This window comes from Synchiropus splendidus, chromosome 18 (assembly GCF_027744825.2).
Source record: "Synchiropus splendidus isolate RoL2022-P1 chromosome 18, RoL_Sspl_1.0, whole genome shotgun sequence".
Taxonomy (NCBI): Eukaryota; Metazoa; Chordata; class Actinopteri; order Syngnathiformes; family Callionymidae; genus Synchiropus; species Synchiropus splendidus.
In genome coordinates this window covers 3933854-4211504 of record NC_071351.1, presented here as the reverse complement: position 1 = coordinate 4211504, position 277651 = coordinate 3933854, and the positions used below count along the sequence as shown (strand labels likewise).

Here is a 277651-nt window from a genome sequence, read left to right as displayed (position 1 = left end):
GAATGAAATCATTTGAAGTTAAAGCCTCTCAGAAAGAGGATTCAATAATGATTGTTGGAAAGGAACCCTTCAGTATGAGGTGGAGGTTAGATTCCAGCCTGATGCTGCGTCCAGTTCTTCAGTCTTGACCTTCACTGGGTCCTGGTCAGAATAAAATCTCGTTGTGAGTCCAGAGGTGAGAAGCGGCTCAGGAAACTAGGACTTGAAGAAACAACATTGGGACATGATCTGGTGGTTTGATGTGAAGAGGGTGTTCCTCTGTCGGAGTGGAGCTTAGGGTGTCCAGCATCTGGTCGCCTCAGTTTCACAGTCACAAACAAGAACGTTGATGAGACGAGAACACGAGCCAGTCATGAGTCTCCGCTGAGGTTCCTCTCCCGCTGTGAAGCTGTGGCAGCAACAGGAAACCTCCTTCTCCTCTTCCTCCTCCCTTCTTGTCTTCCTCCCGTTGGCTTTGGTCCGATGCAGCAGTGATGCTTTAGGTTATATTTTTGACGACACAGAAAAGTCACAATCGTTTGCCTGTTTACAGCGGGAACACCAGGAAGCCGGAGAACGTGGAGTACTGCCATCCGCCCACCAGGTTGCCCTTCTCCAGTTTCAGGTAGACCTTGTCCTCTTTGTCCAGGTACAGCAGGACCCCGTTGGTCGCGGCTTCGCGGGTCACGTCTTTGTCTCCCGCGAAGGCCGAGATGACGGGTTTTCCATTCAGCATCAGGTTCACCTGAAACACAGCAGCGCCACCTTCCGTCAGCGACTGAGCTCAGACGCTCGAGGTGTGACCCTGGCCACACCTGAGTCTTCAGCAACATGTCTCCGGCTCTAGGGTCCAGGAGTTTGTGCCCCCTCTCCTGCACCTGAAGCTCGCACAGCGCTCCTGTTGCCGCCCAGTCACAACAGGCAGTGAGGGTGGATGCTAGTCAACTCACGGCTCACCAGTAGAACTAATGTGAAAAAGCCAGTGTGATTGAAGTTCCCAAGCGAGTGGCCCTCGTGGCTCCTACAGTTCTCAGTTGTGATTGGTCACTTTTCTAATGCCCAGGATTTGAGGAGCGCAGGACTGATGAACAGAAACTGACTGTACTGTCAGCCGCCAGACCGGATGAACCTCTGCATCTCCACTTGAGCGACGTGTTCGGCCCGCAGGGGGCGACCAGGTGCGCTGCAGGTGGCCTTACCTGAATGGTCTGGCTCTGGTAAACTTTGATGACGTGGAAGTTGAAACTGTAGATCCCCTTCCTCGGAGACAGAAACACGGACTCGAAGGTGAAGTAGTTCCCAATGTTGACCAGAATCTGCCGGAGAGGAGACAAGAGTTTACTCTGCAGCACCAGCCTCATGTGTGTCACTGGCCTTTCCTTCCTGAAACGCGTGCGTGCGTGTGGAGACGAGCGTTCCTGCTGAGGGAGGAGGAGGAGCTTCAGACTCCAGGTAGTTTTGGACCAAGTGTGGACCTGCTGTTGTGTTTCTGGTTTCAACCAGGTGGAGTCGGCCGATCCAGGGTGAGAGGAACCCTGGAGTGAGGAAGAGTTGGGTCTGCTGCGCACGGTCACGTCCAAGCTCGTGTCCTGGAACTGAGCCCGACGCCTGGGCTGGAGTGAATCCCCGGGTGTCACTGTGAGTCTCCTTCACAGCTCTGTGCTTTTAAATCCTGCTCAGTCTTATCATAACACCATCCAGCAGCTCATTAGCCAAGGAGCACATGAGCGGAACCGAAGCCTTCTCGTCTGTCCTCCATCACCACGCCGTGCTGTGACGGTCAAACAAACCTTGTGCTCCAGAATGGAGGTCACAGACCCGCCTCCGTGACGGGACTGGGTCACCTCTCCAGCGGTGGAAGGTTCAGCCGTGCTCTGTCCAGCGGTCTGAGGAGTCCAGAGAGCTGCTGCTGCTGCTGCTGCTGCTGCTGCCGCCGAGCTTCAGTGGAGCCATCAGGTTTGGTCCCTCTGTCCACCGTGTGTTTGCATCGGGGTTATAATAATTCACTGCTCCGTCTGAACAGGCACAACCAAGGGGGCGTGGCCTGTCAGAGGCAACACATCTGCGCTGCTCATGTTTACAGTGCGAGTCACCTGTTGGAGCAACATGTTGCCCCACTAGATGGCGCCAGCGCGGCCAGCGTGAAGTTCGTGTGAGTACAGAGTCATATTTAACAGCATACGCGGTATGGTAACAAGCTCATGACCATAATGTGTGACGTTCAGTGAGGAGCTCTGTCATCTGTCAGAGACTCGCTGCTTAGCCTCGACTGCCGTGGCAGATCTGAGTAGAGCTGTAGCGCTCCCTGATGGTGATCGGGAGGCTCATACTCACCCTTTCATTGAGCCTTGCACGTGGTGCCGTCCACCTGGCGGCGCCCTGTTGCACAGCAACCTTGTCAGGCGCCAGCCGCAGCGAGGAGGAACCTCCGGGAGCCTCGGTGCCCGGGGCTCCACGGGGTTCCTGTCCGGCCCTGTGTGTGCTTCAGCTGCGGGTCCAAGTGGTGCGGAATGGGACTAGTCAACTCGAGTTTTAGTCGCCGTCAGGTCACATTAGCGACTTGTTACCGTGTTCGGGCGCGATTCAGGTGTGGGTGCGCGTGCACGGGGCGACAAGTGAGGCTGGAGTGTGGGTTGCGTACCTGGTCAAAGTAGATGATCCGCGTCTTGTTGCTCATCTCGGACGGCTCGTGGTTGTTGCTCCTGACCGCCGAGAACGCCACCTTGGAATTGGCGGCGCGCACGGAGATGCCGAGCGGCGAGGACGAAGCTTTCCAGTCGCTAGTCGGGTTGGAGTCACACACCACCAGACACTTCCCCTCCAGCACGATGGGCTCCGTGTCGTTCTGAGCCGCCACCAGCCCGGAGAGTCCGGTCCAGACCAGAACCATGCTGACCGCCGCCGCTGCGCTAAACCTCGTCTGAGTCCACGAGCGCGCCATGACGTCCGAGCCGAACACGTCTTGTTGCCCGTCACTCTTTACCGCTCATGCTCTGGGCGCAGCTCTGCTGTGATCCGGACCGCTCGAGGTTCCGTCCATCACCTCCGCGCTCTCGCAGGTTCTGACTGTCTGGCTGACGCGGCGAGGGCGCGCGCACACTTTACGCACGAACACGAGTGGAAGTGAAGACTCGTGCGTAATGGTGCACAGACCACGCGTAACCAGCGGACTGCGTCACTTTGGACTCCGAACAGCGGAGTGTGAGACAACGCTTGAGTATCGGCGCGCCACCAGAGTCCTGCGTCACGTGTCAAACACGCGGCCTGGGGGCCAAATGTCGCCCAGTGTCACGGATGGATGTGGTCCCTGACGACTGCTCCTTGTTGGCTCAAACTGAAGTGGCCCTCACTCCTCTGAAGCCACTGCATCCAGATGCAGGTGAGACAACAAGGCTGAGTCCGCAGAGGTGACTGAAGCTTCAGTCTGAGGGCCCATCAGAGAAAACTCACACTGGTGATAGCTGCAAGGGCTCTTGCTGCATGGCAAACATCACCTCCCTGCCCAGTGTCATCTGCAGGACCTGTGCTGCACAGGACTCTCTTGCACTTTATCTCCTCTTCAAGGTGTGATTGAGTTCTGCCCTGCCCTCTGGTGGACACGAGTGTGTCACGCGTATTGATAAACACAATGTTGAGTTTGTAGCCTAAGGCAAAGATCAAAGTTTGTGGGGGGGAATCAGGACTTGTCAGCAGGATCAGGTTTCTGTGCTGTTGTAAAGGGAATCCTTCTGTTCCCCTGCAGGTTTCTGTGGAGAGCTGCAGGGAGGATTCGCTGCCGATGACATCATTCACACTCAGACACATCATACTCCAGCGACACTCAGGGTGTGAGACAGAGGTGAGTCATTTATTCAGAGTTCTCTGAAGGTGTTTTCAGTCACTTGGTGAACTAAGAGTTTGATGTGTGTCTCTCTGCTGATCCTGGAGCACATGAACTTTGCTGTCCTCATTTCAGGAGCCGTTCATCAGACTCTGCAGATCCCAGGTGGTGGGGGCAGCAGCTGCAGCAAAGAGGTCCAGACTTTCACTCTCCACTGAAGACTCCTCAGCTGTGGAAACAGACCAGAGTCACCATCTACTCATGTGAGGAAAGATGAGGTCGCATAGAGGCATCCGGTCACCTCTGTATAAGTGGACGCATTCGGTTGCCTCTATATACGCGTGACGCGCTCGCGTATGTTGCGTTCGGGCGTGTTTTGGACGCGTTCGGTCGCCTCTATATACGCGTGACGCGCTCGCGTATGTTGCGTTCGGGCGTGTTTTGGACGCGTTCGGTCGCCTATATATAGGCGTGACGCGTACGGACGCGTTCGGTCGCCTCTATATACGCGTGACGCGCTCGCGTATGTTGCGTTCGGGCGTGTTTTGGACGCGTTCGGTCGGCTCTATATACGCGCTCGCGTATGTTGCGTTCGGGCGTGTTTTGGACGCGTTCGGTCGCCTCTATATAGGCGTGACGCGTACGGACGCGTTCGGTCGCCTCTATATACGCGTGACGCGCTCGCGTATGTTGCGTTCGGGCGTGTTTTGGATGCGTTCGGTCGCCTCTATATACGCGTGACGCGCTCGCGTATGTTGCGTTCGGGCGTGTTTTGGACGCGTTCGGTCGCCTATATATAGGCGTGACGCGTACGGACGCCTCTATATACGCGTGACGCGCTCGCGTATGTTGCGTTCGGGCGTGTTTTGGACGCGTTCGGTCGCCTCTATATAGGCGTGACGCGTACGGACGCGTTCGGTCGCCTCTATATACGCGTGACGCGCTCGCGTATGTTGCGTTCGGGCGTGTTTTGGACGCGTTCGGTCGCCTCTATATACGCGTGACGCGCTCGCGTATGTTGCGTTCGGGCGTGTTTTGGACGCGTTCGGTCGCCTCTATATAGGCGTGACGCGTACGGACGCCTCTATATACGCGTGACGCGCTCGCGTATGTTGCGTTCAGGCGTGTTTTGGACGCGTTCGGTCGCCTCTATATACGCGTGACGTGCTCGCGTATGTTGCGTTCGGTCACCTCTATATAGGCGTGACGTGTACGGGGGCGTTCTGTTGCCTCTACATATGCGTGACACACTCTGACACCTCTGTGCGTGTGAGGCGTCTTTGTGCAACGCCTTGGTGGACTGTAAAAACACTCTTTTCTTCTCACCAGACATGTCCTTGCACTCTTCTGAAGTCCTGGATAAAGTCACAGACGCACATGAAGAGGCCCTGCGACTCCTGCTCAGTGCTCTCTCCAAACTTGAGCTGTGAGATAAGACATGGAGTCAGAATTTGATCTTTACTGTCAATACAACTGCAGCGTCACCACTTGCTGGTTGGCTCTTCACTCCTGCACAAATAAAAGAGGTTGAAAACAATGGAGCAGATGTTGATTCTTGACGTGAGGGAAGCTAAAACATGGTCAGAACAAACAAGTCCTGTTATACGTACAGTCTACAGTCAAGTATGCAGCAGGTTGAATCCAAGCCATTGGAAGTATTTTTAACTTCAAGAGTCAGAGTACCACCTCCATCAGAACTGTAGTGCTGGGCTTCTGTCATTTGTCCATTCCTGCGACCCGGGTGCCACAAGACTTGGGCCGAGCCGTTGCTTCTGACCACAGCAGAAGACAACATGGATGTCCCAGGCAGGTCTGCAGCGCTCTGACCTAATGACTCCCCACTCTCCTCCTGCATGTCCAAGTCCAGCAGCTGAATTAATACCAATCTGCAGGGGTGGCAGGTCACCATCACAACGCTGCGACTCTGGTGTCAAACTTGACAAAGGTCGCGGCGGATAAATGCGCTAATCAGCCGAGCGGATGCTGTTGACGGTGCAGATTAACACCTGGACTTTCAGCGCAGAGCGTGGCAGGATCGGTCTCACGTGGACTCCCATGATGGGGAAGGTCTGTGTTTGAGCTGTGAACTGTAACAAACCATGTCCATCCCAAAAGTGCGGTTGCTGCTTCACAGAAGGAAAACAATCCCTGATCCAAGACACAGAGTTGGCAAACACCCTCAGCTCTCCCTCCAACACCGAGGACACCAGCTCGACCGGCTGGTCTTCGACAGCCACAGCTTGCTGTCTCTCTGAGACTCACACGTGACTGTGACTGGGCGGCCATGATGGAATACTCAGGAGCACTTGCAATATCAGACGCAGCCATGCAGATGAGGCCCCAGTCATTTCCTCCTTCCACGTCTGGTGATTGAGAATTATGAGTGACATCTCCGTCATCAGAGGAGAATTTGACCCGTTTCAGATCAAACATTTGTGACATGGAAATGCAGCCAGAATTGTGGACTTCTGTCTTGCCTGTTGTCCCAGGGCCACAGCACAGTTGTCACCTCACTCGTCCAGAACACCCAACTCTCTTCTTCTTCTTCTTCTAGTCCATGGTTTTGGAGCAGTTATGAAGGCCTCAGCAGAGGAGATGATGGGCTCTCATTACAGCAGCTCTGGTCCAGAAGTGGGGGGGGGGGGGAACAGGAGCAGCACAATCTAATGGAGAGTTCTCAGTGATCCGATGGCCGTGCTAAATTTCCCGATGATGATGGATCGTCTCCATGCTGAAGGGAAAAGGTGAGAAAACGGCCGCTACTTTGCCGCCCATCGATTTTGGTGGCGGGTCCCATAAAAGAGACGTAGCACCTGTTAAGTTGTCAGAAGTAAGCTGGCGCTCCATAAAGCTGGAATAACAAGGTTAGCCAGCCGGAGAAGCTTCTTCTTGGCAGACAATGTGATAAAGGAACACAGAGGCAGGGCGCGGCCATAAATCTGCCCCCGTGTGAGCCACGGCTGGATCCTCAGAAGATGAATCCTCAGCAAAATAGACAGACGTGTTATGGATGGGCCGGGTGGAACCCAGGGGCCCGTCCAGCCCCGCCACTCTGCTGTGACCCCACACTCTGCATGTCCCTGCACCTCATTACCGAGTGAGCAGCGGCATGAATTAGGGCGAGGAGCCAAGCAGAAAGAAGGAAAGTTGCTGAAATATGTCCAACTCTGCAGGAGGCAGGGTTCATGTCTCAAGTCCCAAACCAGGACAACAAGGGCTGGTGAAGGAAATGAAACCAAGTCATGAGAACTAAACCGTCAGAAAGGCAGACAGAAAAAGACAACTCTCCTTCCTGGGACTGAACCAGAGTTGGTCACATGACCTGAGGTCTGACTGAAAGTGAATCAAGCCTGGCCTACAGAACGCCACCAAAATCACACGCCTTCTGAGTTCACACGTTTCTAAACAACCCTGTCACACGATCTCTGCCGCAGCAGGATTGGTTCATGCGGAGCGTTGCTGACCCACATCCGCGCTCGGCCTGTGACCCAGACACCAACCTCCAGCACCTGCTCCACCAGGCAGCTGACTCCACACACCTCACCTCGCGGAGATGAACGGACACCCTGATGACAATGAGGGTGAACATCCCCCACATGAACGAGACGTGACCTCCAGGAAGCCTCGACAGGTGCAAGCAGAACAAGGCAGAAGCTTACCAGAACGCCGGAGTAGAGTTTCTTCATCTCCTCGCACGTCTTGGTCAGCGCCGTCAGGTCCATGTCGTATTTATCGATGGCCACCTGTAGGGACAGACGGAGCTCCAGGTCAGAGGCAGGACGTTCTTCCTCAGGTGAATGTTGTGGAGTCATGTACCTTCAGCTCCTTCAGGAAGTTGGTGTGAGCAGCTCCGGCGTTCCACTTCCTCGCCGTCTTCTTGTACTGGTGAACTTTCTGCAGTTCGTTCTTCAGGACTGAGAGAAAGACACACACACACACAGACAGCTTACTAGCATCCATCACACTCGGCCACTGGAGCACAGAGTGGCGTTAAATCAGAGTGTCTCGCCGCAGCGCAGTTAAACGCTCCATTTGTGCTTAAAGTAAATGTTTCCACGTTGTCATCAAGACTGTAATTGGACTTGGAGGCACTTTATTTTTGATCGCCCCCCCCCACACACTTCCACACTCACTCCAAGGTCATGTGATCCTCCGAGTCCTTCATGCTCGCAGGGGTTTGCACATTGTCTCCACATTGTTATTCCACAGTAATGTTGGCTCCATGGTTCATTTTTTCATGTACACATCATGCTCTGCTGAGTCGAGCAGCAAGGAGACAAACACTTGAGCCTTGATCCATGTTTTAGAGGCCTGTTTCGCCTTGCAGATCAACGAGAGACTCAGATGAGTCTGAGCCACAGGAGGAGCTGGTTTGGACGCTTTAGTCCTCATCCTTCTGAGCCTGGTCGACAGATCTTCGACAGAGAGAGAGCAGCCCTTTGGCTCAGCTCGATGCTGCACTGAGCAGGGTTTAAAGCGGTGACGCAGTCATACACTGCTCAGAATACTCCACACACACATTCCAGTGACACAGGCAGATCCTTCCCGGCGAGAGCGACGCCATCGTCGCCGTGGTGCATTTGAATTGGCTCACCAGGGAGAAGCTGGTAATTACCTCTCATGCTCAAACCCACAGATCACATCTCTGATCAACCTTGGAACAAAAAAATGTTTCAGTCTTCCTCCCCCCCCCACCAGCTCCCTCGCTGCCCCTCCCTCCTCCTCCAGCCGGCGTGTTTACTTGTAATTCCGGGCCCTGCTATCCCCTCTGGTCTTCGCTGGTGGAGTTAATTATGTTTATTTTCTTAAGAAGAGAGGCTATGAAATATGGAGCCGACTGCATAAGTAATGAATTGTTCTAGAGCCTCTGTGATGCATCGGATCGTGACCTCTTCCTGGTTAATGTGCAGGGTAATGGCGTCTCTTCCCACTTCTGAATTCAACTGAATTAAAAACCCCTGGTGTTTTTTAGGTCTGATGCCAGAGAAAGCGACACCTCTGTTAGGAGAGAAGCCCAAACAGCAACTGCGACATGGTGACGCCGGTTCCTCAGAAACATACTGCTAAGTGGCACAACACCAGCCGCCGTCTCATCCCACTGCAAATGAAGTCAACCGAGGATTTAAAACTCCAGATTGTTCCATTTGTATTCAAGTTATTAGCCAGAATCAAACCAGTGATAAATCATGTGCTGTGATTTCTCAGTCCCTCTCCTCCATCTGTCCGTCTCTCTCCAGAGAAGTTGAGCAGAAAAGTTTCCTACCAAACACTGATGTTGAAAGCTGTTTCTTATTCCGGTCTGTCAGTCCAGTCTGTCCACCCAGCAGGACGGCCATGTTGATGGATTCACCTTTCCGATGTGAAACCATACGCAGCAGTGAGCTGAAGGCTACAGGACCCTGACACACGCGACGTGTGGCCCACATGTGACTAGGTCACTTGTCCTGTGAAGTTTCTCCAAAGAAGTCAAAGATGTTCAGATGGAAAGTACCAGGATCGTTCTCAACCCACCAGTTAGTCAGCTACCAAGTCAGTTTTCCTCGTCTCCCTCTGGTGAAACTGATTTCAGATTGATTTCATTTGGATGTTTTTACGGAGTAGGCGTGTTTACTCCATAAAAGGTAACTCATTCAGTGTTTTTGTCGTGCTGTTTGGAGATTAGATTTGTGGTTGGAGTGATGAAAGCCCAGAATGTCAGTCCTTCCATCCGTCCATGACGTATCAACGTAACTACGTCGACTGGCGCCAGTCCTTCCACAGACTTCAGCACTTTGACACGCGCCATAGTAAAATGTGTCAGACTCACCGTCCACTTCTGCGGTCAGGCCTTTGATGGACGCTGTCCAAAAGAGAAAGAGAGACGGACGTGAAGGTTTTCCACTCAACCAAAAGCACAGATTTTCTCTAGTTTAAATCAAATCTTGATTAGCAAATACCTCCTGGGACAGTTTCAAATTCTGCCAACTCCTGAGTAAACGAGGCCAGGCCCGGTTCATGCAACATGATCTGCTCCACAAGGGCATGGAGCAAGGTGAACTTCTTCTCCCTGCCGCGGAGCTGCGAGAGCTGCAGTGTTAAAACACGACAACATTTTAGTGATGAAGGCAGCCAACATGTAATCCAGTCAGGCGGCTCACGCTCTGGCAGCACAAAGGCGCGTAAACACGCCGACTCTCGCTGAAGGCCGCACAGAAGAATAGCATGTTGATGAGGGGAATGTTTGCAGCAACATGTCACATGCACACTCTTATTGTCAACAAATCCTCCCCTTGGATTTTTACTTCCCACATGAGGCTGGATGGAGGTGATAAAACTCCTACGTTACTCCGGTGACTACAAACCTGAGGAACTGTAGCTGGAAGGGAACGAAACAAACATGTCTCCACAACAACTGTGTGTTTGCCGCTGGTATTGTGAGTGAGAAAACAAGCCCAGATTGAATCGCCTTTTAATTCTGCCAAAAAGACTGATGAACTGCTTCCAGTGCTCGGAACGTGGAGCACTCCTGCACCAGCAGATCTCTCACCATGTTGCCTTTGAGTCCTTCAACATCAAGACCCTTGAGAAGGTCCACCACCTTGGTCACCTTGGGAGTATTTCACCATCAAGTCTTAATAGATCCCTCATTGTACATCATCTCCACAGGGTTGATCACCAACAGTTAGCTGTTATGAGCTCCTCTGCCTTGCTCTCGGTTAGCAATGCTTCTTCAGCCTGACAGCTCACTGACTGTAACCCTCACAGCTTTCGGGCCACAGCTGGAAAGTTGGGTCTCACGACTCAGCGAGGGAAATAGAAAAAGAAAAACCTCCAGCAAGTCTTCAATGTCTTCAACTCTGTTCCCAGAGGATCATCAAGGGACATCTTTATTTGCTACTGGGTTCAGCTATCGTCGTGACAGTGAAGCGATTGTAAGTCAAGGAGCTCAAACCTTAGAGTCAACAAAAGCAGAGGTGGCTTGCACATCTGTTTCAGGAAGTGCTCTTCACCTTTCCGACATAATTGCCTTCCGTCTGAAGCTGAACAAGCGAAAGCCTTAACTCCACCAAACCAATAGCTTTCTGCTTGAGCAGCTGTCCGCCGCACCCTTCCTTCCACACTCCTTCTTGATATCCACTATTCCTCTCCGATGTAATTTGAGTCCCTTTTCCGCGTCCTAGTGCCTCCGCTGGGAAGCTTTAAGGGCCGGTGTTGCTGGCACAAACATAAAATGTCCTGTGCTCTCCTTAATGAAGCCGAGCCCCGTTGTTCCCTCGGAGGTGTGGTCCCATTAAGACGAGTCAAGTGTTGCTGCTTCAGACAGACGCTCATCAAATTAATGACTTGGAGGGAAAAACGCGGAGGTTATCTTAGACCTCTCCTCTTTATTTTTAACTCCCAGCATCAATACTTGGAGACGGGCTCCTCGGAGGACGGTGCGGGAACTCAGATTGGTAAACAACCTGACTTGCACAAGGATGAGTGTCTATCACCGCGTTAGGGGGCTTCAGAGTGGAATCTCAAAGTGTTGAGTCATTACAGTTTCATTAAAACACTTCATGTCTTCTTAATTTAGAGATCTCCGCTGCTGTGATGGGCAGACGTCGACAGTCTGAACTTCACTAAAGATGCCAACAGCAGACCAAGCGTGTGAGAAACTCATTTGTGTTTGGAGGTGCAGCCCTGACTGAACGGCTCAGTCTGCTCCTGGAGTGCAGGCAGGGATCACTGTGGCTTTACTGACTCACTCCACTTTCACGACCACTGACCTGATGAATTCATGAACACACCTGCTGAAATGTCAACACTAAGAGAGCAGCCATGAAGGTGAAACTAGTGTATATGTATGAGAAGGCCGACTCAAAGGTGCTCTGGCAGTGCGGCACGTACTTTGGTCAAGGAGGTGAGACGGAATCCCCTGGCCTTTCCCTTGCCGGCGTTTTCGTTGAGGTAATTGCCGATGGCGAGCAGGTACTCCAGCACGGCGACGAACGCCCCGCTGTTGAGCAGCTGCGAGCACATTCTGATCTTCTGGTTCATCAGCTGCGAAGACAAACACGCAGGGATTAGCTTTAAAGAATCGCAATCGGGGTGAAGGTTGTTTGGAGTTTTCCGTCTCAGAGAGGAGTCGACTTGTAGACGAAAATAACTCCTCAGTGTTTTACATGATAAAACACGGACCCTCTGAGAAGCACCTCGCTTGACCTCAATGTTGGAATAATCAAGGCCTTGTTGTCGAGCTGGATCATTATTTGGGATGCAACCATGCCTAGTCAGGGAATCCCAGGAGGATAACGCAGCATCTCCCCGTCCAACGGAAAAACACATCCTGCTGAATATGGATCATGATTGAGGGAATTTATTCAATTTGGAAGAGGCAGCAGTGGACGAATGGCGGAGCTCCAAATAAGGCCAGAGAGCCACAGAACTGTCGTCTGCACCATTAATTCTTATAAACCTCAGTGTTGTGTTTGGTGTGTACAACACCGGTTTGTGCCGAACCGCTGGCCATCACTTCAGTCCCTCCAAACACAGCCTCAGCAGAGCGACTTGTAGCTGAGGCATGTGAGATGGAGACGTGTCAGAATACGAATGCAACTGTTCGAGAACAAATACAGATCCACACATGCATAAAAAAAGTATTCATTACACTATTATATGAACAGGAATACAAGATATTTTATTCAATAAAGATGTCTAAACAGATGCTAAAATCAATTAAGCACACATTTATATATAAATAATTATGCATTGAAAACAAAGTTAATGATTTATGAAATAAATGTTTTAATGGAGAAATTAAACAATACATATAAATAAATTAATAACACAGCACTACATTCTTTAATAAATTGATTATATCACGCATTTGTGTGTGTCTACTCACACACCAACAGACACAATCAGCAACCCAAACACACAAGAACAATGTAGTCTCCTCCATGACAGACCATTTCATACTCAATCAGGTGAAAATTACTCACTACACATGAATTCCTTTTGTATTAAATACTCAGTTATTAAAGAAATAAGTCAGGTAAATTGGTCTGTCAATTATGCCACTTAGTCACGACTACATCTGCAAGCCAAGACTTCAAATGCACTTGCACTTTTGTGTGTGTATTTTTGTCTCTTCAGTGACCAAAGCTCTCAGAAACTTTCATGATGTTTCAACATGACAGATGTGAACCCACAACCCTCCCTGGCCGGCGCTCCTTCAGCCACTAGTGGCCATGAAGAGTGAGTCAATAAAGGGTTTGCACTGGACACCATTTGAATCCACCCCTGTGACCCACGAATCATCTCCGACATGAATCTACATTAGGCCGCGCCCTCGAACTCCAGAGGCAGAAGAGGGGCTGCAAATTGAATCTTAATGAAATTGCTCATGGTTCTTGTCGAGTCATCGCACTCGCAGACAATCTGTTTGTGCGCGACAGAGAGAAATTACAGTCGCGGCCCAGCGATTACAGTGCCATCACTCTTTCCCACCGTTTCTCTAACGTCTCGGGCAGACGCAGGCCGCCGCTGACGCGGGGAGAAGCTGGAGGGATTTACATGAAAATATATAGGTATAAAGACTGAGGAAAGTGTGAGCGCTGGCAGGTCGACTCATGTGACTGCAATATCTTCACACCCTGAAGCCCCCAAAGACAATAAACAATAATCCTCCAGAAGAACAGAGTGACTAATGATGTTCCCAGAGTCTCTCTTATAGCATCAGCCCGTGTGTAAGGTGGCTGCTCGGTGTGTAGGCTTGTGTGTAGGGGCTTGTTGTGAAGAACCCAGTTGGTAGTGTGCGCAGAAGTGAGGGTTTGAATCGAAGCTGGAAGGTGAGTGAAGTTTGAAATTTGGTGCCGGATGGATGTAGGGTTGTGCATGTTCATGTGAGCCAGGTTTGAGATGTGTCAGCAGGCTGGAAGTTTGGGGTGCAACTCCAGCAGGGGAGAATACCTTTTTTATGTCCTGTATTCAAAAAGCTTCAAAAGCACATTTTATTTCTCCATCTGTTTTCAATCGTGAGTGTTTTGTCACAGCTTTTATGACTGTGATTGAATCCATAAATCAGGCGGCCACCACACACACTGCTGCTGCTTCTCAATGAGGAATATGAAATCTCTCCTGGTTACACACCACTTATAAAAATATTGCAGCTGATTTGATAAAATGCATCAAATTAAAAGAAGTGTCTCTAAGTGCCTCTGTCTCTTCGGCACCACTTTGAATTTGAAAGTCAGAACAGTGCGGGGAAAAAAGCTTTCAGCTTGATTGGCGGTTCTGAGACGTCTTCCACCATGGTGACAGAAACAACAGGACAATGGAGACTCACCGGCTGCAGGTCTCTCATGCCCACTGGAAGCTCTCTGAGGGTCAGCAGCAGGTCCAGCTGTGTGCTCAGGTAGGGGATGTGGCACATCTGCAACACAACAGTCAAAGACATGCATGAAAAACAAGACGTGCACAGAGGAAGAAGTGCACCCAGAACAGAGCCTTGGGGACGGAGACACCAGAATCTTTGACAAGGTAGAAGAGTCAAGTAACAGACTCTGAGGTCAAAACACCAAGACCCGCTTTGCTGGTGTCATAAGCACAGGATGTGCCAGTGTGTCACCCCGACATTCACTCCCCCGCCTCACATGCTCTGACACATTTCCGACAGGTGACCTGATCACACCGACTTGCTGCCAAGATGACAGGAATACAGGTCCACCTTTGCCGTAGCAACAACGGGAGCAACATGCCAATCCCCAAAATTGAAATCCAAAAACAACCAATGAACCTCAAGATAAGAAGCTCACTGATACGAACAGATGTACAAGACAGAAATGCTTTCCATTTGAGCGCAGAGCCAGCTGCTTCTCCATTGCTGCCTGCGGTGGTGTGTCAGTGCCATGCTGGGTCGTGGGTGAGGTGTGGCTGCACCGATTGTGAGGTCATGTGTTTAGAGCAGGCCCAGGCCCCCTGGCAGCCCTTTGGCGACATTTATATGGCCCTAAGGAAGTCAGCATTATCTGGAGTTATCAGGAATTTCACTCCCTTTACGTCAAATTTGAACTGACACATCATGTGACTGAGTGTGTAGACGTGTTGTCGAGACTGTGTTGGGTAGATGAATGGACACAACCTGCACATCAACAGTACACGGCAACATAACAGGACATGTTGACCGCCCAGTAGAGCTGGAGTTAGTCCATGATTGAAAAAGAAACATACATTTCATCACGTTAATTTTTATCAACTTTCATGACTGGTATAATTCAGTCTTCCTTCACCTGGATTTGAACTTTGCCAGGAAAACTTAGTAACTCAGCCGCAGCGCTGATGAGTATCTTATCGTGGACCGTGGACCGAGTCTCACTATTAAGAAGGGATTTCTTTGCTGTGCAGGTGGAGGGGACTGATTAAAGTCACTCGCAGAGACAAGTCACACGAGGATGAAAGCCGAGTTGAATTAAGATTCATTTAAAAAGCAGCGGCTGGTGAAGGCTGAACAGTGGGATCTGATTCGTCTCCAGGAAAAGGTCAATGCAGCGAGCTAAGATATCGATTTCTTTAATGGTACAAAACGCTGCCGTTAAATGATCACTTCTGTATACTGGAGACATTTTGGGAGGGAAACTGAGGAGTTTGATCGACTTGAAGAAACATTTGCTGCATACATTTGCAAAAAGTCGTTAAAGTAAATTGACACTCAGTCCTACCATTTAGCTTGTTTTGGAGAGAAACTACGAAGATTTGTGATGACAGAAGACCAAATTTAGAAAAAGTGATTGTACAAGTTCTGTAGACAAGTTGTTGACAGAACAACACATGTTGGTCGTTTCCATTTTTATGTAGCGAGTTGTGCATTTAGAATTAAAGTCATTTTCTGTGTGTTGTGTGCGGTTAATCTGTGACATTGTCAGTGTGCTGTACTCCAATAATGTGGGTTTAATTTGTTTTTGAAATCTGCTCTAGCATCTGTAGCTCTCCTGTCATCCACACACCTGATGTGAGGTGATAAGAAGAGCTCGACGCCCACACTGTCCAGTTGAGCGGGCTGGTGAATGGAGATTTTATCAAGCGTTTCTGAAGAGGATTTAAGGACGGAGGTTTGCCTCCCATGCAGAGACGCTGCTCAGATGAATAACAGCCAAATAAAAAAAGATCCAAATGAATTAGCTCAGAGTGCTTCGTTTCTCTGCATTCTTCCCTCACCATGAATTTCATCATGTTCAAAATGATCTGTTGGCCAAAACACTTTTCTCCAACAAGAACACATTTTGCTAAATTTCTAAGAAATGCACAAATAAACACCTTGACTTACTATAAAAAAAAAAAACAAATCTGACACCCAAAGCGTAAATATGAGTCAAAAATAAGTAAAAAGATAAAACACCTGTCCCCAAAAAAACAGAAAAAAGAACACCAGCTATATTCATTTCATTTGACAATAACATATCCATCATCCAACATGTTTACCGAGGTTGGACGGACATAAGGCCTTTATATGCCTCATAAGGTCATGAGTGATGAGTACCTCCATCATGTACTGGTCCACGATGTGCAGCTCTGACACCACTCCTTTGTAGGATTTGTACATTTCCACGTCCTCCTGAGTGGGCACGTACCTGGGAGCACAACACACTTTTGTTAACATCAACAGATATTTACTGCATTTCTTTCAGAGGACGACGTTCAGCAGTCCAGGACAAAACATGGCGGTGAGGATTTCAGGATGACTCGCCTCTGCGGCACAGAAACCGGCGTCTGTAGGTGTCCCACTAAATATTTCATCGCAGGGGGGAAAATGCAGCTGGAAAATATATGGCCTCTCAGAACAGACCTCCCAAGTTTTCAACAAACAACTTCCAAATATGGTATCTGAGAGCAGTTCCAAGTCATGGGACGATGACACCAGTTTGACCAATGCTCGTACAACTTTTTTTTTATTTTATTTTAATCGATGACTGACACACGTCACACACTGACAGCTTATGTTGCTGAAGCGGTTTAGAAATGATCCAAAATACGAGCGATGGGAGACAAATGTGTGGTCATCGATGAGAGCCTCTGAGTAGAACCACACATCCAAACAGTGCAGGTCTGAGAACAGTCCAAGTACTTCAGAACGTCATGCTGCCATGTGAGTTGCGTGCGGGTAGCATCGGGGTCAACCAGCAGCCACCCCATTTTTTCCACATCTCCTTGTAGTATAACAGCAGTGCGATCCGTTATGCTTCACTTAAGTGAAGTGACGTTTTCATCCCAAAGACATGACATGAATTTTCAAAGGTCAAGAGATAAAAGTGTGTCGCTGTGCTCAGCCACATACTCCCCGCACCCAGCTTGAACCCGGGATCTTCTTGGACTGCACTTCCTGACATTTAGCAGCATTGAGAACAGAACTGCAGCCACTCACTATTTCATAACCCTCCCCGAGAGCCACACGAGCAGCGCCGGACATTAATATTGCAGCGCCAGTCGGATCTTTCAAGATTCCTCAGGACGGCACAGTAAAATATACATTATGTTTTCACGGAATAAATAAAGAGCTCCACATGGAACATTAGATCACTCCAGGCTCGCAGGGGGTCAAGTCTGAACGGGACTCCAAGCAAGGCGTTTCAGAGCTGAATCCTGCGGGCACGTCAATAGTGCCATCTCCACAAATAACTCAGGATTAAAGTTTAAACAGAGACCTGCTTTGGTAAAAGGTTCTGGCATCTGCTGTTTGGAATTAGACACATTTGAAGCAGCTGAGGAACCTCCCACCTCACCTACAAGAGATATGGATGACACTTGAAACCTCAGGTATGTCTCTGAACTCAAGAATGTACTGTCCACTTCATATCCTATATACTTCATAATGTACTTAACAAAATCACAACTTTCTTCCACAAGATTATGACTGACCACAAGCATCTGTGTTTTTATCACCCATCTGACCTTTTTTTAAGATTGAAACCGTTTCATCCACTTTTCATTCACATTGGCGACTTTTGATTAATGACAAAACATTGCACCTCCGGTACAGCATGGATCTGAACTCATTGTTTAACTTCCTCATCGCATCATATCAGAATAAAAAAATGTTTTCTTCAATGTAACTGTTCTTTCAACTTTCACGTTGCATAACTCTCATTTCATTACAACTTAATTTCAAAATTCAGTTCAAGCTGAAATCACTTGATGTCTCTTATTTTTGTAACTTATAATTGTTTCTTTTGTATTTGGAATAAACTCCACTTTATGACAAATAAGTAATAAGTTTCACACGTTTTTACTACAAGACAGATTTAACCGGCTCAATTTTAATTTGAAAGGAATTTCACTCACAATGTGATAAGTACAAGTTACATATTTCGACCAGCAATTTCTCTTTGTGGCTTTAACTTTCATTTTGCATAATTTCTCAAAATGCTAACACTCAATATCATCAGCGTATTAACACTTCAATTTTATCTTTACATTGATAAACTAGCAATTTAATTATTGCACTTTTGGGACTTTGAATTTGTAACTTCTATAAAATCTAAGTCCAACTGTTAATCGTTATTCCAACTCTATTCCACCGTGTATCACCTCATAATCCAAGGATTATTTCACATAATTAACGTTCAGTGCAAAGTATAAACTTCTGAATGTCACACTGGCACCTGTGAAACATCGACTGTGACAGTCACTGAAGGCTGAGACTGTTTGCCATGACACTATATGTGGCGCTGCAGAGGTGAGAAACAGGCTTCCTCCCCTGGCTGCACACACCTTGTCGTTTCCGTGGCGACACGGCGCATACAAATAACTTTGTTTAGTGGTGAAGCAGACGATCCTACCTCCTCAGAGAGGTGATGTGCTCGTCAGACAGGCCTCCATCCTCCTCGTTAACCACCAACAGTTTGTCCTTCAGCTCTCCCGGCTGCACCGGGAAACTTTTGAGGAAAATGTCTGCAAGAGATTAGGGGAAACAGTCAACACAGGCGACGGTTCATCAACGCCTCCCTCGTGACGGATCAGCGCCTTATCCTGTGATGAAATGACTCAAGAAGTGTCTGAAGACAAAGGATCTTTTGCTTAATTACTTTCCCTCCAAGGCGCCGCTGGGAGACGCACAAATTTGCATTCTATTAAGTCAAAACTTATGTCATTTTTTTGTGTGTTTCTGCCGAGAAGCCTCTGAATTATTCAGGAGCATGTGAGACACACTCATCAACAGCGACGCCAGGACTTTAGACGGGAATGTAAAACACCAGGATTTGGCTAGGAATATTGAGACAAACAAGAATAATCAATCTGGTGACACGTTTCTTTTCATTGCAAATATTCCTTTGATTTATCTCCCTCACTTAATTCTCTTCCAGCCCTGTTTAGTCCAAACAAATAATATCTGCACGCTGCTCTGAATTATAATAAAAGTGTCAGCACTTGTCCTCCCTGCACTCGGATAGCATTGTAGTTTGTACATTTGGTTTGTATTTGTCAGGGAGATTTACTCCACAGCGTTCAGACCATTATGACCACAGGATTAATCCGCAGTTTCCTTCTCACATCACATGGGGGCGCCGTCAATCCCAGAGTTCTGGCTCGGGCAGGAGCAGAACTAAGCTCAGGTGAGATTGGAAAAGCAAAGAGAAAAAGGCATAGTTTCAGATTGTGGCATAAATGTCACAGCCGCAGGGCGTCAGAATCAAGCCTTTTGTTGATTTGAAAGTGGGCAGCGTTCTCCCAATGTAACACTGGCTAATGGGAGCCGAGTCACGCAGGGGCACAGGCCACAGGTGTACTTTTAATTAGCGGTGCGACATTTACGGTCATTAAGGCGGCAGCGTGTGACTCGTCATCGCAGGTAAATAAGCAGATTTGTCAGACACAATCAACAGATATTCACGCTGATCATCGGCTTCGGTGCTGGAGATCAGCAGCGCTGTTGGCAGTGGCAGCAGGTGAGGTTCAAGGCTTCCTTGCAACTTCCACTTCAGCTAATTTACTCAGAAATGGGCTCATTAAAAACTACACCGGGTTTAAATAAAGCAGCAGCTGATTGGTGACTCGCTGGGACAATTTTCAAGCCACTGACACAACTCGACAACAAAAGAAGCAGTGTTTCAGGCCACTGAACTCTCACTGTGGCTGGTGCCAGGTCCAAGAGTCCAGCAGCACCAGCAGTCCTGCTGTCAGACAGCCATTGTTCATGTCAAAATGCGGTGGCCATGATTGGAAGCGTCTTATCTTTGCCAAAACAAGAGCAGTCGCCTGTATGCAGATGTGGAGAGTGATATGCTTTGATGCGGCGTAGGAGCTGAATAAACAGCTCAGATTCAGACGAGTTAGTGGTGATGAACACTGTAAACACGAGGGCGGGGGTCCGTGTGGTGGGAGAGACACTTCCATCACACTGAGCTCATGATTCCACGGTGTTAGAGATTATGCCAGTCTCAGCAAGGATTTTTTATTTTTATAAACACCGTAAGTATTAAAGCAACGGCGTTGTGGAGGAAGATGAATGAGGAACTGCAGGGCGAAGAATCTTCATGTGACTGCCATCCTGAGAAGTGAACTGTGGGAAAGCACATGGCCTCCAGTCGCCTGAGGCTGCCGTAATTCTGCTGCAACCTGCACCAGATTCGAAAGGAAGATAGGCACTGGCAACGCCTAAATATCAGATCATCATCCCTCTGAACTCTGAGCATATTGGGGCAGGATCAGGGTTCATTTGACAGAACCATGAATGAAAACAGTGTGTTTGCACAAAGGGCACATGGCATCTGAAGAGAACCAGTGGAGGGACCAGGTCAATACAGAAGCCACTTAGTTCTTGAGGAGTCTTTTTCCAATACTCCTGACAAATTTGCTCTGCTCCATTGCTGCCCTGATTAATGTTCCTGTGGGTTGCAGAAATCCAGCGGCTAAAGAGGAGTCCAGTTCCAAGAGTCATCATGAAAACATGACTCGGACAAGGCGTGAGAGGCCATGCTAGCCAGGATATACACCTGGAATTTTCAGTATCTCACATGTGGCAGGATGGTCAGGAGTCATTGCAGGAAAGACTCCGTTTAAAAGGTTCCTGCTGAACTGCGTCTCACCGTGGGAGCTACAGCATATCCGAAGAACAATCAGAAGAAATGGGGACAATTATTTGATCCAATCTGGAAGGCTGATTTAAAACACCGCACCCTTACGATCAACTTCCATCTCAGACACTTCATACATATCTGGAAGTTGAACCTAGCGGGACTTCCTGTGGTTTTATCGGCTGCACTGGCAGGAGTTCCTGAGTTTTTAATACTTTTCCACCACAACACAAAACAGTGTTTCGCAGATAAGAAGTGGAGATCTCATCAGAGTTTGAATGTAAAGCAGCCAGATAATGTTCCCTTTGTTCTTCAGAAACTTTCAAAAGTTCCCCAAAATATTCAACTCCAGAAAGCCTTTAATGAGCCCCTGCCTTACTTTCTACTGCAGCTTCAGAACATTATGACCAGCCATTCTGGTTACCATATGCATGGTGGTAAATTGGCAGACCGCTGTTCAGTCAGCAGTGGTCAGTTGTCATAGGAAGCAATCTACCTAGATCTAAAGATGAGTTGGGGGAGCGCCCATTAATGGTGGCAGAACATGTCAGTGAAGTGCACACACCGACTTTGGACACCACAAGACGAAACTCCCTACTTGGATAAAGTCATTCTGCAGCTGAGACCAAAGACTTCAAACCTGAAGATCCTGTTGGTCCACAGATATGAGCTGGTTTATCACACAACTCTATTGCAACATCATTAACACAGAACAATACCGTCCTGAGGTAGATGTCTTCTTCTAACCCTAAGCAGTTCATGATCAGCTGCACTCAGAATTTTGGTCTGCAACCACTCAAAAGCCTGACCCCTGTCCACTCTGAAAAAACACCCCCAACAGGCAACAGCTGAAATGAAGATGATTCACATCTTGTCACTATTCAGCTGCTGGTCTCTGCCATCCCACACGATTCCTCCCAGCCGTGGCCCTGAGAGAGGACTCTCTTGAAGGGTTCTCCCCAGACTGTTGAAGCATACAAGCGCGTGCAGTTAATGAAAAGTGAAAAGCTGTAAGGAGACGGAGAATGAGTTCTCCTTCGATTTAGGGCTGCATAGAGTTCGAGTGACGTTTCGGTGGTGAGACAGTGTCCCCTACAGGCACTGGTCGGGACTGTGTCTCTATAAAGACTTAATTCGAGGACTGGCGTTTTAGTTCCGCATTTGACGTTTGTCCATGTGGTGCTGCCCTCTGCCGGTGCGAAGAGAGTGAGCGGGTCGGGTTTTGTAAATAGAAACCAGAAAGCAGATCTACTCACTGAAGTTGTGCGCTATCTTGTCGTTCAGCATGATGTTCTGGGTGTTCTTAGACTCAGTCACGTCAAACGATGCCATTTCTTTTACTGCAAACTGCTCCAACAGGAGTGATGTGTCAATTTCTATCTTCTTCTGACTCGAATGTTTCCAAAACGACTTGGAAATCTGACAAAAGAATTGATACAATAAGACACATATATATATAAAATGTTGTGATTGGACAGCATTTATTTGAATAATGTGTATTACCTTTTCAGCACGGACCTCATCCCAATGGAATGCTTTGGTGCGCTGCTTTCTACGGTTGGTTCGGACCTTCAAGGGTAGGGGCGGTGGTAGAGGGATGCTTGGCGGAAGAGGAGGAGGGTCAGGAGGGGAGAGCTTGCCAGGCAGGGAGTCTGGTTCTTGCGTGACCAGCTCTGGGATGGGAGAGGATGGATGCTGATGTGGGCTGAATGGAAAGGATCCTGGAGACTGAGGCGGCACAGAGGATGTTGGTGAGGAAGGCCCAACACCAGGAGACACAGTTGGAGATGGACCGGGAGACTGCGGTGAGGCTGGCGGCAACAATTCTTTACAGCAACCTTCTTCCATATTTCCAGCATCTCCCTGAGGGTGGTGACTCAGGGAGTCAAGGCTATTGCTGCTTTCTTGATTTACATTGTTGTCCTCCAACTGTTCATCGATGCTCAGATGTCGAAGAGGTATCATCTCCAGAAGTTTCTTTTCACCAAGAGACCTCCTCTTCCAGTCACAGCACAATTTGTCAATGGCCTTGACCCAGGAATCTCGCTGCTCCTGGGCGGAGCCTTCACCAGCAGTTGGAGCAGACAGTGGTACCTTGAAACTAAAAGCACGGTGAACTTAATTTCCTTCGTGCAGGAGTCACCTTCGCTAGACTTCCCACTCACTTGTACTCGTTCTTATGCGTGACCAGGGTGAAAGAGTCCAGGCTGCATGGGGTCCGGACTCTGGTGTCGCCATCGGATAGATGAATCACCATGGAAACAGTGGAGGGTGATGTCGCCTCTCCATCAGGGGGGAGTCGACGTTTTAAGGGGACCAGTGTCAACTGACCAGGGTGGAGCTGGACCTCGTACCTTAGGAAACAAACAAATTTTGGATAAAGACTTGCCTTGAACACGTGCAGTCAAACATCATCAGTGTGTTAGAAGTGAGAGCTCTGACACCCCTCATCCATAAATCTCTGACTCTCCTCTCATGTTACATACACAAGTGGGTCAACAGTAATGGCTCAGTGACTCCTGTGCTACACGGGAGGTGAGTTAAGGTGAGGCGTGGCCCGCCAGGTTTAGCTCTTTTACAAAGACTTCAAGCAGTGGACCGTACTTCACCCATCTGAAGGACGCCAGACCTCCTCTGTGCAGCAGCAGGACTCCCTCTTTGAGGCTGCGAGAGACTTCAGGCTGAGTCAGGGACTCTGTGTTGCCTCCTTCAGAATCACTGTAAATGTTCCTGTAGATGATCTGATTCACCAGCTGCATCATCTGCTCAAAAACAACGACAGGGTTTGAGAAAACTGAACACCATGATGAACATTCTGGGCTCTGACAGACTGACCTTGTGCTTCTCTTCCAGCGACGTGGCCTCCAACTCATAGTCGTGGTGACCTTTGAATGAAATGGAGAACCTGGAGCCGACACCGTCATCGCAGCTTTTGACAATGGAGAACGGGAGCTGCCTCTTAACGATGCCTTTCTCAATGCTGCACAGCAGTTTGGTCTTGAAATCGATCTGTAATCATTTGAATCACCCTTAAGAACTGTTGTTGTCTCCCAAACTGAAAGAGCAATGGAGGAGAGAAAACTGCAACAAGCAATGTGGTATTCATAAGAAACTGATTCAAAAACATTTTGACAGAACTAAATATGAAGACAGTATTCAAATGTAATGACATTTTCGACCTTAATGTAATAATATATCACAAAAAGCATTGTGTGGTGAATAAGATGTTCATAAATCCTATCAGATAGTCTACATGTTGGTTGTGCAGTCTGATGAAGATGTAGTTACTAGAGATCCATGTCGCATTGTAGTGAAGTTGTCCATCAAGATCACCTGAAGAACTCGCTTCTGCCACCTGTAGCGTCCATGTTTGTGGACGCTGAAGTTGTACTGCACTGGTGGCGGCTCCTGCAAGAAGGAAGCAGGTCAGACGGGCACTTGACATGACGAAGGGCTGAAGGAGGAGCAGTTTTTGTTTCCCAGTGCTGAATAAAAGAACTCGTCTCGCCAGCGCAGACTGGAGGTCTAAAACTGAACCAGCAGGACAAACATGTTCAATGTTGAAGGAGCGAGGCGCTAAGGAAGTGGTAGCAGCAACATTTGGGATGTAGTTATTTGTTTCTGACCCCTGGACCGCCGCTCTTCAGGGGGCGTCAGGATGGCACAATAGTACACATGCCGTGAGAGACAGGAAATGAGAGTGACTGTGATTAACATGAGTAATTTGGATTAATGTACACTGGCAGAGGCTCACATGACAGGCACAGAGACACAGAGGGAAACTTGTCCACCACCGTACCTGCGGAACTATCACCGCTCCGAGTAGGTTATAGTATGTATATAGTACACTACTTAAAAAGAGAGAACAGGCCAGCGCTCTGTTCGGTCAGTACCTCTTCAGCCAAGCTCTTCTGCTGGACCAGCTGCTCTCTGTCCTTCCTGGCCTGGTTCAGTGCATCCTCGATCGTCAGCTCACCGTTCTTCACCTTGTTCATGATGCTCAGCTGCATCTCATTGCTCAGCTGAAAAGACAAGGCATGCCAGTCATTCACGTTGCTCGACAGACAGAAGTACATCTGGACAAAAGCCAATCTCAGAAGGAGGCATTTTTTAAAATATGGTTTATTTCTGACATAGCCCCTGGACATTGTGAGAACTCCTCCTCACAGTAATTCCCATGATTTAAAAACCGACCTGTGTGTCAATGAGGAACTGCGCGTGTAGGAACAAGCTAGCTTCCCTAAAATCTGGTAAACAAACCAGGACATTCACAGAAGCAGAGAAATTAAGGAAGTAAAATAATAACTGCTCCTAAAACTGCCCAGCTCTTCTGAGACCTTCACATGACAATGTCACAAAATGAAATGTCAACTCCTCACGAAAGCTTCGGATCAGAAGTCACTTCAGACATTTGGGAGTCGTACCTGCGGCAAGTCCTCGAAGAACCTGGACGCACTCTCCTTCTTCCTGGATCCTAAGCCTGGCATCATTCTGTTCTGGCAGTCCACAAATCTATGTAAGTTTCCTTGTCAACAAATAAATCCTGTGTTGCCTCACCCTGAGCCAAGATGAACTGACTGTGATTTCTGCGCCTGCCCACCGACAGCTCAGGTTTCACTCAGCAACTTCGAAAGTGGTTCGGCAACAATTTGCGTGTCCTCACTTGCACAGCGGTGAGTTAGCTGTGTACCTAACCCGTTACTGTCAAGAGGGGGCGCCAGCGCTCCAAGCCCTTCTCCAATTTAATTGCGTCGAACTCAGTCTCGTTCAGTCACAAGAAAGTTTCAAAAGTTTCATTCTTTGTAACTTAGTTTCTTTGAAAATATTTCTTATTACAATTCCCCATCTATATTTATCGTGTTCTTTTAGTGTTAAAAAGTAGAAGAAAAACAAGATTCATTTTTAAAAACATATTTGACAAAGGAAGACAGTTTAAGAATTAAACACTGAGAGGGAACGTGTACCCATTAATCAGCATGAATTACTCGTCTATGAAGAAAGAAAAGGGAGTAGATTCTGCTTCAGTATAACACATAAGACATTTTGCATTGTGAGGACATTTGGCCTGTCCTCACAAGGTTTAGAGCTTAAGTCCTCAGTGCAAGTATTTTATCATAATAGGTTTGGTTCAGAGTCCTGGTCAGCCATTTGTTTAGGATGGTTAAGTTAAGGGAGGCATTATGGCAGTGAAAGGTCCTCAAAAAGATGGCAAAAAAAACTATGGATTAGCACAGCAATAAAAGTAACTCCATAATTAATAATACCAGATGATAAAATATACACGAGGTAAATGATATTAAACAGTAACAATTTTGAAGGGGGCGATTGTTTTGTAAAAGGAGAAAGGTAGCTTGACTTGACTAACTTGACACCAAATCAGTTCACTGCAGGTATCAATATGATCGCATCAGGGGCGTGACTCTTACACCAAGGGAATCCCCTTCCAAAGAGACCAAACAGGGGAATCCCTCTGTCAGTGCAGCTCGTAAAATTCCCTTGAACAATTCCCCTTTCTTTTTTGTTCTGATGTAACTTTGTGTCTAGAACAGGATGGTGGGCAAAGCTCAGGTATCACCCTGTGATATTTAAACAAGACTTGCATCGATGCTATCACACCTCTTTACTAGACAAGATTACAGAAGTCAACTTGGAAAAAGAAACAACTTGGAACCACCTCCTCTTCCCGGATCGCCACTCCACCCACTGCGACAGGGAGTCACTGCGCTCGACGACCACACCAGGACAGAGAGCGTAAACGGGAATCTGTCTGCACACGATGAAGACGAAACATTTGCGAATGGCGATTCTGTTTTCTCTGGTAAGAACCGTTTTATTAGGAGGTACTTCGAAAACTTCAGAGACAGCTGTGTCTTCCCGGTGAACTTGTTATCCAACAGTGCACTTTAAGGTCTTGTCATATGTGGTATTAATGACAATCGCTTGACATTTTTAAACTGAATTATCGTCGTCATTCAGTAACGCATACTGTTTCGACGCACGTACACATACTGTTACTTTTGGTTTCGGTTTGATGCAACTGAGGTAGTTTTCACGACTACACATAAACATTTCGAGCATCCACAAATATGTTTATTTCACTCAGTTTGCAAAAGCTGTTAAAATCGTTATTCGACCAAGTAACGCAAACAAAACCGAGTTTTGTTTGCGTTACGTCGTTCACTTTATTTTGAAGGGCAGGGACATCGCTTCTCAGGAATCCTCCCGCGAGTGTTCCCGAGTTGAGAAGTCCCTGAAATAATTATTAATGACACCTTCTAAATTGGAGTTGCACGTCGTGTTTTTTTTTTCTTGCTAGCAGTAAGCGACTGTAGGGTTGCGCGCCGAGCTTCCGGGTCGCTGTCAGACTCGTTCTGGACTCCAGTCACTGACGGTGCAGGTTCTGGGGACCCCATTACTTATTTATATTCACTCATTTGTTCAGGTGTCGACCTCCGCTCAGCTTCAGTGTCACCCCATGACTGAGTACGAGCAGGATGGTGTCTGCTGCAGAAAATGTGGCCCAGGTAAAGAGTCAAGTTCAACACCAAAACAGGAGGAATGGGGAACCTCAAGCCTGACAACAAAGCCGCTTGCAAATGTTGGGATGTGACAACACTCACATCTGTTTTACAGGGACCAAAATGCTGACCACGGGAGCGTGCCTAAGTCCCATATGCCGTCCATGTGCTGAAGATGAATACCAGGACTCCTATACGACAGCGAGCAAGTGCAAACAGCAACCATATTGTGATCCGAGTACGAATTAAAGCCGCACTAACTCATCCATCAGAGACTCTGACAACAGGGCAATTCATCAAACACTGTGGTTTTGTCTTCCAGATAAAAACTTCCAGCCAGTCCAGAGCAAAACAAGGCTGATCAGCTGTCAGTGCCAAGCAGGATTCAAGTGCTCCTCTGAACTCTGTGTGACCTGTGTGCTCCGCCGCACCTGTCCACCGGGACATGAGGCCATCAACACAAGTAGGACACCTTTAGCCTGGACCTCCATGTCTCCGCTCCATCTTTGACTTTATCTGTCACCAGGTGATCAACTGCAGGACACCGTCTGTGAGAAATGTCCAGCCGAAACCTTCAGCAGCCAGAGCTCCTGGAACAACACGTGCAAGCGCTGGACCAAGTGAGTGGAAACTAATGACTCTTGACTTGGAATATTTGGACAATGTGAAACACAATTTTTGGAGAGTTTGGGGTCTGTACTGACGCTCGTACATTTTCATGTCTTAACCCACGTGTGTCTGTCGCAGATGTGAGCACGGCGAGGAGACGCCTGGGACCGACACCACCGACAGGATCTGTAGTGAGTTCAGGCTTGTGGTTCACCACTGTAGAAACCAGTGAGCAAAGATCGTGACACCTCTCACCCACGTGTTAGCACATGAAACCATAGAGACACGAGATGGTTTTGTTCCACCACACATCTGTTTATGATAGCTAACCCCGATTCAGACTTTCGATCCGAAGAATTTGATTTCTGAACTAAAACTGAATGCCGTAAACTACTCAGGCAGGGGGCAGTGGAGTTTACACCACCTCCTTTGCTGGAGCTCCTCAACAGGTGGCCACAATCTAACAGATGATCTCTTTATATTGCTCAATTTGTGATGATAAATCTTATAGTGTCGACACCGTCAGAAGAACCCCGGAGCCGCGTCGCCATCATCATCGGCGTCGTCATCATCCCCGCCATAATTGGCATCGCCGCGTTAGGTAGGTAGCTCACCGTCCAATTCCTTTACTGACCTCCCCTCGTCGTCACAGAACTCATTTTAGATTCTGACAATGTCACATGACTGTGATTTTTATGTTTCATTTATGCCACAGCAATCTGGTGTTGGAAGAAAAAGGTAATCATTTGCACTTAAAATAATCTGGACATTTTCAAAGACGGAAGTACAAGCACAAACCTTCAGAATAAACACCTCCTTCCTGCAGTGCAGCCAAGCACCACAGACAAAGGAGGCACCGGCTGATCCCCATATCCCACGGAACAACAATGACTGCGACGTACTGCTCCTGGCAAAGAAAGCCATGGAACCAGAGGATCCCAGGGTCAGTTCAGGAGGAAACTTGGTGACCCAGGAGTGGGGGAAGACAGAGCAGTTCTCTGTAGAGGAGTCTCAAATGACAACATGACATGACTGATGACTCAATGACGACGCTGAAAGCCGGTGAAGTTCACCTCCCGTTTCTACAAAAACGGTCGAACGGTCTAATGTCATTAGACTCACTTATTCATTGCATTTTCATCCCAAAGGCATGTACACGTCCATCCGTCCGTCCGTCCGTCCGTCTTTCTATATATATATGTGTGTGTGTGTGTGTGTGTGTGTGTGTGTGTGTGTGTGTGTGTGTGTGTGTGTGTGTGTGTGTGTGTGTCTCTTGCAGCCAAACCTCCTCTGTACGGTTACATGCCTTTGGGATGAAAATGCAATGACGGACGGACGGACAGACAGACAGAGAATATATATAGAGCAGAAATGACAGTGTGATGACAATGCTCATCTTGTACAGTGCAAAATGTTCAAATATGAAGAACATTCAACTAAACAGTCATCATAAATGAAGTGTTTCAGTGTTGAAGACTATCTTTTTATGGCAGAATTATGTCAGTGGGCTTTTTTCTCTACTCACCGCATCGACGGCTCAATGCACCGGTGCCTGCACAACAACAGATGGCATCCGCACCCTGGAATTGAAAAAGTGTCACTACTGTAGTGTCAGAATGAAAGAGCTACAGTTATTTTACTGTCTGATTCCCGCAAATGTCTACTTTACTTGGTGGTTCGAATCCCGGTCTGTTGTATGAATGTTTGAATGGTATGAATGGTTGTAAGGCTGTGACTTAGCCATTGCATTATAATATGAATGAAGCTGTGTGCTACCCTATATGTGCGAGTAGTAATACATATTTTTGCTTGTTCACTTGTTGTCTATTCATTGTTCTGTCAGGTGAAGGTTATTTTTAACGATATTGCTCATATGTTTTGGATGGAGGGGATTTCAATTGTTGCCGTTTCTCGAGTTGGGGGAGTTGTAGGTTCCAATTATGTCCACATGATGGGGTCATTACACTTACTAGTAAACCTAAAAATAATCCTATTTGAAAAATGCGTCTACCTCTTCGCGTATTTTCAGGTTAAAGATCCCGCATGTCCCAGCTCCAGTCTGAAACTATCCTTTTTTGAACCATCTCTAAATTATTTTACCGCTAAAAGGTGAGACTTAATTCTGGAAAGGAACTGGATTCCAAATCAAAAACTTGAACATTACATCACTCAAATAATTATGACATTTTGTGACAAACAATAGACAAAGTATGAAATGTTTTAAATTTATTTTTGTGATGGCGTCGAATGTCTCACACCGTTCATGTAATAACTCACTTGGTCACACGGTGGCACCAAGTGGCTGTTTTACCTGTGCTACCTGAGTGAATTAAACAACTTAAGTTTTATTCAACTACATAGTTTGTTTGTGTTGGGCCCGTTTGATGGACTTTGCATGTGACGGCTGAACTTTAGAGAAAATTTAAATGAGCCTCTTACATGTGAACACCTTCACATACCTGCAGGATAATCCGATTAGACGATTAACACCCGACAACAGATAACTTTGATTTACATAAACATCTGTTCCCTTTGAAGACGAGCGCTTGGACCAAACTTCAGCTTCGTTATCACACCTTAATACACACGATATTAGGTTGTTTTATCGTCTCTGAACGGGAATACACATTCATCTCTCGTGACACATGACACTTTGATGCTAAACGGCAGGACTTGACATTAAACATTGAATTCGTTTACTATGACGTGGCTGGAATTCAGCAAATATAGTTGCAACAGCGAACACTGAAGCCAATGAAACATAGCTGCTACGCAGATTCAGCGTTATTTGAGAAGACTCTCTTTCGTCGTCGTTATAACGTGTCCAAACCCACCGCGCAAGGCTAAATGCAGTCACCGAATACTGTTAAACAAGCTAAAGAGCCAATACTCCACTTTGAAATAAAGTTAAAATAGATTTTTAATGACTTTCTGTCATGAATAACCTTCAATTGTCGCGTATTCACATGAAGTACGGTGCGCGCGCACTGCTTTAACACGTCACACCTGTAAACCACTGATGTGTTGAGCTACTGACACTTAAAACAACCGCATGAAAACTCAAAAATACTCACTGTATCAACCTTTAACAGTTGGTAAACAACGTGAACGCGGCCCTTAATAAGTTGCTGGGCGGGCGTGGGTTGACTATCCTGCTAGCATTACTTGCAGTTTAAGGACGTGCCGGGTGAATTCGTCCAATTACTGGTGAAACTGTACTGAAACGAGTCGAAATGTCCGAGTAGGAGTCCGTAAATGTTAAAACAAGGCAGAATGTGGGATAAAATATCCAACAGCTCACCGTTGACAGGGTATTGATAGGAGTCATGCCCGCTAGCTGGAGCGAGCCCAGCCGGTCCACAGGTGTGTCGGTCCGCCTCTGATGAGCTGGGCAGCATCTGCGTCCCTGAACCCGCGAGCCAACGATGGCAACGACGCGAAACACAAACACCGCGGGTATTTTCAGAATAAGACAAAAGGCGTCAAATGAAGAAATCAGTGCCACAGAAAATAGCATGTTTTGTTCTGTTTTATTTAAACAAAAATATTCCTTCACGGTTAGGTGAAAGAAGGTTTAATTTACAGGTTTGTTGGAAAAAAAATACTTTTCACATTTATTTACAAAAAAAAAGCAAACATCTTTGGTCAGTTTCAAGTTCCTGTAGACTCTGATCTTTCAAGTCTGTCAGATTAAAGTGCAAATAAATAAAGAAACATGGCGGAGTTCATAGCAGTTCTGGAGCGGTGTAGCACCCCTGGACCAGCAGCCCACTCCTGGCTGCCCAGTCCGCCCACAGCCTCCCAGCTGACTGGTAAATATTGTCCACTGGTTTCCTCACGGGCTCTGAGGTCGCCGTCTCAGCTAAGGACCAGATTTTGGGTTTCTGGCAGTTGTCTTTGCTCTCGACGGTGTGATTAGAGTCCCTCTGTTCCTGGGCCACCTCTTCATCTGGTTTCTTGTCACTGTCCTGCTGCTCCTGGGCGTCCAGTCGTGCTCCCACATCATCTTGCACAGTCTCCTCGTGCACTTCTTGCTCCACGCTCTCATCCAGATGACACTTCTGAGCGGAAATCTCCTCGTCGTCGCTCTCCTCCTCCTCCTCATCTTCCTCCTCTTCGTTGTCTGACTTGCCCTTGCAGGCCCAGCTGACCCGGTTCTCCTTCTTCAGGCGGCGGCGAGCGTTGGCAAACCAAGTGGAGACCTGGGTGAGGCTCATCTTGGTGATGATGGCCAGCATGATCTTCTCACCCTTGGTCGGGTAAGGGTTCTTCAGGTGCTCGTTGAGCCAGGCCTTCAGGGCCCCGGTGCTCTCCCGGGTAGCCACTTTGGCCACCCGACTGGGATCCTCGGCAGAGCCGGGCCTGTAGGGCGAGTAGTACGCTCCGGTGCGGGCCAGGAGTGCGTGGTGGTACGGAGAAGCTGCCTTCAGGTCAAAAGAGTTGTTCTGAAACAAGAGAAGACGTTTGAGGATGCAGGCTCTCACACTTTTAGAGCCTAAAACCTATGAATATCTCCATGTCAGAAAACACGACCCACACATCTGTAAAGTCAGTGTTTCATGAACTTTTAATCTTATTTCAATGAAGTCATATTCAGACCCAGAAGAACCACAGCTTAACTTAATTTGTTACCATTTCCAGCTATTTTTGCTTTGTAAATAAATATATTGATTTAATACAAATACGAAGTTGAAAAACAAAATACAAGGACAGTTGCAGTTTGCATGCAAACTAGCGCCAATAACATTTAATAATATTTTAAAACAAATACGTATTGTAACAATTGTATGGAGGTCAATCAACTCACCATGTGCGCGACTTGTCTGTGGTGCGGGTACGGGATGAAATTGTAGCCCTGTATTCCCGGGTAAGTGATGGGTATGCCGGCAGCCATGGCCGCTAGGTGATGCTGTTGCTGTCCGGGAGGGCAGCCCAGAACCGGGATCTGATATCCTGGTGCTACCCCGAGGCTCCGCTCCATGAAGAAGTTCCCAAATCCAGACTGTGATGCGGGCATGTCTGCTACAACTCCGAGAGGTTTTGACTGCCCTCCGTCACGCCGGTGGTGGATTTATATGGCGCGGCGCCTGGGCCGGGCGGAGTTTACGAGTGGGCGGGGCGAGGCGGGATTGAGTGACAGCTCGGTTGCTGACCCCCCTCCCAAGCTTTCACTGGCTCAAATCCCATCAAAGGAGCCTCGCTGTTCTTTTAACGTCCCGAGAAATCTACATTTTAATTAATCCACCCCTCATTTGACATTTTATCAGTCAAACTTTTCTTTAACTACATTAACTTTTCATCATACGAATGTAAGTGAGTGCAAGATTCAACACACAGGTCGCTGAGCGCTTAAATATTATAATGATCGTTTTTATTTTAATTCACATTAAAACCAGGTCATTTTTCCTCTCTATTTGAAAGTTTGTTTGTTTTTTTTTATGTAGGTGACTAAAATGTTTTTGCACACTTGGGGTTGACATAACCCAGCAACGTTTCATGCCGTGTCATCACAAATTCATTTTAGATTGATATTGGAGTTGTAAAAATCAGTCCCTTCTACAAGTGAAGCGTATAAAGACAGATTCAACTGGTGAGTTATTTTGCTTCAGGGGCGCAGAGAGGAGCTTTTTATTTGTTAATAGGCGAAGACAACAACAACAAACTGAAATGGTTGCAATTACTGAGGGTTAAAGGAAACAGGTGTTGCTAATGTATATGATAATTGTGAGATAACAGATGTGTGTGTGTGACAGAGATCAGTGAGATTACACTCCTCATTGTCTGCCTCTTATCTCCATAATTATGACTCTTAAATTGTCTCTTGAGTGTTTGAATCAAGTGGCTGAATTGTGTTTGGTGTGGAGATCAAAATATCCTTTTTCAGTGGCGGTGATCTTTGTTTCTGCAACTCAGTGTAAACTCACTGCTCTTTTCCTTCATTAATAGTTGGACGTATTCACATTTACCTGAATAAATTCACAATTCAAATGTTCTTTTGGCTTATAGTTCATGACATTTTTTTTATTTTAATTTTAACTTTTTTTGTACTTATTTTTCTGCTGTTTTACATTCCCCTTGAATTTTACATGACATATCAAATCCTAATATAGACTTTTTGACGGTTGTTTTTACTTGTATGACAGACCAAGACAATAAGACACTATAAACTAATAACTGTATGAACATTTTACAGAATGACCAAGTAAATGCTTACTATTTTTCATCTGCTAATATTCAACATTTATGACTGACATTATACCAAAATAAAAAGTGTTGGATAACAAGTTTACAGGAGTCATGCTGGAACAGCAGAATCACAAAGTATTCCTATTATAATTGATGTAGCATGTAGTTACATGCTTTTCCGCAATAGAGGTTGTGTCGCCACTTGTTTTGTTGACTTTCACCATGATATTTGACCTTAGCTCTGTCCATTTGACTCCATCTGAGTGAGATTTGTTTTTCTTGTCCAAGATTGCTTACTTGTCTCGGTCCGGCCTTGGCAGGAGCAAAGCACAGGCCAGTCAGAGAATGGAGGGGAGATGACTCGTCCAGCAGCAACAATAGTGAGATGCTTCATCATCCTCTTCCTCAGTGTTTGCTGTGAGGATGTCGCTCGTTTACCAAGCCACCAAATGGAGATGGTTCCGAGCGTGGATGTGATAAGACGCCAGATAGCAGAGGATCCTGTTTCTGGATCTGCATGTTTGACAGTGAGAGCAGCTCGTGAGGAGGACAAAGGTTTGAGGTGTGAACTCCATCAGCTGCTACCTGCTGCTGACAAAGACACCAAACATGTCATTAGAAAGAGCTGGGCTGAAGGTGCCAACACCCAAACAAAAGCCTGCAGAGACTTTCACGCCTCACACTTGTTAGTTTATTTTTGCCTCAATACCCAAAACCACCGGGCTGGAAAAGCAATGTCTAATTAGAAATAAATAGTTGAGTGAATTACAATGAAATATATCATAAAGAATCACAATTTCATAAAGATAAAAATGCATGTGATAAAATGTTGAATTCAAGAGAAACTTAGAGATAATTAATATAAAAAAGAAATTAAATATTTAACTAAAAACTAAACTAAAACTAACAAAAATATGTATTACAGAGAAATGTAATGAAGTGACTTACGATTAATGGTTCAAGTAATTTAATAGAACAAGGTTTGAAAGCAAAGAAACATTCTGTCATAATAACAATAACAAAAGCATAAACCTAATAACAATAACAAAACCTAAGATAAATTATTGATTAACTTTAAAAAAAAAAAAAAGAAAAGAAAATCACCAGTCCAGTTTGTGGCAACTGAAGTATCAGACAAGGAAAATCAAATCAAGAAATATTATCACCTTATCACCAACTTCATAAAAAAGTAAACAGGTGATGGGTTTGTTTCAGGGTTGGGTAAATGAACAAATTATAACAGAAAACTGTGGTTTATGGGAGACACAATGAAAGTTTAGAAACATAAAAACACAAGTCCTAAAAGTAGTGGTGTACTTCATTTAATGGGAGTGAACGCATCTCAAAACTGTAATCTCCACCCGATGAGAGGCAAATATCAGAGTAGAGATAAAGTCTTGAAAATTTCCTCCCCCTGTGTTTTGCAGGCAGAATCAGGCCTCTTCAACATTTACATGACAATAACAGATCTGATCAGATCCGCGACCAGAACTACAATTTTCCTGCCTAATGGGATTTCTGGGGTCACCAGCACAAATGTGGGGATGTAAACAAAGTGTGAATCTTATCAAAATCTCCCACTTCTCCACTATCTGACCCCCCGCTCCAGAGCCTGGGCCCCCCCACACCCGCACTCCTTTGTCATTACTCTTATCAGCGCCACTCTATCATTCTTCCAAAACAGTGGTGGCGCTGAAACCACTTGCAAATGTGAGTGAGGCTTTGTCTGGGCCCGGCCGCTGGCCCGCCTACCAGACCCCTCCTGGGTGCTGCTTGATTGACGGCCTCTGCTGGGTGAGTGACAGGCGGCATTGGCGAGGTAGAGCGGGCTGGCGCGACAGCTGCTGGTGCTGGTCAGGATCGAACCCTGAGCCGCTGGGACGCTGCTTCCCATTGAGATCCATGTAGTTGATAAGCTGGTTAACTCGCTGCAGGTTGGATCCTCAGCGTGGACGGGCGCTAACTGTTGAGCTCCAGTTCAGACTGGACTGTGCTGCCCGGAGAACCTCTGGGCTCCTTCTCAGGGCCTCCTTCAGTCTACAACAACAAATTCTGAACTTCGTTCAGGAAAAATTCAACAATCAATACGAAAAAAAAAGTCAACTTTCAGTACGTCAACGACAACAGAAGCATAAGCAATACAATTCTGAGTAATAAGCATTTTAAACAAGCCGCCAGCAGCTAGCAGATTAGGTGCTAGTAGATACCTGCATGCTGCTTGGAAAACAAAATTGTAATAATAAATATGTTCCGCCACTGTTTGGGGAAGCTCTGGGTTCAGTCTACCAGGAAGAAGTGGCCCTTTATCAGGTGTTTGGAGGCTTCATCCAAGCATGGCAGACTTGTCTGGTGTTTATTAATAACATTATTAATAACACCGGTGTCTTTGCCACAATCACCCAATGCACTGCGTAAAATGAAAGTCATAAAGGAGAAGGCGAGATACCCAGAGATGGTGTTATTGTTGCCATAATCGGATTATACGTCCAGTGAAAACAAAGTGCAATCTTAATTCGCCGTCTGATGTGAACAAACTGAAGTTCACACGTCTATTACAGCGAGTGTTTGGGCTCACGGAGAGCAGCTAATGAGGTTATTGGGCATCTGTGACGTGACATCTACATTTTGGCCTATTTGTGAAACAATGGCGACAAGGAAGCCGGGGACTCGGGCCTCTGTGTTTTCCAACTCAAAATAACAAAGGCGAGCGGTCGCTGGTGGGAGGCTGCGCTCTCATGGAAATGAGCAACCGCACCAACAATGTAGCGCCTAATCTCTTCAGAGAGAGGAATCAGTTACACAGCAGTATGCACCCCTCAATGCTTTTCATTAGAGTCAGCGTGCTATTGAATCACCCCCCCTACAGCACACACACACAAACACACACATGCACATACACAACTCCTGTGTGTGTGTAGCCACAGGCCCTGCTCATACATGCACCAGATACAAGGTGACCCCCCTCCCTCAAACAACAGAAGGGTCGAAATAAGTGGGGCAGAGGGTGGTATGGGGGGGCAAGGCCTCAAAGCATGGGATTAGAGTTAATGTGCCCTCCCCGGGTTATAATCTCTTCAGAGGGGGACTTTGTTTGAGGGGCTTGAGGGCAGTAAGATAAGTATCTATTACAGAAACTCCCTCTTATCCCCCCAGTGCAACATCCCCGCTTCAAAAATGAAGCACAAAAACACTTGCCGGTGTTCCCCTCTGTGTCGTCTGATATCCAGCACCCCAAAAGCAAGTGGTGCCCTTTTCAGCTAATCAGGAATTAGGAGTTAAAGCCGTATGGAGAGTTTTCAGGCCCATATTTGCTCCATCTGGAGCCGTCAGAGTCAGGTAGTTAAAAGTCAGATCAAAGGAGGCTTAAAGAAAGCGGCCGGATTGTAGGCGAGCACGAAAAAGAAGCTTTAGTGCAAGTTGTTCTAGAGTTGGGCAGGAACAGAGCCCAGGACAGTTTGATGTTGGAGTGGACAATGAGTGACCAGTGAGTCAGTAACACCAGCGCTTTTCAGTTCCTCACCGTAAACTTTTATCCTTTTATGAAGAGAACATAAATGTCGTCTTTTCAACTTTTAGCTTTGACTCTCGTGCTAGCTTTGACTCTAACCTTCTGTGACTGTGGCGCTCAATCATTCTATCTCAAGACATATTCATTTTAATTCTCTGTTAATAAAATAATCATTTCTCTTTAAATGCATCGATACTGACTTTCATTTCTCACTCTCCACCCCTGAACATCAGAGACACCAGGCAGCTGCTGGATGGTATTGATCAGTCAACAACAGCATCAATGGCATGTTGATATAAAATGCAGTTTAATACCCTTCTTGATTGTAAATACATCATAAATATAGTGCAGCGTTGTTCCGGAGGCTCTTCCTTTACATGAGGTCACACAATTAATATAATTAACAGACTTGTAAACAGTTGTCTGGTCAGGAGCAACGAGACATTATCAAGTGAAGATAAGCGGAATATCAAGGAAGTGTGATGAGGAACTCCGTTCTAATCAAGACAAGATCAAACACATTTTAGCATAAGCAACACTTCAGTATTTCTTCCTTCACTTGCAGGTTTCTTCTTTTCCACTATTTACACCCTGGAATCTCGTTTTACTTCAGACTTGCACGACTGCAGCGCTTCAACTTTGAGCTTCCGGGTGACATGGCAGTTTGCACCAGTAAAAAATTGTAAAAGCTTATCAGTTACACAATAGCAGAAGTGAATTTTGAAGCGGCATGTAAGCAGAGCTGCAGCACGTGTTGGTGTAACAGCACCTCAGTGCGGGTCAGCGGGAGAACTTCCTGGGTCTGAACGGCGGAAGGGCCAGCTGGTGCGACGACGCCCGCTCTTCTTCTATTGGAGCCAGGTCTTCGGCTGAACCCCACTTCTTCTTGGAGTGGAACAAGGACACCAACTTCCGGTTCCTGTTGCGCTCTCGGGCCTGAGTCACCTGAAAAGCTGAGGCTGCAACACCAGACCGGTGCAGAAGGAGTTTAATAAGCTGTCAGAAAACAAAGCAGTGAAGAGATCTGACCCTTAATAAGTGTCTGTGGTGGCTGCTGAGATAATTTAAGGGGCAACATCAGAACCTCTGTTGAAACAGGCTCACATGAGGTCAGGTTTCAAACTGATGTCAAACACATGTAACAAGAGGGGGCGTTGGGGTGACTATGTTCTGACACCTGAGCTGCTGGAGCGAGTCTGTCAGGTCAGACTCCTCTCTTGCATCAGTTGATCTTGGTCACCCATGAATTGATCACTGGTATTCCACTCTTTACTGCGTGGACCTATGGTGACCACACAAGGGCTACAGTGTGGTAGCAAAAGACACACAGCATCAGGAGGTTTTAATAGTGTAAGCAGGTGTGAATTCATGCTGTTAAATTTAGAAACAAAATGAAAAACACTCTCAGCCAGCACACGCAGATGATTAATGTGACTCGCTCGATAGATTAAAAGTGGATTGAGTCACAGTGAAGGTGATAAACGCAGTCATAATATGAGTAACATCCAGAACCATTAGCGAATTATCAGCATCTGAGCATCAACACTCACGCGGCTCGCACTCTTCCTCCGGACACTCTGCTTCTTTGATGTTGAGATAATGGCCGGCGAGATGTCCACTGTAGTCCCTCAGGTTCTCTTTGGCTCCTGATAAGAGGAAAAAGTAAATCCCTGAAAACCGACACTAATGACGGAGGGCAGCAGGTAAACAAACCCTCTGGAATTTAACACCAATAGGATTAGAGCAGGAACCAGTGATGGTCCAGAGATAAATGAAATACCTACATGAGATTAGGAAGCGGCTCGCGGCCAGAGATAACGGATCATATTACCATGTGAAGGTTTGTAAATAAGAGACAACATAAACATGTGCTAAATACATAATCAACCACACTGGCACGCGTACTGAAAGTCCTAACTGGTACTGAAACACTTATCATATCCAGGATTGATGTCTCAGTAAAACTGCATCTTCTCAGTCTGGAACTGAGGTTGCCTGTGTCGAGGTGAATATTTACAGACTCCTGACATAGGAAGAGGCGCTTCCTGGTTGTGCATGTGTCGATGAGTGTGGCTCTCTCTAGAACAAATGTGATCCTGAGCACAGGTGAAGATTTTACCGTAAGTCCTCACGAGCAGATCAAGAATGTGCTGATGACCGTGTAGCGCTGCGATGTGAAGAGGTGTGTAACCCTGTGGAGCAGAAATACATCTCAAGTGGACTCTGACAAGGTAACACAGCCTCAACCACTTCCCCGACACTTTGTCAAAGAAAGCTTCAGGAGTTCAACTTGACTGACACATGTGACATTTTGACTTGGTGACGAGAGGCTGGGACTTACCCCCTGGAGGTTCCCAGGACCCGCGCAGCCAAGGAAAACGGCCAAGGATGGAAATATACAAATTAGCAAAGGTTATGGCAACAGGGGATAATGATAAAAACATAATTGCTCGGTAATTCAGTGAAAATTGGGACGCTGTCCAGGAGGGGCACACAGACACTCTGTTTTGGGAAACAATTAACGTGACATGACATGATTTATTAGCAGAGCGCTGCTGCGGCTCAACAGCACGTGCTTCTGTCATGCGTTTGCACAGCTGGACCGTTTGGGGGAGTGACATCATCGAGGAGAAGCCGGCAGTCTTGTTGCCGTGGTCCAGATACTCACATGCTGCAGGAAACACAGAGATACACACACGTCACTGACGCGTCTTCCTAATATTGATGTCAAGGTCATGCCTACACCAAGCTTCGGCCTATGAACTACACTGCAAGTGGTAAATGTCGTGAAATAAAATAATGAACTAGTTTTGACTTCTGTTTATCAAGGTCTTCTGCAGCAACACAAAGCGGTCTTTTTTGAAACGCCACCAGAGTTTGAGACTGTTACTCCCATGTAAGGCATGGATAATGATGATCTTGAGCGGCGAAGTTCTCACAGATTTGGTGTTGACGTCGGCTCCCGCCTCAGCGACCAGAGCAGCCATGTCCTGGTTCCCATGTTTGGCGGCCCAGTGCAGCGCCGTCTGAAAATAAAGAGCTTCAGTCATGAGTCACTCTCGGAAATATCAGTGTACACCACAAAACAGCGAAGTGGAAACACAGAAGGGCTTCCACCTGATGTACTCAATTCCCCAGACAATTTCATCTGATCAATTAGTTTCATGACTTCCCTGACCCAAACCTGCATGAACTAGGACATCACCAAGCAATGAAGACATTAGCAAACTACTGGGACACACACTTCCTCGATCAGTCTAACATCCACTCTCATGCATGAAGAGCTCAACCTCATGAAGGCTGGCCCACAGCCCTGGGACGGTGACTTCATTCCTCTCCCTCGTATTAACGTGAGTGGATGAGATGAGCAGCTGTGCGCAGAAAAAGCTGGACAAACTTGGGGATAGTGAGATGGTTTCCTGCCATCAAATGTGGGCCTAATTACAAAACAACACATCTCTGTGCCCACAGTTGGGGGGCCCGGGGCCCTGTCACCAGAGGCAAGATTGATGATGTTAGTGTGACCCGCAGAGGGGGGACCCCACCCGCTCGTCAGTGCACTACTGTCAGCACACGACAGCCAGCGAGAGACGCCCACTGCTGGCGTGTTTGGTGTGTCAGTAATGGACGCCACAGAAAACATGGGTCACCACTAAACCACATCCACCTGCCCGACTGTGATCTCTGCCGTTTTCCAGAAACACTTAACGCTGCATAATTGCAGGGTGTCAGCAGGTGGAGGCGGCAACATAACCACCTCCATCCCCTTCAACTCTGACCCTCGCATGCACAATCAAAGACGGAGCACTCGAGAATGAGTACTGACACACAACACTTGAACTGCGAGTTCAAGTGTGTCCGCAAAGGTTGCACTGCTGCCAATACGTTTGGAATGGAAACAAGTTATGAGTGCTAAGAATTTATTCCTGTTGTAAAGCCCTGTGACTTTAATGCGTATATGTCTGTGTTTTGATTAGTCTTTCAGACCTGTCACTTCCACTGAACATGAAATAATCTGAGGAGCAACAGACATGCACACAATGTATATTTTGCAATGCAATTTGCTTGACAGTTGCAGTCATCAAATGGAATGGGAGGAACTAGTTGGAGTCAAGAGGAATCAGAGGCTTTATTATCTGACGATGCACTCGATAATGTGTATATAAGACACCAATGAAAATGTTTTGGGAATGAAGATGTTCATTTTGGGACTGAGCTGCATTATGAAGACAGCAACAGACCCAGAGTGTCCAGCAACATCTGGGAACACAGACACTTCCGTCCTGTGAGGGGACTGAGGAGTGACAACTATGTGTCAGACATGCGTGAGACAGATTTTGACGGACGCTGTCTGGCTCAAGTGTCTCTCTCTCTATTGTCTGACTGCTGTCACGTGGTAAGACGGATTGGTCAGGGGGCAGTGTGACGGCGGTGCGACAGGTCTCCCAGTGAGCCCGGGTGATGAACGAGGCGGAACAGGATGCTGCGTCTTCCCTTCCTGCGTCTCGCGTTACTGTCCCCGCACGCCGGGGTGCCCCCCGGCCCGCCCCCACCTGTCCAATCCGCTGGCACATGCTCCCCGGTGAGTGTGTGTGGGACACTGGAAGTGGAGGAAGATGGAGAAGAGTGATGGGAGAGTGATGTACTTACAAACTGTGATGGAGGACGATCATCACAGCAGGCAGGAGGAGTCAGGGGAAACAGGAAAAGACACAGATTTAGGTTGACAAAACCAGATTCAGATCAGATCTACAGTGAAAAAACATCAAGCTAAGTGTCCAAATGGTCGTACTTTTGAGCAGGAAGTGTCAGATTGTAGCTGTGAAGGGCGCTTATCCATGTGTGTTCCTGCAGCGTGCCAATACTAGCAGACGCGTATGTTGACTACACTGACCACAGTCAGCTGCAGCTCTTCTTCACTGCAACACTTTCAAATATTTGGCCGAGCAGGAAACACTCAAGAGGACCCAGGAAGCAGCATAATCCCTCAAGAGCCCCGAAACTTGTGCAGCGTCAGAACACGCAGATCAAATAGCACTGCTTCTCATGAGTCCCCTTTTTGGGGATTTGAGGTGAGGTATCTGTGAACGCCATCTAGCGCTGCTGAACAAGCTGAGGGGAACATCAAAGAGGCCCAAGGGGGACTTAGCACCTTCCCAGGCCACAAACGGCATTGTTCTACAATTAATCCCAGCCTGCTCTATTACTTTCAGATTATCTTTAAGTAGGTGAAGTCTTTGTGAGGAATTAAGACTCTGCCTAATCCCCAGACCGCCTTCCAGCTCCCTACACTTCAATGGCGGCCGTGCTATCTTGTCCGGGTGGGGATGGCAGGGGCTTAAGGGCTACTCTTAGAAGGTGGTCCGCCGTGGCCACAGGACGGTGTGAGAACTGTGACACAGGGGAGGGACAACAAACATGAGCTCAAATCTCTTAAGCGCACACAGAGACAAATAAAGGGATTTGGGTTGTCAGGGGGCCACAGAGGCTAAAAAGCTATCTTTCATAATCCGTTTGATAGTGGACCTTTGAAATGCATGATCTGGATGTTCTCAGAGGACCGGCAGGGCCACAGCGAGCCTCATGGAAGCTGCAGTGTGCAGTTCTGTAGTCTGGACTGGACAGTGGGGCCCTGAATCATCACAAGTGAGAGGAGCCATGGAGCGGATGACACTTACCCCCTGATGGTCACGGCCACCGTCCAGAGAGAGGGAGATTGGAAAACAAAAGTGAAAATGAAAGTTTGACTCAGAACAAACAGAAGCAGAAAATATCTCTTCGATGGACTTCGATGGGCGGGGCACAACACAGACTCTACTGGCTACAGAAGCGCATGCAAACAAGGTGAAGCACTTACCGAAGTGAAGTCCTGGTTTCAAAAGATGAAAACACAAAAGTTTCTTAGTAACAACTTAGTGACACCAGAAATCCATAAACAACACAAGCCCTCAAACGCCACTGAGTGGTCAACAGATTTTATCACAGTAGCCTACTGAAATGTCTCCGGCGTGAGTGTCAGGACATATTGGGACTGTGATGATCACCTTCTTGTTGGCCAGTGAGGGGTCCTCTCGGAGCAGCTGAGTTAGCTGGGGGACTCGAGCGCCAGCCGCTGAGTAGATCCACTCCTTCTCCACTGGGTCCAGCTAGCCACAAAAAAACACACACACATTTAAAACACTTGACAGTCAACATCCTGTTGTGGTCTCCTTTGATAACACTGAGGCTTCAACTGTCTAATCCATTTCCTGCCAGCGACTGACTCATTGTGTGGATCCACAAACTTTAAGCTTTACGAAACAACACTGAGTGACAGGAGGTGAGAGTGTGTATTCCGCACGCACTGCCACCCAGGAGTGAAGCACGAGGAATTAAAATACTCACAGCCACGGCCGCAGAGCCCATGCTTCCCGTAGACTCCTCGTCTTGCTCAGACTCCGACTGAAAAACAGTTGAATTATGACACAGCGATGACACAAAATGCTTATTCTGCATTACACAATCGCACAGATGGTCACACCAGTCTGACCCTTCCTGCCGAGAAGACGCGACCAAAGGGTGTGAGACGGCTCAAGAGGCAGTAAGACAGCGAGGCAGAGGTGGTAGTTTCACACGTTAGCAGCTAATGAATAACAATCCAATTAGCCATTTAACTAAAGAACAACACAACGGTGTGTTATTGTCGCCCACTCGGGGAGAAAAGTAACACAAAACATTGACTGCATTCTCCATTTGATTTAGAGAAAAATGACACCGCTTGCCATGCTGAGGGCTTCGAAACACAAGACAGCGTCCAACAGTGTATACAGTTTTTCTCATTTTTAAAGGTTCAGGGAGCAACAGCTTACAGAGGGACAGTTCCATATGTAATAAGAAGATATGAGGACACTCAAGTGCCCGCTAACAAAGTAAGAAAATAAGAAGGGAACAATGTAGACAAAGTCACATGGTGCGTTCCACTTGTCGTCAACAGCCGTTGTCCTGGTCCTGAGTAACACCTGAGCACTCTGGCTTGTGTTTGAGAGTTGAACTCCGACACTTCTCCGGCTTCTGTGAGTGTAAATTGCTCTCAGATCTCAGGAAGGTAACGATGTTAAACACGCCGCTCTTTCATGTCTGCAGCACAAACCACCTCACGTCTGCGTGTTGAACATGAAAAGTGGAGGCAGAGTGTTTATCCAGCTTTCCTCACTCACCACTGCTTGGTTCTGGGGGAACTGATTGTCGCAGGTGCAGAGAACCCTGCTAACAGAGAGTTCATTTGAAAGGCCTGGTTACTGTGGAGGACTGAAATCAGAACTGTGTGTCATCCGGACAAACTGCACGGCAATGTAAAGCTGTTTGTTTATGAGCGGCTGAATTTGAACCTGCCGTGTTATGTTTGTCATCTTCATTTTCAAGAACAAATTTGTGATTGAGTGTCTTGTTTTGGTTGCATCAAACTCTTCTGAAGTGAAATGGTCATTTTCGCTGTCACTTTACAAACTACATATTTAGATGAGATTGACGTCATGCGTCCCTCCATGGGGAAAGCTAGCAGTGCTCATTTCCATTTAGTTTGTGCAAATATCTGTTGTGCAACTTATTTCCAGCAGTCGTTTTATTTTCAAAAGACGGTGGTGTACACTGCATATATGGCAACGACTGGTCATCAGGGCCATAGGTGTAACAGTGGTTTCTATACGAAACAGCACACTAACAAACCATGAAAGGGAAGGGTTTTTTAAAGATATCAATTTTAGAGTTTGGTGCTGTTTGTCCATTTCCAAGTGTGCAGACACGTTCAGCCCTTCAGTACCCTCCAAAGGAACCAAATGGAGCAGAACACACCTGAGATGCTGAGGTGCGTGAGGTCATATATCTTCTCTGTGTTTCTGTCTTTAATGACTACAAATGATTATTATCTTTCTAATGAGTTCCAACATGTTGCTGCTTAACATGATAACAAAGCGTTTCATTTAAATGCTGATTTGCACCCCACCCCCACCCCACTGCGCCTCCCACTCAAATTCACAGGAGGCTGCAGATGCAGCTAATAATCCAGATAGCACCACCTGCTGGATGCCCGAGGGATTACAAGTTCCTCTAACTTTTTACTTTGGACCTCCCTTATTAAAAAGAGTCTCAAGGAGGACCATCCACATTCATGTTGTGAAGAAGTGAAGAAAAATATCAGTACTTCTACTACTGCGAAACATATCACTATGTCGTGGACTTCACTGTCGAGGGACAGATTACACAACAAGGGACAGATGGACACAAGTATACATTAACAGTGTAAAATGTTGACATAGTTTTTAAGGCTAAAGTGAGGGACTACTTGATCACTGGTGACAAATCAATCATGAGCTTTAGCTGTGGGCGGAGCCTGTGTGACGACAATAACACAGTAAATATATTTCATCAATTAGTCTGTTGAACTCTCTTGGTGGTCCAAAAATAAAAATGTTAACAATAACTTCAGTCAGTTCCTATGTGCGACCAGTTTCCATGACGACCCAGCAGAACCAGCGCTAGTGTTCTCAGCCCTTCAACACTCAGATGACTGGATAATGTGCCTGTTTCTGCGCATCTGACAGATTAAAACCACAGATTACACGCTGAATTTAACAGCAGAAACAATATGTGGAGGTTCGTCCAGAGGATTATTATGATGCATTGAAGCCGTTTATTTTCATTCTTTAAGTGCTTTTATGTTTTTAGAGAGCCATCACTTATATAAGGCTCCTTGTCTCTGCACATGGTGAGATGGTGTGTTAGTGTCTGCACAGAATAACAACTGTCACAAGCACAGAGTGTCTTTGTTTGGAATCTAAATACACAATTCATGAAAGGCACAGTTCAGTCACAGCTTAGTTTATAAACAGAACTGTTACCTCTGGCGCGCTCTCCGCTTCTCCACCGGACATTTGTTCATCTGCAGCATCCTTGAGATGAGACGGAGGAGGTGAGGTCGGAGGAGGACAGGTGGAGGTGTCCGTCACTTCCCACTGAGCAACGGCCAGCGTCCTGGACGGACTTGAATGTCTCTGCTCAGCCACATCCATCATGTCTGCTCTGCCACCTCGCTCTTGCAGCAGCTGCCGGTATTTCTTCTTCAGGAAGAGAAACTTCTCACCCTGTAGAAATGGAGGACAAGACAAGTCCAGAGGGAGTCACCTGGTGATCACACCAGCTCCGGGCAACTACAGCAGAACTATAGATGCAAACAAGAACAAGGCAATGTTGGTTTGGTTATTCTAAAAGTAGCTCTCCTGCTCAGGTTGTACCCCACTAATATTAGAAGGCATGAGCAACACTTTCCTACAGAGGGGTTTGGATACCAACTCACATTCTCCGACTTCACCACAGCAATCCGGTCAATGATGAGCTTGAATTCCTCTCTGTACTTAGCTGCAAGACAAAGAAATGTGTGATGAATGAAGGAAGTAAAAACGACTTCAAACTGAATTCAGTAAGAATCTAGAGCATATTTTAATTAACTCGGACAGACACTGCAAATGTTTTGTCAGTTGTCATATGATCTGCGCAGTCAACTGTTTAACAGTTTAATTTCACCCTGTCAACAGTGAAACTGGATGAAGTAGAAGAGTTGACAGCAGATCCGGCCCCACTTGGATATTTCATTTGTTCAAGGAGGCGCTCTAATCGTACTCTTGGTCTTGGAAAAGCGATTGTTGGAACACATTCCCAACAAATCATGAGCACAGCACTTGTTTACAACAGCACCAAGTGCACATTTCCCAACTTTGGTATTCCATTCATCCCTCTGTGCACGGACATGCGGGCGTTTCCTTTTCCTGGTGTGGTCAGAGAGTTGACACGAGACAGTTGCACACTCACAACAACAGGAAGCCTTGTAGGAAGCTGCCTCTTACATCTGTATGGACGGCAGAACACCCGAGCTATCTCTTCACGTTATCTATTAACCCAGACGAAACACAGCTGCATTTCGCACCGTGGCCCCAATCTGATGGAACAGCAGCCTCATTAAAAGGTCTAAAGCCATCCATGCATGTGGACTTAATTATGATTAAAAGACGATCATCACAATTACGACAGGGCAAGCTGCAGCCACATGTTGGGCCGGACTGAAAAGAAGGGTGGGAAGCACTTTTGTAATTGGTCCGACATGTCAGATGGCTCAGAACTGGCACAGCTTTCCCCCACTGCTGTAAACAACTGCAGTGCTGACTTAGCATCTGGACGGGACACGCTGGCCCAAACCACACAAGGTCACAGTGGATAACCACGGCGAGAGGTCGGGGATGAGCGAGGGTGTCAAAGGTAGAGGGCTTGTCACAGGATTGAATCATCTTTTGTTTGTTTTCTGAGCCGGACTGGGCCAGAGATACTCCCAAACTGAGAGTGCTCAGGTCTCATCTGGTCAAAGGGCTTCAGCGGTGTGTTTTTATCAGTCCAGAGTGATGGAGGATAACACTGCTGGGATGCACCCTTTGAAATATTGACAAGAGAGTTAAAAATGATTGAAACACTGAAACACAACAGAGAGCTGGGGTAGAATTGAACGCCACAAAGTTGACACAAAGGCATGCGCCTATAGCAAAGCCAAGGCCTGGAGACAAGGGCGGCTTGCCTTGCGCTGTGGGCGCATGGAACGACACGGTAACTACTGCTGGCAGGATGGTGACTGTTTTGGAGGACTGGTTTTCAGCGCCAGAGAGCAGGAATCTTCTGAGTAAATAATCCCATTCCCACACATTCTACTTCCTGTTGACATATCCAAATAAAGATCCAATGCTGTTGTCATGTGACCAGAGAACAGAACACTTCATTCTCACCCAGTCAAAATGGGGCTCATGAACGTAGTAGCACAGTTGCATGGTGAAGATTAAGTCACTCCACACGATGAAACGTTGACGCTGAGACGCCTGAGAGTTAGCAGCTCCCACACACAACCTATAGAGAAACGTGCTGTGCCCAGGCTGGAGGTACTGACCACTGCCACTAGGGAAGCCTCACATTTATGCCTGGTTTTGGGCTGTCAAACTGAAATATAAAAACGAATCTCCGTGGGGTTGTTAGCAACATTTTAATTTCTATTGGCCATTTCCACACTCGTGTATTCGCTCGTGACTTTAACTTGTATTTCCTTCTCAAACTTGGAGGCGCTTTAATGTCGACCAGATGTTTAAAGTGAACGTAATGCAGCAAAAATGCCCACTCATCTCGGATGTTCTTTACTGATAATTGTCACAAAAACAGGCGCAGCCACACAAGTATTCCTCACAACTCTTCTACTCACCACGTAACTGCGGGTCACTGTGACCGATAAAAGGCTTAAATGTCTTGAGTATATCTGCATTTCTGACTTTTCCAGAGTTCCCTCCAGCGGAGAAGTAGTCCAGCAGCGCCTGCTCACTGACGTCACTCATGTTAGCTCAAGGCTAACCAGGCTAGCCGAGGAAATGCCTTTGCTGATAAATACAAACTATTGCAGGAGAATCTCTCTGTAACTCATGATGAAGTCTTCTCGGTTAATTAGTTGAGAGCGCGGAGTGTTTCTCCACCCAGACTGACTCGCTGACGCCTCCTCCTGTTAACCCTTCACTCGCCGCCATCTTAGCATCTTCTTCCTTCTGCTCCGCTCTTGTAACACTGTCGTGACATGTGTCACTCTCCGCGGCCGCATTTGAATCCGAATATTAAGTCATTTTTAAATATTAATATTTTATTATCAAATAGTTAAATATTGAATATTACATTTATTTAAATAATATTTTAATATTTTAAATATTTTAATAGCATACAGATGCAACTTACCAAAACACACCTTTTCAGTCGTGGTGAGGCGCAGCTCGGAGCCCTGGCTAGCTGGGACGCGAGGCCGCACTACACAGTAACTGTGACATGTATAAAACAATTAATTCTGTCTGGCTTTAGCTCATCATCTTAACAAGAGGTCTATAATTGTTGATGTGTTTTATATTCGCAACATATGTCGGAATGTTTTTTTTCACGCCGACAAGATTAGTTCAAACAAATAAAGACATTGGGGTCACGGGAGAAACCAGGCCTCCGACTGAGCCGTAATCACCGCAGCCGTGCTTCAGATTCATCCGGTGATTGAGGCGTAAATATGAAACGTTCTAATCCTTCTGCTCCAGTCTCGCTTCTATTCAGTTGCCATTCAATTTAGAAATGAGTGATTTTGTGCTCCTCAGATACAATATTGTAATTACAGTAAGCTTCTTACCAGCTGATACAATTATTGAGGTGAGGTGTTTGGGCGGGACCTTATGCTCTTCCCACTCAGGAAGCATCCCAACTTTCCCCAGGATAACCGGGTTTGATCCTGGGACATATGTCGCCCTTTTGTGGGATGAATTCATGCCAGCGAGCGGCAGCTGATACGCGTATCACCTCGCTGTTGTTGTGTTCAGACCCAGGCAGGGACGATGGTCAGAGTAGAGCATCACGTCAGGCCTGTAAGGCCTCGTGATGGTGGTCGTCACGCCGCACACCACAGCACCCAACAGTCCTGACTGGAGTCTGGAGGCTGGATTTTGTCTGGGATGCTTGGTCCCTGAACACCTCACTGTGCAGTGACGACACTCTGTTCACTAACAGTCCCTCAGTAACTTGAGTAATACTTTATTCTTTTATGTTCTGATGTGCAATATTTAGGCTACAAAACCGAGCATGTGTCAGAAAGCGAAAAGGCTATGTGTTTCGAAGGAAGCCATGAGCACAATGATGCCGTCCGATGGTTGAACTTGACTATGGCGACATGTGTGCCAACAGATCAGAAGGTCGTGGGTCAACATGGGGCCGCCACTGCAAGTGAGGAGCACTCGTGTCCCAGCGAGTCGCTGCTGACTTGAGTGCATCCATCAGAGCGGAGGCCAGCCAGATGTGGCCGAGCTGCACCTCAACGCTCGGCTCTGAGGGCAAGTCAGGGTCCTGATCACGGGCAGATGTTGGCTCCATATGGCCGCCGCTGGCACTCGGGCCTTTTCACGGCGGCGCGCTTGTAAACACGCTTTAGTTTGCTGTCGCCCTGTAGAACATGTCCTAAATCCAATCACCTCACCCGTCCAGAGGGATGATGTTGATGAATGGGAATGTGTGCTGCTCCTAGTGACCTATAAGCTCCAGCCCAGATTACAGGCAGCGCGCCAGCCCGCCGGGGCCCGGACAGGGCTCCAGGAAGCAGCTCCGGCTTAAAGAGGGATTGTTTGGAGAGACAATGGTGTCTACCTGCTCTTAATCCCTGCTGCTCACAGGGAGGACGGCGGATTGGCAGAGTTTAATAAAGCAAAGTGCACAGATAATCAGGATTTGTCAAAGTGCCCCTTTGTGTTAATCGGACATTTTTACAGCATGCTTTTTGACATCTGCCGCAGCGATAACCCCTTCAGCGAGCGGTGCCCATGCTATAGTGAGACCCAAGTCTGAGGCCATGGTTCTGATGGTTCCCCAAGTGGCGGGAACAGGTGCTGAGTTTGGACCTCTGGGTCAAGAGTGGACATTGCTTTTCAGGTGGGAGCGGTGATGCAGTCGTGTGCTTCATGGTTTAAAGGTTTTGTCTTGGGAAGTGGTCAGACACCAGACTGGGCGGGGTACCAAGTTACAGAACTCTGTTGAGTTCCAATGTATATCTAAGCTGATATGAGATGAAGAGTGATGGGTGAACCCTGCTCCTCTGTTCGAGGTTCTCGCGGTGGAATCTTCTCTGTCTCACACAGCTTTACATAAAGGTCAGGTGCTGACTTTGGAGTTCAGTGTGTGATGGGCTGGAGACCTTTACAGGGTGTCCCATGTGAAGCTGGGAGAGTGTCCAGCGCGGAGTCTGGACCCAGCGGAAGGTAAGAGGAAAGAAAGAAGGAATGCCTGTATAAACAGTCTAATCTTCTGATTCCACAGACTGCACTGCCGGGGACAAGACGACCGCCGCAACCGCCCGGACTTCCCTGCCGGCGTCTTCCACTGTGTCACCATCTCCTTAATCGCTTAATCGAGGCTAATAGAGCAGAGATCTGTAATTACTTCGCCGCTGCATTTTATTAATTAAAGTCCGGCGTATCAGCCGTGAAGCGTAATAAAACGGTTCACAAAATTGAGGATTACAATGTTAAATCCCCGCGGGCCAGATGTGGGGACGGGCAGGGGCGGCGGAAAGTTCTGGGAGCAGATTAAGGAGAAAATCCCAGAGGACGGCAGTGCACCGTCTCTGGCCCGCAGATTAGAGGCTTGTGTGGACTCAACATGCTGTAATCCACCGATTAGCTGATATAATCACCTGTAAATACACCTCAGGCCGGCACAGCCTCGGTGTCCAGCCGACGCTTTGGATTGCATTCTTTTTTTGGCCTCCTTTTTCTCACAACTGGCTCCTGACTGACAGACTACCTGAGCGCAGATGGCTGCTTCTCTTCCCTCTCCTCTCTTTGTACATGCAGAACTCCACAGGAAGAAAAAGACAGGTTGCTTTTAGACGGCTTTAATTTCCTTATCTCCACCCATCACAATGGTTTCCAGCAGATTTGGTGAAGTAAGACACTTTAACTTATGGGCGTGGTACATGCCACTAACACAGACTAAACCAAATAATATACAGAGGGGGGCACACAATACCTTTTTTAATATAAAACAAAAGCAGGCAAAATAAATATGACACAGACGGGAGTAAACAGAAATGTTTGGAAAAGATCGCTGTGAATATTTTAGTGTTCTTGATTGCTCCTGCAGACTCACAACAAACTACACGCAGTGAACTTTGGTGCTACTTGTGCGCTGTCGTCCGTTTACATGACATGCAGGAAGGTTCAGTCAGTTCTCAGATCAACAGGTAAACATCTTTTCTTCTCGCCAGCGACGACAAAATGGCAGAAATTCCACAGAAGCAAACACTTTGGGTGGATTTTATTTTTCAAAAATCAGCTGGCAGTTTGTCTATCTTTGGGTGTGTTTGTGTTCACTAGCGGAGGTTTTGGTTCAGTCAGGAATCTACACACACGCACACACATCCAACATTCACCTGGTAAACACACCTGCTGTGTGCATTCTTACATACATAGTGCACATACAATCACATTCGCGCGCAGTAAACAAACAATGTGACTGATTTATTGAGTTTTTCCCCAAATCAACAACAAAACTGTGCAATTCTTCTCCGCCGTCCTCAGAATCAAACCACAAGTACTGGGACGTCAGTGGCAAACTCATTCATCCATTCAAGTCCTGGTCCGGACTTGGCCCGCGTTGGGGGTCAGGAGACCTCTGCCTGGAGGCCGGCGAGGCCCGACATCCCGCCTCTGAGCCGCCACGCCAAAGTGCAAAAACAGTGTCTCTTAGTCCCTGCCTCCCGAGGAAAGACATGCAGGGATGCAACAACATCCCTGACGGGAAGGGAGAGAGCAGGAAGAGAGAGTGCATGCGTGTCTCAAACAAAAAAAGTCTCTCCATGCCAACAGGGGTCTGACAGTTGCTCAGGGTCAGGAAGACGACGAGGTCACACCTCACTGCGGGCAGAAACCAACATCAGCTCTCACACTGCTCAGACACACATGACACAACAGAACATGATGAAAGTATTATATATATTATACTAAATTATATATAAATTACAGTATTAGACTTATTCCATCACATCTAGGCTTGTTGTTTTATCATAACTCTAGATAACGCGACTTGCTTTTAGAAAGCTCTAAGATCTCTGCTGACATCTAGTGGCAAAAAAGTAGAATGCAAGCTTCCGCTGTTCATGTCACTCATTACACTGTCTGAAGGTCTGTAAATGAGTCTGTCAACTTACGATGCAGTCAGGGTGGAGTTGAGGACCATGGTGGTGCGGATCCTGTAGAGCTGAGCCAGCGTCAGCTTCTTGTGCGGCGTGGGTGACTTCCTCTTGCCCGGCGACATCCTCCCCGAGGACTCGTCCTCTGCGTCCCTGAAGGTCGGTGAGGAGGTGCTGGCCCCTGTCCTGAGTGCGGCCTCCGCCCTCATCAGGGTGGCCATGAGCTTGTCCGGGGGGTTGGTCTCGTCCTGCCAGTGGTGGCCCAGCTCTGACAGGCTGCGGCTGTGAGGCAGCGACGAGGAGTCCGTTTCCCTGTGCTGTGATTGGTCGAGTGGGTCTGTGTTGAGGGACCTGGTGTGGGTCAGCGGCGTCCTGGGGCGCAGGCGCTGCAGGAGGTTGTCCTCGGAGCGGGACAGTGTCTGTGAGGACAGTGTGGGTAAAGGGTGGGCTCGCGGTTGCACGTGCGGGCGCCGACGAGGTTTGCAAGACTGGACCACTGAGACCTGCGACCCCAGCGACGCAGAGTCCTCCTCCTCCTCCTCCTCTTCTTCTTCTACTGTCGCCCCCAACTCCACCTGGAGCTCCCCCTCTTCCTCAGTCTCCTCTCCTTCACTCTGACCCGGCGCCGGCTCCAGTTCTCGCAGGAGAGACATCGGCGAGAGAGTACCGTAGGCACTGTCCATGGAGAGAGAGCGACACTGCGGGTCCAGGTCCTCCTCGTCTCCGGGGCTCTGCTGGACCTCGGACCCTTCAGACACAGTGGAGCTGTCCAGGTTCATGTTGGCAGCAGAAGACGCTTGTTCAGAGGGATCATCCACGTCCATCACCGACAGAGTCTCAGTGGAGCCGTCCGATTGGCTGGTGACGCACAAGATGCAGGCGTTAGACTTCAACAAACGCACGCATGCACACTGGCACACACACCTGGTGTTCTGAGACTCTTTATGTCTGAGCGCAGGTGAGCTGGTGGTGGAGTTGCTGCTCTCGTCTTCCTCCTCCTCTTCCTCTCCCTGCAGACATCGCTGCAGCCTCAGCTCCTCCTCTGCCTGCAGCCGCTGCAGCTGGTTCTGCTCAGTGGAACACCCTGGGTCAGATCACTGCGGGGCACTTCAAAAACAATGCAGGAATAATTCAGTACCTGGACGTTGCAGACGGCGTCGACCCAGCTTCGCCCCTGGGAGGCGCTGTTGGCCTGGAAGGTGTAAGCGGCCACGGCGCTCTTGAACTCGTTGAGGTAGATGAGGATGAAGGAGCCTGCGGAGGTCAGACAAGAACCTTCAGTGACAGCTCAACAACATGAGCCTCATGCCCCTCTGAACTCACCCGGGTCTTTCAGCTCCTTACACACCACATTGTGGAGCATCAGAGGCTGTCGGATGATCTTCACCTTCTCCACCCGCTTCACCGACTTGGTGATCAGCAGCAGGTCAGTGAAGAGGAAACAGTAGACGTCCATCTGCAGGTCAGGGAGGGAGAGTGAGCCCAGAGAACAGAGGGGACAGCAGCATCACCGTTCACAGTCTTCAGTCTCACCCTGCTCTCCTTGCCCTCCTTCATCCTCAGCGCCCCCTCCAGGTGGAGCTGACGCGTCTCTTCAGGACTGACTCCTCTCATGGGAGACATCAGATCGAAGCAGTTGAACTCTTTCAGGATCTGGAAGGACACAGAGTGTTACAGGAAGCAGATGCTGAGAGCAGTCTGTGTTCTAGTGTTGGTCACTCACCTTCTCCGCCTCCTCACTGCTGCCCTCTACAGCTTCGTAGGACTCGATGCGGGCTGAGATGGTGGCAAGCTTCTGCTGCTCCTGACACTGGCGCATCTGAGAGTCCACGCTGTTGATGAAGCGCTCCACTGCCGCCACCTGCAGGTCACACTCACGTCAGCACCATGGAGAGCAATGGCCGTCTCAAACGCGTCTGCGGTCCTTACCATGCCGCTAACCATGTCCCGGGCCGACGGGTCATCCGTCTTCTTCAGCACAATCTTCAGCAGCAGCGGGTACTTGGTGAGTCTCTGGTGGGGCTTGGCCAGCATGTCGGTCAGCTTCAGACGGTTGCACTGCTTGTGTGCCTCTGCCCACTGAAGGAACCAGGTAGATGTAGGGGTGGCAGTTAGAAGAGCTGACTGGGAAGAATGGACTGGCTTTTTGTGGACTCACTGTGATATAGGTCCTGAAGAGCTCGTTCTCCCTGAGCAGCGACCTCATGTACTCCATGCAGGCCTCTTCCTCCATGCAGTAGCGGATGTACGGCTGGAACCTGGAACCAAACTGAACACACACCAGTCTTGGATGAGACGACTCTTCCCTCAGCACAGAAGGAGCCGACAAACCAAAGCACAACTGACCGTACTGAACCCCTCATGGAGGTTGGTGGGGTCCAGCGGCATCCGAGCCTGACGGGCCTTCTCCAGCACCGGCAGCATGACCTGGTTCCACAGAGTCGTGTGCAGGTGAAGGATCTCCTGGATGTTGCTGAAGAGCCTGCTTGGCTCCACCTCCGTAAGAAGACCACTGTCCTGAAGGTTCAGCAGGCTAGACAGGAAGAGCTGGACCACAGAAAACAACCAAGTGTGAATGAGAGTCGTATGCAGCAGAAGAACTACTAGATCTGCCAGCAGCATAAGCACTCGCAGAGGACCACTCACCTCAGTGATAACTCGGAGTTTCCTGATGTAGGTGGCTTCAGTTTGCAGCAGCTCCCACACTGCCTCCTGCTGGTGGACTTGTCGCCTGGTCAGCCCCTGAAACAGATCGAAGTACAGGTGAGAACACGACACGCTATCAGAGCACCACGAACATTCAGGGTCATGAATAGTTGAAGTGAGGGTGAAGCTGCGGTCAGCAGGGTCAGACACTCTGAACTCAAGCCTGGGTGATAAAATCCTCAGCTAGCTGGCAGAGTTATGAAGCTGTAAATTCCACAATTATCGTCAGTTATGCAAGTGTGTAGGGGAGGCACAGAACACGTGTCGGGCTGCCGGTCACCACGGTAACAGTTCAGGTTCCTGAGACGGTCGAGAAATGCTGTGCTGGTGGGGAACTTCTCAGTGGAGATAAGAGTGAGAGTCATGACGGGAAGTACCAGAGATTTGTCAGGTGGGACTGAAAGTGTCGTCAGCACTTACGGAACATCATAAAAGCTCCAGTATCATGTGTTCATTAGATAAAGGTCAAGCTCTCGGGAGTTTGACTGACTTGTTATTGGTTAAATTTAAAAAATCTATTTACAAACAGTGATCTAATATGAGTGTTATTACTCATGTTAAGGGGCGGAAACACATTTCCTGGACTAATTTTTATTATGTTTACTGTCCACGTGTGAGTGTGACTATGCGTGGGTGCTACCTCGGGGTTGTCCAGCAGCGACTGCCAGCTGTCCTCCAGCTCTTCCTCCTCGTCCTCCCAGGAGTCATGGTGGAATGAGAGCTGGTGAGGAACCTTTGGGAGTCCAAACATGGTGTAGGAGTGAAGCTTGCTCTGCAGCTGCTCAAGCCGGTCCACTTCCTGTCAAAACATAAATAAAATCTTTAGACAAGAGACTCTAAAATGGAAAACATGTCAAGTTAGAATCAACTCCTTAACTCATATTTGACATGCACATTAGGTAAAGAAGTCTCTAACAGACCTTTCTGAACCTCAGCAGTGGACAGAAGCTGTCGGGCTTTTGTCACCGCTGTCAGCTCTGATGTTGTAGCTCTGACTTTGACAGGCTTGCAAACAAAAGACGGACCATCAGAGACGGACAGACAGGGCACGGGTTGAATGAGGAGTGGGCTACTCAGGGACACGTGGAGGTAGTGAAGTGACAGAGGTCCAGGTCTCCAGCGAGATCTCTGGTTCTAATGAGGTTAAAGAGGCGGTGCCGCCATGAAAGGAGATGGTTGCCACAGTGACAGGTGATTGACAGACTGTCACTGTCTGACATCTGCGGCGACCTCAGCAGGAACAAAGGCAGAGTGAGGACAACGCACTCTGTGATGTCATAAGGGAGAACACTGCTGACCCACCCGTAAGACATCACAGTCATTTCATACAGTACTCACATGTTAGACCTTTTTTGACTGAAGTGGAACATGTGATGAATGTAAATTATTTCTGATCCCAAAAAGAATCTGAGGATCAAAATAGAAAACCCTTGCAGAATGAAGCGACTATTCTGTCAAAAGGACCAAATAAAAAAACATTTAATTGGATGTGAGAGGCGGAAGGTTGGTGACACTCTTGAGACTTTGCTATGTCCATGAAATATGTACATACTGGCCGGATGTAGCGGGAGACAGAGAGCACTGCATTTATGGAAGTTCCCACTCCAGATGTTTTCAAAAGTTTCAGATTCAGGTGGCTGACGAAGGCGGCACCCACCCTCCAAAACGGGCGACGGATCCGGTCGTTTCCGCATAAACGACATCTCGCTTGGTGAAATGAATGATTATTTCTTCGCGTTTCGAATGTCACGCTCGGACCGGCCGGTGTTGCTAATCGTCAGCAGAGCTAACAGCCTTCTGCTAGGGAACCAGCGGTCTCACTCTCAAACTCTCCGCAGCATTTTCCCGCGCATGAGCTGCAGGAGGCAAACTTGACACGACAGGCACGGCAGACATGCTGCTGCCCAGTGAGCAGCGAGTAGGGAGGAGCGGGCGCATCACAACCAGCGGGGCTTCGTCACAGCGCCGGCTGTCACACGAATCACGTTCCATCATGAGTAAAACTCACGAATAATTAAAAATATTTCAGTTGAAATACAGTTTGGCGAGTTGAGAAACGCATCACTCTCACTCACCTTCTTCCAAAAGCGACTGCGCGCCACCTTCAAACTCAGGCCACAGCGTAAGCCGAGCGTTCTGAGTGAGACGAGATGACGCCTGGCTGATACTTGCCGCAAGTCCATCGTTTTTAAAAGAAAGGTCCTCACTGTGTAGAAGCAGCTGGAAGGCCAGTGCCAGATATACTACAGTATGGTGCCAAAAAAGTTGGGTTTCGACTTAAATATGGCATCTGCCTTTGTTGCGTCATAACGACTTAAATATGGCATCTGCCTTGTTCCGTCACAATGTCATCCTTTTGACTATAAAGGACTGGACACAGTTCTATCTGGATACATGCACATCCACGACTTTATAAAAACAGTGATGCCACCAAGCGACAGGTAAATGAGGCATTATAAAGCGTTTCGACACAACAACACACTGTGTTGATGCTGTGTCACTGAATGCGGACACCTGCTGGACATTAAAAATCCCTGCAGGCAACCGACTTGACAGACTGAATTGACACCGATTCAATGTATACTGTGTACAATAATATAATTTAGGTCACTCATATTGTATTATTCCATATCTTGAAATAATGGGAACATAAATCATAATGTGAAAAACGTGAAAATGATGTGAATGAGGATGCTTGTGGATTTTCTTTTGACAATTAAAAAAAAAATACATTCCAATATTTCAAAATTTTATAAATTAAGTCTGTTGCATTTCTTGCAAAAATAATAGAGAATTAAGAGTTACTTTGAAATTAATTTGAATTAAAATGGAACAAGACAAGTCAAAAATCAGAGACAAACTGGCTAAAACAAGGAGATTGAAATAAATACATTATTCTCCAGTAGCAGATCAAAATGGTCCCACACGGCAGAGAACTTGCGTTTCCCCTGGAGCTGCTCCACAATCCACAAAGATTCATTCATTCATAAGGAACCGTGAGATTAGATTGTTTCAGCAGTTGCATCCTGTTGACAGATGCGCTTCCTTAGAAACACAGTTCGGCACCTTTTTTTGCCGAGTCGACACAGTCACGTGAATGTCTTAAAGCGGTACACGCACTGCCACAGGGATTGCCCTGTGGTGTGCGGGACCCATCACTAGTAGCACTCAGTTGAGTGGCACATGCTCCACAGAGAAGCTAGCCGTTGTGGATGCAGCCAGACGACATCTGTCGTCTCTGGAAGTTAAGGCACCGAGTCTTCTTGACAGAACAGTCTTTAATCCGTCTAATCTAACAGTTTTAACAAGGTTACTTCAGCTCCAGAGAAGACAAATACTGATTTTGGCATCTCCATCAAGTCTGGTGTGTGTCTCCTCAAAATCCCAGCGATAACAGTATGACCTGCTCATCGGTTCAGAGAGATCACTTCTCCCACCAGTCAGTTTCTTTCATCTTCTCACTCGCCGTGACGATGAGAAGGAAATGACAAATCATGACCGGCTACTGTTTCTAACAGCAGCTGAGAAGCTTTTACTGGTCACTCAAGTTTCAGGTGTGAATCTCAGCTCCTTACCTTGCCGAACGTGCCGGCTCCTGTGTTAGAGCTGAACAAAACGCTGAAGCGGTTGGCAGCGCGGTTCTTCCAGCTCTCAGGTACACCTCCGGCACTGGGCAGGGACCCGCCCATCTGCCCGAGCGCGTCCGGGGTCGGGATGTTGGCCTCCCCCAGGAACTCGGTCATGTTCTTCCTTCGTCGTGCCTGACCCTGCAGGAGACACAAGATGATGTCATGTCGGGAGGAAGCAGAAGAAGACAGTAAACAGCCGTGACATCATGGCTAATATCATCCCTCTATCCAAACAGGAGAGGGAAGCGCGGCCACTTCCTCGGAGAGAATGCTCATTACATCACACAGCTTCCGTAAGAACAGAAGTGGGCCGTCAACAACCTTCCCTACCTCTATTGTTCCCCTGTCAGTGACCCTCCACTTTACGAGCTGCTGCAGAGCAAACAAACAGCGGCCGCCTTGGTATCTGAGGAAGCACTTGTTTTTACCGTTGCAGTGTCACCGTGGAGGAATCCGCCAGCAGGGGGTCAGCGTCCATCAAACACCAGCGACAGGGAGCTAAACATTCCAGGAGGTTGCGGCTGAAACTAACCAACAATTCCAATCGAATCCTTTCAGCAAGCCCCCCTCCGTGACAACATGCATATATGGAAGGCCCTTGGGGTCAGAGGAGGCACTGCGTAAGGGCCTGGTCACTTATTGGGACACATGCTTCTGGACGCTGCCAGTGGCTTCTCCAAGACAAGTCAGTATATTTAGCGATGACCGGACCAAATGTCTGGCCCACTGTGTCACAGATATGACGGTGCAAGTTTGCTAACATGCTCGCCACAACAGGACACTTCCAGAATGAAAACTTTGCAAGAGCGAATAAAGCTAACATTGTCGTCAACAGCTGCTGAGGATTCAAGGATGATGATGCTCCTCTTGAGCACAAAACCTAAATCTCAACAGAGTAGATTAAAAAGCACGAGATGGAAATGTGTCTGAGGTGAGGAGTGATTGCAGGACGAGGCTTTACAGTGGAAACACCAGGGAACAAGCAAAGCGAAAACAAAAGCAACCTGGGCTTTTGACGGGACTTTTCTGGGGAAATCTGGTCAAGAACACAGGAAGAGGTCAGTCTGGAGGAAGCAGGCTGTTTGGGTCACCAGTTTTTTAGAAACCGTATCATGCACCCGAAAGGGACCAGTCAATAAAGTCAAATGTTCCGGCACACGCACATGCTGTTGTAGTATTTGGGGAATTTGACTTCTATCCTCCTGTGTTCAATATTTTATTTTTAAGCTTAGCATTAGAAATATGTGCAAAGTTCACATTTGAGATTTCTGTCATTGTTTAAAGACACGAGCAGAACTTTAAAAATGACACATGGCTATCATCGTTCAGGGGTCACCATCCTGTGGGTTAAATAAAAGGAGCTCACCATGGACGCCAACGGCATGTCAAAAGTAACGAAAACCATCCTAATCCTTAAGTCGGGTTCATGGGTCTGATGTAGTCACGCACCAAAGCCCCACAACCTTCAGTGTCACCAGACGACCCCCAAATATTCCTCCATCAAAGTTCTGCCTGCAACAGTTCCAGCTGAGAGGACTCGCCACGTCCAGACCCTCCTGCTGCCCCGGCGGTCAAGCTGCTCGCGTTACAAGACGTGAAGTCATAGCAACCAGCAGGATCCGGCCTCTTTGTACGGGGAAGGAAGAGGAGGGCGGGGTGAGCAGCTGGGGGGTGGGCTGCAAACCTCAGCCTGGTACTTCTCTAAAGTACACCCACTGATTTATGTATCTCCCACCATTTTTAGACCCAAAAATGTACAGACAGTTAAGAAGTGCTGCTCAACACAAGAGCAGACTTGACTCACAATTTCTGTGTAACTCCAAAAAGCTACTTCTCAACTGAACGACAATGGCAACAAGGTGGAATGGATGTGTTAATACTTCAGTCGACAAAGTTGAGGTACTGAACATTAACCACGAAAACTTTATGTGTGAATCTAAAATGACATTTTTTATTGGTTTGTAAAATACAAATCGAGAACTATCACTGTGTTCAGCTATACAAGAGCTGCAGTTAGCAAGACATGAAGCTCAACAATCCTCACTGAAGGTGGTTCGTAGCCGTGTAGCTAGCCGCTAAAGCAAAAGCACCTGAGGGGTTAGCATAGCTGCGTGTCATGAGAACATGCGTCGTAAGAATGGCCTCACTAAACACTCCTTTAGGCTTCATTACACTTTGTGGTCACGAGGCAGTGAAACAATAGCACAGTGGTCAGCCATGACATGAGCAGTGGCGCAGGAAGTTCTCCTTTGTTTTCATGTTCAGTCCAGGAAAAGCTGGCTCGGAACAATTACACAACACACTTTGGAAATCAAACTCCGATTAAAATACAGACGGTGGACATGTAAATACACATGTGGTTTGACTTCAATAATGACATGATAATGTTTAATTTTGGCGGAAAATTAAATGGGATTAGTCAATGTTAATGACATCACCATTATCAAAACCCTGCTGCAGTTTTGAAATCATAAATGTGTTTTTAATAGAAAAAGAAAAAAAAATCCATGCCACTAATTGAATGCTATTTAATTCAAATTTAAATAATGAAACAATTTCAGTGAAAAGACGAGACCTCCACAGTGTGTTTTCTGTTTTGTGTCGACCAGTGCGTCACCATTGAGGAAGAAACTCCACTGACTTGTGTGTCCAGCAGAGTTAATGATATCTTGTTGTTATCTTATCATGGCGGTTTCTGCTGCTAACCTTGGCCCCGATTCAAAGGAAATCAATGACTGGGAGGGTGTGTATGAAAATAGCCGGGCAGAGATGGGGACCCCTGACCCCTCCCCCCGGGTGCTACCACCATCATGTGCCTGATAACAACTCGCCTTGATCAGGTGAGATGATTAACGACGGGGGAAAAAAAGCCACGACCCTCCAGCACGACTGACACACGTGTCGAACAACAAGGAAGCTCCCACACACCACTGAGACAAAGACTCACGTTTCAAGGCTGGGAAGACCACAGTAATGGAGCACAAACTTCAACGTTAAAAAGATTTCAGATATGCAGCAGAGTCAGCATCTGAAAACAAGTGAAGTACTGAAGCACTTTGCTTTAATGAGAAATAAGAGTTTAGGACTCAAAATACAAAGCAGCTGTCAGAGATGCTAAAGTTGCTAACAGGTGGCCAAAAACATTTGTTATCAATTCTTGGACGTGCTCCGCTAGTTGTTGGAACCTGCATCCACTGTCTCATGGTGGGGCCCCGTATAGAGCAGGAGTATGGGGTACAACTACAAGTCAGCACTCTCAACCAGCGTAATGTAATATAATGCATTCATGCCGGGAGGGTCTCATGAAAGAGACTCTTACCAGATCAGAAAAGACGAGCAAAGAGCCACATGATGTGCCATACAACACCACACGCAGCTCTCCAGAAAACCTGTAAACAAAAGCTTTCCAACTGTGTATCAGCAGTGAATCGTCATCAGACAACAAAACATGACACAAAACTCTGAGTCCAACTATCTGAGCCAACCCCACCTGCCACCTGAGCTTGCCAGACACTGACCAGACAGAACATTGTGACCACCCAGAGAGAAGGTTGCGCCAAGTATATGCAATCCAATTATCATGGAAAGACGATTGGGAGTTACAGACAGTGGACACAGTCAGGTCACAGCCCGTCCTTACAGGAACACACCACTGCCGACGACAACAAAAGCACCAAGAAAACAAACAGCAGTGTTTCAGTCGGTGATGACCGATAATCCAGCTGCTGTCCTGCTCTCACCTGACAGTCAAGGGGAGACTTGGGTTCCAGGATATTGGACTCGGGGATGACCAAGTCTTCGTGCAGCAGGTCCCAGCTGCGCCAGGAGGTCAGGCGGTGAAAACGCACCATTTTCCCGATTGTTTCAGGTCAAAAAAAAATGCCAGGTGAAGAGTAAAAGTGGAGTCTGGTGTTAAGGAGAGTCCATGCCGGGTGAGTCTGCAGCCAAGACTGAGTGAAGCGCTGACCTGATCAACGGTCAACACACGGGCGAGGTGTGTCCTCCACCTCCAGACTCCTCGAGCATCTGCAGCCCGAGACTCCGCCCCCACAACATATGGAGGGCAGATAATAGATGAATCAGAGTCAGGGGCAACAAAGGACCCCCCCCCCCCACACCCCAAACAACTACACCAGGAAGTGCTTGGTTTCTAGCTGCTCTCACACAGTCCTTTCAACCAGACAAGCATCTCTTTAGATAAGTCTAACAATGACATTTTACGGCTTCTGATTATATTTTCAATCAGTTATTCACAGTTTAAGCATCAACTACCAGCAAATAAAAGCATCTCCCATTAATAAATTTTTCTTTAGGACTTCTCTCGTTACTATTTCTCAAAATAACTGAGAAGCAGAAACACTAAATTCACTTTAAAGCAACAATGAAAGTGATCAAATGAATGAATGACCGGCTGCCATTAATTATGAGATGCAAATGTGACCATCAACAATCAATTCAAAACCATAACAGTTAAAGCACTTCCTCTGCTCCATCATCAAAACTAATATAAATGACTTTAGCAAATTTGCATTTTTAAGCTAACTTTCTAAACTAAGCACATTGAGCCAGGGGTTATGGACGACAGAAGCCTGATCATGCTTCTGTGAGCTCTGAGTTTAGAGGAGAAGATAAGCAACAAATGACATTACAGCATGAAAGGAGTGATCATCGCCGTCGTCACTGATACTTGTCGCCTCATTACCAAACTGTAGCGACTGTCTCGTCGCTTCAGTCGCCTCATTACTGGCCTTTTGTCATTGAAGTGACGGGACAACAGTGGACATTGTGACGGGACAATCAAACTCTCGCACAATTCACATCCACACTCGGGTGCTGGGAAGAGAACATGTGACTCGGAACTAGCTAAAAGCTTTCGCTATAAAAATGAAGGAAGCACTGCAGATGTGTGTATTGGTTGTAGTACTGGTACTGCCAGCTAATAGGAGGTCAGCTGAGGGAAGTCAAGTCATTGTAGAGGCAGTTACACGGGTATTATGAACCAGGAGTTGCATCTCATTGGTGTGTACCAGTACTTGATCTCTCTCTCTCTCTCTCTCTCTCTCTCTCAGTGCACACCACCATTTCCCAGCTGAGGAACAACAATGTCAATCCATCTGCTGTCATCACGGTTCCAGTCAGACATCAACCAAAATAAGACGTCCCCGTGGAGACGCTGCTCTGCCCACTCTCACCAGCTTCTTTCCCGCGGGGCATGTTTTCGGGGCACTTTTGCTGACGCAGATATTTTCCCAGCGACTCTCGTACTCTCGAGCGGTTACACAACAAACCGGGCCACGATGAGGAACTTTGGCTAATAATGATTGACCTTATCCCGGCTTTTTATTGCCGTCGATTATGTGCTAGCATGCGGTCGTGCCCTCGATCAACGCACAATGAAAGTCCAACGTACCACAATAATGATTATGTAAAACTGGAATGTGAATTACGGGGTTGAAGAGATAACCTTGCCTTCAAGAAGTGATGACAATACAAAACAATACTAAAAATGCAATAAACAATACTAAACAATATTGTGTCCTTGGTTCCTGCTACGGTGTCGTCCCAGATCACACTTGAAGACAACTCTCTACTTTTGGAAGATGGCGAGACAGAAGCGCAATCAAACCTCCAATGAACTGGTGACTGGGTGAAGGGTTGATGCAGCTGATGTGGAGCTGAAGTCGGCGCCACTCTCACTCTGCTCTAGAGAGACCACATGAACGACTCCATCCAATAAAGCCAACCCTGTATCTGAGCTTACTCACAACCAGAAAGCGGAAAGACCCTTTCAAACCACAACCGACCTGCTTGACCTTTGAGGGCAGCTGATGTCCACGCAGGGAGACTTATGTTTCACAGCTACCAGTCACAGCAGCGCAGCACACATATGTTTGTGTAGTTATCACAGGCAGGCCCTGCAGTCACCTGGCTAAGTTGGTGTGTTATGACCTTGATGCTCAGACTCAGCAGTGATGAGAACCAAACTAACAGCAAACTGCACTGCATTCCTCCTCTTCCATTCCTTCCCATAAAAGTCCCTCGTGGGCGTCACACAACCCTGACATGTATAATTCGGAAGAAAATTGTGTCACTACAATTCCGGCATCTCAGCAGAGCTCTTCCCTGGAACTGAAAGTTTTTAATGGCGGGGCAAAAAAGGTCAACGTCTGACGGGATCAGGCTTGGTTTAGAGACACAATGGCAGTAGAACTAATGCAAGAGAGAAAGGTAGGAAGAACAAGGAGGTCACGTTTGTTTTTCCACTGAGGTTTTCAGTTCCTCCAAACTATATAACCTCTGTAATAAACGGAAGGCAGCGGCGCTTTATGGCGACGAAACTTTGAACTTTCAACGGTCACTGTCAACTACAATGAAATAAGCAGTAAGACTCCACAAACCTCCCAAGATTCTAAGCTTTAAAAGGCATCGCTCTCTTGTAGTAGAGCAAATGACGAGGTAAAACTGGGGTAAACAGACTTTAGGGAACAGCGTTGAAACTAGAACACACAAGGATGTGGTTCATTCTGAGGTTCAGCTACTGACTAGCCTTTAGCATCACGTTCTACACGAATTACGGCTCAAGTAGCAACTCTCTTAGTTGATGTGTGTTCAGGCTTCATCCACACTGATCCAACATGAATCTTTACCTGACGCACAGGGAATTACTGTAGCTCAGAGTAAACTGTGCCATTGTAGTTTCAGTATCACGGCTCTGTGCTCTTTCTCTGGAACTGAAAGTGTAACTTTTATGGCTGACACTAAAGATAAACGTCTGGTGTGATCCGGGTTGATTAAATAAAACACAGGCAGTAAAACGAACAACTGGCTTACAGGTTACTGACAGAAGAGATATCTGGGCGAAGAGAGATGGAGGTCACATGGTCAAGTACGGTGATTGGAGTGATCATAATGAGCCTAAATCGGGTCTTGGAGAACCAGACACCACTGGGTCTCTATAAAACCTTCCAACAGACTGACCACTAGACCTCCAGTAAACAGTCAGTAGGCATGATCCCAACGGGAGCAGTTGTCACAGCAACCTGAGAAGCCTCACTTATGCTTGGTCTCTAAAACTTCTATAAACCCGGTGGACCCACAAGAGCCGTTCAGCCAAGAAGACAAAAGTGGAACTGGACTTTATTGAGCCTCTGCTCCGGTCTTGGAGACGGAGTAGCTTTTAGCTCAGCTCTTCACGACGTGGCATATTAAACCCATCAACGTCAGATCGCAATTTGTATGTATCATAATACATAATAACATAGACATAATAATAATAATCATAACGCAAATAAACGAATGAGATAATATAGCCACAAATACATAACAGTTCTCACCAACGAATGAATTCAAATGAATACTGTCAAGTAAAAATGACTTGGGGTAAAATACAAAATAAAATGGAAAGCAGACTGAAATAAAAAAATAAATACTACACACACTATGACCAGAGCTCATGAAAACAAGAATAAATAAACCAACTAGATTAAAAGTCTGCCAATAAAGAAGTGAATAACTACACTTATACAAAAATATATAATATATACAAATATATACAAATTGTAAAATCTGTTAGGAATCTTTGCTTGAACTGTTTATCACTTCACAAGTTTACTCTGAACTTCCTGTTGACCCTTGGTGACTCAACAGAAAGGCTCCAAACCAACTCGGCAAGAGTTTTTGAGGTTTGAGATATAAACTATGATCAACATCGCCATCGACAGTGAGTAAATCGGGGCGGCAACACCCCCGTGTGGACAGAGGGCGACACTGACGGTGTACACAGTCAAGTGGCTTGTTTGGATTCCTCAGCAAGAGAGAACAACAAACCACCTGGGCTGTACAGGAGGTCAGATATAGTCCCGGTGCTTTCCAGTGTTTTGGAACATTACACAGCAGTTTTCCCAGTAAACAAGTGTTTTATAACTCGGGCCTGACCCGAGGTTATCCACCTCTAGCGATGATCTAGTGATGATGATGAGCACAAAACACAACACCCAAAACAGAAAAAATCAAGTTGTTTTGTGACTCACCAGTGGATCGGGACTTTCCCTGCGACCCAGCGACCCATGTTCTGGCCGGTCCGGAGTCAGGATGTAGGGGCTCCCGGAAGGCTTCATGTTGGGCAGGCTGAGCGAGCGCAGGTCCTTCACCCCCTGCTCCACCTTCAGCTCATCGCCCGGCCGCGCTGCAGGAAGCAAATGCATATGGTGAGTCGTGCAGAAAAATGACCATCCTGACAAGGTTTTCAACTTCAGCTCTCGTCCACATCACATCACAGAACTGCTGATGTTACTGAGCTAAACCATGTCCAGCACTGCAACAGAGTAGATTCTGGTCTAGTTAGCACCAGGAAAGAGGTGAGACGCTAATGATAGCTAGCAATGTGCCCTGAAGCATGAAACAGGTGAAAAGTAAGTAAGGAAAGACCAGGCTCACGTCACTCAAAGTAGCTTCCTATCTGATTAACTAATGCTCGGGCGTCAACATTATTCACAGGATCTTAGCGCAGTAAAGCCGCCATCAAAACCAGAGCAACGATGGAGCAATAGCTCTACATAAAACACATATATTGGTGAGAGTCTGCTGATAAAGTTGAAGACAAAGGAGCTAGAAAAACAAAGACAGTGATGCTGTGTGTGCTTTATCTCATGCATTTGCTCACCTACTGTTTAGCCCTCACAGATTAGAGGCTAATGTTAGCTAACATAGGAGAGGCGCAGAGAAAACTTTGGTATGAACATAACATTCTAGAAAACTCAAACTGATTCCAAAGCAGAACCCAAGAGAATGGTTTGGAAGCCTCCTGTCATGTGACCAAGTAGCCGTCCAATAGTGACCAGCAGGACAGTAACCGAGTCCAGAGCAACGAGTCGTCACGGCGACTGGCTCAATAGAAAACCAATTAGTCCTGGCAGCGGGTCTTTTATTCCGGGCCTGAATGGACCTTTGATGGTCCAACGGCGACAAGTGTTGCCAAGGCACGGTTCCAGTTTCCGCTCCAAGACCTGGCGGCCGTCTCTGTGTCACGGCGCTGCTTCAGAGCACCGCGGCAGCCGACTGATGCCAGTCTCGATGACATGTGTGGAAGCGGATGGATCAGATTAAGTTCAGGAAGTAGAAGGATTGTTTTCTTCCTGTTCTCTACTTCACGCTGCTGATGATGAGAGGAGTGAAACATTATGACCACACAGCTTGAGGTATGAAAACGCTGCACAGTTTGGGGCTCATGAAGCTGAACACAGGAGCACAGCGGATCCTGAACATGCTGTAAAGCTGATAGAAAGAAAATCACATTGTCACCGGTATCGAGCCATAACATTATAACCACCGTCTTCTCCAGCCAGTTGGCTGTCACCGCTGCAGTAGGTCAGCAGGGTCAAACCAGCAGGGTCAAACCTGCCTGACCATCCTAGATACACAAGAGCACAAGAGGGATATGGTTTAGTTGTCACCTTTAACTTTGAGGTAGTGACCTCCAAAACGATACGCTTCAAAGTTGAGGGACAGCGGTGTGTTGGACTGGTCCAGGAACAGGTCCACCCGGGACAGCTCGATGCCATTCCTCTCAAACACGGGGCCCAAAACCTCCCTGTAGGGGGCATGAGACAGCATGAGCTCAAATGAACCCTGGCCTGACCAACTGGGGGTCTGACCTCAGAGTTTTCTTTTTCATGGCAGGAACTATTTCAGTGTTGATGTCCACGTTGAGGTCAAACTTGAGGCTGAAGCACTCTTTACTGGGATCCTGTAGAGGTTAGCACACAGCAACAACGTTTTAACGATGGCCTACATGATCTTTCACTCACATTTTTGATCTGCAGTAGCTCAACCAGAGTTGATAATAAAACCTATGTTTAAAAGGTGGCTTGATCTTGGGTAACGGCAGACGTGCCGCGGTCTTGTAAACACAGTTTTTGGGAAGTAAACAACGAGATGACTCACATCCGTGTGTCGTCTCCGCGGCTTCTTCTTCACCAACTTGATCCCTCCACTTTTTCGCTCCCTGAAGCAAACAGAGTTTCAGAGGTATCCTGCAAGAGCAGGCGGAGGAGATACTCACCCGCGGTCACTGCTGCCCTCGTCCTCCTCCTCCATGTCAGAGGGGGGGCCGGTGAGCGGGGGGCAGGAGCGTGTGGACACGTTGCGAGACAGGATGGGGGCTGAAAGAGAAATAAGCGAGTGAGAACATCAACACAGACTGGGAGAAGAGGTGACGTCTACCTTGAGGTTGCAAGTCAAATCGCGGGTGCCGGTCAAAGTGCATGTTGTCGGTCCTCTCTGAATGGCGGCGTGAGTCACATGACTCACACAGGTGGAGGGGGTTCTTGTTGTTGAGGTCCTGGCAATCCGGGTGGTGGCAAACCTGCACGCACAACAAACGCAAACTACGTCAACTGAACCGCTTCACTTGTGCGCTGGCCTAGAATTAACCACCGGGCGGCGACGGACATTCCTGAGGCCTGGAGACTCCCACTGTCCAGCCATCTGTCCCCCACTGTGGCACCGCTAATTGACTTTAACTCCCTTTTCCACCTCAAGCGCTGATCTGCGGTCAGCTTACACTTATGTAAGCTAGAACAGTGCAGCGGTAAAACTGACCACAGTTCAGTCACTTCCTGACTGCAGACGAGAGGCGACGGGCGGCAGAAGGCCGTGGGATTAAGGACCAGACAGATCTGACCCACAGGCCCGGCAGAGACACCAGGGGGCTCCAGCCCTTCGGCCCCTCCACCACCATCAGGAAGTTGCAATGTATAGTGAAACAGAATGGAGGGCCAGCTTTTGAACTTCCTGTCTTTGTGTCTGTGAGTATGCTACAATATGTGGAACAACAACAGCTATGTATCGTGTCAACTATTCGACACCTTGACCCCTTAACTGACTCACCAGGAATTTCGGATCAGCTATTTCAGGGCTGTGACTCTTCAAGTACAACAAAACAATTAAGAATGTGAAAGTCAGAAGTGCAGAACCTTTCACCCCTGAACACAATGTCAAATGAAAACTCAGATAATAATAAATAATGATAATAGAAATGCAATAAATCGCAAAAACAGGCCAAACACAGATGAGCAGAAAGAGTTTAAGATCAGTTACTGAAACTTACATCAAACTACAGAGAAATAACATTCTGCCACTAATGAAAAAAAAAGAAAAAATACACAATTTCAATGAATCTGGCAGGAACTTACCCATAAAAATGTGTTTTTAATTAAAAAAACGAAACAAAACATAAAGATATATCAATGAACTTTTGCAAAACAAAAACTTCCCAAGAGTATTCTCGATTTAAAAAAACAGCCATGATAAAAACAAGAGAAATTTGAGAACTGGCCACAAAATTATAAATGGGAAATCGCTATGATCAGAGTACAAATGTAAAACTAATTATGTGGGCTGATTGACCACTAAAAGAAAAACAGAAATTAAGAATGAGGACTGTTATGAAGTCCAGATGACAAGCAACAGACAAGACTGCAGTGAAACAACTCAGATTTGACCCCATCTCTCGCCCCCTCCTCCACTGTTACCGTGATATTCTCCAGAGAGAAGCAAGGCTCTCCCCCGCTGCCACCGGCCGCCTCCATATCCACCATGGTGGGCACCTCGGACCCCGACAAGCGTCCGACTGAGCGACCGCCTCCCTGTGCTGACCTGCTGCCTTATTAATCTACCTCCTATGTCTAGCCAGGTATAATCTCAGATTGAAGAGGACAGAGGGAGGAGAAAGGGGGGCGGCGAGAGAGAGGAGGAGGAGGAGGAGGAGGAAAAGAAAGAGCCCCTTCAGAAGGCCCCCTTCCTAATGGAGGAGCCTAATTGGTGCCTTTGCTCTGTCAAAGCCATCTGACGCTGTGCAGCCTCAGATTAAACTGCAGCAGCAACAATCCCACCACTCCCTGTCATCTAGCAACTCTGCCCTTCCTCTCGGCTGCAGGGTCGCTGCACCGCGGCCCAGACCACCACCACCACCACCCCCTTCACACAGTGGTCTGAAGTTTAAAATAGACGCAGAAATACAAGAGAGCAGTCAGAGAACGCCACTGCTGGTCTGGACCCTTCAGCAGGTTCCTCGCTGTAGCCCACAGAGGGCGGAAGGTGATGAGAATCTCATGGCTTCAGTGACTGAGCAGAAGGAGAAAGGTGGCCTCCCAAACTTCAGAATGAGGAGGCTTTTCTGCCATGCAGCCAGGCAGCTCCATCAAAGAGGTCACCATCCGAATATACAAAGCATTCATACGATAACACACATTTTGCCACGCATTTCCCAGCCTCCATTTTTGGGAAATTCAAAGTTGGACAACTCTCCATGCTCAGAGAAACCGAGGGAGCGCCAGACAGTGGGCTTGTTGTCACACCCTCGTTGTGAGCTGGCACCACTCCTTGTCATGAGCATCAGATGCCACTCACTTTGTTTCGGACAACATCCTTCCAGCAGCTTGTGCTCATCGCTAGGAGTTGAACCAGCACACGTGCAGACTTCATTAGAGGCTAACTAGGATGGTGTTGTGACTTGCTGGTATGATGATGGAGGAATTTGTGTTTCTCCCTCAGACTGAGTCACTGACCTGGACTTCCTGCCTCAGTGGGAGAGGCCCAAGAAAAGACAGCAATGACCTTCAACTACCCCTCAGTTCTGTGCCTGGTCTCCTCCTTGATTCCTCATTAGTCCTTTGGTACTCCAGACAGGATGGCTGTGCAGCGCCCCCCTGCCTCCCCTCCAGCTCAGGTGGTTGAACATCCTCTGCATGAAAGTTTTCCAGTGGCTCTTTTTGCTGCTCGCATAACTCAGATCTGATTGAGTTGAAACATTCCTGCAGCAATTAGACAAGCTAAAAATAGTGAGGGCCGCGTCCAAAGCAAACAGGACTCAGGGATGCAGCGCAAGAGGGAAGTTTCATAATCTGGAGACAGACACCTGGACCAGCGTTGGGGGAGTCTGTTGCAACGTCTGCACTGAGTGATCGATGACTCGTGCCAGGTTGACCCGGTTACCCAGACCATTAGGGGATTAAAGCAGGACGCAGGAATGTGGCCGTGATTTTGGTGTCTGCCAGCCCGTAACGGATCCGTGCCTGCACTCAGACAAGGTTCTGCCAGTGGAACATTCTCAGATGTACTTGTCGTTGGTTCTTTGCAGCAGCGGCAGGAGCCTTGCGGCTGTGACGGAGAGGCTGAAACCTCACACTCGGCTGTTCAAAAAATATGCTGCATATTAATCCTTACCGTAAAAACTGAAGTCACAAACAAGACTTTTGCCAGCAGACCGTTTATAATTTGAGAGAAGCCAGAGAAAGCAAGGCCATGTGACAAGGATCAAAAAATGGAGGAAGGGAGTGGAGACACACAAGGTTCATGAAATTGGTCGATGAGGGACGAGGGAAGGTGGAAGAAGCTGGCTCCCTCCGACGATGCAGAAGAAGGAAGCATGATCTTTCACATCACAGACTTTCAACTTGGTTCAAGTCCATGTGGTGCAATAATGTGCAATATAATGGACAAATGAAATGTCAGAATGTGGCAGCTGCTCTGAGCCAACTAATGTATGGTGAAGGTCGTAGTTCCAATTCTACAACCTATTTTTATATCTATCACACGCCTGGCGCCCATCTTAGCCCAAACTCAATAGCCAGGTGTTAGACTTGTTCGTGCTGGGTTCACTCATGATGGTGCCGTTTTCATGTGCTCACAACCAGAATGAAGAGCCACGTTTGGTCCGTCACCAACATGCAGCTGACCAGTGTGAGTCAGGTTGTTGTGTTTGTGTGTGGCTCATTTGTGTAGACAGAACCCTGCAGGTCTGTGGTTTCGGGATCTAACCATGAGGTGTGATGGGAATTTTGGGCTGCCTGAGTGGCTCCAGAGCAGCTGAGGAGCAGCGGTGCGTATGGGGAGTCCTGATTGCATGTCAGCATACAGGACAACACGTGTCGTGAGTGTTGCGTGCATGTCACACACCAGCTCGCCAGGCCTGGCCCTGGGATTAGCAGCGAGGGAGGAGGGGGATTCGGGCAAACTGAAGATAAGACACATGAAAGCCCACTCCTCGACAGCTGAGAACACACCAGCGTCCGCAGCCACGTGGCTCCACATCCTCGGTTCCACGCGCCAGCGCGGCTCCCCCGCACCGGGCCGAGCCATCAATGACGGCAGCTCAGATTAGAGGACTGACTCAGAATATAAACCCAGACACACGACACCGTCGCAGAGTTTCAGGAGTAACCATTGTGGTCCGGAGGCACTGAAATGAAAATGCCTGCCATGGTGTCTTTTATGAATCACTGTCTAAAAACAAAACATGGCCGCCACGATGAAGAACACCGACTGAGAAGTCACTCAGAAGTAACAAAGTGACCATGTTTGATAGCCATTATGGTGTTTTCAATTTGACTTAAAAAGTGAAATATTTGAAAGACGTCCCATCATCTGGGACATATTTAAGTTTCCAGACCTTCATTATGATATGCTGCAACTTCCCCATCAACTGGATCAGCTGGGGAGGGCCAACGTACGGGCTGAACCAGGTTTAGCGGATGACCCTGACACGGCACGTCACCGGACACAACTACACGCCTGCAGCACTCCAAAGTTTGGAAACTGCAGGAACTTCTCATGGTATTCTTTCACAGTGTCCACGCTTCAAAACCAATCTTCATCAGTGTCCACTATCCGCATCATGTTACCCAAATTCAGTGAAATCATTCTAGTGCCAAACTCACTCACCAATGTGAGGAAACACGTAGCCTGCAGCACACACACGCACTGGCCGTTATGTAAGCTGTAGGTGTGCAGGACAGGCTGTTCAGACGAAGTTTGGAGCCTAACTGCTACTTTGCTCCATGTGACGGACCTTCAATCACTGACACTCAAACATCTCATTCTGCTTTGCGTAATTCCACAGCGATGACCCAGGTCGTTGCAGACTATCAGGCCATCGCTGAAGCCAAGGCTGAGGTGGTGACAAGGAAGCTGCAGCTGGAAAAACCCACAACCTCCATCCTGAATCATAAATCATCCGCTCACCACTGAGGGAACCAACCAGCATCACCAGTCTGAGCAGCGCCCCCTGTCTGCCAGCCGTCTCAGAGCTTCTATAAGGCTCATGGTCGAATGCAAGTGCATGTTCCAGTTCAACCAGTGAAATTCTGTCCACAGTGTCGGTGTTTAGTGTCGTCGGTCAGCAAAACTGAGTCAGTACTCAAGAAAAAGCTGTGTAAGGTTCCGGAACAGCACCTGGACCAGCTGTATCCTCAGGGATTTATCGCTACTTGAGTGGAGTGGACACACAGTGACTTCAGGTGAAAACCCTTGACAGCCCACTCGCTCATTTCTCCTCCACAAACACACACAGGGTGAGTCGTGCTGCGTCTTGCTCAAACAGCCCGTGACGTCAAACGCTCTCAGACTTTGGCCGACACAAGCGCTCACAAGTCAGACTCATCGCTGGCTCACCGTCTCGATAACAGGTCTGACCTGTGACCTGACCATCAACATCGCTGGCTCACCAGCTGGAGATTGTCGCCTTTCAGAAACCAAAGTCGACAAATCCTTTCCAAAAGTATAAATGTTAAAACATGTTATCAGCAGCATGCCCACCCACTGACGCATCACTTCCTGTTTATCTGCAACGCAGCGAGCGACAGATGATAACCAGGATAAAATCTGATAAACAAATTCAGATTTTCGACATAGAATCCTAGCAAACACGAGTAAAATACATGTTTTAACATGTCATGAAAGAATTATTTTTTTATTTTATTCATTCATTCAATACACTTCAATTTTTTTTTGTAAGTTTAAATGGGTGAATAAATACATCACTGGTTGAAATATGCAACAAGAAATGTTTATTTTACAACAATGTTGTTTCTGTGGTCTTCAGAGCAATAAGTGTAAAAGCTTCTTTTTTGTCCATTTCTGTTTGGTCATTTCTGCTTTGCTCTTATGTTCTTGCCTACTTTAAGACGAAAAGTCTGATTAAATCATGTGTAACAAGATTCTAGACTGTGATTCTGACTGATGCTGATATGAACAAATGATGAGTCAAACGTTTAAGAACTTAATTATCAAAGCATCATGATACTGAATGAAATCATCACTGCGTCACATGGTGATGTAAACGGAAGACTGAGGTGCTTAAGCGCACTCATCATCCCAGAGTCGAACAGGAGAGAGAACTGCGACAAAGATCAAACAAAGATTTAAACATCCCCCCCCCCACCCAGAACATCAGCCAGCTAGCGGTCATTAGCGTCATCTCGAACCCGAGGGTCCGGGCTAATGGTGAGGCTGCGCTGGATCAAAAGAAGACGCCTGGATTGTCTCCGATTTACTTTCAATAAACAAACGCCGCATCTGTCGAGGAGTGGCATGGGAGGGGCGCCGCTCACCCGCTTTCTTCTGCCGCCATCTGTCCGACGGGCTGGGGGAAGGAAGGGGTTGTTTCTTATGCAACAAGTGAGTCTGCTTCCTATTAAAGACCTCCACAGTGCACATGGACTCACTTGAAACAGAGGCACTTGCTGTGTTGCACCATCCCGCACAGTGCGCCCAGATATAGAGAGAAAATTATCATAGGGTGTATTAAAAAATTAATAAAAAAGGCTCCATGACACACATGACAAAATGATGACGAATGAGCCACAGGACTGATGGCTTACAAGCTAAAAACTCTTTATAAACTTTAATTTGAGTCAACAATAAAATGGAAAAAAATCAAGCCAAAACATTGCTTTTCACATCATCATTAGCTTCATCCACCTTTATGCGTCATGATTTTCATTCCCATTCTAAACAGTCGTCGTGAGTGAAACCAGGTTGCCGCACCATTTTTGCATATAACCAAACAGAACCAGGTCCAGAGGGCCCACACACGGTTCAAACAAACAAAGGTGATCCACCGTTCCACTCACAGTTTTGGAGAGAAGCTACTGTGTATCCAGGTCCTGTCACTGGCTGCTCAGGAACAGGTTGAAGTTTGTGTAAGTGGTGTGTGTCAGAATGAAGCGTGGTGCACGGCGAGAGGCTAATTACAGCTCATGATGAGGGTAATTAAAAGTGTGGATTAACTGAGGAGGAGTTTCCCGACAGGTCATTATGGACTGAATCATCTCTGCAAATGTGTGACAACACTTTGACAACTAAATCTACATTGTTTACAGTTAGCTTTTATGTTTCGATATATTTTACATTTATTTCATACACTAACAAAATACACTCAAATGTTTTCAATATTCACATGAATAGTATCATGACACCAATGATGGGAAAATGGAACAGGGGGTTCAGAATTTGCTTCATGTTGCTGCTGATGGTTTAATGTAAGCGGCTTGGACAACAGTGTCTGGCCAGTGAGGTCAATGTAAATATGAAACCCATCATATGATAAAAAGGGACACTGGTCTTTGTCTTTAAGTCCTTGTGACCACACGCCACATTTTACTGGATCACTCATAAACATGAGTCCAACTGCAGAAGTCACAAGAGAGAGACTTTTGGAGATTCCGAAAAACATCTCCTCTATCAAGCCACACACTCTTTGACTCACTGCTGTGACTTTAATTTAAGAAACGACCAGCAACGCTGATGCATGAGTCAGAGCCCTGGTCATCCAGGATAACCACAGCGACTCTACCTACATCCTCAGGGGAAACACTTCTATGAGTAACAAACTCCACTTCCTCTTCTTAGAAGGGCCTTTCCGACTAAACCAACAACTGAATGGAGGTTGTAAATTCTGACATCACGACGGGCTATAGTGATCAATGATAAAAAGAGGAAGAGAAGGCAGCATCAATGAAAACCAAGTGTCAGAACCTGGTTTGGCCAAAGAAAAGTGGTCATGGCCGACAGGACAGCTGGTTGACCATTGAAGGCAGTGAGTGAAAAACGTCGAGCCAAGATGTTCGTGACGCATTAATGCTTGGAAAAGTGGTTGTACCAAGACTAGTGGCCGGACGACATGTGATCTTCAGTCCTCTCATGGTGAATAGACATGAAGCCAAACAGCTAAGGAAGTAAGCAACACAAAATGATGCTGACAGTACACAGACGGCCCTGAAAACCATCCAACATGGGACCTTTCTGCTGGTGGATTTACCGCCCGCAGAGGAAGAAACTTGCTACAGCACCTTCCACTCTGGAAGGAGACTGACATTCCTGTCAAAGTTTTGTTTCGACATGCGGCGCTCTTTTCGCAAAGCAACCTTCACACAGCCGTCAGCTAGATCGGACATGAAGCCAGACTGAAAGGATGAACACTCGCACGGCAGTTATCCGAGTGAGTCGAGGAGCCAGTGAATCCTCCCCAAAGCCGTGGACCTAATCACAACATGACACCAGGTTCAGCTCAGGTCGATCTACAGCGAGGAGGAAGGCAGCACTCACCAGCAGCTGGTCTCTCTCTGCTCTCCACAGAGTCAAGTGTAGCCACTAGTTGTGATGCAACCGTCCTAAACGTAGCCGCAGGAGATAGACAGGAGGGCGGTCGACACCACCAAATAAGGAGGAAGAGAGGGGGAAAAAGGCACATCCAGAGAATACAGATTTGGACACAAGCTGTTCCAGATTTGACATGGAAATGGATTATTTTGGAAACCGCTTCCAATTTGGTGTAAGGAATATGGGAAAGCTGGCGGGTGCCAGCGGGAAGGTGATATGAGAAGCAGATGTGGAATATGCAGACGTCGCGGGAAAAGAAGAGTGCACAGACGTGAAAGCCTCACACTGACTGGATGAATATTCAAGTAAAACCTTGGAGCAACGTATGTTTCAGTCTCAGCGGGAGCCCCCAGCCCAAAAACACGCTGAAGCTGGGTAAACACATGCAATATAAAACACACAACGTACATCAAAATGATGTGCATCAAATCATTTTTTGGACATAATCCGCGCATAAGTGACACTGGAGGTCAGCAACATTACATTTAGCTCAACAGTATTGTCCGGCCAGTGGGTACTTGAGAAACACACTGCACTTTTGTGTTAAAATAGTGATACACGCTTATGATACATTAATGCCAGAACAAACGGCTGACGATACACTGTGACAAGTGATTCACCTCAAATGCAAAGTCTGCCGTTCAAACACCAGGACTACTGGTGGTTGATGAGAGCTGCGCCTCTGCTGTGATAACACTGGATAATCACCTGGAGAAAAAATCTATTTCGAAAAACCCGTTTCACAAGCTGCTTGCTAAACAGACGTTTGAGGAGAGGAAATGCTAATCTGATAATTTGATGAATCATCTTCATGACAACCTCAACATTTTCCTTCAAGCGTTGAGTAACAGTAATAGTTTAACAGGAGTGTCACTTTGAAACAAGCATTTGGAAGCGCAGAGGTTGGTCACTCACCACAGCAGGGTAATAAATCCCTAGAAAGAAGCGTATGTGGAAGAGCCAGTCAATGTCCCCCAGGTCCAATAATCAACAATCCAAAGTCCAACCAGCAGGAGAAAAGGTCCCGTCCCCCTGAGCGCTGTGTGTGTTTGCCTTCAGAGAGAACTTAATGTGACTGGCGAGGAGCTCGACCGATCAGAGCACTGTCTCGCTGTGTTTACTACAGCCCACAACACAAGCGGCTGATAATTAGCACCGCCCCTTCCGCACTCGCACCCCACATGCTCACACACATCCTGGCTGAGTCATGCAACGCCCACCAACTACGTTTGTACGGAGTTTCAGCTGATGCAGAAACTGTATCATGGAGCACTTCAGTGACTCTAGCTGATAAAGACCCTCAATTTGACTTGGACCCTGGAGGTCAGGGCAAAGTTGGGAGCCAAGTTGGGTTTTGTCTCAGGAAACACTAAGAAAGACAGAGGCAAGGGAAGCCCAAATGGGACTGTTGAACCGTTAAATGAGTCGACTTTGGAACAAACACACGGCCCGTCATCCTTTAGTCATTTGGGTTAATCCGACTTGAACCACATTCAAATCCCTCACAATTAGCTTGCTCGTAAAAACAATCCTCCCCTCCAAGCTGGGGGCCTCAAGTTTAGAGAGGAGGAGGAGGGGGAGGAGAAGGCGGGCTGGGGGCAGAGGGGAATGCCTCCGCCCGTCCCGTGTCTTCAACCTGTTGTCCACCCCCTGCTGTCTCTCTTCATTAGTGAGGCTGCTTTCAAAGGAGGAGCGAGGACCCCGCTGGATTAGCCCTCGCTGACACCGCCACTGTCAGAGGCGGGGAAACAACAGGCCACCACTTGACGCCTGACCCTGGCATTAACCCCTTGCCGACCACAAACTCAGGATTCTTTCAAGTCACCAAGAAAGGAGGGAGAGAACAACAAGTGTTTCTGGGGAACAAAGCCAATTATTGCCTCTTCCAATTTAGCAGCGCTCGCTTCATTAAGCATTCAGCCCTTCATCTTTGTCTCTTCTTCATATGTCACTGCATCCTGCTGTTGCTCGAACCTGCTACGATGTCACTTCCTGTGTGAGCTTACACTGGGAAACTCACCCTTTTACCACAGAACTGCTGCCCACAGACAGAGAGCCAACTGAAGCAGCAAGTGTTACACCGCCGCTTCTTTCAACAGAAGCGTTGAGAGTATAGCACTTTCAGCCAAATGTTTCGGCAAATTTCAGCTCAGAAGTGGCAGATTTTAAAGCGTCTAAGGCCTCAGACAGCAACAACCAGCCTCACTAACCAGTTATCTGCTGCAAACCAGAGCTGCTGTGGCCTTGACTGGATATATACAAGTGCAAAACCCAACACTTTCTGTTCCTCAGCACTTCCACTAGTAATAACCGACAGAGGCTGAGCTCGAGTCGATGATCGCTCAAGAACCACCACATGACTGGAAAAGTACAGGCAGGAGGAAACAAATTGTTTCAGTGTTCCGAGCTTGTTGAAGCTCGTCGGTGGCACCGGTCCACCAGGCTGAGTAACATGGGACCACTGGATCTTAATCGCCACAGTCAGTGTCTGTCTGACGTGTCCACAGGGATCATCACAGATCCAGATATGAAAGCTGATATGCTGAGCCAACTTACCGTTAAAAGGATGTACATATTTCTGTAGGTTTGTCTGGAACATGTGAGCTTAGTAGATTGACTGCAATACCACGAAAGAAATGTACATTCTCACTGAAAGTCTTAATGCTTTGTAGAGCAGCACTGTACGATGTTTTCTTATGTTTCGATCATCTTAAATTAGAAATGAAAGAGCACTGCATCACACTAGTTTATCACAACTATTGTGCCTTTAATCTCTTTAACTGTGGTTACTTTAATTCATTTTACTTTATTTACTTTTGACAACAAACTAACAGGACATATATAACCAAGGCTTGTTTTGCAGAGGACAGAATATAATGGTCCATACATAATAAACAACAACAAAAATAACAAAATAATATCATAATAACAACAATAAAATTTAATTTAATACAGAAAAATAAAGATATCAACCTTTCTCTTACCACCCCTAATCTGTCAACCAGGAAAGTAATAAAGATAATTTACAGGATTATTGCAATGGAGAAAGGACCAGAATAATTAATATATAACATTTATAATTAGTTACACACCAAAATAAATCTGAATGTCAAGTGTAGTTGGATTCAAACGAACATAAAATAACAGGAAGCGTATGAATTACTAATTTAGCAGAGGATCAAGGTATTTTATAGTGACTTGAGTTTCTCAAAGTGAGAAAAGAAAGGTCCCCACTTCATTTGGAGAGTTGCTTACAGAGTGTCGGATCTTTTCAAGGCTTTGGCCTGATATCACATATCGTCTTATTTTTAAAATCATATTTCGTGCTAAATATTTCATATAAATGTGACACTGCGTCTGTCAAACCAGTTCCCAGTGACTCAGTGTGTGTAAGACGGTTCAGTCACAGTTTTCTCAATGACACAAGAGAAACTGAGATTCGTGCACGAGAGAGTGACATCAGAATATACGACAAATGAGATGAAGACAGTGGAACTTCTCTTCACGTTGCTACCCTGCAGCTGTTTGGTTCTGAGGTGTGGTGCTGTTGCCACGGCGACCCACGCCTTCACACCCGTCCTGTCTGGTCCCGTCAGAAACGCTCGAGAGCAAGCAGGAAGTGGGGATGAGGGCCGGGGAGCGATCAGGGACGGTGAGCCGCATGTGTGAGCCAAACAAGCTCAGACTAGCGGCGAGTGAGTGGCGTCCTAATCTGAGGTGAATCCAGCCAAGTCTGGATTGAGTTGGACACCTGCAGCTGCTTTATAATCCACGTCACTTCACAGTCAAGGCTCGGAACAAATGCTCAGTCCAGATCAAGTGCGAGTGGTGATGATGGCGCCGAGACACCTGGTGAGGGTCCAGGAAATTATGGGGCAGGTGAGCTGCTGAGCCAGACGGGACATGTTGAGACTGGAAGAGGAGTCGCCGATTGCAGCAGGAGAGACGCAAACGTCTGGAATCTCCATTTCAACTTCATTTCACGGGTAAAAGAACACCACAGTTGAAGGCGGTGAGGATGAAGCAAGTGTTCAACTCGACTCCACCCAGAGGGCATTAAAGTGACCCCTCCCACCTCCAGCACACTACTGTGTTGCTCATGGCCTACATGGCAATACAGATGCCCACGAGGAGGCGCTTGAGTGAGTCCCCACGCTAATCTCGGTATAATGTTTATGTTGTTATCAGAAATAAAATGAAGTTAGATGCATTACTCACCCAATAAGGTATGACTATTTTGACATGCATATTTAAGTTAAGCTACAAAAGATCAATGTGGCTTGTGGGTCTGTTTCCATAAAATAAATAAATAAAATAAAACAGTTGCATATGAGAAGCACAATTGTGAAGCAATGAAGTTGTAGTTCTGAACATTTATCACCAAAAGCAGACTGATAGCATTCCCAAAAACAGGGGAAACATTTTGAGACGGCAGATAAGCATCAAAGTGAGGGGCAGGTTCCGAGTTCGCGGATGTCATGACGCCACCTGACACATCCAGAACTGTTGAGCAACAGTTTTAAAAACAACAGCCCAGTACAATCAGCACACTCTTGTGTTGCTGCCCGGGATTACAACAGTGACCATGACTCAGACTTTTTATTGTTTCCTCACAACACAAGTTCTCCAGAAATGTTGGATATTGAGACACTTTGGAAGAGACAGATCGAAGAGATTCACAGAGAGCTGACGCTCCGGCAACAATATCTGGTGAGGCTGATGAGTAACAGACGCTCGGGATGATGCCGAGTGACCGTCATGTATCCGCCAGCAAGCACTAACAAAAAGCTACTGAATACTAAAACAGAGTTATAATGTGTCTAGTAGCAGTTCTGTGCTACTTCAAACCTTTCAGTTCAAACAACCAAAACTCCCATCAGGCTACTGGAATTACAAGCAAATGAGAACATGAAAAAGAGCAACTGTCTGGATAAACAACAGTGTTTGTGGGAGTGCAAAGAAGTAGAAAGTGAAAGTGAGCCATGAAAAATCCCCGTCATCTTTCAGAATTTATGAACAGAAAAGAGTCCAGCTTCGTGCCAAAGACACTTGTTTGTATCAACGATTCGGGTCATCATACCCAACACTTGAGTTAGTCTGAGCCTTTCTGTCACCATCCATTATGACTTCCTGATTTGCTTGCATAACAACATGACCTTGATGAAGGTCAAGTCGCTCGTTTCGTACAACAAAGCTCCTAATGAAACTCTAAAAGCATTTCACTGGCCAGTAAATCCCAAAAACGAGGCCAGGATCCTTCTGTTTCTTCTGCCTTCCATTCTTCCCTACTTTATTTTTCCAGGTCGTCATGGTTACCAACTATATATACCCGCCTGTCTCCATGTGCTGTCTGAATCTTCTCTCTTCTTTTGTTTCCAGGGAGCCTCATCTGGGTAATGCGGGCAGGAGGGGGCATCTCCGAAACGAAACAAGTCGGCGCCTCTGGACACTCCCGAGGAATAATTCACTCCAGAGTGACCAGACGGCAGGTCCTCCAACATGTAGTTGCGTCATGTGACCGTCGGGGGCGCCGCCCAGCAACATATTGAAGAAGCAAACAGCATCGATTGAAGACCAAACACACACTCCGCACTGACTCAGAGAGGTGTCACTCTGAAGTTGCACGGGTGTTCACTTCGTCATATGTCATATGTGGGTTGTTCTGAGTGTGCGTGCGTGCGTGCATGCATGTGCGTGACAGCGTATGGATGCTGCTGCACTGTGTGTGTGTGTGTGTGTGTGTGTGTGTTTGTGTGTGTGTGTGTGTGTGTGTGTGTGTGTGTACAGCCTGCTGCTTGCACTTTTCATCTGTATCTGCACTTGTGCTTTCAAATGCAGTGGCTTGAGCCCAGGTCCACATGTTCTATCCACAAATGGATTGAAGGAAGTGTGTGTGTGCGCGTGTGTGTGTTTATGTGGGCAACTGCAGCAGGTGCTCCAGCTCCACTGTGGCAACAAACATTTGTTTAATCAATGTGTGTGTGTGTGTGTGATACAGGTGCCAGCGCCCGCACGGAAATATTTGACTAAAATATGTGAGTTGCAGGTGTGACAACTCTAAGTAGGTCATCGCAGCAGTCAAGTCGAAAATATGACTGTCATAAGAGGTTCATGGTTGAAGCATTAAAGTGAGACGTGGCTCACCTTGGACGCTCTCCTGTGCTCGGGACACTCCGGGTGCTGACACACCACCTCCTCTTGGGCCGGCTTGTCATCTGCAACAAATAAATAAGAGATTCTTCATCAGAAATCACAAGGGTCTGTCTCAGCTAAAAGCACACATGCAGCGTGTTTACATGAGGGGGCGACAAAGCGACGCTGTCACATCATAAATAACCAAAACTGGATTTTCCAGGAGTAAACATAAACGCAGGCGAGACGCTGCGGGGAGTTCTGGTTGGAGATCAGAGGGATGTAAGTGAAAGCAGAGACTTTTAGCGGGTCATCTCTCTGTACTCTGCAGCACAATAACAAATCACCATTGTCAAATAAACCACCCCAAAATTTCTGGAGCTCCAGCCATCGAGGGACGATAAAAGGAAGCGTTTACATGTCGTGTACACACTCGATAAAGACGTCATAACAGAGACCCCCCAGCATCCTGCTAATGAGAGGAGGGGACTGAGCTCCATTAGCAGATGTCAAGCCAAATATGGTCATGTCACCTTTACCATCACATCCACAGTAGCTGTCCCCAATATTTAGCCAACACGTTCCACTTCTTTCTGACACTCTTCAATTATTAATAGATTAATAATTCATATCTGATTTCCAGCCTGGGTTTAAGGAAGAGTGAGCTACATTTATTACAGAGACAAACACATCATTACAGCACGCCACTCGTCTGTGTGTCCAAACAAGAATCCCTGAGCTCAGCACTGCTGATGAGGCCAAACTCAAACACGACACACCGGGACACGTGGCGACACAAAGAGCTGCAGAGTCAAGCGAGGCGCTGCCGCACAGCTGAGTGGAGGAAAGATCGCGCTCAGTTAGCAGCGTTTGAGAGCACCAGTCCAATCCAGTGATATTTCCAAGCCATGACCAGACAGGAGACTTGATGCCTGAACAAGCTGAGGAGTCCACTGGGTTCATGCTCCTGTGACGGAGGAGCCACACAAGGTCACCACACCATGTTGGACTTCAGAAAATTCACCTGCGCCAGCTCCCAGACTGCGTCAATGTCTCCTTCTCACCAGTGGCACAAGGTGTCACCGTGCAGGAAGTGCAAACATTTGAGCGGCCGGCATGTTCATGAGGAATGTCGCCGGCATCGCTGAGCTTCGGTCAGGTCTCAACGAAGCATTTGTCTGATGACGTTTGGCGCTCGTCCTGACAGTTACAGACAAGGCGTGAGAGGGAGACCAACTGAAGACCTGAGCTCACGGTTACTGAAATGAAGCCTTGATATTGGACCATTTCAATCCAAGCCACCAGTGAAAATCAGTTGTGCAGCATTCACTGAAGAACCCATTATACATGTTCCGTTTTTTCCAGACTATAAGCCGCTACTTTTTTTCCTCACAGTCTGAACCGTGTGTCGCCTTAAGACGGAATCGACCGAACCTGCCGCTGTTTTGTGTGTGTCAGAAGCAGCGTTCTTTGGCCACCTGAATTTGAAACTTTTGCAAACGTCCAGAGTGGGAACTTTCATAAAAGTGGTTGAAGACATCTGCTTCCTGTCTCTCGGAACGTCCCTCATTTTTGCAGTCTAAAGAGCGTCATGCTGGCAACAATGTTGAGCCTCATCCCCATATCAAAGCGATGACATCACGGGCGTTTTTAAGTGACCCTCATGCATTTTCTGCGGCACAGACAGCACCAGTGCTTATTGACCGCTGCAGCTTATGTACGAAAAATATCTACTTTCCTTCTTTAATGTCGTGGGTGTGGCTAATATTCCGGTGTGCTCTATAGTCCGGAAAATACGGTAATTAATTTGCTTACAATAGTCGCAACATTTGGTCAAACAAGTCAAACCTCAAACTGCCATTGTTCCATCAGGCTTGATCAAAGGCAAGACAAAAGGACTCCACTCCTCGGTGACCTGCAGGTGAAGCAGCCTGGTGAGCGACAAACATCTGCTTCCAATAAGGAGTGGGGTTCAGTGGCAACGTGGGCAGTGACCCCCCCACCCTTCCTCCTGGATGTTATGTTGTTTCACCCCCACTGTGGTTCAGACTCACATGAGCAGCGCCGCCGCCTCCCTGCCCCTTCATCTTCAACCTCCACAACCACATCTGAGCAGCCAAGCCCCAAAACCACACAAAAACAGGTGCAGAGGTTTCAGGAGCGGCGACTTTGAGTTGAACTTTGAAAGAACTATGTTCCAAAACGGAATATCTGCGGTGACACGACAGGCAGCGGAGCGAGAGAGGTCACCGTGCCGGCACGTTTAAGAGGCAGCGCGCGGAGATTAGCGCGAGTTTGGAATATCTGAGAGTATTTGAGTCAATGTACAGTCGATTCTTACATAACCCTCTCTTTTATGGGCTTCCCTGGCCCGCCGGTTCAGGTACCAGCTCGCTGACTGGAAGTGGAGGCTGAGCCGGACCTGAGGAATGCCAGACCAACGAGCGAGACGTTATGCACTGACAGGAATGACCTTGAACTAAGATTCATGAGGTTGTTCGTGTCAGGCAGAGTTTATGGAGTGAAGGATGTTGGGAGAAAGAAGAGGTTTCCGTTCTTAAACTCGCGATCGAGTGGATGAGGCTGCGCTGTGGAGACACGCCATGGAACCGACCCAGTGGCTGTCATGCACGAGGCCTTCAGACTGGCAGGTGTCACAAGCGGGACAGTCACGTTGGACCTGTCCAAATCAAAACGGTGGTTAATGGACAACTAATGGACAAAACACGAGGAGATGTGTTAGAAACTATTGACTCAATGCAAACGCTGCAGAGTTACAGCTCTGGATTCTCCTTGGAAGCTCTAAATCTTGACAAGGCTTCATCTTCAGGACAGGCTGAGTAATCTAAAGCAGCCTCATCGCTGAGTGATCCGGGCGAGTTGGGAAGTGTTTCAAGGGCTTAATTACAGACAGAAAGGTGAGGATCAAAGAGCATTCCTCTTCCCCGGTCTGTGCCTCAGCAGGCCGCTCCTGAGCTGACCAGAAAGACGCTGGATTTCCCATCGGCCGGTTGGCGAGGAGGACGAGAAGCATTCCTGCACCTTATCGCTTTAACTCATGGCAGAAATGTGGCGGCAGAAAGTGCCAACTTGGGGGGGGGGGGAAGTGAATCAGTTCAGCTTCAGATGGCCAGGTCAGAAAGAACTTTCCACAGAGGGAAGAAGGTTTGGGAGAAGGTGCTGAGCTCGGAGCTCAGAGTGGAAGTGAAGCGGATGATGAGCTTGTTAAAGGAATAACAGTGTGAAGTGAAGTGAAGTCACGTCTGAGCTTCGCTGTGTTCGGGGTTGTCATGTGCAGCCAGAGCACACAGAAGAATCCAGGTCAGGTCTTCCGCTGATGGATCTAAATATCAAACTGGACATTCTTAGACGGCGCTAATGAATTCTGTGGTGATGTTAACAAGGGAGCGACTCCAGTAGTGAAGCGGTGGCGCGTGCATCTAACACTGCATGAGTGAACCATCCCCAACGCAAAGCAAAAGCAGTCCGTTCTCACCACAGAGCTCGTGGATGCCGTCCAAGGACGAGGAGTAGCGCTCCAGCCCCTGCCGAGCAGTGCAGGGCGACGGAGCCTCCAGCTCGTACAGGCCTCTCTTCTTCCAGTACCAGAACATGGTCCTCGGTCAGGTGCCAGCAGAGAGCACAACTGTGTTTACATCCTCAAAGTCCTCATCAACCGTCACGTCCAATCCATCACACCAGCAGGTTCTCCGTCGTGCTCCTGTGTGCGCTGTCAGAGCTGGTCACCTCAGGCTGGCCTCTGGAGCCACCCCAGCTCTTAATCGTCCATTAAAAGCCACCCGCAGAGTTGAGTCCAGCACCAAATGTCGGCCTCTTCTAATCCTCCCAACAGAACCATGAGCACTTCTTAAAAGGTGTGGCAACACGATCTCCTGCAGCAAGTCAAGCTTCAGCCACCTCCAGCAGACCCTGTGTGGGATCTCAGCCCACTGCAACACACAAGAGCTGTATTCATGTGGAGGTGAGCTGCATGCTGGGACGGGCGACCCGGCTGCTGGCTTTGGGTCGGCGCTGCACAAAGATCTCTTTTAGAGCTGCCTCCTACAGCCCGAGTGGACTTTCTTTATGCGACCTGTAAACTGGACGACGCTGACATTTTCCGCCTTCAACAGCACCCGCCCCCTTTATCCGAAATGATTTATGGCTTTTTATGAATGGAGATGCTTACAGACTGTCAAGTTAGGAGCAGCCCACTTTGAAAAGGAAAACAGAAGAAACAGTCAATAAACTCACAATTACTAGCCAATGAAGGAAGAATTTATGTCCAACACACAATAACAATGAGGAAGTGCACCGTCGTCACCTAATTCTGTGTCGCAAGCGCCACCTGCCAAGTTTAATCCAATTTCTATTCAATATTTGATGTGGGCCAGAGGTTTTTTATTAATATTGAGATAAGGCAGCGCCACCCTGTGGAGTGGATGAATATTCCGGTGACTTATTCTAAGCTTTTACAGTTGGCCTAAGATCAGTGGCAATGACAACATTGTTCAAACAGCTCACAGAAACCTGACACCAGCGAATCGTGACCAATTTCTGCTCCACATTCTGCTAACATTAGCAACAACTGCTGAGTCACACTTGACTTCTTCAGCATCAGCGTCGGCCTGTTAAACCCCGGGAACGTTTCAAGAAGGCAGACGTCTGGCCATTAGACGTTTAGAAATGAAGAAGAGCCTCTGTGAGAATGTTCTGTGTCGGCCAGGCTCAAGGGAGGGACGCTGTCGAACGCTCCGACCCACATGTCCAATTTTGGGATAAGAAATTAGAGGGTAGGTTGGGAGTCGTTTGGCTGCGCGGCTCTGGGCTTTGCAGACATGTGGTAATAATCTGCAGCAGCTTTGAACGTGCGGCTTCTCTTTTAATGAGGACAGCAGAGCCTGAGAACCTGAGATATCAGGGACGACGGCAACCTCCTGTCCAGGAGAGGACGACCTTGATTTCATCATCGTGAAGTGTCTTCCACAGACGGAGGAAGAGCAGAAGAGAGTTTATCTGATCTCACAGGATGTTTTGTTTAGGTGAATCATGGACCTCGGGAAACAAAACTGACCTCCTCACTCAACAACACAAAGACACCTAGAAGGATGACACCCATGTCTGTTTAAATAACAAGAAAACCTGCAGCATAAAGCTGAGCTGTGACTGACGAGAGAAACAAAAGCACCAGAGAATTGGACTTGTATGAAACACGTTTTGTTGGAATGCATTAAAGAGAGAACCACCAGACTGGCGGCTGTGGTCAAACATCACTGCAGCGCTGGCATGAGCTGTAGTTGAACTACATCAATGGAAAAAAAAACATGGCATTCCTCACATTAGCTGACTTGTACTACAACAGACTGAAGGAAACACAAGGATGAAATAAAGAAGTTCATCATCGCGACAAGATGCTAGCGCCAACAATCTCCCAGTCTTCCTGGCTGACTGACTGATAAAGTAAAGTCCCACTTCAGTTTCCACGTGTTTGACTGTTGGTCAATGAAGTCAAACCACTGCAATGGATGGGGAAGCTACAGCGCCCCCTCAGGACCGGAGGCTGAATGGCTGTAGGTACCTTTTATAGCTTTAACAACTAGTGTTCTTCATGACTTTCACACAAAATAAATGAATATTTAAATAATGTAGAGGATGAAAGACTCATGAAAAAATAAAAATATAACTACATCAATATATAAATAAATAAATAACATCAGCATTAAACAATACAAGGGTTCAGATGAGCAGAACCAAATTTGGCCCGTTTGTTATCAGCCTCAGTCACTGGATCCAAACATAAAGCCGCCAGGCTGCAGAACAGGGCGTGCAGAGGAACCGACTGAATTACGATGAGACATGTAATTTCAAAAGTTTATCCTGAAACCTGCAGTTCAGAGGACGAGCAGCCTCTTTCAACCGGTCGCTGCCAATAATCCCATAATTGGAACAGTGTGGCAGAAGAAGCGGTGGCGCTGAGGAGCCGATAACAGAGCGCAGCGGGATGGAAAACACTTATTGTGTCAAAGCACCGTCATTGAAGAGTCATAAACAGTCATTCAGCCAAAGTGGGGGTTAGTTCGCCACACGGACGCTTCATAAACGATCGGGGCTGTTGACTTGACTATGAATATTCACCACTGAGCAAACACCTGGAGAAGTGCAGGAGCAAGCTGATAGGGTCAGAGTGTGTGTAGCAGAGGGGTGGTCAACCAGACCAAGTCTCCCATCACTGAATGATGACTCAGCTATTCTGTCACCGAGTACTTGTATTTGGTCATGTTTCTTACCTGAGTTTAATGCAATAAGTCACAACAACAGGCACATTTTTACCGAACACTCCATCAACCACTGTTGCCCGCAACAACAACAGGGTTTTCAGAGTCCCTGAATCCCACAGATGTGAGCGAGTCATACAACTCTCAATGACAGATGTAACTGCTCAAGTGGACGCATCACTCAACTGCAACCATTTTGAGGAAAACACCTTCGAAAACAGGAAGAAACTTGAAGTTGCTTCATGCTAATATTAAGGCATTTCAGTTCAGCATTCTAGTTTGATGTCAGCATTGATGCGAAGAAGGGAACAGCTGTTATATGGATAAAAAGTAGGGTGACGACCAGAGTGATGAGGATGGTGACACTGGCCTCTCCATGTGTATATTGTGGTACTAAAGTAGGTGAACAGTAAAAGGAGAGAAAGTCATTGAAACAAACCCACAAAGCAGACAAAGACTTGGCCCTCAAGCCACTAAACATCACCTCATTTGAAACCAACACCCCGAAAACAAGAGCCTCGCTGAAGTCATGTCCTACAAAAGCAGAGTAGAGGATCTCACTCTGGGTGTACGGTTTCTGAACTTCTGTGAGTGAGACACGGGGATCCATGACTTCACCTGACTCAGTGAAAACATCCACACGTGCACGTGTGACTGAAGATGGCCAGAAGCAGACTTCAATCAAGCGACATCCTCATCCGTCCCATCTTCGTGACTCTTCCTCTGCTTCACAACATTAACCATGACAGCAGTTCATGATGAAAACGTGACCGCAGACTAAACCGAGAGGAAAACCCCTCCAAGAAACGTGAACCTGCATGAAAACAAAAGTTCTTTACATACACGGTGACCTCATGCTTCAACTTATGAACTCCTTTTGCATCCTCAACAGGAAGCCAGGAGATTGAAGCGAGGAAATTAACTCTGAGGCGAGCAAAGCAGGAATAGAATCAGCATGAGGACGTAGAAGAGCGACAACACACCAGCAAGGCAGCCGCAGAGTGATGATGGAAATAAACACTTATTCAATGACATGTTCATGAAGCTAACACGGCTTGGATTCTCACTCAGTGACCAGGTTGAACCTTCTCAGCAACGACACCTGCGTCACCAGACTGTGAATATTTTATAACATTTAGTAACATATTTACATCAGAAAACCAAAGTCACAAATCCTACTATTAGCTTTACGATTAAAAAATAAGTCAAATACAGAAAAATAAACATAAAACAAGCTAATAATGTGCTACAAATCAAATTTTCAGTAGAATAAAAAATAATTCACAACATTACACCACAGAAAAATTCTGTAAAAAATGTAATTAACCTTTTTTTAAATTGAAAAGAAAACAATACAATTGTAAAGTAGGGAAAAATGCAGTCAAGAAAATAATGGTAGAACAGGTGACAATAAGAAGTGTACAAAAATTTGTCAGAAAAAAATTTCATTGTTTGAAAAATAAATAAACAAGTGGCAACAAAGCAATCATTTCAGTTTCACTACATTATCAGAGTTCAAAGTTGCACATTTAAAAAAGGGGGAAGAAGGAAACTTCAACCAAACAAAAAAATTAAATGGTCAAAAATACAGATGCCTGATGAAGGGAACGATGATCTACAGGACACTTTAGTATATCTGAATCAAATTCATGTGCATCTCACCAGTTTCAACCATCAGTGGTGAAAGTTTGAGCCCTGATTCCACTGCTCTCACTGGGGTGGAACGGCACTCGGCTGCATCAGATGTTACAGAAAACGCCGTGTCATCAGGAAAAAGCAAAGGAGGAGGACTCCAAAAGGAAATCATCAAATGAAACAACGGAAAGTCAGCGAGGAGAAGGAAGTCGGAGCGAGTCACGAGTCCAGCCAGAAAGGCCAAACACAGGCACGCTGGTCAGAGTTTTTGGAGCATCAAACGCAGTCAGAATGGAATGAACTCTGCACATCCAGACCTTGCTCTGGCCAACATGTCGGCTTTAATCTCACACAAAGTCCTCATAAAAACCTTCTCGTGTCACAGACAGATGCAAAGTCGCTCTGTCTGCACTGCTCAGCAATAAATACACTGTGCTGGGGAATATTTGGGTTCCAATGTGAGTCACCCCATCTAGAAGCATCCACCAGTTTTACTAACTGTCTGGAATGGTCAGAACCTCCCTCTAAACCTCAGCACTGTGGGATCTGAACCAAAACCAGTGAGTGAATTTGACTTTCACTTAACAATCTTTCCATTGTAAGTGAGCTGTGACTTCCTAGGAAGTCCTCGGTGTCCTGGCATCGAGCACGCATCCAGCAGGAAGCGAACGCAGCACTCACATCTCCACTGTCAAGATGGTTACACAAAAATGATGGAGGAGAAACAGTCGCAGGGGGCTGAGAAACACCTTGGACAGTTGACAATTCCTCACGTCCAGACCATCCCTCACACAGTAACAGCAACAAGCCGCTGAGCCCTGAGGAACCACGGAACAATTCCACACCGCTTCACTTCAGGCTGGATTCAACATCTGTGGAGCTTTTATGACCAAATCTATTTTTCACATCATCAGATCTTTATTATCGCCTCAGAAGTCGGGGCTCACAACTCTTGCCACTTGGCAGTGATTTTACAGCATTTCTCAGTGAGCGTTGAGCGATGCTTCATGCCGGGCTGATTTAGGGAGGGGACTTCTGACCACCTCCGAACAGCCACTTCCACCAGGCAGTTTAGCCTCACCACCTGACCACGTCTTTGGCGTCCTCAGCGCCGTGCCTCTACAGCAGGAGAGAGCCAGGTTAGCCAAGAGTTGCCTGAGGCTGGACTCGAACCTTCCCTTCTGTGGGGGTGCAGCACTGCCAGAACAACCTTCAGTGACCTTTTCCAAAAACAGCCTCAACCTCCGGATCATAAATCAGGCAAGTCAAGGACGTCCTGGACAAACTGGCCCGCTCTCGCTCCGCCTCGCAGCAGGCCGTGTACAGCCAGCTGACTGGCTTCGATCAGACCGCTTCTTCTATTTTTCAGCGATGGACAGTGAGCAGAGCTGACATCTGCTCCCAGATTAGACCGCCGTGTATAAGACCAGCTTAAGACTGCGGTGGCCTGGAACTGTGACGGGATCCAGACTCAACCAATTACTGCCGCTGAACTTTACCTTCGCTCGACCGCATGAACCCGGAGACGAGCCGCACTCGCTCACGAGACTCTGGTCAGCAGGTCCTGAAACATACCTCAACAGGCCATCCTCCGTCCCCAGCATCACTTTCTTGAGGGTCTGTCATGGTCAGTCACTTGGTTAGGGACAAGTTGCACTGCTATCGGTGAACCACATCTTCATGCTAACAGGCTGCTGCCCAACATACAACTGGGTCAGTGGACAGTTTATGGTTGGAGCTCGGCGAATATACTTTACGACATAATTACAACACAGTGCTCAGTAATAGCTGAGGCTAATGACAGCCTGCCCTCCGGTATATCAATGCTAAAAGCATAGCTGTCAGTGACAGCCAGCTGATATTACCTGACAAAACATGGAATTATTTTCTAAATATACATTTATGCGATCGATCGCTCAATCTTCAGTGGTAGCAGGGAGGTTTCTAATTTTCACTCTGACGCCCAAGCGCCACAACAAGAGAGTTTACTTGATAAAAAAAACCAAAACAAAACATGTTTTTGTGCCAGCAGTGGCAAAATCTAACTCAGTGCACTCACTGTTACTATAGTGACTCCATCCACGCTACTACAAAACAGTTATGGCAAACAAAGTAGCATACTTCTTGCTTTTTTTACATGGTCACAACTCACTTTATTAGCATCAGACTATGATGGAAGCGGTTAGTGTCAAGCTGCGGAAATACATTTCCATGGCAGGAATGTAAAACACTTACTTCCACAGCGTATTTTTTTTCATCTCCAGCAGGCTGTGGCATCATTTCTGTTCGGACAGGTACTTACACTTGACACTCACATTCCAATTAGCTTGAAATGACTTTTTTTTACATTCTGCGCGCAAAAACATCAACATACCTCATGTCACTAAAATGGTATCCTCGTGACAGTTGTTGACTTAGTGGATGAGTTATTAGTCATTATTTAATCATAACGGGCAACTAAATACAACCGTTGACACGTGGGACGAAATATACTGCTAAATTAAGTTTATTCTCTTCATGTAAGCTTTTAAATGAATCAACAAAATACACGTTTGGATTTTCCAATGCTCGTTTGCTTGTTTTCCACCACTTAGGTGTGGAAGAAAAACTTCATTTTTATGATACAGAATAGTCACATATAGAGTTCAGCACTTTACTCATGCTGTATTCCAACTACAGAACTTCATGGAGACTTTAGACAAACTGTAAACCTACTACTTTCTAACAAAAGTATCGCTGTCAGTCGAAGCAAAAGTTCTTGCAACAAGCATGCTAACTTACTGATTCGGAGTTTGAGTCCCAGCCAGCTCCTCGGAGGTGACTTGTGTAGGACCGAGTTCATGGTCCACTTGTTCGGAACCATCGGAGCATGCGAGAAGAGACGAACCTCCACCAGAACCGGGTTACAGTGTTCTGAAGCGCTTCAGTCACACACGTATTCTTCAACGTACGATCCTGCTCATCTCTCGGTTCGCGTTGTCGATGAGCCCCGGTCCAAAACCAGCCTCCAATCTCCTTCCCAAACGTTCAGCCCTCCAGAACTTGTTGCCGGTGAACGAGTCTTCGACGGAAGCGTGTTGTGATGTTGTCTTCTTGGGTTTTAGCGCGAACCTATCACCTCGGGACGTTCCGAACTCCACCCGAATTCATCCCCAGAACGCTACACAACACGCCGCAGAAGTTGGAGCCATTCTAGACGCGTCCTGCTCGGTTCTGAACCGGCCCAGCTTTAGCTCGCCTCCATTCATTCACTCGCGCTGAAGTCACAAAGACCAGCGGCTCCTTTCAACTGATGTAGTAACGCCGCGCGTCCACAGTGGGCGCTAATGTGGCGAAAACATTTAAAATGCTTTATTCTTGCTTAGAAATTCTCGCTTTATAAAGATGTTTCCATACATTACATGTGTAAAAGTAGCATTTCCTTCTAATAAAATGCGCTACTTTTTATCTTGTGAGTTTTTTGACTGATGCCTGGCGCGAGCTTGACGGAAGTTCTATCTTAGAGGTCAAACTCACAAAAGACAGGCAACGGTGTCAAAAGTCTCCTCCTTCATCAAACATAAGAAGGGCTCAAAGGATCTGGATTTTTCAACCAACTTCAGCTTATTTCTTATGGAACAAAATGAAGCAACTACAAGCTCTGCTTGAGGAAGAGCAAAGTCATCCGTCAGCGACTCAAAGCGGGTTGCTTCTCTCTTGGATGGTGTTGTGATACGGATTCCAGCTGTGGTAATGGATGGTGAGATGTTCCTGGACCAGAGAGGAAATAGCTTTTCCAGAGCTTTGTGATGGAAAAATATTATATACGACGTAGAGTTAGTGTGACAGGGAGCTGTGGTGTTTCCTGCTCAAATAGATTACAAAAACTCAAGATTTATGCGTGTTCAAAAGAATGTTTTCCTGCAGCCAGAGCGCTGGCGTCCCTCCAGAGGGGTCTTCTCCAGTTTCCACACAAGAAAACACGTGAGTGGACAAAGACACAACAATGACTGTGCCAAAAATTATGACTCTGCTGTTTGTGGCTCTCTATAGAGGTCGAGGGGGTGGAGAGAGGGCAGGTGGGGGGGATGTGGGAGGTGAGGGGGGCTGCCCACTTCTCTAATTAGCTTTTCTGAGCCACACAAGAGGGTTCACGACCCAACACCGAGCTGACGGATCATCCGAGTGATCTTTCAGGGTTACAAGACACACTAGTCAGAATACAGGTTTTGGCGCCCTCTTGAGGTCAGGGGACAATATGACTTCAGCCTCGATGGGAACTGGACATGACTTTCTCACGACGAATCCAAAGTGAACCTAAAGAGAATCCAACCATCAAACATTCTTAAGAACATGACTCTGTTTTATTCTTGATTCAACTTGAACATAGGAATGTCACAAAAAAACAAACGCTCAGTTCTGCTGTTGTTCAAGAGGTGGCGCAGCGTCCAACATCATGCCGCGCGAATCTGCAGCCGGGTGACAAACCGACTTCAGGAGGTGAAAAGTTCAGTTTCGTACATGAAGGAGTCCCTGTGGTTTGGCAAATACAGTCCATCACTTCAGGTGTTCAGGTCTCAGGAGTCCCTTGAAAACTCGGATCTTCCCGGCGCCTGTGATGTCGAAGCTGTAGTCTGTGGTGATGTACGGCAGTTCACCTGCCGTGGCGTCCTGAAAGACAGGAGAGTGCCATGAAGACAGAGTCAGGAGAAGAGTTCATCTGCTGAGCGATGTCTGACCTGGGAGGTGAGGATGCAGGACGGCAGTGAAATGGCGCCCAGCAGGAGGCAGTTGACCTTTCGGAGGACGGACGGCTCAACGGGGGTCAGCAGGAAGTAGAGGCCTCTAGCCATGTCGACGCCTCGGAGGACACCTGGGAGGATGGTCACAGGTGAGTCACAGTGGTGTTGCAGACTTCTACAGACGGGCTACGCACCGAAGCCCACACAGGGACAGATGGGCGGCTGGCTGAGAACCACCGGCCCGCCCCGGCTGGTCACCTTCTCCCCGAGGCAGCAGAGTCCCACTAGACTGGCGTTGGCAGCGTAGAACATGTGAGTGGGGGCCACTTCACAGTGGGTCACACCCAGAGCCACGGCAGTGTGGGGAACCTGCAGGTCCACAGGTCACTCGGTCAGTGTGGTTCCCTTCAGACACACCTGATCTACAATGTCACCTGGTACGGTGTGAGGGCATGCAGAGGTCTGACAGGGCCAGGGTCTGGAGACTGGAGGTCACTCAGGTAGGCCAGCAGGGAGAGCTCCCGCTGCTCGTTGGCACGCTGGTGTCTCCTGTCAGAGAGAAATCAAATGCTTCTGAGTTCACAGACGGGACGTGCCAAACCAGCTGGTCCTTGTTGTCGGGTTAACCGACCTGATTTATTTTGAAGCAATTCTTTTGACTTACGAGTTTCCTTGCCGTCCAGCGAGTTCGAAGTCCGAATGTACGAGATGCAGGACGTAGTTCCGGGGCGGACTCTGGTACTCGTTCAGCTCGTCCAGAGCCGTCTGGGCCGGCGGGTGCGTCTGGAAACCCTGAGCCATCCTGAGGAACCCCGGTGTAAGAGCGGGACATTGGGTGACCCCGCCGTGTGACAACTGGACCACGTGTGTGACTGGGAAGAACCGGATCATGTCCACCAGCAGCTGAAAGCCGAATCCTGAGAGGACAGAAAACACAGTCAGAGACTGAAACCTTTCAGAGACCCTCACACTGGGCTCACACTGACCTTTGACCCAGCCCATCGTGTTTATGATGATCGGGGTCTCTCTGTTCTGCGGCCGCCGGCTCCATAGAGATTTGAGAGACTCCAGGTAGCGGTTCAGGTCCTTCTCACAAGAGGTCTCACCGTAGTAGACCATGTGATCAGGCGTCCGCTGATGTGTGAACGGAGGACCTGAAAAGGAGACGCAACCAAAGCTCCATAACAAAGCAATGAATCTCTTGCCCAGCATGCCAACATCTCCTGCATATTTTTGTGCAACACATAGCACAGTCACATTTGGAGCAGACACCTTTACAAGCAGTAAACAAGGAGTGACAGTGGTGAAACAAGTGTCGAGACGTACCCAGCAGAGGCTCTCTGACGGTCGTCATGGAGAGGCAGCCGGAGGGAGTGAACTCTGTCTGACCCAAGTCACCTTCCAAATAATCGACACTGGTTGTGCTGCAAACACAAACGTGGTCATTCTGAGACCATTCTGATGTCCACAAAGCGTCACATGATCACAATAATACAGAAACAATAACACAAAAGCAATACAATGTTTGGAGGATCTGTGACATTATTTCTCATGAAATTCCTTGGTGACAGTGAAACCGCTGAAGCTCACTAAAGAATCAATACTCAGCCACATGCATGAGAGAAAACTGGAAATGAGAAGGAACATACTGGTTGAGTAAAGTGTTGAGGAGAACTCTGATGTAAGTGGACTTGCCGACATTTTTGGCCCCACAGACGAGGATGACTGCACAGCCGTCCATGTCTCCTGAGACAGAGACTCTCATCAAACAAATGTGTGACTGTAAGTCATGCACTCCAAACAAACAATGACTCGGTCAATGATGCACAACATTCTCACTCTTTGTTGTGGGACAGAGTCAGATTTAAATTTAAGGAGAAGCGTGCCATTGATACATATATATATTTACCTCTGCAGGCGCTGACCACACTGTCCAGAGCTTCTCTGCAGCTCTGAGATAACTTCAGACCGTGAACAGCGCTGAGAAGGGGGACCATTCCCAAACCATTTAGAGGAGTGTCCAGGACAGCAGACATGAGCTCACTCTGAGAACAAGGAGGTGAAAATAAAATGTTGAGGATGAAATATACATTTCTACTACAACTTCCAAACCACTCACTTCAGGAGTCATGGTTTTTACTGCCTTTAACCATCTCAAAAAAGGGATGGTTAAAATTTTACACTCAATTTTTATTTTTATATTAACTTCACAGATGTAACTTCAGAAAGTAGGGCAAATCCCGTTGCAATCTAAACGTGGCATACTTTTGAGAGTCTGCTTAAGCTCACCCACATGTTCTAGTCGTGCTGCTTGTTGTTGTTGAATCACAGTATCTTACCATGGTGGGGCTGAACAGCTCATTGAATCCAGGGAAGCTGGAGAGAAACCGCGTCAGGGGAGTCACCATGGGCTCCAGTAAGATGAGGGACGAATTTGACTTGACTCTCCTTAATAACCGTTTACAAGACGCTTTGAAAAAAGATACACAAAGTGTCATGCACCAATTCAGACAAATAAGTGTCACATCAGGAACTCATATACCTGTGGGAAGGTACTTTTGGAGTATTGGGCCCACTTCTGTGCTGGGGTCTCTGCTATTGTCCGAGTTCCTGAGGGCAGTGATGGTGAGGGGACAGTGTGACGCAGGTGAGAGGACAGGATACGACTCCTGACCCTCCTCGATGGTGAAGCCCATAACTTCCACGCGACCGTACAAGCATGTGAGGAAACACTTGCCACGAAAACACAAAGTCTGAAGCACAGAAGATGAATATCAACACACAGCCAAGCTCATATTGCATCACACAAATTTCACATGGAAAACAATAAACTGATATACGAGTTACATAATTCTTTCAAGCATCTTCAGGCACAAACCTGATCCTTCTGCATGACCAGCACTGCATGGTTCTTTTGGTCATCTCGTTCGGCGCAGTGATGAAGCGCATCTCCTTCTAGGCGAGCCAGCTGACCATCATCAGTGTCCATGCCGTTCATCTGGAGTGACCTGGAATACTCCTCCCAGTCCTCTGAGTCCTCTGACTCCATGGAAACTCCTCCATTAGTACAAGGCTTTCTGCTTTCTATCGGAGCACCAGACACTGACTTGACCTTGCCCTTGAGTCTCTTCACACTGGGCTTTTTCTTCTTAGCATGGTGCTCCTGGACTAGTTTGGCCATGACAGGACTGGAGTTAAGATCAGAGGGTCTGATGGGACCCCGACTCCGGTTCCCTTTCACCTTTGTCCACTTTTGTGATTTGACTTTGACCTGTGCATGTTTGTTTACCTTCATGGTTCATGAGTCTCAGGTACTGCAGTGGAAGTAACGGGGGTGGGAGCTGAAAAGAAAAAGAACATTCTCAATACACAAGTCATTACTGAGCAGCTAAATTGAAAAGGCGTCTTTATCAACCAGGGAATTAAAATACGTGATGCTGTAACGCACGACTAAATGAATTCATGAGAACAAAGCATACAAATATCACAACGTTCGTTAGCATTTGAGCTAGCTGTGAGAACAGAGGATCGCATTCCAACATCACCTACACGCAAATATGACGTCGTTCATGAAATGTAGGGTTGTAAGAAAGCCGACAGCTTTTAATAACACTATCACCACGCATGAACGAACTTCAATGTTTACATGAGCAGTCGGCGCAGCGAAGCTAGCACGTTAGCTAACATGTGTGCGCCACAAACAAGCCGCAGCCGGGTGGCCGACCAACCTTTCCCGGAGTGATATCGCCGCGAGTAACAAGCTCAACGCTCCAACTCTGACTCATTGACGTTAATATTGTCCATATTTTAAACACGAGCGGAACTTTTATTTGAAAGCCATTAAACAGTTGTAAAAATGGAACTCTATTGAAATAAGTATATTCGCTCTAATAAGGGACAGCAGGAGTTTATACCGGGGTTGCAGAAACGTCACATCCTCTTCCCGTTTAGGGGCCTGCAAGAAAAAGACAAACAAGGCGCGTGTAGCACTACTATGTCGTTTTGAGCAAACCTCACGGATTTGGACAGAAGCCGTGTTTAATAAAAAACACTATTAATTTTATGAGCAAGAATCCTCAAGGTTGCATGAGTGAGTTTCCGTCTTCCAGGTAAGATTGGCTCTAAGGGAGCGTCTTTAAAGTGTAGTCCGAGATGCGTCGAGCACCGCAGGTCATATATGGCCATGTGAATTCAACTGACTGCAGAATGCTCTGAAAAATCAAACTTAAGAATGACACTTTACCGACAATTGCAGTTTCACCAACTGATATTTCAGGATGAGATGATTATAATTGGATTTTAGGTTAAATTAGCTTTATTACTACCACAACAACTGTGGTCACTGGTTTAGATGTTATTACTGCGACTCAAAGTACTGTTACTGCTTCTGATATTAGGTCTCTTAATAGTTACTATTTTTCTGTTTCAACTCTCGTGTCCTGTGTCACAGGCCTCAGTGATGCCTGCGGGGAACCATGCCCAGCGTGTCCTGTCCTCCCTCAACCAGCAAAGGTCCGGAGGGAGGTTCTGCGACATTCTCTTGAGCGCGGGCGGCGGCGTGGTCCTCAGCGCCCACCGGAACGTCCTCGCCTGCTTCAGCGAGCTCCTCCAGCAGTCGGACGAGCCCCCTGGCGAGCCTTGTTTCCAGGTCTCTCTGAACGAGTGTCCAGGTGATGGTCTCCAGCTGCTGCTGGACTACTTCTACACTGGAGAGTTGAAGCTGGACTGTGAGAACTTGGAGAAGGTCCAACATGCTGCGGCCAGTCTGTGTGTTCCTGAAGCATTTCTGCTGTGCCAGAAGTTCAAGGAAAACTCTGCAGGTGTTGCTCCTGTCAAAAGGAAACGAGGGCGGCCAAGAAAGGCAGATTTAGAACTGAACCTGGTTCCAGTGTCCAAAGAGGACTTCACCTCTGATGCAGTCAGTTACGCTACAAGCAGTCCCCCAGCTCCAGCCACCACCACACGCTCTGGTCGGGTTGTGCGAGGACCCAGGAGGCTCGAGACAGAGGATCTCAGTGCTGCTGCGGAGCTCGCTCCTGTGGAGGAGGAGAGTGATGAGCTTCCTGAAAACACAGAGCTGGAAAAGGTGGTGCTCCTGTCATGTTTCCTAAACCTGACCACAGTAGACTTCACTCATGTGTTTTCCTTCCTGATAAAGACAGTGGTGCCTGAAGTGAGTGCAGACACAGAGGGGGACGAAGACGCTGGCTTTGCTGTGACGCCGGAAGATTCAGGGGACGAATACGAACCACCAGACGAGACAAGTAAATCAGAAAGAGAGGCTGCAGCCGCAGAGTCTTCCAGCACAGAGCCGGCCCTGTGTACCGTCTGTAACAAAACCTTCAAGAGCAAATATTATCTCAAAGTCCACAACAGGTGAGCGCACAAATCGATTTATGGTTCGTGATGATCTTAACTTTACTTGCTCCTAGACGGCATACGGGCGAGCGGCCATTCAAGTGTGAGAAGTGCGGGAAGAAATATTTCCGGAAGGAGAACCTGCTGATGCACCAGATGAGGAACTGCTCCATGTCTCAGGTCGGGGCAGTGAAGTTCCAGCCAGGGGCCGTGTGTATCTGCTGGACAGTGTTAGGAGTGGCTCCATCTTGTGTTGCTGCAGGCGTTCACCTGCCCAAAATGCTCGGCCGAATTTGAGGGGAAAGAGCAGTTGCGTGTCCATCTGGTGTCTCACACTGGAGAGATGCCCTACAAGGTACGATCCCACCGACTCAGCAACATGGCCGACAGTGATTTGATGTTGCCTTCTCTTCTCTTCTAGTGCTCCTCCTGTTCTGAGCAGTTCATGTACAAGAGGAACTTGACGTTTCACTTGACCAAGATCCATGGTCACCCCAAACCTCATGCAGTACGTCAGTAACTTCTTCATCCGCTTGTTTCAATCTGTAAAGCAGGTCGACAGACAAGTCACTTCCTGTCTGGATACTCTCAGAGTTGTTCTTAAAAGGCAGCATTTACATTATTCTTTTCTCACTACATTGATGAAATGTTAACACATGGAAATGGGAGTGGAGGCCATCATTAATCTCCACTGACGTTGGGTCACTGCAGGCTGACTTAAATTCCTGAACCTACTGTGATGAGTCACTTTGAAATATGGAAGTGTGGACAACAGATGATTATGTTTCTGAAATATTAAAGCTTTCTGCAAAAATAAACTAAGATATGCAGAAATAAATCCATCCTGGAGCAAAGGATGTGACTTCAAGCTACAATAAATCAAAGACTGGTAATACTAGCTTCATCTGAATTCCATGAACACATTTGAGGATGAAAAAGTTTTGCATCCATTTATCAACATTAGATTCATGTTCTTGAACTAGTAGTAGATGATGCTTTGTGGACAGGAGTCAGCAGCAGCTGGAGCTTCAGCTGTCCATGACTTAGTTACAGTGACCACTGCAGACAAGTGAGTGAGTCAGGAGTCAGTGCCACTTTCATGTCTTGTGTTCTTCTTTTCAGTGTCCTGAATGTCCCAAAACATTCCTGAACCAGTCGGAGCTGCGACTGCACCAGGCGGCCAAACACAGAGGGGAGAAACCCTTTGTGTGTGAGCAGTGTGGCCATCGAGCGTCCAGTAGGAATGGACTCCAGATGCACATCAAAGCCATCCACAGGTTTGCGCGCTCGTGTGACGGGGAATACATCACTCGGTCACTCTGTTTTCTGTGACATTGATCTTGACAGGAAGGAGCGTCCCTTTGTGTGCCACTTGTGTGGCCACGCCTTCTCGCAGAAGAACAACCTGAACATGCACCTGCGAGTCCACAGCGGCGAGCGACCGTACCAGTGTCACCTCTGTGGGAAAACCTTCCGCACACAAGGTAGAGAAGTCTCCCACCCAGACCTGCTCAGATCCACTGACAGATGTTGGTGTTGTGCAGCCAGTCTGGACAAACACAACCGCACTCACACCGGCGAGCGGCCCTTCACCTGCGACGTGTGTGATCAGCGCTTCACGGAGAAGGGGGCGCTGGTGCGCCACAAGGCCTGCAAGCACGAGGAGGGCGAGCCGCACATCTGCAGCATCTGCAGCAAGAAGTTCAAAGGCAGGCATTCACATGTAGGTCCGTGCCAATTCAGTCATTGCTCAACTGTGCGTGTCCAACAGCCCAAGTTCAGCTGAGAGTTCACATGCGGCGCCACAAGGGCATGAGGAAGTTCGAGTGTGAGGACTGTGGATACAAGTTCACTCGACAGGTGAGCCACTCTGGACCAGACGCTGGCTCCAAATCTTAACCACGTTCACTTCATGTGCTTCAGGCCCACTTGCGTCGCCACGTTCTGATCCACAAACGCAACGAGAACTACAACCCACGGCAGAGGAAGCTGCGCAACATCGTGGTGGAGGAGGAGGACAGTCCCTTTGAGAGCGATGAGGCGTCTGGAGACTCCCCGGACGGCAGCGACAGCGTCCAGGAGGTGTCCCAGGGAGAGTCCAGCTTGACTCCCGCTCTGACTCCATCAGACTGCATCGTCCGAGTGGTGATCGAATCTGGCGAAGGCACCACAGAGGAGGTGGTGTCTGAGAACCTGAGCTACGAGACCACCATCGACATGAGTGAAATCAGTGTGGACATGGGAGACGAGTGATCCAATTGTGTTTACCGTGCTCAACCGGACTTCTTCTGCCTTCGACGAGGAGGAAACCGAGAGGCAGGTCACACCTGCAAACAGTGGCGTGTGGTGGAAAAAATGATGTTTCCACCTGTATATAGTGTTAGCTGTTGAACACAAGTGCAAATGCTGATTAAAAAGGTCACAATCATAAAATGAAAAAACGGTTTGACTTACACTCAGAAACACTGAACGAGCATTCAGCCATTTATTAACTGGAATTACTCACCAGTATGAAAAATGTATCCAAATAAAATGCTGCATAAACTGTTGCTGTTCCACCAAAATGAAAAGCACAAAGGAGATTTTGAGTTTTTTTATTACAACATACTCCGATAGCATAAGTTGCACTAGCTATTGATATAAAAATACATATGCACACGTTTGCTGTAAACTACTGTTCAAAGGTTGGAAGTAGCAGCGATCTAATGCCAGCGGTTGAAAGAGGAACTGCGTTCACACGGGGAGACTGTCCAGTTGTGGTGTGACTCCAGCGGCTACAGCACAAACACATTAAATATCAACCCATTCAAACATATAAAACACTTCATGCATATTCAGTTGCAGGTTCAAAACTCATGGCATGGTGGTGGAGTTCGTGCAACCGACTCAACGATGCTTCCAGCATGGCTCAGCAACTTCAGTAAACAAAGGTTGGAGCTCTCTAGTTGTAAATTCGTACATCTCAGCAAAATAAAGTGGCAGGTGATCTGATCTATTTGTGGAATTTTCGCCGACAACAAGCCATTCGCTTCCCGATCTGTGATTGTTCTCATTTAAACTCAACAGAAGCTGGACCTCAGAACGGCACCATGGCTTCAGACATGACATACAATAACCCTTTCACAGGTCACTCCCCAGTGGTGACACACATTACCCCACCTCAGTGTGCCGGGTTCACGTCCTGATTCTGGTTCAGGTTGTTGAGGTTCTGGAGCGCCTGGTGCCGCTGGTGTCGGTGCAGCTGAATGGTGTTTGAGGGCGGAGCCTCCAACGGTTCAAAGGCACTGGACACTTGCGGCATGAACTGCCGGAAGATGCTGACGCTGCCGTGCCAGAAGGTGGGCTGAGGCAGTCGTCCGGCAGGACTCCAGGAGCGAGTGGTCGGGTCGTACGCCTCCACCACGTCCGACAGTTCGAAGGTGTTGTCGTATCCACCGGACACATACAGTTTACCCCCGAGGGCTGCCACGCTGCCTCCCACGTGAACCTGGACAGAGACATGCCATCACAACTCTGTTGCCTGTGGGTCATGTGAAACACAAACCTGAGTCATTGGGCTGATTTTGTCCCATTCGTTCTTCAAAGGGTTATACACGTCGACCTCAGCCGAGTCGTCCCTGCACACACACAGGCCGCCATTTTAGCTGCAGCACTTCAAGCTTCCGCAGCTTCATGACGCACCTCACGAAGTAGATGAGTCCATTGAGTGTGACAGTTTTCGGGGTGAAGGACCAAGGCGGCAGCTGTCCACAGTTGACCATGGACCAGCGGTTGCTCTCCGGGTCGTAGCTCTGGACGGCCATGGTGTCCTCGCCAGCAAGACAGCCAATGGCATACAAGCGCCCCCCGCAGGTGGTGGTGGAGCAGTTGTCCATGGAGTGCAGCATCGGCGGCAGCGCCTCCCAGCAGTCCAGCGAGTGATCGTAGCGCTCAGTGCTGTCCGACGCCACCACGTAGAGCTGACCCTTCAGCACGCAGGAACTGTGGTACTCCCTGGCCTTCAGCATGGGCGCCGCCTCCGTCCACTCGTTCACGCTGGACTTGTAGCGCCAGACGCCATCATAGAGGCGAGAGCCGTCTGAGCCACCTGGAGTCACAAAACGCATCCGAACATTCCAACACAAGTCCATTTACAGTCACACAATATCTTCCTCCATCAAACCACTCTCCCTGAGGATTCATCATTCTGATATGAGATTTTCATGCCAAACCACTGAGTTATGGGGTTAATATAGAGGCCACTAAAACACTTTAGTAAAGTTATTAAAAACCAAATCTGCCTGACAACGTTATGTAACCTCTAACTGCTGCTGCTAAATGCGACACATGAGCTGCTGTCAGAGATCTGCAGGAGCCTGAGTCAGAAACTTCTGGCAACAGTCTTCTGCGACTCACTCACCTGTGACGTACATGTCGCTTCCCAGGGCTGTGATGCTGTAGCCGCCCCCCAGGTGATCGGGAAACTCGGCCAGGTAGCGCCACTGTCCAGTCTGCGGGTTGTAACAGTCCACGGTCACCAGCTCGTCACAGTCCTGGTCACAGCCGCCCACCACCACCAGGATTTCAGCCAAGCCGGTGGACGGTCGCGGCCGCATCCGGTGGCAGGGTCGGTCGTGCCGGTCGTACTCGCAGGACTGGAAGCTGCGCGCTTCGTTGACCATCCGGAGGCACGTGGGCGACAGGTAGACCAGCGGGTCACTCTCCACGTGTGCCAACAAGAAGAACCGCCGCACAAAAGGCAGACGGACCTGCTGGAGGAGTTCGGGCCAGTAGTGGAGCCGGCGCTTGAGGTCGGCCTTCACCCAGCGCACAGCGATCTGATAGACCGTCTCCTCTTTGTCCACACACAACTCGTTGTCTGAAACAAACTCCAGGAGGCGCTTCCACGGAAGCCGCTCGAAGTCTGTGCCTTTGGCCAGCTCCATGATGTTCTTCAGAACATAGCGGCGTGCGCTGGCTGCCAGGTCCCGACAGGCATAGGCTTCAGCAAAGTCCTGGATCTCTAAACAGTTGGACACGTCCAGTCTTTGTTCCAGGAAAGCACAGCACGCCTCCTTGACTGACGGGAACTGGAACAGATCTGCTGTCTTCAGCAAGAGGTCCACGTTTTCCTGCGTCACAGTCACCCGTCCAGTGTAGCAGAAGTCCACCAGCAGACCCAAGAGCTCAGCCGAGACCTCATGTAGGACCACCCGGTCCATGGCGCTCTCTCTCAGGGTCCCTGCGAACATGGCACGGAAGTAGGTGCTGGCGGCGGCCAGCACGGTTCGGTGGCAGTGGAACTCGCGACCCTCGGCACACAGAGTCACATCGAAGAACTTGCGCTCAGCCCGGAGCTCGTGGATCCCTCTCAGCAGGTTGAAGGCGTGCGCCGTGTCGAAAAAAGGAAGGGTGGACGGCTGCGTTTGTAACGCTGGTTTCTCCATCGCGCCGAGAACAACCTTCACGCCGAGAAACAGAGGTAACGTTACTGCCACAGAGATCAGACTTCAGTGATGTCTGGGGGCGTTAGCTGTCACTAACCACTCACTCCCATACCTGACCAGCCCTTCCAGACCCAGCAGCTACTAATGTCCCACACGCGTTAAGAAAGAGCACTGGCTTGTACTCCGGTGCTATAAATACACCAGCAGTGTCCACTTCCAGGCAGGGGTGGGGGAGTCTTTTCAGAGCTCACCTCTCATGCTGTGGGACATGGTTGAGGGGATTACGTGCCCCCCTCACCTCCCCCCAACTCTTGGTATGTCTCGGTGGTCAGTCAGTGTGAGTAAGCGGTCTTTGAGAAGAGCCATCTGAGCCCTGAGCTCCTCCTCAGAAGCAGTCGGCTAACAGCACGCTACACGTGTGAGCCAAACAAACAAAAGTCAGTTTCACTTCCTGGAAGGTAGAGGGCGCTCCCTTTCACGGGCTGCATGATAATAACAAAGCAACTTCATCTATCATTCCTTCTGCTGGACTTCTCAAGTTCTGACTCGGGATTAAAACACTTGAGTCAATGGTGCTTGAGACTTCTGTGTTGGAGGGTGATCCGAGGAGACTCTTCAGAATCACAAACAGGCTCTTCTCTGCAGTGTTAATTACACAAGGCAGCTCTGTGATCACATTTGGAGATGGTTATCTCCTCTTTATATCCACAGGGGTCTGCTTTCACAGATTAGTTTAAAGGTTGTAATAAAGCCGCTGCTCCCCTGGCACACATTCCGTGCTGCGGTTGTGATTTGGATCTGCCCGGATCAAACTGGTGGAGCTGAAGGGCAGAGTGGTGACCTGAGCTGCAACAACACTATCCTGAGAGAACCACACTGCTAACAGGGCGCCGATCGAATGCAGGTACGTTACTGGCATGGTGACAGACTGAAGGACAAAACTAGATGACAACTTGATGCTAATGCTAGCACCAATGTTGGATGTAAACAAACCTCAGACCCCAGAACGCGTGATCGGTATGTTTACAACTAGCTCCAGGAATAGCTGCTGAAAATCGATGCTCACAGAGGAGGTGAGAGGGACACAAACAAAGAGCGGTATGAGCACAGAGAGTCCGGTGAGTCTGCCAGAGTGGAAATAGACTTCGGCCTCATCGGCGTCGGCTCAGCTTTGTGCCGCTGTCGGATGACAGAAACACTGAGAGCTTTGCGGTAAAATCAGTCATCAGTATGTGTTAGCAACGTGATTCCAGGACCAGTAAAGTCTAGAACTGAGTCCAATCACAGCGACAAGAAGGTCAAGTTTTAAAGAACATTCAAGAAAATATAAGTCAGAAGTCATTCTTGATCTGTTCAATTGCAAATGAGAGCAACCAAGTGGGGGTGTGAGAGTCTGTGGGGGTATTTCTGGGCTGAGTTTCTAACAGAATACTGAGGTTCCAGGTTGGAACGCCATTCTGTGTCACGATGGTGTCATGAGTGGGAGGGGCCAGGAGAGATGCTGTCATTCTAGAGAAAAAGCAGTCACCACAACAACCTTCTGAGGAGCACTTGTCACTTCTGTGCATCCCAAGTCAGACCCATTACAAAGACTTGTTGCAGGAGGAAAGTTGCCACATTGATCAGACCCACAATGAAAAACAGCTTGAAGTTGCTGTACTCTCACAACTTATTTTCCAGCAGACACAGAGGTTATCAGTCTCAGAGAACACACCGCCCTTACACACGAGCCAGTAGGCTCCAACTGTTGACTTGCCCTGGCTGGAAGTTCGAGAAGTTACAACAAGAAAGATCCTGGATCATTGATGAGTGGAGGAAGCTTTCCTGAGAACTCCTGTCAAAGTTAGACAGCAGAGTTTTCCATGGATGGTCGTGTGACGCTGGCGTCTGATAAAACCCGTGTAACCGAGTGTATCTTTCAGCTAAAACTATTCTGGAGCTTTCAAAAAAACACCACCATCCAGATGATCAGCTGCTGTGGCCCAAAATAAACCCCCCACTCCCTCCATTTTCACAAAACAGGTTCCTCATCTATTTGCTTTTGTTGAGCAAAAATAAAGCGAGTCACTAATTAACACAGTGACCCGGAATGTCGCAGGAAGGAATGTCAGCTTGCAGCGGTCTGACACAGCAGCCTCGACAGCTGCTCCCAGCCCAGACTGCAGCTACATAAACTCTTCTGCTGCAGGCTGGCCATAAAAAGACAAGCCGAGAGTCTCCCTGCTCGCACACATGGCCCATCCACATGGACCAGCACCGGGCCCCGGGCCTCACAAGCCTGCTGGACTGCAACACGCTCCTTGAGATTTCTGTCATGATGACACACAACTGTTGCAGCAGAGCAAATTATTGTGGTTGAGCTGAGGCTGTGAAGACGATGATGGCTGGACACGGAGAAATGAAAGATAGAGATCACGAAGCAGCAGTTTCAGGGAAACACGGACGTATTAACCCATGAACTCACCCATTTCAACAATAAATTGATAGCTCAACCAACCAACCTGTAATGCAATAAGCCTGTCATGTTAAAGCGAGGGAATTATGGCCCATTATTATCTCAAAATATCTACATGTTGAGGTACAAAATATGTTTCGCAAAGTAATGTGCTGACGTTGATATTGTATTCATCTACGTGACTAGCTCCACTCGTGTCTATTTTCTCACCGATGAACCCGAAACGCACGAGCAAGTTAGTCATGAAAAGTGAATTACATTTGCGACTGGTCGTTATCTTCGTTCTGGAAATGAGTCACGATAACAACCCGGCGACCGATAGTGATAAAACACCCAAATACGAGCGAAAGCAGATACTTGTCTTGAGTGAAGTGATGTTAACAGTGAATGATATTTTTTCATGTTCAGTTGACGTAGCATCGCTTCGTCACCGCCGGGAGCTAACCGCAACACTGTAAACAGGTTATTTTACTTACTTACGTCCACTTACCAGAGTTCAGATTCGTTCGATGCTGACGACTTTCAGCCAAGATACTTCAGAAGGATGGAAACTGATGTGAAAGTTGGGAAGCTCGCTGTCCTCCGGCCTCTCCTGCGCCATGACACCATCGACGGAGCTGTGAGGCGTTCACGGACCGTCGTCAATGTCGGACACGGAACCCGTAGGCGAGTTTGGAAGCCACTGTAGTAACTGTAGGTGCGCTAAGTCCTGCTAAATAATAAACAGCTGCAATATCTTAAAGGTGAAAATTTTAATTTTTTTTTATTTATTTTAATTAAAGAAATTTAGCGACATAAAATTCCAAATCCAATTTGCCGCAGAGCTTCTATTCTCTGGTGCCAAATCATCATGCTGCTGCGTAAATAAATAAATAAAATATATAACAACCAATTTCAAAGCAACAAATGTGATAAAGGATTTACCACGTTTCTCATACATTCAACGCAAAGGTCTGGTTGGTTCATCCCCGACTTAAATAAACCAAAAAAAAAAAAAAAAAAAAAATCTAAATATAGTAGTCGTTAAAGGTGGAGATTTTATGTAATTAAAGACATTTAGCGACATAAAATTCCAAATCCAATTTGCCGCAAAGCTTCTATTCTCTCAAAATCATGTTGCTGCGTCGTGAAAAAAAAAAAAAAAAAAGATGACTTAAATAAACAAACAAAAAAAAAAAATCTAAATATAGTAGTCGTTTTTTCATTCAGTCACAATTTTCTAATTCTATGCCTGAACCCTCAAGTTTGCCACTTGGACTCTCTGACTTCCATGTAATCCTATTTACTGCACCCTCAAAACTAAACCTCATTACACGACATAATTCTAGAGCTAAATCATTCATCAGCCGCGTCATTTCTGAGCAGTGAAGGACGAAGCCAGAACATCCATCACCCATTTGAACTTAATTAACTGTTTTCGATTCACTTCCTGAGCTCCTTCTATGTGGCGGGTAATGAGGAGCGCAGAGCAGGTCGGGAATGTAAAGTGAAAGAAGCCTGAGCAGATCAAATCCCAGTGACCTGCCGATGAACCTGCTCGAAGCCCCCAGGTGAGGTCAAAGCCCAGAGATAATCACTGTGACCTTCCACAGGGGTCAAACACAGCCTGAGCAGGAACAACTAAAAATACCATTGAATTCAAGTTCATGTGTTCTCTTTCTTTACAGGCAATTTAAAGCAACGCAGGCGGGACAACATCGGTGGGGTCAAGCTTTGACGCCACTGAGACACAGTCAAGAAGACAACAACTTCTGGAGCAAATTTCACCTCATTTTAAATCTCATCAGAATCAAGAATGGTGATTGTTGATGTATAACTGAAGAAGGTTGTCATGGCAACATGGAAGCACACAGAGGCAAACAGTTGTGTTTACATTGAGGAACATTTTAGTGACACTAATGACCTCCTCAGGGAAAAACCCAGGCGGCGCGGGGAGGTCGTGCAAATGCAACCGAGAGCGGGTGTGTGACTTTTTGAGGCGACATCTTCTAAATATCGGTCACTGCTCCTACTGCATCCATTTGCATTTACAATTTCATATTCACAAACCTAGTGACCGCTCGGCAACCCATCCTTCCATCTCTTGATCACATGACCTGTCTTTCTTTGAGCTTGTCTCCAACATGCTCAAGAGCCAACAACCCATCACCCCTGGATTTCCAGCCCGTGGGGTCAGAGTGGGACAGTTGAGGGACACAAACCCAACCAGGGTGTCAGACCCTAGACTCTGTGTCAATTCCTCCTCATGTAGTTGAGTCTGAGCCAGCACACAGCTGCAGTCGTTCAATCCACAGATGAGCCAAACGGATGACGCCAGGTTCTTGAATTACCTCATGGATCCAGCAGATGACGACAAACCACGCGTTTAGTGTGGCTACTACGAAGCGTAATTCATCAGTAATAACACTGATATTGTTGTTTATAGCAACCTATTGACCACAAGGTAGAGATGAGTTATGCTTCAATGATTGATATAATGCCATGTCATCTCCGTGGATACTATCAGGAAGCTGATAACAGACGCCAAAACAAACTTGGCTGTATTGATGCTGGATAATCACAGTGATACTGGAGCACAGTTACATGTCCCATGGCAAGCAACTGGTTTCTCCAGGTATTCAATTCACACTTGTTGAGTTACCGTCAGAAAACTGGAGTCACCTAACCAAACAACCATCCAAGCAAGAGCAAAGAGCAGCTTTTTGAGTGAGATCCGAGACACGGATCTGAATGAAGTGGCAGCTGCATGCCAGTCTGGCGAGGTCAGAGGTCGGCAGCAGGTGAGTGAGGAGACGTAGTATTTCCTGGGGGTGGAGCCTCAGCTCAGATGATCACTTTTACATTTCACACTGCCACTAGTTTCGCCACTGTGTAATTTTTTTTACGTGTTCCTGGTACATTCTTTTTCGGGACTCTTAACCAGCCCATATCCATTCCTCCCGCTTCTGGTGAGACGCTCCGTAAAAGGTCAAGATGTTCTGCTTAATTGAATTCCACATTTATTGTTGTGCGGCAAGAGCAAGAGGCAGCTGGAGTCAGAACCATTGCCCGACTTGTGTGTTTCAGGCATTTCTCCTAACTATAAATCTTTCTCTTCGCGAAGATTGGAAGGTGAAAACCGCTCAATTAGCTGTTCATATTGTCTTCATTAGCATGCAGGCGATCATCTGCGTCGCCCTGCGCACGTTGGCTATGATGAGCTGCACGTGTGCAGTGTTTCCACATCTGCATCCAAACATGCTGCAGTGCAGGTCTCTGTTCATCCAGCCTCAGCAGTGGTCCATGCTGACCTTCAGCGCACAGGTGTGAGGAACCTTCTGACCAATCCAACTCTGGGATTATGACGCTCACAGCCTGACTTGTGCCATGAATGAATGGATGAGTTCATAACTTTTTTTTCCAAAACTCAAGCAGGTTGATGCTTGGCATGGCTGATTCCGTCTCAATAAAGTGTCAGTAGGAAACATGACTGCCGCGAGCAGCGATCTGGGAGTCTCATCGCAAGATCCCGAGATGCAATTTCAGGCTGAAGGAAGGAAATATCCAACATGTGATTGAGAGTGAAATGCAAATGATTACCAAACACATTTCTGTGGCTGCAGCCATCCATCTCCATCCAGCCGCGCTCAGAAGTGCAATATCCCAGATGGAGGCCACAGAAGAGATGCTGGATGGGCCTGTCGGTCACCGCCAGCGTGACCATCCATAATGGTGCTCGGCGTGTTCGGACAGTTCCTGGCTCTGAGTGTGGCCATCGGTGCATCAGATGACTCGTTCATCCTTCTGAGCAACATTGTTCGGAGAATCCCTGACAGTGGCAGACTGCCATTCATCACCACTTTTAACCAGACGACTCAACAGGAACCAGCAGCCAGTGGATGTTGACCCGGTCCCCCTAAATCAGCGGATGGTTTCCAGTTAGCTCAGGGACATAGACACTCACCACCCTGAGAGGCTTTTACCACCACTGCGGTTCAGGGAGGGAAGAATGAGTGTTGATGGAGCTGTTCACAGGGAGGCGTTTGAGGAGTTTGTTGTGCCATCTCTAGCCTGAAGTTTCTGCTTTCATGGTGCGAGGAGTTTCATCAGGTTAAGTCTCACCTGCACTCACTCACAACCGACTTCTGGTTGTTGGTGGCAACAGTTCTGCGGGTGTGACTCATCTGGTTTTGCTGTCTGACCTTTGAGCGTGAGAATAAATCCATGAGTTGGAAGTGGAACAGAAGCAGCGACGTGGCGACTCAGCGCCAGCTCCGTGGAGGGAATAATTGGATAATGCCATATGTAAACTATATTTGGCTGCGTGTCTGTGTATCAGCACGCTAAGCTTCATTAATCCCTGCTGAGAACACGCCTCATCCCTGACCAGCGCTCGCCGAGGTAATCCTCAAATATGAACCACTGAACGAACAGCAGCTAATGAGAAAAGAAAGCCTGTCAGGGCTCCTGCAGTCCGTCAGCCTGTGCGGGGGAACCAGGCCTCTTGATTTGGGAAACATCCCAGAAAATAATCAGACATTAAAACCCCGGGAAGCTCTGGCGCAGCTCATCTCCCGGAAGCTTCGCCTCCTCAACAGAGGCGCGGGAAGACTTATGAGGGCGGTAGAGTTATCATGGAGGAAGATTACGGAGCTTAGGATGGTCCTCAAAAAAACAAAGGGCACCTCCTGCTTGAGGTGGAATTGCTTCCCGAACGCAAATGGGAAACACTTGAAACGTGGATTTTCATCACGGGGAGTCTAACGCCGTGACTGCAGCACGCGCCTGTGCTGGCAGTGATTTCAGAAGTGCACCATAACTCTGCATAACTCCTGCCCAGGAGGCTGGGCTCCACTCCACAAACTGTTTGACTATTGATCTTTTTGGAACTTTCCTCAGAGCTCAGGAACCAACAAGGGCTCAGGCCTCAGGTGTGCATGAGACAGCACTGCCTGACAGCTGATCCAAGTCAATGGAAATGTGGACCTCAGGGGGAAGTTCATGTAGATCACTGATAGTGATGATGTCTTGCTAAGGGGACGGATCACCTGAGGAGGTTCTGACTTCCTGTATTCTGGTGTGGTTTGTGGAGAGAACCTGCCATTATCTCTGACCATCTCCATGCCTTCGCCCTGACAGTCACTGGAGAAATATTTCAGCTTGTTAGTCAGCGCATGTTTGAGTGGCTGCTCTGCCAAATATCCCATCATCATGCATCAGAAAGCCGGGTTTCTGGGAACAAAAAGGTAGTCGGTGAGGCTCGGGGTTTCAGTGGGGGGGCGTCCATCTAAATGCAACTGATATGATGTGACTACGTTCACGCTCCAGTAGAGTGTTTGTTCCAAATCGCTGGCGAACAGAGACCTCTGGGTTACGTTATGTTAATGGCTGAATGAAGAAGATGGGGAACTTTGACTGTCTAATGTTCATTTCTCCTCAGTTCTATTGAACATAGTCACTTGCAATGGAATCCCAAATTAGCTGCGATGACCGTGGCTCTGAAGGCTGGAGCCTCCGAGCCAAGTCCCTGTTAAATAACAAGCTCTGCGTCGTGGCACTGCTGAATTGACTTATGAATGAATGAACTGGTTTCTCAGATATCATTGTCATCAGTGTAGAATTCCACATGAAGATCCCGGGAGGGTGTGTTTGTACTCTGGCGCAGGTGCGTTCCATTCCATTACGCTCTTTATTAAATAAGAAAGGCGCATGTAGCGTCGCTGACACGCAGCTGATCAAATATTGAAGTTTTCTTTTTGCCCTTGATTTTAACTTCTTAAGCTCTGGTGCACCCATGGGTCTGGTTGCCGTGGCGACAGGCTCCCATCTCTCCCCATGGAATGAAAACAAGCTCATTTACTTGTCATCCCGGTGCTCCTGCGTCTGCACCTGCTCCGATGCGCGGTTGAACGTCTCATATTACCCGTTGCCTATCAGAACATTAATAAGCTGCGGAGGCGGCGCGTCGTCAAGGGTCGTCTTCTTTTATTTCTGAAGGTTAATGAAGAAGAAGCGTGAACACTTGAAGAGAGCTGTGATGGAGCCGCAAGAGTGCTGCCGCAGCTCTCTCACGAACTGTAGCATCAACATGTGGACTCTTCCAGGTTCTTGTTTACCACAGAAAACTTTATCTGTTTCTTCTTGGGCAGACAATATTTGGGAAAGATTTTAAGCCGCTCAGTTTCTGAATGACAAGTCTAGCTCCTCTGTTTATGACTGATCTTGCTGTTCAGGCCTCACGCATGAGTCATAACTTCCCTTAAAAGCCTGAAACCTCAAGTAGAACCATACTGCGGTCGGCCCACTGTCTCAGGCGGAATCGTTTGTCAGTGACAAACATATTTTAGCCACAACATGTCGGGGGGAAACGGAACGAATGAGCCCAGACCTTCTTCAGTGTTCCGCAGCTCTGCTGTGGTTTGCCGGCTTCACTGTCGGCTGATGGCCTCGGAGGGATGGTGAGGCCGGGCAGAGGTGCAGTCTGACCTTACTTACTGCAGCTGCAGGACGTCACTGCTCTTGCCAGCGACCACATGCTCAGAAGTCAGCGCCCGGGGGCCATCTGAGTGTCATCAATCCTCAGCTGACCTCAGTAAAAAGTCATTCCTCTTCACGCTTTCTCAGAATGAGGAGCAGCATCCAGAGATTATGGTTGTCTCGCTGAAGACAGGTGAGTAGTGAGACCCCGGGACTCCTCCGCAGGCGGGTGCAGCTCATTCATTTGCCGGTGGCTTTGCAGTCGGCTGACCAGAGGAGTGTCGACGGAATACTGATCAGGGAACAGTTGAGGCTGTCGACATGAGCGTGTGGTTGATATTCAGACGGAGCTGCGACTGCTCCTGCAGGGCCTCGTCGCCGTTGGCAGGAGTTCCGTGACACGTTGACGTTTCCACCTGAGGCCAGAGAGTCAGAAAATAGTTGACTGCAGCATAAGGCGCTTGGTGCAAAGAATATCCAAAAGGCCCGGAGGGTCGTGGTGGGATTGCTGCAAACAGACGATCCACTGCACTGACACTCAGCTGGTGGTCATAATCCCATGGCTGATCACTGCTTTGTGTCGTGCTGTAGCGTGTTGCCTCTCACCTGCAGCAGCTCTCAGATCAGCTCTGCGCCTGACGCTGAGTCGTCCATCAATCTCAGCAGAGTGTCACTAATGAGTTTAACTATAGATCAAAACAGTGGCTTCCATCAGCCCCACAGCTGCGCGCCACACTCGGATTAAGTACTTGTGACAATGATACATTGTGAAAATCCCACAGCTGCGTTGTGTAATACACCCACACCAGCTCTGCTCTGGTCTTTCTACATGTCAGTGCGGCACAAGTGCAGGTGACAGCCGTCTTCTCACGCCGCAGATGGCCCCTGGGCCCCGGGCCCCATCCCTGACACTGACAACTGTCCAACTTGTGAAGTGACATGTCCAGTTTGGAGACACAGCAGTGGATGATATGACACAAAAATAGACATGTAAAGTAAGGATTACTGTGAAGCACAAGCATTGACACAAACACACAACGAAACCATGCAGGAAAGCAGCAGTGGAAAGTGAAAGTGTGATTTCTTCAGTGCTGAGTTCATGTAATTGACAAACAAAACAGGAACAGTTATGCTCTCAGTATTGAAGAATAACTCTAAGTAAATATCAGATATTCGGACCAATAACAGGGAATGGGATGACATTTGTTGGTGATATTAAGTCCACCCTCAGCAGCAAGTTTTGCTGTGCTGAACACAGGCTAACAATGATTAGCATGTCTTTGAGCTGCCGGCTCTCTAATGTGTTTAGCCTGAAAGGTTCTTCACACGATTTACACATCAAACCCAGGAGCCACAGCGGCTCCGACAGACACATCTGCACCTGCAGCGGCAGCGTGAGCGCCACCGTCCCCATCAGTGAGCACCGTCCCTCTTTATTAGCACATTAATTCTCCATTAGCCGACACAGAGCTTTGTGTTCTTTAGCTGCTGCAGTCTAAATTATTGATGCCATCGGTGCTGAGAAGCTGTTTTCTGGCCCCGGAAATAAAAGCTAGCGCAGGTTCACACCTGCACCATTCATTCACTTTTAATACTGTTCAGCAGAGGGACTGAAGACTGCAGCAGCTGAAGAGTTCAGTCTTTAAACTTCACTTTATCAGTCAGAATAACAGCACAAGAGCCACACTGAGTCCAAACTCACTTGAGAGCTGAACGAGGCCCGGCTGACTCCCTCCCTCTTCCAAGCCAGGATTGTCATTACAGACGTTCGGTACCTTGTTCCCTCCTCTTTTCAGACCTACCTTTGCCCCTCCGGCTGGATGACATGTCCCTGTGTTGCCATGGATACAACACCACCCAAGATCACAAACTATTGTCTTAATATACTACGATCATTTGCATAAACACGCTCCCTTTAACCAACTCAAGAGTCTCTGGTCACATGCTCTGCAAAAGGCTTTTAACAGGGATAATTTTAAGACACGTCATTCGTTCAGTTAGCTTATTGGTGACTGATATGTCTTCTGCTTGGCCTCTCAGGAATACTCCATCATACAGTATGATTATAAAGTTGGGATCGGCCTGCTGACTGCTCTGTTAGTGGGCGACGAACAAAAGTGTTGCGCCTCTCTTTCGCTGTACTTCAATTCAAATGTATGTGAATTACTTCCCTGTTTGTTTCCCTGCCTTCTCAAGCTGATTGTTGTTGGTGCGTGTAGGCAGTTTTATTATGTATTTTGTTTCAGTGCCCTTAAATCTTTGTCTATCTGTTACAAAACTGCTGCTCTCCATGAATGCGCAGCGGCGTCAGCATCCCTGGAGGCAATAGGTCTGGTTTGATGTCGAGCAGGTAATAGTGCACATTAACAAGCCTGTGGATGGTGGGCGGTTTAAGGGGGTTGGCTGAGGTCCAGAGCTGAGCAGCAGCTGCACAGGCCAGTGCCGGAAACAACCAGCGATTTGGCCGTTTTATCAGGATCATCCAGGAGGAGCAGATACAATCTCCACCAGCAGGAAACACAGCAGACCTCAGATCCCGTCTTCCACTCAGATGCCTGGCGAGGTGGAGGCCGCCGCCACTGCGACTGGCCTTAACCCGATTAAAGGAGGGAGACCTGGCCAAACTCAGTATCAGGCTGCCGAATGGGACTGGCGTGAAATCATTTTAATGTCATCATCATCGCAGACTTGATTTAATTGCAGTGATTAACAGTTCGGTTAAGAAGCTGATGATGAAACAAGTGAGTTCACGCACAGTTCAATTAGATTCAAGTGGTTCTGCCAATTCATTTGGCTACTCTGGGATTTGCTCGTCGCTCTCTCAGGCAGAAGTCTGCAAGAATATTCCTGAGTATTTAAATAATCAGATACAGAGTTCATTTGGACGGCATCACACACAGTCTGAACACACGCACGCCAGTGAACTGGAGCGTCCAGTCACAAGCGCTGGACTGAATTATCATCAACCCCGTTCCCTTCAGGCTCATTTGTGGATTTTATGTTGAAAATTTAGAATTGAAGGCGTAACGTTTTCTAATTAAAAAAAAGTAAATTTTATATGTTTAAAGTGACGTTTTTAACATGCCATTTGTGTCTGTAAATCATTCGCTACAACTGGGATTTAAAGTTAAACATAAAATAAAAAAAGTAAAATAAAATCGATCAAATCTTGTTGAGGGACTGAAAGCATTCGATGCTTTTATTTTGAAGGATTGTTTGTGTTTCCAAGGATACTTCCTGTCACACGTGAAGTCGTCATAATTGTAAAACTTATACACATTTATCTTATCCTGCGCTGACTCGTTTGAAATGCTAAGTGCTTTGTTTGTTTTTCACAAAACTATTTTTTTTAATACTTCATGATTATTCGTCTTTATATTTTTCGTTATCGCTGCTACGAAACGATAACGAGCCACGCGTTTTGCTAATTAAAGCTAACGTTGTTTGGAGAAACGCTTTGTTTCGGGATTGATCATGATATTGTAACAGACTAACTCTTCCTGTGCTTTTCATGCCTAAGGTTGCTCTTATTCTGCTTTTGGGAGGAGAGTGTTGTCGCTGAGGCGGATGATGGATGTGACAGAAGCTAACGGTGGAGGTAGGTTTGTCCATGTGATTCAGCCTAGAGTGCATTTCACAACATTTGTATCTGGCCAGGGATTTTCAAAATGACAATGACAAACACAATGTGCTTTTCAAGAGCTCTTTCAAAGCTCTGCGCCACCTTGAATGACATTTTTAGTCAGTAATACAAAGTGAACTGAACTCCCACGACTCATTTCACTGCATATTGTACTCCCTCAGAAACAAAACACTAGGGACCAGAACTCATCAACATGGTGTAAGAGTCTCTTTGTTCTGCATAGATGGGGCTTCCTGTCTGTTTTCCTGGAGAGAACTGTGGCCGTGACCCATCTGATGAATCTACAAGTGCGTTTGCAAATGCACATGGAGGTTTGTTGAAAACCCACACTTGTGTGTCGTATTCTCAGGATGTTTCCGCCACAGATGCGCTGAAAAATCCTCCAAAAAAATGTTCACATTTACAGAGAGATCAAAAATGAGCTTTTGAAAATTCTAGTTGCCGATTTTTCAGCGATGTTTTTGTTTGAGTGACCCTCATAAGTTCTCACACGTCCAGGTACTTGTACGAGACACTTCAAAGAGTGTTCACACCGAGTCACACACACACACACACACACACACACACACACACACACACACACACACACACACACACACACACACAGTGCAGTGTTCATGGCACAGGTGGTGGCGCTCGGGGACAGTTCATCACCTGAGACATTCTGACCCACGAGAGTTTCGAGATGGTCGACCTGAGAAAAACAAGCCCAGTGGTTGTTATGAGTGTTTCATTTTTTTGGATCAAAGTGGCGACACTCCACTCGGGTGGTGAGGGAGCAAGCGGTGAGGGAGAGAGGGAAGTGGGTGGCAGTGGGGGAGGTGAGTGGATTCTAGAGATTTCATCCAACACAACTCTGTGATGCAATAACGTGACGTTGCTCTATCACCTGGGGGCAACGCGGTTCATTGAACACACACACACACACACACGAATGCTTTAAAATGCCCACGCACTTCTTTGTTTGGAGATGTCACTACACACGCTCGTGCACACGCACCGTACATGTTTGTGTGTGAACAAGCGACTCTGGAGGAAAAGAAGAGACAAGTCATCTTCTGCATGCCAGCCTGCTACTTCTGCATGTGTGTGTGCGCGCGAGTGTGTGTGTGTGTGTGTCCAGTCCCCTTGAATGAGCGCACTCGGCTGTGGAAGCAGCTGGGAGCATGAGTTCTGAGCGAGAGGAGTATGACATGGTCTGTCAGAAAGCTGTGACCCTAATTGTTGACCTCTGCTTGCACAACAGCACTCTGCTGGACGAAGACACCTGTCAGGACTTCCTTTCCCTGCTGTCCAGCCAAGGCGCTGACCACAAAGACCAGGGTAAGAACTATCTCGTAGTCTCTGGCCAGTGTCTGGGCTCCATGCCGACTCGGTGTGTGTGAAAGTCTCGGCGTGTGTTTGCTTAGCACCTGCTCCGTCACAGTGGAGCATGCTTGATCTTTTAATGCATCCTTAATGAGTTTTGGTGACCTGAGCGCGGCGGCGCTCTGGAAGATGAGCCAGCAGCGGCAGCAGTCTCTGAGAGAAAACAAAGATTGTTCTGAGATGCTTCTCTCTGTACCACAGAGTGGTCTTACATTCTCTGCGGCAAAGTCTTTAAGACTTGGTTCTGTACTGGTTCATGAGAGATGCACATCTGTTGCGGCTGTGATCATCTGTTGCTCTGGGCACCTGTGGACCACATCTTGCCTCTTAAAGTGACAGTCCCCATCTGCCATGCGTCGTCACTTCAGCTGCATTTGGTTTGCCTTTGCTCCACCGATGAGCCACATAATAATCACCTACCTTGTTAAAATAAGCGACCATTGAGTCCATACTTGCTAACCTGTGAGTCACAGAACTTTTCTGCCTCCTCTGATGGTAGCTGATTTGAGTCAGGCGGCACATCGTGGTCATAGTTTGAAATAAGGATGTGGAGAAGATCAGTCAGACATTTACTTGTGTGTAGCCTTGTCAAGCCAAGCTTTATAATCATATTAGAGGACTTGGTATGGAGTTGTTTTCCCTCTGAGCATGACAGGAAACACGTCTGACTCATCCCGTTGTAGCTCAGCTCATTTTACAATCTGCTTTCTTCGTTCAAGCTTTAGTACAATTTGCCCAAACCCTTGTGTTTAATGGTTCACGGTTCGGTCAGTGTGTTGTGGGAAGTGTAGTCGATGGTAATGTACATTAAAATGTGTCTGGTATTCGAGCTCCTTTATTGTACTCGGGGTCCCTACACACACCTCCCATCTCAGACTCTCATGATTGAAGTATTTATGTTAACCATGAGGCCTTACTGCGACCCAAGGCTGTGTCTTCGGGAATAACATTCTTTATGCAACACCCGAAGAACCACTTGTGTGAAATAGTTTGAATCTTGTGCGTTTACCGAATAACTGAACTCCAGCTGCCGATCTTTGAAACCTTTCATCTCGTTCCTCCGTCGAGGATAGTAGTTTTGTCAGTGACGGGGGAGTATTTGCTCTGTCAGCACGTAACAAATAGGAAACGGGTTGTTCGTAGAGCGCTCGTCACACCACACCCGACCAGAGCCGCTGTCACCGTTCATCATCCTCAGTGGAAGAATTGAACGTTCACAGAGATGCTGCTGGCGCTGACCACGCTGCAGGGACCTGACATGCCGACACATGACGTGAGCCCACTGATGGAAATAAATTCTGCCACATGGAAGCGTAAAGACAAGAGGCTGGGGATGATGTTGCAGCAAGTGTGGGCTGGGGGTCGGAACCAGTGTCTCCTTGTGTGTTTTTCTGTGCTGCATGCAGACAGAGAGAAAGGAAGGCTGAAGTGCAAGGCAAGGAAAACAATTCAGCTGTGCTCCATTCTTCTTTTTGGAACTGCGCTTGAGCGAATGTAAGAAAAATCAGAGTATATTCTGAATGTTAGGCAAAGCTGGATTGGGCCTTGTGGATGTCAGTGAGCAACAATGAGCACTTTGCTGATATCTGTTTATATAGTCCACGACTCTACCCATTATGCTCTGTGCTTCCTTCTTGTGGGTCTGTCACGAAGTGTTCCGGTGGTCCTTCTGATGGCCTCAGTGAGACCCCACCGAAGAGACACGGAGGGCCAAGGACCAGGCCAGGTTCTAGTCCCCTCACTTTCCTGGCTACTGGACCCATTGAAACACATCAGTGGCAGTTTAATCCCAAAAAGCTCTTCACATCTTTTTGTAATTTTCCTCAAATGGAGATTAAAGTTGCTCGTTTGCTCTGAATCTCCAGTGTAACAAAGACAACATCTCATTAACAGGAGCACTTTGGCTCTTCCAGCTGATAAATCTGCTGCTATCTCTTCATCTCTCCGGAGCTCCCTCCTTCCCGCGCTGCGACGCTCGCACCCTCTGACTGGTTTGGAATCGATTATGATAAAATGAGAAGGACTAATTAGAAAGCCTGGGACTCCAATCTCACGTCCCGACGCGGCTGGAGATAATAACCCGACGTATTTATCGACCTATTTCTTACATGTTGAAACTGATGGAGTTGAATCAGGGAGGCGAACGCCTGATTCCACCTGCTGAGCGTGTGAATGTGCAAGAACAAGAATGACTTTTTCAGTGAGACAAATGAGAGCTGGGCTCGCTGTCTCACACTCTGCTGAGCGGACGCTTCCTAATGATCCGCTGCCAACCTGAGATATTGATATTTACTTCTGAGGGGTGATGCAGGTCACAGAGCGCAACCCTGCTGTTTACAAGATCGGCCATGTTACCTCCGCTCTGCTCACTTCACCGCACACTTCCGTCAGTGGCAGCAGCCTCATATTGAAAATGTATCTGACCATCAACTCATGCCGTTAATCTTCATATTGCTGGAGTGGGGTCTCCTGGCTGACTCACACCAGGTGTGCTAACATGAAGGCTGCTGTGCAAACATGTTGTCTTTAAAAGTGATGAGAGTCACCGTCCTTGCTGGTTGGTAGGGATGGCAGATAACCTATCGTACCCGATATACCACCAAACACAATCTCCACAATGACAATTCTGCATCTCACGATAATTCAATAAACACCTGGCTCACTCACTGCATTGGACCTGGATATGTGAACATGACAAGACTGACAGTTGAGGAGAGTGTTGTGGACTTTCACAATCGTAGTATTAAACTTATTTTTAATACAGGGAAGCTTTGATCATGACACTGGTCGACTCTGAGTCTCTGGATCCCTGTTTATTTGATGAGATGGAGTGGTCCTCATAAGTTCTCTGACGCGGTTGTCTGCCTTGGTTCACATCAACACATGCAGGTATTGGCAGCGGTGTCCTCTTCCACGTCCCCATTAGGGTTCACTGTTCGCAGACACACTCTCATAGGCAGCGCAAATGCTACGAGGCGGCATCAGTTAGAGACCATCAACAAATTCTAAAGCGTCAATGTATGAGTGAAATCTTCAATAAGGCAATGAAAAACAAACATTTTAGGAGAGAGAATTGTGAAAAGGTTTTTCATCACACAAGACAAAGGACTGACAGTTTCTAATATTTCTTCAATAGCATCGAGGAAATGTGTGCAGATTAGTCCATAGTTCAAGTCAACTGTTCAGAGACGGCTTAATTTAACCCCTAAATAAAGCTGGCAGAGCAGCCTGTCAGCCATGTCTGGGTTCTACCAGAAACATTGAATTTCTCATCTATACGCTTGATTAACTATTATATTTAAACATAAACAAATAATGATGTTGGAGACAACTACACAAATAAGTTTCATCATAAAACTGTTTCAGGAGAGACTGTAGTGTCCAACACATGGAGTGGAATAGTATTTATCGTAATAATTATCGTTATCGCCAAAATTTGATTTATCACAATTTTTTTTTTTGTCCATATCGCCCATCCCTACTGGTTGGTATGTGAAGGAACAGATCTGATCGCCTCACTGGATATGCAGAAGTCTGATAATAAACCATGGCCTTGCTGCTTCCCAACACACACTCTCATCACAAATTCTGCTTCCATTATTGGCAGTAGCAGTAGCAGCGTCAGGTGTGTGGACTCCAGTTGACTAGGGCTATTTTTGATCATTTCCCCTCTCATCTTGAGCTTTATTAAGCAAGACCCTGGCACTCGAGTGACACAGGTTAGCGTCAGCGGCTCACTCGTTTAGCGCGTCAGTCCAATTCCGTGTCGCTGGCATTTGCAGAGATTGGTGCAATGCAGGGTGAGCCTACGGAAAGAAAAGGAGAACATCAAATTAACTGCACGGTGGAGATTAGAATGATGCAGGGCCACAGAGCTTTTTAATAATTCATAGCAGTCGTCGACTGTCCCGGTATTTTATTGGTACAACGTTTCACTATGGCCCACAATGGAACTCCAGAGACTCGCACCGTTCCTGTGGGGAGAGATAACGCTGGGAAAATGTTGTCTCAGCTGTCACCTATGGAGCAGTTGTCAAAGGCGGCTGTAATCACTGCAATAATGTGGATTTTGGTGCGTCCGCTCGCGAGGGCCAGGTAGAGCGCAGACAGTGTTCCGTCGCTTCTCACACAGCTTGATAAAGGTGTGTTTCCAGTGATGCTACTTGCTCAAGTCTAATACCGTGGCTCAGCAAAAGATGCTGGGAGTTGACCAAAGTGACACTCCGTGTCCATCGTGTGCTCGAAAGTCAAACTGGCTGGCCAGTCCGCTCTCGATCGGAATTTTCAGGACTGGATACTGGACGCAAAATTTCCCAAATTTGTCATGTAACCAGTCAAATATGCAAGTTGCTCTTTTGATTGTTTGGTTGATGTGACAGGGATTATTTAAAATGAAGAATAGTTTCACTTATAATTGATGTTAAATTCCTGTTGTCTCGTTTTCTGGCTGGTGAAAGCTGGTGAGTGTGTAGGTGTGCTGGTTCAATCAAACAAGCGGGGTCAGTGGCAAGGTTCAGAGCGAGGAGGAGGACTTCATGATTGTCTGAGCAGGACATGTTTTTCATTAAAATGAATGCTTGGAATACACCAACATCCAACTCTTGAGTGAATACCGGCCAGCGAAGCTGTGGATTTAATTCCGTGTGAGGTTCTCTGCTACAGTGAGCCGCTGCTGTTCTGAACCTTAATCTTAACCAATAAGTTAGAGAGGGAATCTAGCCTCTCTCAATGCAACGCACCGAGACAGCCTCACCATCGTCCTGTTCGCTGAGTCATGATGTTTGCCTCTTTGAGCGAGGTCACAGCTGAGGGCAGAGAATGAGTCGTCAGACAAAACAAAAAGTGATAAATGAAAGCGCTGTGTATTAAACCACTGCTTATGGGGTGATTGAGCCTTGATATTGGTTTATTGATCGAAGAGTTTCGCTCAGAAGAGAACACACGAGTGACAGGGCGAGGAGACAGAGCATGAGATTTATTCTGAAGTATCCTGACTCGCAACAATGGTGCACTAATGGACCGTTACGATACCAAGAACATTGTCTTTTGTGTCCGAGTCAACCCTTCTGACAAATTCAAGGCTGCAGACAGGAGGCAGCTCCGACCTCGGCTCTGCCCGCACTGTTTGTTCTGGTGCTTTTAGTCGAGTTGCAATGTTGGCGCCAGAGTTTTATGGTCCGAACAGCTGTTTAATTTTCATCTAACATTAAACATCTAAAACCATCTAAAACCAAGTCTCCGTGATCAATTCCTGCTATTCTGAGTTTAATCTGCTCCTTTATATTCTTACTGTTTTTCCTAGATGCCTTTTATGCCTGTTTCATATGCATTTCCATGCTTCCACCTCATGGTTTATCTACTGCTGTTTAACTGCAATTCCAATGCACTTTAAACAAGGAATAGTTGTTTCATGCCGTAAACAAGCAAATAAAAACTGTCAGAGATAAATAATTTCATTCCTCGCTACAGAATCTGACTGAAATGAGGCAGTGAGATCTTTGATTTCATTTATAGCAGATGCACAAAACAGAGTCATTCAAACTCACAGACCAAGTGGTTGTTTAATGACGTACCAATTGGTTCATGTGTGGACAAAATGCAGTGGTCAGGTTTGGACGAATCCTTTTGTCAAGTGAAGAAGTGAGTGAGTGCAACTCTGACTGCAGTAAAGTAGGGAACATGGATTACAATATCGGCTACAGTTTTTCTGAAACATTTTAATCGTTTATGTAATTAATGGTCTCTATAATTGCATATCTGGATTGCCCACCAGCCATTAATGTTCTTACACATCTCTTACACGTCTGACTGACTTTCACGATCACGACTCGAAACAGTTTCATTCATTTCAATTAAATTTGTGACTGTAATTGTTCATGAACATGTCCGTTTCTTCAACACGGCGTCACCTGATATCTTCATTTTCTCAGTTGTTGAATTCTCCACGCTGGGTGAGTCTGTGGACAGTTCATTAGTTATTTTATTTACCAACAAAATCCCGACAATGACTAAGCACATTATGCCTATTCGTTTCCCATCCAAGTTATGAAAGTGCAGTGGTGTAATGGCAAGGCATTTATGAACGATATTGAATGCTTTATCAATGACCAGACTTGGTTCAGAGACATGACAGGCATTCAATTCTTACATTTTTGGAATCACATTGATTCTAAAAGATTCTAAAGAGTGGTCTAATACAAAATGAAGTTGTGTCATTTACTTTTCAAGAGGACGCAGATATATTCAGTCTGTGAGCAGCAGTGTGGTTTTTCTCTGTGATGCCAGAAGTAACGCGATTTTCTGCCTGGTTTTATGATGCTGATTGAGGAAGACTACGTGTTTTCCCTCATTTATTTTAGCCTAGCCAAGAGGAGGATCGTTTTATATCATTAGTTTCACATCTTTGGAGTGTGTGTGTGTGTGTTAATACTGATGTCCTGCCAAAAGAAGCGAAAATGTGGCGGTCAGGTAGAACAGTCGGTGCCTTGGGCCTCCGTCAATGAGACGGTATCGTTCCAGATTTCCTGGAATCTCTGCTGCTTCCTATACTTTGTGTTTTCACTTATACTGCCATTAACGATCCCCTGAGGAAACATGAGCCACAAAAAGAGGAGCCGGGCGATGGGAGGACAAATTCAATAACAACCTCATGACAAACGGCTTGCAGGCAGAAGGAAACGTCTGTGTGTGTGTGCGCCCTGCGTTCATGCATGTGAGACCAACACATGCCAGATGTAGTTATTGTGTTAACCAATTGAAGAACCTTTTGAACTGTCTCATAATGGCATAATGAAGCTTTGCATTTCAAGCATTTATAATTGGACAGCAGTGGATGAAGAGGCACAAATAAGTATAGTAGAGGAATATGACTTTCTAGATCTGGTTTGGGGGTGTCTGGCGTCGACACTACTTAGTCTCAATGCACTGGTTTTGTTGGGAATTTTTGATGGTCAGGTCAGTTTGTATTGTATTTGTATGTTTTGTATTTTATGTTTCATTGACGTTATGGCTTTATTTTAAAGGGAAGATGAATCACATGTTTAAAACTTTGGTTAAATAATTTGTCCCTACAGGACATTAAAGGATAATTGTAATTGTTGTGGCATGTATGTTTTTATAAATAATTTGAATGTTAACATGAAGTTGTAAGGTACAACATATTGATGAGCAGCCAGGTAGTTTCTCCACTGCTTCAGATCACATGCATTCAGTTTTTGCCTGAATCATTGGAGGGGTTGAACAGGATGTGTGCATGACACCGCTAACCACAAGAAATGTGTGTTTTTGGGGAAACAAAATATTGAATATTGCTTTTTCTGAGCTCGTTTTGGCATGCAAATGTTTCCTGTGACATTTAATCCTCTGATTGTATTAATGGTCAGTGCAAAGAGGCCGCAGCTTGTTCTGAGATGATGTAATCTGACAGGAATTGATGGAACAACCTCAATGCTTGTCCATAACTGGAAAATTGCTCTGAGGTTTTGGTGTGAAAGCAGAAAATATGAAAAAAGCCGAGTTACATTAATATCATTCCTGTAGCATCAGCTGAGATCACAGTGGAATATATGATTCAATATAGCGCAACATGGGTTGTGTTATGTAAGCAATCACTTTTTAAGCTCTTTTTTTTTTTAATGTTAGCATTGATTGGGCTAAAGCTTCCAGTATTGTCTGTCGTTGTCAGCACAAGATTAAATACACATTTTCTTTCATCTTTACATGACACTTTCTGACAGCAACATGAATCATTTCCACTTTCACGACATGTTCTTGCGCCTACTGTCTCCGCCAGTGTCGTCTGTGTGGTTTTAGATTTACAAAATGCGTTGCGACCCGGGAAACGCGATCAGTAGCCTCCCGTGGCTCACTTATGTAAATCTGCCGCTGTAAATAAGAATCGCCAACGCTAATTCATCCCCCTGGTAGAACATCGCCGTGGTCGTTGACAAGCTCATCCCCAGCCGAGCGTGTAATTAAGATCACAGCTGGGCATGCTGGGAGTTTGATGTATGCGGGTGACATGACGACCGGGCGTCGGCGTGATAACAAATCACCTTAGTCACCAACGCACTGGATCTGTCAGATTGTCGTGTAAGCATCGCCTGAGGCCTTGATCAATCAAAAGTTCTTGAGAGAAAAAAAACACATGTTTTGGGGTTCAGATCTGAAAACGAGAAACTACTAAGCAACAACTAGAAAACCGGAGCCTCAGCCTCAACCATGCCATCCAAAATGATGTCATAACACAATATGCTGATACGTAATAAAATGCTTCTATGACATTTGGAAAACGTTTACATCACATGGCTTCATTATTGTCACAATGCATACAATACGGTCAATGACGCGCCTACATTTCACAAAGGTTGGAAAGAAGCAGAGACCAGTTGTCATTTCTGCCCTTCTCTTCCTTCCAATCTTTGAAGTCTCTTCTGCAGAGAAATCCAGCAGTTTCTGTGTCAAAACCTTTTTCTTGAAAACCATGTGTTGTGCAGGTTTTTCACTTGACACTTTTTCACTTACAGTGTAGCAGTATCAGAGTACAGTACAGTGGTCTCAACGCTCTTTCACTCCAGTGTCATTTGCATTTACCAATACTGAAATGAATCTAAGCTGATGCTCCGTCGAGGCTTGTCTGCAGGCATGGTCTTCAGTATTGCCTCCCTCTTATTCATTTTCTCATTCATCTGAACTAAGGTTGGTCATTTTGATCAGCTGCTCACCATTATTTGCTGACATATATGTGGGGCCTCTTCTCTGCTTCCCTCCACGAACTCTTGTTCTACTTTGTTCATGCATTTCTGAACCGCTCCAGATCGACCGCGATGATTCACCAGAGGATTTCTGGGGTGCCGCGTTAAATATCCTCTGGCGAACATTTGAGTGGATTTACATTTCCCATTCTCACCACATAAGACCCAGGAGAGCTCTGGCCTCCAGTCTGAGCTGCGTTCCCTTTGAACTGCGCTTAGATTCCCAGTCAGGGCGACGAGCCAGAAGCGGATCCAATGTTCTGAGCGAACCGTTGACGTACGCTGGTGACAAAGATGAATTGTGTTGAGTGTGTATTCCCAGTGAGGATAAACCCTTCTGAATGCGCAGCAGTTTATGTATTTTTGAAAGCATGTTGGTGTTTCGACCCTCGATTCCCCTGCTTTCTCAGCAGTGGGGGAGCATGTCACCCCTCTCAAGAGTTTGGATGATGAATATAAAGGTCCCAGTTTTCGTCCGTGCAGAGTCACGGCCATTTATTCTCATTTCTTAGAGCAAAGGCCAAACACAGCTGGGCCATCAGAACAATAACGTGCGCTCACCAGAATCTGAGCTGCACTGCGTCTTCACTAAAATAAACACTGAAATCCGAGAGGGGAATCTCATGAGTTCATTAGCGTCACCTCCCTTCATGAGTCGTGGTAAACAGAAGAATTTGATTACACTAATTGGACCCTCATCAGCTTGAATAAAATGAGAAAGCATTTAAGAATCGAACAATAATGTCATCAATAGCGCTGGGACTGAGGAGACAGCTTAGTGCAGGCCTGGCCAACCCGAGGCTCCCGAGCCGCATGTGGCTCCCGAGCCTGCGATGACTGCGATTGTGGTCAAGTTGCTGTTGAGATGATGGTTTGTACGGGAAATAAGGCAAAAATGTAAAGATCTATTCCGGCGAAATGTCAAAATATTGTTCAAAGACTTTGACTTGCGCTTAACATGAAACATAAACAATAAACCTCGCCGCACATGCACCAAGCCGTGGGGCGGGTGCATGTTCATTGCCAATGTGAGTCACGTTCCTAAGACTTGGACCATCATCGGATCCACCATCAACACGATTGACTTGACTTAGTTCCACGTTTCACTTTGTCATTCCCTAAACTAAGCGTATGGCATGTGTTTCATCTGTTATCCACCGTTGATCGTTCATCTAGTTGACAGTCATCTCTCCATCTCCTCTGCTGAAGTTTGTTGCTGGCGACTCCATTTGTGCTTGTTGCTTTGTCGGATGTGTCATTTCAACCCAAAGAGGGCGTCATCAAACTCATTTTTGCATGTTATCAAAATCCTATCAAGGATTCCCTGAAAGGTGTGTGCGCCAAACTGTCAGAATGCTTGGCCCACTTTTGCAGCAGCTGATGCTCAGCAGTCATTTTGGACCTTCGCAGAGCAAACCGTTGCAGGAAATCTGCAGTGAGAGGGAAGAACTAAAGCTGCCTGAGCAGCCGAAGCGTAAAGGTCATAGCGCCAGCAGGGCACCAGATTATTTAAGGGGCAAGAGGGCGAAGACAGGGGGCCACAGCTGTCTAATCTCAACACTTCTGACAAAGGCCAACTGCTACTTTCTTTTTTCAGATGAAACCACAGCTGTACTAAAATACATCAGTGCTACTCCAAAATTCGAGAATTGAATCCCTGTCATCAACAGGTCTGACAAACACTGGGATTAGTTTCGATTATCCAGTGGGGAAAGGCTACAATCAAGAGACATGTTTTTAAGGAGCTGCAATCAGGTCCTCATCTGTCTCTTTAATAAAGCAGCGCCTACTGTCTTGTCGCACTCTGGCATTTTCTTGATGAGAACTAAGGAGCCCACAAGAGTTTCCTCGGGGGATTATTTAGGCTGCTGGTTGTCCTTGTCCTTGATGAGTGCATGTCTGAAAATAAGCCTTTGCAAGGGGAGAGGCGAGTATCTCCGTTACTGTTAGCAACGCTGCATGTCAGAGAACAAATCTGAATCATTGTTGAGATGGATAAATAGAATTGACAAGTGTGAGCTGAGTGCCATGGAGCTTCCCATGCAAGCCCCTCATCCTTTTCACAGCTCCTCCAAATGAAAAGTCAACTCAAGAGTGAGTATGTTTGATAAAAAACAACCTTCGGAGCCGGTTTTCTTGAGATCTGACCTCCAGCAACAATGTCTTCCCACCTCAATCCAACAGCTTTGCACCTCTCCATCTGTACTTGTGTGTTGAAGGCCTCTCCTGCTCGTGCTTCGCTCGCTCTTTTGGAATTTGTAACGGTTTAAGCACTCGGCTTCTGAGTTGAGTGCCTGAAATCCCACTTGTGACTCCTCAGGTGGTGTGAACCGACTGTTGACAGAGAAATGACTGGGTTGGTATAATGCCAGGGCAGAGCACTCGACTAACACAGAAAAGCTTCTTTTACAAATGTGTGAGAAACCATTCAGTCACTTGTCCCAGACGGCAACACACTGCACTGTCAACCGGCCAGAAAGGTTCCAGGATGATAAAATGCGCACTGGGGGACACATTCTTCTGCAGCTGGCTGGGAACTGAGGACTGCCGTGGTGTAAAACTGCAGAACCCACCCATGCACCTCACTGCTGTTCAGTATTTCTGCAGCTCATTTACTTGCAGCCCATGTGGTTTATAAAATATGACCTTTATGCGAGAGAGAGCTGCTCAAACAACACAAACAATTTTTCTTCCTACCATGTCACTGGTTGTGTTCCGCGCTGCTCGCGGCGGAGAGAAATGAACAGCGTGTCGTCCACCTGCTTCAGTTGAGTAACACTGAAATTATGAATGTGGCAGGCTGCTCCGGACCGCAGTGCAAAGGCCATGAATGCTGATGTGTTGTACTTCAGGCAGGATAGTAATGCCATGACCCTCATTATTTCGAGCCACATGGGCTCTGCCAGGACCAGGCTTGTAGCCCTTCAAACATGTAATGGGGATTGTGCAGTGATGCGGTGATGGCTGCAGAAGTCATCAGACATCCAAAACAATCGACACAAAAGATCGATAACCTCAGATGTGAAGTCAATCTTTGACACATTGCTTTGAATTTGTATTAAGGCTCGGGCGGATACACATGCATCATCAGAAGTAATCTGTTTATCTTTGACTTCTGGAGACTGTATAGCTGATCGATCATGCTAACCATAAGCCAGGGGTTCAGCATCAGGATGGGAGTGTAATAGCTGTGATAATAGTCGGGTATCTGCTCTCTTTGTCAATCACAAATTATTCTTGTCTGGACACTCTGAATCAAAATCAGTGAGGCGCAGTGCCCACTGGTTTATACATCAGTGGGGCTCATGTCTGCTGAGGCAGCCTGAGAGAACTTTGAGATCAAGAGCAAGAGAAACAAGAGCTGGTGAAGAGTTATGTTTGCTTTACTGAGGCACTCTTGAGCTTCTCTACTGTCTGCAGTTTTTGCGTCTACAATGTAGCAGGACTATCTTGACACTACATGGGATTACATTGCTGAACGCAGCAAGTACAGGTGACAAACACCATGTTTTCTGCAGACTTCAGTTGAACATACTGTTGCTCAGAGGCAAATCCCCAGCATTGTACTATCTTGCAACATTGTCATGATCTTGAATTTAGCTAAACCCTCTACATTTCTGCATTTGCCTTTCATAGTGTGCACTTCCATCAGTCAAGCTTTTTCAGGGCCAAAGTCATTATTGAAGACGTTACCTGCAGCTTTCAAGTTGTGATCACTCAGCAAAAGATGTCATTTGGACATTTGTTATTCTTAGAGCAGACAGCGGCGAGCAAACGCATTATCATGCATCCAGCAGCTGTCACACCGTGGTTACAACACTGGCCTGCGCTCATGTTTAAAGGATGCTTGAATGTATGAAAGAGATTTGTGGCTCTTCTGAGTCTCGCGTGCAGATCTGATTTTCATGAAATGGACTAGGCTCAGAAAAGTGTCTGGTGTAATGGTAGACTCTTTTTCTCTCTAAATTCAATAGCAAATTATTGTTTCTTTATTGTATGTTATTTCTTTGTTCTGAAGTGGCACGTTCATGCTAACAGGCTTATTCTGGTGTTGACGTTGTGTTAGCCTTTACACACAGACATGCATTCACACACACGCACACACCCAGTCGCAATATGCTTTATTTGTGAGGACTTCTTATTGTCAGAACCTGTTCCCCAGCTTCCCCGTTCACCCTTAACTTAACCATCCAAACCAAATGGCTAACCTTACCCTTTGCACCAAACTTAAACTCAATTGTGGTGAGCAAGTGAAGTGACTTTTTCAAAAATGTCCTCTTAACAGCTCCTACCGGTTCACACAAAGAGAGTACACTCGCACACATACAGACACACACCCAAAATATATTGCAATTGTAAGATCTGGAAGAAATAACAGGATGCAACATTTTTCTATTATCAAACCATCACTGCGCGCGCACACACACACTCACACACACACTCAGCCAGGAAGAATCATCCTGCATTATTCATTAGCTGCTCCGACAGAAAACACACTTTTACTGTGACAGATCACTTCTCTTCATCTTATCACACTTTCCAGGATCACAAGTTCAACACTTGCTGGATACACCATTTCACACACGTGTGCCTTTCTCTTTCTCTGCTTTTTTATTAGTGTTGCGCACACTGGATTGATTGGAAGTTGCCCCTGCAGCAGCCCCTGGTCAGACTAGCATCCTCTGTGGAGCACAATGATGCACAACTGATGCTAATCTAGATAGAGGGCAGACTGGAGGGGGGTTGCACTGTGTTCCTCCCTCTTGTTCTGTCGCTCTCTGTTGCAGATTGCACTGATTCCTGCTGCAATATGTCGCATGATTGCCGTCAGAGCTGCAGACCCTGGCGCAATTCCTCTCTTGCCTGGACTCAGTGGTGTGTGGAATACGTGTGTGCGCTCAGAATCTCACCGGCAACCTCTCCCGACACTCAACAAAGGCGTGCATGTGTTACTCAACATCACAAAATGACATTAAGAGTCCTGTTTGATCCCTTGTGAGGTGTTTGTGTAGTCTGAGTCGGCGCAGAAATATGAAACAAGTGAGGCGGTGTTGTCTGGCCATCTATTCACCGAGTGGCTTTGATATGTATGAGGAGAGTGTTGTTAATATTCAGCTTCTTAAAGGCAAGCATGGTTTCCTGTGGCATCACAAATACTTAAAAGGTGTGATCAAGTTTCCTGACTCAGAAATGCACAATTGAGCATGTGTTTTTTATGTGTTGCTCAAATGTATTTCTGAACGTGAGCCTGAACTAGGAGCCATTTTGGGTCACTGGTGCTCACATGGGCTCAACCATTCAGTCAAAGTACTAAGATTTTTTTTTTTTAATTTTTGTTCATTATTGCACAATGTACCAAAGCGCTTTCCTAGTTGGTGGGATCCTCATTGACATTGGCCATAAAGCAGATTCCTTCTTTCTTTCTTTCATCTCCTGGTGTGTCTGGTGTTAAAGGGATTGTTCTGCTTCCTTACTGCTCTGAATGAAGTCGCACATGAAGCAACTTGAAGTGTCAAATACATGAAAAAAGCAAACTGTTTCTGCTCCACTACATGTTTGATTTCCCCTCATTCCTCGCACCAGAGGTTACAGTGGCTGGGGGCTGTTTTGCTTTGTTTGCAGCAGCACAATTGAAGTGCGAGCCTTTGTTGAGCAGCTTTGGCTGCGCTGAGTGAGGCGTCTGCCCCGAGACATTTGCACTGGAGCATCCTGCTGACTTGCTCACACTGCCATAGAAACAGGGATCCTGCGTGCACTGGAGCCTCAGTCTGCTCGGGAGCAAGCAGGAGGAGAACATCGGAGCAGGAGTTGTGTGCTGAGGGAAACATTGACTGGAGGAGGGAGTAAGGGAGCAAAGCGAGTGCCACCGGTGAGTACGCCGCTGTCACAGACGATGCAGCTGCAATTTCTCTGTGTTTTCCCTCTTTTGTTGTGGTGATTGATTTCTTCGGAACAGGTTGTTAGCGGCAGCGAGAGGTGGTCTCAAGTGTTATTCTGCCGCTGATTCTGCTGTCCCCCCCACTAATAATTGTTTACTCAGGAATAATCTCAGCTCCTAAACTTTCTTCTTCATGTATATTGCTCTGATTTGAAGCCTCTTTCCGTGAAGCATCAGGTTAATATTTAATGGTCTGCAGCTCTCTATCACCGGTGTCTCACTGTCCTCCTGAAATTGGCAACATATTGATTCATGCTGTGCTGCGCTCTTGTCAATTATTGAACAAGTGAACTAATGCTGGATATGTTGCTTGGCTTGCTGCATAGCGTCAAGTGTTTTTGCGTTTGCACCAAAGCTGCAGAGATGATACTGCAAATAATTCATGATGGAGAAGGAGGAGAATAGTTTCGGAGAGTGGAGATGGGATTATTCCTGCGAATTCCACCTGTGTTCGTGGACTTCAAATGAGTCAGCGGGAGAGAACAAGATGAGCACTTTAGCAAAGTTGTCACGTTGTTGGTATTTTTGCAAGATCAGCAATTCAGCCACCACAGCAGTTGGGTTGTGTGAATTCATCAGTTTGAACTAAATTCTTGTTTAAGTGTTGAAGCCACGCTGTATGAAACCAACATGGCTGTAACGTTGCAACCTCATAAGCACAAAGGCTACATTATTGCTCAACTCTCCTCAACACTGAAGCCCTGTCGGTTGAATTGAATGAGGCGATTAGTTATTTATGTAGTCACCAGCTGGGCTACAACATTTGCACCGTTGGGGCTAACTTCACATTAGCACTATGTTGAGTTTAATTGGAGTTATACCGTTGTTAGAAGTATGTTTTATGATGGCATTTATTTTTGCCAACCGTTTTACCATGCTTTGTTTTTGGGAAAATCTTTGGATTGCTTGCGTCATTGTCTGCTTCATGCAGAAAATGACTGTTGTGTGAGTGAGTTAATCTCCTTTCTGCTTGCGAGCTGAAGATGCAACAAAGCAATTAGAGGGTGAGATTTATCCAGATGACCCCCAGCTGTGCCATAAAGAAGTGATCGTGGAGTGTCTGTGAACTTGGGAGGAATCCTGCAGGTGTGTATCCTTTACCTGTTCCCACTGCTGCTTTATATCATCCTCAGCAGCAGCTTTACGAGTGAGTGAACCAAACAAACCCACTTGCCATTTTTCTCCTCCCATCTGGAGACCCTGGTGTCTACTCTCGGTGTGAGAGTGTTTTTATAGATGCTGCAGACCCACACGGTGCATGTGGGGTTTGACATGATGGTGTGTGATCGGGGGTAGCTGCAGGGGTCTCTGTGCAAGCACAATCCTGGCATTTGTCTTCCTGAGTCTGTCCAAGACGTGTTTTACGACTTCTTGTTAAAATGTCAGTCAGTGCGGCTGGAGTGTGATGTGTCCCCACACGGGAGCTGAGCGTGTGGACAATAGTGCACAGCGGCGTGATTAACGTGGTAAAACAGCGGCGGGGGAACGCCAGGCTGCAGGACAGTTCAGATAATGCACAGACCCTCCGATGGACCCTCGCAGGCACAATTTGTTTCAATAGGGAGGAAAATTGGGCGCAATTTTGACGCCCAGGAGCCGCGATCAATAAAGTCGCCACTCACGAGGGAAACAATGAGGCTGGATATGTTTGCACTCATCTGACTTGGACTCCTCGTACTGCTGTCTTTAGTGCAGGGGATCTGTATCAGAAGGATGCGAATCACTTTTCATTATTCTATTGATGTTCGTATTCTAACTGCCATTTTACTTTACTTTTTACTTTATGCTGCTTAAAGTTTCCCACATTTTTGTCTTCAGACAGACACTTAGTAGAATCTGGATTCAGAAAGTATCTCTGAGTTGAGCTGTAAAAGCTTTTATTGAATTAACGTACACACTTCTGACTGTATCCTGCACTTTTAGGCTTTTACCGCCGCACCACAACCTGGTGCTGCTGCCATTCAACTCACACACATCCGCAGCAGCAGCAGAGATGGAGTCAGGTCACTTGGAAGAATCTCAATTTCGCTCTCTTTTCAGCGTAAATAACATAAATATAGTAATCCTTCTGCGTCAATATATTCTGGGGCTGGAAAGAAATTGAAGATGTAAAATAACAGTGGAGTTGTGTTGGCCTCGACAGTCGGGAGAGCCACAGCACTGATGAAAGTCTGGAGCAGAGATCACCTCGTAAAAGCATGACGGACCACGTCTTTGGTGTGATGGTCCAGAGACCCATCTGTGTGTCTCTGGGCCGTTGACTACAAAAAGTGACTGGCAATGAATGAATCAACAAAATGTTTAACAGGACCTGGGGAGAGAAAACATTCATCAACATACGGCCGGAGTAGGTTCCACGCTTCCAGTACTTTCTCATATCGTTGTGGTCTCTGTAAATGGCATCTTTTTGAGGCGTAATGAAATTCGATCCAGATCTGGCCCGTGTGACCTCGATGGATTCAGTTCTACTGTGCAGTAGTGCAGCTCAACTGGTCAAACCCAGAGGTCGCTCGCTGACATTAATGACTTGATTTGGACAGGCGTGGGTGCTGGTTGAGATCACTGAGTAATGGCGTGTCATGTGACTTTCGTAGCTGGTCTCACACACATCCAGCTGAAGATCAGATTTCAAGGCCTCCTTCTTACGATATCACGGTCATTCCAAATTACTTTTAGGGTCAAAGTCATATGCTTTTACCAGGATGCTGTCTCTGGTGTTTGGAAGTTTGTCTCTGATGCTGTGAAACAGCTAGTGTGTATGGAGAGTCATCTTGTTTCACATACTCTTTCTTTTGGTTCTTCTTGGCCCAGTACTTAAGTTTGTGTGACACAGCGGAGTCGATGAGCGCTGTGCCACAATTGTTTTTGTTAAATGATTCTGTGTCTCTGCACATTACGGAGACCAGTTCATCCGTCAATGCGCACCGTTGCTTAACTGTAGTCCTGAGTCCGCTTGAAAAGACCCAGTGCTTCTGGACCCTTGTTACTGTGAGGTGTCAGAGCGTCGGCCTGCGATAGAAACACTGGCTGCTTCTCCTCTTATGAGCTGAGACGTGATGCATCATGAGGCTGCTGGCGTCTCAACACATTTGTCCCAAATGTCAAGTCCTGCTTGATTCGACAGGGTCACACTGACGGATGCATCACTTCTTCGTGCTGACTTTGCGGCTGTCTTTCAGGGGCCACAGAATGGTCTTGCAGCATCTCACTTCCATCTTTGACTATAAGGAGCTTAATGGGAGAAATGAACACTTGTTTACATAGTTGATCTCCACAGCTGCCAAACACAGAAAAAGGCAGGGTTTGCTGTGTGAGGCGAATGGTCATGTGGCCGTGGTTGTTTCTGAAAATGATACTGAAGTTCCATGTTCATTTGAAAAGGGTTTGTAAGTGTTCAGTCTGAGCCAGACTTTCTCTTGTCAGTTGAGACTCATCTGAAAAGATAATCAGTGATGAAGATGACGATCTAAATGGCACAACACCTGACTAGTGAGTGAGTTGGTGACGCTGCAGCTTCTTCCTCTCTGAACCCCCACAGCACAGTTATCCATTTCAAATATATTCCTCCACAAAACCCACTTAAAACTGCTTTAATGTTTTGACCAAGCTTATTGAGCATGAATTTTTAACCACCTCAAAAACATGATCAGTTTTGTTTTGTCACCTCGTCTGGACTGGACTGGACTGGACTGGAGTGGAATGGTATTGAGCTCGGATGGATAGTAACTTTACATAGATGGTTTTCTCTCAGGTGGGCAGGAAGATTGGAGTCAGACAGTTTGAGAAAAGAGCCGGGGCATCAGACTTCCTCCCTGGCTGGCACTTAACTGGAGAGTTGTGGCTCTCTGGCACAAGCTCTCTATGATGATGAACTGTGGGGTTATTATGCCCAAATTACCTTTAATATTACTTCGGTTAAAAACCCATTTCCCCGTTCAGCCTCTGGTAAACATCCTAGCATCTTAATTAGTTCCTACCAACACGGCAAAGCACATCATAACATTCCCCCTGAAACTAATCAGCCATGTTAAGAAGCGGCAACTTCCTGCGTCCATCACTCACGCCCTCTCAGCAACAGACGCTCAGGAGGGATCGCTGGTGGTCGCATTGCTTCTTCATGAATAACAATACAATCTCTGTGACTGATGGCGCGTTCAGAGAGCAGCCAGAGCTTCCGCAGGCTCTCAGAACTCCTGTCAATAATGGATGTGGCGTTTAAAATCCCCCCGTAATAATGACTGAGAAAGAAAATGAGCCAAAGCTATTTTTACAGACACAGACAGCAGCCTGGTGGGTTCATGGCTGAAGCCTCTGGAAATTGAAACGCCAGTGGGGCTCTCCAGATCTGTGTTGTCGTAATAGTCTTTATGTCTAAATGGCACCGACACAAGTCCCGTGCTCGGCTTGCGCTGCTCCTTCTGCCTGCATCTATTCGCAGAACTCTATGGAGCTGAATAGAGCATGACAGTTGACAACTCTGGCTCAAGACCAGCCTGGATTTTAGATCCAGGACGATGGCTTCTTTTGGGAAACTCAAGGGTCATGTTTGTGGAGCTGCTGGATGACTGAAGGAAACACTTGGTGTCCGTCTCACACTGACAGATTCTGGGTTTGATAATGAATGTCCTACATCATTTGTTGCAGAGCAAGCTGGGATGGAGCCCAAGCTCCTGATGCCGTTTCAATAGCAATCCTTGCTCCCTGTTCCATGTGTCCTCCAGTGCACAACGCTGATTTCATGACTTGACATACTCGCTTGTTCTCTCTCTAAAGCAGGGAAGGTATTTGTGTTAAAGGTTGGTCTGGTACCGGAAAGATAACTCTGAGGTGCTATAAGGACAGACCTTGGTTTGTTTTTGAGAGGAGATAATCAACTCTCTACCTCTTGAAGTGATACCGTGAAATTCTGATTAAATAGGTTGCAGTACTGTGGGATTGTATTATTATTTTACATTCATAGAATTTAAATGACTGCAGCACGCGCACAGTGAGCTCTCAGTATTAACCCTCTAGTGTATTCTTCCACAGCCACGATAACGTTGGAAGCTGTGGGTGGGTGATAAGAGCCGCCGGTCAACAAGCAGGTTAATAGCGTGACCTGACTGAAGGCTACTTCTGAACCCATAACCACAATCTCAGCAGGGACCCTCCCCACAAGCCCCCCTCACTGAGTGGCAGCAGCCCTGGAATCAGCTGATGTTTGCCACCAAAGCGTTCAGGGGAAACACACTGGCTGCTGCAATGAGATTAACATTTTAACTTTCCTGGAGAGACTCGGCAACAGTTTGCAAATGAAGGATTAGAGGACCAAGAGAGAGAGACTTGGATTACGTCACATTTGTCAAGGAGATAACAGCCTGCTGAGAGACTCTCCTCTGCGACGAGTTAGTTAGTTGTGTGGGCTTGTGTGTCAACATGTTTTGTGAAATCCTCTGAGGTCTGAGCAAACACTCTGCTGAGGATGCATGTTCACTTCAATAAGTTCACTCAGCAGTGATCATCAGAGGACTACAGAAAACTCTTCTGTCTTCAAATGCCCAGATAAATAAAACTCAATTATTTCTCCTCTAATTTCAATCTAGAAAATCTCACACCACACTTGAAAGTGTTTGCCTTTACTTGTGATTATAAACTCTATCTGAAAACACGAGAGGTTGATTCACAGAGCTGGAACGTTCTGACGCTTCAGAATGAGGAAGGGAATGTTTGCTAAACGTGCAAGTTATTTTATTCCATTCAGATGAGGATTGTTAGGGAGATAATGTGAGGGGTCACTCTCAAGGCTCACAACTCGCACCCACAAGCGCTGTCATGGCGGTTAGCGGCTGCTTCATGCTGGAATTGTGATGAGCTCTAGAACCGACAGATGCTGTGCAGAATCGGAATGAGGCGCTTAAAATGAGTGATGACAGAGAACATTTATTCTCAACTGGACACACATTTCCATGAGGAAACCGTTTTGAAGTAATTGCTTTATTTGTATGCTAATTGGATCGTGTGACGGTTTGCTGCTTTGTTTGTTCAGTTTAAGGCGCAACAGTCGCAGATGTCATCTACATTTGACCTCTAGACAACATCACTTTCCACTTATCGACTCGCGCATCCTGTTTACCTGAAACAATATTTGGAAAGTATGAATTGTTTTTCATGTAAAACTCCCATAATTAAGTTGCTCAATTGTATGACTTTAATGAGTTTAGCTGAAATGAAAAGGTTTCTTGTTGAATTTGTTTGTAGTTGTTGTGATTCTGTCAAAATGGAAAGTAATAGCACTGTACGAATGCAATGTAACTTGAACAAACGTCAGGAGACATATCAGAATACAGTATCTATATCAAAGTACGACGTTGATATCCTTGTGCTATTTCACTGTAAATCGGGAAAAAAAACAGGTCCATTTCTAGTCTGTCACAGTGATGGCAGGAACAAGACAGATGAAAAGCCTTGCTTGTTTTTTGGGAAGAAGGTCGACAGCAGTGATTGAATTAATCAGTTCAACTGTCACTGTGGCTGTTTACTATTTCACTCCCATTTTCTGCCACATTCCTGCTTTACTTCCTGGATGACACCTCTCTCTGTCATTTCCCGACTGAAGAGTTCCATCTCTTCTCCCGTCACTTAACATTCTGACTGCAGTTAAATGCTTCCATGTAGTCTACACAGCAGACTTTATTTTACTCCTTGCTTCAATTTGGTTTCTCCTATAGATTCTCCCCTGAAGCCTCCTTAGTGCACTTAAGGGGAGACATCCATTCAGTGTGTCTGGAAGGTTATGTCCCGGTTAATTCAACCATGCAGTGCTGCTTACTATCTACAAAACACTCTTTAGAAGGGAGAGACAATCTTACCGCACCAGGCTGAAACGGCGCTTCAGCAAGGTAGACACCTTTGTTTTGAGGTGACGTTGAACTTGTGCTCCCAAACCTAGTGTCATGTGTGGTTCCATCACTGGGAATAAACCTCTTTCAAGTCAGTGACTAAGTAGTCCAGGAATCAAATGTTAATAGCAGGAGCGAGTGATGTGAAGATCAGTTTCATGTTGGTCACTAACCAAGCAAGCTGAGGGTCCTCTCATGAATGTGCCTTGGACACCCATGACCCTGGAGCACTGAAACTTAACGGTTGAAAATGCATGAAAAAGGCCGTTGTTGTGATCTCAGGGTGAAGAGAGACCTTGAAATTGCATAAAGTTGTGTTATACTGTGACAAATTCAAATTACACAGTCCAACTTCCTGCATTTATTTGACACACACACACACACTCACACACACTAAGAAAAGCTCTTGAGGCACTGGCTAGATAAGAAGTGTGTCTCTGCTGCTGTGTTATCGTTCTGTATCTCCCATGACTTTAATTCGAGATAATTTTTCCACCTCACTACAGCCCACGGGCCACTTTCCTCTTTTCGTTCTTCACACCTCACGGCTGATCTGCTGCAGCTATAGACTCCTCCACGCAGATTTAGGATCCAAGGATCTGGGAGGGATTAGCGGATTTTGTGATCAGCCTGAAGAAGACACAGTGGGACTCACAAATCCAAAAATGGCAGTTGGTACCCCTTATCAAGATTAGTGTGTATCATTGCCTTCCCTGAGAGAAGACGGTCTATAGCAGCCGTGTGCGGCAAGTGTGAACAAAAGGAGACATGATACATGTGGAATACAGATTTGCTGTGGAATTCAATTAAGCCGGAAGGTGGGATGTTTTAAGATGTGCAAACAGGTCTCTCAGCTGCTTGGGACTAAAAGATAATTTCATAATTGAGCAACAAACCCTGCGTCAAATGTGGATCTCCGTTTCTCAAAATAAAAAAAGATCAATATAAGGGGCTCTGCTTTGTGACCAGAGTTAAATTAATGATGGCTCCATGTCTCTTCCTGCCAAAGATGAGTCACTTCGTAATAATAAATAGAAGAGGTGACTTAAATTGTGATGACTGTTACTATAGAAACCCAGGCGGGTTTGACAGCCAGCGACGACAAAGAAAAGCCCCGCATCGCCACGTTTCTCCAGGACCCCTCTTCAAAACAAACCTTAATTAAATTTGTGAACCCTCAGAACCATCTGATAATAGCCAGACACGCTCTGGCGCTGTGAATAGAGGTTCAATGGCACACCTGCTGACTCTGGAGCGGCACTGGAACATCCAGTCAGACAAGCTACTCAGCAGAGTGACATGCTCCAAAAGTGTCTTCTGCCTCTTAGTCAGGTAAGATGGAGACTTTGAGGTTCTGTCGAGTGGGAGTTGAAAGTAAACGGCGTGAAAAACCAGGGTTCCAGAAGTACATGTCCATTCTTTGGGTCAGATTAAGGAGATCCTAGTTTAAAAATCTGTATCATTATTGAACTGAATGACTTCTGTACTTTTCTGTTCTATTCCGACAGTGGAGGAGGGATGACAGACACGCTCCTCTTTTTACACTGTGCTGTTGTCTAATCCCAGCTCTCCAGTTCTTTTTCCACTTCTCTGAGAGGATACCTTCGAGTCACTGTCGCTCCCTGAATTGATCCAGGGCTTCTCCGTTCTGCCTCTGATGCGTGCTCTTCGAAATAAAGAGGATGGATGGATGAAACAAAAAAGGGATACCACCTGCCGCTCTGAGCCCACTCCCTCTCCCCCCTCAGTTTCTTCTTCCCAACGCCCACCCGGAGCTTCAGTGAAATTGATTGAGCTCCTGACTTATTGATCCCAGGATGCAGGAACGAATCTGAAAAAAAACTTGATTGACAGGTGGAAGGTGGAAGTCCACCGCTTCAGTGGCGTGGGGACGATCATTAATAGTGGGCTAAAGCTGAGGGTCTGGCTGGTCTCACGCTGTCAGGGGAGGTTGTGCCCGAGGGAACGCTCACACGGCTCTGCTCCATTACTCATTTGTGTGGAGAGGAAGAGCTCCATTTCTCTGGCAGGCACGCCCTTTAATGTCCGCCATCAAACAGTCGTTAGCTCTGCGCCATTTGTCATGGCATCACTGGACAGTAATAGACAGATGAGAAATTATCCGCATCTTCTATTTTTGGTGCAGTTAAAGTGAAGTAATCTTCTGCGCATCATGTGCTGGGCGTGTGCTGGTCCCGGTTCGACTCATTAACCTTTCTAGCGGCACTGGTGCTAGCAGAGAGGCGAAACTCATGCCTGTCAGTCACATGGAAAAACATGGAGGTCTCAGAATTCTCGACACTCCAGTCACTCGCCGGGACACCTTTGATTGCACCTGAGCCAAACTTGTGAGGTCAGTTAAGATGACACTAGGTTGTCAGTCACTCAGATCCAGGAGAAGCAAATCAATGGAACCAGGCTGTGAGTCTGACACTCGCGTTTTTACTCGCTGTCATCGGGTGTGGAAGTGACGGCCCGTCCGTGCGCACACTCTCAGCGCTGTATTTGCTGTTTGTGTCTCCTTCAATTTTCTGTGCAGTAGCCTGACGACTCTGTGAGCCGGAGATGACGGCTGGTGGAGAGCTGTGTAGAATTTCACATGACATGGGCCGGTCAGGGAGATGGGCAGCTGAGAAATCCTCTCTGGGCTTAAAGTCCTCACTTGAAATCCTGTGGACCACGTTGCTAAGCCGATATTGGACACTGGGTTTAGTTTGAATTCTGAACTGGAGAGCTTTTGGTGTTTACTGCATTTGGTCGTGGAGGGATATGAAACATGAAAGGGAAGCTGAAAGTGCGTTTGGGCCTTTGTGAGTCACACTCCAGGTCACATTGATCATCTCACCAGCCCTCAGAGGTGCAAAGTAGAGTCATGATGAAGTTCAGAGACATGATTTGGAGCTGCATCGCTCATGATGACTGCATCTCATCTGGGCGTCTCCACAACAGCTGGAGAAGCCAGCATCCTCTGTGACTTCAGCTCAGCACAAGCCCATGTTGCTCAGGAGCTGTTACCCTGCTGGACCAAGTTCCTCGTGGTTTGAATCCGCTGCCTGGTGTCTCTGCAGCGTCAAGGGGGAAGCGACTCCAGGATCCTGGGGGAGCTGTATTGCTCTGCTTCTCAGCAGGAGCTCTTGCAGATCAACCCCAGTAATCAGTTCATGCAGAAAATAAAACCCTGCGAAATTGAGAGAATTAAATTCAAAGCCTGTCTGGAAAGTGTAACAACCGTTGTGGGTTATCCGCCTCAGGTGATGATGGTGGCAATATGATGACTTTCAAACAAGAATGGTGTGACTGTGGAAAGTGTCCCAAAGGCAAACCTTTGATTGCAATGCGCTTCCCAGGTTCTATTACTGCAGCTCTGAATCAATCCCGTCGACAGTCCTGGTGCTGATCCGGGTCTTACAGCCCAGAATGCTTTCTGGAGCACAGGCCGACTGACAGAAGCCCTCTGTCTGATTGTCTGGTGTCGCTGTGGTCTGCGCTTAAGCTGGCGCCTTTGTTTAACCTGTTTTTTTAAAAATAGATTTTGGGACAATTTTGATGCTTTCATGCTCCACCACAATGGTGTGAGAGAAAAGGGGGGGGGGTAAAGTTGCAGATGTTTGTCTCTCCATCCCATTTTGGCTCCTCTGATCTCCACCATCGAAAAAGTTTTTAAAAAGTACAGTGACCTGGTTATGAGCCACGTGCCTTGTATCCTTTACAGTGCCTCTCCACATGCTTCATGTTGCTGTGTTCTGATTCGTCACCGCATGAAGAGAGCGCCTCCTGCTGACTCACTGTTTATTAGATGAAAGTGGAGTCTAAACAACGCGTTAGATATTTTTACTCTGCTTTACTTCTGAGTTTGGCTGTTGTTGTTCTGTTCTGCAGAGTCAGTCAGGAAAGTTTGTTGTCAGTGTTTACACCAAACAAACCTGCTGAACACACAAACATGCAAACACTACAGGCAGATGTGGATGGTCCTGATGGTCAGATAGCAGGTGCTACATGTACGTGACTTTTGGAGACCTCAGTCTGCAGGCACTCCACAAGATGCCTCCCAGTTTCACAGTTCCTGCAGCCTTAAACATCTTTATGTCGGGGACAACAGTGACTGAACTTTAGGGGACGGTGCGTCAGCATCCACTCTGAGCTGGGGTTTATGCTTCAGGATTGTCGTCGTTGTTATTGGTGACTAATATTGAACGGTAACATGCTCTGTTGCTGTCCCATTTGTCTGCTGTTAAACGGCCTGGAGTCACATCTTTCTCAGCGTCGCTCTGAGACTGCGGTGTGCGACACTTGAGCGAGCACAGATGCAGCAAGTGATTACCTTTCGATCTGTGGATGCCCCCTAACTACTTGGCTCCTCTCCCGAGGATGTTGTGTGTTTATGCATGAGTCCACATGTGACTAGTGTTAACATTCATGTATTTCCAAGGTTGAAGCCATGTCCATTGCTTAAATATGGATGAAGAACAATTCTGTTGCAGCATGATCACTATTTTGCACCAGACCGTGTCCTAACACTCTCTCTCTCTCTCCCCCCCGCCATCACCATCTGTGTGTCCATATTGTGTGACCGTCCCTCCTCTGGTTCCTGCGGCTCAACACCAGACGCCACTTTTGGCCTGTTGCTCTGTGTCTTTGTGGTTTGCGGCCTGGCGCTGCTCGGTCTCCTCACGTTCCTGTCCTGGAAGGTGTGCTGGATCCCGTGGAGGAACAAGAGCCATTACTCTGCTCCATCTCTGACCCCGCCGTGTGTCCAAGAGTGCTCCCCCCTTCGGCCGACGCTTCCAACTCCGCCCAGCCCCCAGCAACCTCCGGCGGTCACCATGGCGACGGAGAAAGTGAAGGAGCCCATGGGCACGGTGGGTTTTCTGGAGGCAGCAGTGAAGATCAGCCATACATCGCCAGACATCCCGACTGATGTTCAGCTCTCCATGAGGGAGCACTTCCTTCGCCGCACACAGCGCATGCAGAGGCAAACCACTGAACCAGCGTCTTCCACTCGGTTAGTCGCACACGTGTGTCACTGTTATTTATCTGCACATTTATTCATCCTTTCGCACCTCGGTTTGTTTCACTGTGACTTACACTCTGTAGCAAGTGACATGAAGATTTTCCTCACATTAGCAGTGCAGCTTCTGACCCCAATGAATGGCACTGCTGAGGCTCATCTAGGAGGCCTCCACTGAAATCATTCAGCTTCTCTACAATTAACCTGTAATTTTAGATGAGTTTTATTGTTTATGGTGAGTGGCTGAAAACATCATAACCTTTTCTATAAGCGTGTGAAGTTACTGCGTTCAACTATAAAGCCGAATGATGATCTCTGGTCTGGTTCAGCAAGTGGAATCATTATTTTGGAGACCATGACTTTTTATGTGACACATTTTGTCTTTTATAATCCATATCAAGAATTGAAATTTCAATTGTAAACAACAGCCAAACAAGTCCATCATAAGCTGTAAACACATTTCCTTTAACAAGGTTTCCTGTTGATTGGAACATAAAGCTGTGTTACAGAAGACCAGCGCGCGGCAGCGACAACACAGAGGTCTAAAAGCTCATTATGAATGTAATTGAACCATTTTACTTCACTAAACCATAATAATAGGTTCAGCATAAAAGCGGCTTTTAAACCTTCTCAATATGAAACTGACTCTGTTAAACATTTTGGATTTCAACTGCTCTGAAACTATTATGTTAATGGAGCACGCTCCTCTCAGGCATCTGCTTTGAAGTTGTTAAGGAAGAGCTCATTTAATGTTATGACTTTGTCATGAGCTCTGAAACATTTATGGCGACGGCAGAAGTCAGACTAACTCTGGGGGTTTCTCATTTGTTGTTTAAGCTAGATTTACTTCCCAGCTGTTTTGGTTTGTGGGAGTGGACGGCATCCAAGTATTCAATGATACAAAGCCATATTTACATCTTTAAAGCCGCCATTGTTTGTTGCAGCTTGTTAACGGGCCAACCTCAGTGAATTTGCCTCATTGCTTGACAATTACAGTCAGCACCAGTCAGCGCTTAATTGCCCTCTTTCTTTTTGAAAACATCCACAGCCACAGTTCCTTCAAGCGACACCTTCCCCGGCAGATGCAGGTGGGAAGTCTTGACTTGGGAAACGACTATCATCTGGAAAAGGACGAAAAATCCACCAGCATCGGTCGAATACAGCCAGAACTTTACCAACAGAAGGCGCTGGAGTCTGAGGATTCGTCCAAGAACGGCAGAAGCAAAAACTGTGGCCGCATCAACTTCTCACTGAAGTACGACTACGAGAATGAGGCTCTGCTGGTCAACATCCTCAGGGCGGTAGACCTCCCTGCCAAGGACTTGTGTGGCACGTCCGATCCTTATGTCAAGATCTACCTTCTGCCTGATCGCAAGAAGTTCCAGACCCGAGTCCACCGGAAGACGCTAAACCCAACGTTCGACGAGAGCTTCCAGTTTCCCGTGCCTTACGACGAGCTGGCGGTCAGGAAGCTCCATATGAGTGTGTTTGACTTTGACCGCTTTTCGCGACATGATATGATCGGGGAGGTGGTTCTGGACAACTTGTTTGAGATGTCGGACCTCTCCAGGGAGACCAACATTTGGAGAGACATTGACTACGCCACCAGTGTAAGCATCCGCTTTCCTAAATATTGATTCACTGCTGTTGACCGAGGTTCAAATTTCAGTCCATGCAACTATCTTTTACATATTTCTGGGAAAAAAACAGATTCCCGTCAACGCAGGTGGGGTCAGTGAGGTACAGCTTGGATGTAGATAAATATTATTTTATCTAAACGCCACACATAATTCACATTGAAAGGCCCATGAGAGAACTAAGGGCTATTTGAACCTCAGTTCTTATCCTCAAATGAAACTCCAGCCCATGGTTTGCGGGAGACAATGATATATATTTCACCTCAACATAATTAGTTGTGGGTCTCAGTCATGTTATTCAATCTCTCTCGGCAAAACTGAACCCCCTCCTGTCCCCAGTATTCCTCCTAACAGAGCAGTCCTCGCCTGTTCCTTCTGATGCTTGAATTGGTCCTTGCTGTGCCTGTCAAGCATCTTTCAGAGTTTCCTGGAGACTCCGTCCACGTTGAGAATGACAATGTAGCCGCGGTGATGTTTTTCTGTTCCCTTTTGCTGTGTAGACCAAAGCAGAGCTGTCCTTGGGGCTTCGCTCCAGTTATTCTGCTCCGACTCCTGGTGTTCTTTTGTTTTTTTAGAAAGAGTCTTTGCAACAATAGAAGGGAGTGGGGCCACAGATAATATGTGTAGAATTGTACGTTCACTGACAGAATTTTAGAAGTTCAGATGCTTGAAAGAAATCTACGTCCTGTTATCAGAGCATAATGCATGAATACTAAGTGAGCAGTGATAGCTGCCGTGGTCATCTCTGAGCATTTCTAGAACACTAGCATAAGAGTGAAATCTTCCAGTGTCTCAGAAAGGCCTTGAGACGGCAGCCATTAACTTGAGGCAGAAATAAGACACAAACCCCCGGAGACAGATGAAGGCCTCAAAACTCAGTACCATCTGAGGTGTGAAAGTTAGTAAGTGAAAGTTAAGCAAAAGCTGAGAGCCAACTGATTCCCTGACTCAGCAAAACCTTGACCACAGGTGACTCCTCCGCTGCCTCCGGCCTCAGACACGCTCTGACTGTTAATCATCTTTTAATCCTGCTGTGAAAGCATTTGGTTCTGTCGAGCTGTAAATCTGAACTTCATCTGAACTGGCGAAGGTCAAGTGGGTCGAGAGACAATCACAGACAGTTAAGGAAAGAGAAACAAGTCATGGGTTTCAAGTCGGACACTTTTAAATTGGTGAGGTTTTGAGCGTTGGATATTTCTGTCCATAGTTCTCACAAGGAACTGAAACCAGTTCTGTGTGCCATGGCTCTTCTGTAGTTAATGATGCCTTGGAGACATGGAGCCGAGTGTAGCTAGAGCACTACGGCCTCCATCACTTCATCACATACACAGAGCCCTTAAATCTGACATTTTCACCCTGCGGTTCTTGAACTTGAGACTCCGCTGGAGTCGGTCAATAGTCTCAGCATTATTGCTTAGGAGGCGGGAAAGCCGGCCAAAGACTCCTCTAACTTTATTGAACCCTTGAATGATTTTATGGCAAAGTCACTCGCTCACACTGAATTGAACCGACCAGGGGTGATATTCCAGACACAAACACTCCTGAAGGTGGGTGAATAATCTTGTTTGGCGAAATTCATTGAGAGCAGGAGCAAAAGAAAAGCCTTCCTCTGTTCTCACATCCGTCGATAGCACAAAGCGCGTGCCCTTAACTGAGATGAAGTCCAGAGGAGAGAAACTCTCACACTGGTTCTTCTTGATGTTCGATCGGCAGAGACTATTTCAGCAGGGATTTAATGACTTGCTGGAACTACAGTGGAGGATCCATCAAGGGTGTGGGCGACCTCCGTACCCTGCGGCTCTCGCTCTCTGTTGGAGAACATCACTCGAGAATGAAGCAATTAAGTAAATATTGCAGGAACATGGATAATGTAGTCGGACACTTGCCCCTTGTTGAAAACCTTAAAGTTCCGCAGCCGCATTTAAGTGAATACTTAATGGAGATACCTTTGTTTCTGTCAAACTGGCAGGAGCTACACCTAGATCCTCTCCTTCCCATTATCTCACATCATAATGCCTGACATTTCCCCTGTCACCCTGGACAACTGTAACCTTTTTCTCAGCTCAGTTTCAGTGTCTTTTAAAGTTAAGCCTCTGTTTTCCCTCGCTCGACATGTTCCTGCATTTGAAGTGGCTGCTAAAATATTCGACTGACTTGGCAGAAAGAGATGGTCGAAGGTTGAGCTCCAAAGTGTGTTTAGCCGTGACGCCAGACCCCAGCTCTTGAATGGCTGACGGATAAACTGACCGTGTCAAGCGCTCTCAGAAAATGATTCATGCAGCACGGATCAAACCAAGTGACACCGAATCGGCACGCGTTTGTCCAAGAACAATCACAGTGTTGCTTCACACTTTAACAGCACTTGACATTTCTGCTGAGGCTTCAAATTACTGCAGAAGTTTCGCCCCCTTCAGACTGAATATATAACTTCCTCAGCAGGACAAATCAAAGGGCACGGCGGCTCTCTGCCAGACGTGCTGGGATTTATCAGTCAGCAGGGTTTTCACCGAGCGCCTCAGCCATGATGAGGGGGCGGGGTTTGACCTGAATGCTGCTTAGAAGTCACTTGGACTGTGAGTCCATCTCCACACACCACAGACAGTCTGTGAATAATGAAGTCCACTCAACAGCTGAAGTCAGTAGGATGATTTGCTACTTTGAGACGGGCATGTGAGGACTCTTGGCGTTGTGTTGCCAGTCGAGCTGTGTTGGCACTCTGCAAGAGTGGAGGAATTCTTGATCCCCACTTTGCTGATCTGGTATGGAGGTCACGTTTGAGAGTGTGCTATGAGCCCCAACAGCTCTCAACTCATGTGGAAAGTGATTTAATCAGATTTTGCTGATGCAGTTTATGTCGATGTTTATGTCCTGTAAGGCTATTTTGATTGTGTAACCTTCCCTTAGTAATGTTGAGCTCTTTATAGTCCATCAGATGCCTTTCCGCTCATTAATATTCAAGGTTGTCTCACAATTGATTTGTGCTGCCAAAGACAAAAAAAACCTCCAGTCATTCCACCAGACAGTTCCCTTAAGTTTACAGTGGTGCCAGTGGTTACACAAGGATCTTTTTTATTGGAAAGCAAGAGGTGCAGACCTGCTCCTGAGGGCCGGCTGGAGTTGTATATCAGAGTGTGAAACTTTGTGTTCCTGCAGGAGAGCGTGGACCTCGGGGAGATCATGTTCTCGCTTTGTTACCTGCCGACAGCCGGCCGTCTCACACTCACTGTCATCAAGTGTCGGAACCTGAAGGCCATGGACATCACAGGATACTCAGGTATGTTGTGTGGTGAGCAAGTGCATCTCACACAGCAGCACTCCTCCTGAGTCTCAGTGTCAGACCGAGTGCTTTCGCCACGTCCTCCACGATGTGTTAGCGAAGAATGATGTGTTCACACTGAATTTCGCTTCTCAATTTTGGAGGGTTTAAATAAATGTGGCAAGCTTTTTGAATTAACATCGAATTGAAGGACACTTCCCTCTATCGTTCCAAATAATTGCAGAATTTCATTACTATTGAAATCATTTTGTGTCCAGTGCAATGGCATCATTCATCAAGTCATGCTGCATCCTCTGTCGTACTGCAGTTGCATATTACAGTGACGTGCTGCGAGTATCGATGCAGAATGTCATCTTTTATTTTAATCATCAAAATTTACCTGTCACCCTGACACAGAGGTTTATTTTATTTTAACGCTTTGTATTATGTAAAGACCCAGAAACACAGAGAAGCCTTGGCAAGAATCCTGTATACAATTACACGCTGTGTTAAGTCACAAAAACAAATCGTTTTTGGTCTGAGAGTTTGAGCCTGGAAACAATTGTGATCAAAGGAAACATGCAGCTCTCTCGCCCCTACTTCACTTGTTTGTTCTCTGCAGTCGATATTAATATTCATCAGGATATTAAGTCATTGTCAGCAAATACTGGCTGGCTGTTTGTTCTAATAGAATCCGGCCTTTTCTCCCTGTGTAAACTGAAACGTTGTTTATGAAATGTCAGCATCGATTTGTTGTTAATGTGACATCCTCCTTCCTCCAGATATTTAATCACTTTTCACGTTTTTCCCCAGCCATCATTTTAATCTGTGCATGATAAACTATTATCTTCTGCCTTTGGGCTTGTTTTACACGCACTACTGCGGCACGCGACCATCAGTCTGACATCACAGATCATGTGAGGCGATTCACTGCCAAAAGAATCAGCATCCATCAGAGATGTTCTTTAAGAGGCTCAGTGCTGATCGCCCGCTTTGTTTCCACGCAAGGTTGACTCATCTGCGTTTGGGATATTACTGCTGCCTGAGACTCCGGGCCAATTGATTTGCTTGTATAACTCAACAACAAATGACTTCTTAATTTGGACTTAATGTAATCCTGACGAGTAAAAGTACATTTCCCCATTCCTCAGTTTTAACCACTGAACTTGATTTCTGCCTCGGTCCTTCAGATCCGTACGTCAAGGTGTCGCTCATATGTGATGGGCGGCGCCTGAAGAAGAAGAAGACCAGCATCAAGAAGAACACGCTGAACCCGACGTACAACGAGGCCATCATCTTCGACATCCCGCCCGACAGCATGGACCACGTCAGCCTGCACATCTCAGTCATGGACTACGACTTGTGCGTGAATACTTCTACCTGAAGAAAATGTTGTCTTTGTTGTGCAATTCTGAAATCAAAAAGAGCAGCTGCTTATTGTTATTACAATCACACTCGCATCCGTGTGTCCTTCCAGACACGTGACGTTTGAGTCAAAGGAGCTCGTGCCCCCTCGGGTCGCATGATTTCCCTCCCACTCCTCCATCTGATGTATGAAGTGTCTGCTCAGGTCTCGTCAGATGTTTTCTCTCGTGTCCCCGCAGGGTCGGTCATAATGAGATCATCGGTGTGATGCGGGTCGGATGCCACGCCGAAGGACTCGGCAGAGACCACTGGAACGAAATGTTAGCCTACCCTCGCAAACCCATCGCTCACTGGCACCCCCTGCTGGAGTCAAAGAAGTCGGAGAAGGAGGTAGACTGAATGTTTACAAAGATTTCAGCATGAGAAAATCAAGGAAGAAATAATCCAGAGCGAAGCTGGAGCATTGAAAACATGCTCTCGGGTGATATTTTGAGCCATAATTCAGCTGGGAATGGGATGGGGATGAGGTCGTGACCATGTTGGATTGTCTCACCAGCAGAGTTTGACCGGTCACTGGTGTTGCTAATATCAATGCAGTTAGTACAGAGGACCTCACATACTGTACGTGACATTTTCTGCTCTGTTTTCTAAAATTGATCTGCTTTCAGACCGCAATAGGTCTCAGCAGGAAAACATGCCATATGCTCGGTGAGTCATCTGCTCTGTGTGTGTCCATCCTGCAGTGGAAGGCCAGGACTGCCAGCTTCGACAGCCAGGGCTCCTGCCCCTCGCCGCGGCCCCCCGCCAGCCCCTGAGTCACCTGTGACTCGCCAGCCCCAAAGGAGACTTCCTCCATCCTGCTGATACACTTCTTGTCTTGTCTGGTCGAGGAGAAACACAAGCCCCATCGTCTCACTCTTTCTCACTCTCCCTTTCTACCCCTCCCTTCCTCAAGTCCGGACTGCGGCCAGTCCGTTAGCGTGTCCCGCAGAGTCTTGAGTCTTTGATGGAGCAGCGCTGCCGTCTGTGTCTGAGGGCAGCTGGAGATTCACTCTACTGACGTTTCCTGTGGAACCAAGGCCAGTGGAAGATCCCACTGACTCTTGTCATGATGAAGAGAAGGATGGAGCGGGTCACCTCAGAGACACGAGTCTGTACACTGGTGAGAGAAGTCAAGCTCACGGCTGGACTGACATGACTGCTTCATAACGCGCCTGCCGCGAACACTACTGGACAAACACGTCGCCCGGCTGCACTTTACGTTTCAGCTCCCTCTGTTTGTGTTATGGAGAGACCTGATATAATGAGACATCTAATAACTGTCTCCTACTGCAGCCGAGCACAGCGGCGTCCTGGGGCCAGATGGGGAAACTGGAGCTTGTCAGGCATTAAAACCCTAGAATTACCATAATAATTGTATTACCTGAACAAGATGATCATCAAAGCCATGCTGTAAGAAAATAGGTTCAATAACACCCAGACAAATGCAGAAATTATGACAGGAATGACGGTAAAACTAGTGCGAAAAAGCAGATCACTCTAGAACAAATCTACAGCTGTGGTGTTTAGAATATAATTGTGATGCAAGAATATTGACTCGACCGCTGAAAATAAATTCATGTGACTATCCTCTGAACATGCAAAAATAAAACTCCGGGTTATGACCACAGTAGAAAGAAAAATCATGGGTCAAATTGTACTGTTGATTCATGGAGCAATATTACATGAAAAAATGAACCATATATAGCCATGGATGAAATGTTAGCCATAGATCTTACTGGACAACAAAATAAAGAAAATCAAAGTGTCATATAATAGTAATAAACTCTGGAAAATTTTGTAACCTGAGCAGATTAAAGTAATAGATGTACAAGACAACAAATAAAAAGTCACACATAGGAATATTAATTCCTAAATACGAAGCTAATGTAGTGAGGACTAAGTGTAATTACACAATGAAAATAGTTAAAGCACAACAATTAACATGATGCAAGGTGAATAAATCATTTGAAGTTGCTATGAAGCCAGGATGTTTGAAAGTTGATTTTTAATGAGAACAAATGCGTGTTTTTTCAACTGGCCCCAACACCCTGACAAAATAGAGGTATGACAGGTTAAAAAACAGGTTAGTAAAAGATGATAGATGAAGTTGCACCACAAAACAGCACAAAAATTTTCACACGATGTCAAGCTCTTCTTTGTTTGCTCTGAAGCGACAAGAGGTTTCAGACCTGCTTCTGCTCACGTAGGTTCCTTCCACATCTGCATTCAATGTCTTTTTATTTCATGATCTGTTGACAGAAAACTAAACCGTGGTACTGTGTAGCAACAGAAATGAATCCCGGCTGATGGTCCCGTGAGATGGTCCTCAATGTTTGGACCTGTGTCAGATTTTGAGCACAAACGGAACACAGCGTCCGAAACCCACGTTCAGCCGATTCTACTGTAAAAGCTCCAAAAGGTCATTGTGAAGTCTATCAAGGTGTTTCTGAGCGTCTCCGGATCTGCTGCGTTTATATTTCCAGGAAAAAGCCCAGCTGCTTTCATTCAGCCATCCTCCATTAGCGTGATCACACGCGCCTGTGGCCGAGGCTGCTGCATTTATTTCTGGACCAGGCCTGGTCTGACTGACATTTCAGGCCTGGCGTTGGCTGGACTGCACCTGGCAGCTGCAGATACCATCAGGACAGGAAATCTGAAACTTCAGCTTGATATCATGGCAGGAAGAAAAGTAATCCCATTTGCTGTTTTCTCCAGGACATTTCCTGTTTACAGAGCTGGTGACGGCCTGGTCTTTCTGCCGGATGTGGCTGAACCCTGCTCAGCTGGTTTAGAATGGCGGAGAGAAGATCTGTATGTGCTCACACCCCCCACTTGGTGGTGTCACTTGAATTGTGTCTGCAGCTTCTTAGCTCAGTGTGACAAACAGTCAACACGTGGTCCATTCTTGTCTCAGCTGGCTGGTCTAGTATCAGTCCTGAACACAGCATCCTTACTGTCACATGTTTCTAAAGCGAGAGTCAAGTTTTAGAAATGTGGTGATGTTATTTTCCACCAGAGGGCGCCCTTGTCCCTTATCTGAATCTTGTTTGTTTTGTGAAAACCCAGTCCTTAGACTCTGAAGAACCTGGACTGACGTACGAATGGTTTTGTGCCAGTGCCCAGCTCCTCTCTGCTGTCAGCCCCTGCTCTGCTATCTTCTCTCCTCCAAAGAAGTCACAGTGAGAGACTGAGCTGTCGGGACAGGAACACAGTAGTGGTGAGGGGCCGCGTCAGACCGTCGTGTCTCGGGTGAGTTCACAGAGAGCAAAGGCTGCTGTGGCGCGAGACAGATACTGCATTGTGGGGGGGGGTGAGCGGCAGTGGCGTCACAGCGGTGGCATTTTCCCTAATTGGCGTCTTGTTGTAGACTGAATGAGTCAGAGCTTTATTTTCTTCTTGACGTGGCCCACTGCGACGCTAGCGTCACCACTGGTTCTGAAAAAACAGTCCAGGCCAAGCTTAGTTATCGTGATTGAACACTTGACATCAAGTTGTGTCTTGAGGTGTTAGGATTTGGTTTTGAGAATCATCCTGTGAGTTTGTTCTGAACCTGAGTCAGCAGAAGAGTCTCTGACCATCATTGTTCAGGTAGATACCTCTTCTATCAGGTCCATGTTTCATCATTCATCATTACAGACAAAACACATTTCTGTCAAGAGTGTCAAAACGTTTGCAAATTTGATAATCTAGATCTGTTTATTTGCTCTTTATCAGTTCTCCCGAGGTCATTCAGCCATATTTTATTTTTATTTTAACCTTTAGCATATTGTTGGTGACTTCAAACATATGGTCGTTTTAAGTTATGAATCCACGTTTCAGAAAATTTTGTTAGACCCTAAATAATGTGTAGCAAAAATGATAAATAAGATGAAAAATAGCAGTATAATGTTCCTTTCCGTTCTTTCAGTGTTTTATTTCAAAAGTAAAGATCACGATAGTGCGAGGAAATGTTGATATTGTTTAGTTTGAATTTTCTCTCTTCACAGATTCCTTTTTATCATGTGATCTGTGTTTGAACTTTACCTTGACTTTGTCTGAGAAACTTCCATGCATTCGATAGTGTAAACCAAGGTGTTGCGGTGCGAGTTTGTTCCCCTGTGGTCGGTGTGACTCTTAAGAGTGTAATCTAAAGTGACGTCCCTCTCTCTTGTTTTATCAGTGTGGTGTGTAGATCCAGTTAGTTCTTCGGAGCCTCTGTCGACTTGTTCTCCCTCCAATTGAAGCGGTTTTTCTATGACACATTTTGTATTCGTGAGCGTAGACATGTCTGAGAAACTGTTCTTGTAATGACGCCATGTTTTTGATTCTAAATGCTGATAAAGCGAATCTCTTTGTGTTGAAAATATCTCAGTATTTACAGCACGTCCTCCACCTCTCTCCGCACAACCCAGAGCCGTTGTTGTTTTCTCCCACTGAGTGTGGCGTGTTATCGGTTCTGTGACATATTTCTTTCTCTGATTAAACGACTGTAGAAACGCTCCTGTGCTGCTGCGTTTGTGGCTGCCGACAGCCAGAGAGCTCACAAGCTCATAGGAAATGAGATTTCTGTCTGGAATGAAATGAGGAGCGGAACCAGCCTCTGCAACGTTTCTGGAGAACCGCGAACAACCACTGGGGTATCACTTCATGAGCCACTTTATTAGATTCACTGCAAGATCCTTATGTAAGAGTGAAGTGATGCTCCTGAAGAGAGAGGTTACTTGCTTGCATACACTGCACCATCCTGGTCATCTCTCTGTCAGCCTCCTCTGCTGCTCCTGCCTCTGTCAATCTGCATATTTTAGGATGTAAAAGTCGCGTGTCCAGAGCAGTATGCAGCAGGAGCCCCTGGATGCTGACTCGTCACTCGGGGTGAGAAGCACTGACACCATTTCTCAGGACGCTCCTTCCACATCACATTCTCTGGACACTGTCCCCGACCGTGGGTGAGTACAGGCACCACTTCTGCTGGCTCTTGTTCTATGCTGCATCCTTGCACATTCATTAACACACTCAAGTGAACTGTTGACCTGAATAATCAGGCGCTCCGAAATCTGCTGTCCTATTGTCTCTAAATGTTTCTACACACTGTAACTTTGATGCAGTGGTCTGTTTTGACCAGTTAGCACAAGGTTTGGATGCTGTGTGTTTCCCCTCTGTGGAGCTCTACTCTTTACTAAAACAGTTAATGAGGACGGTTCCGTCAGACCAGCAGTTTCCTCTTCATGCTGAGTCTGTAGATGATCTGGTAGCCGTCGTCCCAGGCGTACAGCTGCTTCTCCTCGGGGTTGTACTTCAGACTGGCGTGGGCCCCGTACCTCCGGGGGAAGTAGAGCAGCGGCGCTTCCTCACTGGTGACCACGTCGTTGACGTCAAACACACATTGAATCCTGGAGCGACTGGGCAGGCGGGTGTTGTAAACAACATAGATGGTCCCACAGGTCACGAAGGCCGCCTCCGCGTTGTCCCGAGGGCAGCGGGTGTCCCAGATCTGCTCTATATCGAGTGTGGCGGGGTCCATCTTGGCGAGGTTGATGGTGGCTTCGCTGTCAGTGCTGGCGAACAGCAGCCAGAGGCCTTCGTCGTCTGCTGCCAGATCCACCAACGTCTCTGGGTTCAGGCTGTAGACGCTGGTGTGGCCCTGGATGGGGAACATGGCCGCGTCCGACACGGACCTGCTCAGAAGGTCATACTTGACCACCTGCAGGTCGCTGCCGACTTCCTGCTTCACAAAGAACAGATAATCGTTGTAGACGGCGCTGCCAGAACCGGTCCACTCAGACGGAAGCCGGATCACTCGGCTGTTGTTGACTCCAGCGGAGCCAGCGAACTCTCTCACTGAGTCGTACTGCAAGACCTGGTCTCCGGTGGTCCCGTTGAACAGGTAGACTTTGGACGAGCGCGGGTCTCTCACCCACATGCCTTTTGGACCACCGACTCGCTTCAGGATCTTCACCGATCTGATGGCGGAAATGATTTCCTCACAGTCTGCGGAGACACAAACGTCCATTTGTCAGAATAACCAGAAGCATCTGTCTTCAGAAGATCATTGGCTCCACTTGGAACAGACCTCAGCTTACTGTGGTGAAAACCTAGCTCCAGTGGAGCGTCTCTGAGAGGCGAGGTAAAGGAGCTTCGTTTCATAATAGAGCTGCCTGACTGACAGGAAGCTGAGCGTATACAGTGAGTGTCAAGGCATGCGAAGGTTGAGCAGCACAGAAGGCCGGACTCCTCTGCGATCTGTTGTTTGTTCGTATGATGTGACTCTCGACACAGTGTCACATTTTTGACGTGAATGTCTTTAAAATGCAGGGAAAGGTTCATTTTCTGCTTCGTCCTCCGACAATGGTGTAACCAGAACCAGCTCTGTTCCAGAGCAACACGGCTGCCTGGAACTCAAACAGGATGTTTGAGCATTTCAATTCGGTGCTGCCTTCAGATGGCTGAGACCTTCTGCTGGCATAATTGTGGTCTGAACTTTAACTTAAGTTTTCCACTCCGAAGCCCAAATTATCCTGGAATTATGGCGAAGAAAGGAAAAAAACAACAGGAGCGTATGGGCCTGCAGCATCATCAGCGACCGCTGAAGTTCGCTCAGGAGGGAAGTGGGCTCAGGAGGATGCAGAGAGGAGGACAATACGTGCGATGGCGTGCTGCGGCTGAGAGGCTCGCACAAAGGGCCAGGAGGGACGCTTTGTCCACAGATGTGGATCAGCTGTTCTCAATGCAGGTTGGTTTTTGGGGTCACTAGACACAGAGCGTGGCAACAGCCCACAGGCCGTGCTCTGTCCTGATTCTGAGTCCAGCACGTGGACCGGGCATCAGCCTCCGCTCTGAAGAGCAATGGTTTGTTTTACTTGTTGCTGATCCTGAATAACGTGTGCTGACGTCAGCGACTTCCTCTAAGGCCGCTCAGTGCCTGCTGCACAGCACTTGGTCTTGACCTTTGATCTTTCATGTCTTCTTGTTGAGTTGTCTAGAGATGTCAAACATGGCATCTCACCATGTGACTGACACATTCTTGTGACTGTTCCTCGTGATGACTTGCATCACAGGGAGTCGCTAGGGCGCCAGTCCTGTCTCCGCAGCAGCTTTTAACACTGCTGTGAGTTCGACTCCTGTATCTTGTCAATGTTTGGAGCAGCACGTCTCGGGATCAGAGGATTATGAAGCAAATGTGGAGCTCTAACAGCAGATTTGGGAGGATGAGAGAGTTTCAGCAGAAAGTGTCTTGGAAAACACGTGGCCCTGCCAACTTAGAGCAGCGAACCGTCTCCCCCCAGCAGCTCAGACTGAAGTGATTCTTCTCATTCGTAGGCTCACCAGAGACACTGGAGTGCAGCTCCTGCCAGTCCTCCTCCTCTGCTCGACTCTGCTCAAGACCCCAGACCCCCTGCTCCACCACCTTGTCTGCCTTCTTGACACAGGCCCGAGGAGCGGTCTGGCTCTCCACGTAGTCCATCTCCCGCTCCACCCGCTCCACCCGGACTGCGGCGCCGTCAAGCTCTTCCAGCAGCTTCTCGTGCTCCTTCTTCAGTGCCGCCATGGCATCAGAGCTCAGCTTCTGGAAGTCCAGCAGGTCAGTGTGGTATCGGCGTGACTGTTGGTGCCACAGATGCATCCGGTCCTGGTGCAACATCCAACACACAAAAATGATTTCTACTGGAACAAAAAACACACTTCTGCTGGCACACAATGGTCCTGTAGTTACGATCCTATTGGTTCTCTGTGGACATGAGTGGACAAGGTGCATCAATTGAAAGACTTCAATTCTAAATACCATTTTTCTCTCTTGTGCTCGTTTCAATTATTTCCCAAACAGCTCTTCTTTAAATGTTTGTCAGATGTGGCGTTTGTTTGATAGTTAAATATTGTTTCCCTCACGTGAGGATTAACCTCTGGCAGACAGGTTATTCTCTACTACGTCGCAGACAACTTTCACGTCAGGCCGACGACACCAGTTTATTCTCTTCCTCCCCTCACTAACACTCCGGATGCCGACTGCCTCGTGCTCCATGATCAATCTCTGAGCGGAACGTGTGAGTTTCAATCACAGAGCTGAATCTAGTTTGGCAGCTGACTTGTCTGCAGCCAGAAGTAATAACTGGCAACGCTGCATTTCATTGTTCTCTCTGGATGAGGAGGTGAGCCGAGCAAGATAGAAACAAGCTCCACTCACTCTGCTGGAGCATATGATCAGCCGTCCACTGTAGTTTGACCTGAAAGGAATTTGGGCTTGACCCCGGCTGATCTTTCAGCAGCACACATGAAGAGAGAGAAAGGTTTCATGTTGTCGGACGCCCCAGCAGGGAGTCGGCCTCCGCTGCTCCACCACAGAACCCCCTCCCTTCAGACCTGCAGCCTCTCTGTTCTCCTCTTTTGGCCTGGGATTTTTGCTTTGTCGAGCAGGGTTTGCACATTTGTTTATCTCAAAATACATGCATTTGTGTTACTTAAAGGTGCGTTGTGTCAAATTAAGAGATGCTGCCCGCTTCTGAGCGTTACTCATCCCGTTCCCCTGTTTTATTCCACTCATTTCTCTCTTGACATCTGTTAAACTTCTGTATCTGCCCCTCCACTTGACAACATGACAGTGATTTGGATCTTCTTATATTTGGACAAAGATGCCCAGTTTTTGCTCACCACAAACGTTTCCACACCCCGCTGAGACACTCACAGGTTTTGGGTTCAGCGTGTGCCGACACTATTTCCTCCCGCAGAATGAAAATACAGGACATTAAACACAGCAATTTCCTCCCCGAGCGCTTGGCTGAGACACAATCTCTTACTACCTTTGAACAACACAGATCTAGTTCTCATTATTGCTGTGTCATCATCTTGAACGGTGCCGGAACTCTAATGTATTCTGACAGAAAGTGCATCCTGCATGCTTCCAGCAACGCTCCCCCTCAACCCCCCCTCCCTCCCAAGGGCCACTGCAAAGTTGATGAGCTGGGTAGAGATCGCATTAATTGGCCTACACATTAAATTCAAATTAAGGAGGGAGGAGATAAATGGACAGTATAGCAGCAAGAATGTTCAGTTTTCATCCGTCCATAGCCAGCCTCGGTGCCGTTACCTCAATGGCCAGTAATCTGTTCTCCAGATAGTCCATCAGCCCCTGGTGGTAGCTGTACTGGGCTGCAGCCAGCACCCAGGCGGCCGAGACCAGCAGCAGGCTCTTCATAGCAAGCCGAGCACTTGGACGGATGAGGTCTCGGGTGGGTGTGAAGAGAACTCTCCAGGTTTCAGAGCAAAGTCTTCACTCGGCGAGTGAGAGGCCGCCCCGTCTTTCCCCTCTCACTTTGCTGGAATGTTTTCTCAAACTCTCTGGGAGGAGCTTCCAGTGAGCTCCCCTCTGTGTGCAGGTCCAGCAGCCGGATTGGAAGTTGGAGGAGGAATAAAGTTCAACTCAGCTTTCCTGTCTGCTGAGGTTTCCACACTTCATGGATGTTGTTGGTGGCCTCAGACCAGCTGCTGTTAGAGACAGGACTTCACACTCTCACTTCCATATCCCTGTCAAACTGCCTGCCTGTCCTTCAGCCTACTGCCACTAGTCCACCTCCGGACCGACCTGACCCACCCACCCTGCTCTGGCATGTTGGCTGGGATGCAGGAGGGGAGCATGAGGAGTGGAGACCGTAGATTCTCCACACGTGGCTGCTGCATCGTGAGTCTTTCCTAGTTATTGAAAAATAAAGCTTTATCTTGGAGAGCAAGACGCCACTCCGTTGCAACAGACTGCGGCGGAATTCATTACGGTGTATTAATGTAAGCCTCTCCTGAGGGAAATCATCTCACCCAAGTTGAGGTGGGCAGGGAACACTTGGCCCACACGGTGAACGCTTGTTGCTACAGCGCCAAGTGTGGTCGCCCGCTGAATTTCAGATGCTGAAGTACGATTAATGCTGCTGTGCTGGAAGGCAGCAGAGCTTCGGGAGGAATTTACAAGTTAAACTGAAGGTCAGATGAACTTGAATTGAAGCTGTTTATCATGCTTTTTAGCACCATTTAGATCAATTCAATTTACAGTACAACAGAAACAGTAGCACTTGCTATTTTGCTTCAGTCGACAGCTTTACCTCTTTTAAACACTATATCAATCGCATTACACGTGGATGTAACCATTGTGATGCTCTGCTCCAAATGAGCCTTGGTTGAGACACAAGAGGATGATGCATGTCATTGCCGGGAGAGTACGGGTCTGAGGAGCACTTGCCATTGAAATGCATTAGCAATGCCAGACTCAGGATACATCACTCAAAACTGAATTATCAAACAGGTTTGGTAGAGTTAAATCCGCCGTGAGTACTGAAAAAAAGGTCTGTTCTAACTTCCCTCATCGTAAAGCATTTTGAAAGGTTTTGCAATTCAGGGAAATAATGCCATCATCCAAACACTAAATATCTGACATTATTCTGTTGTATTTCAGGCACCAGTTGCAGCATGATGGTGCCTCCTCACCTCTCTATCCGTTTGCTGAAGGAGATGTTCCTGGTAAGTAGACAGTCGCCAATACTGTGCTTTGCTTGGAAGCCTCCCTCTGTCGTGTTTTAAATAGCTTTGGCGCCCTCGTGTGGCCAGGAAGGTGAGCTGTCGCGCTGGAATCAATAGTTCTCATAAGAATGGTGCGTATTAACTTGATCGCGTTGATTATCGACGAGGGCGCATGAATCAGGGATCGAATCCGATCACAAATATTTACTGCTGTCTTCTTATGAGAACTGCTTCTGGTCCTCAGTAGCGCCTCTGGGATCAGGACTTCGATTGGTGACACGCGCAGACGCGTCGTCATGGCAACAAAGTGGCGGCTTGACGCGCACGTGATCTTAACCGCGGCCTTATTTCATCTCGGTGCTTGATTGATAAGAGTCATTACAGTTTTAAGGCCCGTTTGTGCCAGTCAGACAAATCCATTTCACTCTGCAGGGATTTTTTAATCTGTCACTCGTTACAGGCTTAGTTGCATTATCGAGTGCTGTGGCGCCATGAAAGGGCAAACACCCTTCAAGGCTCCTGATGCTTCGCTAAGCTCCGAAATATTGGCGGGTGGCAGCTAATACTGTTTGATGAGTTTCTTTTATTCCAATAATTCACTGCGTCTGCCTGAATGGAAATCGCTGTGCGTCTTGTCTCCACTAGATGGCGTCACTCAGCTGAATCTGTGCGCCTGCTGAGAGGAGCCGGTGATGCTGGTTCACTTCATTCACGCGTTTATGATGTCATCGGTGAGTGTCGGCACCTTTCTCTGTCGCTGCAACACGTGGAGACACAGCACAATGTCGGTGTGTTTATGCTGCACAGTTAAAGACAACAGCAACATGCAGGTACCGTCATTTCCACACAGAGAAATGTGTTGTTTTATCACATAAATATACACATTACATGAAAACTGCCGTGTTGCTAAAACAATTCACACACACACACGGCACACATGGATAGGCCACACCTGTCCAGGTGACCATTACTGCCCCTGGCAGCCTGGCACGGGAGAAAGGAAGTGGGGAGTAAAAGTGAATTCTAAAGCATAAACTGACTGACCATGCTGCTGCCGTGCCTTCACTAAACACACACCTGGCTGAGACCAGTCAGCGTGGGACTTTCTGCTGGTGTTGCTCCTCCAAGCTGAAGAAAGGAAGGCGGGAGGGATGGCAGAGTGGGAGGAGGGGGGGAATGGGAGTTGATAAAAGTGCTGTGGGAGCTGCTGTGACTTCAGTGTGAGAGAAGGCGAGGGCCGGGGAGAGAGAGCCGAGAGCTACCTGTGGAGTGAGAGGAGGAGCCGTGGCTGTCATCATCCGCTCCTGCTGCGCCTTCACTTCTCAGTGTGAGAACCAGCAGGAGAGACCAGGGATACATCCATCTCTCACCCCCTCCGACTCCTCCGCTCTGGACGTCCCACCCACCCTCTCCTTCCTCACCCTCTCCTCCCCCTCCCCAACAGGGCAGAAAGCGTGAAAAATCTCACTAATGGGTTTATTTGCTGTCAGATCTGTGCTGATCTCTGGTTCCCCTGCAGCGTTCTGCTCTTTCATCGTTGACTAAGTCCTGCCCAAGAGCTCATCCAGAGGAGAGCTGTCAGGCTGCTGGAGCACACTTTGGGACACTCACTCACTGGACCGCAGGGTGAAGATGAGGTGTTGGGCCGGGCCTCTGGCTGTGCTCACTGCACTCTTTTGGACTCACTGCGTCCTACTGGATACGGTTGACGGCAAGAAGGAGAGGAAAAGGCAGAAGGAGACCCCCCCACAGCACACAGAGGCCTACAACGCCACACTCTCCAACAGCGAGGAAGTTGGTGCAGGTGCAAAGGTACCGAACTCTTTAGATGTCTCTATCGTTTGGCTCTGTAAAACTTCTTTAGTTTCAATCAACTCACTGTGAGGCAGAGAGCCACAGGTGGTGTTATTTGTTGGTATTTTTCTGAGGCTTTTTGACAGAAATCTCTCATCTGTTCTTTGTATTTTCTAGTTTCATCATTTCAATGTGTTTTATTAGATGCTACTGTTTGTATTGCTTCACTGACAGTTGGTTCTTTTCTGGCACGCGAGTGCAGTATGAGTGTAGTGAGCATGCTCCCAGAGGGTGGCAGGCCTTGACAGAGGACATTGGTGAGACGGTGCTTGAGATGGTGTTCGCTCCTTCGTGCGGCCTCACTGCGTGTGTTGGTGCGAGATTCAGCTGCTCTCTGTCTCCGCGCTGCCCGGGTCACTGGCTTCGCATGTCTGTGTGTGGTGCGCGCGACTCCAGCTCTTCCAGCTCCTCACTTCTTGTCAAGGCCAGCCGCTTCAGTTTTGAGGCAAGGATTCGGGCCGGGCAGGTGTGCCCCTGTGGGTCAGACCTCAGACGGCGAGAGCGACCCGAGACGTGTGAAAGCTTCACTGATGACTTCCGGAGGAATGCTGGGAATGTGAACATCTGAAGACACGATCGATGGATCAATTAGAGCTCCACAGGCGTCTGACACCGGTCTTCCTGCCCTGCTGAGCAGATTAGAAAAGGAGGGCACATGTTCCACTGCTGCTGCTGCAGGTCCTGGACTGGACCGGACCGCGCCTCTGTAGCGAGTCGGGAGAGGGCCTGTGGGGTTCAGGTTTTCCCCGCTCGTGTTGTGAAAAAGTCCTTGAGAGTCGGGCCAGTGGTCCGGTCCGAGCAGCTAGAGTCTGGCTCTGTTATTTATTGGTGTATTGCAAGCGTATCATATTTTGCAAGGGTCGTCCAGCAGCCTGTTTGTTTAGCTTCCAGCCCACCCATTATGTTGGCATTCAATATCAGCCTCAGTGGCCCATAGACCAGCGCTGACTTCAGCTGCGAGCAGTGGCCTCTGGAATCCCATTAAAGCCTGCCAGTCAGGTCTCCTCCGCTCTCCCCAGCCCGTGTAAAAGCTGTGAAGGATGACCCTGCCGGTGGAATGCACCCCACCGGGGCTCCACTCCTCTGTCTGGTCCCTGCGGGAGAAGAGGGTCCTCCTCTGCACGCCCTGGGTCCTGCTGCTGTGATGTAATTAGTGGGCGAGTGAAGTGGGTTGACGGTTAAAGACCCGTGGCCCAAGTCTTTCCCAGCTCATTGATTCTGTCATTCACAGGACTCGCTCTGACTCCGCTGTGTCTGGGACATCCGATAGGGGCGGTGCGGCCCTGGAAAACTGGGGCAGCATGCCGTGTAAGCCCCTCACAAAGCCTCATAGAAAGGGTCCTGAAAGAGAACACCTCGGTGAGGATTAGCCCCCGCACCCCCACCTCACCCCCCCACTCCCTCCCTCGCATTCTTTTTCATCTCATCTCCTACAATCACGGTATAATGACATAATCGCTGTGAAGACGCGCTGTCGAGCCAGAGGGTGTCTCAGCGGACACCCTGGGCTGAGGGAGGAAGTGGAGCCCGCGCATGACGCCGCTCGTGTGAATTGCCAGGACTCGTTTTGTCGTTGTGGAGTTGACTTGCGCCACTTCCTGCCTGGTGGTCTGTGACTCCCTCCCATCCCAACCTCTGGAGTCAGTCTCCTGAACCCACACTTGTGTGACGTCACATGTGACTCAGGTAGCTGCAGCCAGGACTCCTACCTCAGCAGCTCCCCTGACCTCCCATGGGGAAAATGATCACCCTCGTCGCTCTGAGCTGTAATTTGTTCCTGAAACATCTGTGTGTTTCACAGCAGCTACTTTCTCCTGTGAACACACCGAGGTCCCCCACATCAGAGAGGGAGGTTTTCCTTTTCTTTTGGTGCATGTCAGCTCTGCAACACTGCAGGTGAATCTACGGCTCAGACGTGAAGCGTCGTGTGTGCTGTCTGTGAGGCGGGGGCGAGGGCGGCGGAGCAGGGAACCCTGGTGTCTTCTTCCTAACACTTGAGGAAACAAAAGATGTTGCAACAATAAGTCTGATCTGTGTTTACGCCGACAGGACTTATGATGATTTTAGATGTGGACAGGTCAAAGTTTGCCTCCGAGGTTTGGCTCCACAGTTCTCATAAGTGAGTCTTCTCTCATTCTCCTTCCAGTGAGCAACACCAGTGCAACCTGTCACTGAAGCTGAGCTTCTCCTGCCTGTTGAGAAATAATGGAGTGTGAGAAGTCGGTTTCTGCCGTAAATCTCCCAAGTGTTCTTCCTCACTGAAGCGCAGCCACGTGGAACTTCACGCGTCGTGACTTGGGCGCCCCAGAATTCTCTGTGTGTTCAGGATCCCGGCCTCATGCCGATGTACAAACAAGGGATCTAAATGTTCTCCATCATCCACCCAGACCTGCCCCTGCTGCATTTGTATCATGGAGTCTGGGATCCCGGATCAGCAAAGCAAATAAGCTGCCTGTCGTCTCGCAGTGGTCGCGGCCCCCGGAGACATGTTTTAACAGTTGTGTTTATGTTTTCGGTGCCATGCTGCCCGCGGGGAAATATTTCCACATTTTATTGCTTCAAATAAATTCTAGCCGTCCTCCTCCCGCCCCACGACGTGGAGCTTAAAAACAAGAGTTGTACAAGCTGAGCCCCGACCGTTATTTTCTTTTTACGAGGCAGAAAGAGCTACCTTTGCTTCCACTCACTCGCTAATGTGAACTCCAAACAACAATCACGAGTCGATTGTTGTGACGACTCTAAATACCTTCTCAGACTATTGAAGTTTATGGTGTCTGTATTGGCGTGCTCAGTGTTCTGAGGGCCAAGGTTGTACTACGCCAGTGTCAGAGGGGTCCAGTGAGAGCTGAAGTTCGGTAGTGAGGGCCGACACTGGAGCTGTGCTGCTGTCACTGCATCATCTGAAGCAGGGTAGTGCACAGATCGACCCCTCGATGTGTTGTGTATTACTTGGTTGTGAGTGTCTCCGGCTTGTCCTCAATTTTAGCTGCGGCCCGTGTCTGACAGTGTATCGAAAGGAAGTCCAAACGCACCGACCCAACAACAACAATGACAACAGGTGCTTTTTTTGTTGTTGTTTTTTGGCTGGAGCACCAGCCCCACTAAAGTCTGTGCCCGTTCCTGAGTCGTCCTGCTGTCCAGTGAAACAGCCGTGTGTCTGTGGCAGACGAGGCGAGGCCGCTTTGAGGCGAGTGGTGAAGACAGCAGGGCCGCAGACTTGTACTCAGACGTACCTGGAGCCGAGCCGCCTGTTTGGCGTGCTGGCGCAGGGAGGAGTTGACTTAGCACCGCGGAGCGTTCTGATTCATGAACTTCATCAACATCATGGGAATGTTGGTCGTCCTCTGTCAGATTCACTCAGCTGCCTCCGATTTGCTGTTGCTGTAACATAGTAATTACTGCGACCGCTGTCTTTCTTCCTTTCAGCTGAGAAAATCCCTGCAGACAAGTTTTAATAATTTAATTACAGAGACGAGTGTTGAGGAGGATGAGGGGCCGAGTGTAGCGCTGGTATCCTGGCACTCCTCCGCTGTCACTTGTGTTGTTATGATGTCAAGATTGATGTGTAATTACATGAAGCATGTGTGGGCCCATTGTGAACAGCCACTTGAGGATGAACATCTTAATTCCGTCTGGGAGCAGACGTGAAGGAAGAGTCGCGTTGGTGAAAGAGCAGCTCGCTGCGCAGATAATGGTGAGCTGTTTGAGTTCTTGGGTTGGAGTTTTGCAGGGGGCAGAGCGTGACAAGTCCAGTTTCTCCTGATCAGATGCGTGGTATCTTCTCTGCTGGGCTTGGTCCACCGCTTCCATCCAGCCTTTACAGTGGGTGGAGTGGGTTGAGATTCAGCTGTGAGCCTGGTGGTGTTCAGGTTGCTGCTGATGCCACTGACGCACTTGCAGGTTGTGTTTTTATTTTGTCCCGCTCTGTCCGGGCTGTAATCTCCATCCAAGAATCAACCAAAACACGCAGCCGTCGCCGCGCTGGTGTTTATTTTGTCTGCTGTCGGACAGCGGGCCTGACGTGGCAGGAGACCACCACAAGTACAGTGTTGAACTTCTTATTCCAGAACATTGAGAAGACAAACAAGGGGTGACTGTGTCTGAGCAGAGGAGTGTGTTCAGCTGGCGGGTCCATGTCCTGCTGCCGAAGCTGAGACAGGACTTTCCTCAGAGGCTCACCTTCACCTCATCCTCTCCTCCATTACCACGCAAGCCGCTTGACAGTTGGCGAAGTGGAGCGATTGAAGCTTCCCATCACTACATGATAGATGGCGAGCATGTGCTGCTGTCTTCTGTGAGGAAACCTGTCAGGATCATTGCTCTGATTCTGACACGGCAGCAGGGAGCCGGTGGAAGAGAATGAGAAATGATGTCATCATACAGTAGCTTATGCAAATCCCTTTCTTCTACATACAATTTCTAATGAAAAACTGGAATGGTTTTGCTGATGCAGCTTCCCCTCGCCTGCTGCAGCCTGACTGACCTCGGTACAAACATGAAGCAGCATGGAGCAGTTGAAGAAGAAGACATCGATTTTCCTGTGAGGTGATGGCCACGCTGGTTAGTTCTGGTGAACTTGTGTGACGTATGTTTATAGTAAACCACCTTTGCTGTGGAAATCTCAGCACCAGAGCGGCTGCCGTGACGCGTCCTTATCTCCGTCCCACGCAGCGATAGAGTAATTATTAACACAAAGTTGTTTGGAGAAGAAGCTCAATCGTACACGTGGTTTGGAAACACACAAACACAGTAAATCTTTGGCACCCGAGTGTATACACTGTTTTTTATCTGCTGGATTCAAATCTCTGAGGATCTGTAAACAGGCAGTATAGGCGACCGGAAAAATGGCACTTCGTCTCAAGCGTTTGGACATGTTGATATTAAATCCACAGGAGAAACATCGCACTCGCTGCAGAAGCTGTTTCTTTGTTTTTGGAAGGTTAGACGTGGTTAGTTTGGTTTCTCCTCGGCTGCTTGGCAAAAGAAAATTGACTTGGAAGATTTGTAAATGATCCTGAATGACGAGATAAGCATTTGGACGTCTGTTCTGGAGATGCGGGAAGACTCGACATGTTTAGTCATGAATCTTGAGTTTTCATTCAGTTGAGCTCCGTCCTTGTTGTGGTCAGTCATGTCCTGTGGTGTGTCTTGCTCTCGGCCTGTCCTCATGACTTGTTCTGAGCTCCTTCCTTCTGTGATCCCTGCTCCCTCTCTCTTGGTTCTGATGAATGTGGTTTGGCACTGTTCTAAACGACTGACCTTCCTGTGGCAGATTTCCGAACACCAGCGAGTAGATCCGCTCGGATCATGGATGGACTTCGTGAAGCGACCGGTTGGAAACTTCCCCGGGAAGTGTCGCAAACGGAAACGACCACTGGTAAATCCCTGACCGCCAAAATCATGTGTCTTTGTTTACGAGTCAGAACTGTCTGTTCCTTAATACGTTTAGAAGCAAGTCACTAGTGTGCAGGGAGAAGCCCCTGAGCCCTGGGGTTCTTTTGTCCAAGTGGACAAATGGCACCTGGCAGAAAGGACGAGTAGTTCCTGTGTTTCTCCAGAATATTCTGTAGTGGAATCAAAGTACAGTGATGTGAATGAATCGGATACATTTTTGTCAAGTCAGAGCGCAGTCTGTTCTCAAGTGTACGATCAAGAATGGCTGTGAGCACCTGTGTAGTTTCCCTGGCAGAACTGCCGAGTCTCTGCTTACAGATATGTGAACGGCATATTCAGACCTAGTCGGCCACATGAATGATTCTGTCTCGAGAGCAGCGGAACCTTGGATTCAAGATGGACTTCTTGTTTTTACTGAGATTCAGCAGGATTTTCCTGAATCATGCATTTGTCTTTCTGTGATGATCTTCTGTAGCCGGGCCCACCAGGTCCACCAGGTCCTCCAGGCCCGCAGGGCCCTCCTGGATCCCCAGGAGCTGAAGTGACCCAGGAGGTTCTCCTGCAGGAGTTCAAAGTACTGATCAAAGGTAAGTGAAACATGTACAGCAAAGCCATTCTGAGGACCATCATTGACCCAGAGGTTTTTCCCGGTAGAGGCTACGGAGAGACGAGCTGCGGACAGACAAACCAGCCCCAGCCAGCTCCCCAGCACTCTCCTCGCCCTGGAGGGGCCGTCCACCCACCGGCGGATAGAGGAGGCCTTCCACTGCAAGTTGAAGGGCCCTGTGGTGGTTGACAAGAAGACTCTGGTGGAGCTGCAGAACTTCCAGACAGTATGTTTAGTCGACATGTTTTTGAACTGATTCATCTTTTTCCCTTCGCATGCGCCTAAAAACAACTTTGACTAATCCCTCTTGGCACCGCTGCGCGGCCCATTTACTGCTCAGGTATTGGGCTTTCGTAAAACATGCTGTGCCATGTCGGCATGACGACTCGCTCTTTCGTTAATCTGCCATTTCTGTTCGACACGTCGTCGAAACTGGACACAAAAGCTTCTCTGTCTCTGACTTGGAGTCGAGCTTGGAGAGGACAGAAATAGTGTTTCTCTCATATGAAAGAATGATGCTGTTCTGTGGCTGACGCAGCATGAGGAGGATGGATTAGCTGTTGACTCACTGAGGCGCATCCTGACGCCGCAGCTTCACCACTGTCGCTGCTGAACACTGAGGCACTCAGGGGGAGGGTCAAACTGGTGGACACCTTCACTCAGCAGCTCATCTCTGTTGTCTCCAGCCTCCAGCTAAAGGAGCCTTCCTCAGAGGATCGGGCATGGACCAGTCCACTGGGAGGTTCACGGCCCCCGTCACCGGGATCTACCAGTTCTCAGCCAACGTGCACATCGGTAACCACCCTTGCTCCTCTGTGTCTGCTGTGTGAACCTTCATGGCACTTCTACTACGAGTGACACCAACAGCAGCGAGGACGGAACCAGAAGGGAGGATTGCAGCGTGTTTGATGTGTGTGTCCTCGGAGTGCAGATTCCAGACTTGGAATTCCTCAGCACAAGTGAAAAATGGCTGCGGATCATGAGTGGAAAAACTGGCTTCCTGCGCTGGAGCCACTGAAACTGTCCTGACGATAAATCCAACCACAGTTGCCAGTGGTCGGTGAGTTGTGATCCACATTGACTTGTTTTCTCTCCTCCGCAGACCACAACGAGGTGAAGAGGAGTAAAGGTCAGCTGAGGGCCAGAGACAACGTGCGGGTGCTGATATGCATCGAGTCGCTGTGCCACCGCTACACGTGAGTCACACTCTCATCTGTTCTGGAGGTCACGACCTCCTCACAGCCCCGTGACGGTGGCACCAGCGCTGCTCCCGCTGAGGTGACGCCTGGCGACAGTAACCCGTGTCGTCCAGGTGTGGATTGAACTGCGAGCAGCGAGCGCTGTCATCTGTTACATTTTCTTTGGAACCACTTTGGCATTTCCCTTTTCTGTGCTGCCCCATTAACCTCTGGACATCGAGCGTGGTGGAGATGGCTGCTGTCATGGGGCGGACTCGTATTTCAACCAGACTGTTTACACAACTCCGAGAAAATTGTTCAAATCAATTGCTGGAGTTGGACACGGAGCCGTGACTTCCCTCTAACAGAGGGAGACATAAATAATGCGATCGTGGCGAGCTGCTGCCGGCCCACACGTCCGGGGGCCGTGAAGCTCCTCGGGATGGAGGGTGACATGAAGACAAAACATGATTCATTCTGCTTTTAAACAGAACCATTGGCTTCAACGGCTCCTTCAGCTGAAGCTGGGGGCCACGTGCGGGGGCCCTTTCATAACTACCTCAACTTTCAATTGTCAAAGTTGTTTTCATTTCTCGTGTCTTCCTTGTTGGGACTGTCTAATGAAAGAAAACAAGCATCACAGTTTCATGCTGACTCCTGCATATTCAGGGTGAGGTTTCCATCCCCTAATGAATTAAAACCTTTCCACAATGTCCTGCCAAAATGACCCCTCAGATCTTGACGCGGCCCCAGCAGTGCCAGTCATGAGAACATTCTAAAATAAAACAAATCGAAAAATATTGCCAAAATCACGTCCAAAATAGAATTTCCACTTGCACTCTGCTGGACGCTGGGAGGTCCCCGGCCTCTGGAGAGCCAGGCTCCTGGGTGTGGCCCCCAGAGTGCCACACCACGCAGGCCCCCCGGAACAGAACCAGCAGCCGTGACAGTCTGGCGTCTGGGTCACGGCTGCTGAGAGCAGCTCTCTGCAGAGTCCAAACTGACCGCACCTCCTTCCTGCCTCAGGTCTCTGGAGATGATTGTTGGCTTGGAAAGCAACAGCAAGATCTTTTCGGTCAGCGTCCATGGGCTGCTGGAGCTTCAGGTGAGAGCTCGTCTGAATTATCCCGCAGAAGGTAACACTCATGTTGATGCCATGTGCGGCAGGCGGGGCAGTACACCTCCATATTTGTGGACAACGCCGCCGGGGCCTCCATCACGATACAGAACGGCTCGGACTTCATGGGCGTCCTCCTGGGCGTGTAGCGGCTCTCCAGGCTCACGGCGTGGAATCGCAGTTGACCGTTGGATTCCTCCTCTTTGCCACGGTGGGAGGTGTGAGGAGGCGGCAGCGTGGTGGATGCAGACGTGGCTGCCGGGCGTTTTGGAGGACGCAGGACAGAGTTTGTTATGGCATCACGCGGCCGCTTTCCGGAGCAGGAGACGGACTACACAGGCTTTTAGGACCAGTCCAGCGTCAGTGTCGACCAAGGTTCAGAGCTTGGTTCAGTGGCACTCACAGCCCACATTACTGGTCACACTGGAGCCCACACCAGAGTTGCTCACTTAGAAAACAAATTGTTGCTTCTATCCTGACAGTTAACTGCCATAGCCAGCCGATCACTCCGAAGATGTTTTAAGGACACAAACGTGTATATTTATATATGATGCGTCTGTTTTCTACTCACAGAGAAATGTAGTATTTTTATTTTCTCACAGCGGAATCTCCCGGCTGTTGGGCGAGGAGAGTACACTGGATGGTGAATATATGAGACCTAACAACCTTCGTATTTATGTGTTTAGCAGCATAAATTATTAGTTTTCATCAGTAAATAGCTTGGAGCCTACACACGATGGGGTGGTGACGTCGCCAGCTCTCACTAAATGAAAACGTTTCCATTTGATATTTGACTAAATGAAGCCCTTGGTGCCTGGTTCAGGTCTGCTGGCCGCTGGCTTTAGCCCGACACAGTATTCCAGTCCTCAGCTTCTGAGTGTCTGTGTGGTTTTCAGCTGGTCATCACCCTGGATACACTGTCATTTGAAATTAAACTTGTTAAATTGTTAAAAGTGCTTCTGCATCTGTTCTGCGTGATGTACCGGTCTACGGGGGTCGACCGGTGACACGAGGGTCGAAGCCTCCAGAAGGCCCCTGGTAACTGGGTGGTCTCATAAGGCACCACAGTGAAGGTCTCAGGCTTGCTGGCACGGTGCCGTACACAGGAGGCTCCTCATGGAAGCGTTGCTGGGACGTCTCATGTCAGTGCTGCGGCCAAGACCCGACCACAAGAACCTCGCACCCACGTGCCGCTCCGCCTGACGCGCTCAGCCCGGCCGAGTCGCCTCCTGGAAAGCAGGTCCCAAGTCAAGCTGAGCAAACCTCACGTGAATGTGGTTTTCTCTCAGCGGCTTCACTTTGGTATAAAACCCCAGTAGCGGAGGGAACGGCGGCGGCGGATGCCGAACCGTGGCGGCTTGTATTTCCACAGCTGTCAGTGGTGCCGATGACGGACGAGACACGTTCCACATATTTGCTCCTTCTTGACACACACACACACTTGAGAGCCTTGATTGTCTCGTGTTTTTTCTTTTCAAATTGTGTTTAATGACAGCTATGTGAGCAAGCCGCGACGCATTCGCTGCCCCGCAGTGGAACATGGAGGCTGCCAAAGCGCTTGCGAAACCACCGCCCCGTGCCGCGGCTCTGACAGGAATTTCCCATCGCCCCATTATCGGCATCAGACAAGCTGAGTGATAGCAATTACATCTGCCCAAATGCTAAGAGCAACTGCTGCTTCTCCCGCCCCTCGGAGGAGCAGGGGGTTATGAATGGCCCCATTGTGGATGGGTGAGCTCCCAGTCTGCGCGGTCGTGAGGCCTCGATAGTGAGATCCCTCCACCTGAGCCACTGACTTGGCGGCGCTGAGGTGTGTTCACCGAGAGGCGGCCGCTTGTGTCAGCCTGACACCAGTGTGAACGCTGTGAGCGTCCGTCTCTACTGGAGGAGGTTCTCAGGGGCTTCTGAGGCTCAGAGGTGTTGCCATGACGTGAAAACACTCGGTTTGGTTGGTTTGATAGCTCTGCCTGAAGAGTTCTCCAGCACGGCTCCGATGGATCGCCGAATGTAAGATATGAAGACACCCGTTTTTTTCCTGATTTAGCAGAAATCTTTGGCAATGTTTTCGGATTCAGCAAATATTTGCTACATTTGAGACACTGCACTTTAATGTTACGTCCCATTGTTTAATCTCTAAGTGTTAAGACTAAATGCTAAATCATGAATCTAAATCTTAAACTTTGACGCCCCTTTCCTCCCCTTTCCAAGTGGATATTTAAATGTAACATTTTAGCATTGAGTTTGAACACTGACCGAGATGAAACAATGGAATGTAACATTGAAGTGTAGTGTCTCTAAAGTCACAAATAGTTGCTGAATCTGTGGAAATATTGCCAAAGATTTCTGCTAAATCAGGACAAAAAAACAGGTCTCTTCATCTTGACATTCGGCGCCCCATCGGCTCGCGTCTGCTGAGATGGAAATGAAGCGAGAGCGAGTTGATGAACTTCCTCCTCAACAAACAATAAAGCAGGGTTGTGAGCGGTGACCATAGTTGGAAGGACGGGCTTGTTTGGCCTCTGTCTTCCCTCTGTTTGTCAGTGCTTCCAAACATGGCGACCTGCGGAGCGGAGCAGACGGTGAGTCTCTCCCTGCTGGGCATGCCAGGCTCCTGTGTGTCCCTCGCTGAGCTTCAGATTTTCCCCTGGAGGTCCAAGTGACTGCAAACAAAGCCAAACAAACCCTGGTGACCAGCATCGGTCTGCTCTTGTGGCCCTTCAGCGAAATGTTGTAAGCGCTTTCCCACCGACGCGCCGACCTCGGAACAATCTGGCATCACATGGTGTCGCGTTTCAAAACACGGCAGCGAAGCATTTGGAGCAATTTACCTGTCAAGCCGCGGCGGTGGCGAGCGTTTGAGGCGTCCCGCAGTCATGCGTGGCCCCGAAAACTGCGTCTCTGTCATGTCTGCCTCGCTCTGTCACTCAGCGGCTTACGCTGCAATTACGCCAGTTATTTTAGGACAAATGGGAGCAACAGTGGTCCCACACAGCCGCAGAGAGAGAGACCCGGCCTCCTCCGCTTGTAATGACACGCTATCTCCCCGGGTAATTACACCGCGTCTGACAGGGATCTGTCGTTGGCATCGATTGTCGGTGCTGATGCCCACCTCTTCGGGGAGACAAGTGTTGGCGGTCGGGGGGGGGGGTGTTTGGATTCTCCAGCGCCGGGCAGGTTGCGCTCGGGAGGCCCAAACTGGAGCCATTGGTGAGATTGGTATCGTCTTAATGGCTCCCAGTCACATAGCTGCAAAACCATAAGCAGCAGTGGAATGTGGCGTCTCTGTCCCAATGAGAGACCTGAGAAGCTCATTTGTTGCGTTTCTCATGCCGTACTGTCCAGAAGCAGCCGTCCGTGAGGGGCCCAGACCGAAAACAAGCCAGCGTAATCCATGTGGACTTCAGCTCACCTGGCTCCAGCCTGGCAGCCGATGAGGGCCTCAGCAGGCGACCGAGGGAAGGAACGGGAGGAGAGTCCAGAGCTTTGCCTTCTAGCTCAGCTCTTAAGTAATGTGCTGGTGACGTGCGGCGTCTTTGGAATTGGATGGTGAGAAAGTGACTCTGGCTCAGGAATGTCTCAAGCTCCCACCGACAGAGCTGCTGTAAGAGACGCTCTTACAAATATCAAATCTGGAGGCTGATATTTGATGTCCGCCGTCACGTAAACACTTATGTTTGGTCAGAATAAATGGCTTAAAATATCGTGAGCTCAGAGTGAGCGGCTGTCAAAGTGCGCTTCACGTTGAATTGAGAAACTGTGACTCACCGTGGAAGCGTTTCAAACTGTCAAGAGTCTAAGCACATCCTGGCGGAAGCATGATCCGGCGCACACAGTGAGTCATGCCTGTCACCGCTGCCGTCTCCGGCGGGGTCCGTGGGACATGCAGGCGGGACCTGACTGCAGCACGCGGCCCTGGCGGCAGGGGCTCAGCAGAGCAGACCTTCAGTGGTGCACCACTGCCTCATCGAAACACAGCGGCGGCGGTGTTTTGGCAGACAGATAAAGGAGTTAATATTTGGGAGCGTAACTCTTCTGCCGTCAGACAGGTTTACAGTCTCGTGCTGGCAACTGGGATTCCTGAAACTAACTTTCCAGAGGCGCCGAGTGAAAACAAGCCTCTTTCTTTTGTGAGGAGTGAAGAGGCTGGGCCTGATATTCATCAGCCCGGCTGACCTCTGACCCCCTGAATCATATGAGTGCTGGCGCTCTCCGTGCAGCCAGACAGTCTGTCTGAGACCACTCTCCTCCCTACACTTTCTCCCCCTCCACTCCTCCCACATGATCCCTCTCTTCCATCTCAGGATCCAACTGTGACAGCAGAGCAGAGGCGCTGGTCACCGCCAGCGAGACCTTGAAAGTCAGCTGGCTGCGAGCTGCTTTCTCACTTATGCACAAGCTATAGTGCCTGGTTTAAAAGAGCTCTCGCCCCCTGCAGGTGCAAACACAGCGTTTCTTCTCTTTTGAGCTCCGTACCCAGACTGTCACTCACTCTTCCCGGGCCTGACAGCAACCGGGAACAGCTGCTTCCAAGGGGAAAACTCCGGACAAAGCCACATTGATGCGCGTCCGTGGCGAGTGGAAAATAAGGACACGGTTTGTGGGGAGCACACGAGGACATGCCGTCAGCTGCTCGACATCCAGACCCACAGTTGTTGCTGAGCAACTTTCAGTGGGCACAAAAGAGCTGAGCCAGAGGGCAAGATTTTCTGTCAGTTTGGACGAGGTTTGTGCGTCGGCAGGTTTCAGCTTTGGCCTGAGCGTCTGCTGAAGCCGGTACGACTGGAGCGTAACATGTCACCTCATGCTGGACGCCGCCACATGAGTCGCCTGAGTGAAATGCCTCACACTTCCTCGCAGTTGCCAGATTATGAAGCCAGCAGGAATGTGTGTGTGTGTGTGTGTGTGTGTGTGTGTGTGCAGAGGGCTGAGGTGACATGGAGTCCCAGTAAAAGTGAGGTAATCGTCTGCAAACATGTTGTTGCAGATGTGGTCATGGCATCACGGAGGCAGCAGCTGTCAGTCAAGCTGCCCCTGGCCCAGGATGGGCGGGAGACCCGGAGTGGGCTTCTGACACCATTCCGTCTCCAGTGAGACCAGCAGAACGCTGGGAGTCGATCTGAGCAGAAGTGTTCCTGTGGGGGCGAAACCCTCTGGGATCCTCTGAAGCTGTGTTTTGTCCTGAAGCGGGAGCTTCAGAGAGGCGTCGGCCTGCTGCCTCAGCAACTCTCCTGGACTTGAGTGAAAAGCAGAATCAGCCGGAGATAATGAGCTGAGTCCAGCGGAACCTCAGGGGCTGATTCCAAACACAAATGTCACAGAGGGGGGCAGCGCCCGCCCGGCTCTCCCTCTTGACTGTTACCTGGACTGACAGGAGCAGAACGGGAGGTGAGGGGCGCGCTGAGCCAGAAGGAGCCCGGGCCGACACAGGTCAAATGATTTGGCGCCTCAGGTGCATTAAAGCTATTTAGGAGCCACGAGAGGATTGGAGTTGGAGTTGGCTTCAACACGACCAGACACCCAGCTGCTGCTGCGCCGCCTCAGCCAGACAGTCATGAGAGAAGGACGCCGCCGCCACGTCTCTCCTCTGTTAGCGCACACGCGCGCAAGAGCAACGGTCAAAAGCAGACTTCGTCTTTACGGTCCAAACAGCATTAGTCTCCCACATTGGTGAAGCTCTGAAGACTCAACTCCAAACGCGCAGAGCCCCCAGTGGCCAAGTCGGGTATCGCAACTCCATCACACTTAGGTCAAGTAAGAATTGGTTAGCAGCTGCGTCATGAGGTTTCTCATTATTGTATATATTGCAATATCATGAAATCCTTAGAAAATAAAAGTCAGAAAACCATAACACATTCAAAATTCTCTCTCTCTCTCTCTCTCTCTCTATATATATATATATATATATATATATATATATATATTTATATATATATATATATATATATATATATATATATATATATATATATATATATATATATATATATATATATATATATATATATATATATATATGATTGATTTCATTCTGAAATTAATGAATAAAAGTGAGCACAATACTGGACACCACAGGAGAAAACGCCAAAGTGAAATTAAAAGAAAAGTTGTCATGTTGGGAGAGAGCGCCACCAAGAGTTTAGATCCAGCACTGGACTTTTCAAAACAGTGAGCTCATTACACCGGGGAAAGTTTGAATTAAAAATGAGACATTTTAAGTGTAAGTAGTAATAATACTGAGCCGACTGTCTGACGAAATGACGACGCAGTGATTTATCTGACGCTTAAAAGCGTCAGAGCTGATGTCAACACGAATAAAAGGCAAAAACGACTGAACGTTTAAAAGCTGCATTGAAATTGTCACTTGTCCACGTGACTCTTTTTTTCTGAAAAAAAAAAAACTGACGGAGCAAACGTCAAACTTTGATGACGCACACACACGCTCACGCCGTCCAGTGACGTCACATCGGTGTTGCTCTTGCGCTTCCTGTATCTGTTGGCACTTCCGCCTTTTACCGGATGTCTGTGGTCAAGCTAAATAAACAAACGACCAATATAAAGAGGAAGTTTCAGAATAAAAGTGAGCATTTGTATTAGACACGCTTCAGCTTCTGTCAACAGATGACGCTTTCAACCACGATACATTAACTTGAATTGAACGTACTAGTGAAAGAGATATGGAAGTATAGTACACGAGAAAACGTATAAACATTCAAGTGGAGAATAAAGGCGGTCTGATCCTTCGCGTTCTTTTATGATGAAAGCGTTTACCGGAAGTACTTGTCGCGTTCTCTGGTAACTTTGCATAGTAAGCAGCGTCCTGTTAGCCGCTAGCTCAGTTGACATCCTGGCTTGAGGTGACGCGCACTTCTTAGAAGACTCGCAGGACCCGACCCTCGAGTCAGCAGCCGGTGTTTGGAAAACTCTCAGGGAGCCGCCGCTCGCCACCGAACCTCCGCTCCGGCTCCAGCCCTTCACAGGTACAGTTTTCCTCGCCGCGTCTGAGGCAGTTTTCCTCGCACCATGTCGCGGCTCCTGCTTCGGGATTTCGCTTCATTTCATTATGTCAACAAATCTCGCTGTTTCAGTGAATCGCGAAATAGTGCGGCTCGTATTTGAGGTGACGTATGTAAATAAATGGGGGCGTGGTGAGACTGGAATCTCTGGAGTGACGTGGATCGATGGTCGTTTTGACTGGAACAAAACCTGTTAGAGTTCCTCTCTGCTGTACTTCATTGGAAAAACCCACTCGGTGTGTTGCAGAGGTCTGACTGCTCCTGTCTCAGACCAGCGATGGGTGTCTGGAGAGGGCTCAGGTGCAGGAACCTGCTGGTCCTGTCGCTGCTCCTCTACTTCCTGCTCCACAGCCAGGACGCGCACGCACGCCCGGCCAACATGTCCGCCGCCAAAGACAAGAGTCCTGACAACAAGGATGAGAACGAGATTCTGCCGCCAGACCACCTGAACGGCGTGAAGATGGAGCAGGACGGACACCTGAACAAGGACTTCCAGAAGGAGGTGTTTCTGGGCAAAGACATGGAGGAGTTCGACGAGGACTCTGAGCCTCGGAGGAACAGGAAGAAGCTGATCGACATCTTCACCAAGTGAGTGCGCGACGGCGTCTGTCTTGGTCCTGCTGTGGCGGGGGGTCGAAGGTCACGTGGAAGCTCTGTTCCCACAGGGTGGACTACAACCATGACAAGAGCGTCAGCGCCAAAGAGATGCAGCGCTGGATCATGACGAAGACCGAGGAGCATTTCCAGGAGGCCATGCTGGAGAACAAGAACAGCTTCAAGGCCGTGGACCCGGACCACGACGGTGAGGCGTCCTGTAGCGGCGATGACATTGTTGACCGTCTCCATGACGATGAATAAATATTGAGCTTTCACGCTCAGCTTAATGGCAGCAGGTGTAATCTGTCGTCATGGCAACGGCAACCGGTGCTGAGTCACTTGTGCTGGGCCCACAGGTCTGGTGACCTGGGACGAGTACAAAATCAAGTTCCTGGCCAGCAAAGGCTTCAATGAGAAGGAGGTGGCGGAGAAGGTGAAGAAGAGCGAAGACCTGAAGCTGGACGAGGAGAGTAGGTGTCCCTGGACGCCTCTGGACGCACCATGTGACTGACTGCTGATAATGATCTCACCGTCGTTCCAGCTCAGGAGGTCCTGGAGAGCCTGAAGGACCGGTGGTACCAAGCCGACAGCCCGCCTGCAGACCAGCTGCTGAACGAAGAGGAGTTCCTGTCCTTCCTGCACCCGGAGCACAGCAAGGGCATGCTGAAGTACATGGTGAAGGAGATCGTGAGGGACCTGGGTAGGTCCCAGCAGGAGCTTCTCTCTGTGGAGACTGGCTCTCACTCCAGGGCAGAACTGTTCCTTGTTCTATTGCTGTTGTGCTCCATATCAGCTGAACGCATCAGAGTGAAGCCGTCATGTTTGACCCTGCCTCATGTTCACTTCCTGCTCCACCACGGTGGTGAAGCCGGCGCCAACAGGTCGGACCAGTCCTGGTTGGCATCTGCTGAGAGCAGCTGGTGTTCACCTTCAGTGCGGCGCCGTCAGCTGCTCCACACTTCATGAAGGCCGTGTCTTCTTCTCCCGGCAGACCTGGACCATGACGGCAAGCTGACCCTGTACGAGTTCATCTCCCTGCCCGTGGGCACCGTGGAGAACCAGCAGGCCCAGGACATCGACGACGAGTGGGTGAAGGAGCGCAAGAAGGAGTTTGAGGAGGTCATCGATTCAGACCATGACGGCATCGTCACCATGAGTGAGCTGGAGGTGAGTGCTCCGCCGTCCCGTCCGCCGCCGCCGCCTCTCATGCGCCTCCTCCTCCTCCCCCTCAGGAGTACATGGACCCCATGAACGAGCACAACGCTCTGAATGAGGCCAAGCAGATGATCGCGGTGGCAGACGAGAACCAAAACCACAACTTGGAGCTGGACGAGATCCTCAAGTACAGCGAGTACTTCACCGGCAGCAAGCTGATGGACTACGCCCGCAACGTGCACGAGGAGTTCTGAAGTGCGGCAGCCATCTTGGCTGCTGTTTGAGAGACGAACAGATGCGATTGTGTTTTTAAGAATCCTCCTGCGCCCGCAGACCTCAGGCCCCCTGCTCTCCTCCTGAGCCTCTGCTGTTCCCAGTGTGTGTGCGGGTGTGTGAGAACAGTCTCGGGGTTCCAGAGCCAGGAACTGAGGGGGCGACGTCAGAGGGGGGCGGCCTGGTGGCCCCTCAGTCTGAGACAAATCTATTGAAAATGTTCAAACTGCTATGATCTTTATTTAAAGCTCTATTTTCACCCAGTGGCAGCGACACTATTTTGGAAAGACCCTTCTGTTGATGGGGATGTTGCAGATGAGAGTTTAATATATGAGGCGCCAGTCTTCACAGTGGACTTCAGCCTTGGTGGACGCCCCACTGGCTCACTGTTTTTTTTTTTAAATAAAGTTTTCTCGTGATGAGTCCAAGTCCATGAGCAGATGATTCCTTTGACCACAGTTTCACTGGGTGGGACTCCTCCTGCTCCTCTGCTCCATGACCTTCCACTTCATCTCCAACTCTGTCTCTCCTTCCTCCAACCATCTGTCCTCCTGAACACCGTCTCCATAGCAACCTCAGCATCTTCATCTTTGACCTCTGAGTCTCTGCTGACATGAGCAACAAACCCATGGAGGCTCACCTCAGGATGATGAACCCAGGAATAAGGAGAACATCTGGTCATGTGATCTACACAACAGGTTTCCACAGTGCTCAAGATAAACAATAATGTGAAAATGAATTAAAATACTTCCCATCTGAAACTGTTACCAATAGAAGCCACTAGATGGTGCCATCGCTGACTTTTTCATCCTCACAATGATGTTATGAAAACAACACTGCACGAGGTGAGGCCTCCAAGGACTGGTCCTGGTTCTGAGGTCCACACCTGCAGCAGAGGTTCCTCCTCCAGTGTGTCTGTAGCTCACGCAACTAGACAGCTTCATCTCTTGTGTCTGCTGCTCTCTCTTTAGTGGGTTCAAGTCCCGCCCACGGCTCTTTATTTCCTCTTGACCTTTTCCTCTGGACAAACCTAAAACACGCTGTGAGAGCGACTTGAGCGACTCAACTCCACACGGAGCAGACTTCTGACCACATGGTGGCGCTGCACATGATGGTGGCGTCTCCTCTCCTGAAGTCCATGCAGGCCCAACTCTTTTAACTCTTCATCTTCCATGTCTGCTGCGATCACACCTGACAGCTGAAGCTAAAACAACCCACACCCTTCTGTCAGCCTCCAACCTTCTTGGTTGAGTGGTTACAGTCGGTGGTCTTTCTTTTTTAAGGAGCGGGGCTCCCTCTTGTTACATCGGTTCAAGTCCCGCTGCTCTCCCTTTATCTTAATGTTGCTGACCTGAAGAAGTCCTGTTTGTCTGGTCCACTTCCCTGAGTCCACTTTGATTCCACATGTTGAGTCATGTATTCACTGCCTCCCAGTAGCTCAGCTGGATGAGCTGCTGCAAGAGAAGCTACAGGCCTGGGTTCAAATCCCACCTCTGCTCCTCCTTTAGACTTTTACCAAGTTATTGACGAAAAGAGAAAGAAAACTGAGCAGGAACATCTACTGTGCTGTGAATGTATAGCTCACTGGGATAAACACCTGCCTCTATGTGCAGCAGGTTCCTAGTTCACTTCCCCGATCAGACTGTTCTGTTTTTTGCCTGTGTTGTGAATGTGAAATGTAAAAGAGCTCAGAAACGCTGCAACAGGTCTGTTCTCGTGGCCTACTGGGTTACTCGCTTGCAATGCATGCGACAGGTCACAGGTTCAAGTCCTGCTTCGCTCACGTCTTTTTATCAAACGCCTCTGAATGTGACACGTAAAAGTGGCCAGATGTCAAGTCGTTGTGTGAACGGCTGTGGTCGAGTGGTCAGAGCTAAAGTCCCTGCTCTAGTTGTCCAGTTGTGCGTGAGTTCGAATCCCACTCTTCCGCTAAAGGGAACGTAAACTTGAAATGATGTGTTAAACATGTTGCGTGAAGTCCCCGCTCAAACAGCAGAAAACCCGAAAGATGGTGACTCAAAATGAAAGATGGTGTAATAACATGGTGGAGGCGGAGCTTGCAAATGAAAGATGGTGTCAGAGCAAGACAGAGGTGGGCGTGGTCCAAGACTGAGAGGGTGTGGTCAGGAGCACAAAAAAAGAAAGTGAAAAAAGCCTTTTTTTAATGCATTTTTTTTAACAATTTTCAGCAAAAAACTGTAGAACCTCCTCTAATCTTCCACCACCCATCTCTCTCTCCACCCAGCTCCTTCACTCTTCCTCTTCCTTCACTGCACCTCTTCACGCTACACCGACCAACTGACCGACCGCCATCACATTAGTGGACGAGTGGGATTCGAACTCACGCACCAACCGACCGAGGTTTCCACACTTGAGCAGGGAATGTTGCTCTCACCACTCGACCAAAGCCGTTCACACTGAGACACGAGCTCCGGGAACTTTTGTCTTTCACTTTCAGAGGATCATGATAAAAACAGACATGACTGAAGCGGGACTTGAACCTGCAACCATACACACACCTGATGCAGGTGTTCATCCAGGTGAGCTACCCACAGACACATGAAATTTTTCGTTTCTTCTATTTATCCTTCTGGTTTGAAGTCTCACTAGAAAAAATTCTCATCGATCCACCAGACCTGGGACTTGAACCAGCGACCATCCTCACACCAGAGGCAGGTTCACATCCCAGTGAGCTACCCAGAGACAGAAGAACCTTTTCGTTTCTTCTATTTATCCTTCTCGTTTGAACAAGTTACTCAAGAAAATTGAAGTCACCAAGCATCCGCCTCACCGGGGTCTTGAACCTGGAACCTGTCACATGCTCTGTGGCTTGTAGCAGCGTGTATCCCCACAAGCCACAGGAACACATTGGTGTCAGTGTTTCGGCAGTGTTTTCTGTTTCTTAGTGACACAACATGTTTGAAAATTTAACTCAGGGACCAAACATCGGCCACATGTGGGACTTGAACCAGCACCTTCCTCGCACCGTAGGCAAGGCTTCATCCCAGTGAGCTACACGGGGAGGGGCCGACATTTTCGATTCTAATATTTATCCTCCTCCTCTGAGCAACTTTTAAATAAATGACGATGCAGGAATCGAACTCACGACTGCAGAGTGAGGAGAAGCATCTGATGCCACCAGACCACAGAAGGACATGAGGTCCACTCAGTTCTCCAGCGCATGTTGAGGAGCGCAGCTTCACACTTGAAGAGTTGGATTTCTGAAGTCCACCTCTGCTCATGGGTTTAGACAGGTGCCATCTTAAAGTTCAGCTGAGCTCAGGAAGTGTTTCACCTGCAGCTCCTGACTTGGTTCCTCAGCTCATGTTCACAGCTCTTCTGTGTCTGACCTGAATGAAGATGGAGCAGATCTCATATAAAGGTCTGTCTGAAGCAGGCCGCTCCCTGCCCTGTGGAGGCTGTAGACTGGGTCACATCCCTCTCAGGTGGCACCAGGGTGGGGTGTGTGTCATGGATCCATGAGTTGCGACCTTGACCCAGGAGGTCATCGGTGACTCCAGAGAACCACAGCGGAGTGGAGCTCGCATTCTCAGAGCCCAGTCATTAAGGGCAGCTGATCTGCTGGTTCCTCTCCAGAGGCTCTCAGGAACCTGAGGGAGACACTGACCACAGTTGCTTCAAGTCACCAGTCCTGATCTCCAAGTCGTCACTTCTGTCGTGTCTGTGGCCGATGATCCCGCAGGAGGCTGAGGAACAGGAGGAGCTCCACTCTGACCTGGCTCTCCAGCTGAAGGTTTCTCTTGTCTGAAGCAGCTGCATGGTGACAGTCGGGAGGCGGAACCCAGGAAGAGATCCACACCTTCTTCCACCAGCTTCACTTCAGTGGGTCATGTGACCACCTTCGTTTGAGGCAGATGATCGAGTGACTCGTCTGTTCTTCGGAGCTTGGATCGAGTGACGAGCCTCTCAGCGGTCGAACCTGAGCCTCACGGCTGGGACGGTCGCTCACCTGCAGACCGGCCACCTGTCTACAGCTCAGGCAGACAGACAGGTCTCACCGCGCCGCAGCTCCGACTGCGACACGTGTGAGCAAGACAGTTGAGCAAGGCGGCGGGAGGGCGCCCTCTGGTGGTGCCCCTCCGTCTAGCGCTCCTCCTCTGTGGAACAGTCTGCCAGAGGAGACCCAAACCCAACATGACCCTCCACCTTTCCAGCTCACTTTTATCTGCCTGTCTTTGTGTCAGATGCTGGGAACACATTCATGACTCAGGTGCATGAGGAGACGCTCTGTTCTCATCCTGGTCTTCTGTGAAGCACTTTGACAACAGTCTCCTGAAAGGTGCTGCAGAAATGAAGTCTCCGTCCTGGAGCTCCACTTGGACCCAGCAGTTCATCTGTGGGCGCCAATGACGTCAGTGCTCAGTAGGTGGCGCCGCCAAATGTTAAAATGATGAAACAGTTGAGCAAAACTTTTCAGAGTGTCGGACTCAATTTCCCTGGAAGATTCATGATTGTTTTTTATTCAGCTAAAATAAATTAAAATACAGTACAAAAGAGATAAATAAAATGTTTCTCACATAACTCTCGCAGTGGTCTTTGCTGCTTAAATAATCCCCATGAATTCAATGGTTGGTAATGAAAGACTACGAGTACTAACTAGTACAACTAGCATTACATTTTCAAATCGTCCATTTCATGATGAGTGTGATCAGTTTCTGAATTTTTTTTTGTCATTATTAACATATACATCGACTTTATCTTATTTGTTTTCCTCCTATATTCCACTTCATAATTTCTTCTGTCCATCGGTTTGGCTGCAACAGTCACATTCTATAATGTGCAGATCCCCAAACCAGCTCCCCACATCAAGAGAATCCTTCAGGGCAGAGGGTGAAAGGTCACATTCAAACCTTCCGTCGCGCGACGAGCAGGAAAACGACACTCGCTTCCAAGTGCGGCTGACGCTGTTCTTCTTCTCCTATTGAGCGAGAGCAGGGTCCAACTGCAAAACATTGCCCTCTGCTGCACCGGAGACGCGTCGCGTACCGTAAAACCGTAAAATCCTTGTTGTTTTCGCTGTGAAAACGATGTTGTCATTGACTTACATGTAGCAAACTGCCAAAGTTTAAATCGCTAAATGCGTCGAGCGTAAATATTTTCCTTACGTGTTCGCGAATATATGCATAACATATGCTGTAAGACAAATAGAAATTGTGTCCATACGTTTCCCTCATATGCGTTTGTCGTAATCGTGGTCACAAAACAACCTGCAATTCTGCAGTATCTCCACAGGAGGGCGCCTTGCCATCAGAAACCACAGCGCTTTTTTTTTTAAACGACGTGACGCCCGTTATTTCTGTGCGTCATTGTCATAAATATATTCGAAGACCAGATCTGCTGTTAAAAAAACCACACAACACAGATTCATTTCTAAACAAGTTTTACAGCAAATTCGTAGAAACTCTGACCAGAAGTTCATGTTCAACACTTCCTTCGGTCAGCCAGCTGTCCCGCTGGGCTACTCTTTACAAAAATATACTGAGTTTCAACAGGTGCAAACACTTCACTTCGACCCAGGAAACCCCCCTGTGTTTCTCCGTCGTGGCTCCTGCTGGTCCCACCTGGACCCCCCGGGTCCGGAGCTACCTGAAGGAGTGGCGGAAGTGCACGCTGCGCCGCTTCAGCTTCTCCGGGTTGTTGGACGCCATGTGGGAGAACTCGCGGAAGATGTCCAGGTAGGTGGCGTCGCCTGGCAGGGAGAACATGGCAGACCATTGAATGACAGCCAGCTGGCGGCTCACTGAGAAAGCCTCATGAATGAGAAGCACCGCGACGCTTTCCACTGCAAACATCTGAGTGCTCCTTGGGCCGTCTCCAAGGCAACCGCCCAACTCTCAGACGCAACAAAGGCAGCTCCGCTCTATTGAGAGCACCAGACTTCGCGCCTTCAAAACCCAGCTTCCTCCACCCGTGTCGGAGCAGAGCGAGGCCCATGGCACGTCTGGGTGAATCCAGAGCCACTGGATCTTCTCACACACGGAGACCTCAGCTGCACACAGCAGCACAGGAAGAGACTGTTAGTGGAGTTAGAGCAGCGCAGGTTTCATCGACAGGAAGCCAACAAAGAAGCAGAAGTTAGTTCATCACGTCTGTTTATTATGGTCACCAAGACAGCGGGACAAGACAAGTGGTACTGTTCACAGTTCTGCTACAATATTCACGTCACAGTCACATGTTAGAAGCAGGCAGTTCCAGTGTTAATAGTGTTAAAGTATCTACACCACGGGCAACACACACGCACACACACGCACACACACACAGGGAGTGGACAGGGATCGGCCTCCAGTCACTCTACTGCACATGCTCAGAAGGTTCAGAAAAAGTGCTTTCAAACAGAGAGAGTTTCACCCGACTCCTCTTCTCTGGGGTCAACAGAGAGAAAAGCACCTCTGCTCTGAAGGGGGATTGTCACTCAGCCAGCTGAGCTGCAGCAACAGGAGACCTCTACAGCCCTCATGCAGCGGATGGACCAGCAGACTCATGAGGTGACACGTCTCTAGAGGCCAATACTGGCGTGCTCCAGACTGACCCATGTCAGGGGTCAAAGGTCGCTCAGCCTGACTTTTACAGTTGTGGGCGACGATGGAGAAGAAGCTAACGTTGGAGTGTTTGGCTGAAGACTCAGCAGTGTGTTGCGCTCTCGTGGAGACCGTGCTCCCGGACACAGCGAGGGCAACACACTGGAGCGCTGGGATGGACAGAACTCCAAGCTCTCCTAGCACTCGGCGATGGTGATGCAGATAAACTCCTGAATGCACTTCCTGTACTGCAGCTCTGTGGGGCTGCAGCTGGGGTATTGACCTGGCTGCCCGAACGGACCCTCCGCCTCCCGCATCTCCTCGTTCATCCTGGCCAGACGCAGCCTGCGCAGAGGGGCGAGGTTTAGTGGCGGGGCTGCGGCAGCCCGTGAGGCGCGGCTCCACCTACAGCGTGACGATGTCGGCGTTGGCTTGCTGCACCGCGATGCTCAGCGGATCCTCTCCGTCCTGGTCGCCATGGTTCTGCGTGGCTCCTCGCTTCAGGAACAGACACACCTGCCTGCAGGAGGAGGAGGAGGGGCTCAGTCCGGGTTCGGTCGTGTGCGCGAGCGCCGCCACTCACCCCGTGTGTCCCAGGCGCGTGGCGTGATGCAGCGGGCCCCGCCCTCTGGCGTCTGGCTGATCCACGTCGGCGGCGTTCTGCAGCAGGAACTCACAGGCGATGAGCGAGCCCTGAAAGAGAGCGGGGTCAGTGGCGGCGCCAGGTGGGGCCCGGGACTCCGCCTCACCCCGATCACCGCCTGGATCAGCGGTGTCTTCCCTTCCTCGTCCTCGTTGGCCAGGTTGACGTCGGCGCCGTGAGCGAGCGCCTCGGCCATGACGGGAAGGTTCCGAGCTCTGGCCGCTTTGAACAGCAGCGCCCCCGGGTGGAGGTCCCGCAGGTCCTCCGGGTCCGAGGTCTCCGGCTCCGCCTCGCCGCTGGAGTCCTCGGACTCCTCGCCGTCTGTGGACGAGGCCGCACGCTCACTCGCCCGTCCACACGGGGCCTCGCTCCGAGCCTCACCTTCCTCCGTCACGCTGTCCACCACCGACCCGAACACCAGGACGTCCGTGCTGCCGTCTGTGCTGCCCAGCCCGCTGTCGCTGCTCAGACCTGCCACCCAGTGGACAAGTGGGTCAGTGCCTCGCTGCCACTGTTGAAGTTGAAGGGACTCACTTCGAGGTCCGGCGCCGGTGTCGAAGTAGGAGAAGAGCGAGTCCAGCTCGTCGGGACAGAAGAGAGATTCTCTGCGGAATTTGGCAACAGCTGTGAAAAACGGTGGGGACCGGGATCAGAAGCGGGTCACTCAGCAGGGGGCGAGAGAGGACAAGGCCGAGGAGAACCTGAGGACAGCGTGGAGGGCGAGGTGCTGCCGGGCTCCGCTCGGTACCGCCTCCTGCCCTTGGACACCGTGGTGGCGCTGTTGTGCCGCCGACACTTCTTCACTCTCCACCGGTGCTCCGCCTTCCTGTCTCCGTTGGTGAGGACCTCAGAGGAGCCCAGCTTCTTCAGGAACTTCTTCTCCACGTACTTGGCTTTGATCCAGGCTTCCTTCTCCTGCCTGCAGGGGGCAGCGTTAGTCAGGAGGACCGCCACCGCGGTTTAAGGCAACGGCACCTGGAGCTGGTGGGCAGCGGCTTCTTCAGTCCGTGGTCGGCGCAGGAGCCTTCGTAGATGTGGTTGATGACGCTGTTGCCCAGCTCACACATCAGCTGCAACCACACGAGAGACTGGTGAGAGACCGGCTCACCGCAGGCAGCGGACCGGAGCCAGCGGACCAGACGCAACGGACCGGAGGGGGTGGACCAGAGGTAGCATCCTCACCTTCAGCAGCTCTGGTTCCCAGGAGTCCAGCGTAAGAGAGCGCACTTTGGAACAGTGCACGCCCAGACTCCTGCAACACAAACACAGCGGCGGTCATATGTGGGTCGGCCGGCAGCAGCGGCCTCGCTCACCTGTGGATGCCCGAGCACTCGATGCACAGCAGCACGCCCAGGTTGATGGAGGCCCAGCGAGGTTCCGCCTGCCCGCAGTCGCAGCACTGCTGGTTCCCCGGCAGACCCTGGATCCTCTGCAGGATGGACTCGCCCCGAGCGCTGCGCTCCCGGGTCTCGCTGGCCGAGTCAATGCTGCTGGTGGACGGAGAGGCGGTCCGGTCCAGGTGCTGGCGGAACACAGGCATGGTGAGTCTCACACGGAAGCTGAGGAAAGCTGGAGCGGCTCACCTCCATGTAGAAGGAGTCGGGACTCTCCCTGTAGGCTGACGCGATGCTGGCCTGGACCGCCTGGATCCACGCCTGTCGGAGCTTCTCCGACTCGGCTTGCAGCATGCAGCTCCTGTCACGCAAGCGAATGCCACACATCTGAGCGAGTCCCGAGGGACAAACACAGGCAACCGAAGCCCTTCGCCATGTCATACTTTGTTGGGGAGACCACCTCGAAGCAGAACCTCCTCTCGATGTCCTCGCACGGCTTCACCGAGCACAGACGCAGGTCTTCCACCACCACGGTCAGAGAATCCTGCGCACACGCCTGCTGTCAGTCCCCCTCAGAGGAGTTGAAGAGTCAAGCTCAAGAAGAAGTCCAGGCAGAGCAAGGCCACTCTGACTGACACCTGCGACGTGGCACACATGCACTTGCCTTGAGCTTCTTCTGGTACACCAGCTGGCTGTTCTGGATGGAGAACCAGCGCCTGCAGAGGAGAGCGGAGCGGCATGAATAAAACATGCTGGTGATGGACTCAGATGCTCGGCGCATGAAGCTTGTGAGAGGCATCGATTTGGCTCTGGGCATCAGAGGAGAACTGCAGCTCACGGAGAGCAAACTCCTGAGATGAATGGTGAGATGCTCATCCGCGTGACGGTGGCTCAGCACTTCCTGTGTGTCTCCATCAAATCATGAACCTCCTCGGAAGCTCAGACTGGACAGTGCAAAGTCTCACTCACCTGTTCCAGGTCTTGAAGGCGTTGCTGGCCCTCTTGAACAAGTAGCCCTCCATCACCACACCGTTGGGCGCGTCCACGTTGAACTCCACCTTGGAGTCGTCGTAGGAGAAGTCCTGAAACGGAACACGAAGGTGAGTCCTGGAGGTGGTCATGAATCATCTCAATCATAACCCAACAGCCTGAGGACCTTGGAATGAGCCACAAATGACTGCAGGGATTATAACCGCACGTCTCAAACTGCCGATGGGAAGTTTACAAACGTGAAGTACTGGCTGGAGTTGAAGTCGTCGCAAAGGTCGCAGTACTTTCTGTAGCATTTTTTAAATGTGATTTCAAATAGCTGTACAACTTCATGAACTCATGAAGTTCCAAATGCAGAAGTGTGGTGAATGAGTCGGAGGTGTTTCCTCAGGAGCCTCTGCAGACGGAGATGACTCTCAGTCAACACAAGTCGAGCTGCACAGAACACGCTGGAGCTGTCAGCCAGTGACACCGGGACCCGTCCCTGAACACAGCAGCAGCCGTCCTGCTTCCTCCCAGCCTCCACTCAGAAGATGAATGTTTGATACTTCAACGTCACAGCGACAGAGTGAAGGCTGCTGAATTATTGATGCCGCAGGGAAAGTGAGACGGTTTGAAGAAAATACAGGGAAGTGGATGGAACCAAACATCGCCACAGTCCGAGTCGCTGTCTGTAGTACCAGTACTGCAGTAGTTCTCAAGGCCGGCTGTGGTCAGTAGGAATAGGAGTCAGCAGAAGCCGTAACAAAGCAGTATTACAAGACCGGGAATTGAGGTGGTAAAAGTTGTGTTAATGAAAAGGTATTGATCATGACTAATGGAGTACTAACAGAAGTGTTAGTTAAGCAGCTGCAGTTTTGTGGCTGCATTTATTTGAGAGTTGGCTTGCAGTGACAGTAGTAGAACCATGGGTAGCGTGTCGCAGTACAACTCCTTAAGCTGGAACACAGTCGCAGTACTGTAGTCATGGTGGACGTGAAGTTGCTTCCCAACAGTCAGGAGCTGATGGAGCTCGTGAGTAGCGGAGACTCCTTGCAATGTTGGGCATGTTGGACAGCGTCCTCAGAGAACAAAGTGTTAAGTCTGAATATTACTGTTGTAATTACCGCCACAGTGACACTCGCCAATGTAAACATACAAACAAAGGAAGGTGAACGCATGAACACCCTGGACAAGGTTTCTCCATTAGCTGCAGCGTTCAAAAATGAATGCTACTGCAGTGTGTCGGATGCAGACTGGTCCCGACCAGGACCGCGAGACACACGTGCGAGAGACGCGGGCGAGAGGAGCGGGTGAGGTCAGCGGCGCTTCCTGTGCTCAGACTCGCTCAGACTCAGCCATGAGAGATGGTGTGGCAGTCGTGTCTCCACTCACCTGCATGAGCGTCTGGAGGTCGATGGCAGCCACCGGGGGAGCAGAAGAGAGAACATGATCAGCTGACATCACAGACACCAGTCATCCCAACTGAACCCTTCTAAGCAGCAGCTTAGCTCCGGTCACAACAAGATCAATGAGAGCCACGGGGACCACACTGACCACAGCTGCTGCATGATCCTGAGGGACTGAGGAGCCCCTGAATTATTCAGGAGCCCGATCTTCTGTGGCACATCCACGTCTCAGAAGGGTCCAGATCAACGTTTAAGAGTTTTATCGCAGAAGATTTCAGTTAAATTTTAAAAGTGAAACTTTAATAAAGTTGGATCAGAAGTTCAAAACCCTCTGGAGGAGCCGGGGAAACCTTTCTTTCATCATGTAAACCTCTCCACCTAACACACCATGACATCACTCACACCCTTAGTAAAATCACAGCAACAACTGAACATTAAAAAAATGTTTCATTAAAAATGTATCGACCGCTAGGGGGTGCTCATTCCGTGAATATGATTAATTCAGTGAAGAGAGCTAACACAAAATATCACCTTAAAATGAAATCAAATCCAAAGTTACTTTGAGTTTTTTCTTTTCACAACCAGGTGAATTAAAAACACTAGAAGTGCAATAGTTTGTTGCTTCAATTATCCATTATTTCACAACCTATTTATGGATTCAGTCGCTTAAATGTATGTTGTTATGAACATCGGAAAAACACACAACTCCACTTCCATTCTTCGTCCAATGACAAAGTAATAGTAAAAATAGTAGTAAAATCATGACACTGTTTGTTTGACTAATTCATCTACAGTTGTGCAGACAGTTACCATGGCGACAGACTCAGAAACAGGGGACAGTGCAGTGTGGAGGAGAGCACTGACTCCTGCTGTAATGGATGAGCCACACGTCCAAGTTGACTTTGTCCCACCCTCAGCCCCCCTCTGACCCTCCCCCACCACCACATGGCCCCCCGGGGTGAATCATTGGAAATGGATGGACTGAAACTGCAACTCACCCTCTGTTGAATAGTCGCATGTTTGTGTTCCATTTCTCGTTTCTCCATGGCCGAATCGATGACCAGCTGATCCAGCTGCAACACAAAAAACAAGCTCATTGTTCCAGAACAGACCTTCAGCTAACAGTCAACTCAAGTTGCACTTGTTCAGAGACTTGGCTCAGACGACCTGAAACTAATTTAGGCTTGTACCGACGGCATCTATAATTCAGCAGCAGTTTTCCTGATGAATTATGAAACTGCCGCTTGTTCAAATGAGAACCCGGCTGACACCAGATCAGAACCGCAGCGAAACAACTTTCTTTCTGTCTGAAAGACCAATTCCTTCAGCACACACCGCGACCTTCAGCTTCCATTCTCATCTCAAATCACTGCAGCAGATGTTGCGCTTCAGTGGGATTCTACATTGTGCCATAGAAAATCGGGGAGTCAATGTTGGGTGTGTTAGCCACGTAAAGGTCCCATGTGTCGTTCTGGGTTTGGCCGTCTTCTTGCACTTCTTATGGCCGTTGTTTGCTGTGACTTCATGACGGTTGCTGTGGAGAGGGTGGTCCTCAACATTGGGACTGTTGCGTGGTGGTGGTCTGGTTCTGAGCGGCTCTTCTTGAGTTTGGTACTATTTCTCATCGCTTTCTTATCGTTCAGTCAGTGGATTTTCACAAGTCTCAGGTGTTCCCCCCCTCACCTCAGCGGCCAGCTTCTTCATGTAGGGGTCGATCTCGTCCAGAAGGTTGTAGCTCTGCTGGAACAGCGAGTACTGAGCGTGCATGAAGGACAGCATCTACATGAGGGGAGGTCGGAATCGCTCGTGAGAACGACTTCAATTACACCATGGTTTATGCAGTGGAATTATGATCAAAGAAAACGTACCGCATCAAGTATCTCAAATTTCTTCTTTGCCTGGAGAACGTTGATCTGTTGAGACAAGGATGATGAAAGTTTGAGGAAATGCAGCTTCAATCGTCTCCTGCTGTTCCACCACAATCATGGGACGGCACTGAGCACTCTGTTCTGCAGGGGCCAAACGTTCCTCCCTCAAAACACCGACTAGTTAAAACATATTTGGACTGAGAAACTCTGCCACCTAGTGCTTGGGGTCTGTGAGCCATGTGAGGTTTCATGTCACCGCATGATCTACAGAACATCATTGCAACAAAACACAAGTCCTCCTGGACCAGTGGTTGCAGCGACATTGCAGAGGTCACTTGTAAGAACAATCATCGCTGACATTCTCCGCCTTGAGATGTTTTCCCATTAGGACTGTAAAAAGGGTAAAGAAGGAGGTCACGGCGGTCGCTGCCATCACAGCGAGTCAGTGCGCTGGTCGCTGCAGGCGCTTGTTCTCCAGCAGACGATGCTGCCACTTGTGTGCAAAACAAACTCTGGCAGCGTCTAAAGAGAAGATGAAGCGCTGTGCAGAGGGAAGGCTGGATGCAGATGCCGCCGCGGGCCAAAGAGCGCTGCGCTCTTCTGATCTCCCTGCTTCTACACAACACTTGTGTTATGATCCTGTCTGGACTGGAAGGCGAGTCTTTTATATGGCGGTGTTTAAGAAAACCATGGGAGCATTCACTAAAGCTTTGAGCCGTGAAGATGCGACAACAATTTCATGAGTTTGTGTCGCAGCTCAGACCTCCAGTTAATGTGGCGAAACAGCGAAGAACGTCAGTAACAACATTTCCCCTGAAACTAGCACCGGTGTTGGGTTGGATCCAAGAGAGCCACAGCGCCTCCTGCTGACTGACCTGCAGCACGTAGTCCAGGGCGAGGTGGCGGAAGCACTTGCGCGTGATGCTGAGCGTGCTGACAGCCTCCTCCACCTCGTGCGGCTTGTTCCTGGGAGCCTGAGCGTTCTTCACCTGAGCGATTTCCAAATCCTCTCGTACTCGGTCAAAGTGCTTCTTTGTCTCCTTGAACTTCCGCACGTCCCTGTCGCACAGAGGAGCCGCACTTTAACCCCCCGCTGTCAGCACACGGCACAAACACTTCATCATGTTGAATTGTTCTGCCACAAATCTGGGTTGTTCAGTGAATTATTCAAAGAGTTAAGACACATTTAAAGGGCGGCAACTTTGCCCTGTTTTTTTAACCTGCCCACCTGAATCTTTCATGACCCTAAAAGTTCCTGCGGGGGAACAGTCATGAATTATAGCTTCACTCACTCTTTGACAAAATTGTGCAGCTGCTGCTTCACACACCGCTGAGCTTGATCGAAGAGGATCTGAAAAACACGACACGACAGATTTACAAACAGCTTCCATCCCACTTCTGACACCATAGAAGATGATAAACACAAAGCAGGGAGCAGTGGATAATGGCGCTCTAAAATGTCATCCCACTTCTGACACCCCGCAGTCATCCATCCACTGAGTCGATTCCATAAACTGCAGCTCTTCTTAACACCATCAGAACGTGCCGTTTTCCTGACTTCAGGAGGGAGATCCAGCTCCCCAGAGATCCAATAGAGGGCGATGTAGAGGGGGTTTGTTCGAGGGCATGTAAATGAGGCAGTGGACAGATGAATGGAGTGAATAGAGGAGGAATGTGGCTGCAGCACAAAACCCTCCTCTGATTTAAACGTCCTCTCTGCTTGACTCTGACAACACTCTGATCGACGCTGCTGCGGCTAAATAGGTCACTCGGGCAGCGAGGGAGGGGGAGCGAAGGAAGAAGATGAGAGGAGGAGGAGGAGAAGAAGAAGGGGGCTTTTTTGGTAGGAGTGAAGGCGCTCAGACTGGAAGTAACAGTCAGATGTCCACACACAGTCGCCGGTCACTGCATCCAGGCGACATCATTTGATAAACAAATGTGTGTGTGTGCTAAAATCTGTGGACTGGAGTCTGTGCTTCAGTGCAGTAACATGCACTGATGTGATGAGCATTGTGTTCTTGTGCGACTCGAGAGCCTCAAGTCGCTTCTGATGCCGTGGACAGTGCAGCGCTGCGGCTCACATGCAGAACTGGATCTGTTTGTGTGAGTTAGTGTTCAAAATGACACACAGCAGTGTGTATATTTTTGTGTTCAGTTACCATTCCAAAGTTGTGCGCTCCAGGGTGTGTGTCTGTTGGGCTTGCATCTCTATTTGCATGAGTTTAATGATATAGTGTACTTGGGTTTAAGTGTACTCAGATCAGTATGTACGTGCGTGTGTGTGTGTGCAGCAGCTGATAATGAGCGCGACACTTTCTCCTGTCGTCACTGCGGCGGCTGAGGGAAGGAAATGTGTCTCCACAACACTTGTAAAATAAATTTAGACAGAAGTGAGAGACAACCGCTCCGTTATTTAGTGAGGACCTCCATCTGCACACCACATTGTCCTGGGTGAGAGAGACCCGCGATGCAGCTTTACAGTCCGGCATCGACCAGCCAGAGTGACTGTTAGTGGCCCGCTGATGAGCAGCTTTTACTGGACCACAGAGCGAGAGGAGAGGAGGGAACACACCGGCCAGCAAACACGTCCGAAGTGGAGCACTTGTGTTGTGTATAGAACACACTGGGTAGATGAGCCTCCACTTAAATCTCAGCCACAGCCTCTGCACTGCCGGAGTTAAATAAAATTCCAGGATCTGTGACTCATGGGTTAATGCAAGCATCCAACTCCCTGCTGACTCCGCTCACCTGTCTCGCCAAAAGGTAGTTTTGGGCAACAACACAGGCTCTTCTTACAGGAAAACAGGGCTATAAGTTAAAACAAGTGAGTCGCTCAACAAGACAAGCACCGCATCCGCAAACAACCTCCTTTCTTCCAAATATCCACATTTGCATCACACGTGGGGAGCTCACACTGTGAGTTGGAAAAAAAAGTAAATACTATTGCGTTGATTTCCACACAAACTTGTTTTTCTATCCGTGTCGCGCGTCTCTCGGGCCCCGGCGGATCGTCCTGTACGAGACGTGGCTTTCAAGACTTGGCAGCTGAGCTGTTCCTCTCTATTTGCATCGGTGTGTCAGACTCCACTCATTTTTAATGGATGTTCAGAGAGTCAAACACGAATCAATAATTTACAGAGTGTTCATATGGAGTTTCATGCCTGATTTAGAGCGGCGGCTGGAAGCGCTGGCCCGGTTCCTTCTGGTGCACGGGCCAGGTTTTGACATCGACCGAGAAAAGAGCTGAATTAAAAGCAGCTAAACTTGGATTCAGCCCGACGTTCAGAGGAACACAGCGGGATTGTTTCGCTGGGGCAGCCAGGAGCGGATACAGAGGGAGGTCAACCTGCGACCCTGCGATGTGGAGTTATCAGTCTCTCTCCAGGTGTGAGGGTCATGTGGGGGTCTGTTCATGGTGGCGGTGGACTGACAGAAGAGAGGCCTTTGTCTTGCTGATGAAAGGCCATACACAGTCCAAGTCAATGACCCTGTTCTTGATGTTCATTGCTCAGTGACGCTCAGCTGAAGGGGATTCCTCATGCTCCCACTGTGGCAGACCTGAGTGGAATCCTCGACGGTCGTATATAATCTGGTGAATTACAGTGAGCTCACATGCATTTGCTCAAAGGCGTTCGATGAAACATACATTGCATCCGAGTGTGGCTGCAGTTTGCTGTCATTTCCTATTTGTGAGGACCGAGCGCGATGGTCGTTCCTTATTCATCAGCAGCTGCTGCAGCGCGCTGCACTCAGCCCCACACGTCACTGCCTTCCTGACTAAAACATGAACACGCCGCATATCACTTCGGCACCTCGCAGAACTAAAGACACGCTGAACTTGAGGTCGCAGGGCCGGGAATGTTGGCTCTCAGGGGGATGGCTCTTATGGTTCCAGGCACTCCAGTTTTCTGTTTTCATGTTTGGATGAGATGGAAATGGCATTAATGAATGAGTTAATAAATCATGCGAGGAAAGAGGTGGATCGAGGGGCAAACGTCTGAAACTGCAGGTTAAAGTGGAGTTGCTTTCTATCAACAGCCGGAGCTGCCTGAAAAGCAGAGCAGAGCTGAACGTCGTCGGAATATTTCCAGTTTTAGGGGGGAAGCTGTTTCCAAAACACGCTGGGTTGCTTCAGGAATGAATGTTGAGGGCGAAGGAAAGATGTTTCTATCGTTTCAATCCCAAAATTTCAGTAGGATTGAAGTGAAATAATTGATCTCAACATTCTATGGAAATCTGCCAAATAAAGTCACATGCTTGCCAGTGCTTGTGGAGCTTGTGCATCCCAGTGATGTTGCGTGTCACGGCTGCAACCGCCCAAAAGCTAATCCACACAAGCAGGAACAACCTCGCCCATTAACCCTCCGTCAGAAATGCCCCCCTCGACACCCCCTACTGTTGCCATGAGACGGACAGTGCGTGGGGTGAAGGGAGTGGCTGCGACACATCTTTGTGGCGGCTTTCACAAAAGAATGTGACGCACACAGACACATGCTGCGGGTTAATGTACTTCAAAGGGGGTCAGAAGGTCAGCAGCCTTAAAGGCAGGATGGAAGGAAGGCCATGTATCGTGTTCCCTTTTTTGGGGGACTGGTATACTGCATTGGCTACAGCAGGCCTGGCCAACCCGCTGCTCCCGAGCCACATGCGGCTCTTTCCCCAGTTTCACGCGGCGGAGCCATCAGTGCGGACCTCGAGTCTCACACACTCTGGGTGCCAACAGGGTTCAGAGCTCCACTACTTCTGTGTCCTGCTGAGGGAAACTCCATATCTGGCCTCTTCGGGTTCCTTCACTTTCTAAGTCGCGTCACTGCTCCTCCGCCTTGGCAGCATGTTTGCACTTACCATATGGTAGTTGATGATTTCCTGGAGACTTTCTCCACATTTTTCCAGACATTGCTGCAGAAACAGAAGCCATCATATTACTCAACGTCATGAGAGAGGAAAAACCTTCCACCATTCTCGCCTTTGTCACGAACATTGTGTAGCCGTGAAGCTGTAGGCAGCAGAGGAGGTGACCTGAAGTCATCATGGCTCAAGAGTCACTGGCGTCTTTAGACTTCGCACTACTTCAGCGTGGCTTTACACTAAAGGGTTATCAATCAAAGATCTGGGTTTTCATGGACTGTTATTAATAGATACCAAGCGGTTATTTCCGACGGGCATCTTCATACAATGAGGGGAAAACACACCAGTGTTGTGTATGTAAACAACCTGGATGTATTTAGTCTGCACCGCCTGCTGTTCTATTGTCTGCGGTGTCATAGAGCAGCACAGGACCTTAGTTTCACTGTAAATATTTCACTTTGCATCAACTCACTCTCCTCTTTTGGGCACCAACGATTTTCTGCCCCAGAAGGAAGCGCAGGCTGCTGAGTGTCGACGTGGAAGTGGTTTCCACAGACGACTAATCGATTCCGTTTGCATGTTTTCATTTACAACGGAAAATACTAACGCAAGACTCGAGTATTAGTCAAACTCTGCTGGCCAAAAAGGCCCGGAATGGAACCTCTGCAGCAAGGAGTGCGGACAGAAGCTGTCCAAAAACATCTGAGGCCGGAAGCCAAGAGCAGCGAGCGATTCTGGCAGGCTAATCTGTCCGCCATCGGCTTTAGTCACACAAACAACAAAACATCAAACGGATGAGGAAAGTCCCTGGAGACACTTCCAAAACATCCAAAATAAAAACAGTCGAAGCAGATTAGAAGTAACAGATATTATGATTCTTATGGATTCACCAGCCCATGCGTGGATTAATGATGCTGGAGGCAAATTTGGGAGGAGCGGCCTGATGCCAGGACACACAGCTCACACTCACACAGTACAGAAACTAGACTTCAGTGAGGACCAGTGTTGGTTTACCAATCACAACTGGCATCCAAAGCTATTGTGGCTCTGAAAACAAAGCCCTGCGCCGACTGGTCCGTCGAGACGAACTAAAGACTGGGTCATATTGTTTATTTTGCATCAGCTTGAGAATAAATCACAGTGGTGGCTATAGTCAAGTTTTTATATCAACTAAAGCTCTTTTAATGTCTTGAAAATATTCGTATAAGAATGTCAAATACATTCAGAGCAGTGGAAACCCTGACCGCTGTGTAGCGAAAAACATCCCTGAACAAAAGCAAAAAGATTGCTTTTGTTTTGTTGGTTTTTTATAAAAATTAAATTAAATTAAATTAAATTAAATTAAATTAAATTAAATTAAATTAAATTAAATTAAATTAACTCAGTAAAGTCCCACCACTAGTTTAAAGCTGATAAAATGTAAAGCCAGGTCAACCCTCCCAAAACAGCGTGCTGTGGTGAGACCCACAGAGACGAGGGAAGCGGCTTCAGACTTACCGAGATCATCTCATCCTTCTTGCACTGCTGGGAAAGATCGCGGATGCCGTTGACGAAGAGCTTGTTTGCGCTGACGTATGCCTTCCCAGCTTCTATCATGCCGCTGCATAGCTTCACCAACTGCAGGGGAATCCAGAGGAAGACAACTTAGTGAGATGTTAATCCTCATCTCCGGCTCACATCAGTGTCCAAACCGGGCCATTTCAGGCTCCATCTGAGGCCATCGGGAGAAGAAGCCAAGCGTCAGCGGGTGGTCCAGAGAATGTTCTCACCTGCGTTAACAGGTTGAACCTGGTGGGCTCCAGGTGTGAGAGTTCAGTGCTCCACATTAGAAACAGACGCAGACGCTCCTGCTGGTGTTAGACGGTCTCTGTGTGGTCGTCAGCAACACGACGGACGCCGGCGTCTGCGTTTGTTTTGATTCCACTTTCACGAGAGGAAAATTCAATTCTTCATTTTCCACGCCAGACTTTGTTTTCAGCCACATCTGCGCGCCAGACTTCAGCCTGAGCTCATTTTTCCAGCAAAATTATTTTGAGAAATTCTCAGTTTGCACTTTCTCATGTCTATAAACCAGACGACGGGTTACGGGTGTGAAGAGGAGCCAAAGTGCAAGTGTGTAAAACCTGAACTGGCTGAGGAACGCAACATTCCTTCAACACTGTTCTGCACAGCAAGGCTCGGTCATAATCTTGTTTCGATGTGGCAGCATGTTACTAAGCTTGTTGCTGTTGTGACCTCCCACTGACTCATTTGAACGTCGGGCTGCGTCTTGATGCTTGAAACTAATACAATTCTGATCAAATAAAATGCAGCACAGCTTGTTGTTTTGGAGCCCTGACCACGAGCTCCTGCATCCACCTGAGACTCTGACCAGAACCACCAGCAGGACACTGGTAATAAGGAAGCTACAATGTGATACAACTTGAGAGAGAGTCTGTTTTCAATAGTAAGAGTTGTGATGGATCAGCAGAGCCATCAGCCAGAAATGGATCCTCCCAAAGTGATGAAGACTGCAGGACACTTTCAGCTGAATCTTATTTTAGATCTAATATTCCAGCAGAATCCCACATACAGAGACCAAAGTGACTCCAGAACTGCTGATTCAATCACATTTACATGTGAAGAGAGTAGGTGTTGTGTAAGTGGCTCCTGTTCCACTATTTTTCAGACCTTAAAATAACCTGCTGGATTTTCTTCAGTCCTGCGGTCTGAACTTTTGCATCAAAAGTGATTAACGTTGCACTGGACAGGAATATGAACCGCGGTGGAGGTTCTCCAGCTCTGACCGCCAGAGTCGCACCAGAGTGCAGATGCAGCACGACACCAGGGCCAAACATCTGGACGGCTCGTTGGAAGCTCCTCGGAGCTGCCACGTCACTCTGCAGCTCAGCTCGGCCTCTGACTCCCTTCATATTCCACTGGTTTGACTAGTAGCATGGAGCTACATCCACAGCTCTGCCTCAAACGGAGACTTTGGAGTGACAGCGTGAACGCACTCGCCAAGCCGAATCGGAGTCTGTGGTTGCTAGCGTATAATCAACATGTCAACAGAGCTCCATTAAGACTCATCAGAAAACATGTGACAGAAGACAAATGTGTTGAAAATTCACATGCTTGATGTGTTCTGCATCTTCAACCCTCACATTTCATCTGGGAAACAGGACCACGGGGCTGGGTCCACCCAGCATGAGCTCATAGCTCCAGTATCTGGTCCACCACTGAGTGAATCTTGGGGCATGAGGCTTCCATGTGACCAAGGTCAAAGTAATGACCTCAGTGATGCTGCAAGATCTCACCTTGTCGAGTTTTGCTTCGATCTCCACGACCTCCGTTTCCACCTCATCTATATTCGCCCTGAAAGATAAAAACAGTCTTTTACTTTTTCACTCTTTAGGGTTCAGTTAGCCACTGTTTCTGAGACACTGGACGTGATGGTGAAGCAAAGTCTCTGCTAAAACAGGCCGCCATCACCAACTACGTCCGGCAGAGCCGAGCAAGTCTGTGTTAAAGGTATCACCTGTCAGTCGTGAACTAAAGAAGCTACAGTATTTTTCACAAGTTGTTTTCACAGTTCAGGCCTGAAAATTGGTTGCAAAACATCAGCTTTGGATTGGAAATCAGGAAAGCAGGTGTAAAAATTTTGGATCAAAGTATAAAAGGAGTCTCGGCTACTCTCCTCCAACCAAGTGCTTCGGTGTGTGTGTGTGTTGTCCACAAAAAGACGAGCATCTTGGCCGGCGTCTCCAGGCCGTGGGTGGATTAGCTGGCAGTAAGCTCCGGAGACGAAGGCGGCACGTGCCCTCATCTACCCCTCCACCTCTGCAGCTTTCCCTTCCACCATCAACACCCAGAAAAGTGGGGGAACACCCTCCACCCCGCACAGCTCTGACGCACACAGGGCGGAACATACCTCACACAATCAATACCATACCATTCCACATGTGGACCAAGGTTGTTGTAACCTCCGCTGAGCTCCCGGCGCAGCGCCACACCCGCGGATAATCCTGCTGTGAGCAAAGCTGTTTTCACTGCTGATGTCATTTTTCATGTGATAATGCGCAGCTTAAGCAGCCGCCAGCTTTTCAGGAGCCGAGCGGACCTCATGCTGCACGGCCTCGGGCAACCACTCTGGAAATGTCACGTTTTATCTTCGGAAGATTTGATAGGAACCGCACGTTTGAAATCGAGCTGGCTTAAAGCAGGGCGCTTGGAATCGGTGCAGGGAGTCATGTTGGCCCGTTATTGTTTGTCAAAAATCACATAAGAGCATTAGAATGAACGGAGGAACTAATGCCTGGGCACAGTTGGCCTGCTGCTCCCCGAACAAAGTGTTCAGTGCACAGTATTCTCACGTGGAGGATGTGCCTTCAATAGCTGAGAGAGTCTGAGCACCCCTCCGGTTCACAGTGAGATCATTTCTAGGCAACATCATTGACTCAACAGTAGCAATATACATGTTCTCCAGCAGTAAATCCAGCTCTGGTGTTGGGACCACTGAGGCAAGCCAGACGTAGGTGCCAGCCCCCCGCCCCGACCACACGACCCCAGGCTCTACCCCCCTCACTGCCTTGTGCCACTGCACATGCCTCCAATAATGGATGCACATGGCCCCCGAGGCCAGTCGCCACAGCAACGGCGGCCTAAGTGGGCCGTCAGGGTCCCCCATGTGAGTTGACCCTCTTTCACACCACTGAGGCAGAGTGGAGAATAATGTGTGAGGAAACAAAAGCTTCTGTGACACGGGTGACCATGCGGCCGTCGGTGACCCTGACCCAGTCAGTTGGCGGCCTTGCACGTCAGACACGGAATCATTTCGATCACTCAGACCCAAACTTTTTCTTCAGCCTGTTCACACCTGTTGGTGTGAACACGAGACCACCTTAGTCACGTCTCTAACTTTTCAACAGACTGTTCTGACCAACGCTGTGTGCAAGCCAGACATTTTCTCTTGAACTCCCGAAAATGCTGCCTGGGACATTTTCAAATGTTTCGCATTGCAGCCCGCGGTGCCTCTGTGACCCTGCCGGAGCTCATGTTGTTCAGGGGCAGTGGGTTATTTGAGGCGACGGAGCTGAGAATAACACTGAAAGGAAAACACTCACCTCCTTCTCCGCTCAGCCATCCAAGCCTGCAGCCCCGCCCCACTAAGGACAGTCAGGCGATCAATACGCAGACAGGAAGTAGCTTTGTCACAAAGGGCTCCTCAGACAGAGCAGCCTCCATCCCTCGGGGTGCCACCTCCCTGGTCACGCCAGCTCCCCTCGCCTCCCCTGACTTCCACACCTCTTTGTGAGGCCCATTAAGATCCAGGCCGATGACAGATGAGGACGTCTTGGATGGGCTCTGATCTACAGCTGTTCTTGTTTGACATCACCGCATCACTCACCGCTAATTCCCCGTCCCTTGCCACTTCACCGTCCGTCTGCTCCGTCACCTTGCCTCAGCTGCTGGACATCTGGCTTCTGTATCCATGAATCCCACGCAGCAAACAAACCAGTTCAACTACTGGACCACACGCCATTATTTAACCAGCCAAAACTCAGCAACCAAAAGACTGGAACGAAAACACAACCAAAAATTTCGTTTCTTTGGAGGGAACTAGACTTCAGTTGCATTGATGCCTTGTTGATGTTGTGTCTGTGCCTGACTTATTTGCTTCAAGCTCTGTGAAACCTGCAGCCGAGGTCGGGCCCTGCATCTGCCTACTAGACGCCGCGGTATCACTTGAGTCAGCAATTACAGTCTCATTAGCGGTGCAACTTAACAGCCTGGTTGTAGGTTTACAACCAAATAATCCTGCACCCGCTGGCTCGTGTGGCTTGTGCTGCTCGGGCGACACACCACACACCCAGAGTTTCACAAATGAAGTTACTGGAATGAACCTTCGGACTTACCTGGAGGTGATGAAACACTGGCCACGCAGCACCACGACAACAGTTGGTGTCCACAATGTTCACAGGACCTTCCCCCAAATTCCAGATCTCTTCTGTCGGTCACCTCTGATGTCATTCACAACCTTGACCTCGTGACCAGCTCAGAGACCTTCCCTCGCCGTCACATCTGCTAATCCCACAAACGCCCCCTAATATGCCGTAACTGGACCCTAATGTGTTCAAGCTGCAGGTGGAGTTCAGACGTCTCCGGTGATTCCTCCGCCATTGTTCCATAAGCTCAGCTTCTCACTTCCTCTGCAAGGCTCAGACAACTTCCTCCTGGGCTAATGAGGGCAAAGCAGTGCCAGGAACATTCGCCGAGTTTCAGGACTTTATTGGCGACACGGAACAAAGAAAATCCAGAACTAACAACAGCTGAAGTTCTGAGAATGTAAGAGCATTTTCAGACAACAAACTCGCAACAACAAACTGTAGCTACTTTAACTCACCAGCCACTGACAAAATCACAAATCACTACAACACAACTGCATTTCACAAAGAAATTCCAAACACAGCATCTACTTCCTTAAGCAAAGAGCAAAATGACAAAATAAAAGATGCGGTTCTTCACCAAATGAGCCGCTGAACTGGCTGAGATTTTGGTCAAGCTGCTGTAGAGATGATGGTTTATACAGGAAATAAAAGGAAAAGGAAAAAGAGCTATTCCTGCGAAATGTCAAAATATTGTGTGTAGTGTTGCTGTTGTCACTCAGAGGTGAGGGCGTTTGGATCAGCAGGAGAATTTCAAAAAGATTCAGGTCGTGGTTATGTGTGAAGATATTTTTTACACGAGTTTGTGTGCGTCATTGTGTTCAATGTTCTCACACTGATGAAGCGTCAAGCATCAACAACTGCCGGCGGACCTGTGAGGTGAATTTGAGACGACACCTAGTTGAAAGCAAACCATCTTTTCTCGTCGCGACGACGGAATGTAAAAATAGCCGGGGTTGCATAACTCAGCCAATTAGGCCTCTTCCTGCAGTTGTGCTGTTTTATTGAAATGCTTTGAAATGCTAATAAGATTTGACGTCGCGTCTTGGAATCTTCTCTTCTTTCTGGAGAGTCTGCCATCCTGCAGCCTCATTTGTTCTCGGTCCTGGAAGATCTGCTCGCAATGGACGCTAGCTTTGATGAGGATTCATGTTGTTCTCAGTGAAGTGCAGCGAGAGTGTAAAGGTCCTGACAGGTCTCCTCACCTCGCAGGCCACATGGAGAGCGAGCGATTGCAGAGACGCAGTGAGGAAAAGAGGAGACGTGTGAGAATGTTCTGATGGTCCAGGAGCTGAGCCAAGGACAACACTGGGCCGCTGCTTTAAATGGAAGAGATACCAACACTGACTTAAGACTGTCTGCTCAGGGTGAACTTTTGACTGTCTGCCTCCCTCACTCTTGCAGGATAGCAACAAGTGAGACGCAATTCCGACGGCATCTCCGCTTCCTTCCACCCAGCCAGTTGATCCGGACTCAACATCCACAGCTTCATCTCTGTATCACCTCTCAACTTCTCCCCTGCGGTCGACGGCAAACTCTGACGCCCCACACACACACCACCATCATGAATCCGACACCACGCGACAAGTGAGAAACAACCTGCATCCTCTAAAAGTGACTGAAGACAAATGCAATTCACATTGGGAAACGTTGAATTTAAGTCATCCAGAAAGTCATGGTCGGTTTAATCCCCACAAGATGCTGCGATTTGTCAAATACCATCAGATATTCTTGGGGCTTTGACAAATCCTCTTCTGAATCGGAATGTTTGGAGCATGTAGGAGTTCATATTTTAGGATCCCAGAGGGGTCGAACCTCCCTGAGCTGGGATAACACTGCCTCCTAATCCGGGCCAATGATTCCGTGTGCATGTGAAGGGGACTAAAGCAGAACGAGGATTTGTCCAACAGATTATTTGGCAAAACAAATTAGGGGGAAATGGGCTCTCTTAAAGGCAAGAGCATTTTGGGGCTGACAGCGGTGTGTCTGGGCCAGCTGGATGATAAAGTCCAGAGGAAACATTCAGCAAAATGCCACTGCTCAGAAAGACTTGGTGAACTTCCTGCCTGGTCCGTTCTTGGAAGTTCAGCTGGAATGCTGCTGAACAATAGGCCGGTGTGGCCGTGAGTTTACGCAGGTCAGCGCTCAAGTCATTCGGGAAATCCCATGAGGCACCACTCCCACTTTGATACAGATGAAGATGCTGGCTTGGATTTGCTGAATAAAACATCTGCGCGCATGAAGCCTTCACAGCCGATCGACTGGAGCGGACTGGTTGATGCAACGGAGGGAAATCAGACTTTTATCAGGGCCTCTTTCTCTTCATCTGGGAGAGACGGGAACTTTATTCTTGTTATCAGAAAGCGCCTTCGCTGTGGTCTAGATCAGTGATTCTCAACCAGAGGGCCAGGAGACGCTCAGTTTAATACATTAGCCACACAGCAGTAGTGAGTCACTGAATTGACTTGACAGCAGCAAATCTGTGATAGTTACCAACTAAGAAAAACAATGATCAAGAAGGTGATGGCGCCCCCAACAGTAAAGACTGTTCATGAAAGCACCTGGTGAAGCAGTTTTGAAAATTAATTTAAAACATTTTTAAACATTTAATGGCTATACTTTTATTTACACTTCACTAAAATCTTCTTTGGGGTTTAAATAAAATATCTTAAATAAAATATTTTATGATATTTAGACATGGTTTTATCATATTTATTTTATTCGGAATTGTATTCGGTTTTTCCAATTTTCTCAACAGTTTGCAGTTTTTTTTTGTAAATTTGATGACTTGCACCTGGTTCTACTGCTGGTTGGACTTTTCAATGACAAATAAACATCTTTGCAATGATCACATGGTTTCATGTCATTTCACAAAGTCTTGGTTTGTTTACGTTTAAGTAGATTAAATACGGTTATTGATCACTAATGAAATCAAGAGTCACGAATCAGTTCTATTACTTGAATTTGTTTCAGAAGATCAAAAAGGTTAAGAACCCCAGGTCTAGATGACCTGAGAAGACCTTCAGTCGAGGGGTCGGGAATGTGACTGCTTCTTACAGTGCGACATTCATTGAGGAGATTCAAGGAAAACCAACAACAACGTGGATCACAAAGTCGGATCATCTGCCACGGCCTGGTGACATGACGCTTCCTATTGACCAACAACCACTGAATACAAAAGTGTTGACAATGATGAGGCTTTCCACCAGCTGGGTTTAGCCACCACTCACACTGTGCCGAACGCTCCATCCTCCCCCCTCCAGTATATAAGAGGGGAGCACAATTAGGTCACAAGAGCCAGAGGGGAAACAACACTGGAGTCAGGGAACCAACAAAGACAGCTATCACACGGATGAACTCTTCCAGCCACACCACGCATCCTCGTGCCTTCATGACACTCGCGCAGGGCTTTGCCTCGTGTTTATTATTTCATTGAGGTTTTGGACGTCACAGGAGGGAAGGGACAGTCAGGACAGGGAAGGTGCTGACAGGCCAGAGATAGGACCAGTCAGGCGAGGTGACGCGGGTTTACTGACTCCGGACGACAAAAATGACATTCGGAAGGAAAGAAACAACAGAGAGACTTCCGATGAAGCAGAGCTGATTTCAGGATGCAATACATTTGGAGGGATCAAGTTCCAAGAACAGGAACAAACCTCGGCATGAAAAATCTGTAGAGTCCAGCACAGTCTGGTGCTCAGCTGCCGCTGTCATGTGCTTCTAAATAGTCTTTGGAAAGGCAACAAAAACAAATTGTTTGCATCAGAAATTCCAAATATTTAGCTGAATAAATGAGATTAGAGAGACCAACTTTAACAGAAGAAAAATATTTCCAGAAATCACAAGACCAATTCAACCCAGGAAAACCACCAGGTTTGTCTTTAATTCCAAGGTAGAAGCTCACCACTGGCTGAAGATTAAAAAAGCTGAAGGGACCAGCGTTGCTTCATCGGGGGCTCCTTCCGAGCAGCGGCCCGACATGAGGTCAAATAGCTCAATTCTCTGAGTGAGAATCCCACGCGTAGACAAACGCAATGTGTTGAGCAGAGCTGGGAGTCTTCCCGGCATTTTTGTGGGCGAAACAAGCGGCTTTGCTTTCACAAGAAAGACATACCAGACGTGTGAAGCATTCAGCTCCTTCCTGTCTGAGAAGCTGGAGAGATTGAGGAACAACAGCTCTTTCACTGAGGGTCTGATGTTCCACGCTGGATGGAGCGGCGGTGTCACTCCATCTCTGCTCAGCTGAGGGGCCGAGCGAGTTCGCTTCCTCAGGGAGTTCCTGCAGGTGTTTCCTCCCGTCGGATGTAGGACACCTCTAGCTTGACCTCTGCTCATCAATCCATCAACCTGTGGGTTCACGTGTGGGCTCATCGCGGAAACAACGCCATTTTCAGAAGGAAAAGTAGACAACACTTCCATGAATTTCAGCTGTATCACGTCACACACTGAGGTTCACTGTTTTGAGCACATCACTGTCTGGTTTGCTGCTGCAACCGCTGCAACGCTGTGTATTTTGGGGGTCACTAAGTCAAAAGATTCTTGGACACAAACGTTTTTTACAATTTAATTTCACTTGAATAAAATGATTGAAGTGACAAGCTCCGGTTTTAATGAGCAGCTCACTAGTTTTCACTCTTGCTTCACAGACTGTGTGAAAGGAGCAAACGTGTGTGACGGCTGTAAAAACCAGGTCAAAGTGCAGTCAAGTGAGCTGAAAGACAGAGCTGGCAATGGCCCTCCAGAGACTTAGAAATACATTTGACTAAATTTACTCCCAAGCCTCCTTCGCGACCACATCCTCGCTCCACCACCACAACACAAACAGCCACACTAGCGAGAGAGCAACAAAGCCAAGTGAGGCGCAATGCAAGAATGCGGGAATTTCCACAGCAAACGTGTCAAAAATGGACTTTGAGGATGAGTGAGGAGGGCTGCTGTCTTCAGAGAGGGGTGGAGGACTTTCCAAAGGGCCCCCTTTGGACCTTTAACTTGGGCATTGGCGTTGCAGACTTGAGAGGGAGGGAGGGAGTCGCACTGTTCAGTGGAACTAAAACTGCTACATTTGGTCAAAACGTCTGATGAACACTGAAAGTTGAGAAGAATTGGGGCGGATTCACGTGGTGACTCAGGTCTGGGTGAGGAGACTCGGCATCCTTCTTCATCATCTCTGGGGTTTTTACCCTTTCACGCTAAAAGTGACGCATTTCCTGACCCGGCCCTAGCCCTGGTTCTGACCCAGCCTGGCCTCACACTCACAGGACGGAAAAACGGGGCGAGAAGAGGCGAGCATGAGGCGGAGAGAGCGGGAACAAATCAGAAACAGATGCTGGTACGCGTGTGAGTCAGCAGTTCAGAGTGGCAGGAATGTGACTCTGCTCTTCTCACTGGTGTTTGTGTTGGACGTCCTGACGTCCAGCAGTGGAACCCGACGATCCATCCATAACTCTGACCCACCAGAGTGACACACATGCTGCCGGGCTGATGTTGACACATCTGGAAACAGATCCATGACTTTTCCTCCGGAGATCAGCCGAGCCTGAGAGCAGCTCAGGCCTGGAATCGGTTCCTCATGTGGAACCTTCTCACACCTACAGCACCAGACGTTGTAAATCCTGAGTATATGTCGTCCAGGATGTCACTTGATCAGGCAGTGGCCTCAGGTGACTTCTTCTCACCCTGGCCCACCTGGAATTCTGGGTGAACATGTTTGAAGTTCATAAAAGATGCTAGACCCACCAACATTGTTGTGTTCAGACTGATCACAAAGCTCCACCTCTGAGGCTGGGATCACCTCAGAGAGTCGGTCTTCTGACACGCCGTCGGCGGGAGCAAACTCTTGATGGTTCAAATCTGCTCAGAACGTTCAACAAGCTCCGTAACGTAAGCAGTGACGCGCCTACTGAGAAGACCCGATTCACATGAATCTGGTTTGAAATCTCGCAGCTCTGTCACGTTTCTAGGTCACGACAGAAGAAGCCTTCACAAGCAACTCTCAACGTGACGCGGAGGCAGGAGAGGAGAGAGGAGGAGAAGCGGCACACGGCTGTCCCCTCACATTACTCTGCACCGCCCAGATAATCCGGCAGGAACATCAGACTATTTATATTAATGCAGACTTAGGCTCTCCTCCATTAGACAGAACCAGGGGGAGAGTGAGGTTTGGGAAGGCTTAGCGCTCTTCCCACGGGGTCACCGCGGGTCACAGTGATGATACCATTGTACAGACAAAATACATCTGAGCTGGCAGTAGCCTGCTAAACCCTTTACCCGTGCATGAGCTCATGTGCGCTCAGAAGGATGCTGCTGCAGCAGGCCAGCATGTCGTCCACTTCATCGCAGTGCTTCTCCACATGTGAATCTCAGGCTGCAGTCGCTGCTAGTCACCAACTACCTCGACGATTAGTCAGCGAGTCGTACAGGGTGGCGGCCACATATCGTACTGTCCAGCAGAACAAAAGGAACTGCGTGTGAATGGCTGTAAACACTTCAATTTTGCATGTCCTTTCTGAAGCCCATGCTGCAATGGTCTACTGACCTTCACCCTTTACAAAAACTGCTTTAATAGCGCCAACAGAAGACAACTGCAATGACGACACAAACACAATTCACTAAGTCAACTTCAGATTTACCATCAAGCTACTCCAACATGTAGCCATTAGCACCGTGATCCCACCTGGCTAAATAGAACTCCATTTCTCTTTGTATAAACGCGAACCACACGCCGGGCCATGGAACAACACAAGCCACTGCCACGTCAGGAATAGTTCCAGACTTCAGGGAAGTGGCTGAAGATTTGTTTTCCCACTGGACTCGGATGCTTCCTCTTACGACCTTAATCCGATCTGCGAGGGAAAGCTAAGAGCCCACAGTGAAAAGAGAGGCGTCGGTCAGCGCTCCCTCCATCACTCTCATTAGTCATCCGCCCCGTCTGTGGTGGGAATGCAAATTTAGCCATTCAGAACTTGGGTTGTTGCCATAGTGCTGATTCAACGTCTGCAGTTCGGGAGAAAAGACCCCAACACACTCGCTCACACCCGACGGATCCGAGTGAGACTGCCTGACTGTTCCTGAGGTCAAGTAGAGCTCTGACTGCAAATGTCCACGTGGTGAGTCTCAAGCAGAGAAAGGCAGTGACTTTCACTTGGATCCATCCTCATTTACATAAATCATTCACCCACTTCCTGGACGTGGAGGGTATGAATAGAGTGAAGCCAGGGGAATGATGCCTCTGCAGCCTGTGCTCCACTGACTCTCATGGAACTGAGACTCAGTTCATCTCTGCTCTGCATCTGCCATAATCTGATGCCTTGAGAACTCAAGGTCAAAGTAAAGGTCAACGCTCGGCTTCAACCGAAGGTTTACACATGACGTGACGTGATGATGATGATGAGGATGATGTGCACATACATCACATTCATCTTCATAGTACTGTTGTAGTAAGACTGAAGTATTTTCATCTGACTTCTTGTACTTTCTGTTTTTAAACTGAATAATAAATCAAATTCTTTTTCTTCACGTCTACATTTATTGAAATTATATTATCATTATTTTGTCCTTGAGCAATTTACAAATGTAATTATTTTGTTCCTTTGGAATTATTTTATTTAGTTAACTTTATACTTGTTGAAGGACATTCAGATGCAAATGTGTTAATAAAGCTTCTATTATCTGTTTTTAATGGTGATGTTCCCAGAAAGAACGAATCACTTCATTTGGTTTTATCACATTTTAAACGCCGTCTTATGACACGTGACTTTAACAGACCCCTTTTTGCACGCATTAATACCGATCCATTTCTTGAATGAATGAAATATTAACTCAGATATTCATAGTCATACATATTGGATTTCATATTTTAACACTTTTTCAATGCAAAAATTATTGAACTAATATTTGTACTATCCAGTTTGACATTGAGAGATTTTTTTGCAGGTGTGATGATGAAGACACCAGAAGCAGCAGCAGCAGCTCATCTTGCAGGTGTGGCACCTCTGCTGTCAGAGACCTGCGTGTGGTTTATATGGGCCAATCCCAGATTAGGACACGGCGCTCGCCGTAATCCCCTCACTTTCATCACCTGCCGTGGCTCAATCTCGCCGCCGCCGTTAACGGAATTGAGGAGATGAACCGAGGAAGTCGGCGGAAACCAACATGGCATTAATGAGGAGCAGGGTTTTAATTGTAAACACCAGGGGAATAATCCCGACGCGGCTGGATTAAGAAGCGGTTTATCATTAGATTACAGCAGCCGAGGATTGAGATTTTTGCCAAATGTAATTATGACAAAACATCTACGCTGAAAATCAATCAGCCAAAACATTACGACCACTCACAGGAGCCTCTCAAAGTGAGAAATTTTTTTTTTTTTTACATTAATTCATGAATATTTCTAATGTTCTAGCGATTATTATCTGGATTTCTGCAGAACTTTCAGGAAGAAAATGAGCAGGAAACATTTTTGTTTGAAATATTTCTTGATTAAAACAGTTTATATATATATATATATATATATATATATATATATATATATATATATTACATTATTACATGTTGTTTTGCCTAAGATTGAGTTTCATGTCCCACCATCTAACTTTGACTCTTCCAGGATGCGACAGTGACCATGTGGACTCGCCCCGCTCCCTCCCGCTCCAAACCGCCTTCCCAATGTCTTAACCAAGCAGAAGCCCGTTGACACATTTCCTCCGAGGAAGGAGGTCAGTCTGAAATAGAGCAGAAGCAACAAGAACCGTCGAAGAAATCCCTCCCAGCTCTGAGCAGCTGGAGCTCCAGATCCTCCGGAGACCAGAAACCTCCTCCAAAAACTGTCACAAGCAGCAGCAGCCCTGAGGAGCGGCAGGCGTGTGGTCAAATATTCATGCTTGTGCGACAGCATCTGAGGCGGCAAACACGGAGTCACGACCATCAAGTGGTGAGTCCCAAACCCGACGTGATGAGAACACGTGCCGACAAATATCCGTCCACATCTCAAGGAGGTTCTAGATGTCTTTACTGGCTCTGTCGAAAACTTGTTCATCTCCCTCCTCGCACACACCCACACCAGAACTTTGCTCCATTCCCACCAAGGTGGAACGTGACCTCAGCCTGAATCTCTACCGAAAAGAACAGACTCCACTCATGGGGCGAACGTTGAGGTCGCAGGCAAATACAAACAAGCAGGATGGCTTCGGTGGCGTGTGTTGGCACCTCAGTGGGGAGTGAGCGCTCAAACACCAGTGTTAGCGGAGAGGTGGCGAACAAACAAGCACCACTGTCACCACTGCCCACTGGACAAACACAGGCAGCTGCAGAGGATAAAACCAGCTCAGGTGAAGAGAACAATGCTGACCTTTGACCCCGCTGGCACCTCTCACGAGTTACCTCATCACATCTGCGTCTCATGTTATGGATGGATGCGGCCGATTTGACCTCTCTGGGCAGAAGATCCCGACAATGTCAAGCCTTCATCTGGAGTCCTGATCTGCCTCACCGTCATCCTCCTCCTCCAGGGTTTGTTACATAACCTCCCCCTGTTTTAGCTCCACAAAGAACCTTTTTCATGGCTGTGAAATCTCCGTCAGAGGATGTGAGGACACGTGTTTGTCCTTTTGTCTGCACCAACAACATCACGCTGCAGAGGCACAAGACCTTCATGCCATATCAGGTAATGTGGCTCCTGACGCCACTGCAGTCAGAAGTCATGGAGACGTTACACACTAGTGTGGCGCACGTGGACGACTCTGAGAGACCAGGCTTCATCTCGCAACCAAGAGAGGAGCACAACATTGAGACTCAGCTCAGGGGGGTTTAAGAATCAAGGCAAGTCATATCCTCCATCACCTGCTGCAAGTGTTTGACATGGACACTTGAGTTTCAGTGCAGCTACACATCACTGAAGCATATGAATGAGCAACACCGAAATGTGTCTCATAACAGCCTTCGACAAGAGAAAAGTGACTTAACCAAACTGGCTACGTCGAACTACGTAATTTTGGCATTGGAAGTCGCGCGAGAACAGCAAGTTAGAGTGGCAAAATAAGAAATAAAACCACAAAAACTATAAGAATACTGTGACACAAAAGGAAGTGCGATAGAACACCAGACAATAACGGTGTTTTATCGTGTAATTACACTCATATATCGGGTGATAAGTCAATTTTATGTGAACTTTTAATTACACTTGTTTTTTTTTTTACGAAATACATGTCAAACTCCGGCAAGTTTTGCGAGTTTTAACTTTCAATAACGTCGTCCCGCTCATTCGTATAAATTGTTGCTCATTTCACAAAAGTAGAAACAAGTGCAACACGCTCAAATTAAACGTCATTGACTACACTATCCTCATGAGTCTAAACTGGTGGAAATAACGGCAATAAATCATATGGGAAAAAAAGGAATGAAACTGAGACTTTCATGTCAGAGTCGTGCTGCATTCATGGTCCTCCAGCTTTGACAAGCAGCTGTGTGGCGTTATCTTACCTGAAACGGGGTGAGTCCTTCACGCAGTCCTCAAAGTCCACCGTCATTGTTGAGCCTGTGGGAAGTTGTCCGCGTTCAACAGTCGCCAGTCATGTCCCGAACCGAGCCACTGAGGAGAGGTATCCACGAGTGTCTGCGCGGCTGCTGCCGAGCTCCTCACGGTCTGACGAGCCTGAACGCTCCCTCAGAACTCGAGCTCGTGAGGCGTTCACTGTACTACATGTGGCTCGGATATTAAACCCCAAATACCCCCAAAAAGTTATCTTACAACAACAAGCATATATGACAACTTCATTTTAACTGATATCCACGGAAGTTGCTGTCCTTGATATTTGTAATAAGTTCATATGTTCTACTGGTTTTTATCACCCGCTTTCTTTTCACTTAGCAAATAATAAGTTCCCATTGAACTGCTAACCTATTTCTTTTCCACATTTCTCTGGCTGTATATCTCAGTACTAGAACCAGAAATAGAGCAACATTAATAAGAAAAAACCAAGGATATAATTTAATTAATTTTAATTTGCCGGAGCTCGCAGTTTCAATTTCCAACAGTACATGAACGCAGCACGTGCCCATCCCACTGCGAGGGAATGAATGAAGCAGTGACGTCACTCAACAGATCATTTGAGCGGGGAAACTATTTTTGTGCCAAATATTGTCGGGTGTGAAACATTTGGATTCTAATGTTTATGACTGTTCTCTGCCTGAGCACCACAAAAGTGTTTTAACATACAGAGATTTAAAGCTTCACCTGTAAACACACTTAAAATTAGACCTCAAAAATGAACAAATGCTGTTATATGTAATATACCCAGATGTTGAGAGCAAGAACGTTCAGAAGCAAATCATGCTCAGATCTGGATATTGATAAACTGAGAAACGCATGCGTCAACATTGTTGTGATTCTAACCAAAACAAACGTGCTGGTGTGTTCCTGTTTGCACTTGCTGACTGGAGCCTGGGAACGCTGCAGCCAGAGCCGCGACTTGGAATTTCTCCACAGTTTTTTTCCAAAAGCTCCATTGTTCCTCCTTATCCGGCCTTTTGAGGGGGCCTGGAGAGGCACCGTGAATAGGAGGATGATGTCATCGAGGAGCCGCTATCAGAGGAATGGTGGGAAGATTTTAGGATATGTGCTTCAAACTGCAGCATGTCATGATTGACAGCTCCGGTCTGGTCTCCCATCCTACTCCTCCCTCCTTCATCTTCCTCCTCTCAGTCTGAGATCAAAGCGCCGACTGAACTGCTGAGTCGGCACTTGCTGATGTGAAACTGCTGCAGAACATGTTGGCGCAAACTTGGGAGTCTCATGAATATTCACAGCAGCAGGACTGGAGTGGAAGTCTCACTGCGTTGTGCGGGACACCCTGGAAAGGACCCCCATCTGGTGTAGGAGGTAACCAGAGGAACCCAGGAGACAAGCGCTTCAATCATCTGCCAACAATGAGACATGAAGCACCAACCTAAACCCGCCATCGTCCGAGCTGAGACTCGCATTTTAGTTTTCACAGTTCATAGTTTGTCATCCAGCAGAATCTCAACGTGGATGTTTGACCTACTTTCCTGCTGCTGAGTTCACACTTTGACGCGGCGCGCATGCTGGACTGCCCAATTCCAAACTATTTTAAACAGATTTTGATATTACAATAGGACCGAGGAGCGTCGCAGGAAACGCTGAGGGCACAAACACGGTGCGTGTTCGGGGTGAAACTCAGCAGAAATGAGAGGGAAATATTGAAATAAGACTAAGTGGGCTGAGACGGAGTGAGGAGATGAGACTCCAACATCTGCACTCGCCATGTTCCGCCAGCAGCAGGACACACATCAAGGTAAAGAGTCAGTTCCCGCCCGGATCGACAGGTGAGATGGTGTTGACCTGAGCATTCATTCATTCGTGTTCCTTCAGCTGCAAGAATGAGGACATCAAAGTAAATAAATAAAGAAAATCCAAGCAATTAGAAGCTGAGAAAAAGATCATTAAATCAGGTGCAAAGATATCATGATAAACGTGAATTAAAGGAGCAACAGTGTGACCCTGCGATGGGCGTTTGTTAATCAACAGCTCAGTGCTCTGCTGGAAAATAAATCACAACAACGATGATAATAGTAGACTAGAGAGGAAAAGCTAAAATAAAGATGTGCCTGAACAATTAGAGCAGCAAAGTGAGGGCAACACTCCATCCATCCACATCCGCCAGACAGCTGTGGGTGGGTCGAGGGGGCAGTGGCCAGAGCAAAGAGGCCCAGACTCCCTTCACTGGTGACTGAACTCAACATCTCAAGCCATCGCAGATGAGCACTGGAGCCCATTTCTCGTGTTTACATTCGGACGGGAAAGTAGGACAAGAGGAGCTGCAGGCGAGCCGCGCCCCCTCAAACACGCTGACACCAGCGTCTTCATCATGTTTGAGTTTCAAACTTCCTCTGTGATTCCCTGGTTCCATGGCGCGCTCCCTGCGGCCGCCTCTGGACACGAGTGGACGGATCAGAGATGAAGGCGGAGCAGAGACAGCGGCTCTCGGGAACCGGAGGCGGGGATGTGGTTGCTAAGCGACGGGAGTTGGAGGGGATCCTGCAGACGGAGCATCTCTGGCTCTCTTGTTTTGATGTGAGTGAGGCTCTTGTGCGTCAAGCAACTGCGTGTGTTTCCGGCGTGTCCGAGTTCCCCACGTGATGCCAGTCAATGATCGATGCGTCTGAACTGAGCCTGGGGCTTCGTCACGCACATCCCTCACGCCAACATGGCCGACACTTTTAAACAAACAACCTGTTTATGGAAGCAGTTGGCTTAGATTTATTAAATGGAAAACAACGTTTTAAACATCAGTAAAGGTAGAACATGAGGAGACGCTGCCCTCTGGCGGACATTTAACGCAACTGCAGTTGGATTTTTGCGTCAATCCAAGCGACTCCCTTTTCTTCCACTCGAGTCTGTGAAATCCCAAAGAGAAAATGACTCGGGGCGCATTGAGAAAGTGTCAAACTCATCAACTGAAAGGTTGTTTTTGTTGTTTTCTATTCATTCACCTTCAACTACTCTCAAGTGAAGGGCATTTTCTCTGTGCTGGATAGTGAAGCAGAGAGAAAAGCAAGACATGCTTCTTTGATCGCAGCGTTGGAAAACACTCGCTCAAGAAAGAATGGACTCACTGGTAGGAGAAGCTTCAGCGATGAAACCTGAGACACTCGTCCACAGCCGTACCTACCGGTGAGGCTGGCGGCTGAGGCGGCGACTCTCTCCTGGGCTGGCTCGGAACCACTGCTCCAGGTGAGGGTGCAGGGTCGACAGCGGCTGCTGCTCGACGGGTCTTCACACGCCTCCGTCTCCAGGTTTGGCTCTCCATCGCTCATCTTGTCCTCCATTTCACCTGGCGGGATGGAGAGAGGGAGGGGTCAGAGCGGGTCACAGCACCTCATCTGAGTGGAGCGGCACTGGCACTGACCTGAGCTCTGATCGCAGAGTGCACACTCCGCACAGGACCAGTCTCCGTCAGCATCCCAGGCCGAGGGGGGCTTGGCGCAGCCGACATGGAACCTGAGGAGGAACCCACCCGTCAGGTCACAGCCACCGACTCTCACTTTGCCTCTGAGTCTTCAGATTACCCCGAGTCACAGCTCATGCAGACCAGCAAGCGGGAGCGGGCGTCACTGCGCCCGCACTCTTCACAGTTCACCTCCTCATCATCCTCATCATCCTCAGAGGAGGAATCGATCATGTCGGCGTCATCGTCCTTCACCGGTTTCTCCACGTAGATCTGCCGACAGACCACCACAAAAGTTCAGACATCACCACCACCACAGGCACTGGTTGACGGGTCACCTTCTTGGCGGCGTCGCCTTCAGGGAGGATGAAGCTGAAGCTGATCCGATCCACCGGGCAGGTGTTGGCCTTCTGAGGGAAGACCGTGCTCTTGGTGAAGCTCTGCAGAACTTTGAAACTCCGTCATTTTACAGCTACCTCTGACCACTGCTGGATGCACTGAAGACAGAAGACGTGTTGGCAGGAGTCCAGCGCAGCCACAGTCTCCTTCCCAAACTCGCTCAGGCAAATGTAGCACCGCTTGGCGTCTGAGTCACACATCTCCATCGCCTCAGCTTTTAGCACACTCCCGTGAAATATTGGGTTCATCTGATGGAAGTTTTTCTAGCAGAGTTTGACAGAAAATATATTATATCAACAAAAAAAAAAGTTTTCACCAATAAGTGCCTATCACGCTAGTATTAACTCAGCAGTCACAATATGCATGAATGTTGTTTTCTATCAATGGAGAAAATGGCGGACAGTTTTGGGAATAATAACAAAAAGACAATTTCCTAGCAAATAGAGTCAACGCTCACAGGCCTAATGACCTGATGACATCACACGCTAACGGCTCCAGTTCTGCCTTTAGACATGGAAATCGACTTTGATAAACAGTTTTTAGTTTGTCTTATTGACAAACAAGCAAACAATAAGAGGTGAATTAATAATGAACTTGGGTGAACAATAATCAAATGGACAAAAAAATCATATGAAAAGAGAGCGATTTTAAACGATCAACAGAAGAACCAGCCTCAATGCGGAAATATTTTCTCCCCCGACTGCTCAACTTGACCAACCCTCCAAGTGAGTACAGAAAACATTATTCTCGAGTCAAAGTGAATTATTTGAATCCGTCCACATCGTCTGAGGCTCAAATGTTTTCCAAGTCCTGGACAGTTGTGACTTACTGAGCGTCTGCTGGTCCTGGAATAGAAACTTCAGGCAGCCGGGCAAACTATTTCAATCTTTCACTCACTTTAAAACAAAGGCACTTTCACATGGCAATAAAGGTCACGCTTCCCCTCACACCAACAAATTTCAACAGGTTTGAATCTGCCCAGCAAACTCCAAATAAAGTATTGAACATACAAATAGAGTAGTTGACGTTTGGTTGAGTCAGTCATCTTGAAATGAATGAAACTGGAGATACAATCATGTGATAAATATATCATCCACTTTGTTTTCCACATGAATTTCACTTTCACTTTCCAAAGCATTTCGACATTTATGACTCTATTTTCAGATGATTTACATGTTTCTCCTCCTCTGCTTCTGTTCTCTGACCCGCTTCTCAAAACTGAGCATATTTTTAAACATTATGAATCATAAACCAGCAACCACCAGGGAATTCGACTGGTTTGAAGTGATTCTTATTAAAGGATTGATCACTCACCCCATCTTTGTGCTGACATGCATCGTTGATCATTGACCTTATTTAGAAACTAGTCATCCAACTCCACGCTGAGATGCAGCAAGCTTTTGATTTGCAAACCCCCAAACCTCAGAGCAGCACACGTCACAGGCTTCCTCAGGCCTGTCTTGAACGACACCTTACAGGAAATTCAAAGCAAAGAGCAGAGGGTTTGTTACCGCACGCATTTGCTGAGAGGAGAAAGTGACAGGCTCATCTCTATTTTCAACCCGAAATACAGGTGAGTTGTGGAATATTTTCTCTCATACTTGACATGCTATTGAACAAAGACACTGTTGATGTGATACAACTGATTAATATTTTAGAAAACATAATGCAGGAATTTTTATATTTTTGCATTATGTATGTTAAAAGCATATTATTATACACAAACACGACAAGATTGTCTAAGAAATTAACATTATCTGTAATGGTAACTGGCAGCACGGAGAGGTTTTGTTGTGATTTATCCACATTCAGTTCAGAATTGAGTCGTAAGATGAGCTCACCCATTTGCAGTAAAACGTAAATGAAGCAGAAGAGTCAAGTGCTGGTGTGTCTCTGCAGCCGCAGGTGTGATGACACTTTAGGTGACTTGGCGGACACAAGGTTCCTCCGCAGCCATGAACGGGACAGACCAGTGCGGGGCCTCCCCAGCCGAGTACCAGTACTACTACTTCCCGTCCATCTACATCTTTGCCCTGTCGGTGGGTCTTCCTGGCAACCTGGCTGCCTTCTTCTACTTCACCTGGAGGACCACGCCCCGCACGTCCTTCAGCGTCTACATCAGCAACCTGGCCTTCGCTGACATCATCCTCCTGTGCACGCTTCCCTTTCGGATCCACTACCACCTCAACAGGAACCACTGGGTCTTTGGTGACGTCACCTGCAGAGTCACCGGGATTCTCTTCTTCGCCAATACCTACATGAACATCTGCTTCATGTCCTGCATCTGCGTGGACCGATACATCGCCACGGTGCACCCGCACCAGTACCTCCGGCTGTGCAGCGTCTGCCGTGCCCTGCTGGTCAGCACGGTTCTGTGGTGCATCGCGGTCGTGGCCATGCTCGTCTTCGTCCTCATGGGACCGCTGGAGACTGAAAAACGCACCAGCCAGAGCTGCTTTGAGAACTTTGCCAAGGCCGAGTGGAACACTCGCCTGGCCGTCTTCAGCATGGTGAGCCTGGTCTTCGGCTCGTTACTGCCATCTCTGGTCATCCTGGTGTGCTACCCCATAGCCGTGAGACGCATCTCAAGGATCCGGACGAAGACGGCGCAAAAAGCGGTGAGGGTCATCTACACCATCCTGGCCATCACGGTGCTGTGCTTCCTGCCCAATCACGTGGCCTATCTGCTTCACCTGCTGCGGCGCATCGGCGTGATCAAGAGCTGCTCGGCCGCCCGAGCTATCCACGACGCTCGGAGGGTCACCATGGGCCTGGTGATCCTCAACACCTGCCTGGACCCTGTGCTTTACTACGTCACCACCAGCCACTGGAGGTGGAAGCGACTGAGGTGGGGCGGAAGAGTGTTGGGGGCCAGAGGAGTGTACACCATAAGGATGAACCCGCCGTAGGAGAATTCTGGTTGTCAACTGAAGTCCGGACACATCCACAGAACTCTGCAGAGTTGGACCACAGGCCGCACCACAGAGTGAGAGTGGCAGTTTGCACCTGGTGTCGTCTCTCTTTCACTTTGAATTTTCAGCAACTGTTATGTATAAAATTCCAATAAATACGACTGTATGAAAATGTTCTTCACCAATAAATGTTTGTTATTCATCCAGTGAAGAAACTATGAACATTAACAGGTGAAGTCTCTGTGGAGGGAGACACTACCATGACTGAACAGAAGGACACTGCTGACGTGTGTCAGTGGTTGCTAGTGGGATTTTAATGTCGATAGAAAAATACTTTTCTTTCTGCGCTGTCTGTTTTCAGTGAAACCTCAAATGTCCCGGTGAACGTTTCAACTGAGTCCAGAGGGAAGTCCTTTTTTCAGCAGGTTGGACAGGAAGCTGCCGAGGTCTTCATCCTATCGCAGACAGAGGACCGGGACGTTAACAAAACCAAAACAAGACGATCTAACGGAGAAAAAGACGTCAAGCTTGTGTGAGTATCTGGCAGATGACCTTTACGGTCGTCATGATGAGGAGCTGACCTTATTTATCAGGTGTTAAATCATGTCGCTAAGAAAACATTGAGACTTTCTGGAACATTTGAACGAGGGTGAGTCACTGGGGACACATTCAAGCAAAGAGCTCCACCTACATGTTGGTCACATGACAGGACACATCAGACTCTCCTGAGTGGGCGTATGTGCAGCGAGGCTGGAAAAAGTGTAGGTTGATGAAAGTCTCTGCGTTGTTGTTATTTTGCTGCTGTGGAAACCACCTCAATTTCCTACTCATCTGCTATGTTCTGAAGCTAGCACCCGTCTCTGTGAAAGGGTAGCTGATGGGTTCACAGCAATTGTCTGTTGCAACTTCTGTTAAACTTGAAAGAAAACTGATCTTAAATAACACACCGGGTGTGTTCTTCTTGAGTTACATACGCTAACCCATCCCTCCACTATTGCTGCAACACTCGCATCTGCTGTGTTGTTGCTTCACATTAAAACTGAAACTGCACACATTTTTATTTGTAGTATTATAGGCTTTCTTTTACGCTGTAAAACGTACGCGGGGTTTGAAACTGAGTTTTTCCCCACTAAATTTTGTGACTTTTGAGCACCACCCCAAAATAATTGTTACCACCTGGGTGTAAGGAAGCAAGCAAGGAAGTTTTCTTTGAGCCCAAGTGTGCTGGAATGACAAGGTAGTTCAGCTGTGAATGACTGAGCGAGTGAATGACCTGATAGCTCCAGGACAGCAGAATGACTTTGGTGCTCGAGTCTTCAGCAGAGGGGGAGATTTTGATGACGATGGACTCCACCATGACAGTGCCGTCAGAGAGATGCTGGATGGTGTAGCCCTTCAACACGCTGCGGCAGAGAAACAGGGCTGTTACCAGAGCAGAGGACAGATCACACCACGATGCCGCTCACCTCTTCAGATGAGTGTAGACTCGGTGCAGGGTCTCCGAGTCGCTGTGGGGGTCCTGCAGCTGCACCCGGCAGGTGAAGCGTAGCTGGTGTTCATTGAGGCCCAGCTCCTTCAGGGCTTGTTCAGATGAGACCAGCTTCAGACTCTGAAAAGAGCAGAAAGTCCCATGAGACCTGAGCTCATTCACGGTCGGCTGAGCAAGGATTTAATTCAAATATCACGCTCAAGCCTTACTTCCATTTCCAAGGACATTCACAAAGTCCAGGCCTGACTGACAGTCAGGTGGATTGTCTTGTTAAATGAGTCAGAAAGATGGAAATGAATGTTTACCGCACTTAACTTTTAGCTTCTGTTGTTCACTGGGACAAATTTTTATTAGAAAAGCAAGGTGAGGAAACAGACCACCCAGAGGAGCCTTTATGGAATGTGGGAGGAAATTAGGAATCACAAATCATGTGATCATGTGATCTGCTCGTGAGATTCTGTTTTTTTTTGCCTCACTAAAACTCTTCTGCAGTTTCACAAAGAAGTTGATTGAAGTTGTGAATGTATTTGGACACAAGACACTGAAGATACCAATAAAACTGAATTAAACAGCAGCTCTGAATGTTTGAAATCCAGCAGTGAGTCATAAGAAGAGAGAAAGACAGCAGGTGCTGGAACTGTCAAAATCCGAACTCACGTTTTCCTTCATGATCAGGGTCCCATGCATGGTTCGAGGTTTCTTGGGGTCAGGCAGAGGACCTGGACACGGCAGCGTCACAGAAAAAAAACGATAAAAGGAAGAATTGTTTTTGATCTACTCAAACCTTTGATTTCACATATCATGTAGACATGTGACCAACAAACCTCCCAGTGCCACTTCTCTCTTCAGCAGGTTGAGCGAAATGTCCACAGGAACACTGGGGTTTGTTGTGACAGTTGCCGTCTCTCCATTAGCTGGCATGTAGCAGTCAATGCCTGCAGTTTGACAATGGATGTGTTGTAGACTCAAGAGGGACAGGATGGAAGTGAACAGTGCAGGAACTCACTGAACTCCTGCTCGATCTTCCCCTTTAGAAACTCCATCTTCACTGCCTCGCCGTGCACCAGCAGCATGTTGCGCGGCTCTGCCATGCGGATCAGCTGCATGATTCCTTTGGCGTCGGCGTGAGCACTGAAAGACATGTACTCCACCTGCAGCTTCACGTCCAGCTGAGACAACAAAGTTCAGTCAGATCTGTTTGACTGTTGGCATCAGTCTCAACTCGTGTATCCAACAGAAGCAGCACATTTCTGTTCTCACTCCAACTCTAATTGGGATTCTCTTATTTAGGGGATCAACTTTGTCCTGACACTGCACTAACACAATAAAATACTTGTTTTGAATGAGTCAAAAGACACCACACACCGTAGCTCTTCCCTCCATCTCCAGCTTCCTCTGACCGTTGAGGATCTTGTGCCCAATGGTTCCTTGGACACAGTAACCCGGCATGATCACCTAGATAAAAAAAAAGAAAAAACAGTCAAAACTCTTTGTCATCTTCATTCCAATCGTCTGATGAAACACTCACCATGTTCTTCTCATTTCCAGCCCACTTTTTGAAGATCTGCAGGGACTGACCTGCATGCAGCATGCCGGGTGTTGCAAACACCACCTGTACCAGGAGAACTGTTAGTCTCTCAGTGCCACCGTGTCTGACCGCAAGGCGACTCACCATGGGTCCAGGGTTGTCGGCGTAGGAGCGATCGAACGCCTTGATGTGCTTGAACTCAAACATGTTCCTCTGGACAAAGGTTTTTCGGATCTTCTGGTTGGTCCATGTGATGAAAAGTTTGTAATAGTGATTTGCTTTCTCAGTCAGGCCGGTGGAGAAGTAGATTGGAGCTTTGAGGTTCATTCTCTCCCTGTAGAGAGACATGAGGGATTCGATTACATCATACATATTTAAGCACATTTGCAAGGAGAGCTCAATCATCAGCACAAACAGACGTACATGAAAAATGTCTAGCATACCAAAATGTTTCCAGTAGGATGCAGAGTTCTTGTGCTCTTCCAAGTGCAAAAACTGGAATTAGTACCTGAAAAAAACCCCAAAGAATATTAATGCTTTCATAATTCAAGACTTAACTGTAATGTTGACAACAGCAGCAACACCTTTCCCCCTCTTTCTATGGTTTCATGCACTTTCTTCAGAAAATCTCTCTCTCTGCAGCGCTTGGAGTCACGGATGGTTGTGGCGTAGGTGGACTCAGAGATGAGGATGTCTGGGCGACACTTATCAATCCACGCAGCGCTGTGACGAAAATGAACACAGCAACAGGTATATTCATCTGCCCATTTTATGAGAGGATTCAAGCTGTGCAACTATTACAGAATATGGAGAGGTCTTTAACATTTAGAGAGGGCAATGATCGCTTTTTCTTTCTTGATTGCCTCGTTCAGTCTTACCCCAAATGTCTGTCTGGCGTCATGTTGTAGTCACCCTGAAACACAGAGATACAAGCTGTCACTTGTCCATCTGAAGTTCTCTCCATGTTGCACATCTGCAACTCACAGTGTACACCACAGATTCAGAGCCCACTTTGATATGAACCATTGCCGCTCCCAGCACATGGCCAGCGTAGTAAGCCTTGATCTCCAGTTCATCATCCACCTGAAAAAAAAAATCTGTGAATTATACAGCACCAGCATAACAGAAAATTGTTTAGCACAAGTCAAACACCTGGACTGTCTGATGGAGGTTCAAAGGGATAACTTTCTTCATGCAGTCCTTGATCATCTGCGAGGTGAAGAAGTTGGTCTCTCCTTTTTTGTCCACTGTGATCTTCCTGAAGTCTTCCAGGAGGATGGGACAGATGGCTTTGGTGGGATGGGTCATGTAAATGGGACCGTCATAGCCCACCATCTCACTCATGTATGGCAGCGCGCCACAGTGGTCTAAGTGGAAATGACTGAAAGCACAGAGTAGCAGTAACTTAATCTACCAACATCTATCGTCACTGAAACCCACCTGATGATCACACAGTCCAAGAAATCTGTCAAGCGTCCATTTTGAATGATGTAAGAGAAATCTGGGAAGCGTCTCTGAAATTACATCAGAATTGTTTGCAAAAAAAAAACAGTCTACTCCAGTTACCTGTCTGTTGTCTGTTTCCAAACAACAGATGCTTGTTGATATGTTTTCTCTTACATCATCGTTGAAGCCCATGTGCATCCCACAATCCAGCATGATGTTTTTACCCCCGATGGACACGAGGATGCAGCTGCGCCCAACATCTTGTCCAGCACCTTGGAGAGAGAACCACAACAGACTGACCCATCTTATTCTGCTACATTAACTAAAACAGAGTACACGGGCTATTAAACCAATGTGTGCAAGTCGGGACGAACAGTGAATGAATGAACTGTTGACCGAGAGGCGCTAGCCTCAGGTGGCAAGTAAACACCAAACTCACCCAGAGGTGTTACTTTTATTTCAGGCATGTTTGGTCCTCCAACGCTACTTCTACCTAGGAGCGGACTATACTGTTCCTGGATTGCAACGAACAAATGTGTATCACGCTAATTCCTTGCAAACATGAGAAAGAGAATCATTCTCCCTCCAATGAAAACACGATGCTAACATAAACACGGAAGTGAGCGCGGGCTACTTCCAACACTTTAGAATAAAAGTGGAGTTCTCATTTCTCTTTTTAAACCAGATTTATATTGACCTGTATTAAATACAATCAATATACTTTGCGAGAAAAAAAATCATTAGGATGATTAAATCGCCACATATCCACTTGTCGTTCGTTTGTATCTTTGGAAAACCTTTACTTTGAAGCTCAGATCCCCAGTTGCCGACTCGAGCATGCGCAGTGAGAAAGGATTAGATGAAGGAATGAGTAGTCGTTTCATGTTTGATGTTCCATCAGATCTTTAAACTTTGAACGGGTAACGTTGATTTATACTCTAAGTTATACAGCCGTCAGCTGCGTCAACACTTGACTGGCTGTTTCCTTGATGGTTTGGTGTGTTTTCTGGCAGGTCTGGCTCATGAGAGGCATGGCTGCTCCCGTGACGACAGAGGAGCAGAGATTCTCCCTGCAGGAGGTTCTCGACACTTTCAAACTGTGTCTCTCTGAAAACAAGGAGGTTTACCTGGAACACTACTGTGCTGGATGGAGAGGCCTGGTCAAGTAAGTCTACAAAGTTACGCTCGTTTTTCTTTTTTAATCAGGGGACTGGCATTGTCGATAAAGATGGAAATCTCGTGAATATTGAGTGCAATATTTCAGTGACGCTTTTAGATCGAACGAGTCCATTTCGAGTCGTGACACTTCCACGCAAATGGACAGAGGCAGTCATCCTGGCTCTCTGGCGACATCTGTTGTGCAAACATGGGCATTTGCAGCACAAGCAACACGTCATGCTAATGGCTTGTAGCCGGTGGTTGAATAATTCTGCCAACAAAATGGTGATGGGCATAAATAAAGTACATTCCTCTCAGTTACATCCCGGGAGGTTGTGAGACACAGTCAGAACCATGATCTAGTCTGTTTCTCCTTCACCTTCCACAGGTTCCTGAACAGTTTGGGCACTGTGTTTGGCTTCATCTCCAAAGACGCAGTCAACAAGATCCAGATCCTGGTCGGCCACATGAATGGAGAGAATGGCTCTCACTACCTCACCGTCCAGTCCATGGTCAGGTACGAGCTGGAGGGCGGACTGGTGGACTTGTCCAAGCGTGGCAGCCATCCTGAGTCTGGCTGCCGGACACTGTTGCGGCTCCACAGGGCTCTGCGCTGGCTGGAGCTCTTCCTGGAGCGCCTGCGCACCAGCAGCGAGGACGACAAGACGTCAGTCATGTGTGCAGAGGCCTACAACGAGTCCCTGGCCCAGCACCACATGTGGGTGGTCAGTAAAGCCGCACGCATGGCCTTCTGCATGCTGCCGGCCCGCCAGGCATTCTTCGAGGTGATGAACGTGGGTCCGCCGGAGAAAGTGGTGGCCATGCTGGGAGAAGCTCTGCCTCTGATATCAGAGGTCTATCAGATCACGGAGGACCTGTACGCGCAGAACAACCTGCTCAACCTTCCTTAGACCAGCACCAGGGCTTCCTGCTTGGTTCTGCTCTGACCTGAGTTGCGTGTCCAAAAATGCTGCACTTTAACAGTCATGGTGTCACTGCTGTCGTCGTCTACTCAAGGGTGCGCTTCACATCATCTGAGAAGGCTCGACCTGCAGGTCAGGCGCTTCCATCGTCACACAAGAATGAGGGGTGGGGGGGATGGGAGGGTGTCCATCGCACTTAATTGACCAATGGCATGTAGCAAATGGGTATGACGTCAAAACAAAGCAGTTATTTGATCAGACATAATACTGGTCAATCATGTGGACCAATCTGTGTCAGTTTCAGAGCCAAAGCCCAGGGGTAGTGTCAGAACCATGAAGATGCTGGTGGACTGCTGTAAACTAATTATAACCGTCTTTTTTTTTTTTCTTTCAACATATGTACTTATTGAGTCCAATATGATTTTGCAGGTGATTCTAATCTCTTCAGGATGATTTTAAATACTCCACGATGATTGTGCCCTCCATTTATCGCATGTATTTCTGTTATTCAAATAATGAATGTATTGTGGTATATTCAGGTCTGTCGCATGAACAATGTAGTGAAATGTGTCTCTGAAGTAAAATACTTGAAACTAAAGCACTTCTTAGTCTCGACTTGTTTGCTCGTTTTTCATGCTGGATTCACACACTTTCACATGTGAGAGTGATATTAACATTTTTTAGTTGAATCATTATCATCTGTAAAAAGTTCCTCTGCTGCCCCACCAGCCTAATGTGGGGCTGCGAGGTAAGTGGTGACTGCTGACTGTCATCCCTGCTTCTGCTCCCAGGTGACTGTTGAAACTAACATGAACATTATTTCAAATTTTGTGTGATGGCCACAAACTACTAATATGGGATATTGATCAATGTCTTGCAGTTGTGTTGTCATTTGAATCAATATTTTTAGTTGACAGCATGTTCTCTACCTCCAGACATCAACCGGTGCACTCGGCTGACCATTGTTGTCCTGGTAACAGCGATCTCCTGGAAACTCAGAAGACGCTGAAGAGGAAAGAAATTCGGTGTGAAAAAATGCCTGGATGCATGTGGTTTTAAAATGGCCAGAAAGGGGAACTCCACCATGCTGGAGATGAGGCTCTGCACGAGGACCAAGTCCTTCCCTCCATCCAGGTGTGAAGCCCACTCGCTCACTGGAAAGACATCAAACCTTCAGCTCAATAGCAGAGGTTCATGATGAGCTCAAGTCTGCTCACAAGCATCTACCCACAGCTGGCTTGATCAACATCTCCACCTGATCAACGCTTTGTCGACGATGGGGAAAAAATAAATGCTGGAACAGATACTGAACCCAGCACAATATGTCCCTCGAGGCCATGGATGGGCACAGGAGCCTCACCCACCTGGACAAGACAAAACCAGATAAGTGCTGTCAGATTTTCAGCAATGAAGGAAAATCAAATCATTTGAAGCAGGAAGGGAGTGTGTTCACCTGCCTGAGATTCAGAGCAGAGCCACCAGCAGGCATCGCTCTGTCTAAGAAGATACCACCACTGGAGAGGGAACATCTGGGATTCATCAGAAATGGTGGACTAACATCTCCACTCCACACCAAGGCGTGAAGACGTTTAATGACCAACAGCATTAAAGGTTGTTTACTACAGCCCACCTCAGAAATTCTACCTTTTATTAATTTTCCATTTACAAAACTGCAGCAACGGTTTCATCAGTCACTCGAACGCAACAGTGCAAAGAGACATTTAAAACTCAAACCATGCAAACACAAAAACAAAAGACATGCGGGAGCTCAATCAACACAGCAAACCAAGTGCAGGCCACGCCCATCAAAACATTCTCTTCTCCGGAGAATTAAAGTGACTTCAGAATCTAAGAGCATCAAAGGAAAACTTTGGCAAGTAAATAAGCTTGCATCTTCAACATTAGAACTTAGCTTTTCTGTAAACAATGAAATGTAAACTGCATGAACACATTGAAGGCATCTGGATCCAGGAGCTCAGGCGGAGATGCGCTCCAGTTCTTCCAGATTGGCCGGGTCCAGCTTTTTGATTTTCCGATCTGAGAGCAGAGACACATGTCAGAGTGGACGGGTGACACTGGGCCTAAGCTCAACAGTCTTCTGGATTAAACAGTCATGAGCGCGCTGCTCTGTCGTGTTGTTCTCCGAGAGCCATGAGCTGCGCCCCTTCACTGAAATGACTCACACCCCAATAGGCAGGTTTCCTAGGTCACTCCTCCCTCCTCCCCCAGGAAACACATAGGTACGTACTGAAGTGCATCTCGATCTGGTTGATGATCTCCATGCTCTTGTTGTTCTCCACCATATTGACAGCAAATCCCTTTTTGCCGAAGCGCCCAGTGCGGCCGATCCGGTGAAGGTAAGTCTCGTTGTCTGCGTTGCCCTCCAGGTCCACAGGAAGGTCAAAGTTGACCACGAGTGACACCTGCTCCACGTCGATTCCTGGGGTGACCGACAGTCACGGGGGTGAGTCCTGCTCCTGAAATAAATATTGTGTGGTCTCACCTCTGGAGCAGACGTTTGTGGTCACCAGCACTTTCTCCTTTCCGTTCCTGAAGCGCTCGATGACGGCGGCTCTCTGCTCCACGGTCATCTCTCCACTGAGCAACGCCACCTGGTGGCCCTCTTCAATCAGCCGTCCAGACAGCCACGCAGCAATCCTCCGAGTCTGATTGTGACATGTGACTTTAGGCTCTCGTACCAGGGATCCAGATAGTCAAGTCCTAATATTCCCTTGGGACTCACATGGCAGAAGATGATTGTCTGGGCAATGGTGAGAGTGCCATACAGGTTACAGAGAGCTGAAAACTTGTCCTCTTTGTTCTGGCACAAGATGTAGAACTGCTGGATGGTGTCCAGTGTCTCCTCTTCACGCTTCAGTCGGATGATATTGGGATCCGGAATCACCTGCTTGGCAAACTTCCACACAGAATCCTCGAAGGTGGCTGAGAACAGGAGCATCTGGCAGTCCTTGGTCAGATGCCTACAGGCACACACAGAAGTCACGCTGGTCGTCAGAATGACGTGACTATGACGCAGTGAAGACTCCTGTCATTAATGCTTGTTAAAACACAAGACACTTTATCTTGAATTTCAGCGCGAGTCCACAAGGTGCTGCAAACCCCTCACCTGAAGTGGAACACTAACTAGCACTGACCTGTGGATGCGGATGCTCTGATCCCGGTGACCCTGCAAGGCGATCATTATGTCGGCCTCGTCCAAAACAAACATGGTGATTTTCTTTGGGTCGATGATCTTGTACTTGGTGGACCAGTCCAAGATGGTTCCGGGTGTTCCGATCACAATCTGCTCCGACAGAGTGACGCCTCGCGCCACTGAAGGGCAGATCACAAATGAGTACTCAATTCTCTGGCCGTTTAGTTTCCCACAAGATCTGAAGACATAAGGTGCAATCGGTACCTCGGTTGCCCCGGATAGCATAAGCCATCTTCACTTCAGGACAAAACTTGCCCATCTGCTGTATGACCTGGCCTATCTGCAGCGCAAGCTCATAGGTGGGTGAAATGCAGAGACACTGGTCCGAGAGAGAAATGGGTCAAGGAGCGGAGTGTGAAGAATGGGAACTGTACTTCAGTCTTACCTGCGGCCACTGCTTCTGAGGGTCCACATGGCTGAGCATTGCTATTGAAAAGGCAGCAGTCTTACCTGTGCCCGACTGTGACTGCGCGATCAGATTCTGAGGACTAGTTTGGGGAAACCAAGTATTGTTGAGTGAAGTTTTGACATTGAGCTGTTATAGGCAAACTCACGGCTGAGCCAGCATCATGGGCAGTGCATTCTCCTGGATCCTAGAGGGTCTGTTGAAGCCCATAGTATAAATTCCCTTCAGCAGTTCTGGTTTCCTGTAGAACAGAACTAGGAAAATTAATTGGATGAAGAATTCCTAATAATTTCTGAGGTCAGACATGCAGTTTCTTAGGTGTGTTTGAACGACACAGGCGTTAGCATTCACAGTCCACATGTGAATGACATATTTAACTGTGGCCACAAAATACATTTGAAAAAGAACAAAAACAAAAAGAAGTTATGACTGTCATTTTTTAATCGACTGTGAAGTTCTGCAGTTTTTCTAATGCAAGCAATTTGGGAACGTTTCCAGAACCCTTTAAAGCAGCGTTAGGTAAAGAATTTGTTTTTGGCGCCTCTGCTGGTAAAAGAACCCAATTGCCAACTGTTGAAAAACTGGGTCTCTGGCCCCGCACCCACAGTCCAGTTTGTTACTGAGGAAGGGTCACAGCAAATCTGCGGAAAATGTAATCACAGGTGACAACATAAACTACACAGTCAACCATATAATTGCAAATGAAGACTAAGAATGTTTCCCAGCCAGCAAGGAACGCCTGGAACCAATGAAAGGCAGAGATAAAACTTTAATTTTCTACACTGTTCTTTGCCAAATGGAACGATAAGCGAACTAGAAGCTTGATAAGTTGACGCTGGTCGTGTGTCGGCGCAGGATCCTGTGGAGTCTGCAGCAGCTGCAGAGAGACAGTTGAGACAGATGATGTTACACGTGTAAGAACCAAACAGGCGATCAATACTGCTAATAAAATGGAATGAAATTCTGTCGGATACACGTTGGCGGACGTCAGAGCTGTCCTGACACGACACTTCAGTAAACACAATGAAATAGCGAGCAGAAATGAACATGTTTGTTAGCACTAGATAAACACTCAGGATGCACCGTTCCACATGTGTTCACTTCCAATACCTGCCTATACCACTGCTGCGCCAATCCAATCATCATTACTTTTGTTTGTGATTTTGGAAAAACGGTATTAGACCAGAAAAGGAAGCCTGATAACGAATCGGACCCGTCCCTAAAGGAAGACCTCCCTCTACATCAATGGAGTGGAGCATACAACAAATGACAATCCAGAAGAAATTGTCATTTCAGCGTCTGAGCCCTTCAGTTGTCCTCGGCTCTTGTGACTCCTGCGTTCACTCCGGTCCGGGCTTTTGGTCCATCAGGTTCCTGCCTTCTGTGCCTGGACTCTTTAGAACCAACGTTCACAGCCACGATGACTGAGTGCAGCCGTCTAAGTAACAGAGCCTCGTGAAGCTGTGATGGAGCTCAGTGGTGATGTGGGTTGCCCGGAGAACGTTTAAGAAGTTTGTTATAGTAAGAATTAGAGAGACACACTCAGCGATTCAAGATGGTATCATATGAAACCTATCATCATTGAAAATCTGAAAAAAAAAATGAAATCAAAGTACTTTGTACTCCTTGAACTAAGAAATACATAGCCAACTGAAGTGGAAAAAAAAGTTCCACCTTCACACAATGGAAATGAGCAGGTTACTTGTTTAAATCTGAAACACTGACTCACAGTCTGAGCTCCTCAAAGGTCTTGACTGAGAACAGAGGAGATGTTGGGTCCCGCTGAAGAACCTCCACCTGGTTCCGGTTGTTGACCAGAGTTCGGCAGATGATCTTGTTCAACAGGGACTGTTGAGCCAAGTCTTCTGCCTTCTCATTCTCGGCCTCATCCTCGATCCAGTCAGGCGAAACGTTTCCTGCACGGAACCACAAATGTCACTGAGGTGACAATGACTTTGCAAAAATGAGTGAAAACAGTGCAACTACCATTTATGTCCCCAACGGGCTGCTTCAACAGGGCTGAAATTCGGCCAATCTTCCTCAGGGGACCAAGCTAGTCAAAAGAGAATGTTAACTTTTGACTCATATGAACTTGAGCGGGCAAAGTTTTCACATTAGCCGCACCGCTAGGTAGCAGCTAGCCCGCCCTAACACGCCGCGACAGGTCAGTCACGCGTGATGGAGACCACCATGTTTCAGCTCGCGCACTCACCTGGCCAGACTTCAATGAACCCTCTTGGGCATCAACTGCGCGCGACCAAGAGTCCGCGGACATTTTCTACTTGTTAATCCAAGTATTTCCAGAACGCAAGTAAACTCTGGACGAAAAAGTTCGGCGTCGGCGCGGGAGACGAACCTGCCAGAGCTGGACCACACCGCTAATGATGGTGCCTTCAGGGGCACAGCCGAAAAACGGACACTAGCGGTTGGACCAGGAATCAGCGAACGCTTACATTTAAGACTATTAATTCAATATTTTATTATTTTAAGCGACAAACAAATCAGGAACATGCGCTGTGATATCGAAGTGTTACGTTGACGTATCGACGAAAACAATATAGCACAGATAATAAACAACAATAAATGTGCTTAAAAGTACACTTGTTGTTTTATATTAAACTGTGTTATTCACTTTTAAAATAGATTAGGATGATTCATCAGATACAAGGAAGTTACATTAACAACCACAACTAGTTTACAACTAGAGTTTATGCTAGAATATCATCAATGTCATCATCCCAACAATAGAAAATGAAAGGGAGCACTCACTATAAAGGAAATGTCATTTATAAAAAAAAAGCAGTATAACAACAATTATGTTATTTAAAAGCCAGAATATGCATTTAAATGAATAAGGAATATACATACGGAAACTGACATTATTGAAATCCTTGTGATTCAGAATAACTGACTGCATGTGCTGATGATGCTGCGTCTGCCCCTCTTCATGTGTAATGGTTTTATTTTTAGCCAGCAAATGAAGATGAAGTGTCAAGTTCAATACAGCTGTTGAGAGGGGACAGTGTCAATCACTGCACTCGAGCGATGTATCTGGTGTCCCAATTAAGCATCAACCATTTGGATTGAATAAAAGAGGGCGATGAATCAGTGTGTGATGGTGTCAGTAGGTAGAGCACCGGAGGTGGGGGGGAGGACTGATGGTGGTGGTGGTGGTGGGGGGCAGTCTGAGCTTATTGGCTGCAGGTTAATTCAATTTGGAGGCGGATGCTGAGTGTCAGCCAAAGCGCCCACCCACACACTCACCCAGAGACCCACACATCCACAGCCTCACAACAGACACCAGCACTTTCTCAACACATATTAATCGTCATGGTAACCCCCACAAAGAAAAACAGATTGATCAAATGGTGTGATTGCAAAACAGTGAGACAGCCAAACACCCACACGTTTGGACGGGAAACATTAAGGGAAGAGGGACATTAAAGTGGATCCCGCCCATCTGTTCCCCGCAGCCGTGGCTCCCCTCGCCTGCTGATGCTCCACATGACACTTAGTCGCGCCCCCTGAGGAATTAGAGTGGGAACCTGAATGCTTCCTCAAGTCGTGACGCTTCCTCCCATTTTTTTTCCCTCTTTGCCAGACGATCCACGCCACATCCCCTTTAAAGCCTTCACTCCGCAGCCACATGTTGCTGCTGCAGGTTCATTCATCCACAGAGTGAGCAGCGGTGCATGTGGCAGCTGCGTCTCCGTCGCCAGCCACCTGTGGAAGCGTCACAAAGAGAGAGAAGGAGAACAAAAAGAGGCGCAGTGAGAGAGAGGTCGCCAAAGAGCAACAGGAGGAGGACGGGAAGGTATCTGACAAGTGGCTGCGGGAGAGACTCTGCACATCCAGATGACAGAAGGTAAGACTGATATCAGACACACATCTAGTCTGGACGCAGATCTGCTGCTCTAAGCCAGGTTTCATTTCATAGTGATGACAAAGAGACAGTTCTGAAGCTTTAAGGACTGCAGGGCAGCCAGAAGACACTGATGCTGGATGCGAGGGGATTCAGATGACTGATCCTGTCAGGAGCGAAAGCCCTCAGTGTTAATTACTTCAGACGAACCACCGTGACGTTTCTCTGAGCCCTGAGGATTAACCACCTCATATAGTTGCTGGTGCTGCACTTCATTCCTCAGTGGCATGAAGAAACCCAACAATCCTGTTGAAGTTCTTACCTGTTGATCGGCTCTGCAGACTGGTGGCTTGTACGTGTGGACACTAGATGGCACTGTTGGGACAAGTCACATCTGCATGGCATCTGTTTCATTGACGCTCATTCACAACTAACTCTGCGGAGCTCAGAACATCGGTGTGTTCAGGGAAATGTCAGACGGGCGCAGGTTACCTCAGACGTCATCACTGTGTGGGAGAATTCGGGGTGTCATCGCTGCAATCATCTCAGTTTCATGAATAAGGGAACACTTTTTACTGGTCAGTCTGCAGAGTCCAGCCAACACCAACACACACACACACACCAGAGCCGTCTCTATGGAAATTGCTTTCGTCATAACGCATGAAGCCCAGGCTGCAGTCCTGATGGTGCTGCAGACCCTTGACAGAACCAGGCGGGAAGACGGCACCAAGCCTCGTGTCATCCTCTTTCACTCAAGTGTTAAAGAGCAGGGGATGCAACTGCCTATAACCAGAAGCTGACGTTTTGCCAAAAAAGAAAGATCATGCTTTCAAAAAAATCTATGTTAAAAGTATCCCAAAGTATGTGGAGTGGCATGAGGAGTCGGTATTAAGGCATACCACGGCATAAATTTCATTTTCAACTCAGAACTGTGAGTTAGATGAGGTGGTTTTAATGCAAATGCTTTATAATAAACAAAAAAGAATAATCTGGTTCACAATACCGAACAAAGCCAGCAGCAGCCTCAGAGCACTACACAATATCTGACCACGTCCGTTCAGCTGAACGGCCCAATGACTCACCCTCTACTGGGATCTAGAACAAGACAATAGAAGACACAAGTTACTGGCATGTGGAAGTAGATATACTGAATAATAATGCTGGAGTCATAGGGATTAATACTGCATCACTACACTACACACTCAGTCGGCAGCATGTTCTCTCCCAGTAGATCAATCATCACCAGGCGAAATGAGTTTTATCGGATTGACATTTTCGCCAGCTTCTCAGTAGCGTGATCCTAAAACCCCCACCACCTTGAGTTGACACTTGACCCGGGAACCTTCAGCGTAAAAGGGCAAATGGTGATTAAAAAAAAAATCAGCCCACATGGAAATCTCTATCCCTGAGTTCAGAGGCAACGGCCCCCGAGGTCATGTTGGTACACATGGATCACATGGTTCACAAGATGATGCAAAAGAGCAGATGCTAACTGATCACTCTGACTATCAAACCAGGATCCTAGACTGACACCATGCCTGGACTGATCAACAAAGAGAACCGGGGCGCTTTGCCTCTCAGCGTCTCTGACATCACTTCCTGCGTCAGAGGCTACACTCTGGCGATGACGGCATCTCTGACTTACGAAAACATCGAGGATCACGCTATCGAAGGTGAGTGGCTGCACGTCACGTCTCGTGGATCTGAGTGGATCTCTGCTGCTAAAGAATGCATTGTTATTGACCGTGTGAAAATTGCTTTGGTTCATAACCCCTCCGTGTCTCTCTGCTCTCAAAGGGATCTTCATTTATCCCCTGGAGGAAAATTCCATTGTTGTGGGCTTCGAGGCAATGATCTCCACTCAGATTATCACACTGCAGATCAAAGACAAGGGCAAAATTGATGACTGCAATCTGGACTGCTGCAACTCATCCAACGGGGCCCTGCAGACAGGAACAGGTAGGACTGGAGACGCTGGCGTCTGCATCTTTGGTTCTGTTGTTCTGCTGAATCTTCACAGGAGCATGAGCTGTGGGAGATGTTGCTCTGCTCTGGTGCTGCTTTACGGTCCTCGTAAATTTGCCGTTGATCTTCGTGATACAATTAATGCTTCCTGGTTCAGCCGCACGGACCGCAGGCCGCAGAGGAAAGAGAATTCTGCTCATGATGTGGTTACAAATGCACATAATGGAGGAGGATGGGAAATCATAGTCTGCAGATTCTTTGGAAGGAGAGAATTTTGATAACAAAATCTTTCTATGGTTGCAGTCACACTACTGCAGACTCAGCTGTATCAGGACAGTTTACAAGTCTGACCCTGAGAGGCTGAGAGGATTTCTTTGAAATATCAGAGACATCTCGAAAAATAGCTGACTGTAGTCGGCAGGCATTTTTCAGTTCTTGAGATAAAACGTTCTTTCCACTTGGAGCGAGAAAACTGTTTTCTCAAACATGAAAATAACAGTTCTCAGAGAGGAGAGGTTATAATTAGAATCGAGTACTCTGAATATTTCGAGCCTCCAAACAGAAACTGTCAACGAGAGCATCAATGAGTCGATCTCCAAAAGACACCCTCGCATCTGAAGAAAGTCTCTGAAGGATTTCTGTGATTTCTTTCACTGCTCATCTTCAACAGCACTCCTACAATGTCACACAGAAAAAGAAACATCTAAATGAGACGACGATCCAGGCAGATCCAGATGATTTCTAGTGGTGATTCCACCAAGAACAAGGGGAACCAGTCAGCCAGTAATGTTCTCACAGCCAGCACCGACCACAGCCCCGCGGCCTGGTCTCCCAACAGATTATTGCAGGATCCATTAAAAAAAAAGTAAAGTTGAGTGGTAACTCAAGAATAATGAGGAACTATAGGAGTTGCCTATCAATCTAGTAACCTCTTCTGCAGGACACGTGGTCATGGACGAAGACCTGGAGAGGACCGTGTTGGTGGTGAACCTGGGAATCATCCCCCCGATGGAGACGGTTCACATCTTGGTCAGCACCTCCTCAGAACTCTGCACGCTGCCCAGTGGGAGCATCAAAGTCTCCTCTCCGCCAGCGTGCACGCCTCGAGTCCAGAGGACCATCAATGAGGAGCAGGGGCTGCCCCCAAACTTCTCAAGGGTGTAAGCGCACAACCTCTGTGTCAACTGCTGCATTAGCTGATAAAGATGGCAAGATTTGGTCGGAAACACAAAGTTCAGGTTAATTTCCCAAAATACAGTAGAGTTGTTTTTTCAAATCCACAAAGGCACTTTTGGTCCACACGAACGTTGCCAAGGAGAAACAGCAGCCCCGACAGCCAATCTATCTGGCAAGTGCAGATACAGCATGAGAGTGGAGCATGGAGAAAAGCTGACCTCATCGCCATGGCCGTTTTATGAGCTATTCCTTTCAACACCACCAATAAGTGAACTCAGTTCAAGCCATCACTTAGAGTGCATTTCCAAAATGTGACCATAGCATTGAAGACGCTTCTGCAGTAACCTGTAATGATTGTTCTGGTTGACAGTCGGGAGAGAAACCTGTGCGCCTCCAGCCCTCACGACCCGTCCCCATCTCAGCTGTGCCTGGCTTCTCTGCTGGAGGACGAGGCCATTAACTCCATGGACTACGAGTTTAATTTCCAGCTGGAGATCCGAGCTCCCTACCTCCTGGCAGGTTGGAAAAAGTGTGACTCGAGAATACAACATACAGTTGATACTGCTGCTGGTTAAGCAACACAGTCACTGAGATATGACTCGATAATTGTGTGCCAAAGACTAACTTGCAAATTAGAATATCCATTAATCCAGCATTAAATATTTTATAATGCTCAGCTGCAGTGTTGCTTTCACCACATCCACAGGACCTCAAGCCTCAGTGCGCAGTCATCTGAAGAAAACCCAGACGCAGCCTCAGCAACACCACCCCGACACCGACCGACCGTGTTCAAAGCTCTAACTGGCTTGTTTTTCTGTTGTCACCAGTGTTTTGATCAGTTGTGCTGGTGGATGTGTGCAGGTGTTGAAAGTCCATCTCATGCGATAAGGGCAGATGCAGACCCTGAGGCTCGTTCTGCCACCAGTGTGGTGATCACTCTGGCTGACAAGTACACCTACGACTGTCCAGTGGAGATCCTCATCTACCCCAGTGGTGGGTCCACACACGAGCTTTCAGTGCCTGCTGCAACTCATCCACTTCGTTTTCGTTTCAAATTAAACAACCAGTCACAAGTTTTCAGTAAAGTCTACTTCAACACGTAGAAAGACTTGAAACTTGAAACTTGTTTATTTGTACCATCAGAGTCCACCTTGAGTCACTACCTGAGATCCAGCAAGTGTTTCTACAGTATTTTACACATCTATCAAGACACATCTCATGTAGCCGGCGCTCACAAAACTAATGTCACGATGAGGCAAGAAAACTCTTTTCATCTGTCCAACAGGGTCCAACAAAACTCTCGTCTCCTCGAAGCAGAAAAAAGACTGAGCGAGTAGGCGTCTTACGCAACATATTTCTTTGTTAAAAAAGACCAGCAGCGAACACTTCAGACAATTTAATTCACCTCACTGCAGCTTCACAAGCACAACATGGAGCCTGAGCTCCTGCAGAGGACCGAGGAGGAGTGCACTGCGTTGTAGGCTATAAAAAAGAAGATGAGAGGAAAACTTTACTTTCACGCCCATTTATCTGCAACGGAGCTGTCAATCTGCAGAGACCTTGATCACTGTATGCAACATGAAGAGCTCAGCTGATCAATGTTCAGGACAGTTAACCCAGGATTTCAGCCCAACACCAAACATCTCCATGTATTTAGTTTCCAAAACACACTTTTCTGTGAGACCTGTTACTCGTGGAAGAAAGCCATAGTTTATTTCCTGTCGGCGCACTGAAACGTAATTTGAAGGAGATAATGGACGACGGTCTATTTTTAGGTCTCAGGCTTGTAATGTTGTTGCATGTCAGTGAGATGAATGTGTTTGTTAATGGTGCCACTCCAGAGCCTCACCTTCCTCATGTGCTGATCGAGAACGGAGACATGACCTTGGAGGAGTACGACGAGTTCCTTCAGGGACGCAGTGATTTTATCAAGGCCACCAAGAAAGACAGCAGCAATGAGAGGAAGGTGAGTCTCTTCAGGCTGACAGCGCTGAGAGCTTGGTGATGATACATGCCTGGCCTGATTCAATTCCAGCTTATGTGCTACACTAAAGTGTGTCCACAAATAACCAAGATTCTACAAGAGATGACCAGGCCACATGGAAGTGTGCAGTGAGGTCAGCAAAAAACACGCCTGATGATGAAACTAGCTGTGACCAAAACAAATGGTTTCAAACCAAAAACAGGGAGGATAGAGAGAGTGATCCAGGGTGAGAGAGAGAGATCACCTAAAAGCCAAGAAAATGGTTGCTATGGAAACACTCTTCTCAGTGTGACAAGGGTTTAAAGCCCATGCAGCATGAATGGACCCGCCGGTGAACCAGTCAAACCGCTCTGACATTTGACTTTAGACTCAACAATTAATCTTAACAGCTGAATCTTCTCGCACATGCAGGTGGACGTGATCCGCAGACGGCTCCACAAAGACGTCCTCCACAACCCTGTGGTCATGCTGAACTTCTGCCCCGACCTCAAACCCATCTCCTCAGACCTGAGAAAGGTGCACGGCGAGTTCATCTTCCTCATCGACCGCAGTGGCAGCATGAGCGGCGTCAACATCAACCGTGTGAAGGTATTATCACCTCCCAGAGCCACAGCTTTATCACACAAAAGATTGTCTCCATGGCGACATCAAACACCAAACTAGTGAACAATGATGAAGCTGCATCTAAGTCTATTCAAACACAGATGAAACCTTCAACTGAGTCAGACATTGGTGGCTGAAGTGGAACAACTTCATTTGCTTTCATCCACACGTCACGTGTTTGTGCTCCCCCTCAGGACGCGATGGTGGTGATTTTGAAGAGTCTTGTGCCCGGCTGCCTCTTCAACATCGTTGGTTTTGGATCGACGTTCAAATCGCTTTTCACAGCCAGCCAGAACTACGAGGAGGTGAAGCACTTAACAATGAATTTCACTGTGCGTAAACAACATCAGGCAGAAAAAGTCTTTCAAGGATGCTGTTCTTTTCTAGCTTTTTGCTGCGATGTAGTCAGAAACAGAGGAGCTAGCTGGTGCTCTCTCTCCTCTCATTTTCATACCATTTATCTTATTTTCTCTCATCACTATCACTTTAGCCTTGTGAAAATGATCCACTCTAGTCAAACACTTACCGAATTGAAAGCCACAGGTTTAACAATGGCATCAGACTCGGAGGTTTAAATCCTGTTCCACGCCCTGCTAAACAACCCTGAACTCCATTTAACATTTTCCAGAACATTTTTTTCCTACAGCATTTTGCTGGGAACAAACTAATCATCTCATCCGCAACCATTTTCTGTGAATACGAAACTTACTGGACTTCAAATATTTCACTAGGCGCAGCAACCACGACTCATTTTTTAACCTGAGATTGGAAGGAAAAAGATCTTATGCGTTCACATTTGAAAGTGGATGTGTCATGGCATGGCGAGTGGAGCTGCTGCGTTGTGCACTTGACCTTGCTCAGCCATGAAAATGCTGAGAGGGACTGAAGGAAAGCTTCCCTGTGATCAAGGACAATCATCCGCCAGAGAAAGACCATGCAGTGCTCTGGATCAATGGCATTGCTTTTTGTCTGTATGAGTGGTGCTGTCGCTGTTTTATCCTCGAGGAATCTTTTCTCTGCTCCTCATCCATGCTGACCCAGGAGGCCCTCGCTCTGGCGTGCGAATATATACGGAAGATTCGAGCCGACATGGGCGGCACAAACGTTCTAGCGCCTCTGAACTGGATCCTGAGGCAGCCCATGTACAGCGGACACCCACGCCTGCTGTTCCTGCTGACAGACGGAGCCGTCAGCAACACCGGACGAGTCGTGGAGCTCATCCGCAGTCACGCACGATACATCAGGCAAGTATCACTATGTCAGATCTGACTCAGACATGTTACTTCCAGTCACGGAGGGGTTTTGGTGTTCAGTGATCCAGATAACAGACAGACAGGAGGGCACCAGGTCTGAGATGAGGCAGACACAGTTGCTCATTCTGTCAAAATCATGATGCTTTGATCAAAGTCCGCTGTGACTGACAGGCCCTTGATGCCTTTGAATAGATAGACAGGGACTGAAAACCATTAAGAGGAAAAGAAAAATCTGTCCGTTGTTCAGCAGCCACGCCTTGCTGAAACACTTCTCAATTCTTGCTTGTGATAAAGTGATGCATGCACTATCATGGCGCTCACATGCTGAATATTGAAGATGAACTGTGTTACACGGACATGTATGCATTGAAACCCAGTGTTTCACACAAATGTGCAAATGAGCTGGCAATATAAACGGTCACAGGATGAGATTATCCAAGGATTAATCTGAGTCTTACTTATGGGGTGCTAATCCTTTCAAAATGAAATCCTGGCACACAGATATTGCACGAAACATATTCACCCTCTCATTGAGGTGAACAACAATGTAAAGAATTTGCCTCATTCAATCTGGATGAATCAACTGTCCAAACATATTCAACAGAAGGAGCATCGACTGCTGAGTGTTTCCATGTCAGACAGGCTGCAGTAACTAAAAGAGAAACAGTCTTCTCGCATACTAATGACCCCTGTGTTTGTGCAGATGCTTTACATTCGGCATTGGTCAGAACGCCTGCAGGAGGTTAGTTCAAGGCCTGGCCACAGTTTCCAGAGGAACAGCCGAGTTCCTGGCAGACGGAGAGCGACTGCAGCCCAAGGTACTTATGCCCAGCACTTCAACGCTTTGCTAGGCTCTTGGTGACCAATTGCCAATTCGAGGCCCACAGTCAAGCTATTAGTCAGCGTCTGAGGAAATGATGCCTCACCTAATGTTCCGGTCGGGGAGAGGTGTTTTCAGCGTCTATTTTTACCCCGCAGATGATCAAGTCGCTGAAGAGAACCATGTCCCCTGTCCTAAGTGACATTTCCATCGAGTGGCTTTTTCCAGAGACCAAAGAGGTGCTGCTGTCGCCTGTGGGCAACACTTTCCTGTTTCCAGGCGACAATCTGATTGGCTACAGCGTGGTGTGCGACATCACCCGCTACCACGCCAACCCCAAATCAGTACGTTCACTTGTTTGGGAACTGCGAACACAAGTACATGAAAGTCGACAAAAATAGATGCACTTTTTGTTTTGCTGACAAAAGAAACTAAAGAGCAATGAGTCGTAACGCATCAGTTGTCATTTTTTGTATTTACCTAAACGTGTTTTCTTTTCAAAGGTTCATTTATGATTTTCACTTTACAAACATTTTGGTGAAGGCCTCAGCTAATGTCGGAGGTTAAGTTGTATCACCGGAGGTAAAGCATCTTAAAAGTGAAGTCTGCTGCAGCCAAACTATGTTTGAGCTTGTGTAACCATGGAAGCTTGTGCATCCATGGTTACACAGTAAAAATAACAGTTATTCATCCCACAATGTTGACACAAAGTTATAAGCTGCCTTGTTTCTGACTCTCTGAAATCTCCTCCACGCCTAAAATAAACTTGTAATTCATATTTTATAAGTTAGCCACATGTGAAACAACGCAGACGATAATTGTATGATAATAATGATTATCATTTCTTATGATAATCAACAGGAGAAGAGAAGACGCTACAGCATGATGCGCTCTGTGGAGTCTGCCAGCTCTGTCTTCTACCACTCTCAAGAAGAAGAGCTGGGGAGGATGGTGCTGGACAGTCAGGGGTCCAACAGAGAATCGCCATTTGGTGCGCAGCACGACTCCTCCCAGGAGCTAGACTCTGGAGGTATGACGTGTGGCGCTGTAACATTTCTCAGCTTTCAGTTTTAGGAGCCGACTTCACATAACCCTCATGTTGGTGTTAAACCAGGCTTCGACAGCAAGACCTCTCCAAGAAGACGAGCGTACAGCACCAATCAGATAGCAGACTACAACCCAGCCAAAAAGGCGTTCACTCCCAGTGACCCCAACTCGGTCATGGCCAAGAACCCCCTGAGGCGAGCCAAAGCTCAGGAGCTGATTGGACAAATGAGCCCTGAGCATGAGGCACAGTGGAAGAAAGACTTTCAGGTACTACACACAGAATAGAGCACCTCAAAACAACTGCTGTAAGGAAATCTTCCACTCTAATTTGATATATGAAATGTGTGAGAATGATGGAATGAACCTGTTTTCAGCCGCAGGTTGCCAGTCTCTGTGCCTCGTCATCCAAAGCACGTCCCTCCAGTGTCCAGCGGCCGCTGCCTCACCAGCAGGAGGTCGACCCAGAGGTCCAGATCCATCCACAGCTGCAGGACAATCCTTCACCCGGTGGCAATATTGCCTCGCCTGCAGCTCGTAACACCGCCGGTGAGGATGGATCCAGATCATCCACTGACAGTCACTCGGCCGGAAGCTTTGGAGATTCTGGTAAATGAGCAAAGTCATTATGACCCTGATGTCCACATCTGCACTAGTACATACATTTCTGAATCAAATTCCATATTCCACCATTACATTATTTTTGAAATTAAATTGCAAATGATGATGTCTGTGAGATAAAAATCATGGTTTAACCCCCTCACTTGCTCCCTCCTAGATGGATACAGCCACCAGCTAGTCCAGGCAGAAACCCCACAGGAGATCCAGACCTTGGATCCTGGGGTAGCCAGCGAGAAAGGTGGCGACTGCAAGGCCGTGGTGTCTGGACTGCTATGTGGAAAGCTGGTAAAGTGGGAGGTCGTCTTTGACATCAAGCCATTCCTGCACGGCCGTGAACGTGAGGAGAAGGTTCATGAGGAGTTGTGGAATGAAACCTTTCATCACCTGGCCGGATGCTCCATCATAAGGGATTTCGAGCATATGGCCCATAAAGAGAGCGAGATTGAGCACGGTGAGCTTCTCTGGGGTCATACGAATGAAGGTTCTCAGGGTTGACAGAGAGGCGTGTTTGAGGTGTGTGTGCATGTGTTGTGTGGTTGTGCATAGCAACATAGAGATGACCTATGAGCAACACACCGACCAGAAACATCTCAGGGCTCACAGACACAAGCAGCATTGGTACATTTTCTGAAGCAGCAGACCGGTTTCTCTTTTAGAGTTTAGGCTCTTAAAAAGATCAGCACCAGTCTATTGTGAACTGCAGAGGGAGGACTGACCCTCTCCCCAACTGTGTACTATTCACAAACTGATAATGAGCGGTGAAGCCTGCACATTAACTCACTCTGACCTGTTATATGCTGGTATATGTGCAAATTGCTTTTGATACAGGCTCAGGCAGGAGGTACCAGCAGTACGCCATTCACACCAGCAAGGGCTGCAACATCCTCAGCAAATACACAGCCCTCGTTCCCATCGACCTGGACACTAACGAGTACCTGCAGACGTGCATTGAATACATCAACCACGGTGGGTGGTTTGAATTTCACTGGGCGACGATGCTTTTAATATACAAGAGATGCAGCTTCTGATGTGAATTTGGATTAATGCCGAGTATGAGAGGAAGGCCACTGCTCCCAGCATGCAGCATTGACTTCGGCTTCCCATGGAGTTCATTTAAATCACTGTCACCGATTCCTTCTCTGGGCCTGTGCTAGTGCTGCTTTGTTATAACCTTTGAATTCAACACCCGGATAGTAATGATAGTCTTGACTGTTTTCAGGCGATGAAGCGAAAAGAAGCTCAAAGCCTGGCTCTCGAGCAGGAAGCAGAAAGAACAGAGGATACTCGATTGGACTGGGCCGATCTCAGTCTGGGGGGGTGTCGGAGGAGGCAGAGGAAGTCCAGCCGCCAAACAGTATGTGGCATTCTACACTCTCTCCCAGGTCATGAGTTCAATATCCTCGTTGCTGGAGGACGAGTGCGCTCTACAACTTCAAAGCAGATGTGAACCACTCACAGCAGGAGGTTTGGTAATCTGGTCGTAACCTGGAGCTCATGGCTGAACTCAAGGGTTAAACAAACATGTGACCCATTGAAACATTTTCACACTTGCTCTTGAAAATAAGGCCCTCACGAGAGACACCGGGAGAAAGTGACAGCTGCTGTTGCTGAGAAACGCAATTACCTCTGCCTTAAGCCACACTCATTTCTATATTCATGCAGCAGCCCCAGGATGAATTAGTCTCCCTCGGGTGGACCAGTGATTTGCCCATTTTGTGTGATAATGAAGAATTTATATTTATGATTTGTCATCTGAGAAAAGATGCATAATACACAAGTAATGGTTACGGCATGAGAAAAAAAATCTACATTTTCAGAATGAGTTATGTCACTTCTTTAAAATGCAATGCAGCCATGTAAACAAAGGGGAATTAAGGTGCAAAAATCTGGGCTCATTGTGGACGACCGCATCCGTATTCCTTTTGGTGCAGCTATTGAAACGGAATAAATCTCACAAGGATTACGTTCCTTGTTTGAAGATTGCACGACACATTTACATAATATGCAAAGAAACAGAAATGAATGCTTTTAGTATCCATACGGCCTTTCTATAAATGAGCACTTTGGGAACGTAATCTTTAAGCTGCAGGCATGTAAAGCTACAAGATAGACGACAGGTTGGAAATCAAATGGAGCTGGCTGACATTTTTCACACAGATTTGACATTAAAATAAATATTTTCATTCTCCCTCAGCCGCTGAAGACAAGTGCGTCATTTGTAAATGAAAATGTCATTTATCCTGCATTGGCTTCCACGTTTAATACGCATTTATATGTAATAGCGAGTGAAATTTGTTTATGGTGAAAAGGTTTGGTGCAGTTTCTCTGACATTTCCTTTACGTCTGCAAAGACCAAGGTATTTCAGGCAGCAGTAGCATGGCAACAGCAGCAGGAGCTCAGACTCTGCTTGAGCTTTGGCTCGTAACGCCCAGTGTAGAAATGTCCTGGCTCCAGATTGTTAGAATATGACAGCCTGCTCTTCGTTGCAACACATCATACTGTGTGTGTTTTCAAATGGGATTTCCAGGTGCCGAGGACGGCGCCTCACCGTGCAGCACCCCATCCTCCTCAGGCTGGGAGAGATGCAGCTTCACGGAGGGTGAGTGTGTCTGATGCTGTTTCATCAATACTTCTCTGTGGAGACTACATCAACAGAAACCACGCTGTCTTGCCTCTTGTCTTTTCTTTGGACAACAACTTTGAATAGTTCCAAATGTGAATGACAAGGCTATTGACATCCCTGTCACAAGCTGCAATCCTGTGATTTTTTTTTTTTATTGACTGACCCTACCTGAGCTCTTTTCAAATCAACAAGCCCATGTGGTGGACACAGCCACAAACAGCCCTACCCTGCCCTCCAGACGCTACCTGTGGCTACGAGTTACAGTCCCATTTTATTGTACATATTTTCCACAAATAACAACACAACCTTCATGGTTGTCAGACGACTATGACATGTATTATTCCAAATGTTCCGTACAACTTAGGTCATCGTTTCTGAGAAATAGAGAATGGTTCTCAAACAGATTTGGTTGTCACAGTACTCACGGGAAGACAGCAGCTTAATTGAACCTCCCTGCAGGCCACAATATAAACGGCAACTGTAAAGAAAAACGGAAAGAAGACTTAATTCAACTTCAATTTGATGCTTTAACCATATAAAATCAGGAAAAAAATGGGAAAAAGGTGTTATTATTCAATGAAGCTATATGCTTAAAATATGTCTGATTATTTTTTCAAATCTATTTATATTTAAAGACAGTCAATTGAAATCATAAACATCCAAAGACCTTTTTCAGTGATGAATAGCTTACCTTATAAGGGCCACAGAATTGCAGGCCACTTGTAGTCCCCGGCCTGTACTTTACCCGCCTCTACTGTAGCTGTTTAAGGTGTGCTCTAACCTCATTTTTAATGCTATAGTTTCTCAGAGAAGTCCATCTGTGACCTCTGACCAGTCGGTGAAATCAGTGGAGAGCCTGTTCTCAGCACGGTGAGTGTGAGGCAGCAAGAATATCGCTTGAATAAATGCACCATTGATCTTCGATTTACTAATGCTGATATATATATATATATATATATATATATATATATATATATATATATATATATATATATATATATCTTTAGGCTTGCCCTCAGCAGAACCCGCCTCCTGACTCGAGCTGCCAAAGGATTCATGTGTCGATCTCACAGCAAGTCAGGAGATTCGATCGGAGAGAGTGACAACGAGAACAAAGACTACATCCCTCTGGTGTGTACAACTGGGTTGTGTATTTAAAGGGCAAAAGGTACAAGTCAAATGCCAACGATCCTGGGAAAACCGTGTTCAGCTACAAGCCTGGTGGAGAAGTGTAATAGTTCATAGCTAGATTTTTCACTTAATAATAAGATCACGTTCGTCTATAATAGCTGTGGAACAAACGTAACGTCATGATGTAAAAGATGACAGTAGTTTTTCAGGCGAACCAAGCACCAATAAAGAATAGCCAATCTAATTTAATGTAATGTAAGTACTCACGACAGCCAGCTGTCAGGAGAAGCATGAAGACTTCAACAAGATGAGGTGCTCATTTCTGTATTTCAGTGTAGTATTCTTCACCACCTGTGGACAGAGACGCTGTAGTTAACTCAACACAAATGCACATGCTAATGCTAATCGCGATTAGCATCTTCTTATATTTTCATACGTTTTCTTCGTGTTATCAACCATCAATTCAAAGGAAGTCAGCAGTGACTAATATTCTACTTAACCCCAGTTGGTTCTTAAATAACAGCATCACCGGTCCTAAAAACATTTTTATTAGAACTGTTCCCACTCTTTTGTGAGCATTAGCTAATGCTAAAAACTGGAAACAGATTGACACATAAGCCCCACCCCTTCTTCAGACTGAGCTATGATTGGCTGTTGTCAAACCAATTAATTAAAACCGGAAATAAATGTCGTGACCTTTCAACTCACGTCTTTAAGAATAATAAAAAATGAAACTCCTGAAGGAGACAAAACAAATACAAATATAGATTACAAAAAGCGCCACGTTTAATCCTCATGTGTGCTTCTTCCTCAGGTGCTGTTACAGTTGGCGAGTGGCGCCTTCCCTCTTGACACGGCGCTTTGCGAGGCCATTAATGTCCCAATGGAGAAGTTAAAGTGGACATCGCCTTTCAACAGCCACCGCACCAGTCTGAGCCATCCGTCCAGCAGCCGTCGGGCAGAGGGTGGTGATGAAGGGGCCAAATTCCCACACGAGAAGGAAGCAACTTGGCAACCTACAGAGAGCAACCAGAGCCCTGCTCACAAGACCTCGTGGGTGGACGCTGGATCTCCCTTACCTTCAGCTGCCGACAGCCCTCTCTCGCCGAGCTCCCAGATGGACAGCCGCCGGAGCTCTGGCTCAGGAGAAACAGTCACATCTTCTTCACCTGCTGGTGTTTGGAAGCGGGTCCTCAACCCAGAGAGCATGGTGTGGGCCACAGCTGTGGCCCTGGCTTGGCTGGAGCACAGCTCCGCCAGCTACTTCATCGAGTGGGAACTGGTAGCAGCCAAGGCCAGCATGTGGCTGAGCGTGCAGGACATCCCGGAAGGTCGTGATTTAGCCTCCATCAAAGCCGCTGCAAACCAGCTCTTCATCATCCTCAGACACTGGGAGGAGAACCTGCAACTGAACATGCTGTGCTACAACCCGAACAGCGTCTGAGACGTCCGACCTGATCTATGCTCCACGAGGCCACGGCCCTCCACTCTGCGTTCAGTATGTTCTCTGGGTTTTGTTTTGATGTGAACAATGTGTGATGTCCTCTGTTGCCGTGCAATTTCTCCAAACATATCACAGGCTCTTTGAAGGCGATTTGTAAAAGCCATTACCTCGCCGGTGCCAAAAACTGTAGCGCAACCCAAGTGAGTTGAAGATCCATTCTGATTTCAGGGTTCCTGCCCCAGCTCTATTGAGCGAGTCAAGTCAAGACAAGACATTGTAGCAAGTGAAGGAGACGTATGTAACATGGGTGCAGTACTGATGATGGCTTAAAAAATATTGTGTGAACTTTGGATTGGATGGAATTGCTCTTTGAATGAAGAGCACCACAAATAAGAGTGAGAAATGTCAGAAAGCACATGTGGCCCTGAGCTGTGAGTCGAGGCTGCGGCAGAGACCCTAAAATCAGACCTGCAGAGTGTAAATTCGTAGCATGCTTGACTACTGTTCCCTCCTGTTTTACGTGGCTGGAAAATGTCAACCTTAAACCATTATGGGGGAAAAAAAGTTGACATTTACTGATGTTTGTATCGTGCAAAAGAGAAACGCATCCAGGTATGTCCTCTCAGTGCTGGCAGATGTTTCCGACGCCACGGTCAGTGTTGTTGATATTTGAAAATATGCAAAACTTGATTGTCTTAATGCCTCAGTATGACCACACTTTGATTCACAGTCAACCGTCTGTCACTTCCAGCTGCTGCTCCTTCATTTCTAACAACTGATTTTCATACACCCTGCTATTATTCACAGTGCAAGCTGCCTCTTCATATTTAGTCAGTGGACTACAGACGAACAGCCAACAAAAGACGTCGAACATTGCCCTGACTGAAGTTATTCACTTTGAACCACCTCGCAATGGTTCATGCTCAACACTGAATTTGAAGAGCGCGTGGACCGGTCCCGGGTCCTGGTGCCGACGCCAATTCTCCTGAACACAGATCATTAGCCACAAGTGCCTCACTGGGGTTTAACTCCAGCAGAGTGTCTGCCCATGTTCAGTTTGACATGTTCCTCCCTTCTTTTCTGGCACGAGCAGTACATATTGGCTTCACTCAGGTATTCATGGGGATTATTTGACTCTCATCCGCTCTTCTGCATGAGTGTCCCTTGTCACTTCGGAGGTGTTGTGGTCCAACTTTGTGCGGTTTGGTCGCAGTCCTGCTGTGTTTTCTCCGTCCAGTCCAGTAACCTGCTGTGTGTGCCTTCATGACAGTCGAGCAGTTTCTATGGTGTCGTCCTAACTGTTGATGCTACGGCCCACACTTCCACTGCTGCATGGAATAAAAATTATTCTTTAAAAAGGTCTTTTCGATGACGACGAGCATGCGCTCCGACCTCGGCCCCGGTGGTCTGATCGCGTCTTCTCATGCAGTAATGACTGCAGCCCAGCTAACTATCCCACAGCAATTAAAAAAGAACAATAGCAGAAATGAGGGCTCTAACTGACCTGACTCTCAACCAGCCACCTTGTTTACCGGCAGCTCGGCTGTTGCCGGGCAACTCCAAATGCAGTGATGCTATGATTCTGAGCGCCGAAGTGAGGAGGAGACTCAGGTGCTTCCTTCTACACCATGAATCTGCTGTTACTCTTCTGTTGAAGCGTTCCATTTGCCTGAGGATACAATTGGACGGTTGCAGTATCAAGTTGAAAAGAGAGTCTGATGATGGTGGGAAAACCTTTAACTGGCAGCAGAGTGGGCTTGTAAATGAGATCCAGGGGAGACATCCTTGTTTCTGGCTGACCTTCAAGATGTCCTCCAAAGGATGGAGCCCACAGGCATCTCAAAAGAACAGCTTAACAGAGGGTCTATCTAGTCTGAGTCATGTTGGATGACTGTTCCAGGAAGTCAAGTCTCAGATCAACCTTTGCTCGTGTGCTTGCAGTACACTCAAGTGCACTGTATCTCAGCACCCAGGTGACTGCAGCACATGCTTCACATGCTGTATCAAACACTCCAGTGTCCATCTGTCAAAGCACCGTCAAACACAAAAGCCTCCTCATGACACAGTCAGTCACACGCAGTGCGGCACCCTTGCAGCTCAGCGCCTCACTACTGTGCCGTTCATCACAACCGTGGGGGGTCAAACTGTACAAACACTTCCTGACGCGGTACGTGCTGCCGGAGAGGAGGCGTCAACTCATTACCCAAGATCTGGCAGAGAACGTTCTGGCATTTTCCTGGAGCACCTGGGGATTTCAGGCCTGGACACAACGACTAAACACTGCTAATGTAAACACACTCGTGAGACTGCTTGTCGAATTGAAAGGAAATGAAGGGCCAAAATGAAGAAACCAACTGGTGGTGTGGAAAACATCACGGCGTCGAAATAAAAGCTTGTGACGTACAATGTTTCACTGCACATCCTGAATGCAAATGTAAAAATATAGGCCGAACTCGAAGGAGCCTTTGTCGTGTCAGGGCCTCCAGTGCACTTGCACAAGATGAGGAGACCAACCATAACATCGTGAGTGACTCTCACCATCGTGGTAGAAACACAGCATCGATCTGCAGCTGTAATTATCGCCTCAACATGGCTGAACAGGTGAACTATTAGCCAGGATAAATAGAAAGGCCTGTCTGGTATTGATGTGTTGTGATTACGTTGTGTTGTGTCACTGAGAGGAGACAAGTCACAAGTGTCCACAGCCGATGCAGGTCCACAACACTTGAGACAGAAATGTTGGAGCAGTCTCATGTCTTTGATATGATGAGAGAAAAGGGAAGGTGAAGAGAGCAGGAGAGGATTGCACACACTAACAGCTCATTTGTGAAATGAAAACATAGTTTGAAGACGCGTCTCCTGCATGTCTCATTAGGCCTGTGTCTGTCTCCGCCACTCTCTTCTGTTCAGTCCTTGTGTGCTATTGAAATTCAAGCCCCTGAAGTGGGGTATAATGGAGGGAATGTCTTTGATGGCTCACTCGCTGCCGATGGCAGCGTCCCTGGACGCCGGGTCCGGTAGGTTTCCATGGTGCTGCCGCCGCCGCCGCTTTCATGTCAGCGGCTCAGGAACCGAGCGTGTCAGTGCTGTACCAAGTCATGTTTGTGTATTGAGACACGTACGTGCAGGAGCCCTCTGACTGAATAAATACAAGGAAAACTCCCCCAGGAATCCCAACAGGGAATCAGCTGAAGGTTTTCTGTGGCTGTGGTCAAAAAAAAAAACCCAACACATTACTGGAATGGCACTCTCTGCCTGACACCGTCCACGTGGCTATTCTCTTTATCTAGTCAGAATTTTGTTTTGCCAGCTACAGTGGGCCAAGGCAGGTGGCCACCGTGTCACATGTTTGCGATGAGTCTCAAAATCTTAAAAAAAAACAAAAAAAAAACATTGGCGATTTTTCAGCGTGTGTTTTGTGTGTGTGTGTGTGTTTGTGCATGGCTCCACCTGACATTTCGCACGCCTCTCAACAGCCCCTGGTGAAGAAGCAGCAGCTGAATACTGATGTGGTGATAACACACTCCCCCACACAAAGCCAGACTAGCTTCAACATGGCAGGAGTTAAGGAGTCACAAAAAATGGAAAAAGGTGTCTGGTCACCTGAGCCTGGGTCTGCGCCGTGAGCTCCTCCCAGTGGGACTCCCGCATCGCAGTGTGCGCGAGTAAGTTTAAAGTTATCTGGCGCCATCAAGTGGCCAAGTTATTTAACCACAAGTACATTCCTGACAGAACGCGATAAAACAGAACAATTGCGGATAGTTTCTGATACGTTTGTGCATTAGGACTCAGATAAATATTTAAATCTGTATACTCACACACCACAACATCCTCCTATAGTTGTGAATTTATTCGTCAGCTTTACGTGACTGAGTCTCTCACATGATCACATTTGTAGCAGCGAGTCTCAGCTCCTCGCAGCAGTGCGATCAGCTCATGTAGAGCTGCACCACGCGGTCGATGTTGGCCCGGCAGATGGGGCACTTCTTTGGCTCAGGCAGCAGGTCGTAGCACGGCGTACAGGTGCAGACATGACTGCACTCCAGGAAGACGCAGGAGCGCTGGCGGCTGAAGCAGACGCTGCAGCTGTTGGCCGACACACTGCTCTCCTCCAAGTTCAGCTCCTTCATGCGCTTCTTCTGCTGCTCCTTGAACTCTTCCATCGCGCTCTGCTCCTTCTGCCGCTGTCTTCGGAGTTTGTACTGCTTCCACAGAATGAAAAACAACATGGAGCACGCCGCCAGGCCACAGACGGCCGTCAGGATCCGCCACAGTCTCACGCTGTTGCTCTGCTTCTTCAGCAGGCACTCAAAGTCAGAGCGGGTCAGAAAGTAGGTGAATCCCTGCTTGGGAGGCTGCAGCTTGACAAGGTTGTTGTCGAGGACCAGCTCGCCCACGCCGGTGACGCTGTCGCCCACTCGCAGCATCTCTTCTGTCTCATGGATGCCTTTGGGTCGCTCGCCGCTGATGAAGTGGCCGATGACGCTGGACAAGGACTGGACGGTGGGATGGAAGTTCTCGTAGGTGGTCTCAAGGTTCAATTCCGCGGCCTCGAGTGGTCGAATAATCCGGACTGTGGTGTCGATGCCTTCGTCATGTGACCCAAGCCCAAAGGGGACTGTGTTGGTGCGCTGGTGGATGACTTTCTCCGTGCTGTTCCTGAGATGCCAAAAGCAAAATTTGAGTGAAATCAATACTGATATAATTTGAAAGCTATATCAGATCAGCAAGATCATTTCACCATATGTGAGTAGTGCGATTCCACACCATCTTCTCCTCCTTCAGCGTCAGTCTCTCGATCACGGCCTTGCAGTTATCCACAAACTGACTGCTGAGCGTTTCCTTCACGGATCGCACCACACCTGTAGGGGACACCCGGGGGCCCAGCATGGTATCATTGTGTGCCAGCTAGTTAGTACAGATGGGGCTCGGAGCTATTTTAATCCTGCAGTCTGCTCATGTATTTTAGACATCATGTTCGAGTCCAACATGAGGACGCACTCACGATGAACAAACATCAAAACTGCACCGCGCCAGAGTGACCAGTGAGGGAAAGGTTATCTAAATATCTAAACCGCTTCTATATTGTACAAGTTAAATTTTAACAACAATAACTGGGAGTGGTCATTATCATTGAAGGACACATAAATGATGCAGATGCTGGTAGCAAAGACAAGACTGCCCCCGTCTGGTGTAATCTGGAACTAAAAAAAAGCAAATATTTGTTCTCATCATTCAAGACTTAAAAAAATAAATAAAAATAAAATAAAATATATATATATATATATATATATTGATAATATTAACAATAATAATTTAAAACATATGAGTGGCAAAATTGCATTCTAACAGCAGCAACATGGCGGCAGTACATCCGATAACTACGACTGAATGGCAGTAGTTAGTTTGATTTAAATGGATGTTCCACATATGTTACATACCTTCTATGACAGCGTAGGGGACACATCTTCCTGGAGTTTCAGAAAGCAAGTTCTTCAAGTCCTGGTCAATGGAGACTTTCTTAGCTTCCTGGAGGAACATTTCAAACACAACATTAACACGGCCTCAGTTCTCAAACACAATGCCATATTTCAACAAAGAACACAGAGGTATGGGGGACTGACCTTTAACCTGGTGACTGCTGTCACTCTGTTGCGATAGATGGAGTAGAACAGAGCTGTCAGAGCCGAGCTGGTGGCTAGAACTACAATCTGGACCGTGGAGGGTTTCCCACTGGAGTCCATCCTGCACCAGCTTCAGTCAGGGACTCTGTCGAAGACAGGTAGAATCTTAAAATAATAAAAAAGCTAATAATAAAGCCTGAACCTTGTATCTTCACTTGACAAAAATGTTTATGGTACAGAAGGTAAATAGCCCAAAACAAATTATGGGAGGTGGAATTACGTTTCTTTAAAAAAAATACCATCACAGTCAAAACAAAGCGATGAAAAGGAAACTGAAACTAACATTCTCCAAACATTCGCAGTTACTGATTGAAACAAGAATTGTACTTGATGTGGATATGAATTTTTAGAATTCTGTGCGTAAAAATGTACCGTCTATTTGTGAGTAATGTAAAGTTAGTGTGTTCAGTTCAACATTAGCATGAATGCTAAACTAGCCGGTTGCGAGAAACTCCTCGAATGTCACGATAAAGGAGTTCTACCGGCGTCTGAGCGGCATACAAGTTCATACACAATTGTAGTAAGACAAAAAAAAACTGCGTCAGACCTGAAAAACGATTCACACTCCGCAAACATCCAACGACGACTGAATGTCAACAAACATATTCAGCTGCAGTTACCTTCTCTCACAGCAGGGGTCACCGTCCAACTACGGATGCTCAATAGCTTCCGGTTCTTATTTTCCGGTTTAAGTTTCTGATGTAAACATTGGCGACACTAAGAAGAAAATAAATTGAATTATAGAACTACATTCACTGGCTTTTCGTTTAGAGTTATTTTGTATAATGAGTGTAGTCGGTTATATATTTAAGTCAAAATATACACCGATAAAGAAGGTAACCTCATTAATCGTAATAACTACAATATTGGCTGTTTTATGAAAAATGCGCATAGATATTGATTCGCCAATTTGAATTATGTATTCAACCCATGGACGAATGACGCGTGATTGTTTTGCATTGGGATTTTAACTTCCGCTTAAATGTGGCTGTTGGTAACCAAGACAACCAGGTGATGATGTCATTCTGCTCGCCAAAGTTCTATTTTAAGAAATAATAGTTACTGAACGTAACTTCAGTTCTATGAATACGTGCGGAGCCCTCTAACGGGCTTCGCTATTGGCTCCGGCCACCACCAGAGCGTATGCTTCAAGGTGGCGGGTCTTCGACGCCTGGTGCAGAGGAAAGGATCTGGTTGCAGTCTCTTGTCCCTTGTCTGGGGTTCTGGGCTTCCTGCAGGAACTTTTGGACAAGGGCCGTGCAGTCTCTACACTGGGAGTGTTTGCAGCTGCCATTACTGCGGGCCATGAAGGTTTTGGTAGGTTTTCAGCCAGGAGTCACCCTGTCGTGAAACGCTTCTTACGTGGTGCTCGCAGGATCAGACCAGTTGCGAGGACTGTGGTCCCGCGCTGGAGTCTTCAAGTGGTCCTGGAGGGACTGTGCGGCTCATCTTTTGAGCCTTTGGCCTCTGCTCACATTGAAATGGTGTCATATAAAACTGCACTTCTTTTGGCCCTGGTTTCTGCTAAAAGAGTTGGGGACTTGGCAGCATTGTCAATCATGCCAACATGTTTGTCTTTTGGGGCTGATGGTGATTCGGTCACCCTCCAACCGAATCCATCTTATATCCCTAAAGTGATCACATCGACTTTCCGGTCGCGGATCATCTCTTTGAGAGCTTTCTCACCTCCGCCACATCAGGATGAGCAGGCGGCGCGTTTGCACCTGCTCTGTCCAGTGAGGGCCCTGGCGGCTTACCTGGACCGTACCAAGGGGATACGAAAGTCGGAGAGACTTTTCATATGTTTTGGTGGTCAGTCGGCCGGGAGAGCGGTGACCACACAGCGCTTAGCTCATTGGCTCTGTGCAGCCATCTCCACAGCATATGAGGCCACAGGAGCGGAGCCTCCAGCTGGGTTGAAGGCTCATTCGACCAGGGCCATCTCCACGTCGGCTGCCTTGTTCAGAGGTGTTTCGATGCTGGACATCTGTGAAGCTGCATCATGGTCATCGGCTTCCACATTCGCCCGAGCATATCTCAGGGATATGGCTTCGGGATCCGTGGCCCATTCAGTCTTGCAGATGGTTTCAGGGCCATCTTGAGGTGGGTCACTGGTCGTGCTTGGCTTCTGTTTCGGCTGGTCCTTCGGTTGAGGGCCATGCTGGGAGGGAACTCATCCCTACGGGCTTCGCCGAGGTGTTAAACCAATAGCGAAGCCCGTTAGAGGGCGACGCACGTATGACATAGAAATAATAGTTACTGAACGTAACTTCAGTTCTATGAATACGTGCGGAGCCCTCTAACGGTCTGCCCAGCAGGCCCTGTTCTCCCTGAGTTTCCAAAAGGAGACGAATGGTGATGAACAGGGGGATTTATGGGGAGAGGTGGAGCCTTCCTGGGTGGAGAGTTAAGCCAATCAGTTCTCAGGCGCGAGGCGGAGCCTCGGAGTGGTTAAACCTAGAATGATCCATTATTTCATTCAACCTTGTGCTCCTCAGTCAGCACACACAGAGGCAGACACAAACACGGCTACACTTCAAGTATCGTCATATGAACAGTCAGTAAGTCACACCCAGACACTACATATGAACTTGTTTATTTAGGATCGGTTCTGCACATGAAGGCGCAGCTGTTTTGGTTCGTCTCCTCTATCACCCAGAACACAGATGATGAGGTTCAGGATTATTGCCATTCACCGACTGAGGTGGAGCCGTTTTAACACTCTCTTCTGACTTCAAACTGCTGACTCAGTCTGCTGAGTGACTCTTTCAAAGCCATTGCAATGAATTGACTTAACTCCTTGCTGGTATTCAGTAAGAAGTTTGAAGTCGATCTGACGCTCACAGTTTAGAACCACTTCACTGATGTAATAGGTCATATCAGTTGCATGTGTGGGACTACGAACTGTGGCCACGATTGTGAATAAAACCAAAGAAGATTTATGCCTCCTGGTGCATGTGGTGACAACACATTTCCCATTTCTAAATGCAACAATGTCAGAAAAAGATGTGAAAATGGAGACAAAAGCCTGAAGAACAGTTCTGACAGCTGAGGGAACAGAGCACCTGCTCAGCAGACGCTGTCCCTCCCAAAAAGAGGCAGCCCGAGGACACCACTGTTCTTTTGGTGTAGACATAAACAGGCGGAAAAAATGTCATTTACCCAATGTTTCACATGTCAGGCTGATTTTAGGAGACCGTTTCAGCCTGAGGTGATTCCTTGTGTCAGCACTTCTGTCACATTATTAAACTTAGGGAGCATTACTGAGAGGTAAGAAGCTGAGCACACACCATGTCCGCAGACAGAGACACACAATGATTCTGCACGCTGTCAGTGAAGTCTGGAGAAAAGCATTGGTTTGATGAAAGCAACCAGCACCCAGAGATGGAGCTGAATGGTGTTTTCAATAAGATGGAATTGCTCTGCTGAGAGAGGAGGGAGACCAAAAGGGGTTGTTGTTGTGTTGATACACGCAGATATGATTAAATGTGAAACAACCAGGGAAGTGATCCAGTCGACTGCACGCCTCTGCTGGAACACTGAGGGTGTTCTCACGCTCACAGGTTGATCATGTGTTGTGTCTCTTCTTTTACTTTCGGCTTCTCCCTTCAGGGGTGGCCACTTCCGATCATCTTCCTCCATCTCACCCTGTCCTCTGCTTCCTCTTCTCTCAAACCTACAAACCTCATGTCCTCCTTCACCACCTCCATCAATCTCCTCTTTGGCCTTCCTCTCCACCTTCTGCCTGGCAGTTCCAATCTTCCTACCAATGTACTCACTATGTCTCTTCTGTACATGTCCAAACCATCTCCATCTAGCCTCCCTGTCTAGCCTGCTGTCCCTCTGATATACTGGTTCCCGATCCTATCCATCCTGCTCACTCCCAGAGAGAAGCTCAGCATCTTCATCTCTGCTACCTCCAGCTCTGCCTCCTGTCTTTTCCTCAGTGCCCCAGTGCCAAAATACGAGAGTACCCCTCAGCTCCACAGACTATTATTGCTATCATTCCTTCCTATCATTGAGATTTATTTGAAAAAAAGAAAAACTGAAAGAGGATTATTGGACATAGACTAGTACTCAGTATTCAGTGACTTCACTGACATCCCAACTCATGTGTCAAACCAGAACCCCAGCAACAGTTTCTGAAGAAGCCATTGGAAATAGGACAGCTGTCACGCTGCGATGCCTCTGTGTGCACTGTGACGCATTCAAATGCAAACTGAAGTGGGACACAACCTCCGAAATAATCAACCGATGCCACAGAGAATTGGAATGGAACTGATTTTCATGTCGAGTGAAAATGGTGCCAGCGGGAGGAAGATGGATGTGTCTGTCCAAACTGCATCAGAAACCATGTCACTGAAGCCAAAACCAATATATCAGCGGGACCAAATTAGGAAGCGGGGCTAGAGTGTTCATAGAAGTTTGGACGTCTTGGTGAGAAAGAAGAAGTAGAGCAGTGTATGAAGTCCCAACGTGTGGTCATTTGATCCTTTTTCCATCATACACACGTGGCCCTTTCCCCATCCCCTTAAACCTAACCATCCAGAACACACAGCTCACCTTAACCACAACCTAAACCAAAATGAAGTTGTAATCCTCAAATTGGATCTTGACAGTGTGGGGACAGTCAGATCTGTAGTATTCCCTCTGGTTCTCTGAAGACTTTTCAACTAACAAACTTACTTTCAGGACGGTGAAAGAAAATCACTGCTGTTTTTCCTGGCTGATCATAAAGGCTCCCCAGCAAAGACTTATGATTGACTGAGGAGAGCACAAAGCAGGTTATTATTGATCCTGGTTTGTAACTTCAACATTTGATGACAGTCTTGAGCCACACCAAGGTGAAATGAACAGATGAAGATTCACTTGTGCTTTGTGTAAATCATCAGACTTGCGCGGCTGGTCCTGAATAGTTTTCTGAGCGGCTCACCGCCTTCTGCCCCGCCAATCGGCTGCCAGTGTTGCTGGTGTGACCTCATGGTTGAACTGGCAGTAGAGTCAGTTTAGATCAGCTGCATGAATGATCGCAGTAGCTGGGTGTGTCCTCAGTTATGATCTCAAATGAGTCTAATATTCTAGATCAGTGAGTCTTAACCATTGGGACGGGGCCCATGGTTGATCTGTGAGCGACTCCTAGAGGGCCACTGATTGCTTACGTGTAAGTGGATTAAATATGGTTATTGATCACAAATGAAATCAAGAGTACTGAATCAGTTCTATTACTTGAATGGGCCCCGGCACCATTTGTTCAGGGAAAGATCAAAAAGGTTCAGAACCCCTGTTCGAGATGGCCTTTTAGATTTTGCCGTCCTGTGATTCTGCCCCTGTAATTCCCTCCAACCTCCAAGACTTATTTGTCATTTCAGGGCCTAATTAGCTCTTATTTAGTGTTTGACCTTAGATGCAAACTCATGAATCACTTCCTGCGCAGGCAGAGAGGTGTTTTGTGGTCGAGGTAAATGAGGGGGTGTCGACCCCGGCGTCTCTCAGGGGACGAGATGAAGCGGGTGTTTCTCACAACGTCCTCCTTGTTCATTAACTGGCTCGGGCAGCGCTGCACATGCAGCCAGCATCTGGAGTCCACTGCAGGGAAATGAGACGCTATCGATCTGCACCCGTGTTCAGTCAGTCCGTTTTCACGCGGCTTTGTTTGCATCAGAATAATGTCTCTGCTTGTATCCTCAGCTGCAGCTTGATGGAGAGGAGCGCCGCGGCCTCCCTCTTGTTGTTGTTACTGTGAGTGGCACGTCCGACCATAAATCATCAATCTGAGAGCAGAACGTTCCCTGCCAGGCCGCTCGCATCGATTACTCCGCGCTGGGTGAGTGTAGCATGATGAAGAGAGAGCCCAATGCCATGGAAGTTTTTGTCTTCAGGGGGTGAATGTTGGTGTGATCTGGCTCATCTTCATGAAGACCCTGGCAGGATCCATGTTTGTGTCTTCTCCCTCACAGTCACCGATCCAGCCAGCTCTGAAAATGTTATATTATTATTATGTTATATTAGATCTCACAGCTTCTTGTGAATTACTGTGACGTGGCCGTCCACGCTTGCTCGGTGGCGTCTCTTAAAGCGTTGTGCTGATCCTCGGTGGCGCCAGGTGTCACGTCTGCCAGGTGATTTATGGGACTGCAACTGTTTGCAATACACTTTTCCATCCCGGCTTCTCCAGATGGAGGATTAGATCTCATCTTGGTTCCACCCTCCACAGGTGGGGCTTGTCACAGAGCTGCATCAGGTGTCTGAGACTGAGCCGGGCAAAACTCAAGCCAAACTTCACTTTCACTTTTTCAACTAACTTCAGACAAACATCTCCAGACAGAAACATTGATGCGGAAGGTTTCGCCTCTCATTAAAATGACGGGAATAAATCAGAGGAAAATGAGAGGGAGCTGATTCAGTTTATTCATCTCTGGGCCCGGAAGCATTTGGACACTTCTCGTCCACGGTGTTGCCACAGTAACTAGAATCTCTTCCACTCCGTCCTCCTTCTGTGTGTGCAACAACAGTGACCCACTCAAACAGTGATTTCTCACACTGCAACCCTTTCATTTAGCCGAGCGTAGAATATAAATAATTCTCTTTCACTGAGGAAGTCCGTGTGGAACGCTTGGCTGTTTGCTAGCTGTTCAGCAGACGTGCTGCCATGAATTGCTTCGGTCTTCGTGGTCAGACACACAATATGCTTTCATGCAGTCGCCAAAAAACTCGACACAAAGTGTTCTCTCGCCTTTGTGTCGGTGCTAAAGGTAACAAAGCAGTCCTCATTCTTTGTTTCAAACCCTTCAAACAAATGCTCAAGCTGGGATCATGAGGTCTGGAGGACCGTCACAGTTGGGCTACTTCTTCCAGTCAGACGGTGCCCTGCCAGCACGATGGAAATGTAGCGAAGTTAAAAGTATGGCATCGATAGTTGAAATGTAGAGAAAGTTTGTTCTCTATTCTCCTGTTTGCTCTGGTTTGTAACTCACTTGCAGTTGAGATCTACGTTTCTTAGCCTGAGCAGGGGAGCAATTGATGTCGGACTGCCCAGGAATCAAGGACACAATTGGGAGAGCACAAAGTCAGGGTCGACGGTGGTCATTACCGATCCAGGAGGGAGGATGGCCGCCTGTAAATCTGTTGCAGTTTAATGAAGTTATCGGCTTCTCCAACAGGATCGTGAAAGTTTAATCTTCATCTCATTAACAGGAAGATTTGACTTTCGAGGTTTCCAATTACTTTTCCTCGAGTCAAGCAGACACATAAACCTCTGGAGAGTAATGGCGAGGGCGGCGGAGCCTCGCTCAGGTTTACAAGACGCATAAATACCGGGAGCCTCACTGCAAGGCAAGACAGATACAGAAGGCTTTGGAAGGGAGCCATTTGGAGTCAAAACAACGAGGAAGGGCGGGTTCTGTGGCTCCTGCACTTTCAGCGCTGCATGATGCAGACAGCATGGGAGAAAGAGGGGAGGAGGAAGGAGGAGCGAGCAGGGGAGCGGGCTGGCTCAGGCTAGTGCTCTCACTCTCTCTGCTGAGCTCCACACAGCAGCAACTCGGATCGTCCTCTCTCGCTGCTCCGCGCGGCTCTCTGGAGCCTGAAGAAGTGCAGACGCTCCAACTCCTGGTGCGCCATGCTGCCCTGGAGGAGGAACAAGTTCGTCCTGGTGGAAGATGAAGGCAAGACCAAACCTAAAAGCCTGGGAGTGGGGCTGACCTACCAGTCCATCCTCTCGTCCCTGCTGCGCTCCTGTCCTGACTTACTGCCCGACTGCCCCTTCGACTGGGTGGGCAACATCTTCCACACCAAGCGGCAGAAGGTGGAGCTGAACAAAGAGGAGCCTGTGTATAACGTGCGCTATCTAGGAAGCGTGGTCACCATCGTGGCTAAAGGGGACGGGTGCACCCAGGACGCGGTGGCCAAGATCTGGGAGAGGAGTCACTTTGGGGAGCAGAGTGTGAAGATGAGGCTAACCGTGGGACCACAGGGCATACGGATGAGCACGGACAAGTCAGGGAAGAAGAAGCCCGTCCAAATGTACTCCCTGAACCGGATCACCTACTGCACGCCTGACCCGAGCCGACCCAAGATCCTGGCCTGGATCTACCGGCATCAGGTGAAGAACATGGCCGTGGTGCTGCGGTGTCACGCCGTCCTGGTGAGCAAAGCTGAGAAGGCCAGAGCCATCGCACACAGCCTGTACCACAACGCCACGTCTGCGTTCAGTGAGTTCAAGCGGCTGAAGAGGCAAAGCGACTTCCGGCACTGCCAGCAGCAGCTCCTCGGTGAAGAGGCGGTGCCACTGATGCCGCTGAGGAGGCTGCTGAACGGCCAGTGCCACTACAAACCACCCGCTGATAACCCCGGCAGCGCCACCCGCCTCTGCTCTATCACAGAGGAGGAGGAGGAGGAAGAGGACGACAGAAAGGCGAGTGAAGATCACCCGGCGGGGGAGGCGCAGCCAGAGAAACAGAAGGTCTTGACAACAAACACGGAGCCCACTCAGCTCCTCTCTGAACTGGATCTCGGGGACATCGCCAGGCTGGAGCAGTGTCAAATCAACTTTGTCAGCGACAGCAACAACAACACCTTCTCCTTCATAACCTCTCTGGTGTGAGTCCCCAAAACTGCTCCCCTCTCAGGCCCCTCCTTCCTTCTAATGTGAAGTGTTTACCAGGAACCAAGTGGATCTTTCTCGGGGGAGATTTTCAGCCCCGGCCAGATGGCTGGACGTTTCTGTGCCAGACTGAGTGTAGCAAAAAACAACAGTGTTTACAGCAGAGGGCCGCCGTGCCGCCGTTTAGTCACAGCACAATGATGAACAGGAGCGTTGCTGTGAGGACACGCCCAAGTGCTGCCGGTCACACAGTCCATCGCTCCTGCTCCGTCAGTGTATCAGCCAGCAGGGACTCTTTCAGGACCGACCCATTCTTTTGTAACGAAGGCTCTTTGTACATTTGTGTAATTTTGTAAGGTGACAATCATTGTGCAGAAGTTTGTTACCCAAGAGTGTTTGGTGGAAGGAAGCAAGCCATCGGGGTCACGCGTTTATTGCCCCCATTCGTTCCCGTCCGCATCACTTATGCATGACATGTCAGGTGCTGAGCTTTGTCTTTCTTCATGTGACATCATCGATCTTGGAAGTGTTGAGATGTGCACTGTGGCTGATGAACCAAATCTCTCTGGGAAGCCAGTTCAGACGGAGGGGAATCCTTTTTGCTGACATGTGACCAAACAACGAAGACATGAACTTCAGCTCAAATGAAAATGAAAATACCTTCACACTGCTAAACTGCAATGCTCACGGAGAACCGCTCCCTAAATGTCTGGTTCAAGAGAGTCAGCTAAAGTACAGGCCTTAGCTTAACTTAATTTTCAGACAAATTTTGATGCATTGTTTTCATCTAAAATACAAAACTGCCATTCAGAGTGCTGCTTCTGTCCAGAGTCGACTCTCGAGTGCAGGCAGCTGGTATTTTATTTTGTGACCAGAGAGTCAGCACAAGTAAACCAGCATAGCTCACAGCATCACTCTCCGATCACCAGCATCAAGGGAAGTCCTTGCTGTCAAATGTGAAATGATTGGAGGTGCTGTAGGAGGCATTTGTCCGGGTTCTGTGGCCCCATCTTAGTTCAGTGGTGTGTTCCAGTGCAAAAGGTTTCTATTGTCGCCCATATCTGGACACGTCTCTTCTAGTTTCACCTATGGATGTTTAAAATATGGATCCTTTTTGGGACTAGATTTGGTGCTGGGGTCAAGTCAACAGAATCAAAGGTTCAAATCCAGACCAGTCAAGAGTTTGGTGACGAACTATAAGTCAAACCTTGTTGCTATTGACTAATCTGAGGTCAGGTCGCAGCGGCAGCAGCCAGAGTTAAGAGGCCCAGACCTCCTCCACCTCTTTCAGGGGTCGTTTTCTCTCCAGTGTGTCATAGGTCTGCCCCAGGGCCTCCTCCCAGGGGAACCCTTCAATACTCCACCCTCTTCTCTGGGTCTCACCTGGATGGCACAGATTTCAGCTTCACCTGCACGTTGAATGTCCACATGGTGATAAGGTTGTTCTGCAGTCAGATTTGACACCAAGGCTTGAGTCGGATTTTGCTGGTGCTGTGTCTGAATGGACACAAGCTCAAGTGTAGCAGTGCAAACAATTCCACACGACTCTGTGGGGACTCTGCCATGAAGCTATTGGAGTGCCACTATCACCGTCTTTCCTGCCTGAGTTTCAGAATGTTATCAAAGAGATTATTCAAATGATTCCCACCACTCGCCCCCATTTGCATGTTTCAGATGTGACTTCAAACAACAAAATAAACAGTTTTTGTTGCAGCTGCATGATTCCTGAGTCGTGAGCTGGATAAAACACCTCTGTCTCCGGTAACACAGAAACACTGTCAGCTTCAGATCAGCGGCCGAGCGCCTTGAAGGGCTGGTAATTTGCTGCTGGGCTTTTTGAACTTTTTCACTCAGAAGGAGGCAATTAATCAGCCCATTATTTTGTTAAGGAAATGAGTAGAAGCACCTGTCGATGCTCAGCTGCCAGGGACAGCTTTTGTGTTGACAGCAGCCATTTTCCTGACGTGACCCTAACATGCAGTGACTTGTGCGTCATCAACTCCGAGCGAGTTTCACGTCAGCGGTTTGGGACCTCCATCAGAGAGTGAGCACCGCGTCTCACCGCGTCTCTTGTCAGCACCATACAGTCCGACTGAAAACTCCAGAGGTGGACATTTCTCAGGGTGAAGAATGAGGCAGGACGATCACAATTGGGGCTCGAGAGTGTGGGATCTAGACCAAGCCTTGTGGAGGAAGGCCATGATTTCCTGAAACCCTCCTCAAACCTTGTCTCAGCCACTCATCGAAAAGTTTGGATCACCGCAGGACAAGAACCAAGAGGTCAAGAGGTCAGACTCATGCAGGGAGCTATAAGCCCAACTGGATCTCTTCTGGAAATGTTTATTAGATTCAAAGTTACACAGCTTCCACGGACTGAACATCAAATCTGTCCCACTCGTGGAGTCGTCTTTCTTTTGTATTGTAGCAGCTCGGAGGGAAAACAGCGTTCCTGATGCAAGATTTGGAAGAAATGCTGTTCCAGATCCGGAGACTGCTCAAGCGTTTTTGTTGCATTTTTAATCTGAGGTTGGCTGCGCTGCATAGATAAACATTTTTCTATCCAGACAGGAGAAGTCAGCCGCCGCTGTGATATCTCTGGGTAACAGATACTCTGTTTTCGTCGTCAGGCAGGAACTAATAAAGAAGGAGCAGATGGAGGTGACAAGGTGCATGCTGGGCCGAGTCCGTGTCGGCATCCCACACAACCGGACCGCTCAACACCGCACAATCCAAACACTTCAGAACACTGCGTCTTTCCATGCCAATCAGAGGTTCTTGTCTTTTCATGCTGAGATGCTGTAGAACAGCACGGAACACGTTTCATCCTCAGGACAGCTGGTAGCAGCTCTCGCGCCCCGTTCCTCCAGTCACTCTCGAAATAGACAACAGAGAGGTGGGCGCTGGAACAAGGACTCATTCAGCTTTAATCCTTTTCGGTGAGAGACGTAACATTGAAGGAATTTCTGACTTCAGAGCTTAAAGACTGAGTCGAACTGAAAACCACAAATGAAGATGCTTTCAAGGAACCAGTGAGGTCAGAACAGTTCCAATTTGCTTCAATAATTTCAAACCTCTTTTCAAAATTCCATCTTTCTTTTTGCTCTTTAAGAGCCGGTTGAATGTTCCAAGGTTAAAATACAAAATACATTTTTCTTCTGATAGATTTGTGAAGAACAAGTTAGAGGAAAATCAATAAAGACTAAAGATGTTACAGAAATACAATAGAAAATGTATTTCATCACCATGTTCTTCAGTTAATTCGAACAGAATTATAGAGAGTAAAATTCAAAATAAAGCGAAATATCTCCAGAATAAATGGGAGAGAAAATAGAGAAACACTCCAAATACCAAGGACAGCGTGCACACAGTAATATGTGTTGTTTGAAAACAACTCTCACTTGAGCCAATATTGTTTTCATTTGAAAACTGAACTCCAGCTTTGCACCGCTCAAGACAGAATCTCTTCATGCTGCACGCATCACAGCTACCAATCCTCCATGGTCACATTGCCTCCTGAAGTCTTCTGCTGCGCGATGAGAAGAACGTGTGCCAGCGAGCAGGCTTTCATGGCTAATTGATTCACGAGGAACGTCTGCCGCCGTCAGACATTCACACTTTTAAACAACACCAGCCTGTTTCGCCAGCAGATGAAGAACACCCGCCTGAGGAAACCTGCACACTTCAACTGCTGATTCATGCTCACATTTCTCCTTGAACTTGCAGCTGAATTTGAAATGGCTGGCTCTTGTTTCAGTCACCTTCACGAATCGCATGTTTTGGCTCTTGACTTTATTGGGAATGAGTCACGTAAATCCCCCTCCCCTCCCTCTGCGATTTAAACTACTCATTACAAAACTGCATTAACCTTTAAAGGTCTAACATTGAATACACGGGACAATAAAAGCCTACATGAGCTGCTTTATTAATCCTGTCAGCGGTTGCGCGGCGTCCACTCCTGACGTCAGTGTGAAAACACTGACTCACAGCAGTTTCGTCTGGCCTTCAAATGGAGACGCTGCCTGGCCTCGTGTTTACCTCATTCTCTGCCTGTTGTGTCGACTGCGATAGCGAGTTTCACTTGTTGACCTCGTCTGAGATTCATCCAGAGCAGAGCAATTGGAGGCCGACAACAGGGACGGTGGGAGACAGCTACAATTACAGTAGCGTTATCCACATCACAGACAGTGTGCTGGTTCTCCACCTGCTGCTCTTTAACTGACTGTGGGAATGAAAAAGCCAGAGTATGTGATGACTCATCTCAACTCCCTTTTAAAACTGTGGTAAGCAAAGTTACCCCAACGGAGTGATGGTCGGACCAAAGTGGGAGATCACTGAGCATTCAGCAGCCAACAGACTCCAGTCGTCGTCCGAGAAGTGCGAAACCATCTGAGATAAGAGAGGGAATTGATATCAAACAAGACAGTGGTGGTCAGTCTCCAAACCGTGAAGAGTCAAGTGGGTTACCAGCCGACTTCCACAACTTTCCTCCTGCTCAATCTGCTCTCAACACTTGGACACCTTCAGAAGCCTTTTCCCTCGAGGAGGTTTGGGAGCTGATAAGCTGGTAGAATATGGCAATGATCAACTTGCTGTTGTAGAGCACCTTCTCTTGGGTTAGGGACTCGCTTTTGTGGGACCAACTTGAACCCCACAGCAGAACACAGGCTGGATGATCCTCGCTCCAGTATTCCTCTCACACCCAGCACTGCTGCGGTCAGACGGAGCACTTAGCTTTCATTATCATCCCACTTGGAGCCATTTCCAAGTATAAGGGAGGAACACCTGCGACGACACCTGTGGCCGGCTGATTCTAGCACTTACTGCTCCTCTGGGGGGCTGCAGATGGGACGACTGCTCCCCAAAAAGAGATGTTTTTAAAATCCAATATAGTGAAGAGAGCATGTAGATTCAGCCCTGGAGCAGCAGAGAATTGGTCCAGCGCCTGCTTGTTTGTAGGTTTACTACAACAAAGGAAAGCAGAGACACAATCTACTCGGGAGCCTTCACTGGAACTGGAAAATAGGACACACACACACACTCCGCAGGGTCTTGCATTCTGTTGGACAGTAATATTCCCTGGTTCTAATGAACGTCGGAGAGTGGCTCCAGAGGGCAGTGAGTGGGTGGACGTGGCCAGCATGAGAGTGAGCTGGCACTCTGCTGAATGGACCCCAGCCACAGTCACAGCACCTGAGTAAACAGGGATGCACAAAAACAAAGCAGATGGATCCCTGCAGCCCATTAGAGCAGGCTTGCCAGTTTTCATTTCAAGCTACAGGAGTTTCATTTCCACAGGCCGCCGCTCGCGCTCTTGATTTAAACCCTCTTTATTATTGCTGAGTCACATTGAAATAGTGCAGCTTCCACTGGTCATCATTCCATCTCATGAGTGTCTCCATGTGTGTATGTCTGGTGGGTTGCTCACCATGGAAGCACTTTCTCACAGCGATCCTAAATGTTGCTCACCATCTTGCCTTTGTTTGTCCAGCAGGTCCCCCAGTAGAAGCTCCCCAGGGGAACCTGTCTCATTTGAAGTACAGACCCTGCATCTTGGCTGCAGTAGTGAGTCATCAGCCTGTGCTTGTGCTTGGCTTCCAAACAAGCAAAGCAAGTAACAAGGACTTTCTTATGGCCTCAGTCGTAAAGATTATCACCAGACTGGTGGGACTCAATCTGAAGTGCACCTCTGCTGCTGGGAATGGAGTGGCCTTGCCGCTGACCGTGGTCCTGAACTGACTACAGCCTCCTATTGTGTTAGGTTTCAGATGGGTTTCACACTCCGCCACGTGTTGCTTGTAAATGCTGCAAAAAAAGAGGGTATAATTGCAGCCTCTGGCTTCACTTCCTCCACCCCAGACAGGAAAGATGAAACTAGGACACACACAGAGAGACAGCGGAAAACTCTGGAATTAAGTGGCTGTTCTTCATAACAGCTGTTTGTTTTTGCTGTAATTAGAAGTATTTAATCACCAAACGTATCCATTGATCTGTTCACATGAATGGGAATATGTGGCCAAGCTGTCAGCATCAGGAGATCAAAGACGGGGGCAGAAAGAGGCAGACAGCGTTGGACCAAACTCCACCTTCAGACCCCAGTGCAGATTATTATGGAGCTTTGGAAAGAGGAAGAAGACACAAGGTTGGTTCACCATGACCATATTACTCCTTCCTCCTGGCACGACTCTGCCCTTGCTCTGAGTGATCTTTTATAGCAGACCAGCAGGAAGTGGTCAGACTCAGCAGGACGCGGCCCTGAAGCCAGGCATGAGGCCGCATCATCATTTACGTGAGACATCAACAAGTTACATAACAATAGGCTTTACGTCAGCCTGAGGTGTTTTATTAGAGGTGGGTTCATCCGCCATGAACTCAGATGTTCTCCCTCCTATCAATTGCACGCTTGTTAATAACGGCTGAATTCATTGTCCTTGTTTACCTTTGTGGGCTGGAGCTCTGGAGCGCAGCATGAGGATGTTGACACGAGCCGGAGGGCACTGCTGATGTGAGACACACAATCACAAGTTATTATCCGCAGGAAGACAGGTCCGACACGCTGCGTTCCATCAGCACTCTCGAAGAAAACATGGATCTTATGACACGCTGTTGCTCATTCAGAATCACTCTGAAGGTTTGAATCTGGGAATTTCTCTGCTTGGGAATTTCTCTTTGGAGATTAATAAAGTATCTATCTATCTGTCTATCTATCTATCTATCTATCTATCAGTCTATCTGCAGCCTGTACATTATACAACTCTCTTCTGCTGGTTCTGAACCAGGATGCCAAACATTGGGTGGATGCTGTTGTCGGTGTGAATTTGGCAGAGCCTTTTGATGAAATGTCTTGCGCACTGGCAGCTGTGGTGTAACCTGCAGCAAGGTCACCGGGTCGAATCCAGCTGGTCTTCTGAGTGAGTCTTCATCCTATCCATGTGGAGGTGCCACGGTCACTGATGAGTCAAAACAGGGCCGCATTTTTCTGTTGTTGGGTGACGACTTGGAAATTTTGAAGGGAATGTCTGTCAGTTTAAATTCAGTTTGGGGAAAAAGTTGGAAAACTGTTGAAAAATGAAATGGAATGTTGTTCAAAAGAACTAAATATATTCACTGTGGAACTTAATTCTACTCATAATTACCAACTCTAAACTTTCAGAAGTAAATATGGTCTAAAAGAAATCTAGTGTCGGCAGAACAGGCACTCAGAAACTCATCTCCAGTCTCTATTACTCATTCATGGGCACCGTTTGCTGAAATTTAGCCCAGTGGGGAGCATAACGACCTGAGAACAGCTCATCTATGAATAAATGAGATCAGCATGGGGTGACGCTCGTGAATTACTCTGAATGTATTCAGTCCCTGCTCTTGGATGGAGATAAAATGCTGCTGGAAATAGATGCTTCAAACTGGAAAGACAGCAAGCAAACTGTTGCCTGTCCAATAATAATAGATGTGACAGGACGGAGCGGCAAGTTTTAATGTCTAAGTTAATCTTTCATGTGACAGGATTTCCTGAAAAAATAAATGTATATATAAGGCTACAAGACTGCTCAGAAGGTCGTATCTGGAGAATCAGTCACTGTAGGATGGAATGGTTATTTGCTGTCAAATGTTCTTCTTCTGCTTCTCAAATGTTACCTGAAGTGAGGGCACTGCAGCTGCAGGAGTTCTGGGAAACAGCTGTCTCCCGTTGCAGATGTTGTGAGTTCACGCATCATTGTGTCATGGCTCTGGCTGAGCTCATCTCCTGAAGCTCCAAAGAATGTTGGTGTTTGCAACACGTTCTCACAGAGAGCCCCCGAGCTGAGCTTGTGTTGCGGAGAGTCACTAACAGATGAGAGAACAAATGTTGCAGTCACACAATCGGTTTGTCGAGTGTCAAAACTTCCTGGATGCAGAGCGAAACATGACATCTATCAGCAGCTCCATGAAGATCCATGAGGCACAGAAGAAGAGGATGAAAATGGACACAATCCTGGAGACGCCTCAAACCTCCAGCGAGGAAAACCACAGAGCCCAAACCCATTCCTTGACCTTCATAACTGCCAAGGGCATCTCATAACCATAAAGCGAGTGGACAACCAAGCTCGTGGCTGAGCTCATGAATATGAATGAGCATTTGTCATTTTGAGGGTGTTGTCTATATGTGGGGTGCCCTTGGATCTGAGCAGGTGTCTGACCTCAGAGGACCATCATCCTGATGAAACACGGTATCCCTGAGATATGGCAGAGAAGAGCGAGGCCACACTGTAGATATATCAGCGAGAATGCTTCAGCCCCTCCCTCACCTGACTCAGTTAATCATCACCTCCCTGTGTCCCCATAAATAATGCGCCCACCGTGGACGTCATGATGTCACCGCCGTGCATGCCTTCTGCGGTGCACCTGAAGGCTTCTATTTCACAGAAGCAATAAAGATTCTGAGCCGGCAATGCGAGGAGATGAAAGTTGAGGAGATTTGAGAGGCAGAATAATTCCAGCCGATTAAAATGACAAAAGAGTTTTCACTCAGCAGTTTCGGATACAAAGAGCACGTTTGCGAGGGAGAACGATCAAAGACCTTCTATCAGGATGATATTTTTAGCGGCGCCGCTTCCATCACGGTGAAATTCCGGCCAATATCTGCGGTTTGATTTTCATGCTCCAGAGTTGAGTTTTCAGCTCCTCTGTCTCTGGATTGGGCTTTAAAACTCCACGTCTGGTCGATTCCTGGAGCGTCCCATACCAAAGGTGTGCTGTGAGTTGACTTGCGGCAGTAAAGTAGCAAGCTGCTAAGCTGTGTTTCCAGGACTCCTGGACAAGTGTGTCGTCAGTTGCTGGGATGCAGCAATGCGCCCCAGTTCTCCACCATGGACGCCCTAAACTACTGTCTTCTGAGCAAGAACATGAAAGCTTAGAGCATTAAAGTAGTCCTGCCTCCTGGATCCCAGTATTCACCACAGCTCATGAAGGCGAATGATCCCTCATTGTCCATAAGTGTAACAGCCGCTGGAGTTGCTTGATACCCTGATCTCACTGAGCTGCTCACAGTTGTGTAACACACTCATGGTGCTCCCTGTAGGACGAGGATCCAGTGCGTTTTACATCAAACACAGCATCTTTTTTTTCACTGCAGAACGGAGGCGTCGCACGGCTCTGAATGATTTCTGTAACCTCAGTTACCGTGGCGAAGCTGACATTTCGTCTTCATTAAAATCTCGAGCAGCAAATATTTGCGCGACAGCGAGTCGCACGCTCGGCTGCGATGCATCCTGAGAGACGGGAGGAGAAATGAAAGAGTCCAAAAGCATCTCATCTGTGGAGCTGACTGAATGGGGTCTAAAGCTCGTGGCTGGATTATCAGTGGAAGCAAGCAACAGCTCGACAAGAAAACAAGTTTCAGCAGAGAGAGTCCTGTGTGTGGTGGGAGCGTGTCCTCTCAGGAACCGACGAGTCCTGAGGCGCGGTGGCAATTCATCCACCTTGTTATTTTGAAACAGGCCTGGTAACTGAAATATTCATGAGGCTCTCTGAGCCAAAACTACACCAGATACTCCACAACCTGCTGAGTCTCTGCCCACTCCTGCCTCTGGCCCACATTAGCTCCTATCTTCTTAATCTGGGCCGTGAAATCACACCTACAGGATGTTTCAGGAGACCGAAGCAGGCTGATGTTCTGTTGTTATCCCTGCAGCACATGCA

General features: G+C 47.7%; 22 protein-coding genes and 1 long non-coding RNA gene across 54 annotated transcripts in view; 10 read left to right on the top strand and 13 right to left on the bottom strand.

The window, feature by feature from the left end:
* The window catches only part of cbln4 (cerebellin 4 precursor), a 3677-nt gene extending 498 nt beyond the window's left edge, over positions 1-3179 (bottom strand). Inside the window, exons 1-3 of the mRNA XM_053848355.1 lie at positions 2621-3179; positions 1179-1295; positions 1-724 (exon numbers count right to left, since the gene is read on the bottom strand). The exon at positions 1-724 is cut by the window's left edge and continues 498 nt beyond it. Coding sequence (XP_053704330.1) covers positions 527-724; positions 1179-1295; positions 2621-2920 — 615 coding nt within the window. The 5' untranslated portion in view covers positions 2921-3179 and the 3' untranslated portion in view covers positions 1-526. The remainder of the gene's footprint in view (positions 725-1178; positions 1296-2620) is intronic.
* The window catches only part of LOC128749111 (uncharacterized), a 21369-nt gene extending 16047 nt beyond the window's left edge, over positions 1-5322 (top strand). For 6 of the 7 annotated variants that reach the window (XR_008412893.1, XR_008412892.1, XR_008412894.1 and 3 more), the window contains 7 exons: positions 533-604; positions 1483-1617; positions 1684-1935; positions 2003-2131; positions 3722-3817; positions 3935-4062; positions 5129-5322. This is a non-coding gene — a long non-coding RNA (uncharacterized LOC128749111). Of the gene's footprint in view, positions 1-532; positions 605-1482; positions 1618-1680; positions 1936-2002; positions 2132-3721; positions 3818-3934; positions 4063-5128 lie in introns of all 7 variants that reach the window. The other variant, XR_008412896.1, reaches the window with a different exon arrangement.
* Positions 3791-31375, bottom strand: LOC128749102 (uncharacterized). Of its 9 annotated transcripts, none has more exons than XM_053848341.1 (20): positions 31258-31375; positions 29482-29536; positions 28755-28863; positions 24723-24851; positions 24118-24237; positions 23665-23838; positions 23434-23591; positions 22995-23183; positions 22333-22930; positions 22086-22248; positions 18595-18706; positions 16299-16389; positions 14109-14195; positions 11669-11821; positions 9736-9865; positions 9606-9638; positions 7616-7713; positions 7459-7542; positions 5126-5223; positions 3791-4028 (listed from the first exon to the last, which is right to left on the bottom strand). In XM_053848341.1, the coding sequence occupies exons 1-20, from the start codon at positions 31352-31354 to the stop codon at positions 4025-4027; spliced, it is 2682 nt and encodes an 893-aa protein (XP_053704316.1). In that variant the 5' UTR covers positions 31355-31375; the 3' UTR covers positions 3791-4024. The 9 variants fall into 9 exon arrangements, with proteins under 9 accessions (XP_053704316.1, XP_053704317.1, XP_053704318.1 ...); XM_053848342.1 differs by having other exon boundaries at positions 24163-24237; XM_053848343.1 differs by lacking the exon at positions 31258-31375 and adding an exon at positions 31031-31107.
* On the top strand, positions 26293-28932 carry cd40 (CD40 molecule, TNF receptor superfamily member 5). 2 transcript variants are annotated; one of them, XM_053848354.1, is made up of 8 exons: positions 26293-26647; positions 27272-27353; positions 27463-27585; positions 27670-27810; positions 27874-27967; positions 28095-28147; positions 28468-28557; positions 28672-28932. In XM_053848354.1, exons 1-8 carry the CDS (start codon positions 26606-26608, stop codon positions 28710-28712), a joined length of 666 nt encoding a protein of 221 aa, XP_053704329.1. In that variant the 5' UTR covers positions 26293-26605; the 3' UTR covers positions 28713-28932. The 2 variants fall into 2 exon arrangements, 1 of the variants encoding a protein (XP_053704329.1); XR_008412889.1 differs by having other exon boundaries at positions 26294-26647; positions 28095-28557; positions 28672-28694; positions 28783-28824.
* A 95-nt stretch (positions 31376-31470) lies between the features above and the next one.
* irx7 (iroquois homeobox 7) lies at positions 31471-32988 on the bottom strand. Its single transcript, XM_053849967.1, has 2 exons — positions 32764-32988; positions 31471-32401 (listed from the first exon to the last, which is right to left on the bottom strand). The coding sequence occupies exons 1-2, from the start codon at positions 32971-32973 to the stop codon at positions 31682-31684; spliced, it is 930 nt and encodes a 309-aa protein (XP_053705942.1). The 5' UTR covers positions 32974-32988; the 3' UTR covers positions 31471-31681.
* Positions 32989-35224: 2236 nt separating this feature from the next.
* LOC128749772 (ankyrin repeat domain-containing protein SOWAHA) lies at positions 35225-49249 on the bottom strand. The gene is made up of 11 exons (XM_053849682.1): positions 48917-49249; positions 46982-47043; positions 46527-46769; positions 44035-44091; positions 43683-43796; positions 42301-42303; positions 40541-40676; positions 40223-40321; positions 39770-39925; positions 39201-39296; positions 35225-38609 (listed from the first exon to the last, which is right to left on the bottom strand). The coding sequence occupies exons 1-11, from the start codon at positions 49044-49046 to the stop codon at positions 38431-38433; spliced, it is 1275 nt and encodes a 424-aa protein (XP_053705657.1). The 5' UTR covers positions 49047-49249; the 3' UTR covers positions 35225-38430.
* Positions 49250-52083: 2834 nt separating this feature from the next.
* Positions 52084-95482, bottom strand: plekhg5b (pleckstrin homology domain containing, family G (with RhoGef domain) member 5b). 6 transcript variants are annotated; one of them, XM_053848716.1, is made up of 21 exons: positions 95007-95482; positions 84328-84398; positions 69967-70108; positions 69806-69905; positions 69688-69748; positions 69399-69490; positions 69198-69334; positions 67776-67930; positions 59692-59883; positions 56757-56915; positions 56057-56152; positions 55757-55957; positions 55569-55679; positions 55340-55489; positions 55134-55271; positions 54944-55063; positions 54734-54866; positions 54549-54664; positions 54335-54477; positions 53429-54268; positions 52084-53135 (listed from the first exon to the last, which is right to left on the bottom strand). In XM_053848716.1, exons 1-21 carry the CDS (start codon positions 95086-95088, stop codon positions 53126-53128), a joined length of 3249 nt encoding a protein of 1082 aa, XP_053704691.1. In that variant the 5' UTR covers positions 95089-95482; the 3' UTR covers positions 52084-53125. The 6 variants fall into 6 exon arrangements, with proteins under 6 accessions (XP_053704691.1, XP_053704689.1, XP_053704692.1 ...); XM_053848714.1 differs by lacking the exon at positions 95007-95482 and adding an exon at positions 87812-88014; XM_053848717.1 differs by lacking the exons at positions 84328-84398; positions 95007-95482 and adding an exon at positions 80740-80904.
* Positions 95483-96546: 1064 nt separating this feature from the next.
* Positions 96547-100837, bottom strand: nol9 (nucleolar protein 9). Of its 5 annotated transcripts, none has more exons than XM_053849834.1 (13): positions 100675-100837; positions 99825-100287; positions 99489-99699; positions 99286-99416; positions 98856-98991; positions 98596-98692; positions 98273-98370; positions 97933-98100; positions 97611-97863; positions 97381-97495; positions 97141-97315; positions 96944-97077; positions 96547-96875 (listed from the first exon to the last, which is right to left on the bottom strand). In XM_053849834.1, exons 2-13 carry the CDS (start codon positions 100239-100241, stop codon positions 96762-96764), a joined length of 2049 nt encoding a protein of 682 aa, XP_053705809.1. In that variant the 5' UTR covers positions 100242-100287; positions 100675-100837; the 3' UTR covers positions 96547-96761. The 5 variants fall into 5 exon arrangements, with proteins under 5 accessions (XP_053705809.1, XP_053705810.1, XP_053705807.1 ...); XM_053849835.1 differs by lacking the exon at positions 100675-100837 and adding an exon at positions 100581-100674; XM_053849832.1 differs by lacking the exon at positions 100675-100837 and adding an exon at positions 100492-100668.
* On the top strand, positions 100763-105236 carry zbtb48 (zinc finger and BTB domain containing 48). The gene is made up of 11 exons (XM_053849837.1): positions 100763-101055; positions 101397-102032; positions 102105-102322; positions 102379-102484; positions 102567-102659; positions 102726-102812; positions 103427-103581; positions 103652-103788; positions 103849-104013; positions 104076-104164; positions 104228-105236. Exons 2-11 carry the CDS (start codon positions 101406-101408, stop codon positions 104555-104557), a joined length of 2007 nt encoding a protein of 668 aa, XP_053705812.1. The 5' UTR covers positions 100763-101055; positions 101397-101405; the 3' UTR covers positions 104558-105236.
* On the bottom strand, positions 104812-110815 carry klhl21 (kelch-like family member 21). The gene is made up of 5 exons (XM_053849838.1): positions 110676-110815; positions 106704-107745; positions 105986-106391; positions 105849-105921; positions 104812-105791 (listed from the first exon to the last, which is right to left on the bottom strand). Exons 2-5 carry the CDS (start codon positions 107728-107730, stop codon positions 105465-105467), a joined length of 1833 nt encoding a protein of 610 aa, XP_053705813.1. The 5' UTR covers positions 107731-107745; positions 110676-110815; the 3' UTR covers positions 104812-105464.
* Positions 110816-121435: 10620 nt separating this feature from the next.
* syt6a (synaptotagmin VIa) lies at positions 121436-162108 on the top strand. 2 transcript variants are annotated; one of them, XR_008412947.1, is made up of 8 exons: positions 121436-121607; positions 147827-148223; positions 149278-149839; positions 153020-153140; positions 154313-154484; positions 154727-154877; positions 155231-159454; positions 161826-162108. XR_008412947.1 is itself a non-coding variant. In XM_053849287.1 (7 exons), exons 1-7 carry the CDS (start codon positions 121451-121453, stop codon positions 155300-155302), a joined length of 1632 nt encoding a protein of 543 aa, XP_053705262.1. In that variant the 5' UTR covers positions 121436-121450; the 3' UTR covers positions 155303-159610. The 2 variants fall into 2 exon arrangements, 1 of the variants encoding a protein (XP_053705262.1); XM_053849287.1 differs by lacking the exon at positions 161826-162108 and having other exon boundaries at positions 155231-159610.
* olfml3a (olfactomedin-like 3a) lies at positions 159068-164045 on the bottom strand. The gene is made up of 3 exons (XM_053849288.1): positions 163588-164045; positions 161832-162135; positions 159068-160496 (listed from the first exon to the last, which is right to left on the bottom strand). Exons 1-3 carry the CDS (start codon positions 163693-163695, stop codon positions 159712-159714), a joined length of 1197 nt encoding a protein of 398 aa, XP_053705263.1. The 5' UTR covers positions 163696-164045; the 3' UTR covers positions 159068-159711.
* On the top strand, positions 163715-176071 carry c1qtnf12 (C1q and TNF related 12). Its single transcript, XM_053849289.1, has 11 exons — positions 163715-164178; positions 164941-165005; positions 165651-165736; positions 166525-166817; positions 172132-172236; positions 172729-172840; positions 172908-173086; positions 173547-173655; positions 173963-174056; positions 175065-175143; positions 175206-176071. The coding sequence occupies exons 4-11, from the start codon at positions 166638-166640 to the stop codon at positions 175302-175304; spliced, it is 957 nt and encodes a 318-aa protein (XP_053705264.1). The 5' UTR covers positions 163715-164178; positions 164941-165005; positions 165651-165736; positions 166525-166637; the 3' UTR covers positions 175305-176071.
* A 5894-nt stretch (positions 176072-181965) lies between these two features.
* sdf4 (stromal cell derived factor 4) lies at positions 181966-184621 on the top strand. The gene is made up of 7 exons (XM_053849674.1): positions 181966-182132; positions 182416-182756; positions 182834-182970; positions 183122-183235; positions 183307-183465; positions 183757-183932; positions 183998-184621. Exons 2-7 carry the CDS (start codon positions 182446-182448, stop codon positions 184172-184174), a joined length of 1074 nt encoding a protein of 357 aa, XP_053705649.1. The 5' UTR covers positions 181966-182132; positions 182416-182445; the 3' UTR covers positions 184175-184621.
* A 4775-nt stretch (positions 184622-189396) lies between these two features.
* On the bottom strand, positions 189397-218376 carry acap3a (ArfGAP with coiled-coil, ankyrin repeat and PH domains 3a). 2 transcript variants are annotated; one of them, XM_053849354.1, is made up of 25 exons: positions 218204-218376; positions 205100-205157; positions 203301-203420; positions 201801-201854; positions 198248-198306; positions 197831-198014; positions 196956-197000; positions 196771-196866; positions 196086-196160; positions 195074-195085; positions 193679-193791; positions 193374-193425; positions 193153-193253; positions 192959-193070; positions 192689-192897; positions 192558-192627; positions 192351-192445; positions 192077-192294; positions 191910-191999; positions 191757-191846; positions 191482-191696; positions 191316-191425; positions 191142-191252; positions 191016-191077; positions 189566-189903 (listed from the first exon to the last, which is right to left on the bottom strand). In XM_053849354.1, the coding sequence occupies exons 1-25, from the start codon at positions 218248-218250 to the stop codon at positions 189797-189799; spliced, it is 2505 nt and encodes an 834-aa protein (XP_053705329.1). In that variant the 5' UTR covers positions 218251-218376; the 3' UTR covers positions 189566-189796. The 2 variants fall into 2 exon arrangements, with proteins under 2 accessions (XP_053705328.1, XP_053705329.1); XM_053849353.1 differs by having other exon boundaries at positions 189397-189903; positions 191757-191999.
* Positions 218377-220988: 2612 nt separating this feature from the next.
* On the bottom strand, positions 220989-222924 carry LOC128750031 (PHD and RING finger domain-containing protein 1-like). Its single transcript, XM_053850151.1, has 7 exons — positions 222917-222924; positions 222165-222350; positions 222027-222098; positions 221810-221961; positions 221650-221741; positions 221413-221574; positions 220989-221137 (listed from the first exon to the last, which is right to left on the bottom strand). The coding sequence occupies exons 2-7, from the start codon at positions 222333-222335 to the stop codon at positions 221103-221105; spliced, it is 684 nt and encodes a 227-aa protein (XP_053706126.1). The 5' UTR covers positions 222336-222350; positions 222917-222924; the 3' UTR covers positions 220989-221102.
* A 502-nt stretch (positions 222925-223426) lies between these two features.
* Positions 223427-224996, top strand: LOC128749770 (P2Y purinoceptor 1). The gene is made up of 2 exons (XM_053849680.1): positions 223427-223660; positions 223987-224996. The coding sequence occupies exon 2, from the start codon at positions 224043-224045 to the stop codon at positions 224994-224996; it is 954 nt and encodes a 317-aa protein (XP_053705655.1). The 5' UTR covers positions 223427-223660; positions 223987-224042.
* Positions 224997-225266: 270 nt separating this feature from the next.
* Positions 225267-232860, bottom strand: ints11 (integrator complex subunit 11). Of its 3 annotated transcripts, none has more exons than XM_053849214.1 (19): positions 232799-232860; positions 232627-232697; positions 232473-232548; positions 229637-229734; positions 229457-229530; positions 229169-229397; positions 229001-229099; positions 228895-228929; positions 228601-228739; positions 228460-228524; positions 228161-228350; positions 228017-228100; positions 227854-227943; positions 227495-227657; positions 227313-227423; positions 227146-227207; positions 226466-226608; positions 226273-226402; positions 225267-225454 (listed from the first exon to the last, which is right to left on the bottom strand). In XM_053849214.1, exons 2-19 carry the CDS (start codon positions 232627-232629, stop codon positions 225389-225391), a joined length of 1857 nt encoding a protein of 618 aa, XP_053705189.1. In that variant the 5' UTR covers positions 232630-232697; positions 232799-232860; the 3' UTR covers positions 225267-225388. The 3 variants fall into 3 exon arrangements, with proteins under 3 accessions (XP_053705189.1, XP_053705188.1, XP_053705190.1); XM_053849213.1 differs by having other exon boundaries at positions 232775-232859; XM_053849215.1 differs by lacking the exons at positions 232473-232548; positions 232627-232697; positions 232799-232860 and adding an exon at positions 229902-230247 and having other exon boundaries at positions 225272-225454.
* Positions 230311-232148, top strand: cptp (ceramide-1-phosphate transfer protein). The gene is made up of 3 exons (XM_053849217.1): positions 230311-230382; positions 230476-230627; positions 231009-232148. The coding sequence occupies exons 2-3, from the start codon at positions 230485-230487 to the stop codon at positions 231529-231531; spliced, it is 666 nt and encodes a 221-aa protein (XP_053705192.1). The 5' UTR covers positions 230311-230382; positions 230476-230484; the 3' UTR covers positions 231532-232148.
* A 279-nt stretch (positions 232861-233139) lies between the features above and the next one.
* On the bottom strand, positions 233140-252853 carry ddx19a (DEAD-box helicase 19a). Of its 3 annotated transcripts, none has more exons than XM_053848771.1 (15): positions 252683-252853; positions 252514-252597; positions 251541-251593; positions 239348-248476; positions 238709-238886; positions 237150-237216; positions 236893-237079; positions 235312-235404; positions 235143-235245; positions 234962-235076; positions 234699-234876; positions 234287-234524; positions 234047-234209; positions 233792-233983; positions 233141-233580 (listed from the first exon to the last, which is right to left on the bottom strand). In XM_053848771.1, the coding sequence occupies exons 8-15, from the start codon at positions 235371-235373 to the stop codon at positions 233519-233521; spliced, it is 1113 nt and encodes a 370-aa protein (XP_053704746.1). In that variant the 5' UTR covers positions 235374-235404; positions 236893-237079; positions 237150-237216; positions 238709-238886; positions 239348-248476; positions 251541-251593; positions 252514-252597; positions 252683-252853; the 3' UTR covers positions 233141-233518. The 3 variants fall into 3 exon arrangements, with proteins under 3 accessions (XP_053704744.1, XP_053704746.1, XP_053704747.1); XM_053848772.1 differs by having other exon boundaries at positions 248238-248476; XM_053848769.1 differs by lacking the exons at positions 238709-238886; positions 239348-248476; positions 251541-251593; positions 252514-252597; positions 252683-252853 and adding an exon at positions 237376-238668 and having other exon boundaries at positions 233140-233580.
* On the top strand, positions 238714-254999 carry vwa5b1 (von Willebrand factor A domain containing 5B1). Its single transcript, XM_053848768.1, has 22 exons — positions 238714-239028; positions 240543-240698; positions 240823-240984; positions 241931-242150; positions 242537-242685; positions 243028-243159; positions 244008-244132; positions 244562-244738; positions 244948-245058; positions 245795-245997; positions 246710-246824; positions 246985-247170; positions 247688-247856; positions 247941-248140; positions 248248-248479; positions 248649-248942; positions 249320-249457; positions 249711-249845; positions 251020-251091; positions 251916-251985; positions 252123-252246; positions 253061-254999. Exons 2-22 carry the CDS (start codon positions 240560-240562, stop codon positions 253688-253690), a joined length of 3783 nt encoding a protein of 1260 aa, XP_053704743.1. The 5' UTR covers positions 238714-239028; positions 240543-240559; the 3' UTR covers positions 253691-254999.
* Positions 255000-257432: 2433 nt separating this feature from the next.
* On the bottom strand, positions 257433-260047 carry mul1b (mitochondrial E3 ubiquitin protein ligase 1b). 2 transcript variants are annotated; one of them, XM_053849877.1, is made up of 5 exons: positions 259995-260047; positions 259315-259459; positions 259132-259219; positions 258432-258552; positions 257433-258349 (listed from the first exon to the last, which is right to left on the bottom strand). In XM_053849877.1, the coding sequence occupies exons 2-5, from the start codon at positions 259432-259434 to the stop codon at positions 257620-257622; spliced, it is 1059 nt and encodes a 352-aa protein (XP_053705852.1). In that variant the 5' UTR covers positions 259435-259459; positions 259995-260047; the 3' UTR covers positions 257433-257619. The 2 variants fall into 2 exon arrangements, with proteins under 2 accessions (XP_053705852.1, XP_053705853.1); XM_053849878.1 differs by having other exon boundaries at positions 259922-260002.
* A 6809-nt stretch (positions 260048-266856) lies between these two features.
* On the top strand, positions 266857-269670 carry fam43b (family with sequence similarity 43 member B). Its single transcript, XM_053849717.1, has one exon. It carries the CDS (start codon positions 266993-266995, stop codon positions 267974-267976), a length of 984 nt encoding a protein of 327 aa, XP_053705692.1. The 5' UTR covers positions 266857-266992; the 3' UTR covers positions 267977-269670.
* The last annotated feature ends 7981 nt before the right edge of the window (positions 269671-277651 follow it).

Bases quoted from the DNA above. Each gene is read 5' to 3' on its own strand.
- cd40 (XM_053848354.1), top strand. From the start codon at position 26,606: ATGAAGACGAAACATTTGCGAATGGCGATTCTGTTTTCTCTG. The intron at 26,648-27,271 runs GTAAGAACCGTT...TCATTTGTTCAG, and splicing joins TGGCGATTCTGTTTTCTCTG to GTGTCGACCTCCGCTCAGCT. The intron at 27,968-28,094 runs GTGAGTGGAAAC...TGTCTGTCGCAG, and splicing joins ACGTGCAAGCGCTGGACCAA to ATGTGAGCACGGCGAGGAGA.
- LOC128749102 (XM_053848341.1), bottom strand. From the start codon at position 31,354: ATGCTGCCCAGCTCATCAGAGGCGGACCGACACACCTGTGGACCGGCT. The intron at 22,249-22,332 runs GTAATACACATT...TTCTTTTGTCAG, and splicing joins ATGAGGTCCGTGCTGAAAAG to ATTTCCAAGTCGTTTTGGAA. The intron at 5,224-7,458 runs GTAAGCTTCTGC...CTTATCTCACAG, and splicing joins AACTCTACTCCGGCGTTCTG to CTCAAGTTTGGAGAGAGCAC.
- irx7 (XM_053849967.1), bottom strand. From the start codon at position 32,973: ATGCCCGCATCACAGTCTGGATTTGGGAACTTCTTCATGGAGCGGAGC. The intron at 32,402-32,763 runs GTGAGTTGATTG...CTCTTGTTTCAG, and splicing joins ACAGACAAGTCGCGCACATG to AACAACTCTTTTGACCTGAA.
- LOC128749772 (XM_053849682.1), bottom strand. From the start codon at position 49,046: ATGAGTGACGTCAGTGAGCAGGCGCTGCTGGACTACTTCTCCGCTGGA. The intron at 47,044-48,916 runs GTGAGTAGAAGA...TTTGTCTTGCAG, and splicing joins CAGTGACCCGCAGTTACGTG to CTAAGTACAGAGAGGAATTC. The intron at 39,926-40,222 runs GTGCTGTTGAGC...GAACTCCTGAAG, and splicing joins CAAACGCATGACAGAAGCAC to CTTTCTTTGACAAAGTGTCG.
- plekhg5b (XM_053848714.1), bottom strand. From the start codon at position 87,929: ATGTTCTGGTACTGGAAGAAGAGAGGCCTGTACGAGCTGGAGGCTCCG. The intron at 55,490-55,568 runs GTGAGTCCACAA...TGGTTCCTTCAG, and splicing joins TCTTCAGGACCTATATCACA to TGGGCAGAGGCACACAAGCA. The intron at 54,478-54,548 runs GTACTGAATTAT...TCCACTGAGCAG, and splicing joins ACGCCGTCTGCAACGTCCAG to AACCAGCTGCAGCGGCTGCA.
- nol9 (XM_053849834.1), bottom strand. From the start codon at position 100,241: ATGAAGGTAAACAAACATGCACAGGTCAAAGTCAAATCACAAAAGTGG. The intron at 98,693-98,855 runs GTAAATATATAT...TCTCTGTCTCAG, and splicing joins TGTGGTCAGCGCCTGCAGAG to GAGACATGGACGGCTGTGCA. The intron at 97,496-97,610 runs GTAAGTCAAAAG...TCTCTCTGACAG, and splicing joins GCTGGACGGCAAGGAAACTC to GAGACACCAGCGTGCCAACG.
- zbtb48 (XM_053849837.1), top strand. From the start codon at position 101,406: ATGCCTGCGGGGAACCATGCCCAGCGTGTCCTGTCCTCCCTCAACCAG. The intron at 102,813-103,426 runs GTACGTCAGTAA...TCTTCTTTTCAG, and splicing joins GTCACCCCAAACCTCATGCA to TGTCCTGAATGTCCCAAAAC. The intron at 104,014-104,075 runs GCAGGCATTCAC...CGTGTCCAACAG, and splicing joins CTGCAGCAAGAAGTTCAAAG to CCCAAGTTCAGCTGAGAGTT.
- klhl21 (XM_053849838.1), bottom strand. From the start codon at position 107,730: ATGGAGAAACCAGCGTTACAAACGCAGCCGTCCACCCTTCCTTTTTTC. The intron at 106,392-106,703 runs GTGAGTGAGTCG...TTGTGACTCCAG, and splicing joins AAGCGACATGTACGTCACAG to GTGGCTCAGACGGCTCTCGC. The intron at 105,792-105,848 runs GTTTGTGTTTCA...GTCTCTGTCCAG, and splicing joins AAATCAGCCCAATGACTCAG to GTTCACGTGGGAGGCAGCGT.
- syt6a (XM_053849287.1), top strand. From the start codon at position 121,451: ATGAGTTCTGAGCGAGAGGAGTATGACATGGTCTGTCAGAAAGCTGTG. The intron at 121,608-147,826 runs GTAAGAACTATC...GCTCAACACCAG, and splicing joins CGCTGACCACAAAGACCAGG to ACGCCACTTTTGGCCTGTTG. The intron at 153,141-154,312 runs GTATGTTGTGTG...TCGGTCCTTCAG, and splicing joins GGACATCACAGGATACTCAG to ATCCGTACGTCAAGGTGTCG.
- olfml3a (XM_053849288.1), bottom strand. From the start codon at position 163,695: ATGAAGAGCCTGCTGCTGGTCTCGGCCGCCTGGGTGCTGGCTGCAGCC. The intron at 162,136-163,587 runs GTAACGGCACCG...ATGTTGCACCAG, and splicing joins ACAGATTACTGGCCATTGAG to GACCGGATGCATCTGTGGCA. The intron at 160,497-161,831 runs GTGAGCCTACGA...GTGTCTCCGCAG, and splicing joins GCTGCACTCCAGTGTCTCTG to ACTGTGAGGAAATCATTTCC.
- c1qtnf12 (XM_053849289.1), top strand. From the start codon at position 166,638: ATGAGGTGTTGGGCCGGGCCTCTGGCTGTGCTCACTGCACTCTTTTGG. The intron at 172,841-172,907 runs GTAAGTGAAACA...TTTTCCCGGTAG, and splicing joins GTTCAAAGTACTGATCAAAG to AGGCTACGGAGAGACGAGCT. The intron at 173,087-173,546 runs GTATGTTTAGTC...TGTTGTCTCCAG, and splicing joins AGCTGCAGAACTTCCAGACA to CCTCCAGCTAAAGGAGCCTT.
- sdf4 (XM_053849674.1), top strand. From the start codon at position 182,446: ATGGGTGTCTGGAGAGGGCTCAGGTGCAGGAACCTGCTGGTCCTGTCG. The intron at 182,971-183,121 runs GTGAGGCGTCCT...CTGGGCCCACAG, and splicing joins CGTGGACCCGGACCACGACG to GTCTGGTGACCTGGGACGAG. The intron at 183,933-183,997 runs GTGAGTGCTCCG...CCTCCCCCTCAG, and splicing joins TCACCATGAGTGAGCTGGAG to GAGTACATGGACCCCATGAA.
- acap3a (XM_053849353.1), bottom strand. From the start codon at position 218,250: ATGACGGTGGACTTTGAGGACTGCGTGAAGGACTCACCCCGTTTCAG. The intron at 192,628-192,688 runs GTGAGCGAGGCC...TTTGTGTTGCAG, and splicing joins GAGTGCTCGGGCATCCACAG to GAGTCTGGGCGTGCACTGTT. The intron at 191,253-191,315 runs GTGAGTGGCGGC...CTCCTCCTGCAG, and splicing joins ACGCGCCTGGGACACACGGG to GCAGGTGTGTCTGTTCCTGA.
- LOC128750031 (XM_053850151.1), bottom strand. From the start codon at position 222,335: ATGAACCCAATATTTCACGGGAGTGTGCTAAAAGCTGAGGCGATGGAG. The intron at 221,742-221,809 runs GTAATCTGAAGA...GTTCCTCCTCAG, and splicing joins TGCATGAGCTGTGACTCGGG to GTTCCATGTCGGCTGCGCCA. The intron at 221,575-221,649 runs GTCAGTGCCAGT...CCATCCCGCCAG, and splicing joins ACTCTGCGATCAGAGCTCAG to GTGAAATGGAGGACAAGATG.
- LOC128749770 (XM_053849680.1), top strand. From the start codon at position 224,043: ATGAACGGGACAGACCAGTGCGGGGCCTCCCCAGCCGAGTACCAGTAC.
- cptp (XM_053849217.1), top strand. From the start codon at position 230,485: ATGAGAGGCATGGCTGCTCCCGTGACGACAGAGGAGCAGAGATTCTCC. The intron at 230,628-231,008 runs GTAAGTCTACAA...CACCTTCCACAG, and splicing joins GGATGGAGAGGCCTGGTCAA to GTTCCTGAACAGTTTGGGCA.
- ints11 (XM_053849214.1), bottom strand. The intron at 229,735-232,472 runs GTAGAGAACATG...TCTCTCTCCAAG, and splicing joins GCACCGGTTGATGTCTGGAG to GTGCTGGACAAGATGTTGGG. The intron at 227,208-227,312 runs GTTTGTTGGTCA...TGCCGTGTCCAG, and splicing joins GAGAGAAGTGGCACTGGGAG to GTCCTCTGCCTGACCCCAAG.
- ddx19a (XM_053848769.1), bottom strand. From the start codon at position 237,438: ATGTCCGCGGACTCTTGGTCGCGCGCAGTTGATGCCCAAGAGGGTTCA. The intron at 237,217-237,375 runs GTGAGTGCGCGA...TCTTTTGACTAG, and splicing joins GTTCATTGAAGTCTGGCCAG to CTTGGTCCCCTGAGGAAGAT. The intron at 234,525-234,698 runs GTCAGTGCTAGT...GTGTGCCTGTAG, and splicing joins CAGAGCATCCGCATCCACAG to GCATCTGACCAAGGACTGCC.
- vwa5b1 (XM_053848768.1), top strand. From the start codon at position 240,560: ATGCCTGGACTGATCAACAAAGAGAACCGGGGCGCTTTGCCTCTCAGC. The intron at 242,686-243,027 runs GTTGGAAAAAGT...GGATGTGTGCAG, and splicing joins AGCTCCCTACCTCCTGGCAG to GTGTTGAAAGTCCATCTCAT. The intron at 251,986-252,122 runs GTGAGTGTGAGG...ATATATCTTTAG, and splicing joins GAGAGCCTGTTCTCAGCACG to GCTTGCCCTCAGCAGAACCC.
- mul1b (XM_053849877.1), bottom strand. From the start codon at position 259,434: ATGGACTCCAGTGGGAAACCCTCCACGGTCCAGATTGTAGTTCTAGCC. The intron at 259,220-259,314 runs GTCAGTCCCCCA...ATGTTCCTCCAG, and splicing joins CAGCAGTCACCAGGTTAAAG to GAAGCTAAGAAAGTCTCCAT. The intron at 258,350-258,431 runs GTGAAATGATCT...TTGGCATCTCAG, and splicing joins AATCGCACTACTCACATATG to GAACAGCACGGAGAAAGTCA.
- fam43b (XM_053849717.1), top strand. From the start codon at position 266,993: ATGCTGCCCTGGAGGAGGAACAAGTTCGTCCTGGTGGAAGATGAAGGC.